This window comes from Monodelphis domestica, chromosome 4 (assembly GCF_027887165.1).
Source record: "Monodelphis domestica isolate mMonDom1 chromosome 4, mMonDom1.pri, whole genome shotgun sequence".
Classification (NCBI taxonomy): domain Eukaryota; kingdom Metazoa; phylum Chordata; class Mammalia; order Didelphimorphia; family Didelphidae; genus Monodelphis; species Monodelphis domestica.
Genome location: NC_077230.1, coordinates 94,802,790 through 95,091,147, shown reverse-complemented (window position 1 = coordinate 95,091,147; position 288,358 = coordinate 94,802,790). Strand labels below are relative to the sequence as shown.

General features: G+C 39.5%; 1 protein-coding gene and 2 long non-coding RNA genes across 4 annotated transcripts in view; 1 reads left to right on the top strand and 2 right to left on the bottom strand.

Moving 5' to 3' along the window:
- Nucleotides 1-86,501: 86,501 nt before the first annotated feature.
- Nucleotides 86,502-126,240, bottom strand: LOC103105717 (uncharacterized). Its single transcript, XR_467256.3, has 3 exons — nucleotides 126,113-126,240; nucleotides 101,400-101,569; nucleotides 86,502-90,593 (listed from the first exon to the last, which is right to left on the bottom strand). It is a non-coding gene; the product is annotated as an uncharacterized LOC103105717 (long non-coding RNA).
- Nucleotides 125,785-283,134, top strand: SLCO2A1 (solute carrier organic anion transporter family member 2A1). 2 transcript variants are annotated; one of them, XM_007493896.2, is made up of 14 exons: nucleotides 125,785-126,213; nucleotides 200,428-200,565; nucleotides 203,092-203,254; nucleotides 232,913-233,134; nucleotides 236,643-236,741; nucleotides 240,927-241,063; nucleotides 244,449-244,527; nucleotides 246,970-247,134; nucleotides 252,600-252,789; nucleotides 258,085-258,235; nucleotides 260,348-260,511; nucleotides 267,426-267,490; nucleotides 278,024-278,147; nucleotides 281,868-283,134. In XM_007493896.2, exons 1-14 carry the CDS (start codon nucleotides 126,100-126,102, stop codon nucleotides 281,986-281,988), a joined length of 1,932 nt encoding a protein of 643 aa, XP_007493958.1. In that variant the 5' UTR covers nucleotides 125,785-126,099; the 3' UTR covers nucleotides 281,989-283,134. The 2 variants fall into 2 exon arrangements, with proteins under 2 accessions (XP_007493958.1, XP_056649608.1); XM_056793630.1 differs by lacking the exon at nucleotides 125,785-126,213 and adding an exon at nucleotides 153,231-153,545.
- A 3,461-nt stretch (nucleotides 283,135-286,595) lies between these two features.
- Nucleotides 286,596-288,358, bottom strand: part of LOC103106125 (uncharacterized) — a 10,900-nt gene continuing 9,137 nt past the window's right edge. The window contains exon 3 of the long non-coding RNA XR_008911143.1: nucleotides 286,596-286,751. This is a non-coding gene — a long non-coding RNA (uncharacterized LOC103106125). The remainder of the gene's footprint in view (nucleotides 286,752-288,358) is intronic.

The window sequence follows — 288,358 nt, the reverse complement described above, 5'->3', positions numbered from 1 at the left end:
TTCCCTTCTAGAAAGATACCCATTATTCAAAGTAGAGGAAGCATTGGAGAAATACTTTTTTCCTTCACCAAAAAAGTAACACTTAAAACTCAAAAGCCTGACAAGTACCCGCTGACAAAGACTTAAAGCAGGATCCAATATTAATTACTCTCTCTAGGGGTGATGACACTTAAGACACTTAAATGTGAAATATTCATTGGATTGGTAAAAGGAATTTCACTTTTACCTGGGACCTTCAAGGTCCAGTAAGAAACATTTTTTTCTCCTTCCCACAATCTATACTTTAACTTTAACAATTTTTTTATTGTCATGCAAAACAAACACCCATATTGGTCATTGATGTAAGAGCAAAATCGTACATAACCAGAACCCCCAAATAAAACCAAAGATACATTGATGTGGAAGATGACTCCAACAGTTCTTTCTCTGGAGTTGATAGCATTCCCTGCCATAAGCCTTCCAGGACTGTCCCAGGTCAGCATTGCTGAGAGTAGCCACGTTTTCACTGATAACCATCATTCAATATTGCTGTGATTGTGTACAAAGTTCTCCTGATTCTGCTTATTTCACTGAGAAACTTTCTTAAGGTCAACATCTGTCAAGCTGCAATGTGACTAATGCTCATCTGATAAACTGAACAGTGGACGTTGTCTACTTGGTACTTGGGTTCCTCCCAATTTTGGAAAGAAGGAAGGAAGGAAGGAAGGAAGGAAGAAAGAAAGAAAGGAAGGAAGAAAAGAAGGAAGAAAGGTAGGAAGGAAGAAAAGAGGGAGGGAAGGAAAGAGGGAGGGAAGGAAGAAAGGAGGGAAGAAAGGAGAGAGGAAAGGAAAGAGGGAGGGAAGGAAAGAAGAAAGGGAGGAAGGAAGGAGGGAAGGAAGGAAAGAGAGAGGGAAAGAAAGAAGGAAAGAAGGAGGGAAGGAAGGAGAGAAGGAGAGAAGGGAGGAAGGGAGGAAAGAAGGAAAGAAGAAAAGAAGGGAAGGAAGGTAGGAAGGGAGAAAGGAAAGGAAGGGGGGAAGGAAGAGAAGAAGGAAACATTTATTAAGCACCTACTTATATGCTATACACTGTACCAAGTACTCTACAAATATATATATTTTAATCCAGAGATATTTTATTTTCCCAGTTACATGTAACAATGATTTTTCAACAGGTTTTCCAAAATTATAGACTCCAAACCATCTCCCTCTTTTCCTGCCCTCCTCTCACTGAGATGGTAAACAACTTGATCTGGGCCAGACACATATTGTCATGTGAAACACATTTCCATATTGGTCATTGTATTTAAACTCCTTTTCTCTTCGGTTTCCTCATTTGTAGGATTAGGAGGTTTTCCTCAATTCACTACAAAGTTCATTGTAGCTCTCATCCTCTGCTCTGAAGATGCTGACTCTGCATCCTAGGATTGCAAGAATCCTTTGGATTTGAGACTTGGTTTTGTCTCTGGGATTCAATTGTTCCGTAATTCTAAGGTATCCTAAGAGACAGAGGTGGGGAAGGGCTCCAACCATTTGATTTTAAGTTTGTAGATTTGGTTCTCAAAGGTTTTATTCAGCTATAGGGAAAAAAATTCTTGTGATTTTGGGGTGCTGCCACCAGGTGGGGACAGTGTGCCATGTTCACCTTGTATGATAAGACTAATGAATCAAGTGGGACTCCAGTGATTGGTCAAATTTAGAAGACTGAATCATATAATTTCCATTTCTTGTTGGAAATAAAAAAAAACTCTCTAAAAAAGTTAGACTTAGGCAATTATTAAATAACTGAATAGAATAATGCATTTAGAGAAAACTTTTAAAATTTGATCCCTAAATACACACATCTTTTTTGACAAATCTTTAACTTTTCATTTTGTAATTAAAACCATAAAATCTTTAGGAATTGAAGAAATCTCAGAGATCTTCTTGTCCAACATCTAATCCACTCTAAGAATCCTTACAATAATATCCCTGACAAATGACCATCTGATCAAATGAGTTAATAATTGTAAGGTACTTAGTACAATGCCTGGCACATAATAAACTATATAACTATTAAATATGACTATAAATGGTCATTATTATTATTATCAGTAGTAGTAGCAGCAGCAGTAATACCAGTAGTGGTGTTGGTAGTAGTAGTAGTAGCAGTAGTAGTATAGTAGTAATAATAGTAGTAGTAATAGTAACAGTAGTAGTAATAATAGAGTAGTAGTAATAGTAGTGATACTACTAGTAGTAATAACAGTAACAGTAGTAGTAGAAATATTAGTTGTAGTAATAATAGTAGCAATAACAGTAGTAATAGTAACAATAGTAGTAATATTAGTAGTCGTAATAGTAATAGTCATCATAATAGTAGTAGTAGTAGTATCAGTAATAGTAATATAGTAGTATTAGGTAGTGATACTAGTAGTAATAGTCACAATAATAGTAACAATAGAAGTAGAAATATTAGTAGTAGTAATAGTAGTAGTAGTAGCTATAGTAATGAGTAGTAGTAATAGTAGTATAATAATAATATAATGGGAAACTAACAATTTTTAGGTTGGATTGGGGAAGAATGGGAGAGGTAGAGTTCAGATTTGACTAAAATGGAAAGCACAAAGGTCAAGAAGGACAATGACAGAGACAATAATAACTCAAGAAATAGGGAAGGTTTTTTGCTTGTTGATTTTAAATGTCAGAGGAAACCTCAGAAAATTCCTAGACCCCAGAAAAGAAGCCCATAGAGAGAGGTTGAAGATGCAGGAGAGGGAGAGAAAAAGTGATGCAGAAAGGTCCTCAAGGAGGCAGTAAAGAAGAAAATCAAGAGCGTGAGGTAGGAAGGTTAGTCTTGGGTATGAGACACGGTCATTTTCCCTTTGTCCTCCAAGATAGGATAGAAAGGAAAAATGACATATAAAAAGAAAGAAAGGGAGGGAGGGAGGGAGGAAGGAAGGAAGAGAAGAAAAGAAAGATACAAAGAAATGAAGAAACAAAGAAAAAGAAAGAAAGAAGAGAAATAGGAGAAGGAAGGAAGGAGAGAGAAGAATTAAACAATAAAGGAAGAAAGAAAGAAAGGTTAAGTGAAGGTACATCTTGGAATGCTAAGAAGTTCTATCATCTGATAATGAGAGATTAAAATTTATTTGAAAAGGCCAAGCTCTTTCTTGTCTCCTTACCCATCTTGGGTTTTCATTCTTTTTTTTTTCTTTAACCTTTTGTAGAAGGCATTAAGGAAAAAAGCACCAAAAAATTGAACTATGACCTTTCTTCCCTATTTCATCTAACTCATTCTCTATTTTATTTAGTCCAGTTACTTCATTCTTTTTTCTGCTTCTTTCCAAACTCTCTTTAAAGTCCTGAGTCTCCTTTCACTCGTTTCCTTTCCTGGAGCCTGTCAATCTGATTTTTATGAATGAAACCCGGGTTTAATTTTATCTTTATATCCCTGACACCTAATACACTACACATAAAAGGAACTTGAAAATTATTTGTTACTTGAACTCACAAAAAATGTCAGAAGACTTGGGTTTGAATCCATTTCTACCCTTGATTACATTGTAATCTTGGGGAGAATCACTTATCCACTCATAGTCTAATAAGAGGTTGGGTATGATGAACTAGAGAACCCCTCAGATCCTTTCTAACCCTGGTGACTTTGTGACAGGTTATCTTCTTTGCTGAGGTACCTGGTACTTAAGTCCTAGGGCCAGTAGGAAGCTTCCGTCCTGCATCATGGAGGTTTGGACTGTGTAATATACCTATCTTGTAGAGGATTAGGGAGGGTAGGGTTTTTATCCAGGAAATTGTTGGAGATATCCAGGGTGTTGTCCCACCTCAGTGAAGGCCCAACCCTATTGGATACTGTCAGATAGCTGTAGGGTTTTCTTGTACTTGAGGATGGAGGTGGGGAGTAGAGGTGTGGGGAAGAAAGGAATTGAGATGAAAAGTCCTCACACTGTGAGTATCTGTCATTGCAGTTGTCTGTATGCTGTTTAGGGGAAATTGGACTAATTCTTTGAAATATTCGCAATTAAGGTTTATATTCCTACAAAAGAGCTGGTTATCTAAGGGATGACAGATTGAAAGTGATCCTGATGTTACCAGCTCTGCCATACACATATTAATTAACTTTTTAAAAAATTGGGGATTCTCTTTCTCTCTGTCTTTATCTCTGTCTCTCTGCTGCTCTTATACACACTCTCTTTGAATCTCTGTCCCTTTTCTTTCTTTCTTTCTTTCTTTCTTTCTTTCTTTCTCTTTCTTTCTTTCTTTCTTTCTTTCTTTCTTTCTTTCTTTCTTTCTTTCTTTCTTTCTTTCTTTCTTTCTTTCTTTCTTTCTTTCTTTCTTTCTTTCTTTCTTTCTTTCTTTCTTTCTTTCTTTCTTTCTTTCTTTCTTTCTTTCTTTCTTTCTTTCTCCTGACTTAGATCTTGCCAAACACTTGGAAGAAGACTGGAAACAGGATATTGAAAGTGTGAGTGATATGAATTCCCCCCTCCCTTGTTTTAAGTCAGCCCAATATGAAAATAAAAAAGGTAATAGTAAACACGAACTCTTTCCTCATTTTTATCTCAATAATAGAGGATAATAATATTGCTATATGGTGGGATGAAACAATATTTTTATTTCTTAGAACAGATTAATGTGAGTGTAATAAAAAATCAAATTATATTTCATGTTCTTTCCCTTCTAAATCCACTTCCTTCTGGGATCCTACTGTGTAGCAAAGGATTATTTTTCTTCTCTGACCTTTTTCTAGCATTTGAATACTACTGATAACCAATGAAAAAGGTTGAAAGAGAGGCAAGATGGCAGAAGAGACAGCTGGACCTGAAATCATTTAAGTAAAGAATCATTAAACCCTTCAACCATGAAGGGCTCTGTACCTCAACAATCTAGAATTTCATCTGGATGGATATTGTCACTACTGATACAGATAAAAATTATACCATTTTTTTAGTAGACATGTGCATATGTTAGGGAAGAAGAAGACGGAGGACATAGTTGTTCATACACAAGACTATCAAGTTCCTATAATGCATCAAAGAGAATCTTAACTCATTGCTGGATATTCTCTTTGTGCTACACCTGCCCAAACCCTGTGAATGAGCTGTGCTGTGTGGTGGAATCATCTAGTAAAAGTTCATTGCTTTATTGCTCTTTAAAAGGCTACAGAGATGTGTGAAACAAACTAGATCCAGAAATATAAGGGAAAATTATACAATACCCAGATCATGCCAGAGCTAGCAGGACAAGCCAAAGTGATTGCATGCCATGGGAGTTCAGCACATCCCAGATGATTACTCTGAGAGAGGTCAGTTTACCTTAGACTGCAGCACTGATGCACCAAGCCCAGTTGCAGTAGTCATCTCTACCATAATTTTAAGAAGCCAGTGCTTCCAAGACTGTTATTACAGTGGAACTTCCCTAATACTTTTTTTATAAATGATCTGATGTATCCCACTTCAACTATGTTGGAGAGATGGCTTTATTGGTAAACAACCAGCATTCTTAGGAAATTTTTGGTGGTTACAGCCATTTGAGAGTAGTTACTAAGAACTTTTTTTTTTAAACTCCCACCTTCCATCTTAGAATCAATACTAAGTATTGAATGTAATAAGGCACACCTGTTCGCATTATTTCTTTAAATGTCTTTGCTTTGAATTCTGATGTCATCTGGCTTAACCTATATAAAGAATGCATTAGTAGAATCCTAGAATGATGAATTTGGACAGAATACTTTGAACCTAGATGTAGCTATGTGGAGAAAAAAAGGTATCACTTGCTGACCTGGCCAAATCTCTGGTGATGAGACTCTTGGAGCTTTTTGAGGAAGGTCTATCTTCATAAAATCCAGTGTAATTTAGAGCAGGAAACAGTTTCAGCATTGTAAAACTGGTAAGAGTTTGCAATCTCTCATCTCAGCATCATTTTCACCTCTTAATAAGGCATTGAAGGGCTGAAGTAGAAACTTATTATTATCACTAAATGCTTACTAGCTCAGGGAAACTATGTGACTTACCCATTGTCACGCAACTAGAAGGTGCAGAACTGGAATTGAAAGTCAGGTTTTTTATATTCAAGACCTCTTTGCTTTCCATTATACCCTAGAATTGAACCTGAAGAAAGAGAAGGTCTAACATGGTGTAAAGAACATTGTACTTAGAGTAAGGTTTCCTGAGTTTGAATCTCAGACACTTATTAGCTGTGTATTTATGGGCAAGTCACCTATAACCTCTCTGAGTCTCAGGCAAGGGGATAAGATTGATGAATGGCAGGTCCTTGAAATATTGACATAATAGAATCAGAACTGGTATGGAGGAGTTTGCGATGACCTGCTTAGAAGACCTTAATTATCTTGCATAAAAATAATGACCTCTTCTGTGTACTTTGGGGGAAATTGGTTGAATGTTGATATAGCCTAATGGGTAAATAATTTGTGTCTTAACCAACTGGATAGTCCAATAGAAAATTGATACAAGACATGAGTTAATGGAGCAGAGCCATAGAGGCTGATACTTCACCACAGGAAGGGCAGAGTCAACAGCAGCAGTGCAAAATCTCCTTGGAGGTAGAGAAGGAATTGGGTTGGGGCAAAGCCAAGGTATCTTGGGATAGTCAATGTAATTCCCTAACAAAGATGGCTGCCACATCACATGCATGCCCTTCTCAATGGGGAAAAAAGCTGAAGTTGAACTTAATTTAGGGAGCCTGTCACCTGTCAGTTCAGGAAACTTCAATCAACCAATCAATTGCTAATCATTCATTAAGCACCTTCTATGTACCAGGGGCTGTGTTGGTGCTAGGAATATAAAGATAAAGATAAAGTAGTTCATCTACTGAAAGAGCCTTTATGTTAGCAAGAACATTTACAAATGAAAAAAATATATGAGATACTTAATTTTTTTTTTTAAATCTAGTGTTGAGGGGATGAGGCACTAACAACTGAGAAAAATCAGGAAAGGCTTCTTTAAAATGGTGCCACTGGGAGGCAGCCAAGTGGTTCAGGGGATTGAGAGCCAGGCCTAGAGATAGGATGTTCTGGGTTCAAATCTGGCCTCAGATACTTCCTAACTCTGTGACCCTGGGGCAACTCACTTAAAGCCCATTACCTAGCCCTTACTGCTCTTCTGCTTTGGAAGCAATACAAAGTACTGATCCTAGGTCAGAAGGCAAGGGTTTTATTTTTTTTTTTAATGGTGCCACTAAAGCTAAATCTTCTAAGCCTTGGAGGTGAGAAGGGAGAGCATCCCAGAACCCTCTTCTTGATATTTGCAGCACAAGCTTTGTAAGACTATCTACTTTTGTATATCATCATATCATTTCCCCCTTCTCTCATAGATTATTATTCAAATTCACTTTGAGCTTGTATATGGTAAAGGGCAGACAGTGGGTCAAGGGGTGGGAGAGTTGTGAGAAAAAAGAGGGACTCTTGGTGGCAGCAGTAGCTCCAGAGTGGCATCCAGAAATACCTCAAATCTCCAAATTGGATAGAAGCTAGTCCGAATGTTAATTGAGAGCAGAGTGGGATCTTTTTGTGGAAAACTGAAAAATAAAAACAAAGTTAATGCCCATCGATTGGGAAGTGGCTAAGCAAATCGCATTCTAGGAATATAAAGAAATGCTGTTGCACTGGATGAAAATGAGGAGTGTGGGGAATTCAGAGAAAGAGAGAAAGAGTTATGTGGATTAATGAAGAGAAGCAAAAGAACACCACAACTAGGTCCCAATTAGTGTAAATAATGAGACCCCTGGAGTGGCCCCATCATTGGAACTCATACTGCATGTTTCCATTGGGATGGAACCAATGACCATATTTCATTCAATAGTGCAAATTCAAATACATGCTACTACTTCAGGGGATTCATAATTTGCACTAATCGAACCTAGCTGGGCACAAAAAGACTATAATCATCCAAATTAAAACAGTGCTGAAAGGCAGCTGAATAATTAGTTGCCATGACTAATCTTGGTTCTGTAAGACAGATGGTGAAACGTGCTTCCTTCCTCTTGCTAGAGAAGTGGGGAACTACAGATGTGGAATATTGCATATATTGTCAAATGTGGATGTTCTAACAGTTGGTTTTGCTTAATGGTGTTTCTTTGTTGCAAGAGGGAATTCAATGGGGAGGGGCAGATTAGGAAATGATTTGGCTATCAGTTAAAAAAAATGAAACAATAAAACATTAAAAAGGCAAACAACACAAAGAGAGAATAGTCTGAGAGAGACCTGAGTGGACGTAATTATCCGCTCATTCCCATGGAAATCTGGAGCCCAGTTTCATCTCTTCCTGTAACAGGCAGAGGAGAAGAAACTAAATGTCTATACACCAAATGAGGGGTTGCAGCTATACCTAGAGAGAGTAGGTATTTAAGACAACATTACAGACAGCCTTCAAGGCTGGTGTACTTTGGTCAGGCAAGCTTATTTTTTTGCAAGAATCTCAGTTTAGCAGTGTATGAAAGGGAATGAGTAGATTGCAGGTAAGTTCCTGAAAGGCTTTTTAATGGTTTCTCCTTTTGTCTCTCAGTGTCATAGTAGGTGGTCCTAGCTACTGTCTCTCCAAGTAAGCAATCATGATCTTGGGCGCCATTTCTGTTCTCCTGGTTGTCTTGTATGGTTCCATAGTAGGGCTCTGGGCTGCTCCATAGCTAGGATACTGAGTATAATTGAAATGATAACTGAAAAGTAATAGTCATAATATAACCTGCTAATCTGGCCTAAGAGCTGACTACCTCTCCCCCACCCATACCTGAGCTATGCCTCAGGATTCAAAGCTGGAAAGGACTGTAGAGGTTTTTGAATCCAGTTCCCTTATTTTGTAGAAATTTATTTGGTAGAAAACCCTTATTTTTGGAAAACTGAGTCCAAGAGAGGGGAAGTGATTTCCCCCAAATCACACAGGTAAGAAGTAGAAAAGCCAGGATTTGAACCCTGGTCCTCTGATGACAACTCCAGTACTTTTTTCATTGCTTCCTTCTTCACTAGGGCAGTTTCCCCAGAGGTGTCATGATAACATGTCAGAGATAATATACTGGCATGGCATAGGGTAAAAAATTCTGAACATGGAGAAGGGAATAAGCATCTCCAAAGCACCTACTGTATGCCGGGCACTATTTTGGCATTTTATGAATGTAATCTCATTTCATTCTCACAACAGCCCTATGAGGTAAGTGCTGTTGTTATCACCATTTTGCTACTGAGGAAACTTTGGCAAATACAGGTTAAGTGACTTGCCCAGGGTCATATAGCTAGTAAATATCTGAGACAGGATATGAACCCAGGTATTCCTGATTCCAGGTCCAGCCCTTTATTTTCTGTGACATCTAGCTGCCTCTGTACTTACCTTAACCCCAATTGCCTAGCCCTCACTACCACCATGAGCACTTAGGAGCCATGCTACTCTAGACAAATCCTTAAATTCCCTGAGGCTACATAGACCTTGATACTGGGTGACTTCAACAAGAAAGACGCCACTAGGAAGGAAGATGAAAACTAATTTGCTCAGGGGCAAAAATTGAAAAGCAAAGACTTTGATTCTCCCTGCTTGCATGTCATGGAGACTGGATTCAGGAAATGAGTTGGAAGAACTGGTCAGAGGGGGGATGAAATGATATAAAAATGAAACCAACTCAACAAACATTTGAAATTCAGTTTCATCATCTGCAAAGTAAGGATAATAATAGCATCTACTTAACAAGGAACAAATGAAATGACTTCTCTAAAATGTGTTGTCAATCTTAAATGTCTATTATGATGGTGATGTTAGTTGTGCATTAATTTCTTTAATATTCCTAGTTATATGTTTGCCAACTTGCACATTACTTCCCCCTCTTCTCCGACCGCTTGTCCTTAGCCTTTATCTCTTGGTCCCTGAAAAAACTCTTGAATCTGCCTTCTGTTCTCCACTCATGGCCACTCTGCTATTTTAGCCCTCTACCACCTCTCACCTGAAATATTCCAACAGCTTCCTTCCTAGTTGGTCTCTTCGTCTTTAGTCTCTCCCCTCTCTTATCTATCCTCTACACAGGCGCCATATTGATATTCCTAAAGCACAAGTCTGGCCATATTACTTTCTGAATCAAGAAACTCCAATGGTTCCCAATGCCTCTGGGATAAAACACAAATTCCTAAAACCTTTCCCTAATTGGTTCCACATTGCAATCAAAATGCAGTTTCCTGTACGTGACATTCCATTTACCTTCTCCACGTCTTTGCATGGAATGCGCCTCCTTCTTGCTTTTGCCTGGTAAAACCTTCATGCTGCCCTAAAATCTCTTGCACAGACTACCAGCAACATCCTCTGAAAAGGAGCTGAGATCTAGTGCCTGAAGGAAGACCAGGGACAGGAAAGAGTCTGGAGAGGCCATATGGTATTCAATGCCCTTGGCTCTAATCGATCTTTCTGGCCTGATTTCTCCTGACTCCCAGGCAAGCACTCTGTATTCCAGTCAAACAGACCTTCTTACTGTTTCTCCGATTCACTACTCTCCCCCTGAACTTAGCATTTACTGATCCATCAAAGCGTGTCTAGAATAGTCACCCTCCTCATTTCTCTCTTAAAATCCTCCTCCACCAGACATTTCCTGGTGCAGGTACTGAAGCTCTCACCCCACATATCCTTGGGTTTTGTACTGATGTGTTTGTGTCCGTGTCATCTCCTCTCAGTAGAATGTACCTTCTTAGGGGCAGGGACTCGCAGTGGTGTGGTTGCTGCTTGTCTTTGTCTCCCTAGTGCCTAGCTCATAATAAATGCATTTTGAATTGGATTGGTTTGATATAAAACAGCTCAAGCATCTTTCAGTCTCTCAAGCACTAATGTAGCCTGGCTTCAAGATCAATCCTCTATCTGGATTTTGGCTGTGGAAGAGGAAACCACTAACCCACCCAGCCACGCTCTATAGATGCTTTGCTGCTTATATTCATAAGTGGATGGAGTTTAGGGACGTTAGCATTCATCTAGAATTTTACAGATGAGAAAACTAGGATTTGCTCAAGAGAAGAAACATTAAGAAGTGGTTCATTCAAGGGGCAACTGGGTAGCTCAGTGGATTGAGAGCCAGGCCTGGAGATGGGAGGTCCTGGGTTCAAATCTGACCTCAGACACGTCCCAGCTGTGTGACCCTGGGCAAGTCACTTGACCCCCATTGCCTAGCCCTTACCACTCTTCTGCCTTGGAGCCAATACACAGTATTGACTCCAAGAAAGAAGGTAAGGGTTTTAAAAATAAAAAGAAGTGGTTCATTCAGGCCCATAGAACTTTGAGAGAAGAGAATATGAACAAAGTGACTTAACTACACATAATCTTTGTCCGTGTCCAGAGGAGATCCAAATGCTAAGGAGGTCAGGAAGGAAAGAGAATTGTCAAATATTTATCAAGTACCTAGCAAAATGACACAGTGGATAGATCCCTGGTCCGGGAGTCAGAAAAGATCTGTGTTCAAATCTAGCTTTGGATACTTACTAGCTGCATGACCTAGGGCAAGTCACTTAACATCAGTTTCCTCAACTGCAAAGTGGGGAAAGCAATAGTCTCAACTTGATAGGGCTGTGGGGAGGATCAAATGACATAACATTCCTAAAGAGCTCAGTGCAACACCTGGTACATAGTAGGCCTTAATAAATGCTTATTTATTTATTCCTTTCTCTCCATCATGAGCATAATACGAAAGATGGAGTAGATAGCGGTGCATAGTTGGATGGCTTTTTGGTAGTAGCAGTAATAGTAGTGGGATTGTTGTCATTGTTCTCATTAAAAAGAGGGCAGCTAGGTCCCATGCTTATGGCACGCTTTCCTTACCTCTGCCTCATGGAATCTCTCTATCCATTTAAGATATGGATCAGATGCCATCTTCTGTATGAAGGTTTCCTGATGCTCCACTTGCTAGTGTCCTTCTCAAATGGAATTGAATTTAACTGCCACGTGCATTTATCAGCCTTCTATTTATGCTCTCAGTATTTTAATATGTATTTGTTGTCTCTTCATTAAGCTATAAGCTTGTTGAAAATATTGTTGTTGTTTAGTCGTTTCTGTTGTGATCCCAGTTGGGATTTTCTTGGTAAAGCTACTGGAATGGTTTGCCATTTCCTTCTTCAACTCATTTTACAGATGAGGAAACTGAGGCCAACAAGGTTAAGTGGCTCACCCAGAGTCACACAACTAGTATCTGAGGCTGAATTTGAACTCAAGTCTTCTTGACTCCACTTTAACCACTACATAACCTAGCTGAAAATCATGATTGTCTTATTCTTTGTACTTATATCCCCAGCTACCACAGTGCCTGCACATAGTAGGTATAGTAATAGTAGTAGTAGTAGAGAGAGACAGAGAAAGAGGAGGGAAGGGGAGAGAGACAGAGAGACAGAAGTAGAGACACACGTATGGGAGAAATTAAGGTAAGAGCTTAAAAACAGGGAGGAACAAGATGGGAGGTACATCCTTTGCCTACTGACTCGATTGATCTTAGTGCTTGAGGCCAGCTTGAACCTGAAGGGCTTCATGTATCCCCAGTGATGGGGTCTGGAGGGATATGGGAGCCAGACTGGGCATTTCACATCCATGATAAAGTAGTAGGAATAGCTTTGCAATAATAAGACCTTATCTGCAAAATCTGGATATGATATGACTAATTAGATTGCATGTGTTCTCTCTCCCCAGCCTTTCCAGGAAAATCTGGCATAGAACTATGTTCTTTTGACATGCCTCTCCCCTGAGTTCATCACTCTTACCAAAAGAACAAGTAGAAGAGAATGGAGCTGTAGCTAGGCAACAGGCCCTTTTAAAAATACTTGGTGGTTTTAGTGGACTGTAAGGACAAAAGTGTGGCTTGGATGCCAAAAAAGGATAATGTCTAGGCTAGGCTGCTTTAACAGAAGCCCTGTGTCCAGGGAAGGAGCCGATCCCTTCACTGTAGTCTGCCCTGGTCAGATCACATTTGAAGCATGTTAGTCTGAGCATCATGCTTGGTAATGATTTGGAGAAAATCATACAATTTTTCTGATTGGATCCACTACAAATTTAAGTCACACAACCTCAATTGGATCCTCACTCACTGCTACTAGAGAATTCTTTCACTCCTTTCTCTACTTGCTATCCCATGGTGCTTCTATTCCTTTTCATACCTGTTCATACGTCCCCTGGTTCTCTTTCCTCCCACCTTCTCAGCCAATAAATTTGCCCCATATTTAACAGAAAAAAAAATCAGGACCTTTGCTAAGCTTCGTTCTCACCTCCTATTATGCCTATTCCTGCCACAGTCTCCTTCCTCCTTCACTCCAGTGTCACATTAAAGAGTTGACTTTACTCCTTACCAGCACTAAGCCCTCTACTTATTCAAGTGATCCCATCTCCTCCAACAGATTGCCCCCTCTGTCATCCCTACTATATCACTTATCTTCAATTTCTCCCTGTCTACTGGCTCCCTCCCTACTGCATATAAACATATCCATGTCTTTCCCATCTTCAAAAAACCCTCATTTGATCTTTCCATCCCTGCTCATTATCATCCTATGCCTCTTCTGTTCTTTGTGGTTAAACTCCTTGAAAAGGCTGTTTACGGTAGGTGCCTTCACCGCCTTTTCACTTGCTCTCTTCTTCACCCATTCCATTCTGGCTTCTGATCTCATCAGTCCACTGAAACTGCCCTCTTCAAAGTTATCAATGATTTCTTAATTGCCAAATCTAGTGGCTTTTAATCAAGTCCCATTCTTCTTGACCTCTTTATAGCCTTCAACACTCTTGAGCATCCTCTTTCCTTTGGTACTTTCTTCCCTCTAGATTTCCCTCTAGGACACTGCTCTCTTCTGGTTCCCATCCTACCTACCAGATTACTCCTTCTCTGTCTCCTTTGCTGGATCCTCAACCAGGTCATGCATTTTAATCATAGGTATCCCTCAGAGTTCCATCCTGGGTCCTCTTCTCTTCTACCTCCATACCACTTCATTTGGTGATCTTCTCAGCTTACGTGGATTTAATTACCACCTTTTTCTGCTGATCATATTCAAACCCACCTACCCTACCTTAAGTTCTCTGCTGACCTTCAAGCATACATCTTTAACTACCTTTCCAACATCTTGAACTAGATGTTCAGTAGACATCTAATAGTCAACATGCCAAGTACTGAACTCATTATCTTTTCCCCTAGAGCCTCCCTTACCTCTTAACTTCCCTATTACTGTTGAGTACACCATCATCCTTAATATCCCAGGATCACAACCTGGGTATCATCCTTCACTCCTCACTGTCTCTCACTTCCCTCTAATATCCAATGTGTTAACAAATTTCACCACTGCACCATCACCCAAATATGCCCCCTTTTCTCCTCTGACACGATCACTACTCTGATACAGTTCTGCATTACTTCATGTCTGTACTGTTGTCATAACCTGCTGGTGAGTCTGCCTTCCACTAGTCTCTCCTCACTCCAACCCATTCTCTAATCATTCACTAAAGTGATTTATCTAAAGTGGAGGTCTAATCACACCAGATCCCTACTTAACCAAATCCAGCAGTTCTCTATTTTCTCTAGGATCAAATGCAAAAACATACACACATATCCCTTCCACATTATGACTTTTCCATCATGGTTTCCATATACTGCAAGTCGGCATAAGAAATTAAATGGTCATTTTGAGGGAGTTTTGTGGAAGCCACAGATGACATGTGAAGGCCAACATATGACACAGAAAAAGTTTAGAAAATCAGAAATGTGTGAAATATATGTATAGTATTGTATGATAGCAACATATTTTATCTTTTAATACCAGACATTTATACAATTTTATTTTTGAAGTTAAAATAAGTAAAAAGTTTGCAAAAAGAATGTAATAACCATCAGATGACTCACAGAGGATCAAAATGTAGCGATATCTTTAAAAGTTTAGTAACTCATAGGTGCATGAAATATATGTATTGTTATGAATAATATTGCCTATACAAGAATCAGTCATTTCATCAATGTGTGTTGTTCTGCCTATTCAGATGTCAACCCTATAATACTTCATATTTGCAGTTTAGTTTGTGGCCAGAAAAATACATCACAGAGACTAACATTTGAAAATGAACCCATTGAGGCAGCCAAGAAATATTGCCAATGCCTATTTTATGAAGTTTACAATTCTTTTCTGAACAACTCAATAGATTCTGGTAAGCATTCAAGCAAAGAGACCCAAGGGGAAGCTAAGTTAGGTGGCAAACACTAGGCTTTGAACTCAGGAAGACTCATCTTATCTGCTACCTCCATTTTTTTTTAAAGAGAGCATAAGACCTTGTTAGGAATCTAATTATAAAGAACATTTCAAAGACAAGGACTGTCTCATTTTGGTACTTGAATCCTAAAACCTAGAACAATGCCTGGCACTATAAATAATAGGTATTTAATAGATGTTCATTGACTGTCAGATAATTTGCTGAAGTCTAGGCAAACTAATTCTATATCATGTCCTCTGACACTATCACCACTCTGATACAGGTCTTCATTACCTCGTGTCTGTACTGTTGTCATAACCTGCTGGTGGGTCTGCCTTCCACTAGTCTCTCCTCACTCCAACCCATTCTCTAATCATCCACTGATTGTCTTATCCTCTCTCTAGCTATTTGATTAACCTTTCAGAAAAGAAAATGAGGTAAACCTGACATGACCTGTTCTCGAAGTCATGCTGACTCCAATAATGCCAAACTCACCATTCTCTCTTGGCTGTACTTCTGCCTTTCCAGCTTTTGACACTGTGACTGAGTTTCCTTCTCACTTTGGAGCATCCCTCTGCCATGCTGGGCCACCTCTTTCCACTGGTGAATTCCGTCTGGGGGTGGGGGGAAACCTCCATTTTGGGGACATTTCCTTTGCCATGCTTCTGATTCTCTGGGTTTCACCATTATGCTCCTATATGGTGACATCTCAACCTTCCTTCCCCACTTTTTTGGCTCCTTCTTGGATGTCTTCCCCCATTAGAATGGAAGCTTCTTAAAGGCAGAGATTGTCTTCCTTTTTGCTTTTATCACTATCTCCAATGCCTGGCTAATGGAAAGCACCTAAAAATGCTTGTTGCCTTCCTGGTCTTTGTCTTGCCCATTCCACTCTCCTCCCTTTTGGGAATAATCAAGACTCTTCTCTGGTCCTCCAGCATCTCTCCTATTTCTGTGGTCTTATGAAGATCACTGATAGTATCTCAGTATCTCGCCATTTCCCCTCAGTCTAGGACTCTAAATCCAGTCCAGGACCCACAGACATCATTGTGGGAAGCAACCCCTGTGGAGATGCAATCTCCAAGCAAGTTACGGTTCCTGCAGGTGATGTAGCCACAGCTACTTAAGATGTAGAAAATATCATTCTTTCTATGAAGGTCTTCTCTACTGTCAAATGATTCTATGTCAGAAATTGATATCATTTTATCACTGGCATTGATATTAAAGAAGGGAATTACCATCTGCTCTGCAGCAAACTAAGGACTTTCTGTCTGCCTTGTAGATGAAACCTCCCCTATTGGAATGAGACTTGGGGAGCAGGTAATATCTTACTTTTTTGTTTGTATCCCCAGCACTTAGCCCTGTGCTTTGCACAGAGTAGGTGCTTAATAAATGCTTCAGGGGGCAGCTGGGTGGCTCAGTGGATTGAGAGCCAGGCCCAGAGAGGGGAAGTCCTAGGTTCAAATCTGGCCTCAGCCACTTCCTAGTTGTGTGACCCTGGTCAAGTCACTTGACCCCTATTGCCTAGCCCTTACCAGTACCCTTACCAATACACAGTATTGACTCCAAGACGGAAGGTAAGGGTTTAAAAAATGTTTCATTCATTTATATCTAACAGTTCTTTTAGGATCTTTCAAAATAGTTCTTCTAAGATAAGTAACCTGGACTCATAAAGGGTAGCTAAATGCTCCTCTAAATGATGTATGATTGTTTTTTTAAACCCTTACCTTCTATCTTAAAGTTGATATTTAGTATAGGCTCCAAGGCAGAAGAGCAGTAAGGGCTAGGCACTTGGGGTTAAGTGACTTGCCCAGGGTCACACAGCTAGGGAGTGTCTGAGTCCAGATTTGAACTAGGACCTCCCATCTCAAGGCCTAACTCTCCACTGAGCAATCTAGCTGCCCTGATGTATGATTCTTTTTTTTTTCAAACCCTTACCTTCCATCTTGGAATCAATATTGTATAATGGTTCCAAGGCAGAAGAGTGGTAAAGACTAGGTAATGGGGATCACGTGACTTGCCCAGGGTCACACAGCTGGGAAGTGCCTGAGGTCAGATTTGAAACTAGGACCTCCCATCTCTAGGCCTGGCTCTCAGTTCACTGAGCTACCCAGCTGCCCCCCCTCCCTCCATTGTATGATTCTTAATGAACTCTATAATTTCTTCTGCCATTGGCAAAATAGGAGAAGGCTCCATAGGACTTAATGTCATTTGACATTTTTTTGTTTCTTTTGTGAGTAGTTGTCCAGTTGTTTCAGGAGTATCCAACTTTTGTGACCCTATTTAGGGTTTTCTTGGCAAAGATACTGGGTTGGTTTGTCATGTCTTTCTCCAACTCATTTTATAAATGAGGAACTGAGGCAAACAGGGTTAAGAGACTTGCCCAGGAACACTCAGCTAGCAAATGTTTGAGACTAGATTTGAATTCATAAAGATGTGTCTTCCTGATTCCAAGCTCAGGATTCTATCCACTTCACTACCTGTTTCATGGGTTACCACAGATCGAAATGCCATCACCCTGTAGTGACCCTTCTACCAGTGATGACCCTCTCTGCACTTAGCTAGGCTGGTTGGTCCTTGGACTGTAGACTCAGGCTCTCCTTGGATCCATTCTCAAAGTCTTTCCAGTTTGGTAGAACTTGCCTGAACCTGCACTCCTTTGTTCTAGCCTTTGAGAGCCCATTGTAGCAGAGTAGGACTTCAGGGGAGGCTGAAAAAAGACCTTGTCGTTGCACTTCGAATTTATTGTACGGCTCAGCTTACTCTGGGCTCTAGTCCCTCCACTCTTTTTATTGTCCTGCCACGTTTCCTCCCATCTTCTAAGCTTTCCTGCCTTCTGTCTTTGCATCCCCAGCGCTTAGTATAGTGCTTCACACCTAGGAGGTGCTTAATAAATACTCACTATTTGGTTGATCTTTTAAAGTATTAGCTCTTGCAAGAAATTACTGGAAACAAAGTCGATACCTAATAGTACAAAGGAATGTTATTGCAAAGGAAGAAAACACAAATTGGACAAATTCAGGGAAATGCGGGAAGATTGTATGAGATGATAACAGGGAAATAAGCAGAATCATGAGAAAAATATTTGCAATGGTTAAAGTGATGTCAATGAAAGGAGTTCAAAAAGGAAGTTGAACTCTGAGTAATGGAAAAACCAATGAAAGCCCCGAAGAAATGATGAGAGCAAGACAAAGTATTGCATATGCTATGGGACAAGTTTTCTGCATTGGATGTTTTTGCCCAATTGTTTCTCTTTGTCACAAGGGAGGATAAGTTTGGATGAAGTGGGAGAGATGTGACTGTGATGTAAGGACAAAGAACTCCATGAAATGGATAAAAAATCACATCAAATAAAGTGTTATCTCAGCAAAACTGGAGGCAAGCTGATCTTTCAGAAGGATTCTGGGAGCTTGGTCTTGCCTCAGGAACTTTATTTAAGAAATGTAAGTAAATTTCATGTATTTATATATACATAGATCAATAGTATGTGCATGAATATATACATGCCTGTACATATACATACATATACACACATGTACAAACTCATCTATTCCATCTGTCCTGAAGAATAGTTCTTTAGCTCATTTCTCATTCAGGTAAGTGCTATAAAATAACTCTATTGAATCTCTGCTGTCATTATTAAGATTGTAAGCTCCTTGAAGGCAGGGACCTTTGCTTTTTCTTATTTGTACTTACCTTATTTTCTTATTGTATCCACAATCCTTTGCACAGTGCTGGTACATTGTAGAGACTTAAAACTTAAAAATGTTTATTGAATTGAATTGCTGTACCATGTGTCTACTTTGTTGTTTTTCTGTGTAGCATGAAATCATTTGGGCTTTTCTTGGCAAAGATACTGAAATGATTTGTCTTCTCCAGTTCATTTTATAGATTAGGAAACTGAGGCAAACATGATTAAGTGACTTGCCCAGGGTCACACAGCTAGGTCACACAGATTTGAACTCAGGAAGATGAGTCTTCCTGAGTTCAAAGTCTAGTGCTCTAATCACCATGCCACCTAACTTAGCTGCCCCATGGGTCTCTTTGCTTGAATGCTTACCAGAATCTATTGAGCTGTTCAGAAGAGAATTGTAAACTTCATAAAATAGGCATTGGCAACATTTCTTGGCTACTGCAATGGGTTCAAGCCAAAACTGAAAGTGGTAGGGAGAAGGGTTCCTACACAGAAGCAGAGATCTAAAACTGGAAGGACCCTCCCATCCCCCCATCCCCAACCTTCCAGTTCAACCCCTTCCTTTTAAAGTTTGGGAAACTAAAGTCCAGGGGAGGTCAAGTGAATTTTTCAAAGTCACACAGATAGTAATAGAGGTGAGATTTGAACCCACATCTTTTGATTTACAGAGTTAGTTTTCTTTCTAGTGTTCCAGATTGAGCAATACAGAATTCAGAACTGGAGAATGAGCTCTTCCTTTTTAGGGCAAGTATGGTGAGGTTCAAATGAGATGAAGAATTTTTAGCACTTTTCAAACATTAAAGGTTATTTAAATGTCAGGTATTGTAATAACACATTATTATTAATTAGCCTATAGTTACCAGACCTCTAGTCTAATGATGACTTCATTCTCTGAGCCATCAATAACACTTCTGAGCTCCAGCAATGTTTGTCAAGCAGAAAAGGGCTATGCTGGTGAATTTTTAACAACTGGGCTCTCTAGGGAGGAAAAAAAAAAACTCCACCACAAAACCAAACAACTCGCTTTTAAGTTTAATCTGCATTATTGGCATTTTCTTCAGTCTAGACAGTCAACAAAACAATAAATCAAGCCCTGATTTGTAGCAAAATTGATTTCTTGAACAGTAAACAATGGGCTATTGGCAAGCCAGTTAGAGCTGGCTCCAGCACAGCAAGTCTTTGGAGTCTCCTTTTGGTTCCCCCTCATTAGGCTAACTGGCTACAGCTGGGTGACTAAACACTGAGCTGCTTTCCCTGCTGACCAAGAGGTGGGTCCATAACAGGAATTATGAAATGATTTGGGTAAGAGGAACATCACAAGGATTTGAATGGCTGCATCAGATTCCTGGCCCACTCAAGCAAAATGGTATTCCAGGCTCATGACCTAGGCAATCCTGAATTTGGGGCAAGGCAGTTGTTAATTGCTCTGGGCGTGAACTTTGGTTTCTTTTAGCCACTCTAAAATATTGTTTTGGGGAGCACAAGGGATGACTTTTTGGAAAGGCAAATTAAAAGTTATTACAAGGTTATACACCTCTCAGATTCTGGTCTTTTTAGGATAAGTTTGGAATCAGTGGGCAAGGAAGTGAGAAAGTTCTTGTGAAAATGAAAATGTAATCAACAGTAGGTTGTATAGTGGATAGAGTACCAAGCCTAAAGTTGGGAGGATTCAAATAGTCAGATATTTCCTGGCTATGTGAGCCTAGGCAAGTCACTTAACCCCAATTTCCTAGCCCTTGCTGCTCTTTTGTCTTTGAATTGATACTAGGATAGAAAGTCAGGTTTGTTTGTTTTTTAAAGTATGATCAAGTAAAGCAAATAGGAATGTCAAAGAGAAAAGTAGACTTTGAACAGAATAATAATAATTGCAAGGGGGAAATGGGGTTAATTTTAAAAGGATTGGACTTGATTATTTAAGAGTAAGTTTAAGGTCACCAGGAATTTAATAAATTCCCGATTTATTTACAATTGATTTACAAAATGTAGAAAGAGTGAAGTAAGAAAAATCAGAGAGAGGATAGGGTAAGATATCTAGCCTAAAAACCAAGTAATTTACTCCTGGCCCCATGGCAGGGAGAGTTAGTTCTTAACTAGAAGGGGCCTTGGCCCTTGTATCTGAGGCCTTGAGGATGCAGGGAATATCACTCAAGAGAATAGGTCTCTCCTGAGGTTAGTCTCTTCTGAATATCCAGCAGTTAAGAATCAGATTTTCACTCACTGTGTGTTGGTCTAAAGGAACAGGGTCTCAGGTCCAGTCAGTAGATCCTTCTGCCCCTCTTTACCAGCCTCAACTTGAAAGCATGAAGAATTGAACTCCTTTCAGGAAGTTGTCACTCCCTTTTAAAGACATTTTCTCTTGTTTCACTTCCTGTGCCTTCCCCTAATTCTACATCTATCAACCATAGCTGATGCTCTGCTCTAGGATAGCCCAGAAGGCAGTCAGTTGATTCTGATTCATCACCCACTATCACACACATGGGTCACAGACTTCCCCCACTCAAGTGTGAATGTGGTGTTTGTACCTTTGGTAATTAAATCTAAAATGGGCAGATCTTCATATTCAACTTTTAAGTAGGGTGTTTATGCTTTTGGGGATTAAAATCTAAAAATAGGCCTGGGTTACGATTTAAATCTTCACAATCAGGGGAGAGTTAATTAATTCCATTTTCACAATCAGGTGAGAGTTAAATTTAATCTTCACATAATAGATATTTCGTATATTGACTTTACATATATCTCTGAAGCATCACAATAACTCTATAAGGTAAATACTTTGGAGTTTATTATTCCTCTTTTGCAGAAACTGAGGTTCAGAGAAGTTAATTGGTTTGCTCATGGTTATCCAATGAGAAAGTATCAGAGATGGGATGGCAACCCAATTTTTCCTGATTGAGGGCATAATATTGGAACTAAATGAGTCTTCATCATGGAAAGCTAAGCAATGAATTAATTAAAGCTATAACTTACATAGAGATTTAAGGTTTTCAAAGAACTTAACCGTTATCTTCTCATTTTATCTTAACAGCTCTGAAAGGTAAGAGTTACTATTATTCCTAGTTCATGGTTGAGGACCAGAATATTTGAACTCAGGTTGTCTTGAATCTTCTTAACTGCACTACCTACCTTCTCAGGGATGAAGAAGCCTGTTATCAGACAAGGTTGTTTTATTGTGTGGTTTGGGGATGTTATGTTCACTTCCTTATATCTCAGTATCCTCTGTATAAAATGGGAAAGAATTAGTTCAGTTCTATATGGAGTTGAAAGAAAAAGGGAGAGGAAATCTGAGTTAGAAAACCCTAGCAGGAAGAACTAAGATTTATTTGCTAAGTCTTTGCTGAGAAGACCCCTTCAGAACCCTGGGGAGGAAGCCCAAACCAGGCTGTAGGATGCAGCTGTCCTGGGTCCTGATGTTATGGGGGAAGGAAGAGGCCCTTGAATAAACAATGGGTCTGATGAAATCCCAAAACATACTTCCTAGAAACCTTCCCTTAAACATCATTAGGCCCCCTGTGGGCCACCCCAAAATGTCTCACCCTAATAGCTGTATGACCTTAGGCAATCTCTGCACTTCTTTGTTTTCTTCCTTTGTCAAAAGAGGGAGTTGGACAATGATTTGTGAGTTTCCTTTAAACTCTACATTTTATGATTCTGTATCTCTTTTACATTTTGGGTTTTGAGACCCCAATCTATCTTGATTATTTTTCTGGTGGATTTGTTTACCTGATCACTATAATTCTCATAATGTCATTCTATAACAGTCCAGATACAATTTAATAAGGAGAGAGTTCCAGCAAGCAATGACCTCTCTTGTTCTGAACAATTTTTTGTTGTTATTTAGATCAGTGAACTCCTGGTGAGGAAAGTCACCAATGCAGCTGCCCAATCGATCTGTGATGAAACTTAAAGTCTTAGGAAGATTCTGTGGGTTCTGGAAATGTAATACAGGTTTGCAGATCCTGTATATGTCAGACTTAGGGCTTAAACCCAGGTTGTCCTACATTTAAGGTCATCCCTCTATCTTTTATATAACACTATGCCTTTTATTAGTATAAGAAGGGTGGATCCATGCCCCCCAAACCCAATGGATGTATAACTAATAAGACACCCCACCCTTGAGGAATTTGTCAAGAAGGAATGCCTCTTTAATACAGAATCATTTAACCAGTCAAAGGTATAATCTAAGTGTGAATGAAACCTAGTTTGAATCAATCAATCAGATAATTACATGCCTCTTTTTGATTGATTAATAAAGAATCTAGGACCCCAAAAACTTGCCTTCTATTGAGGGAAGAAGGAAGGGAGTGGTATAACAAATGTGTAAGCAAATACTTGGTAATTTGAGTAGACAGAAAGCAAAAACATACATGGGGGAGGGTGGTGGTAGCTGTGGGAGGTTTAAGGAAAGTTCCATTGAAAAGATAGCTCTTAATCTGAAATTTGAAGAGAAATAAGAATATTAAGAGGCAGGTTAAAAAGGGATTGCATTGTAGGCATGGAGGAAAGCCTGTGCAAAGGAATGAAGGAGAAGGCTAAGTTCCAAATGGAGGCAGAAAGCTAATATTCTAAACTGCCTAGAATGCAGAGCATGTGAAGAGGAAAAAGAGTACATTGGATCCAGATCCTGAAGGGTTTTAAATGACAGACTGAGTATTTTGTATTTTCTCCTATAGGTGGTAAGGAGCTACATAAGTTTCTTGAGCATTGAAATGATGTGGTTAAACCTGTTGCTTAGAATTATTTTGGCAGTGATATAAAGAATAGATTAAAGAGGGTAGAAAAATTCAAGCAAAGAGACTATTAGGAGATTATTAGAAATGTCAGTGATCAGAGAAAAGGAAGAGAACCTCTATGTTCTCAAGCATTTATAGTAGCTCTCTTCATGGTGGCAAAGAACTGAAAACTGAGGGGATGCCCATCACTTGGGCATTAAATGATTTATGGCATATGATTGTGATGGAATACTATTGTGCTGTAAGAAGTGACAAAGAGGCTAATTAAAAAAATGTGGAAAGATCTATGTGAAATTGTGAAGAGTGAAACAAGCAGAATTAAGAGAACATAATACCAGCAACAGAAATATTTTTGAAGAATTTGTCCACCTCCAGAGAAAGACCTGGTAAATAGACATAACTAAGGCATTGGAGGGAGTTACTGGGAATTTTAATGTAATAAACAAAGAAATAATTTTTTTTAAAGAAAGAAGTCAGGAAAGAGGAAAAGATCCTGAATTAGAATGGTGGCCATCTGAGTGGAAAGAAGGGGATAGATTAGAAGAGAAGGCTATTGTGTAAGTATAAGACTTGATAACTGAGTGGATATGGAGCATGAAAAAGGAAGAGTCAAGGATGACAGGGAGGTTGGTAGTATATTCAGTACGAAGAACAAGTGGTTAAAGGAAAATCAAGTTCAGGTGGAAAGATAATGAATTCCATTTTGGACATATTGAGCTTCAGTTGTCCATGTGACTTTTGGGTGGAAACGTCTGGTAGGCAGTTGGCAAAATTATACTGAAGTTCAGAGGAGAGATTAGAGTTGACTATATAGATATCAACATCACATATATAGAAATAATGGAACTCTTGAGAGCTGATGAGTTTATGAAAGGGAAAAATGTAGAGAGAGAGTGTGAAGGTGACTCTGGAAAGAGACATGGACATCCCTCATCTTCTTCTTGGCAGAGAAGTAGAAGACTGTATGTGGAGAGGGAGACCCACACCCTCAGATGCCAATTTTGCTTGAAGGTGCTTCTTACAAGGGACGTTTTTGTGGGAAAGGGGGCTAAAAACAGTCAGTGGGAATTGGGGGAAGACAATGATATACAAAAAAGGGTCATTAACACATTTTAAAAGAATAGTCTTAGACCCTGGGCCTTTACTGCTCTGCCTTGGAACCAATGCTTAGTATCAATTATAAGTCAGAAGGGAAGACTTTATTAAAAAAAAAAGACTGGATTGTAGAAGTGGAACAGGAATAGGAATAAGAGGGATGGGATATAATGATCAAAGAAGGAAGCTTTAGAGTTCAGGATCTTACAGATACGATAATGATGATTGTATGTAACAGAGTTGGTTGAATGACAGGTTATGAGGTCTGAGGGCTGCTAGGTGGCTCAGTGGATAGAGCTCTGACCCTGGAGTTAGGAATATCTGAGTTCAATTCTGGCCTCAGACACTTATTAGCTATGTGACCCTGGGCAACTCACTTTGTTTGCTTCAATCCACTGGAGAATGAAGGGCAAATCACTCCAGTCACACTTTGCCAGGAAAACTTCATGAACAGTATGGTCCACAGGGTCATGAAGAGTCACATGACTGAACAACTAAACGAGAACAATAAAATGAGATTTGAGGATGATGATGATGAAGTTGGAGGCCAGTGTTTTTGTCCACATCTACACATATATGTACACATACATATATCCAATCTCATTCAATTCAGTTCCATTCACTTTATCACATAGACATAGCTCCATCACCCACCTTCAAGCATTAGTAGAGTTTGACTCTATGCCTAGAACTTACTTAATTCCTTCTCTTGGAAACCACAGTTTCCATCAAAACTCAACTCAAGTGTTTCCATCTTTGTGAACCCTTTCTTGATCCCTCAGCTGCTAGTCCCCCTTCTCCCTAAATGAGCTTGCACTTATTTTGCCTTTTGTTCTATATCCATATTTATTCAGGCTTGCTATCTCCTCATTGGAAGAAAAGCTCCTTCAGAGCAAGCCCTGTTTTGCGTTCCCCTTTGAAACTCCAGCCCTTTTAACATAAACACTTAATAAACAATAACAAATGTGCTAGTTGATCAAGCACCTCCTTTCCTCAGGAGACTAGGCAAAGCACAAAGGAGGAACTATGAAGACGAAGAGGGCAGAACATCTTCTCTCAAGGGACTCAAAACCTAGTAAGAGAATTGGGAAAGTTCACAAGTAACTATAGTCCAAGGAGAACATATTTTAGGTGAGGTACAACTTGCTTTGGATTACAGAGGAAGAAGGCAGAGGAGGAGATCAGGAAAGACTTTGTCAATAACATGACATTTGAATGGAACCCTGAAGAATGGCTGGGATTTCAACAAGTAGATTGAAGAGTACTTCAAGTAGAAGCAACAGTTTGATCAAAGATAGAGGCAAACAAGGAAAAGGGTATGAAGTAATGAAATGAGGAAAGAAGGAAAAGTGACGGAGACACACAGAGGAATAGAAATAGAAAGACAGAGACAAAGAATATATATATATATATATATATATATATTTATAAGGGTAGGGATCTCTTGACTCAATAGTCAAACACCACTTAAAGTGACAAATGGGAACACCTCAGTTCAGTCAATGAACCAGAAACATGAATTCGAGGGGAAAAAAGACATTGATAAGTCGATCAATTGAATTGAATCAATAAATCAAAGGTGCAAGAAAACTTTGAAAGTTTATGTCCCAATTCTTATTGTAAAGATCTAAGAAGAGGATCTGATCTGTGTAAAAGCATTTAGGATGATAGGATTTAGAGATAAAAGTAGCTTTAGAAATCATCTATAGATGAAGCAACTGGGACTTGGGCCAAAGGGTTTACCTCATGTGACCTAGATAGTAAGTGGCAACAGTGAGCTCCTAGAATTTCAGATTCTTTCATTTTTCTCTCTCCCATGCCTAAGACAGGGTCTGGCATCTGGTAGGCATTTAATAAATATTTGTTGTTATTGCTGTCCCGGCTCATTCTACCCAGACTCTCTGTGGTCACAGGGATGGGGAAAGGACAGGGAATGAAGGACGAGCAGGGGACACTTTAGCTTCTGAGTTCCCATTGTGCTTTATTTCTATCTCTCTATCTTTATGCATTCAACAAAAAAGGCAGAAACATTAGAAAGATAGATGTGCTAGTGTCTTGTAATGTTCAAGGAAGGGTGAAGGGAATAGAATTAATCTTTTTATTATGAGACTGAGCTAGGTGTCTTTTTTGCATCCATCTTTCATGTACTTAAAATACGTATGAGCTTGAACTTAAATGTGCTTAATATTTGAAATTTTGATCTATAATTTAAAAAAATTAGATTCTTCCCTTCTTATGGCACCTAGTAAGCACTTAAATGCCTTATCTTTCTAGTAAATGGTTGATCTATCAAATAAATGCATTATCTATCATTAGAATTTATTGCGGAATGCCTTTAAATATTTATATTATGCCTTGATTTTTAGTTTTTAACTCTGCTAGACTATTTCCACAACAGATGCCGGAGTTAGAGGAACACAGCTGAGACCATGTGCCAGTTCTAAACTATAAAATCTCTACCAACTCTAGACTTGAAGGATGAGAACTCAGGTGAGGTCATTGTTGGAAAATGCTGCTGGTACAGATGTCAAGCTGGCCTTCTTTTGGTGCTAGCCCTGGACAATGTTTAGAAGAGTTTAAGAGGGAATGTTCAGATAAATAAGGTTTAGAAAAGCAGTGAGTTCACTTAGCTGTGAAGGTCCCTCCATGTTTCCATTTGAGTTTTCTGTGGTAGCTCCCTGTCAAAGCTCCTGGGAGAGGAAGACAGGAGCCCTATGTGACATTTGTCTTCCCTGGATATCTGTGCATGTGGGCCTGGGGATGTTGGGTTCTTTGTTACTCCAGGGCTTGGAGACAGAGGATAGTGAAGCGGGGCATCTGAGCAATGATGATAAGTATCTGAGATCTGCCCAAGAGATGTTTATCTCATTCTCATTGACTGTGTTCAATCCATCCATCCCTCAGCAAGGCACATGGAACATGATATATTCTAAACTCTTCAAGGGGGGAGGGGGTGATCACTGTATTTTATCACCTTTATTTCTCTCCCCAACTTTAACAGATTTCCTTTCACCTCATAGGCATCGAATGCCAAATTCTTGTTTAGTTCATCCATGAATGAACACTCATAGAAGTGAAAACCATTGATATAAATGAGCTGGCTGGATAATCTGTGGATTTACATTTCTCATACTTCCAAGGTCCACCTGTAGCTATGAAAAATCAAGGGGTGGCTCTTATTGTGAACAAACATCAAATCCAACAAATATTTTTTAAGCTCTTGCTATATAAAGATCGCTGTGATAAATATTGGAGGAAATACAAAGATTGGCATTGTGAATTTTTATTTTTGCTTTGTCTGATAGCATGATTATAATTTATTTTTTGGAATCACTTAATACACAGTAAATCCTCTTCAAGATATTAAAACAGGGGGTATCTGGGTGGCTCAGTGGATTGAGAGCCAGGGCTAGAGATGAGAGGTCCTAGGTTCAAATCTGACCTCAGACACTTCCCAGCTGTGTGACCCTGGGCAAGTTACTTAACCCCCATTGCCTAGCCCTTAACTCTCTTCTGCCTTGGAACCAATATTGATTCTAAGAAGGAAGGTAAAGGTTTAAAAAAAAGACTTTAAAAGAAAACAAAACAAAAGAAGTATCTACACTTGTGTTAGTTGCAGCCTAATAGATGATATGTATACAGTCAATTAATAGCTTTCATTAAGGATCTAGTATGTTCTAGGTCTTATGTTAGACACGGACACATGGTAAATGCACAGAGGACCAAATGTGTTGAGTCTCAAAGAGAAAGGTCATTCCTGCCTTAAGGGAATGGGCAGGAACCAGAGAAGGCTTCATGGAAGCAGGCAGCAGGATTTCAAAAGCAATAGGACCAGAGGAAAAAAGGAAGCTGAAGAGACTTGGGAGGCCTTGGGGGTGGCCAGACAAAAGGCTAGAATGATATCGACATCACTGTGAAGTTATTACTCTTTTCATCTGCCACATCAGCACTGGCCAGGAGGCTTGGTGCGCCATCATTGGGAGGGATTGTTCTCAGGCAGAATTTTCTGTAGAAAGACCAGCGGCACGGGGACAAGCGCGATCACTCACTCCCAAGAGGAAGTCCTGTCACACAGTTGTTCTTCAGTCACATCTAAAGAATTTCAGACATTCTTCCAAAAGAATAGTGTCTGCGATTAGATCAGCAGCCTGTGTGCCTGACCACCCCCAGCCCAGCGGGAGCCTTGTCCAGATCTCAAGTACAACAATGCACATTGGCCTCGTCCCAGTCCCCGGACGCCCCGTCCTTGTCCCCAGGCTGCATGGGCTTCACTGGGACATCAGACACTCTCCCCCCAACTCACCAGACACTATCCACCCCATGAAAGAATGGCAGGAAAAGCTGGACCCCAAAAAAGCGGAAACACGGGGAAGATGGATGGGGTGGCTTTGTGTTGTTCAAGCCTGGGAGAGGGAGTGCCATGGGGCTAGGATGTCCCCTCTTCTTTGCACTAAGCTGGGAGTCCTTTCGTTGTGGCCATCGACCAGGACTTTCTGCACAGCTGGGCTTCGCTGAGCCCCGTCCACCCAAAAGATCAAATAGGATTGATTGTGTGTTTTGGGATTCTGGCTTCAAATACCAAGCTGCTACTTGAAAATGGACCGATGATCACGTGGTTCGATGGGGATGTGATTAGAGTTTAGGGTTTGGATGTTAAAGGATCACTTTACTGCAAATATGAATAACCTGGAAATAGTTTTTGAACAGCAATACATGGATAACCCAGTAGAATTGCTCGGGGGCTCTGGGAGGAGGGAGGGAAGGGAAGGGGAAGAACATAAACCATGTAACCATGGGGAAATATTCTAAATAAATTATAAAGGAAAAGAAAATACTAATACACTGAGTTGTTATTTTATTCTGGCTCACACAGATGATTTAGATGCTTTTAGGCACACCAGTGAATTTTTAGTGGCATCTGGTCATAGAATGCCTAATCTGGCAGACTATGTATTTGAACTATAATACAGTAGGAAGAGGTAAGCTCCAAAGATAATGAAGCTCTTATTTAGGCTAGTTTTTGTCTCATGGTCAGACTGTCCTTTGGTTTCCCCATTAGAGCATTGAAAGTATTATGATTGGGGGGTAGATTGATTGTAGCAGATTGGAGCAGTGGCCTGAGAGTCAGACTCAAGAGATGGGAGATCCTGGACTCAAACCTGGCTCAGATACTTAGCTGTGTGTCCCTGGACAAGTCACTTGACCCCCATTGCCTAGTGCTTACCACTCTTCTGCCTTGGAATCAATACACACAGTACTGATTCTAAGATGGAAAATGAGAGTTTTTAAAAAGTAGAGTGACATTTTACAAATGTTTGCATTGTATTCAACGCTTTAGAAGTATGTCTATCCTATGCACCAAGATTCACCTCCTTTGGGGAGTGTTGGATCTCTCCAAGGTCACCAGTGATCTCTTGGTTATTAAATCCCCAGGCCTTTTGTCAGTCCTCATCCTTTCGGATCTCTCTGGAGCATTTGACAACCCTGACCATCCCCACCTTTGGGACACTCTCTCTTGGGTGATGGGGACAGTGCTCTCTCCTGTTCATCTCTTATTTGACTATTCCTCAGTCTCCCTTGTAGTATGATCATCTATATAATGCCCTTTACTGCAACTCCACAGTGTCATAGGCCAGGACTCTGCCCTGGGTCCTCTTCTCTTCCTTTTTCTCCCCCCTCCCTCTCCCTCTGTGTCTCTGTCTCTGTCTCCATTTCTTCCCCCACACCTCTCCCCTCCCTCTTTCTCCCTTTCTCCCTCCCTGGCTCTCTCTCCTTTCCTTTTTCTGTCTCCTTCCCTGTTCCTCTCCTCTCTCTCTCTCTCTCTCTCTCTCTCTCTCTCTCTCTCTCTCTCTCTCTCTCTCTCTCTCTCTCTCTCTCTCTCTCTCCCTCTCTCTATCCCTCCCTCCTCTCTCCAACCCTTCCCTCTGTCTCTGCCTCTATTTCTCCCTCCCCTCATTAGTTCCTGTAAGTTCAACGGTCATATCTCTCTCTCTGTGGGCAACTCCCAAATTCATGTGTCTGGCTTTCATCTCTGCTAGATCCCTCCTGGCATCTCAAACTCAAAAACAGAACTCTTTCTCTTTGACCTTAAAATCATTTCTCTTTATATCCCCATTTCTGGGAAGGGTGCCTCCATCCTCATAGTCATCCTCATTCATAGCATCTTTGACTCAGATCATTCATCCCCCATATTCAATCTCATTGAGTCTTGCAAGGGCTCTAGCATCTGCCCCCTTGTAAACCACAGCCACCTTTGTTCAGACCTCAGCACGTCTCACCTGGACTTTAAAATAACCTCCTATTGGGGGCAGCTGGGTGGCTCAGTGGATTGAGAGTCAGGCCTAGAGACGGGAGGTCCTAGTTTCAAATCTGACCTCAGACACTTCCCAGCTGTGTGACCCTGGGCAAGTCACTTGACCCCCATTGCCTAGCCCTTACCAGTCTTCTGCCTTGGAGCCAATACACAGTATTGATTCTAAAATGGGAGGTAAGGGTTTAAAAAAAATAACCTCCTATTGCTCTGCCTAATGGCTAGCCTCATCCTCCCACCCCCAATCATCCTCCACAGAGGTACCAAAGTGGTGTTCCTCAAATATTTGTCTAACCAGTGCCTTCCCTACAGGAGAAGCTCCTTATTGCTTGTGGGATTAAATAGGATCCTCTATTTGGCATTTAAAGCCTTTGCCATCTGTCTTCATCTAATCTTTCCAGAAAAGCTATACATTACTTCTCCTAACTACTCTTAAAAATGTTTTTAAAGTTCTTTTTACTTTCTTAGTAACAACTTTAAGATAGAAAGGCAAGGGCTAAGCAAACAGAAGTCAGGTGACTTGACCAGGGTCACACAGCTAGACAGTATCTGAGGTCAAATTTGAACCCAGGTCTTCCTGCTTCTAGGCCTGGCACTCTATCCACTGAGTCACCTAGCTCTCCCTCCTCCTAACAACTCTCAACTAAATTGCTTACATGCTGTTCCCTGCACAACACTATTCCCCATAACACCCTTCTACGTTTCACCCAAATTGTGTTACCTATTCTCCACTCTAGTATTTTCCTCTACTATGTCTGTCTATAAGTTGACTAGAATTTATTAAATACCTACTAGGTGCCAGATGGGCAGATAAGTGGTACAGTGAATAGAATCTGAGGCCTGAAATCAGGAAGACTCATCTTCCTGTTTGCCTCAGTTTCTTCATGTGTAAAATGAGCTGAAGAAGGAAAGGGCAAACCACTCCAGTATCTCTGCCAAGAAAATCCTAAATGGGGTCACCAAGAGTCAAAATGGACTGAAATGACTCAACAACAATAAAAATATGCCAAGCACTGTGTTGTGTACTGAGAGTCCAAAGGAAGTCCAAAGGAATTCCCATTCTAATGGCGCCAGCCCCCTTCAATCGTGGGTATACTTCTACACACAGCTTAGAAGAAACCTTTAGTTTCCCCTAGTTTTCCCAGTGAGAAGTGATCCTTCCCTGTCTAGTCTATTCTTACCTCCCCCGATCACTTAGCACCTTCTCACTTGGGTTACAGTTTGGGGGATCCATGTCTTAGTCTCCTATGAGGTCATAAGATCCTTTAGAAGGAAAGGGGCTGTGGTGACATTTTCCTCATCCTCATCTCCATCTTTGCAGCCCTTGCCTGTAGCACAGCATCTTACTTGGATTACAGTGCTAGTGCTAGGAGGGGGTAGCTAGGTGGGTGTAGAGGATAGATCACAGGGCCTCGAGTCAGGAACACTCATCTTCCTGAGTTCAACTCCTACCCCAGGCACTTAATAACTGTGTGACTCTGGGCAAGTCACTTAGCCCCTATTTGTTTCAGTTCTTTATCTGGATGAAAATGGAGAAGGAAATGGCTAACCACTCTAGTATCTTTGCCAAGAAAACGGTCATGACAAGTCAGATACGACTGAATAATAACAAATGTTAGGAGAGATTTCATCAGTGGCCTTAACCTAACTCCAAGAATAAAAAAAAATAGCAGATAAGGAAATTGAAAACTAGAGAGGGGAAATGACTTGTAAATATTTGTGGAATTGATGTGAATGTATTCCTTTAAATCTATCCTAACTTAGGACTTATTCTTTTTCACAGGTCCTAACTCCTCTTTTGCTCTTCCCCATTCTAGCTTGTTTCATAGTTATTTATGTCTTATCTCCCCTATGAGAGGATAAATTCTGTAAGGGCAGAGATCATGTCTTACTTGTCTTTCTATCTGCTTTCACCCAGTACTATGACTTTGATACATAGTACTACATACAACCAACTCTCCCCTGGACTATGGCAAATTTTTCTCTATTATTTTAAAATTCTTACCTTTGGTCTTAGAATTAATATTGTATATTGATTCCAAGACAGGACAGTGGTAAGGGTTAACCAATGGGGATTTAAGTGACTTGTCCAGAGTCGTACAACGAGGGAGTCTGAGATCAGATTTGAACTCAGGACCTCCTGTCTCTGGGCATGGTTCTCAATCCACTGAGTCACCTAGCTGCCCCCAATTGTTTTTTTTTTTAAACCCTTACCTTCTGTCTACTCCAAAGCAGAAGATGGTAAGGGCTAGGCAATGGGGGTCAAGTGACTTGCCCAGGGTCACACAGCTGGGAAGTGTCTGAGGCCAGATTTGAACCTAGGACCTCCCATCTCTAGGGCTGACTCTCAATCCACTGAGCCACCCAGCTGCCCCCTCAATTGTTTTTTAATTGGTTTATCCTTCACAAGTTTGCCAAAGTGCTTTTCCTAAGTTATTGTCTGGCCATGCCACCCCCTGGCTCAATAAACCCTAGGGTTCCCCTTTTCCTTGAGAATCAAATACAAACTCCTGTGCTGCACATTGAAAGCCATCCACAACCTATCAGTAACCTACATATATTTACAGTTTTACTATTACTCCTCTCCATGCATTTTTCAGTCCATCCAAACACATATTGTTACTCATACACAATATTCCATCTCTTTTCTTTGTGCAGGCTGTGAAATGCACTCTCTCCTCCTCATCTATCCCTATAGAACTCTACGTTCCTTCAAAGTCCAGCTCAAGTGCTATCTTCTATGGGAGAATTTTCTTGATTCTCCCATCTACCTCAAGTTCAGAGTCTTGAAGGTATATTCATCAGAGGAAATAGCATCTGGAAGGAGTAAAGATATCACTTTCTAGACCCATAGAAGGAGAGAGGAGATGATAAGACCAAGAATTTTGGAGGACTAGAGCTGATGGAGGGAGTGCCTGTCAACAGAATTTTCTTGGTGAACCATAAGGCTATTTAATCTGCTATAAATGCAGGACTTTGGAAAGCCACATGGCTGGTAACTTGTGGAGAAAATTTTACTTAGAATCCTTATGACCCAATCAGCAAAGCATGTCTCTTATGAGTCACACTAGACATGGAAACAATCCCTTGGTATGGAACCTGGCTTACAATGGTTCTAATACCATTGTGTCTAGCATGTTTGGCAAACTGCTATAATTTGAATTCCTTATAATCCATCACAGATTTAGAGACAAGCCAAGTCTCAGAGTTCATCTAGGTCAATTCCCCTGCTCTTAAAGAAGAAAAAAGTGAGGTCCAAGGACTTGAGCTGACTTACTCAAGACCCCGTATTCATTTATTCAACGAGCATTTTCTAAATGCTTATCATATGTAAGGCACTGTAATACATAGAAAGATCAAAAGACAAAACAAAGATTTTGTTTTCATTTTTCAAGGAGTTTGCATTTTTCTTAAGGAAAACAATATTTACACAAATAAGTAAGTTTAAGATCTATCTGACTAAAAATTTTCCCCCACAGGACCGAATTTGAACTAGACCCATAATTGAATAGAAAGGCAAGTAGTCACAAGATGGAGTCAAGTTGGTTCACCCAAATCCTACGGTTCCCTCATCACTCAGTGTCATGTTACTTCTTAAATTGAAAGACATAGGTGGATAATCTAGGATGGTTGAGTCAGTCAATCAATCAACTTTAGTAAGTACCAACAATGTTTCCGATATTATGCTAGGGGCTAGTCTGTCCCTCCCATTCTCATATAATGGGAATGATTAAAATATGTTGGTTCTACTCTATAAACCGGTCCTGTCATTGACATTCACTTTATAGTATGACCCTCCCCTTACACTTCCTCTAATGCAACTAGATGCCTTATTAAGAATTAAATATTTGTATCTTCTGTATTTTCCCTAACCACCAATGAGTTGTAAATTTCTTGTAAGATTGGCATGACTCAGGGCATTTTGTGTCTGATTAAAAATAGATTCTATTGTAGTGCATTTTCCATGATGAAAAAATAAAACAAACCAAAACCAACCACCAGACTCAAAAGTCACTCATCTCTAACTAGCTTTCTTCAGCATGACACAGTTGGAAGTCAGAAGACTTTGCTTCAAGGTCTAGTTCTGCTTCTATTAGCAGGGTGGCCATGGGAAAACTACTTGTTTTTTCTCTTTCCTCCAGTTCCTCTTCTGAAAAATGGGTGAAAATATTAGACGGTAAGATAAAGAGCAAAGACTTTTCTATTTGTTTGTTTGAATTCCTAGCACTTAACACAGTGCTTGGGAGACAGGAGATTCTTAATAAATTTGAGTTGACTGCCTGCCTCTTGTAGCTAGCATTTATATAGCACTTTAAGGTTTACAAAGTACTTTGCAAATATTATCTCATTGTATCCTCACAATAGCCCTGCAGAGTAAGTGCTATTATTATCCCCATTTTCCAGATGAGGCAGACAGTAATTGTGACTTGCAAAGAGTCATGAAATTTGATAAGCTTGTAATGGCTTATGAAGATGTCAAATATTATTCTTTAGACCTAGAATAGTATGACCTTGATGACCTCACATAATCATCCAAATGTACCAAAAATGATCTCTGTTCAAATTGTTGACATGTGCTCCCTGAACCCTCTAATTAAGTTTGAGTCAGCTCTGTTCTCTCTCCCCCTGAACTGTCCATTTGAAGTTTTGTCAGTTGTTTCAAGGGATACTAGATTAAGTCCTTAGCTCCCAATTTTCCTGTCTTCTATTGAAGGAACTCAACTTCACCAGACTGCCCCAGCTGAAGGATTTTGTGGCTTTTATAGTGGTTTCCTTGCCCTGCCCCTTTTCACAGGGACGAATCACAGTTTCCAAATTTCCCAGCATTGCCTGGGGGCAGTGTCTGTGGGATTGACTTCTCATCTCTAAAGGTGTTAACTCTCCTCCTAGGATTCACACGTTTCTGAGTGTGTGAACTCTTAAAAGAATTCAAAAGTTTCTGGCTGTTTGAGTTAGAAAAAAGAGTGGAGCTCTCCAAGTATCTTACTGGCTTCTCATCTAGCACTAAGTAGGGTGTGAATTCTCTAAGTGGTTTGTGAGTTCCTCCACCTAGTTCAAGCTTGTGTTGATTCAATCAAAAGGTAGCCAAAGGAGAGTTAATCCTGTCTTCACTTCAATCTAGTGAGGTACTAAGTAGGGGTAATTTCTTTTTTTATTTATAAATTCATCCTTCCTCCCTTTACTTCCTCATGAGCTATTCTTCCTAACAAAAATACAAAAAATAAAGAGGGGCAAAAACAACAGGATTCTTTTTCTACATAGTTTAACCCAAAGTGTCATAATGCAGTCATCAGTCACTTTGGGTCCAAGGATTACCAGCCCAGGGCTTTTCCAAGTCCTCAGGTTCAATGTCGAAGTGTCAGGAGTGGGTAGTAAGCATTTTGGAGTATTCATTCAATAAAAGTGGAACTAATGACATATAATTTGTACACATGCTTTTTTCTTCCTTGTATCAGGGCCTCTAGTTCACGCTATTTACTGATACTCACTCATACAAAAAGAATAACAATAATTATGAGGGTGGGGAAAGAACAGACATTTATTAAGCACCTATTATGTGCCAGGCACTACGCTAAGTGCATTACAAATATTATCTCATTCAATCCTCTTAATAACCCTGAAAGGTAGGTGCTATTATTGCCTCCATTTTACTTTTGAGAAAACTGAGGCAGGCAGTGACTTGCCCAGAGTCACACAGTCAGTAGGCTCCTAAGTCTAGATTGATTTCAGGTCTTCCTGACTCTGGGTCCCTTTTTAAGATTATGCTACCGAGCTGCTCCAGAATAATAATTATTAGCATTTACATGGCCCTATAAGGTTTGTCTTGCACTTTAGAGACATTATTTTACTTGCCCCTTATACCCTAGTGAGGTGTCTGTGCTATTATCCCCATTTTGTAGATGAAGAAGCTGAGAGTATAAGCAACCTATGAGAGTATGAGCAACCTGGCTGCCTACAAAAACACATGTGCTTGGATCACTTCACTGTCCACTCTCTGTCTCAGACTGTCCCAGGGAAATGAGGTGGCAAACTTAAGGGTTTTCAGAAATTCAGAACTACCCAAACAATAGCCCAATCCCAGATGGCCCCATAACTGCAATTTTCTCCTAGACTATAAAAAGGGATGTAGAGGTTCCAGTCTAAGGTGAAGAATGCTCTCCATGCATGAGCAGTTAAGACTAATCATAGAGGAGCGGATGTCAAAAAGTGGAGACATTCACACCCTTGTTGGTGGAACTGTGAACTGATCCAACCGACAGAGAGTTATAGAATATATATCCTTAGACCCAGCAATACCATTACTGGGTCTATTTCCCAAGGAGATCAGGATAAATGGAAAAGGACCTCTATGTTCCAGAATAGTTATGGCAGTTCTCTTTGTGGTGGCAAAGAACTGGAAAATAAGGGGGTGCCCATCAATTGGGGAATGGTTAAACAAACTGTGGTGTATGACTGTAATGAAGTATACCATTAGAAATTATGAGCAGATTAATTTAAAAGACAAACTTGGAAAGATCTACATGGGATAATGAAGAATGATATGAGTAGAACCAATATGCAGCTCCAGTTTTACTATTTGAAGAACAACCTGTGAATAGTGACATAACTGTTCATACATTGATATATACTAGTTGAGAGAACTGGGTTGACTTAGGTTCAGGGGATGATATGTTAGGGGCAGTAATCTTGTTTGGGAAGGGTAGCCAAGCCCAGGGCAGGCAGAGCTAGACCCTGAGCTAATAAACACAGACCACTATATTTACACAGGACAGTTTGGATTTAATAAATAAGGGGGAGGTGAAAAGGGGCTTTGGGATTATCTAAACTAATGTTAATCTATCTATCCCCACCAGATCTAATAATCCCTTCACAGGAATTTCTTCTTAGTGAACTTCCTACTCTACTTCTCCCTAGCCCAAATCTACAGTCCCTAATCTTAACTAAAACCCTCAACTAACCCCCCCTTTCTTAGAATTAAGGAAAGGGTCTGTGTAAGGCTGTGCTAAGGCCAGGGAAGGTCGTAGATCCAAAAGGGATCCAGACTTGATCTGATGGATCAGGTTCAATTGCCCAGCTGAAATACAGCAATCAGGAATCAGGAAAGGATAGCCACCAAGAAATCTGCAGCGAACACCTTCAGAGATTCTCCAGAGAGCCAACTAACTGTCTTGGTCTCAGCCTAAACCCCTTCCCAAGTTCCAGAATCTTCCTGTTGGTCTCATGCCACCACTTTCCTTACAATAATAGTCACCTCCAGAGAATGAACTGAGAAGAGGAAACAGGAAAGACAATCTCCAAATAGGTATCTGTTTGCTAGATGATGTCTTCAGTGGTGTGGGGAGGGTTGATAGTATTTCTTTAGAATGAGAGGCAATGCTCATGGATTCATCCTTGCTGCAAATCAAAGATCTAGGAACTTGGGTGGAAAAAAATACATCTTTATTTTTGCTAATCTTTTGTTACCTTTGTAATCCCAAGAATTTGTTTTATGAATAGGATTCAGAGAAGGGGTCCAAAGGTTTCACCAAATGGCCAGAAGGGTCCATGATACAAAAATGGTAAAGATCTCTTGCTCTTGATATCTTTGTCTGAAAATCCTCCCATCCCATTGGAAGGGGCAAAGAGTCCTGATTTAACTTGCTGGAAGAAAAAAAAATCTAATAGGAGCAGAGAAGCCTGATGTCACTCTGTTTATTCATTTTGGCTCTCCTATGGGAAGGGTGACCTAACATGAGCTGAGTTTGGGGTGTGGAGGGGGTACTGGCATTATTTTATACTCATTTAGAAGGTTCAATTAAATCAAACCAGTCACTGGTGAATGTTTGCATACGTATATGACAAAGGACTGTGAGCTTGGAGGCATGATAGTTGGTTTAGCGTTTTAGTGCTATTTCCCTAGAATATAATGTATACACTCGGCCTCAAGGCTGAAATTAAGATCAAGAATTGCATTTATAGGGTGTGGTTAAATGCTGCCTTACATAGAGCATCAGGCCTGGAATTAGGAAGCCCTGAGTTCAAATATGATCTCAAACACTTCCTAACTATGTGACCTTAGACAAGTCACTTGACCCCCATTGCTTAGCCCTTACTGCTCTTCTACCTTGGAACCATTATACAGTATTAATTCACAGACAGAAGGTAAGGGTTAAAAAAAAAAAAGAGTAGTATTTCCATTCCTGAGATACAAATGGAATTGTATAAAGCTGTAATAAGAAACTTCCCAGCAACAAAGATCCATCACTAGAAGGGACCTTAAAAGTTCCTAGACCAACCCCATAATTTTATAGATGAAGAAACAGAGGACCAGGGAGGTTAAGTTATGTGGCAATGGTTATGCAAGTGTTGGGATTTGAGCTTGAATCCTAAAATTCTAATGGGGGGAGCAGCTAGGAAGCTCCATATTGCCTCGAATCAGAAAGACTCATCTTTTTGAGTTTAAATACAGCTTCAGACATTTACTAGCTGGGTGATCATGGGAAAATCATTTAAACCCTTTTTTGCCTCAATTCCTCATCTGTAAAATGAGCTGGAGAAGAAAATGGCAGTTCATTCTAGTATCTTTGCCAAGAAAACCCCAAATGGAGTCACGAAGAATCTGACACAACTGAACAAAAACAACAAATCTAATTCAAAAAATATTCATTGAATATCGACTACATACAAGACAATTTAGAAAATACAAAGATGAATCAGATTCCACTCCTCCACTCAAAGAGGATATGATGAAATGAGGGAGATAATGCAATTAACTCTAAAACGAGAAAGGTTAAGAAGTGAAAGAGAGTAAAGAAGGGAAGCATCTCATTAGGAGAAATGAGGGAAGCTTCAACAAGAAGGTAATATACGAGATAAGTCTGGAAGGATTGGCAGGATTTTAGTAGGTGGAGATGGGGGAAGAAGGAATAGCCTGAGTAAAGGCAAAGAAGCGAGAGGGTTGTTTGAGGAATAATAGATGATACAGATGAGACTTGACTAGAATTTAGGGTACATCTAAGTTTAGACTATGAGATTCTTATAGACTAGGAAAATAGTGGATAAATTGTGAGGGGCCTTGAATATTAGGACATGAAGTTTAAACCTAATTTTTTGACAGGGAAGAGCCTGGGAAAAATTTTTAATCGGAAGAGGGATTTGACAAGACCTTTTATTTAGGACATTTGATCTGGAAACTGCATGTATCCTATATTGGGAAAGACTAAAGGTGGGGAGATCATTTAGAAGGCTATTGTAATAGTTGTGTAAGAACTAATGAAGGACTTGAACTAAAATGGAGGCAATCAGAAAGGAAAGATGCAAGAAACAGGGACAGAATAGTACCTATAGCCCTTGGGAACTGATTCATGAATTCATGAATCAAGGACAGGGAAGAGTTGGTGATGGTTCTGAGTTTTGGATGCTGAATGACTAGGAGAATTATAATGCCATCACTAGAGAGGAAAGTCATGGGGAAGGGCTGGTGTGATCATGTGGATTGACTAGCCACCTGTATTTAGCCAATCTCTTTATTAGCCGGGGTGTATGGGGTGCTCAGGGAGGGGTAGCATGGTATGGAGGTATGTTGTGCCCTCCTAGGGCAGCTCTCCAGCCTCTGACCCCCACCTGACACCCAGCTCTCACTTGTGGCTCCTGGTAGCTGCTAGCATGTGGCAGCGGCCACACCCCGGGCAACGGCTTCGACAGGCCGGCCAAACCTTGTGAGGGTAGCCATCGGGTCGTCGACCCCTGGTGAACCAGGGCTTTGCTCACCCAGCATGTGAAGACTGCTTTGGCAGAACAGGCGGAAGAAACCAATAAGAAGGTTCAACGGCTGAGAGGGCGACGCAGTAAAGCACTGTGGAGTGCTTAGGGCTTGTTGGAGCACAAAAGACAACACGGCCATCCAATGCACCTGAGGAAGTCTCCAGGTGTAATGAGTTTTTGTGCCACTGGACCCAGGCTCCCAATGCTGAGAGAGTGGGACTGTCTCTGTGCATCGGCTTTTCCACTTAAATCTCCTTCACGCACAAGTATCTTTGTGCACACTCATCTATCCTAACCCCATCCACCCTCTTCAAGACCTGCGGTGATGGGAGAGTGGAGACTCAACAGGTGGAGGTGACCACTGGCAATTGTCATTCTCGGTCACCGAGAGACTACCACTATACTATTATTAGCCAGACTCCTTGACCTGGTGCCATTTTCCTTTCCTACCCTATGTATTTGCCCTTTCAACCAATCTTAGTGTTGATGTTGATAGGAACCACTTTATTTTAAGTTCTCTGCTCCTTCAGCCTTGACAAACAAGGATTTCTAGTCTTCCATGATGTGTGGGATAACCAGTCCAATCACACGTAATCCCTCAGGGGAATACCATATTTCAGGCATTGCCTGTGAAGTGACTATGTACCTGGAAGTCTCTTCTTGGGGGCACTGTTGGGTTTATTTTCCTCTAAAGAGCTTTCTATGTTTCTTTTCTTTCTTTTTTCTTTTCTTTCTTTTCTTTCTTTGTTTCCTTCTTTCTTCTAATTGTCATTTCATTGGTGCAAAAAACTCCTGGCTAGGCAATTCCCTCTATCACTGAAGATCAGGAACAGTTCTTTGCCTTATAATCTTTTAAAAATATATATATATTATTTAAACATTTTAATTTATTTTAAAATTAATGCTTATTTTCCCTCCCACTCACCATCTCCTCAATTAAAAAAAAAGAAAACAAACAACCTTTATAACAAATATTCATGGTCAAGCCAAACATAACTCTATGTTTTCTCTATCAGAAAATTTAAATTTCACTGAAACTTATCTTAGAGGATTGCTTGACAATAAGAAGTCAAGTATCATACCAAGGACCACACAGCAAGAAAGTCAGAAGTGGGCACTGGAAGGTGGGGCCATGCAATTTCCCACAACACTTAGAGCCTTGTATGTACCATTTAGGGGCAGTTAGTTGGTTCAGTGGATAGGGCACTGGGCTTGGAATCAGAAAGGGCTGAATTTAACTCTGGCCTCAAATACTCAGTGTGTGACCCTGGGCAAGTTGCTTCACTCTGCTTGCCTCAGTTTCCTCATCTATAAAATGAGCTGGAGAAGGGAATGGCAACCCCCTGCAGTATCTTTGCCAAGAAAACCCCAGATGGGGTCACAAAGAGTCAGACAAGACTGAAATGATTAAGTAACAACAAAACTACACTACACTATGCCATTTGTTAAATAAATGAATGGAGTTTCTGATTCTTTGTCTTTTGTGTTGCTTTTTAACTGATATCCCCTCTTCAGTTTTTGCTTCATATCATATTAGCATCTCTAGATCACAGAATTCCCTATTTTCCCCACCCTTCCCATTCTCATTTCCTTTGCTCCTTCTTTAGAAGTCACAGTTCCTGAGTATAATCTCACAGCCCTCTCCCCAGTGGGAGAGTCCCTAGATCAAGAACATTTCAATTAAATAAATTCCTCTTCCTCTGAAGACCATGGAGCCAGACTGGTCTTCCCTTAAGGATAGTTTTATATCAGACTAAGGAAATTTCTGTCCCTGTGTACTCACCCCTATTAATCTCCTGTGTGCCTGTTCCTGCTCAGCCCAAGAATGGTATTCCCCTTTGGATGAAGGTGAGAACATTTGCTCATTCCAACCTGCCAATTTTTGAGCTGTTGTTTGACAGACTCTGACGTCAGGCACATGGCTTGGACAGCTTTTGGGGAGGCATGTCTCCACATAGTTACAGAGGGAAAAGTACTCTTGAAGAGAAAGGAAGGAAGAAAGAAGACAGGAGGGGGAGAAAAAGGGAATTGAGGTTGGAGAGGATAAAGAAAAGAGCTGAGGAAGGGGAAAGTGATTAGAGAAAGAAGTGTGTGTGGAGGGAAATAGTTGCTATAATCCCACCAATTTGTCTTGGAAGAGATCCCCATTTCCCCCAAATTGGAGTGGATCCAATTGGCATTCATTCACCACCCACTCTTTCTTCAACTCCATGTACTATGAATGTTTCCTTCCTCCCACAGCAAGGACTTCCGCAGTACTGGTGGCCTAGAGCTCTGGGAGTGTTTGTAGTGGTGTCTGAGTTACTTCTGGTTGTATAATATCTCCAACCTCCCACCCTTTTCTGAACCCATATACAGGGTAAAAAGGATTACCTGTGCTGGGAAATTAAGGAAAGACAGAACTCCAGGAAAGGAGAGAAAGAAGAAAAGGGAGAGGAGGAGAAAAAGATGGAAGCAGAAATGTAGGTTAAGAGAAAGATAAAGAAAGAGAAAATAGAAGGTGGTTAGAAAAAGGGAAGAGGGTTCTCATAATTGCGGTGCTTGAGAGTATAGAAGCTGGAGGAAGAGAGGGAGCCTCACTCATATCTGGAATGGACAAAGGATGGTTGAATACACACACACACACACACACACACACACACACACACACACACACAGCAGTTGGTGTAGAAATACATTAAATTGGGGCAGCTAGGTGGCTCAGTGGATAGAGAACCAGGAGACTCTCAAGAACCTCTAGCGATGGGAAGTCCTGGGTTCAAATCAAGCCTTAGATACTTCTTATTTGTGTGACCCTGTGTGAGTCAATTAATTTCCATTGCTTAGCCATTACTGCTCTTCTGTCTTGCAACCAACATAAAGTTTTGATTCTAAGACAAAGTTTGATTCTAAGGGTTTTTGTTTTGTTTTGTTTCAAAGAAATACACCAAATTCAACAGGGAAACAAGAAAAGGAATGGTGGTTAAGAAGGAGGATAGTCCTGGGAAGAGATAGTCATAAGGGATAGGAGGGAAGAGAAGGACAAAGGAGGGGAGAGGAGAATCTAAATGGGTGACCATCTGCTGGAGAATGTCTCTACAAACTGTGGTATATGAATGTAATTAAATACTACTATGTCACAATAAATGACCAAAAATTTTTTTTATAATCCTGGGTAGTTACAACTGAGGTAGAATAAAGTGAAAAGAACCTAGATAACAAAGTATCTGAGGATAATAATAATATAAAAAGAAAAAGGTGGAAGAAAAGAAAGGGGAAAACACAAGACTGACTATCCCAAAAGGGTTATTAACCATATTTTATTATTTAGTCTTTTTTTTTTCAGTTGTGTCTAACTCATCCTGATCCCATTTGGGATTTTCTTGGAAAAGATACTGGAGTGGCTTGCCATTTCCTCCTCCAGCTCATACAGATGAAGAAACTGAGGCTGTATGAAATGACTTGCCTTGGTTCACAAAGCTAATAAGTGCCTGAGGCTAGATTTGAACTCAGGAAGATGTGTCTTCTTGACTTCAGGCATCATCTAGCTTGTAGCAACCATATTTATGTTTGAATGATTTTCAGTACCCTATTTGGGCTTTTCATGGCAAAGATACTGGAGTAGTTTGCCATTGCCTTCTCACAGCTCATTTAACAGATGAAGAAACTGAGGCAAACAGGGTGAAGTGATTTGCCCAGAGGCACACAGCTAGTAAGTGCCTGAGACCAGATTTGAATTTAGGAAAATGAGTCCAAATCCAGGGCTCTATCCACAGTACCATATATTTTTAACCATTAACCACATTATTCATGTATTATTTTATAATATAGTTATTTGTTTAGCCATCATGTCCTTGTAACTAGACTCAAAGTCTTCTGAGGTCCCCTACAAGGTGGCTAGAAAGATATGTAGATAGAATGCTGAACCTGCATTCAGAAAGATCTAGATTTGAATCCTGATCTTAATACCTCAGTATTACAGTACCTTAATACCTTAATACCTTAGATACCGCTTGGCAAGTCACTCTACATCTATTGGCTTTTCATCTATAAAATGGGGGTTGGAATTGAGATGAGCTAGGTGTCTTCTAAGATCTCCTCCAGACTCTAAATATATTATTTTATTAGTTAACTATGTGATCCTGGGCAAGTTACTCAACCTTCCTGAACCTTAGTTTCCTCTGCTATAAGATGGAGATAATAAAAGTACCTATCTCAGAATTGCTATGAAGATTAGATGAGATACGTTATTAGTAGAGAGCTCTGGAAACCTTAAAGACCTATATTTGTTGTTTAGTTATTTTTCAATCAAATCAGACACTTCATGACCCCATGTGGTGTTTTCTTTGCAAAGGTACTGGAGCGGTTTTCCATTTCCTTCTCCAGCTTATTTTAGAGATGAGGAAACTGAGGCAAGCAGGATTAAGTGATTTGCCCCACATTACCTACTGAGGCCAAATTTAAACGCAGGAAGATGAGTCTTCTTTACTCCAGGCCAACTAATCCACTGCCTAAAAGCTTATATACCTACCTGCTATTATTACTTGTGCCTCACACAGTACTGGGTCTATAGTAGATACTAAAATTTAATAAGATTGATTGAATTCTACTGTTTTTCCAATTCTGAGTGTTTCTAGTTAAAAATCAGTATGGTAATCCAGAGTTTCTTCATTTATATGTCTAAAGAAATATCACTTGAAATAGATCTAGAACTAGAAGGATCCTGGGGGACCATCTAATCCAATTGCCCACATTTTAGAGACTCCCCAAGAGGCTTGCTTGAGATTACATAGGTAGCCAAAGTCCGACAGAGGATGTGAACTCCGGTTCTCTAATCTCCCGAGTCAAGGCTCTACTGTGCTAAATGTCACTATTGTCCCACTTATATTTGGATACTGGTCTGTATGAATTAGAAGCTGTGGTTCTTTGTGACTGCCATGCCTTAACTTTCTCATAAAGTTTCCCCAAAGTTGCCTCTTTCATCCACCTTGGTGAAAAAGCTTGTGTGATGGCTCAAGTTTCTGAAATCCAGGAGTTATCTTAATGAACAAATCATAAATCCATCCATCTACTCTCTTAGATAGCTCCCTTCTGTCATCAAACCAGAGTGCTTAGCATATGCAGGCAGTCATCAGGGGAGAGGGATCCATGAAGCATTTGGTCCCTGATTTCCAGAAGCCTATAGTCTAGTTGGAAAAGACATATAAACAAAAATATAATATCAGGTGTCATATGCTAAATAAAAAATGAGTACCACAGACAAATTGCTACGGGAATTGAGGAGACAGAATACCCAGAACTAACTCAGTATCCTTGTTGTGGTCTGACACAGACAAAAAAAGGAAGGCAATGGGACTACGGAGTACTATTCCTCTCCCAATGAAGCATTAGTTCAAATGAGATTTGCTGGCCACCATGTTACATTCTTGACATATCACTTTTGATCCAAAAGTCCACTGGAAACATTTAGAAATTCTGTCCTCGAGCTGCAGGATCTCCCTCACTCCCATGTTTGTGCATTTGAAGTTTTTAGTTCAAGCAGGAGACTTTGTTTTGTCTCAATCAAATTTCACCTTATTATATTTGATCATTCTAGCTTGTTGAAATCTTTTAGGATCCTTATTCTGGCACCCAATATTTTGCCTAGCACTCCTAGACATGCCATGAAGCTTTGCTTCCTGTCATCAGAAAATTTCATTAGCATGTCATATATATCAAGTTATTGGTTAAAATATATATGTATGTTAAGCACTACAGGGCCAAGGTCAGATCCTTGATTCACTCTCTTAGAGACTTCTCTCCAAGTTGACATCAGCTCATTCGGGAACACTCTTTGAGACCCATAATTCAGCTAGTCCTTTCCTCACCCCTCCATTCTATTAGTATTTTTTATTTTTCCAAGTTACAAGTAAGAACAATTTTTAACATTTGTTTTCTAAAAATTTGAGTTCCAAATTCTCTCCCTCCTCACCTCTCCCTCTGACTTTTCCTCCTCCCTCCCTAAGACAGAAGCACTTTGATCTGGATCATACTTGTGTGATCATGCAAAACATATTTCCACATTGGTCATATTGTGGAAGATGACTCATAAAAAGCCACAATGAAAATAAAGTGAAAAATAAGATGCTTCCAACTGCATTCAGACTCCATGAGTTCTTCTGTAGACAGATAGCATTTTTTATGAGTCCTTTGAAATTGTCTTGGATTGCTGAGAATAAATGAGTTAATCATCATACAGTACTGTTATTACTGTGTACAATGTGTTCCTGGTTCTGTTTGCGTCACTTTCCATTAGTTCATATAAGTCTTCCCAGATTTTTTTAAAACCATTCTGCTCATCATCTCTGTACAATGGTATTCCATCAAAATCATGTGTCACAACTTGTTTAGCTATTCCCCAATTCATCTGCATCCCCTCAATTTCCAATTCTTTGCCACCACAAAAAGAACTTCCAGAAATATTTTACTTGCTTCCTGGTACAGTCTAATTCAGCACATATGTTTTTTGTTTGTTTGTTTACTATTAGCAAGACCCATGAGCCAGAATTCAAATAGATGGTTTTGAGGGAAACAGTACAGATATGTACAGAGAAAAATAACAATATAAAGTAAGATGTGCTACTCAGAAGACAAAAAGACATTTAAGTGGAACTATCTGGCAGAGAAGGAGAACTACATCTCAGGACGGTGCTTGGGTCTAGAAATGTATATTTTAAAATCATCCAAATTGAGATGAGATAGAAACCATAGAAATAGTGATGTCTCCACAGGACAATGCAGAGTGAGACAAGCAAAGGTACAAAGAATGAGCCCTGAAGATCCAAAAACATATTTTTAAAAAATCATATATTGCATATGGAGACTCTTCCAAGACTTGAATATAATCTTTAAGTTTGTAGGGTCCCTGCTACCCTATCTCCTAATTTCACTAAGAAACTGAAAGCACAGGGTATAATGTGGAACTTTCCCCCCTTTCAATCTCAGAAAATCTGTTTCCTTCTTTTCCCCTCCAAGGGGATGTTCCAAGGATCTTTTTGCCAGGCTACCCCTCTGTGGCTCTGCTTTCCATCCCATCTACTCCGAGATTCCACAGGACCTCCCCATTTCAATGGCATCTTCTCGCTTATCTCTGTAACAGTCAAAGGAATTGAAGTACAACTGGGATTAGATTCCTACAGGTCAAGACAGAAAGGAGCATATTCTGATTCAAGGAATATAAGAGATATGATTGTATCTCCAAGGGACCATTTCACTCCCTTCCTACCCCAAAGAAATCAAAATGTCTCAAAAACGGGAAGAGAAAACATGCCACTCATCCATGACATAGCCTTCATGCCCAAACAGTATCACCCTCATTGCTATAAGGACCAGGGAGGATGTTTGGATTCCAGTATTGGAAATATGTGATCCAGAATGAATTGTAAGTCAGACAAAATGATGAAGGCTGACCCCAGGGTGCTGCAAAGATAGAAGTGAATGAATCTATGCAATCATAGTTTGCATCTTCCTCCTTACCTTTCATTCTCTCTAGGCAGAGTTAAGTTGGCTTCCCCAATCCTTGGGTCCTTTAAGAGCTAGTTTTGTTCTTTACTGAACTTATTTTAAGAGGAAACAGCCCCCGCCAAGATATTGTTCTTTTTGTGTCTTAGAGGTTAAAGGCAAACAAGAGGGCGATATGGTTGAACAAATACACAGGAAAAAAGGCAGATTCTCCTTCTGACTGCTGCAATTTCCCCCCAACTTCAGGCTTAAGTGAACAAAAGAAATTTGACTGATACATATTTTATAGATTCCCAAGTGCAGAGAAGAGTAAGTAAATACAGATCAATAAGTAAACCCAAGGAGCTTAAGACTAGCAAACCTGGTTAGAGAAAGGGAAAGAGAACTAGAATTAGCTCCTTGGAAGACTTGACCTTTAGTGTCTGTTTTCCCTTTGATATTTAGAGGGTCGTTTTAAAGAGACCCTTCCCACATGGATAGGAGCCAAGGTCAGTCAATAGAAAGTCTAGTGGAGGCCTGGAGACCAGTGAAGAGTCTATTGCAACAGGGTAGGGGAGAGGCAATAATGGCTAGAAATAGAAGCTGAGTGGGTCAAAAGAGGGAACATTATGGAGCAGTGGAAGGAAAACTGGATTTCTAGTCAGAGCTCTGGGCTCTTATTTCCTAATTGCTCTAAGCTTCTATTTCTTTATCTATAAACGAGGATGCTAGACTAGATTAGGGGATCCTAACTTGGGGAATATAACACGGAGTGTGAAAAGTATTCCAAAAGTGTTAGGGAAACATGTGTAATTTGGAGAGACAATGGTAGGTGGGCAGAGACATTCCTTAAGAAAAGGAAGGAACATTATAGAGCATATGAAAAAATTGAAAGAGATAGCTGAAAGAATAATTCCTACTGACCAAAATCAAATGAATGAGGTTTGGATGTAAATTCTTTTTTCAAATAAGCAACAGACTCAGTGGAAGATAATTGGTCTTCTCAATAACCAGAGTCTCCCAGTTGCTTTCTAATGAATGATGTTAATTTTTTTATGACTCATCCTAAGGGAGAAACCTATCTGGTTCTTACCATCCCTGCTCATAAGGCTTTAATTCCATTTATAATACCTTGTCTTGGTAAATTAGGATTCTCAGTTCTTCTTTGGGTACATGATACACCACAGAGACATTAAAGGTGCCAGATTTCTCTTCTAAGATGTGATAGTTATTATTGCTGTTCATCCTTCATTTTTTTTAAACCCTTACCTTCCATCTTAGAATCAATATAGTGTATTATTTCCAAGGCAGAAGAGTGGCAAGGGCTAGGCAATGGGGGTTCAGTGACTTGCCCAGGGTCACCCAGCTAGGAAGTGTCTGAGACCAGATTCAAACCTAGGACCTCCCATCATCTGAGTCATCAGCTGTCCCACATCCTACATTTTTGGTCTAAGAAAAGATAGGCTCATATAGAACCCCTCACCTTTTTTTTTTTTTGGTGACAAAAAAGTCTTGCTTATCTTCAAAGGAGATCATTGCTGCTTCCACCATATCTTCCCTGCTGGGCACTGTTTTTCCTGAAATGCACATCCCACATTCTCACATCTCATTATGACCATTTTCAGGTGGACGAGTGTTCTACAGCAGAATCAAGCACTGGACTAACAACATTCTAATTAACTACCTTAAATTTATTTTGTCCTTATTCCACATTTAGGAGCTAGCTCTAACCACGAGCCAATTGTTAAATTTTCTGTGTTAGCACTTACACCTCAGAAACCCTCAAATGCCACATATTGGAGTATGATAATTTTGTTGATCATTTAGGTTTAAGAAAGTGTTAAAAATATAGATTAAATTTAAAAGTTTGTTGTGTGGGCATACCTGTCACTGATCCTTTTGTTAATTATTTACCAGCATATCCCTGTTTGTAATACATTTTATTGTCTTATATATTATTATACATTATATCTTTCTGGATAGAGTACAGGCTCTGGGAGCTGGGACTGATTCATTCTGTGACTAACCCCTCCATCACCTAATATGGTACTTGGCACATTTTCAGCCCTTAATAAATGCTTGTTGATTGATTAATTGATTTTCTAGGGCAGGGGTCAGTACCATTTTTTCCCCCCAGAGAGGAACCATTTTTTATATCGAGTGCCTGGAGATCAATAAAGAGAAGAGAAGTAGAAAATTGTGACCATGTGGGATGAAGGGCCCTGGCTTATCCTTCCAGAGTTTATACAGATGTCCTCTGACTCTTACCAGTCCACTTATTGCTGGTGAAGAAAAGGCCATTTGATTGGCTACTAAGCCAAAATGAATGGAAGATGTGCAAAAGATTATCACGAGGGTTGTTTGACTTCTCATTGGTTGCTTTTGGGTCAGGTGGCAATAACTGCTGTCAGCCTCTGGATGGGGAAAGCCATAAATCACGGATGCTCCCCACCCAGATGGGTATGATGCCATGAGCACATGATCACATGATCACATGGTTTGTTTTTTCTTGTCTTAGGTGAAGGGGCACTGGAGATAGAATGAACTAGACTTTGTGAGCTTTAAATGTAAAAGATTTAAAAGAAAGCTGGGGCAGCTCTGTGGCACAGTGGATAGAGTACCAGTCCTGGAGTTGGCAGGTCCTGGGTTCAAATCTGGTATCAGACCCCAAACAAGTCATTTAACCTTGTCTGCCTAGCCCTCGCCCTTCTCTCTTAGAGTCGTTACTAAGACATAAAGTACGAGTTTTTTAAAAAAAAATTATAAGCGATTGGAGGAGCCAACAGAATTCCAGGAACTGAAGTCTATATTAAAGTTCCCTGACATTGTGACAGCATTGTGGTAAGGCACCAGTGCAACTCCTGAAATACTCTATTGTGCAGGCAATGGAGTGACCTCATCCATCAGCTCTGCCATATTTGGAGGTGAACTTGGGAGAGACAATATTATGTAGGAAGAGTATTAAGTAGGAGCCAACTCTCTTTGGATTGAAGGGGTTGTAGAATGTATAATTGTGTGCTCCTGGCTCAGGGAAATGTTTTTATGTTGATTCTGGCCATCTCTTCGCAGGCAATATGCCTTTGTAAAAGCTAATTGAGACTAATTGGCTCATGATTTGAGCACCCTAAATCATTGGGTCAATCAAGGATAGAGTAGAGATATTAACTATAAATGGGAGTTGATATTGGGGAGGACATTCCAGAATGTGAGCTCAAGCCAACAAAGACACAGACTGACCCTGAGAACTACCTCTGCCACTCTGAGGATGAGATGGAGCCAATCTCACTTTGAGGACCCTACTCATCCATGTGAGTGTGACTTGGGATAAGGACCCTCAGTCTATACAGGGGTAGCTCAGTGGATTGAGAGCTAAGCCCAGAGACAGGAGGCCCTGGATTCAAATCTGACCTCAGGCACTTCCCAGCTGTGTGACCCTGGGTAAGTCACTTAACTCCCATTGTACAGCCCTTATTACTCTTCTGCCTTGGAGCCAATACTCAGTTTTGATTCTAAGATGGAAGGTAAGAGGGTTTTTTTTTTTTAAATCTGGAAATGATGCTTCTTAAAAGTTTTCAGGTCCAGGGGGCAGCTGGGTGGCTCAGTGGATTGAGAGTCAGACCTAGAGATGGGAAGTCCTGGGTTCAAATCTGACCTCAGACACTTTCCAGCTATGCGACCCTGGGCAAGTCACTTGACCTCCATTGCCTAGCCCTTACCACTCTTCTACCTTGGAACCAATACACAGTATTGATCCTATCTAGGGAAAGAACCTTCCTAAAAAGAGAAAATTCCAGGGGTTGCCTTGCTTTTATTGATGAGGAGGCAGAGGGATGCCTCTAATCACGTAGACAATCATGATTGGGTGGTACAGTGGAGGGAACACCTTTTGGGCGTTTAGGACGTAACCGCGCTTTCCCGGGCAAGTCTCTGAACATGTTAATGGACTTGTGTTGGGCAATAGGTCTCGTGATCAGGTCAAGGTTACCTTCACAAACCTTATCGGTAAAGCCTCATGCTTGGAGACACAGTAATAATACAGTCATCTATATTTCATAGATGTGAATATGCTTGGAATGCTACAACTCCAAGATGGAAGGTAAGGGTTTTTAAAAAAAATTTTTTTTTAAAGTTTTCAGGCCCAAAGGGACAAAAAGTTTTGCACTGCTCTTCAAAAAGATATGTAAATTAAGTGAAAATGGGTATGCTATTTTCTCTAGTCCCACTTCTTGGGCTCTTGCTGCTTTCTGGCTCTATTTGTTATTTTCACTAACACCAACCAGGGTGTTGCTATTGAACTGTATACAGTAGAGACAAAGGACAAGTAATAAGTCTTTCATTATCCAATGAACTTGGTACAAGTTTTGAAATAATAAACAATCCTTTCTGGGCCCTTCCTGTGGTCACTGTCCTTGTCAATATACTCTATTTTCCTGTTCAGTTCTAGGGTTCTACCCCCAGGACACTTTTATTCTTTCTTGTTGGTCCCTGACCTCTTGATATTCAGTTTGCAGAATCTTGAGCCACTTTTCTTCACTGGTAAATTTGAAATCCTTTGATGCTTCCATCCTACTTTCTTGTTTGTCCTTATACTTGAGATTTTTCTTCCCTATTCTTGAGATTTATTTCTCTAATCCCTCTACCCCCTCTCCCACACTGGATTTACTCAACCTAAATCATCATCTCATGGAACACTGTAATCCAAACTATCAGAATGCCTCCTTCAGAAAAGCTCTACTTTCATGCTTGTCAGTGGTGGATTCTTGAAGGCTACACCAGAGGCACCAAGCCAGAAAAACTTCAAGGATAGGTCCTGGAATAGATTATAGGCCTGTATTCCAGTGAATAACCTAGTTAAGTGTAGACAGGCTAAGCACTACAAGCTTGGCCACAATAAGGATGTCCAAAGAGATTCATGAAGAAGGCATCAAGGGGCAGCTCGGTAGCACAAAGGATGGAGAACTAGGCTTGGAGTCAGGAGCACTTAGGCATTTGCTAGCTCGGTGGCCATGGGCAAATCACTTAATCCCAATTGCTAGCCCTGGTCACTCTTCTGTCTTAAAATTGATACTGAGACAGACAGTAAGGAGACAGAATATTAGGGTCTCCAGAAGCACTGATGGAGGGAGTACCTAAATTGATGGCATTATTGTTTTGAAATTTTGGAATATTATGAAAATTAGGGATGGAAAAGACCTCAGAGACTGGTTCTACCCTTTCATTTTAGAAGTTAAGAAAGTGAGGCTCAGATAGATTTATCATCTATCTTGATGGGTCCTCTTTTTCTAATGCATCATCACATCTCCTCCCACCCAAACAGAAGACTTCCTCCTTCCCAGGATTTCCTTAGCCGGAATTAGTGCTTTGAGAACTTGAGACCACGTGTTCCTTGATATGAGTCTGGTTTCCAGCAGGAGGGACTTGCCTTTGATTATATCCCCAGCCTTCAGCACAGTACCTGCCATATAGCAGTTGCTTATAAAGGATAGTCAGGTGACTGATTGATTCTTCTACAAATAGGGTCTCTTCAGGCCCAGTAAGGCAGGAGGAAAGTGATATCATCTGAACTCACTGCAGGCCAGAAGGAGAACATGCTTTCTCTTTATGCTCCCAGGAAGAAGGAAGACAGGAGATAACTTCTCTTTGGGAGATGAAGTCCCCCTAAGAACTGGCTATCTTTAAGTATTTGGTGAACTATCAGAAGAAAGGGACTTTGGATTTCTTTTTTCTACTGGATCCCAGAGGGCATCACTTGGATCAATGATTGGATGCTGAAGCGAGGAAGTAATGGAGTCTGTCTGGATGAGGCACCCTTCTCTCCGAAGAGGAAGGGGGAACCATACAGACATTGCTGTTTAATTGTTTCAGTTGTGTCTGACTCTTTGTGATCCTGTTTGGGGGTTTCTTGGCAAAGCTTCTCCAGCTCATTGTACAGATGAAGAAACCGAGGCAAAGAAAGGTTAAGTGACTTGCCCAGGGTCACCCAGCTGGTACAGGTGTCTGAGGCCAGATTGGACTCAGAAAGAGGAGTCTTCCTGATTCCAGGCCCAAAACACTATCTACTGTACCATTTTACTGCTCTGCAAAGCACTTAACATGTATCATTTGAAATAACACAGTTGAGATATAATACATTCATAGATCATAAAATTTAGAGTAGAAAGGAATATTACAGGTCCCAACTATGGACAAATCACTAATGTTAGAGCCTCAGTGTCCTAATCTATAAGATGGGAGTAATTTGTGGTACCAACTTCAAAAGGTTGTTGTATACGTTTAAGTGCTATGCAAATTATTGTGATTGTTTTCATTATTATCTTATTTTCATCTCTTTCAAAGGAGTGCAAAATGACAGATGTGATCCTGGCATAAATAACTATCCTATTATTCTTTTGAATTTAATATTCTATGGATTCTAGATAAAATAACTGTTTTATTTTAACTGAATAGAAGTCTTTGAATCTGAGTTTATCCATCATGATTTTATTGAAAGCATCCTGGGTCTTCCCGTTGTAGACAGGACCAGAGGGCTTTGTGTACCCCCTCTTTCCTGGTGGTTTTGATCCCCTGCTCTAGGTCTCTGTGTTTTGAAACTTTTCACTTTTTGTAACTTGGAGATTTTGAGCATTTGTCATATCAAAAACGCTACTACAACAACAATCAATGGTTGCTACAACAAATATGATGCTTTTCAGTTGCTGTGGATCAGGGTTATGAGCTGCACAGTAGTTCAGTCTGTGTTAAAGGTCTGTCTCCAGTACAGTTTATTGGTTGACTTCTCAAGGTTATTTTAAAGTCTACACCCGTAGCACGGCAACGGGGTGGCATAGTGGATAGAGTGCAGAGCCTTGGGTCAGGAAGGCTCCTCTATGTGAATCCACATCCAGCCTCAGACCCTTCTTACTGTGTAACTCATGGGCAAGTCATTTCATCCCATTTACACCTCAGTTTCCTCATCAGTAAAATGAACTTTGCTGAGAAAACCCCAAATGGGGTCATGAAAAATTGGACTCAACTGAACAACAACACTTTGAAATACAGAAAATTTTCAATTGTTTCTATTGTTTGTATTGTTACCTTTGTGGTCCCTTCCAACTCTCAGGTCCCTTTGTGGTCCCTTCCAACTTTCAGGTCCCTTTGTGGTCCCTTCCAACTCTCAGGTCCCTTTGTGGTCCCTTCCAACTCTAGCCATTGCTCAATACCTGAACCCTCTTGCTTCACCCCAAGGGGAGCAATTTTTACAGATAACAATGCTAATTGCCTAATTCAGGTGCAGCTGAGTTGGAGGACCGAAGCGTTGTCCCAATTTTGCCTGTGAAGTCTAGGGAGAAGAAGATCCCATAAGCGATCACTTATCTCTGTTAGGTACCACCATCCTGCCACTCAGGTATGCAAGTGAGCTTTATCCTTAACTCTTTGCTCTCTATCTCCCCCTCCCCAAGTCCTCTCAATGCCAGCTCAGTTTCTTTTGTATCTGTGTCCTCTTTCTGAGCACTCTAGTAGGCATCCTTAACACTTCTCACAGGGATTATTTTTCAAAAATTAATCGATGCCTTTTGTTTTTTTGGACACCCTGTTTATTCCCAATATACCCTCTCCCACAGACTCTTTGTAATAAAGAACACCCAAACGAATGTCATTTTCAAGACTGATACACCCCCCATGGAACACCCCCCCATTATCCCCTCCTTTTTTACTGGAAGAGGGGTGAATGTTTTACCATCTGTCCTCCACGACTGTGAAATTTACTCTGAGATCAGTATCATAATAGTAATAATAACTAACATTTACAGAGTTCTTTAAGCGTGTCACCTACTTGATCTTCACAATAACCCTCCCTTATTCATTTCCATTGTCCAGTACTGAAATCTCTGCACCACTCCTCATGCCCATCCCACCCACCTGGGCCCAGGGAAATGATTTTGGCAGATAACTCCAAGCAGGTGTCATTATTATCCCCATTTTGCACATAAGGAAACAGAGACTCAGGGAGTCACCCCAGTAGTAGGATTTGAACTCTAGTCTTCTTTACACCAATTCCAGTTCTCTATCTGCTATACCACCTTGCTAGATTTTATTATATTATTTTAGCTATTGTGTATATTGTTTTCTTGGAAGATGTGGAGAAGAGGAAGGGAAAATGGTTCTGATTTCCTTGTTCTCCATCAATTAAGCGCATTCTCATGTTTTTCTTAGTTCCTCAGATTCATTTTTTCTTATGGTACAATCATATGCTACTTCTTTCATGTGCCACAAATTGTTCTGTTGATCCCCAAATGCTTGGACTGTTTACTTGGTCTCCTTGACTTTAGCCTGTCCCTTGTGTAACTCATCTAGTTCACAGATGCCAGATTAATCTTTCAAATGCTTGTTATTTAGTTATTTTTTAATCATGTCTGACTCTTCTTGAACTCATTTGGAGTTTTCATTGCCAAGATACTGGAGTAGCTTGCCATTTCCATCTGTAAAAGTTAAAGGGTCACCAAATCGTAATAAGTAAAATTAAATTATGAGTTTGTTAGTAGCTTTAACAATTTAATTTAATCAAAGTAGAGATAGCAAAGAAAGGGAAATGTAGGAAAGAGGTAGGGAGCAGTTTAGCTAAATAGCCCAAATGCATTCTGATGGAACGAAGTTCACCTCTGACAAAGTTCCAATCTCTAGCCAGAAGTCCACAAGAGTCTTTTCAGCAAGAGTCCCTAGAATAAGTGTCTCCCTTTAGCAAGAGTCACCGGTACAGTAGTGTCTCCAGCAAGAGTGTCACCAATGCAAGAATGTGTGTTCAGATTTCTGGTCAGGCCTTTATAAGCCATTTCCTCCACCTAGTAGCTCTCTCATGTCCTATCTCAGGAACCAACCATAGTTCCTTAATTTGCCTGGCACTACCCACGGGGACACATGCCTGTGGGATCAATTTCCTAATTCTAAGGGTGTGTCTGTACTTCAAGTTCCTTACTATTTACAGCAAGGGTCATGATTGATTACATCAAAGAAAATAAAGGGAGGGTAATTCCCTTTTCACACATCTCCAACTCATTTTACAGATGAGGAAACTGAGGCAAACTGGGTTAAGTGACTTGTGCAGAGTCACACAGCTAATTAATGTCTAGAGTCAGATTTGAACTCACTTAGATGTGTCTTCCTGGCTCAAGGACAGGCACTCTGTCCTTTGTGCAATCTAGCTTCCTTTATCAGAATACATACTGTTCTTCTATCTTGTTTTCTGCTTTAAATCAGTTCAAGAAACATTTATAATTAACCCTACAATGGGCAAGGTACTGAGCTTCAAAGCACTTGTTAATTTTAACTAGATTTTTCCAAGTACAGCAAGAAGGGGAGTAGTAGACAGAGAGCTAGCCTTTCCCTTCCAGAACAACAATTCTGTGAGTTGTTCTCTAGCTCTGACCATTAACAATGAGACCAGCAAAAGGACATAGCCCCTTTGATCTATAATAGAAAGAATATCTCCACTGCAGAGATGGAAGAAAAAGCCTCTCCCACTGACCTGAAAAGGCCAGGGATTTCCATTTCTGTTGGAAAAGGGTAGATCTTGTGTTCTTGTAAGACAAGGTAATGGATGCTTCCCTTTTGTCTTGTATCCTTAGCACCTAGTTTAACATGGAATGCACAGTCAGCTGATGCTTGTTGAATTGAAATATATTGGATTCGTAAGGCACCAAACTGTGGTTTTCTTTTTTAAATATTAATTAATTAATTTAGAATATTTTTCCTTGGTTACATGATTCATATTCTTTCTCTCCCCTCTTCCCTTCCTCCCGGAGCTAACAAGCAATTCCACTGGGTTATACATCTATCATTATTCAAAACCTATTTCCATGTTATTCATATTTGCAATAGAGTGATCTTTTAACATCAAAACCTTAATCATATCCCCATTGAACCACGTGATAGATCATATGTTTGTCTCCTGCATTTCTGCTCCCAAAGTTCTTTCTCTGGATGTGGATAGTCTTCTTTCTCCTAAGTTTCTTAGTGTTGTCCTGGATCTTTGCATTGCTACTAGTAGAAAAATCTGTTGCATTTGACTGTGCCACAATGTTTCAGCTTCTGTGTACAATGTTCTGGTTCTGCATCAATTCCTGAACATCTTTCCAGTTCACATAGAAAGCCTCCATCAATCCTTTCAGCACAGTAGTTCATTATTCCATCACCAACATATACCACAATTTGTTCAGTCATTCCCCAATTGAAGGGCACCCCCTCATTTTCCAATGTTTGGCCACCATAAAGAGCGCAGCTATGAATATTCTTGTACAAGTCTTTTTCCTTATTATCTCTTTGGGGTACAAACCCAGCAGTGCTATGGCTGGATCAAAGGGCAGACAGTCTTTTAACGCCCTTTGGGCATAGTTCTAAATTGCCCTCCAGAACAGTTGGATTAATTAACAGCTCCACCAACAATGCATTAGTGTCCCAATTTTGCTGCACAAATTGTGATTTTCTGAGAATTATTAAAATGTAAAGGTGATCTGGGAGATGTTAAACATTAAGATGTTATTAGCCATTAACAATGATGTTTGAAGAAATATGTCATTCCATGCCTCTGAAAGAGCAAGGCCCAGGGAAGATGAGGGAGACTTAGAACAGGGAAGTTTTTTCTTTTAAAATTTAAATTTATTTGTTTAGTTTTTTACATAAAAATACCCATGTAACTTCCTCCTTCTCTCTCTTCCTTCCATTAGAGAAGACATCATTTTACAAAAAAGATATATGTATATATAAAACTCTGTCTTGCTTATTTCTATTTATCAGTTCTTTCTTAGAAAAAAACAAGGGACATTTTTTCTGAGAGAGTACCTAAGGTGATCATTATAACATTTGCATCTGAAAGAGACCTAATAATAATAATATAATCCAAATTTCTTTAGTTTACAGATAAGGAAACTGAGACCTGACAAGGTTAAGTGATTTGTTCAAGTAGGCACTGCTAGTCAAGGGCAGAATTATGTTCAAGACTCAGTTCTCCTGAGTCTTTTCATCAATCACATCATCCTAACCCCACTATATGAATCCCTCCCTTCATCCCTCCTCCCAGCCTTCCTTCATCTCCTCTATCTAGGCTACAGGGATGGGCAGTCCAATACGTTGGGGATGGGGTGGGGAATATAATTTCTCCAAGCTTCCAAGTTACATCACCAAGAAGGGCAGAAGCATATAGGACAGAGGAAACAGCAGCAGTTTGCAGCAGTCCCCAATGGGTTTTGTTGTGCTTGAATGAGCTTTAATCCTATTGGAAGAATAATCACTCATTAGAAGGACAAATCCATTTTTCCTTGCTCGCTCTAAAGCTGGAAGCAAGGCGCTTGGGCCTTGGGGGGCTTGGTGGGTGGGAAATCTATTTTCCATCTGAGCCCAGCAGTTGCCTGAGAGCTGACTGCTCACTGCACCAGAGTACATTTCCAATACCGTGCCTGTATTTTGCCCAGCACACATCAGTTCCCAATTTTCTCCTGAGTCCTCTGGGGAAATAATTTGCACTTAAAATCTCCGATGCTTTTGTTGGCTAACACAACAGCTGTCCGATCATTTTACGTGTTTGCCCAAGCAAATATGGGAATTCTTTAGGGGGAGGGGCTGTCGCCTGCTCTCCTGGCTTTGTTTGCCAACAGAGGGTGACTGACTACCACTCTTCGTTAAATAAATGTTTTCTTTCTCCCAGAGGTTATTACCGAGCTTCCATTCCAAGCTCTACAGACACCCAGGCTGTTTGCCTTATTGTGGCTGGATGTTCCCAATGCCCAATGCCCGGTACATCCCCACTTTGCAATTCATTAAGGGAAGTCATAGCCTCCTGGGATAGTCAGTGTTAGAATCCCCTACTTTTCTGATAAAAAGACTAGGCTTAGAGAATTGTCCCAGGCTACAAACCAAAATGAGCACACAGAGAACACTCAGGAACCCTGAGCTCTGGAATGACTTTCATAGAAAAGCTTTGTAGCTAGGCCAATGGTATCAACGCCAATAGAAATGGGGACCACTCGCCTGTTGGCAGGAACCCTAAAGGCTACATGCTGAGTCCATTTGAAAATGTACGGTTATCTACTTAAATTTTTAAAATTATCTATTTTTTTCTTTTTATTATATCTTTGATTTATTTTGTTAAATATTTCCCAGTTACATTTTAATCTGCCTTTTGCCGTACTGGGGAGTGTTATGGACTGTGATGGTACTCATCAGGAGATGATTGATGACACTTCTGATCTAGTCCTAGTCTTACACACATGGATTCTCTCTATGGCATAGCATGAAGGAAGGGAGGAAACAAGCCTTTATTGAATGTCTGCTATATGCCAGGCATTGTGCTAAGTACTTTACAAATATTATCTCATTTGATCCTCATAATGACCTGGGGAGGTGGGAGTAGGTACTATTTCTGTCCCCATTTTACAATTGAGGAAATTTAGACAGAGATTAAGTGACTTGTCCAGGGTCACACAGCTAGTATCAGAAGATAATTGGGGGGTGGGGGTGGGGGAGGCAGTTGGATGGCTCTGTGGATGGAGAGCCAGGCTTAGGGATGGGACATATCCTAGGTTCAAATGTGGCCTCAGATACTTCCTAGTTGTGTGACCCTAGTCAAGTCACTTAACCCCCATTGCCTAGCCCTTACTGCTCTTCTGCCTTAAAACCAATACATAGTATTGATTCTAAAATGGAAGGTAAAGGTTAAAAAAAAACAAAAAGATAATTTTGGACTCGAGTCTTCCTAAGTATACCACTTAGCTGCCTCACTTAGCCTATATTTGAAATTTCCGGGGATGGGGAGTCCTTACATGACTGGAGCAAGTCATCAAATCTCTCTGAATCACAGTTTCCTCATCTGTAAAAAGAGGATACCTGCAGGCCTTTCTCTCAGAAGAGTTGATGGAGAAACAAAGGAAGTACTTTGGGAAAATTCAAGCATTCTCTCAATGTCTGTTATGATTATTTCAACCTGAGGAAATTTTTGGACAGCTCTAATTATTAAGAAGTTATTTATTAAATGGAGATTGTTCATTCTAAAGGCTCACTTTGTGTGTGTGTATGTGTGTGTGTGTGTGTGTGTGTGTGTGTGTGTGTGTGTGTGTGTAGGACGGCAGCAGTTTTTATTACTTTCATGAAAAGAGGAAGAAGCCCTAATGGCAAATGCAAATAGAAGGGCCCACTTTTTGCCTATAGAATGGGTTTAGCCCTTGAAAGGTCAGCTACGCAGCTCTTGGGCTGAATCCATGACATATATCATTATGGCTTGCATCTCCTTTTTGATGTATTTGATGTCAAGAGTTTTGGAAAAGTTATTGCCTCAGGGGCAGTGAGGTGGCTTTCTGGATATGGGAGGTCATGGGTTCAAATCTGACCTCAGACACTTTGTAACAGTGTGACCTTGGGCAAGTCACGTAAACCTGACTGCCTGGCTCTTAACACTCTTCTGACTTGGTCCTGATTGATTCTAAGACAGAAGGTAAGAGCTAAAAAAATAAAGAAAATTTCTGCACTTAGATAGGGATCCCCGAAGACAACTGTGGAACAATCTCTGGGTCATGACATGGGAACTTCTATAGGAATATCACATAAAGAAGCTGTCTTGCCCTTGATTTTTCATTATGAACAAATGGTGGCTCAAAGCCTGAGGATTCAAATAAACAATCCATTTAATTAAAATGTATACCTACATCCTTAGGGAAAGGCAATTCCCAAAGGGGTTAAAAAAGTTCAAGAAGATGAAAGTTTGTGCAAAGAGAGTAAACCAGGTCTCCAAGGTGTGTTCCTGGACAAGGTGGGGCATAAACATGGGGAAGGAGGGAGAAGATCAATAGCTCTGGGCCAAAGTCCTAAACACTACTTTTCCCATCGTGCTCCCTGGCAGTTCCCAGGTCAATCCATCTAGGGGCAAAGTGAACTCAGACTTCTGGTTTGCTCCCAAACATCCATCCACGCCCACAACAGTCCCAGGTAGTGTTCATGGAAAAAAGAAAAAAGAAAACCCAGACTCAGATCAGCTCCGGTTTCCCCAGTTCCAACAGTTTGTTGCTTCTTGGCAAAAACACAGAGGGGGATGCCAAGGAGTGTCTAATTACCCCCAACCAATTTCTCTGAAAAAAAGCAAGCAGTTCTGAAGCTACCAGAAGTCTCTTCCTTTTCTATGTCCCTTTCCCCTAGATGGCCAGAGTTGTGAGCTTTAATGAAGTTCAACCTTTTCCTGTTGGGGGCTAGGGAGGAAGGATGTAATACATTCATTGTTGTTACAGGGGCTTTGTTTTTCTTTTTCAATGGAAGGGATGGTGGGCTGAAAAACAAGATTTTTATTAATTGAGAAAAATAAGATTAAATAAAAAATGAAAGTGACTGGCTTTTTAATATCTGAATTAGGGATTAAGGGAGAGCTACCCCCAGAAGAAATGGAAGCATTCGATTTTGCTTTCTGACTTGGTGATTGGCATGGAGAAATACTCGATAAATGCTTGCCTGGTTGAAAAAAACTCATGCACAGCGAGATGTTATAAAGGTAATTTGGGACACCTCTAAGGTATGATTCCCTTTCAAAGAATATTCTCATTTGGTAATGCTTGTATAAATCAGATTGAGTTGCTTGCCAGCTCCGGGAGTTGGGAGGGAAGAAAGAGGAGAGACAATTTGGATCATATAATTTTGGAAAACTTATGTGAAAATTTGTTATTAAAATAAAAAGAATATTCACATTTTAGAGGACAAAGGAAAAAGAGAGGTCAGTGGATTAATCAACAAGCATTGATTTTACTTTTATTTTACTTTATTTTTCAAAAACTCTTATCTTCCACCTTACGATCGCTACAAATATCAGTTACAAGGTAGAAGAGCAATAAGGGTTGGGTAATAGGGGTTAAAGGACTTACCCAGGGTCACACAGCTAGGAAATGTTTGGGGCCAGACTAAATCCAGGACCTCTCATCTCCAGGCCTGGCTCTCTATCCACTGAGCCCTTCAACAAGCATTTATTAAGTGCCTACCATGGGCCAAATCCTATACTAGGTGCTAGAGATACAAAACCAAAAATGAATCAGTCTGCCTTCTGTGTAACCCAGAGGAACAAATGACTGATGATGGAGTTTGAGACACCAAAGGGAAACTATCTTCCAACCTTCCCAGGGCTACCATGTCAACAGCTTCCTCCCAAACACCAGAAAGCAGAACTCTGCTTGCCTCTATTTTGATGTTGATGTAAACTGGATTTGAGATCATACAATGGTTTTTTGAAAGGAAAAAACAACAACAACAACCTACCTTCTCCATTGAACTGCATTCCTGTATTAGCAACAATTTAGGGCAAGGTGTTCAAGGTGAGGCAGAAGGAGAAGGACCTTCTATTGAAATCATTCAAAAACCACTTGTGCTTTTAAAAATAACTCATCTGACTGGGGCAGCTAGGTGGTCCAGTGGATAGAGAGCCAGGTCTGGAAATTGGGAGGTCCTGGGTTCAAATTTGGTCTCAGACATTTCCTAGCTGTGTGACCCTGGGCAGGTCACTTAACCCCAATTGCCTGGCCCTTTCTGCTCTGCTGCCTTAGAATTGATACTAAGACAGAAAGTAAGGGTTTAAAAATATGCACGCGCGCACGTGCACACACACACACACACAAATTTATCTGTCCTCTCTTTTCAATCAAACTATGTTCTTATTGACAACCAGAAAATTTTGGATTACAGGAAATTTTCTTCTTACCTTGGGAGACCTCCACGCAGAAATATATGCTAATGGAAAGAACAATGGACCAGGATTTAGAGGACTTGGGTTTGAATCTCCCTCTGCTACACATGCCTTTTCTCCCTTAGGCAAATCATGTTATTTTTCTGAACCTTATTTTTCCTCATCTGTAAAAAGACGAATTCACTCTTGAGTTCCTTTAAAGCTTCTGTGAGGAGAAAGGAGGCTCTACAAAGGACCTGCAATGAAGACTTGCTTTCATCCCAAGGATTTATCCTCTGTGTTCCTCTCTCTTAGGTGGGCCATAGAATGCAAGAGCTGGAAGGAACCTTAGAGATTTGTCAGTCCAACCTCCCCATGTGACAAATGGGGAAACTAAGGTCATAACTAAGTGGCTAACCCCCAAACATGAACACTGAACCTGTATTTGAAACTTGAGCATCAGCAGAGAAAACCACCCAACCTTGGTTAGAGTCAGTATCCATTGTAAAGTAGAATGTAAAAAGTCCAAGGGCTGCTTGTATATTTCTTTGGAACCCCCCTCCACCACCCCCGGCCCAGTGGAGGCATTCAATAAATACTTGTTGAACAACAAGGTGCCAAGATAACCCCAAGGGACTCATGGGAAAAAACTGCTATCCGCAGCCAAAGAAGGAACTGCTGGAATACGATTGCAGAACAAGGCACGGCATCCTTCACTTTATTTCCTCTATGACTTTTTTTATTGTATGTGTGACATATATCTTGTCACAATATGGTGGCTATGGACATGTATATTGCATGAAAGCACTGACATAACCTATATCAGACCATCTGCTGCCTTGAGGAGGGTGAGGAGAGAATCGGAATCACAAAATGTCAGAAAACAATTGTCAAAAATGTTTTCTACATATAATCAGGAAAAAAGATGAATAAAAACAAACAATACCTGTTGAATGAAGGAAGACCCTGTCACCTCTAAACTAAATAAAGGGGGATTCCTCATGGTTTATTATGGCCTCAATGATATCATAGGGCCAGTGCTTTAGAACTGGAAGGTCGTTGAGACATCCTCCTTCCTCTAGTTGTTGTTGGGTTTTTTTAAAATCTTACAATCAATACTAAGTATAGGTTCTCAGGAAGAAGAATGGTAAGGGCTAAGAAATGGGGGGAGGTCAAGTGACTTGCCCAGGGTCACACAGCTGGTAAGTGCCTCAGGTGGGATTTCAGTCCAGATTGCTCTGATTCTAAATCTAGCTCTCTCTCCACTACTACAACAATGGTGTTGCTTCTCTGAGGAGAGTACAGCTGGTTCCTATCTCCAAGGAATGCTTTGTTCAGTATACTCAGCTGTCTCTTTTTCGGGTTAGATTATCCAGACACCTTTCACTTCAAATTTAATCCACCAAATATTTATTAAGCTTTCACATACAAATCATTGTCCAGTTCTGCATAATTCTTTGTGACCCCATTTGGGATTTTTTCTTGGCAAAGATAATGGAATGGTTTTCCATGGCCTTCTCCAGCTCATTTGACAGATGAGGAAACTGAGGCAAACAGGGTAAGGTGACTTGCCCAGGGGCACCCAGCTCCTAAGTGTCTGAGGCCAGATTTAAAGATGAGTTTTCCTGACTCCAGGCCTGGTTCTCTATTCACTATACCACCTAGCTGCTCTGATCATTATGCCATAGCAGATAGAAGATCTTGGAGCCAAGAAGACTCATGCTCAAGCTTAGCCTCTGACTTTTTTTTTTTTAACTTTTACCTTCCTTCTTAGAATCAATCCTGTACATTGGCTCCAAGGCAGAAGAGAGATAAGAGCTAGGCAATGAGGCTAAGTGACTTACCCAGGGTCACACAGCTAGGAAGTGTCTAAAAACAAGTTTAAACCCAGGTCCTATCATCTCTAGCCCTGGCTCTCCATCCACCGAACCACCTAGCTGCCCCCTGAGCCTCTGATTCTTATTAATTGTGTGACCCTGGGTAAATTGCTTAACCCCTGTGTTAAGGGCTACAGGTATCAGATTTGCAGGAAGCTGAACCTAATTAAAAATCTATTGGGAAATATTTAACAAACTACATTAAAATACTATAAAACTAAAAAATAGCATTGTATTTCATAACTAAGTCAACATACAGTTTGCAGGGACCCTTTGGTAGGGCTTAATGGCCCCATCTCTAATTGATACCCCTGCTCTAGGCACCTCCTAGGATTAGTTAAAAGAGAAGGTATCTGCCTGCACTGGGTAGAGGGAATTTCCTCACCCAGGAGTTCCTTATACCTATGAAATCATGGGTCCAGTCTTCCTTCTGGAAGGTCCAGATGTCCTGATTCAATACATCCAGGTCTGAACCTTCACGGGGAGGGCTTGTCAGTCAATCAACAAACATTTAATTTCCTTCTATGTGCCAGCCACTGCACTAAGTTCCAGGGGTGCAAAGAAAGGCAACCAGTTGTCCTGGCCCTCCAAGAGCTCACAATTTAATGGGAGCAGCTAGAAGAGGATATTGTCTCCAGCAGATTATAAACACTGTTGTTTACTCATGATCTTTAAGAGTTGCTGTCACTGGGGGCAGCTGCGTGACTCAGTGGATTGAGAGCCAGGTCTAGAGATGGGAGGTCCTGGGTTCAAATGTGACCTCAGATACTTCCTAGCTGTGTGACCCTGGGCAAGTCCCTTAATCCTCATTGCTTAGCCCTCACCACTCTTCTGCCTTGGAACCAGTCCATAGTATTCTGAGATGGAAGGGAAGGGTTTAAAAAAAAAAAGAGTTGCTGTCACTAAAAAATATTAATCCTCATGGCCAACATGGTGATGTACCTTCCATAAACTTAACTAGACTGGACCACAGCCAAACAGTCCATCCAGCTCTTGCTTGAGACTTTAGCAGGACCTGCCAAACTTTTAACTCTACTATGGTCCATGCCAACAATTACCTGGCTCTTACTTGTATGCTATTTCCCAAAACTGTAGTTCGGGTTAGTTGCTGGGAACCAGATTTCATTAAATGCCTGACAAATAAAAAAAAGAGCTTGTGGTCTCTTGGCATGGCCTTTGAAAACTCAGGGCCATCTTCACCCCATCACAGGCTTTGGAGGAGGACGATGCCAGGGAAGGCTGTACATTTTTCACACAAATAAGTGTCCTGAAACACACGGTAAGGGGATGAGAGGGGAAAGCGTTTTACTTATTTTCTAATGCTTTCAGGAACTTTGTGACTTTCCTCTGAATGGGATCCAAGATCTTGTTCAGGGGATAATCCAAGCGTAGGCCAAAGGAGAATCCCCAAATAACTGAAAAATTTCCTGTAATGTGGTTTTTGATGTCCTGGCTGAGACAAATTCTGAGAATAACAGGGTCTTTGGTCCTCGCCTGCTTTGTAGCAAGTCATCCTCTTTCTTCACAAAGAAAAACCCAATGTTTCTTCTATTTTTATTCTTCTTTTATTCTTAATGGTAGGGGACTTCCTTTTTTCATTAAGGAATAGCTCCCTAGGAGGATATAACTCTGAGAAGAGTCAAAGCTCTGAGATTGATTCTTTTTTCTTTCTTTCTTTCTTTTTTTTTTTTGCTTTAACTAATACACACACACAATATGACATTTTTGACAGAAGGAAATAAAACCCCCAAAATTCAGTTTTCTACTGAAATAATTTTGGTAACCTTTTGATCGACTCAACTACACACACCTAAAATGAATTCACTTATAAATTGTCATTGATTTAAGTCTTCCAGTTTCTTAAAATTATACTGGAAGAAACTTCCATTTTGAGGTTGGAAAAACAGACAGGCATAATGATTATTGCTATGTCTCATTTTTTTTTAAACCCTTACCTTCCATCTTAGAATTAATACTATGTATTTATTGGTTCCAAGGCAGAAGAGTGTTAAGGGCTAGGCAATGGGGATTAAGTGACTTGCCCAGGGTCACACAGCTAGGAAGTGTCTGAGGTCAGATTTGAACCCAGGACCTCCTGTCTCTAGGCCTAGATCCAACCCCTGAGACACCCAGCTGCCCCATGTTGTGTCTCTTAGAGTACTAAGATGTTAGCAGCGTAGAATGTGGAAGTCAATATATTTAGCACCCTAAAAATCTAATAAAGAAAAAAATGGCGACAGGAGTTTATTATCAACTGCTGAGAATCTAGATACATGAAACCAAAAGCCTGACAAATGATGTGCCTGTTATGTAAGAGATAATAATAGCTGATTTTTATGTAGCACATAAAAATTTCTTTTATACACAAGCACATTTTCAAATAAATATTCTCACTTGATATTCTAGTCTATGAAGTCTCTGGGATTGACCCTTAAGGAAAACCACACCTCTCACTCATCCCCCCACCCAAGCCAACTCCCATCCACTCAATGAGCAATAGTCCCAACCACTGCCATCAGGTTAAAGAGAGGCAGAGATTGGGTGTGAACCTGTTTTGTTCGCAAATTCTTTTTAAAGAAGTCAAAATCCTAGCCAAGTGATTTCTTTTCATTGTCTCAGCTAGGATATATTCAGGCAGGCTTTTCCTGGGTTTTTGGACTGTACTCCAGGGGACCATTCATACTATGTCATCCAATAACAAGCATATATTAAGCAGGATACCTTAATAAGATCTCAAAGTTCAGAGAAAAGCTCCTGATCGTAAGGATTTCATAATTTATCACAGAGACAGGGAAGGCAACAATGTTATCACCAGAAGTAGGGAGTAGAGGAAGAGGACTATATTGGAGAAGACATAGGGTAAATTAAGGGATGTTAGCCAATCTATCCTGGAATTTCCATGTCACAATATAACTAGGGCTCAAAAGAGAAGCCATGCACGTGGATCACCTTGGAGAGAAGGGTCCTGGTGAGAATGAAAAATGGCCTTGGAGGAACTCAATTTGATTTAAATTGAGCAGGAAAGTAAAAGGGTAGGAGTATGAGATCCCATAGTCAGTCTTCTTGTCTTTGATGCAACCATCCGTCCATGGGCTTTTCCTAGTTCTTGGGTCTCTAAGAGCTTAAGACTCATAGTCCCCACCCAGGAAATCTGGGGAAATGTCCATGTGGCTCCTCCATTTGACTGAGACTGACTCCCCCTGGCAAGAACATAGTTCACAATATTATGGTAGAAAGTTTGATTGAAAGGAGAAAGATGAAACAAGGTCCCTTGATAAATAAACATACATATACAGACATTAACCAGTCAAAATATTAATTCTGCTCTTCAAATCTGATCCTGGTGTTCCCTGATGGACGAGATGGAGATGTTGTTATTCACTATTGTTCTCTCTGTGTATTTCACTAGTTTATTAACCAAGGTGAGGACAAGTCTTAAAATGTTCTTCATTTTTTTTAAACTCTTGCCTTCCATCTTGGAATCAATAGTGTGTATTGGTTCCAAGGCAGAAGAGTGGTAAGGGCTAGGCAGTGGGGGTTAAGTGACTTGCCCAGGGCCACACAGCTAGAAGTGTCTGAGGCCAGAGAGGAGCTCACTTTTGAGATACCCCATTCTCCTTCTGAACAGAGCTCCAACATGTAGAGAATTCTTCTTTAAACTGAGTAGAAATCTTCCTCCTTATAACTTGTACTCACTAATTCAATTTTTTTTATACCCTTACTTTCTTAGTAACAATTCTAAGACAGAAGGGCAAGTGCTGGGCAAATAGGACTAAGTGAGTTGCCTAAGGTCATACAGCTAGGGAGTATCTGAGACTAGATTTGAACCAAGAACTTCATGTTCTTCAACATTTATCTCTATTTTTTCCATTAAAAAAGAGGACAAGAATCATCAAAATCCAATTCTTCTCCATATCATCTCCTCTTTTCTTATCCTATCTCTACCAGTGAGTACAATGGCCACTACCAATGCCATTACTACTAAAAGAAGATGGCATAAAGCACTCTAAACTTTGCCTTGCAAAGTGCTGGACAGGAAATATCTTACCAGATCCACATATATATCACCATACAAATCTCTCAGTTTCTCAAGGGGGAAAATGAGATGGAAGAAGAAAAGCTCCATTATCTGCTGCTTAACTCTGGCAGAGGTAGGGAGGTATATGTACATGGTGGGTGATATAGGTTGGAAGAAGATCTAAAGGAGATTTGTAGGACATCTATTTATGAGTCAGGTGGCAATAGTACTTCCAATTGGCTTGCCATTCAAAATAGCCAGAATATTGTGACCACTTCTGGGGAGCATATTTGAAGACAGACATCAACAACGTAGAACACCAAGGAACATGAGGTTGGACCAAATCGAAAGAGAATTTGAGGACATCTCATATGAAGAGCTGATGAAGCAACTTGGACAGTTTTGTCTACCCATGAGAAAGCCAATGGGGAACATGATAGCCTTCTCCAATAAGTATCTGAAGGCATCCATCTTCTAGAAGAGGGATTAGGCTTTTCCTCTTTGGCTCTGGAAGAGCAGAATTAGAATGAATGGGTACAGGAGGCAGCTAGGTGGCTCAGTAGATAGAGAGCCAAGTCTGTAGATTGGGAGGAACTGGGTTCAAATTTGGCCTCAGATACTTCATACCTGTGTGACCCTGGGCAACTCACCTAACCCCATTTGCTGAGTACTTGCCCTTCTGTCTTAGAGTTGTTACCAAGGCAGAAAGCAAAGGTGAAAAAACTAGTACTAGCAAGGACAAGTTACAAGGAGGAAGATTTTGACTCAATATAAGGAAAAACTACCCATTGAAGCTCTGTTCAAAAGGAGAATGGGGTACTTCCAAAGTGAGTTCCTCTCTGGCCTCAGACACTTCCTAGCTATGTGACCCTGGGCAAGTCACTTGACCCCCATTGCCTAGCCCTTACCACTCTTCTGCCATCAATACCCAGTAGTGATTCTAGGATGGAAGTTAAGGGTTTAAAAAATTAAGTGAGCTCCTTCTCCCCAGTGGAGGCTGGATCACCACTTTTCATTGATCATATAGATGGAATTCATGCTTAGAGATTGAATGGATCTGGTGACTTCTGAGACCCCTCTGTGCTCTGAAGTTTTGTTTTCATAACTAAGGGGAAACAGTGCTTTGGGGGATCACCACCTGGCTGAGGCTTTGAGATTAACCTCTCAAGAGCAATTCATGAAGCCTCAAACCTGTGTTCATCATTGTGTGTGTGTGTGTGTGTGTGTGTGTATGTGTGTGTGGTGTATTTACTTGACTTTTAAGTGAAAAGGTAATATTTAGGAACTGAGGAGGAAAGCTTAGATAAGCATTCCCTAGAAGAAAACAAACTCCATCAGGGCAGAGATCATTTTTGCATCTCCCTCAGGGACTAGCACAGTATATGGTACATATTAGGCTCTTAATAAATATCTAATGCATTGAACTGAATTTTCCCAAAGGATGCTCCCATGGCATTTTTACTGGTTTGAAAATTTTTTATTCTACAATGTGCTCACTTTGTAAAACTTTTTTTAAAAGTCACAAAATGACTTCTCTTTCTCTTTCTTTTTCTCCTTCTCTATATCCTCCCTTTTTCTTTCTCTTCTTCCTCCTCTCTTTTTTCCCTCCTCCTTCTTTCCCCCAATTTTCTTTTTTCCTTTTCTCTCCCTGGGTCCTGTTCCTCCCATCTCAGCTTCTTCATTCTCAATGATCTAATTAGTCCCTTCTCCCTTCCCCCCTCCTCTGCAGAACCATCCCATTCAGAGTTTTAGGAGAACTAAGTAGTATGAGGTCAAGAATTTACATATTTTTCTGGTCTGCAATTTGCTTTGGGTTGGAACAGGAAGACTTAGGTGGAGACAGGAAGACCTTTCCATATCCCCTTTAGAAAAGGAGAAAAAAAAAACCACCTTATATGATCCAAAACTCAAGTTCAACCAGACTATTATTTAACAATTAATAGCATTACATGAGATATATAGGCATCATAGTTTACCAACCACTTCCAAATAGTTTTTTTTAAGCTTTTACATTCCATCTTAGAATCAATATGGTATATTGATTGGTTCCAAGGCAGAAGAGTGGTAAGGACTAGGCAATAAGGATTAAGTGACTTGCCCAGGGTCACACAGCTAGAAAGTGTCTGAGGCCAGATTTGAACCCAGTCCTGTCTCCAGGTCTGGTTCTCAATCCACAAAGCTATCGAGCTGTCTCCTAAATATCATTTTATCTGATCCTTATGGCAAAACAGTGGGAGAAGCTGGGCAAACGAGAGTTATAGAATTAGTAATGTAGAATATTTTGAGCTGGGAAGGATCTTCAAATCTCATCCAGTCTAAACTTCACATATCATCTAGTTTCCCTTATCATTTTTGCAAATGAGAAAAATGAGGAACAGAGAAGCGCAGTGATTTCCCCCACATTGCATAGCGAGTTAAAAGAAGATTGGGACTAAAACTGAGGTCTTCTGAGTTCATGATTCTGTCCATCCCACTCTATATACTGCCTCCCCACTAGAACAGAAAGACTCTTCCTCTAGCTTGACTTCAGAGGATACGCAAAGCCTCATCCTTCCTGGTACGATCTCTCTCACATCCCGAATTGTCATTGACTTATCTTCATTCTGCATGTCTTGAAATTGTTGCTATTTCAACCCATTCTTTGGAGTTGGGCCCCTGAAACAAGGGCATTTCTTTCCCCAGAAGGACACAATTAAGATGCCTGGCTGTGGCCTGGAATGAGAGGGAGGCCTCTTGGGTTCTCCTCTAGCCTTCTTATATTAGCTCAAATTAGCTGCTTTTTCTCAAGAAGGAACAAAGAGCCTGACCCATGAGGTAAAGAGATAGCAATAGCTAAAGTTAGGCAAAGGGATGATGTGGGCTTCAAAGTATGAGTAAGGACCACATGAGCCCAGGGGGCTAGAGTAGGGAGCAGAGTAGAAGAGCCAGAACAGGAAAGTATACCAGAGAATGGGAGTACATTAAAAAGAAGTACCTGGAGAAAGGGGTGGGCAAAACATGGGATACACAATGATCAAAACTGGAAAGAAACTTATATAGCACATTTACTCAATGCTATCCCAGGTGGAAGGCCACCATTATGCCTCTCTTCCCCTGTTATTGTTATTCAATCACTTTAGACTCTCTGCAACCCCATTTGGGGTTTTCTTGGCAGAGATACTGGAATGGTTTTCAATTTTCTTCTCCAGTTCATCTTATAGATGAGGAAACTGAGGCAAAGGTGGTTAAGTGATTTACCCAGGGTCACAATAAATGTCTGAGGCTAGATTTGAACTCAGGAAGGTGAGTCTTTCCTTTTCTTTTTCCTTAAAAAAAAAAAAAACCCTTACCTTCAGTCTTAGAATTGATACTAAGTATTGGTTCCAAGGCAGAAGAACAGAAAGGGCTAGACAATAGGGGTTATGTGACTCACCCAGGGTCATATGGCTAGGAAATGTATAAGGTCAAATTTGAACCCAGGATTTACCATGTCTGGGCTTGGTTCTCAATCCACTGAGCCACCTAACTGCCCAGAGATGAGTTTTTCTGAATCTAGGCTCAACTCTATCCACTGTGACACCTAGCCGCCCCAAATTATTGCCATCTCAGGTCAAAAATGACCAGATTGCATTTCTTTTCCTATCTATGAGAGAACTGCCAATAGAGAACTCTGACACCTAAGGTATCAGATTAAAATCATTTGAATCATTCACATCCTAACCATTTACCTTATAATAATTGTATTCTAGAACATTAGAACAATAAGGGACCTTAGATATCATCTAGTTCAGGAATTCTTTTTTGTATGTATCATAGATCTCTGTTAGCAATCTGATGAAGCTTATGATACCCTTCTAAGTGATTTTTTAAAATACCCAATTAAATTGCAATACTTGTCTAAATTCTTTACAAAATCAAGTTTAGAGACTCCCGGTTAAAAAATCCCCTCACAGGTAGAGAAAAGCATCATGGGAATTGCAGTAAAAAGATTTTGGTTCAAATTTTGGTTTTGAATACGGTGTAACCTTGGGTGACACTTTATTTCAACTCTTTCTGGACTCTAGTTTCATAATCTATAAAATGAGATTGATGAGCTAGATTGATAGCCAAAGGTCCTTTCCAGCTCTGAATCTACAATCTTATAATCAAGATGCCTCAGAGAGAATGACAGTGCCTTAGAAGGTGGGTTGTCCTGGTAAATGTTTAACAGTTGGCTTTCTGAAAAGATATGACACACTTTTAAGTTTAATCTGTATTATTATATTTTATCCATCAGTTTCTTTTATAGACAATCAACAAAACAGCAAACGAAGACCTAATTTGTAGCCAGATTCCTGAGTTGTAAATCCTCACATTGAAAATTTAGCAATAGGTTTTTGCAAACTGTTATAGATGGATGGTTCCAGCACACCAGCCTGTTTGGAGGTCAGGGTCTGAGAAGGGGTAAAGGCTATAGGGAACTCAAGGAGAATGAGGAGGTTATGGGAATGGGGTGGAGTTTCCTTATTTGTAAAACGAGGCAATTGGACCAGATGACCTCCAAGGTCCCTTTCAACTTTGTAGATTGTATGATTCGAATAATTGGTCAAGAGGTAACCTCTGAGATAATGGTCTTTCTGTGGCAGGGTGTGAGGAGGGGCGTCATTATTCCAATCATCTAAGGTCACAAACCCAGTTATTTCCCTTTCTCCTCTTCTTTTGGCATCCTGCAAGGGAAAATTGTTGGCACTTCTTGGAAAGAGCTGGGAGAATCCCCACTGCTATGGAGCCAATATCTCCTTTTCCCATCAAAGGAGCTTGAAGTCTCCTGCCTGGACACGCACTGCTGGTGGGGCTCATGGCTATGTTTGGGAAGAATTACTGTCTTTGCCTCTAAGCTCCTGGAAATAAAAAAATCAGCAGATGGGGAATGTTGGGGCCAGTGGCAGAACTCAAGTTTGGGACCGCCCAACTCTTCAAATCAGTAAATCATATCTACCTATGTAAATCATTAAAGAGCAATGCAGTAGGGATTCTTAAAGTGGCGTATCATTCTCATTCCTGACAATTAGGAAAGACAATCAAAAGCAAATTTCCTTCTCTGTTTGGATTCTGAGCTACTATATGGCATGGCGACCTTGGTCTCTTCCTGCCCTTATTCCCTTCTTACCACCCCCACCCCCCCAGAGCTCCCATCAACCCATCAACTCTCCTCAGCCTCCTTTGGGAATAGAGCCATTGCTTTATAGAAGTTTAGTCTATAATGTCGGTGGACCAAGCCTGTAATTATTAAAAATGTGAAATTAAATCCCTTTTGCAAAGTTCTAAAGTCTAGTCATGGCGTCACAGCTTGCTGCATTTTTTCCTTTGCAAGTTAAAAAAAAATTTCAATAGGAAAGGAACAGAAGAAAGCAAGACATTTCTTGGCAAAAAAAAATTTTTAATTACTAAAAAGAGGGAAAAGAATTTTTGAACATCTAGATCATGCTTTGCTGTTATTGTTTAGTCATCTTCGAATGTGTCTGACTCTTTGTGACTCCATTTGGGATTTTCTTGGCAAAGATACTAGAGTGGTTGGCCATATCCTTCTTCAATTCATTTTACAGATGAAGAAATTGAGGCCAGCAGGGAGAAGTGACTTGCCCAGGGTCACCTAGCTAGGGTCTGAGACCAGATTTGAACTCAAGAAGTTGTTTTTCTGATTCCATGCCCAGCACTCACTGCCAACAGATCATGCTAAAACAATGCAAATTTTGGCCTATTCTTATGGAATAGAATGTATACCTCTTTCCGTATATTATTTCATTTGATCCTTGCAACATTGCTGTGAGGTAAGTGCTATTAATGCTGTTTTACAGATGAAGAAACTGAATCTGGGAGAGGTGAAATGATTTGTCCAGGGCCACATATCTAGTGAGTTTAGGCACTTTGAACCCAGACCTTCCTGACTCTAAATTCAACATTCTTTGTTGATTATGACCAAATATAAACTGCCTAGGCCGAAGCTCTCTGCCTCCAACAGCATTCCCCTCATAGCTTATCCACATGGATGAATGGAACAAACATAAAGTGTCTATTCTGTGCTAATCACTTTACAAATATTACGCCATGCTCAGTGGATAGAGAGCTAGGTCTGGAGATGAGAGGTCCTGGGTACAAATCTAGCCTCAGACACTTCCTAGCCATATGACCCTGGGCAAGTCACTTAGCCCAATTGCCTATACTTTACCGCTCTTCTGTAATCAGTATCAGTTGTAAGACAAGCTACAGGTTTAAAAACAAACAACTATTACATCATTTGATTCTCACAATAACTCTGGTAGGTAGATGCTATTATCATTCTCATTTTACATTTGAAGAAACTGAGGCAGACAGAGATTAAACTGTCTTGCCCAGGGTCACAGAGCTAGTAAGTGTCTGAAGCTGAATTTGAACTCAAATTTTCCTGACTGGAGGCCCAGTGTTCCCTCTCTGGCCCCACTTACTAGCAGCCACTAGGCATATCAGTATCAGTCCCATCTCCGCCTTAACTCAGTATTCCTGATCTTCTCCCCACATTTCCATTTTGTCTTCTTGTATCTCAGTTCTTTTGTTAACAACTACCCTTCCTATTAGACCTACATCATCTCTCTAGAAATTACTTTCATATATTTGACATTTACTTATATGTATACGCTGCTCCCTCTCTTCTACCTCTTAGTAGATTGTAAACTTTTTTTTTATTTATTTTTTATTTTTTTTTAAACCCTTACCTTCTGTCTTGGAGTCAATACTGTGTATTGGCTCCAAGGCAGAAGAGTGGTAAGGGCTAGGCAATGGGGGTCAAGTGACTTGCCCAGGGTCACACAGCTGGGAAGTGTCTGAGGTCAGATTTGAACCTAGGATCTCCCGTGTCTAGGCCTGGCTCTCAATCCACTGAGCTACCCAGCTGCCCCCCCAGTAGATTGTAAACTTAATGAGGAAAGGGGCTGTTTGGTTTTATTTTTATCTTTTTGCCTCCTAACACAGTGCCTGACACATAGTAGGTGATTGGTATATGTTTGTGGACCTGCACTGAGCTGCCTCATCTTAGCCCAAATTGTCCTTTTAAGTCAAACTCATTATAAGACTTCCTCCTCATTAAGAAAATAGAATTGAAGAGATGCCCATCAGCTGGGGAATGGCTGAACAAGTTGTGGCATAGGATTGTGATAGAGTACTATTACACAGAAAGAAGTGATGAGCAGGTTAATAAGGAAACAACAACATGGAAAAACCTACATGAACTTATGAAGAGTTAAACAAGGAGAACCAGGAAAATGTTATGTACAGCAACAGAAATTCTGTTTGAAGATTAACTGTGAATATCTACCTCCAGAGAAAGACCTGATAAACAGAAAAGTGCATGACACAGTTTTATATACACATAATGCCTTCTGTAATGCAGAGTGGTCAGGGAGGGAGATATATGGGAACTTTAAAGGAAGGAAGGAAGGAAGGAAGGAAGGAAGGAAGGAAGGAAGGAAGGAAGGAAGGAAGGAAGGAAGGAAGAAAGAAAGAAAGAAAGAAAGAAAGAAAGAAAGAAAGAAAGAAAGAAAGAAAGAAAGAAAGAAAGAAAGAAAGAAAGAAAGAAAGAAAGAAAAGAAGGAAGGAAGAAAGAAAGGAAGAAAGAAAGAAAGAACGAAAGAAAAGAAGGAAGAAAGAAAGAAAGGAAGAAAGAAAGAAAAGAAGGAAGAAGAGAAAGAGAGAAAAAAGGAAAGAAAGAGAAAAAGGAAGAAAGAGAAGAAGGGAAAGAGAGAAAAGAAGGAAAGAGAAAAAGAAAGGAAAGAAGGTAAATAAGGGAAAGAGAGAGAATGGAAAGAGACAAAGAAAGAAAAAAGAAAGAAAGTAGGAAGGAAAGAAGGAAGAAAGGAAGGAAGGAAAATAGATTACAAAGCTTGGTCCTATCAAGTAAAATAATCCTGCTGCCCACTACCTCCCCCCAACTTGCCCCCACCAACATACTTTCAGGTCTATAAGAACAAGTTGTTTCCACTCCAGCTCAACTGGCATTGCTTCAAAATTATACCCTGAGTCTTAATGGATTTGCAGAGAATAAAGGGGAAAGTTGTGGGAGGACAGAAATGGGAGGAATTTATTTGCTGCAAATGAAGCAATTCTATGGTTGATTTTCTCTTTGGAATTTCAGACCCAAAGGAGAGACTGACAGGGTAAAGGTGCCAAAATGTATTGCCCTCTTTCATTCAGTAAAGCTATTCAATTGGAATCAAACCTTCTCAATGAAGTATTGGGGACCTTTCCTTTTACTCCTCCTCCTTCCCTTCTCAATAAATCTGAGCTTTGCCCATCAGAAGCTGAAAGGCAAGCTGACTTCAGGGTCTGTTGCCTCTAATGAATCTGTGCAGCTCAGAGCAGAATGGTCTTTCTCATACAGTTTCAGAGTGAGATTAGCAGCTTGTGTTATGGGGTTTGAGTTCATTTACAAATCCCTTTCATTTTCTTTTGTCAATGGAAAAATCATCTAGGAGGAAATAGAGTGGTGCATGTCAATGCTGGGTACCCCTGGGATGGGTGCTCCAGTTTAGACCAGATAACCCTCTGAAGTCTGATGGCTAGTCTGGAAAAATCTGAAGAGGTCATCCTACCAAGGACCCTGGGACTGCCTGTCTGCCTGTTTCTGCTGATAAGTACATAATGATTTACTTAATTGGATACAGCTTCTAAGGAGGTGACTTTTTGTTTGTGCTTGGGTTTTTTTTTTCCGTTGTATTCTCCATTTAGGAGAAGGAAGCCAATCAAAAGAAAACAAAGAACATATTGGGATTTCATTTGTGAACAGAAAAAAGAAAAAAACATACATACACCCAGCTTCCAGGGAGTTTCCTGCAGGTCACCACTTAATCAACCCTCTATACCTACATCTCCATCACTGAAAAAAAAAATTATCCTGTTGCTATTTCAAATGATGACCTCGTGGGCAAGATAGATTCAGTTATGTTCACCCTATTGAATTTACACTTAAATACTTTGGTCATATAATGAGAAGACAGGCCACAATGGAAAAGACTCTTATGTTGGGAAAGAGATGGATAGTGTCAGGAAAACAATGAACTTGAACTTCGATAGACTTTAAAGAAGATAGAAAGGCGTGATGGGCTGCGGTCCAAGGGATCATGAAGAATTGGACACAACTGAACAGCAAATTATATTTACAAGCGCTGGATTTCCAAGTACAGTAAGGTGGCATTATAAATATGATGGGAATGAAGAAGACTTGAGTTCAAATCCTGCCTTAGATACATATAGGCTGTGTAACCTTCAACAAATCACTTAGATTCCTTCACTCCATACTATTCTATAAAATGGAGATAGCATCTATTTCTCAAGGATGTTGTGAGGATCAAATGAGACAACATATGTATAGCACTTTGCAAACTTTCAAACTTCATTTAAATGCTTGCTATTATCATTACAAAGGTATACACATTTTATAAAGATCATCAATGATCAATATGGAAAGAGATGAGGTGTAGTGGAAAAAATATTGAATTTGTAGTCAAAAGTTCTACTTCCAGGTCATTCTGAGCAAGTCACAATTCCTCATTGAGCCTCAGTACGTTTCAGGAAAGCAGAGAGGAAGGAGGAGAGAGAACCAGCACATGGTGGCAGACAGCTGGCCTTGACACTTGTCACTAGGCTTTAGGAGCTTGCCGCGTCCTTAGTTTCACTTTTATTTCCAGGTCCTTTCCCTTTCACATTTTCTATAGGGAACCAACTAAGAAAGAGGTTGAATATGTTGGGACAGCATGACTTTTTCCCAACACGAAACCTCCTTCAGTGTGGCTTTCTTTGGAAGAGTTTAAGAGCAATTCTTTGAGGAGAAATTATTCGAGATGAATGAATCTCCAACACTTGAAAGAGTCTTGTATTAAGGGCCTATTGCAGAGAGATTCTAGCCTCTAGAACGTGAGCTCCTGGCAATAAGGACTCGTTTTGCCTTTTATGACAGCCCTTAGCAAGCCTGTATAATAAATGTTTGTCGACTATAATTTAGAAGGAAGAACACTGATTCTGGAATCGGAAACTCAATGAACGCCAATTCATTGCTATATGACCTTGGACACATTCCTTTACTACCTCATCTGTAAAACAGAGGATAACGCAGTGTTCTTGCCTACCTAATGAGGTGGACATGAGGGTCAAATTAAATAAGGCATGTAAAGTGAAAGGCAGCATGACTTGGTGGCCAGAGGGTGGTCCTCAGGGGCAGAAAAGCCCGTGTTCAGAGCTTTGTCTCTGATATACATATTATCTTTGTGACCTTGGACAAATCTGTCTGTCAGAGCCTCAGGCATCTTTCTAAGGTTAGAGGTTAAAGACTTACTGTCTGGGAGTTTCTCCACCAGGGAAATAATAGGGCTGGAGCTAATGATATTAATAATAGTAGTAAAGCGCTTTGCAAATTTGGAATTGCTACACAAAAATGTCAGCATTTGAAGAGAAGGTGCCAGCCTGAGTGGTTGGTAGAATCCTTATAGCAATGAAATCGCAGATCCAGTTCTATGTATACTCATGTATGTGTGTGTGGTGCTGGATGGATGTGTATAAATGCACGGGCTTTTGGTCTTCTTCACTTTATATCTATCGATCGATCTCATTATATTTAAGTTGTTATTATCATAGGTTATCTTGCAATAATTACAAAATCAGTGAATCAACCAATCGCACACTTTCTGAAGGAATAGGCTGTGGTTTCCAAGGATACATCAAACCATGGTAACCATACAAGAATTTAGAGCCAATCCAGTCCAACCATCTCATTTTACAGAGGAGAATACCGAGTCACAGAGAGAAGTGGGGGAATTTGGACTAGCTGGCTTCTAAAGAGGTCTAACTGTCTAATTCTATGATGCTTTCCCTAAGGAATCAGAACAGGTTAGGAACAAATCTGGGAAGAAGAGCTAAACCCCATGTTTATACACACACACACACACATCCATAATCAAACACACACAGATGTGAGTAGGCACAGGACTGGATGATCTGTGACTTCTGTGCTGTAGGGACTCTCTCAAGGACTCAAGTTGGTGCCTTCTCTTCGATGTCTTTGAGAACTGTCCAGGGTGCTGAGAGGTTGTGACTTGCCCAGGGACATACAGCCTGTATAGGTCACAGCCAGGAGTTAAATTCCATTCTTCCTGGCTTTGAAAACGATTCTATTATGTCATCCTGCTTTTCATATAAAGCGAATATACACACACATGTACACACATACATAATGTATGTCTGTAAAATCCAGTGGAACAGTTGATAGAGAATTAGACTCAGATAGATCTGGTTCAAGTCCTGCCTCTGTCGCATCCTGTCTAAGTGTTCCTAGGCAAGTTGTCAGACCTCTCAGTCCCTGGGCAAATCTGTAAAATGATTCTCCTTTTAGTCTATTCTCCAATCGATTGTCAAAGTGATACTCTTAAAGCAGAAATCTAATCAGGTCAGCACTTCACCCCCTACCCTCACCCCCAATTTAATAGTGGCTCCCTATCACCTCCAGAATCAAATATGACATCTTCTTTTTGATATTCATAGCCCTTTATAACCTGGTCTTTCTTATGTTTGCAATCTTATACCTTACTACTTGCATGTAGATGAAGTTGGTGATTTAGTGAATTTAGTGCTAGACCTGGGATTAGGAAGATCTAAATTCAAATCTAGCCTCAGATACTTCATACCAATATGACCTTGGACAAGTCACTTAACCTCTATTTTCTTCAGTTTTCTCAACTCTAAATGGAAATTCTAATAGTACCTACATTACAAAACTGCTCTGAGAACCAAATGAGATAATATTTATAAAAAAAAGTACCTAGCACAATACCTGGCATATAGTAGGCATCATATAAATGCTTATTCTCAGGAACAGCTAAATAACACAGTAGATAGAGTACCAAGCCTAGAGTCAGGAGGATCTGAGTTCAAATTTGACCTGAGATACTTCTTAGCTCTGTGACCCTAGACTGTATTAGTGAACCTATGGCACAAGTGCTGGAGGAGTCTGCTCCCTTCTCCCTCTCCACACACACCTGAGGACATTCTTTTTTTTTTAACCCTTTCCTTCCATCTTAGAATCAATACTGTGTATTGGTTCCAAGATAGAAGAGCAGTGAGAGCTAGGCAATGGGGGTTAAATGACTTGCCCAGGGTCATACAGCTAGGAAGTGTCTGAGGCCAAATTTGAACCAAAGACTTTGTCTGTTGGCCTGGTTCTCAATCCACTGAGCCACCCAGCTGCCCCCAAATTTGTTTTATTTTTAATGTGTCAATAATTCTATTTCATGATGATTGGTTGGTTTCCTTTGTAATTTCATCCCAAGAGGAAGCTTGGCCAGCCTGCCAAAGAGCTCCAGGCATTCATAATCCAGAAGCCTAGGGGCTTCCCTTCTCAGCAAGCCGGGTACTTGAGTGGGGATTGGCCTCAAGCCATCCTCACAAAAGGTTTCATGGCCTCTTCTTGGTGATTAACACTAGCGGCATTCTTCCTGTTTCCTCAGTTTGAAACCTGGGAGTCATCCTTGACTTTTCCATCTCCATTACCCTTTGTGTTTAATCAGTCACAGCATCCTGCCAAGTCATCCTTCAAAATGTCTAAAGTCCTTCATGATGTGGCGCCAATCTACCTTTCCAGCCTCGGAATAGATCACTCCCCTTCCCGAATTCTAAGGTCAAATCAAACTGGCTTTCCTGCCATTCCTCACACCAGACACTCCAGCTCCCATTTTTCTTTCTTGGCAACAGGCTCTCCATCACCCCTGGTATCACCCCCACTGCAGGGGATCCCTAACTGGGCTTAGTCCTACCTTCTTGCTCTACCCGACCCCCAGGACTAATGAAGTTCTTTCCACCTCTCCCTCAAGTTGCCTTGAATTTACTTTGTTCATGTATTTTTGTGAATATGTATTGTTTCTCCCTGCACCCGGACAAGATAGAAGCTCTTACTAGGTACTTAATCAAAGCTTTTCCATTAAAGTGGTCGACAGATCCTCACATTACTGCCACCACAAGAGTTTAGGGCTCCATCTTTTCAAACTCGAGAAACTCAATGTGGCATAGCAAAGAGAGTGCTAGACTTGGAATCAAAAGACTTGAGGTTAAGTACCATCTCTGATACTCATTGTGTGACCCTGGGCAAGTCCTCAGACCTCAGTTTCCTTATCTATAAAGTAGTATGTTATTGCAAAAGTAATATTTGTGATACTTGTCTTACAGAGTTGTTGTGAGGATCTAGTGAAGTAATACGTATGATCACCTCTTTTTAAAAACCTTTACCTTCTGTCTTAGAATCATTTCTGTGGGGGGACAGCCGGATGGCTCAGTGGATTGAGAGCCAGACCTAGGTTCAAATCTAACTCAGCTACTTCCTAGCTTTGTGACCCTGGACAAGTCACTTAACCTCAATTACCTAGATCTTAATACGATTTTGCTTTGGAACGGTATTGATTCCAAGATGGAGAAGGGCTTTAAAAAAAAAAAGAATCAATACTGTGTATTACTTCCAAGACAGAAGGGTGGCAAGGCAATAGGTGTTAAATGACTTGCCCAGGGTGAGACAGCTGGGATGTGTGTGGCCACATTTGAACCCAGGACCTAGAGACTTTTTCCACTGGTCCACCTAGCTACCCCTTCTAATATCTTCTTTATGTTGATCTAAATATCAGCTGTTCTTATTGATTCAACCAATAAACATTTATGAAGCACCTACTATGTAGCAGGCACTGTGCAAAGCATATCATCCTTTACAAAGTTCTCCCTGATTCCAGGATTCATCCCAATTCATTATGTAGCCCTACATGTTGGTAAATGTTTAACCACCAGCTCTATGGGGGAGGGGGGAAAGACACAATCTAAAAGTTTAGTCTTCATTGTTAATATTTTCTCTATCACTTTCTTTGTTGTCATTTAGCCATTTCAGTCTGACTCTTTGTGACTACCTTTTTTTCTTGGCAAAGATACTGGAGTCATTTGCCATTTCCTTTTCCAACTTTTGACAGATGGGGAAACTGAGGCAAGTAGGATTAAGTGACTTGCCCAGGGTCACATAGCTAGTAAGTGTCTGGTCTGAACTCATTTAGATAAGTCTTCCTATTTTATGTTCTATCCATTGTGTCACCTGATTTTGTGCATTTGTCAAACTTCTAAGGTGTGGAGACCTTAAAGACTATGGAGTCCAAACTCTTCGTTTTACATGTCAGGAAACTGAGTTCTCAGAGGAGATAAGTGGCACAGACAGTGTGACCAAGCAGTGATTTAAACACAGCTCGTGTCTGCCTCAAAATTCAGGATGAACAGTGTTATAGAGTACTGGGCTTGGGACTCAGCAAAAGGATCTGAATTCAGATCCTACCTCCAAAAACTGACGAGCTGTGTGAGCTCAGTGCCTGACCTATACCAAGCCCCTAATAAATACTTGTTGTAGTTGTTGAACCGGCACAAGTCAGTTGACCTCTGTCAGCCTCAGTTTCCTCACCTGTAAAATGGAGCTAGTAATAGTACCAATCTCTCAGGATTATTATGATTATCAAATAAAATGTAAAAAGTAAAGGGTAAGGCTCTTTGCAAACCTTAAAGTATTAAAATATCATTATTGCTTCAACAAGGGTTTGAACCCCAAATTCTTAACTCCAAATCAAGCACTCTTTCCACCATTTCCTGCTCAGGGTCCAGTTCCTTTTGCACTCTGTACAGAAGGAGGCACATGGTGAGTATTCAGTGAATAGATTACTTTCTCACCTCTCCCTTTTCTGGGTTGTGAGTCAGTCAACAAACATTTGCTAAGCTTTGACAGTGTCCCAAGCACTGTATTAATGGGTGGTGGTAGAAGTATGAAAAAAGGACAGGGGTCCCAGCTTTCATGGAGTTTATGAATTAATGGGTGAAGAAAACACACACAAAAGAGGATCTGAAAGTCAGGGGTCTGGCAGAGGAAAGGTCTTTTCTTCATGCCCTTTCTAACAGAGCTTTGGGGAGGAGTTTTCCACCTAGAACTTAGGGCAGGAACGTCAGGGGAATACTCTCTCTTTGTTATTGCTTGAACTTATAGCCCTAGTCATGGCGCCCAATCCATAGTAGATGCTTTATACAATCTAACCCAATTTAAATAATTACTGAAGTCAACTCAGACCAGTGCTCCTTCCCTTCCTTTAGTGCCCCTCTCTGGGACACTAAGTTATGAATTTGTTTGCATTTTTTTAACACATTGAGAATTTTTCTGTTGTGATGGTGTGTTTTGGGCTTTTGTGCTCTCTTCCCCACTCCCGAATCTCTAGTTTGGCAGAGCAGTTTTTATTATATTAGCTCAGCCTACCCATGACCAATTCGTGTTTTTCAGTTGTTTAGATCTAACTTTATTTGTGCGAAAAGTGTTTTATAGTTATGTTCATATAAGCCCTGTGTTTGTCTTGGCAAATAGATTCCCAAGTATTTTATATTGCTTAGAGTGGTTCTAAATGGAGTTTCTCTTTCTAACTCTTGCTCCTGGACTTTGATGGAAATATATAAAAATGCTGATGATTTCTGTGGTTTTATTTTGTATCCCACAACTTTGCTAAAGTTATTAATGTTTTCAACTAGCTTTTTAGTTGATTCTCTACTATTTTCTAAGTGTGCCATCATGCCATCCACAAAGAGTGATAGTCTAGTTTCCTCTGTGTACTATGGTGGAATAGAAAGAATACTGGGCTTGGGGTAAACAGAAGGGCCAAGGTTCAAGTCTTGCCTAGAAAACCCTTCCTAGCTACATCCCAGGGCCATGGAATCAATTTGAGTCTTAATTTGTTTCTCTGTAAAATAAGGCTTATTTCACTGGAGTGTGGTATGGAAAAGAACGTTTCTGGTATAAAACCACCAATGAAACATGGCCACTCTGGGGGTCTTATAATATAGAAGGGCAAATCAGGACACTGGATTGAAAACTTTCTCATGGAGGAGCATGAAAAGCCTTGGCTTCTGGCCCTGGCTCTTCCTTCATCTCTCTGGGCCTTAGATTCATCTGTAAAGTAAGAGAGAGAGCTGATATACTGGAGGTTCAGAATGAGACAGACATTTCCAGATGTGGCCCATGAGATGATCTGTTTTGTTTGACTCTACTTTATCTTGGGGGCAAGTAAATTAGAGTTTAGGGAGAGAGGAAGGAAAGAAGGAAGAAATGAGGGAGAAAAGGAGAGTGGAAGTAAAGAAGAAAGAAAGAAAAAAGGAAGGAAGGAAGGAAGGAAGGAAGGAAGGAAGGAAGGAAGGAAGGAAGGAAGGAAGGAAGGAAGAGAGGAAGGAAGGAAGGAAGGAAGGAAGGAAGGAAGGAAGGAAGGAAGGAAGGAAGGAAGGAAGGAAGGAAGGAAGAGAGGGAGGGAGGAAGAAAGAAAGAGAAAAAGGAAGGAAGGAAAGAAGGGAGGGAGGAAGGAAGGGAGGGAGGGAGGGAGGGAGGGAGGAAGGAAGGAAAGAGAAGGGGAAGTGAGCACCTATCTTTTAAAAAATAAGATAAAATAAAGGAGTTGCAGAGGGTGGGCAAGATCATCTTTTAGATCCCTCCTAGCTCTAAAGTTATAAGTTTTATAGTTAGAGAGGTACAGGCGTGTGTGTGTGTGTGTGTGTGTGTGTGTGTGTGTGTGTGAGTTTCCACAGTGCCTGTCATTTCTTGCAGAATTCTGGAACACCCCCAAGAAGTTCTGTACTCTGGGTGAAACTCAGTGGCCAGGGACATTTAATATTTGCTTTGCTTAGTGATCCACCCATTGCTCTCTCCACCCTCTCTAGTGGCCAGTTGGATAGATTGTTCAGTGAAGGCTCATTTGTTTTAAACACGAGAGGCAGCATTGCAACGGTGAGGACCTTCTCTAGCAGCTGTCCCATAAATAGTGGCCCCTGAGAACCTGGGAAGAAAGACTGCATAAAAGAGGGAGATCTCAACGCAGTCTGACTGTAGCCAAGATCCTTCACAGATCCTCCAGCTGAACAGATTATCCCATAACATACTCTATATGTCTTAAAGCCTGGCTGCTTTTAGCAATCAAACCTTTCTAGGCTTTCCTGAAATACACTGCTGCCCATTTTATTCCAGTGTTTACCAAAGCATTATCGAGTTTCCATCAGCCATCGCCCAAGGAAACCCAACTCCCATCTCACCAACTTCTCTCTCATACAGGGACACACACGCATACTCCACAGTGCACTTCAACAATAATTCCTTGTGTACCCTCTTCATCCTGTTTACATATAATCAGCTTAGGTCAGCTCTGAGAAACACAGCAGACATTGGGGGAGCAGAAAGAGGTAAAATCAAACATTCTTGTCTCTCATGTGGATAGAGGTTCTTTTTTTTTTAACCCTTGTCTCCCATTTTAGAATTTATAGACATATATTGGTTCCAAGGCAAAAAAGGGATAAGGGCTAGGCAATGGGAATTAAGTGACTTGCCCAGGGTCACACAGCTAGGACGTGTCCGAGACCGCATTCAAATCTAGGACCTGCCCATCTTTAGGCCTGGCTTTCTATCTATAGCTAGGGTTCTTAACATAGGAGTGTATAAACTTTCAAAAACTATATTTTTATCTGGATATAATTTGTTTCCTTTGTCATCCTGAGTATTTTACTTTATGCATTTTTCAACTTTATTCAGGCCAGGTGTGGTGGTGCACATCTGTGCTCTTTGTTCTTGGGGTGGACCAGGCTGGTGGGTCACGTGAGCTTGGCAGTTCTGAGGTACAGCAGGGCTAAAACCCCACCGGATGTCTATATCAAGACCAGTACCAATATGGCAGACTCCAGGGAGTGAGGGGTCTAAGGAAGAGCATATCAACTCAGGTCAGAAGCCAGGCAGGTCAAAACTCCCATTCAGATCAGAAGTCCAGTCTGGGCCAGATGGGGAGACACAGTCTCAAAACAACAAAACCAAAAAGCTCCAAACCAGAATAAAATTCATTATTCGGAGGAGTCCGTAGGCTTTCCCAGATGGATAGAAGAGTATGTGGCACAAGAGAGTGAAGAAACCCATGGCATAGAAGAAGCTGATGCTAGCTGCTGGCTTAGATTGCACCCTGTGGAATTCCATTGTCCATTGTCTAAACTAATCTCTGTCCCATACATTAAACTGTTTTCAGGGCAGTGCAATGGCTCAGTAGATAGAATACGAGGCTGAAGAAGGCTTCAAATGTAGCCTCAGACCCTTCCTAGCTGTGTCTGGACAAGCCACAGATCCCACTGTTCTTCCTTGGAACGGATACTTAGTACTGCTTCTAAGACAAAAGATAAGGGCTAAAAATGTTTTCATTCTACTTTCATATGTGGGAAACCCCACTGGCTGGTCCACTCTGGAAGTGGATGCCATTAAACTAACTCCAGGATTAACAAAGGAAACTGAAAAGGCAATATAACCATAATGGAGCACTTTGCTACTGATTAAGAAAGCAAGCCTTCATGTCCTTTTAAAACAAATGTGGGTGGGGTGCAGCTGGATGGCTCAGTGGATTGAGAGCCAGGCCTAGAGACAGGAGGTCCTGGGTTCAAATCTGGCCTCAGACACTTCCCAGCTGTGTGACCCTGACATTTACTGATCATGGACAACTTATTTCCCCTCAGTTTCTTCAACTGGGAAATGTAGAAGTCTGTCTTCTATGGACTCCTATGGAGTTGTTGGAAGGAGTTCAAATTAAATTGTATACAGGCTGTCCTAAAAGTCTTAGGGCATTTTAAGGCTTAATCAGCTTAAAATTTAACCTTTACTTTCTGTCTTAGGGTGGATACTAAGTATTGGTTCTAAGGCAAGAAACTAGCATTAAGTGACTTTTCCAGGGTCACACACCTAGGACATGTCTGAAGTAAAATTTGAACCCAGCACCTCCTCTCTCCAAGCCTGACTTCAGCTGGTCCTATTAGCTTTAATAAGGTGTGTGTGTGTGTGTGTGTGTGTGTGTGTGTGTGTGTGTGTGTGTGTTGTTCTTAAGTCATTTCATTTATGTCCAACTTTCTGTGATCCCATTTGAGGTTTTCTTGGCAAAGATACTGGAGTGATTTGCATTTCCTTCTCCAGCTCACTTTACAAATGAAGAAACTGAGGCAAACAGGGTTACGAGACTTGCCCAGGGTCACAAAAATAGTAAGTGTCTGAAGCCAAATTTGAATTTAGGAAGATGAATCTTCCTGACTCCCAGCCCATGCCTCTCCACTGTGCCACCCAGCAGCTATTCCTAAGTCTTAGGATAATTTCCCCCCCTTTCTTTCTTTATTTAAAAGTATTTTTCCATGGTTACATGATTCTTGTTGTCTCCCTCCCCTCCTCCCTCCTCCCTCCCACAGCTGACAAGCAATTCCACTGGGTTATACATATATTATCACTAAATACCTGTTTCCATATTATTCATTTTTGCAATAGTCTTTTAAAACCCAAACCCCAAATCCTTTACCTACATAAACAAGCAATCCATCATGTTTTTCTTCTGCATGTCTACTCCCACAGTTCTTTCTCTCAATGTGGACAGCATTCTTTCTCATAAATCTCTTGGGATCATAGGACAGTTTTTCGAGCTTAAAATACCCTAAAGGTTTTGGGACATCCTGTATGGGAAGTAGTTTACAGACTTAAACATTCTATATCATAGCAACTCTGATTACAGTGATGTCAGGCTCTGATTTCGTTAGTACCAGAATTCCTTAGGAAGAAACTCCCTCTACCAAATCCCTCTAAATTATTGTTTGGAGGGACATTTGAAAAATTAAGTGACTTAACCAAGGCCACACAATCAGTGTGTTTCAAATGCAGGACTTTAATTCAGGTCTTTCTGACTTAGACGGTAGCTCTCAGACTACTACTGCCCTCTGCCTCTGTGAAAACTGATTGATGGACTGATGTTGGGGATGGCGGGGGAGGAAGGGGCAGTATCTGGAAACAAGGTAATTAGAAGAAGCATTATGTGCAACCAGAAAACCTGGGATTGTGTCCTGGCCTCAAAATAGCATCCTTGTATGGCCCAAGCTAAGCCATTTTATGTTTTCTTTTCCATAAAAGGAGGACAAGAATATTTACACTAATTACCTTACAAAGTGATAGCGAGGAAAACATTTTGAAAAGTTTAAGTGTCATAGAAAGCATCCTCAAGTTGATCCTGCCATTGCTAGTGGAAAAGGCTCATCTTCAACTTTGCTATGGCTCCCCTCACCAAATCTGTGACTTCTCAAACCAAAACACCCTCTCTGGGCCCTGATTCTCCTTTTTATTTTTCCCCCTATGAGAAAGGGAGCTCAATATAGTAGATAATTAGCCTCAATCAAGATCTGAGTTCATGTCCTGCCCATGTAAAGTGCTGAGTGACCCATCAAATCATATACCTTCTCAGTGTTCTAGTCTAGGCAAATGTCTAAGTCTTCACAGAGGTAGAGAGGTGTATGGGGTGTCTAGGGAGGACCGGTATCTCTGGTGGGAGGGCTTCTTTGGGGTTCACCTCTGACCCAGCTCTCACTTGTGACTGCAAGAAGCTAAAGCATGACCAGCAGCCACAACCCTGGCAAAACCATCTTGGCAGACAGGCTAGACCATGTTAAGGGTAGCCCACAGGGCTCAATCCTGTCCGTAAGTTTGGGAGTGTCTGCTCCACAAATATGAAGACTTTCCCTGGAGGAATGGGTGGTTGAGAATACTTTGTTCCAGTGGCCATGAAGGTGGCTAAAGCAGGCCCTGTGGAGGGCTTAGAGCTTGGTCATATATCACAGATGCCGAGGCCATCCACCGCATTTGCTTCCATTGCCAGCCATTGTGACTTTTGTCCTGTCACTGGACTTCTTGAAGACTTGAAGAGTGAGTGAAGCTGAGAATTTGGTGCAACTCTGCCACACTTAAATCCAATCCACTGAGAATCAAGATAGCAACCTGGGATGTCATTGGTTCTCTGAAAAACAAAAAGGCAAATGACAGAGTCAGGAAAGGTATTATTTGCATTGATAGAGGGAAATTTTTTCAGAAGGAACAAAACATTTATGTAATGATCTTCCCCCCTTTGGCTGTAAATACAGTTCCTTTAGCTACTTTACTTTAATCTTTTTCTTTTTTTTCAAAGTTGTCTTTTTTCTATTCCCTGGCTCTTCTCTGATCCCCAATCCCCTCCTCTCGTTTACTGCCCCTTTCCCATTGAGGTTTTGTTCATTAGTTCCTTCTTCTCTCTTGCTTTTATCTGGTTATCTAATTCTTCTCCATCTTTTTGTCTTCCCCCCTTCAGCTACTCAAGTTGATCCCCCTTTCCTCTCTTCCCCTTTAACTAATTCTGTTCGTGAGTTTATTTTTAATTTCATTTTTTGTGACCCTTTGCAAAAAGGATTTTTCTTGCTCTCCTCATCATCTGTTCTCTTTTTCTGTCTTTCTTTTTCTACTCTAGCACCTCATTCTCTTGATTCCTGATCCCCATAATTGCCTGGTCACAAGAGTCATCTAGCTAGGAAATGTCTGAGATGAGATTTGAACCTAGGACCTTCCATCCCTAGGTCTAGTTCTCAAATCACTGAGCCACCTAGCTGTCTCCTTAATAAACATTTATTAAGCACATATAGTGTGCCAGTACTGGGCTAAGCACTAGAGATGAAGAAGTCATACACAAGTCCATGCTGTCAAGGAGCTCTTAGTCTAATTTGGCCAGACAATAAGCAAACAGCTAGGTAAGAGCAAAACACACACACACACACACACACACACACACACACACACACACACACACATCAACTCAGAAGGAAGGACTCAAAATTGAGGACTGGGAAAAGCTTCTTGCTGAAGGTGAGATTTTAACTGGGACTTGAAGGAAGCCAGGCAAGCCAGGAGGTGGAAAAGACGAGGAAGAGCATTTCAGTCACATGACTGCCAGTGAAAATGGCCAGTCTATCTAGTATCATTGAATTGCAGTCAATCCTTCAGTCAATTGATATTTTTTAAAGTGCCTACTATATGCCAAGCACTGTGCTAAACACTGCAGATTGAAAAAAGAGGCAAAAGACAATCCCTGCCCTCAAGGTGTTTAGTATCAAATGAGGGAGATAGCTGGCAAATACATAGAAACAGATGGGCAGCTTGAGATCAGAAAGATTCATCTTCCTGAGTTCAAATATTACCTCAGACACATACTGACTGTGTGAGTGCAGGCAAGTCACTTAATCCTGTTTGCCTCAGTTTCCTCATCTGTAAAATGAGCTGGAGAGGGGGCAGCTGGGTAGCTCAGTGGATTGAGAGCTAGCCCTAGAGATGGGAGGTCCTAGGTTCATATCTGACCTCAGACACTTCCCAGCTTGTGTGACCCTGGGCAAGTCACTTGACCCCCATTTCCTAGCCCTTACCACTCTTCTGCCTTGGAGCCAATACACAGTATTGACTCCAAGAGGGAAGGAAAGGGTTTAAAAATAAATAAATAAATAAATAAAAATGAGCTGGAGAAGGAAATAGTAAAGCACTCTGGTTTCTGTGCTGAGAAAACCTAAATGGTGTCACAGAGTCAGACAAGCCTGAAAAACTACTGAATGACAAAAATATGCCAGATAAGTAGAAAACAAGAAAGGGAAGGCACTAGAATTAAGGTGGGGTTAGGAAAGTCTTTCTGTAGAAGATGGGATTTTGTTTAGAATTTAAAGAAAACTGGACTTATGTGTGTGGGAGGGGAAGTAAAGTAGAAAAAAAATAGAAAGATAAGAAAGGGCCAGATTATGAAGGGTTTTACATTTAATTCTGGAAGTAATCGGGAGCCACTCTAGTTTTTTAAAAAAGGAGATGACATGGCCAGACTTGAGTTTTAGAAACATTGGTCTGGCAATTGAATGGAGCATTGACTGGAGTGAGGAAAAGTATTGTACTGTCAAATATTTTGCTGAAATCATGTTATACTAATTAGGGCATTTCCTAATCCTCCTATTTTAGTAAACTTGTCAAGAAAAAAAATGAGATAAACATGATAGAAAGAGGGAGTTAATTTGATAATTAATATTGTCCTATCCCACCCAATGTTTGACAGCATTATCCTAGTAGCCCTAATAATAATAACAATAATCATACTCTAGCTGGAAATTGGACAGTCTAACATCCATGTTAATCATGAATATAATGTGATATACAAAATTAACCTGTATCATATCTGCCAGGATTTTAAAAAAATAAAATTTATTGGCAGAGAGTTTCCTTACTAAACTGAGGAAATTGAAGGACTAGACCAAAATAAAAAAAAATTTTTGGATTGATACATTTTTGTGTTTGTTACCCTACAAGTTCTATACTTGGATTATTATAGTCCTGTTTGTTTTCTTTTGTAGGTTCCTTTCAAGAAGTTATGATCAGTGATTTCTTTCTATTTTCTTCATTTTGCCCTCTTTCGGTTTGTGATTTCTTGAAATATGAAACCACAGTTTATTTTTGGAGGGGAGAGGTCTTGGTTTTTAAGAAGTCTTATCTTTACTTGATATGTTTTCCAGATCAGTTTTTTAAAAAATATTTCTTAAATTTTCCTTTTTTTTTTCAATCCTTTGATTTGATTTTTTTATTCTTATTTTTTAGACCCTTACCTTCTGTCTTAGAACCAGTATTGACTTTAAAGCAGAAGAGTGGTGAGGGCTAGGCAATTGGGGTTATGTGACTTGCCCAAGTTCACACAGCTAGGAAGTGCTCTGTCCATTGAGGGTTACATTCCTAGGTACATTCCTACAAACCAAGGTAAGGTTTACCACTGATTGTTCCAAGGTATCAATTTCTTTTCTCCAGATTTATTACATTTTGAGTTATCTTGTTTCATTTTATCTAGATATACTTATAGGCCTTTGGGCTATGATGAGCCTCTGAGGCTCAATTTTGACTGGAAGTGCAGTTATTCTCTTCTTCTGGGTTTATTGCCTGGGCTTCTCTCAGACCTTGGTCTGTTTACTTGTGTTTTCATCTGTTTACTCATATTTCCAGCTTCAGTTTTTTTTTTAAAGTTTATTTGATTTTTTAATTTTTCCCCATGGTTACATGATTCTTGTTATCTCCCTTCCCTCCTCCATCCCCCCTCCCAGAGCTGACAAGCAATTTCACAGGGGTACATTATCATTCAAATTCACAGGGATACATTATCATTCAAATCCTATTTCCATATTATTCATTTTTATAATAGAATAATCTTTTAAAACTCAAATCCCAAATCCTACACCCATATAGTGATAAATCATGTGTTTTCTTCTGGATTTCTACTTCCACAGTTCTTCCCCTGAATGTGGATAGCGTTCTTTCTCATAAGTTCCCCAGAGGGGGAGATACAGAAGAAAAACAACTGCCTGATCACATGGTCTGATGGGGATATGATTGGGGATGTAGACTCTAAATGACCACCCTAGTGCAATTATCAATAATATGGAAATAGGTCTTGATCAATGATACATGTAGAACCCAGTGGAATTGTGCGTCGGCTATGGGGGGGGGGTGAGGAGGGGTGGGAAAGAAAATGAATCATATAACAAAGAAAAATATTCTAAATTAATTAATTAAATAAAATGTTTTAATTTTAAAAAAAAAGAGCGAGAGAGAATTGTCCTGAACCATTGCATTGTTATTAGTAGCAAAGTCTATTACATTTGATCATCCCACAATGTTTCAGTTGCTGTGTATAATGTTCTCCTGGTTCTGCTTATTTCACTCCACATCAGTTCAATTTGTTCAGCCATTCCCCAATTGATGGTTACCCTCTCAGTTTCCATTTTTTTTGCCACCATGAAAAGCACAGCTCTAAATATTTTTGTATAAACAGAACCTTTCTCATTTTTTTTTAACATCTCTTTGAGATACAAACCTAGTAGTCGTATTGTAGGATCAAAGGACATACATTCTTTTATAGCTCTTTGGGCATAATTCCTCATCCAGCCTCAATTTCTTGATTGGAGGCTTATGCTTAGGTCACATTCCAATAGCATAATCAGAAATGATGTGAGTGGATAGGCCTATCTTTACCTTGAGTACATTGACTCTGGGGAGGCCCTGCCTTCTGCAGGAATTTTCCAGCCTTGTTTCTTACTGTTGATCAGGACCTAACTATTTGGATGCTATTCTGGCCCTTTCTTCCTCAATGGCTGGGCTCCTGGATTGTCCCATGCTGGGAGATGTTATGGCCTAGTCTCCTATAGTGATTGGGCCCCTGGATCACCTTGAGATGGCCCTATGTCCTGATGTGGAACTGAGTTGCTTCATACTTTGTTGCATATTCTGGCTTATTTCCAATCAAGACTGCTAAAAGATTATGACAATCTTTTATGTGCAATCCTGGTCTGGATGGAGGAGATGATTCTTCCTAGTTGTAAGGATGGGTGCATGGGAGGATTTCTGGAATCCTGACGTCAGGCTGAGAGAAAGTGTCAGTTGGAGAGCCAAGGATTTTGGGAAGGAAAATGACCTAAGAAAGATCTGGATGGAATTGGGGGACTTCAGAGCTGAGTCCTTGTTCTGAGGCTGGGGATTTCATTGAAAGCCACCTGAGACAATCTGGTTCCTACATTCAAGCTCCCTAGAGATCCTTCTTCAATCTGATTTCTCTAACCACCTCTTAACTGAGAAGAAGATATCTCAAACCCAAAAGGGGGCTGTGGACTCTTGGGGGAGAGTGCCCAGCTCCCTTGCCCTTCCAATCTCCTAGCATCTGTTTCCTTTCTCCTAGCACCTGTTTCCTTGTACTTTCTTTAGGCTAGACAGATACATAAATTAATAGTGGGATTGTTTAGTTGGGTATATGGGTAGGAGAAACTTGAATGTGTGATATCACGCTATTCAGGCCAAGGACTGAATAGGAAACATTAGGGTGACCAATCTCCACTTTCCTTCACCCAGTTTACCTAAAGATCCTCCATTAAAACCTTATAAAGCAGTCATATTTGATAAGCCTCTTGATATAGTCTTGAAAGGGTATATGATTCAAGAACAATAGAGAGTCATCTGAGTCAATCCCCTCTGAGGCAAAGCCCCTGCTGGGGTTTGCCTCTAGATCCTTTCTGTGGGAGAACTGAGGACATCCTTAAGTTTAGTTGATAGGGGAAACCTGTCTTCAATTCCCCATCAGCCATTTCCTAAGGGAACCCAGTGCTGCATCTGACAACTACCTCCCTCAGGAAGAGAGAGGAAGACAGAAGCTAGCTCCAATTTAGCTTTGGCTCTCTCTCTTGTATACTGATCCTTCAGAAACTCTCTCCAAACTCCACTGATACACCATCACAATCAGTGGAGAGAACCTTTATTTTTACTCAAGGAACCATCATTTTTACATAGTTTTTCTTGATTCTTTGGTTCCTTTCAGTATATTTCTAGAATTTTACTAAAGGATTTGTATTTGTAAGGGATCTAGGCTCAATTAGGTTCTAACATGCCACCATCTTCCCATAATCTTTGATGCATTTTGTTTTTAAGTCATAGTCACTTCTGGAAATGACACTCTTCTTCCTTAAATGGAACCATCTCATAACAAAGAAAATTAAGTCGAAGACACCTGAATGACATTATCTGCCTTTCCTTTTAAGGATATCTTCATATATTCTATTTCTCGTATGTGTACAAATTTGCTCATACTTTGATTTTCCCTTTAGAATGTAAGTTCCTTGAGGGCAGGACTATCTGGCATGCTTGTTTTTACTTCTCAGTGCTTAGTACAATACTGGCAAAGAATGAGCACTTATTAATGCTCTCTCTCTCTCTCTCTCTCTCTCTCTCTCTCTCTCTCTCTCTCTCTCTCTCTTTCTCAGGGAGAATGCTGATACCACTTATCACCAGATGATAATAATAATAATGCCTTACATGTATATGGTGCTTTAAGGTTTAAAAAGCATTTTACATTATTATTTCATCTTATCTTTACAATAACCATAGGAGAAAGATGCTATTAGTATCCTTATTATACAGATAAGGAAAAAGAATGAAAGAGTCAAATAGCATTAATTAAGGACCCACTATGTGTCAATCACTGAGCCTTTAAGCACTGAAGATATGAAGAGTGACTAAACAGTTCCTACTCCCAAGAAACTCAAGGTTTAAATGGAGAAGACAGAATAAAACTAACTACTTATGAACAAGAAATATACAGAATAATCTGTGTATCTGTCATGGGTTATTTATCATCAGTTAATTATAATGGCTAATGTTTTACAACAACAAATAAGATTTTAAAATAATTATTCAATTATTATTTCATTTTAGTTTTACAATAATCCTAGGAGTCAGACAGTGATTGATCCAGGGCCACACAGCTAGTCAATATCTGGGTTAAGATTTGAACTCAGATTTTCCTTTAGGTCCACCACTATATCCATTGTACCATGTAGGCACTTCAGTTAACCTTAGAGTAGCTGTTTGCACAATGGGAAGACAGTAGTGTAGTTCTACTTAACACTTAATCCCTTTGCAACTCTGAGATTCAAAGGCTGATGTTATAAAAATGCCCTTATTTTTTTTTAAATACATTTTATTTGATCATTTCCAAGCATTATTCGTTAAAGACATAGATCATTTTCTTTTCCTCCCCCCACCCCCCATAGCCGACACGTAAATCCACTGGGCATTAGATGTTTTCTTGATTTGAACCCATTGCTTTGTTGATAATATTTGCATTAGAGTGTTCTTTTAGAGTCTCTCCTCTGTCATGTCCCCTCAACCGCTGTATTCAGGCAGTTGCTTTTCCTCGGTGTTTCCACTCCCATAGTTTATCCTTTGCTTATGAATAGTGTTTTTTTTCTCCTGGATCCCTGCAAATTGTTCAGGGCCATTACACCGCCATTAATGGAGATGTCCATTACGTTCGATTATACCACAGTGTATTAGTCTCTGTGTACAATGTTCTCCTGGTTCTGCTCCTCTCGCTCTGCATCACTTCCTGGAGGTTGTTCCAGTCTCCATGGAACTCCTCCACTTTATTATTCCTTTTAGCACAATAGTATTCCATCACCAACATATACCACAATTTGCTCAGCCATTCCCCAATTGATGGGCATCCCCTAAAAATGCCCTTATTTTTAATAATATTTACTTAAAGGAGAGGGCAAATGGGGAAGGATGGTTCAGAATAGTAGATCATGGCACCAGAAGGGATCTCTAAGGACATCTTTTAATCCAACTTTTCATTTTTTATACAAGAAAACTGAGGTTTTGGAAAGCTATGTGACTCCTTCACAGGAGTAGTGTCACATAAGTAGTGTCAGAGGTAGGATCTGAATTAGTCTTCTATTCAAAGATATTTTATTTTTCCAATTACATGTAATAACAATTTTCCATAAATGTTTTCCAAAATTATAAATTCAAATTGTTTCCCCTCCCTTTTCCTGGAGATGGCAAGTAATTTGATCTAGATTTTACATGTATTATCATGCAAAACATATTTCCATATTGATCATTGTTGTAAGAGAATAACCAAAGCTGTTTTAAACCAAAAAGACAAAATAAAACTGTTAATAAACTAATATAAAAGACAGTATACTTTGATCTGCATTCCAACTCCAACAGTTCTTTCTCTGGAGGTGGATAGCATTGTCATAAATCCTTCAGAATTGTCCCAGATCATTGCATTGCCAATAAAAGTGAAATCTATCACAGTTGATCATTCCACAATATTGCTGTCACTGTGTACAATGTTCTCCTGGTTCTGCTTGTTTCACTTTGCATCAGTCCATAAAGGTCTTTCCAGCTCTTTCTGAAATCATCCAATTTATCATTCCTTACAGCACAATAGGATTCCACCACCATTATATACAACAATTTGTTCAGTCATTCCCCAATTGAAGGGCATCCCTTAAATTTCCATGAATTAAGGTCTCCTGACTCAGGACATTGCTCTTTCTACTGGGTCACACTGCTTCTCCTGCCCATTAACACTGATATTTTCTTTACACCTTTCCTTGGTGAAGAGATGCTATATTCCCAGGCTCCTTGTTTTTCTTTCTTTGCAAAAAAATTTTCAGAGCTTTTTCTCTAGCTCCTCTCTCCTATACAAGTTTCAGGAGTACATCTCCAACTGCCTCTGAGGAATTTTCACTTACAGATCTCACTTCTAATTAAATATGTCTGGGGGGCAGCTGGGTAGCTCAGTGGATTGAGAGCCAGGCCTAGAGACGTGAGGTCCTGGGTTCAAATGTGACCTCAGACATTTCCCAGCTGTGTGACCTTGGGCAAGTCACTTGACCCTCATTGCGTAGCCCTTACCACTCTTTTGCCTTGGAACCAATACACAGTATTCCAAGATGGAAGGTAAGGGTTTAAAAAAAAATGTCCCCAGCTCAGTAAATGTGTTATATTCCTTCCTAACCCAGTTGCCTTTCTGCAATTTCTCTTCCTCAAATTCATGGCTATTCTCTCAGGTAACCAGATTAAAATATTTCTAGTCATTGCAATGTAATAAAAAGATCCTGAGACTTGGAATCAAGAGAACTTGTTACTAGACCATCTTTAGGTAACCGTCAAAGTGATCACCTAAAATATTTCCCTTTAAAAAAAAAAAACACTGTCTTAGTATAATTTCTAAGACAGAAGAGTGGCAAGGTCTAAGCAATTGGGGCTAAGTAACTTGCCCAGGTCACACAGGTAGGAAATATCTGAGGCCAGATTTGATTCCATGTCCTTCTTACTCTAGACCTGACACTATTTCCCTTCTTAACCCCCATTTAGCTCAAGATCAAGAGACTGTATTTACTGAGTTTTCCTTAACCAAAAATGAATGAATGAATGAAAGTTCCATGTTGTCAGTAGTCTAGCTGTAGGATTTTAGAATTACATTCTTAAAACTCCTCATATTTTAGTTAATAGCCACCTAGAGAGTTGCTCTGAGGGTCTTACATATTTATGCTTCCAGAGTGGATTTGGCTTTTATCGCCTCTTAAAATGAGTAATCAAATGGCGTTTGCATTTCCCTTATGCCTTTGTGTGGATATGGGCACTCCAGGTCATGTGCAACCTGATTCTGAAGACAGAGGACCTGGGTTCAAATTCCACATCTCATTCCTAGTCCTTTGGGACTTTGAACAAGTTACTTAATCTCTCTGGGTCTTACCTCTTTGGTAAAATTAAATGGAATTAAACTAAGTTTACATGGTTTAAAGAAAATAAAATTGAGTTTCCTCAAATGTAAAACTAAATGGCTAGAAGAGATGACCTCTGAAGTTTCTTCTAGTCTTCTGCATTTGGATCCTTTGCTTGGCTATTTAATCTTTGGGTGACTTTGGTCAGAAGCAATGGAAAGAGACCCGAGAGTCTTCCAATCTCTGGTTTTATCCCCTCCTTTGATACTTTCTACATTTGTGACCTTGGACAAGTCACTCTCCTCTGTAAAATGACAGAGCTGTGTGAAATGACCTCCTCTGTCACTTTCAGATTTAGCTTTAGGATTCTAAGTTGCTTTTTTGTTTCACAATTTAGTTTTCTCACATAAAATAAAAGCTGGACTATGAGATAATCATTAAGATACTTTCTCAGTCTAAATCAGCTTTTCCTTTTCCTTTTCTTTTATTCTCTAGATATAGTCACTAAATCTTATCCATTCTTTCATTGAAATTCCATCCCTTCTTCCATCTTCCTATGACTAGTTTAAACCGGGCCTTCATTCCTTTTCAACAGCTAGATGGTGCAGCAAAGAGTGCTGGGCCTGGAGTTGGGAAGACCTAAGTTAAAATCTGGACTCAGATATTTTACCAGTCCTGTGACTTTGAACTCACTTAACCCTGTTTGCCTCGGTTTCTTCACCTGTAAAATGAGCTGGAGAAGAAAGGGGGAAGAAACTAGTATCTTTGCTAAGAAAACCTCAAAAGGGGACATACAGAGTCAGATATGACTGAAAACAACTAAATAACAATACAATTAAGTTACATTCTTCAATTAATTTCACAGACTTTGGGGGAAAACACTCTTCTTATTGCAAACAAGTTATCAATAAACAAACATTTCAACATACCAAGAATAACTAGAAAAAAGATTATTTAAAAAAACTGTGAACTTTTGTTAACTTGAATGAATCACTATGGCAGAGAAGAGAAGAAGGCTTAAGGGATTGCCACTTCCCTCTCCTTAAAAGCCCCCTCCTTTGGGGACTCATACCTGTGTTCTAAATGGTTTCAGTCCTAGCGTAGCCTTGACCTTCATTAAGAAGGCTTGTTAATTCAGTCCATTTTCCTACTCACTGTTGTAGGGAAGAATAGAGACTCCTTAAACTGGTATTCAAGGCTTTTTGACGGACTTCTTTAATTATACCACCAAACACCACCTACTTTACAATGTGGCCAAAATGGAATACTTTTATTGTATCTGCTTTCCTTCTTCTCTTTGTTCACTTTGTTACAATCTGACTTCTGATGTCATCATTTCACTGAAACTTCTCTCTCCAAAGTTACAAGTAGTATCTCTAATTTTTCTAAGTCTCTGTGAGGGGACTTGGGTCCCTTTTCTTTGGCTTGTTATAACCCCACACAAGCAACTGAGAGGGGAAAATTGCTTAAGTTGTGGCTCACAAAAAAGGTACTCAATTCACAGTATGAATCAGTTATTGAAGAAGTATTTATTTTCTACACACAACAAAAAATGCTAAAAGTTACAAAAGTCTCACAATAGACATCGCTAGTATAACAAAATGAAATGTTATAATTTAACATATAACTATTATTAAGGAGCCTGGTACTTCAAATTCAGGACATGAACCCAAGAATACTGTTTGTGGGAACACTGAATTCTCAAGGTAACATCTCACCTCGCCTCTGCACTGTCCAAGCAGTTCTTAGTCATCCCCTTGCTGGTGGTCCTCTTCTTTGGTGATGAAACTCCCCTCACCATCAGTCACCTGTGCCAGATGGACACTCTCGAACCCACAAAATAACCTCCAAGTCAGGATATGTCCATTTTGAAGCTAGTGTTCAATCACTTTTAAGGAAAAGAAATAGATAAAGTTGGAGAAGCAGCTAGGGCCCAGGCACATGCTGGCTTAGTGAAGTTCATCTACTCTGGCTCTCACATGAGAATGGTTGCCATGATCCTGGGATGGAGAAAAGCCAGCCCATTTCTCCATCCCTCAATGGAAGTCACAGAGTTTCATGGTACCATCTAGGGAATGAAATGAAGAGAACGAGCCTCAGTGGTCATCCTGTATTAGAAACCCACAGAGTCGTTGCCTCAAGGGCTTTATCATCTCAAGGTTCCTTTGTCCTTCAGCACTGAGTCACACATATGAGGGCATCATACCCAACCTGCCCAAATGCTGAGCTAAACATATATAGAATCAGGAAAAGTAATTAGTTTGTAGTCCCTTCTGCACTTTTCCTTTTGTCTATTTCAAAAAGTGTTTTACTGAGGGGCAGCCAGGTTGCACTGTGGATAGAGCACCAGGCCTGAAATCAAGAAGGACCTGGCTTCAAATCTGGTTTCAGATACTTCCTAGCTATGTGACTCTGGGCAAGTCTTTTTAGCCTTACTTCCCTACCCTTGTCATGCTCTCTTAGAGTTGTTACTAAGCCAGGAAGGAAGAAAGGAGGGAAGAAAGAAAGGAAGGAAGGAAGGAAGGAAAGAAAGAAAGAAGAAAGGAAGTGTAATGTAGAGGAGAAAAAATGGGAAAAGTCTGCTGCAGAGCTGGAGAAGCCAGAACTGCAGAAGTTGTCAATCAAGATGGACATTCTAAATAGAATGGGGACCAGGAAGGATCATTGAAAAAGGAAGAGGCAAACTGAAAAACTTGGTCTCTTGCCCTTGGGACAGAAAGGAGGAAGGATAAAAGTCCTGCCCTCTGGTTTCTCTCTACTAGACTACAGTGACCGAATCTTCAAACTGTTGACCATTTTCCCAAATCTGAACTCTATTCCACCATCCTCCAACTTAGGAATTGTTTTAGTATTAGGGAAACCTCAAACCCTCTCTCCCTTCAACTTCTTACCTTTCCCCTTCTCCCAAATAAACCCCCTTACTTAACCTTAGAAAAGAGAGAGAGTGCTTTGTTTGATATACCAAGATACTCACTTTGAGCTGACTTCAGTGCTCCTCACAGAAAAATCAACTAAGCTGAGGGAGAGGAAGGGAAGAGGGAGGTAGGACAGGGAGGGTGAAGGGAGGACATTGGTAGATCTGATCTTGAATTATCATTTCCTGCTTACAGAAGGAAGGAAGGAAGGAAGGAAGGAAGGAAGGAAGGAAGGAAGGAAGGAAGGAAGGAAGGAAGGAAGGAAGGAAGGAAGAAGACTTGGAGACAGAAGTTTCAGAAGTTTCAGTGGAATGACAAAGTTAGAAGCTGGATTGTAACAGAGTGTATAAAGAGAGAAAGGAAAGCATATACAATAAAAGTATTCCATTTTGGTCACAGTATAAAGTGTGTAGAGATCGGTAGTGTAATTAAAGATTCAAAGTAGATTGAAGAGCCTTGAATGCCAATTTAAGGAGTCTCAACAACATTCCCTACAATAGTGAGTGGAAAAATAGCAGTGAACTATTCCCTACAGAGTACCTGGCCACACCTCCAGAGGTATTCAATACTTGTTTACAGAATGACAGGGAAATGAGTTGAGTTATTGTCTGACATTTCTGTGACTCAAATATGCAAAAGTTATAGCACAGGAAGTCTTGTTAATCAAAGGCTCAAGTTATACACCTGTGGACCTCTGTAAAGGCCAGAAGTATTTGTAAAAAATTAAGAGATTTTTTCTGCCTATGAAAGGATAATATTTTCTTATTGGACTTAGGAAGTGATGGAATCAAAGGGGTGTGGGCCCATAGGGCAGGGCTTGAACAGCTGAACAGATTTCAAAACATGTAATTGCTCAGCACAGATTTTCAGGTTAATGTGTAATCCTCAGGCCTGACCGGTGACTCTGTGCTTAAATCAATAAAAGAAGGGATGATATATACTGGAAGAGATATAGTAGGATACTCTTTTAGATTTAGGTGGTAGCATTGCATTGCATTATTTTTAAAATTATATATGTATATACACACATATTAAATATACATATATATGGGAATCAGTGCCAAAAGATTTGACCTCTAATTGAGATGTCCAATGGAAGGAAGGAAGGAAAAGGAAGGAAGGAAGGAAAAGAGGGAGACTGGGAGAAAGGGAGGAAGGAAGAAAGAAACTGAAAGAGGGAGAGAGAAAAGAAAGAAGGGAGGGAGGTAGAAGGGAAAGAAAGAAGAGAATAAAGAAAGAAAGGGAGAGATGGAGTGAGAAAAAGAAGGGAGGGAAGGAGAAAGGCAAGAAAGGAGAAAAGGAAGGAAGAAAGGAAAGAAGAGATGGAGGAGAATGGGAAGAAAGGAAGGAGGGAGAAAGGAGGAAGAAGGGAGGGGAGAGATGTGGGGAAGGAGAGAAGAAGAGAGAGGGCAAAAGAGATAAAAGAAAAGTGAGAGGAAGAGAGAAACAGAAAGATAGATCAGAGAGATAGATATTTGGTGATTTATGGTTTTTTTCCCTCTTATACCCCAACAACACCTGAAGTCAGATTGACCTCTAGGTTCTCCCTTTGGTCATAATCCCCAACTGTTTCTAGTCAAGGTGAAAAAAAAATTCCTAGTTGTAGTTTGAAGATAGAAACTAGAATCAAAATTCTAATTAAGAGTTGGCTAATTCAGAGGCATTAAGGGTTTCAAAGTATGAATGTTTTATGGAAGAAACTGAAAAGCCAGAATGGGGAGATTAAACTCCAAAAGAGGATTGCTATAGTGTACTTCAGATTCATCTAGCAATAAGTGATTCTTAAGGACATACAATGTTTCAAGAACCAGATGAGGAAAAGGGACTACAAGGACAAAAATGGAACAATTCCTGCCCTTATGGAGCTCATATTGTACTGGAAGAGACAGAATACACAGACTAGGCACAAAATAAACACAAAGTATTTAAAGTGTGGAGGAGGGCACTAGCTAGCAGCTGAGAGGATCCGGAAGGGCTTGGGGTAGAAATTGGTCCTTGAGCTGTGCCTAGAAGGAAGTGAAGAATTCATTGAAGTGCAGATGAGGACAAGATGTCTTCCAGGAATAGAGGACTGAGAGGTAGGAGAAGGAATGCCATCATATACTTACGAGAAACAGACTCAAGCACAGCCCATTAGAAGCAAACATTTTAAAGATATAAACAGAAATATTTATGTTTTAATAGAATGATGTCCCCCCCCCCTCTTTTTTGGTTCATGATCTTTCTATTTAAAAGCACTGGGTGGAGCCTCTGTAAACAGATTATAGCATGTTGCCCAGGATGGGGCTCAGTGCCAATTGATTTGACCTCCAGCTGAGGCTCTGCCACCAGTTAGCTTTGTGATCCTGGCAGAGTAGCTTCCTTTCAATGGTCCTCAGTTTCCTCATCTTTAAATGAAAGAATTGAACTAGATGATGTCTAAAGAAGCTCCTAGCTCTAAGATTCTCTGATTGCAGTTGAAAGATTTGGAAAGATACCTTTCTTCCACTTCAAACAAGAAAACCATGTAGAAGAAAGTGAGGGAAAGGGATATGGAAATGTTTTCAGGTATTGTGTTCTTGTTTCAGTTGCATCTAACTCTTGGTGACCTCATTTGGGATTTTCATGGGAAAGATACTAGAGTGGTTTGCCATTTTCTTCTCCAGCTTGTTTTACAGATGAGGAAACTGAAGCAAAAGGGGTTAAGTAACTTGCCCAGGATCACACAGCTAGTAAGTGTCTCAGGAAGGAGAGTCTTCTTTGACTCCAAGCCCTAACTGCCCTTTATGATGCTAAAACTACTATCAGAATAGTCACCCAAACTCATAGAATACGTTCTATTGGGCTCCCTCTATTCTTCTATTGTAAGAGAGAATGAAAGAAAGCAGGACTTTTGCAAAAGAGGCTAATGGCAAAGGTTTGTAAAAGAGGATCTGGTCACAGGCACAGAACTGAACAAGCTGTTCCAGAATCTGGGGAAGGGATAAAATTGGACACCTGAGGCAGTTGGAGATCTATTGTTCCTGTCCTTCCAGGGGAGTGGAGAGAGAACTTCTTATTGGCAGTCTAAGCCAGAGGGAAGATGACTTACCTATTTATTCCCTGAGAGCCCGAGGTTCCTTCTTTCCAGCTACCTGGAGATCCTGAGATCTGGTCCATCCCTGTCTCTACCTGGGTTCCTATAAGATCCTGTATCCTGAGAGTTTCTGACTACTGAGAGAGTGAGCTGCCAGTACCCAGTAAAACCCTGTCTGTGCAAACAGCCCAGCCATATTGGTCTTTGGCGGGGAAGGGTGATTGCTCCAAGAGGTCAAGCTGTCAAACATCTGATGAACTTTTAACTTCCCTACCAGGAATTTGGAGGACCAGCCAGATCAGATTATATAGCTAGTGTTGGGGTTTACAGAGGGTGTAGAGAAAGGTAGCCTAAGAACTTGAAGGAGGCTTCCTGAGAGGAGGGCGGAATATCCAGTTTTATAGCTTAGGAACTCCTTTCCTGGATCCTCCTTCCTTCCTCTTTTACTTTGATAAGAAACCTCATTTAGTGGTTTAACAAGCTGTAAACTAGTCAGATAGTGTTTCAATTTACAAGCTGCTTCTCAGGCCTACACAGGCTTGTCGGCCAAGTCTTTGTATGGTATACCAAATTGTGAAACAAGTTTACAAACCTTTCCATCCAACACATCAACCTATCTCACTACCTACCTATACCTTTGACAAATAGTCATCTATCTTCTCAGAGGAGAACTCTCTGTGAATGGGGAACTCACTGTCTCTCATGGAGAAAATTCTCTTTTAAATTAAGCCAAAACAGGCCTTTCTTTGACTTTGGCTATTTGACCAGATTTCCATCCTTTAGGGTTATATAAATAAGGCTAATATTACTGCCTTAAGACTATCCTTGTAGCTATCCTTTCCACCTGTTTTGGAGTATGCCTGATTCAAAATGATCCAGTGGTTCAGGCTGGAGAATGAAATATAATGAAACGCTCATTATCTAACATTTACACACAAAGTTTACTTAACAGTTGCATGGAAAGGCTATTCAGCAAGGACATAGCAGACACAGTTTTCTTTTTCTCTACACCAAAAGACATCTGGTCAGAAGAGTGTGTGAGCTTGTAGGGCAGTGGTGAAGGGGCCTGACTCCTCATGGGCTAGACTTTCCATGCCTTAGGTAACCAAGAAACTGGATCAAGACTTTGACCCTTCGTCCCTTAGACCAATTAAGTCTCAAGGATAGTTTCCTTGACTTTTTAGGGTGCAACTTACTTATTCTGCCCAACATGTTTTAGTCCTAGTACTCCCACCCTCTAAGTCTATTATTAGAGATATCATTTAATTTTTACAGTCTTTTCTTCTCCAGGGTGCATCCTCAGTTCTTTAAATGTCATGGCATTTAGACTCTCCTCATCTTTTATTAAGCTAAAGACTCATTGAGATTCATCTTGAAGAATGATTGGGCTATGATCATCAATTTTGAGCAGGTGGTGGATCTCATCAGTCTTTTAGACCAACACTCCCATTTTATAGATGAGGGAACTGAGGCTCAAGGAAGTTAAATGATTGTTGAAGATGACACAAGCAGTATCTAACTGAGGCAGGACTATGAATCCAATTCTTTTGACCCCAAAGTCAATAACCTTTCAACTGCTCTAATAGGGCAGAGGGGAGAAGGCAACCTAGGTCAAATAAGACTGGTTAAAAAGAAAGATCATGGGGGCACCGAGGTGGTTTAGTGGATTGAGAGAAGCAGGCCTGGAGGTGGGAGGTCCAAGGTTCAAATCTGGTCTCAGATACTTAGCTCTGATCCTGGTCAAATCACTTAACTCCCATTGCCTAACCCTTATCACTCTTCTGCCTTAGAACTAAAACTGAATATCTATTTTAAAATAGAAGGTAAGGGTTAAAAAAAAAAGAAAGAAAGATCATTCAGCTGAAACATTCAGGGGAAAATAAAAATGAACAGAAGGGAAACAAGAGTAGAGACCACCGATGCTGGAGTGAGAAAAATGGCAAATGTCATATTATCCAGCTTCATGAATTTTAATGGAGATTAGTTGAAGGGAGGGGAAGTTGCATCTCATCCACAGAACAAAGAGAAGGAAATACTGGATGTTAAAAGTAAAATAAGAAAAGAGTTACAGGGTCATGGTTAGGCCATTAGCTACCACTAATGAGGATAGATGAGAGATGGCAGCAGGGATGTGAGCAGGTATTGCCATGTAGAGAAGGCTCCAGAGAAGCCTAAAGAGAAAATACTGTAGAGGAAGTAAGTCAGAGAAAGAGGAGAACAAAGGGCAAAAGGGTAATAGTGTGGAGTAAACAATTCTCCACTCAGAAAGTCCTGATTTGATAGGTGAGCCATGTTCATTATCTTTGATTATCAGAGAGGTCAGTGGAATGTAAGCCCTGGAAATTCCTACCAAGATAGAAAACTTTTAGTATAGACCTGGTGATGAGTCTGTCCAATGAACAGTCTAGAACAGTCTAATTCATTATAGTCATGCCTATCATAATTGGGGAATTTGGTAATTGACTAGTACCATTGATAATTGGAGCCCCAATTATCGAATGTGAAGAGGCTCATTACTGGTCACCAAGTGATGAGAGATTTTAGCCCCAATGATTTATGAATATTCTTAACCACGGTGCACAAGAGGTGTAGGAATTGATGACTTCCATGGATGATGTACCCACCAGGATAAAAGAACTGAACTACTAAAACGTGAAGCTAAGGTAGCCAGATATGCTAGAAAAGGAGATCATCATGACTCACCTTTACATCCTGCCCTTATGTAAGAGCCATTTTATAGATGAGGAAAACAATGTCCAGAGTAGGAAAAGTAGCCTATCAAGGGTCCCCAAGATTCAAACCCACAATGCCTGATAGAGTTCACTGCTCTTTCAAATATGCCTCATTTCCATAGAATGGCATACCTGAAAGGAAATGTAAACTTGGCTCATAGACTCCAAACCCAGGTTCTTTGACTCTAAATTCAGTGTTCTTTCCATTGGACCCCTCCATTAGTCCAGTCCCTTCATTTTAAGGAGGAGGAAGAATTCATAGTTTATGATGAGTACTTAATATAAAAGCCTATTATACAAAATATTTAGAGAGCTACAAGGGGTTTTCTAACCTACTGAAAGCTCTTTCTTCCCACATATGCTCTTCAAGTAGCAAGACACCCCAGAGGTCATCACATTTCCTCTTCCCTTCACTAAAGTGATGGACAGAGTATGCTGTCCTATGTGTTCAAAGGTGATGATACTAAGATCATCGAGAATGAATAGGCCTTGAGTAGGTTGTCTTTTTTCCCCCTAGGGTTTAAAAAGAATTTACTTTTTAAATAATGAACTTAGCAATCATCATCAAGCACAATCACTTCAGTCTAGAAGGGAGAGCAAAGAAATTTACATGAAATTATGAACTTTCTGTTCTTTCTAAAAATGTTATTGTTTAATAAGGTAGTAGCAAAATTGTTTTTTTTTTTGTTTTCTTCTGAACTTCTTTCTCTTTTTTCTATGTATTTTTAATGTTTTTTCTTTTTTCCCACTTCTATCATTTTCCATTCACATCCTCTCCTTCACTCATGCCAGATGTCTTGTCTACATCTGTCATTGGCTACATCTGTAAATGAAGGTCTCAATCCATTCCTCCAGCCCACTACTATTCTGACAAAAAGTAGAAGCATGTCTTGTCTCCAGTGTTCAGAGGTTAAAATTGCTCTTAATCGGAATTCTGAAGTCTTATAAAGTTGTTTTCAATTATGATATTGTACTCATTGTGTCAGCTGTTCTCCTAGTCATATGTGGAGTAGGTTTTCGAAGACAATAGTAGGAACTGGTCCACAAGTGGGCCTTTCTCTGCTGGTCCATACTGTAGCATTTCACCATGAATTAGAGAATATAGCAGCAGCCTATTTACAGTAAGAAGAGCAAAAGTAACTACCCCTTTAAATGCAATCAAACCCAAGACCATCAAAACACGCCCCCAATCTAATTCTTTAAATGGGAAGAAAGAAATCAGCCATTTTTTTAGCCTTTAAAGAAAATGTTCCTTAAGAATAAAAAAGTGAATCATACCATTTTCTTTTTTAAATTCTAAACAGAAACACAAAAATGAATATTTTCATATACACCACTAATGACAGGATGAGGATTGTATAGGAAATTGTGAACCTCCATTTCATATTACCTGCTTTTTTGAAAAAGTCCCAAGTTATATACATGATAGTATCATTTTCCCACTCTGGGGAAGCAGTTATTGAACAAGGACATTGGGAAAAAGAGAACACCAAAGGGGAAAATAATCACCACTTTTTATAGGGCATGCATCATCTTCTTTTACTGCCAGTTGGAGTTAGGGCAGGCAGCAAATTCAATTCAAAGAACATTTCTTATCCTTTATCACCCATGAGAAAGTCATTGGGGCTTCAAAGACAAAAACCATCCTTCCAAGTAGTGGAAGCATGCCTTGTCTTCAGTGTTCAGAAGTTACAACTGATCTTACTCAGAATTCTGAAATCCTGCTTACAAGTGGGAAGAGAGACTCTGGGTCCTGAATAAATGGCAGGAAGATGATATTCAAACTCAGTAGCCAAGAGATATGAAGAGTAGCAGAGAAAGGGTTGACCTCAAAGCCAGGAAGACCTAGGTTCATGTCTAACCTCTGACATATATTGGTTGAGTGACCTTGGGCAAGTCAATTTACCTCTCAATGTCCAAAGGAAACTCTAAGGCCATAATTTTCAGAGCAAATGTAACATGTCTAGGGGTATATTTGTATAGGAGTATTGCCCATGTAGGTTATGTATTTTCACACTAGCTCAGATGAGGTTCAACTGGAGGCATGAGCAGATATCCCTAGTCTTCTCCTATCACCCTTCTGCTAGGAGAGGTAGAAGTAGATTGGGGCGAGAAGCTGGTGACTCTAACTCCTCAGAGAGAGGGGTTACTGCCTCCCTAAATATTGTTAGTCTAGGGGAAATAAAGGCACTTGGGGATCTCCTTCCTTGTTAAGGGATAACAATTATGAGCATAGCTAGAATCTAAACATAATTTCTCCTTTGTTGTTGTTCAGTTAATTTAGCCATGTCCTACTCTTTGTAACCCCATTTGGGGTTTTCTTGGCAAATATACTAGAGTGGTTTATCATTTTCTTCTCCAGCTCATTTCTACAGATGAACTGAGGCAAACAGGGTTAAGTAACTTTCCAGAGTCATGTAGCTAATAAATATCTGAGACTGAATTTCAACTCAGATATTTTTTACTCCATCCCGAGAGCTCTATCCACCCCCTAGCATCTTCTGAACTTTCAACAAATATTTGTGAAAGAGGGAGCAAGGTTGCACGGTGGTTAGAGCACCAGGCTTAGCATTGGACCCTTGCCCTTGCCCTTCTTTCTTAGAGTTATTACTAAGGCAGTTTTTTTTAAGTTAAAAAAAAGAAAGTGTTTATTCAAATCTTATTCTAGGTCTTTGTGGATTCAAAGATAATGCATAGTACTGTATCTACCCTAAGGAAATTTATGATCTAGTAGGAAATCCAAGACACAAATAATAGCTACATAAATAACCAAAGTATAAGAGGAGAGAGAGACAGAGAGAGCACTTTGTGGTACAACAGATAGAACTGCTCTCAGAGGCAGCAGGAAAAGATCTGGTTCAAGTCCTACCTCTGGTTGTATGATTCTGGACAACTCATTTAAACTCTCTGTTCTTAGGCACTTATGAGATGTTTCAGAGTTGGTGCAAAACTCCACTGGAGGTGAGTTTCCTCAATCAATGAAGTTACAGGTTCAATTCCTATCCCCTATAAGGATAGAGGATTGGGATAGTTTGTACTAGACATGGAACTGTAGGAATACAGAGGAAAGAGAACTTAGTGTTTCCAGAGGCAGGAAGGAAATTGATATCTTCCCCCAAGATGAGAAAGAGGGCATAGATCCTTCTTTTTGGAGGATGAGTTTTGTTATTTTCACTTAGGGCTATAAAGTTGAAGGCTATATGAGAAGGCTATATGAGATGGCCACTTCCCCCAGGGGTCTTCTACTGCAATACTTCTTGAAGGATCAGGGTTGCTGATTTCATCTTGCACTCCCAACACCTTGCAGAGCCCCTAGTACAGACTAAATATTTAATACATGTCTCTTCAACTGAAGTAAACCTAGAGTTTTCTCTACTCAGCTTTTAGTTTTGATAGAAATGAAAGAAAATGCAAATAATGTTAGAGACAAGTTGGTTGTTGTTTTGGATCCCCTGTGCCCAGTAAGGTGCCTAGCCCATAAGAGGCCCTTAATAGTCCTTTCATTTTTAAGTCAAGAGTGCATCAGGCTGGGCTCTGTCAGAAACTCCTAATTTTGTTGATCTGTTGCAGTCAATGGGATTGTGGTTTTGGTTGTGACAAAGTGGACAGTCAAAGGAGAGAATGAATAATGGACTACTGATTCTCTCTCTCTCTCTCTCCTTTTCTTTATCACTATCACTTTCTCCTCTCTTCAGTTTCCTCTTTCTCTTCTCTTTTCTCTTCTCTCTCCTCCCTCACTCTCTCTCCTCCTCTCCCCACCCTTTCCCTCCTCTCCCATTCTTTTGTTTCCTCCCCTCTCCTCTCTTCTCCTCTCCTCTCCTCTTCTTCTTTCTCTCTCTCTGTCTCTGTCTCTGTCTCCCTCCCTACTCCCATCACAAAGGGATATGTGATTGAGGAATGTCAGCATGGGCTGACAAAAAGCCCCCAGCATCCAGAGAGTTAATATTACCCAAAGGCATTAAAATTGTCAAGTGTGGCCACTCCTTATGCAATAAACACAGGCTAAAGCTGTGCTTTTATCAGCTGTTCAGTGTGTGAGTATGCAGAGTTAAACGTCAGCCAACTCAGTGCTCCACACACAGGTGTATCTGTGAATAAAGACTTCAGGCATGAAAATTAAACTTGCTACTGGCAACCTCCTTGATTCTTAACTTGTCTAAAGGTGCAGGGTTTTGAAGGAAAGCTAAGTTTATAAATACTAAAGAAACAAAAAGGACAGTATTTTTTTAAATTTAAATTTATTTATTTAGAGTATTTTTTCCATGGTTACTTGATTCATATTCTCTCCCTCTCCCTCTTCCCTCCCCCCTCCTATAGGTAACAAGCAATTCCATTGGGTTATACATGTATCATTGTTCAAAACATATTTCCATATTATTCATATCTGCAATATAGTGATCTTCTAATGCCAAAACTCTAGTCATATTCCCATAGAACCACATGATCCATCATATGTTTTTCTTCTGCATTTCTGTTCCCACAGTTCTTTCTCTGGATGTGGATAGCTTTCTTTCTCACAAGTTCCTCTGGTTTATCCTGAATCATTGCATTGTTACTAGTAGAAAAGTCTAGGGGGGCAGCTGGGTAGCTCAGTGGATTGAGAGCCAGGCCTAGAGATGGGAGGTCCTGGGTTCAAATGTAACCTCAGACATTTCCCAGCTGTGTGACCTTGGGCAAGTCACTTGACCCCCATTGCCAAGCCCTTACCACTCTTCTGCCTTGGAGCCAATACACAGTATTGACTCCAAGAAAGAAGGTAAGGGTCTAAAAAAAAAGAAAGAAAGAAAAGTCTATTATATTTGATTGTACCATAACGTATCAGTCTCTGTGTACAATATTCTCCTGGTTCTGTTCCTTTCACTCTGCATCAATTTCTGGAGGTTGTTCCAGTTCCCATGGAATCTCTCCAGTTCATCATTCCTTTGGGCACAATAGTATTCTGTCACCAATATATACTATAATTTGTTCAGCCATTCCCCAATTGATGGTCACCCCCCTCATTTTCCAATTTTTTTTTTTGCCACCACAAAGAGCATGGCTATAGATATTTTTGTACAAGTATTTTTCTTTATTAGTTCTTTGGAGTACAAACCCAGGAATGGCTGGGTCAAAGGGTAGGAATTAATTTTAAGCCCTTTGTGCACAATTCCAAATTGCCTTCCAGAATGGTTGGACCAATTAACACTTGACCATCAATGCACTAGTGTCCCAATTTTGCCACATCCCCTCCAACATTTATCACTTTCCTTTGCTGCCATATTGGCCAATCTGCTAGGCATGAGATGGTACCTTAGAGTTGTTTTTATTTGCATTTCTCTAATCAGAAGGGATTTAGAGCTCTTTTTCATATGCTTATTGATAGTTTTTATTTCTTCATGTGAAAATTGCCTATTCATATCCCTTGACCATTTGTTGATAGGGGAATGACTTTTGTTGTTGTTGTTGTTGTAAATTTGAATTAGTGCCTCATATATTTGGGAAATTAAACCTTTGTCAGAGAATTTTTTAAATTAAAATTTCCCCCTAGTTTGTTGCTTTCCTTTTAATTTTGGTTGCATTGGTTCTGTTTGTACAAAAACCTTTTAATTTGATATAATCAGAATCATTCATTTTACATTTTGTAATGATCTCTTGTTTGGCTTTAAATTCCTTTCCCACAGATCTGACAGATAAATTATTCTGTGTTCACCTAATTGATTTATAATTTCACTCTTTATATTTAAGTCATTTACCCATTTTGAATTTATCTTGGTATAGGGTGTAAGATATTGATCTAAACCTGATTTTTCCCTTACTGTTTTCTAATTTTCCCAGTAGTTTTTGAAAAAGAGTGAGTTCTTGTCCCCAAAGCTGGGATCTTTGGGTTTATCAAACATTACCTTGATAAGATCATTTATCCCTAGTCTATTCCATTGATTCACCCTTCTGTCTCTTAGCCAGTACCATATTGTTTTAATGACCACTGCTTTAGAGTACAGTTAAAGCTATGGTACTGCTAGGCCTCTATCCTGAACATTTTTTTTCATTATTTCCCTTGATATTCTTGATCTTTTGTTCTTTCCAGATGAACTTTGTTATATTTTTTTCTAATTCTATAAAAAGAGTTTTTTGGTAGCTTGGTAGGTATGGCACTGAATAAGTAAATTAATTTAGGTATGTGAAGATTGGATTTAGCTATCTCCTGATTGTAACAATGAAGGCACTTAACTCTTCCTTTATTGTAAAGATAAAATTGTAACCTCCTGATTGTAACAATGAAGGTACTTAGCTCTTCCTTTAAAGTGAAGCTAAAATTGTAATCCACAATCTATTTTTAGATTTTAATCTACAAAAGGATAACTTAGTATTTTAAGTACATCTACCCATTTTAACCACAAAAGGTGTTAATTAACTAATTAACCACAAAAAGCAAACTTACCAAAAAAAGGTGTTAATTAACCCAAAAAGATATAATCTAACCAAAGAAGGTGAGAACTAAATAGTGGGAAGTCTTGGAGAAAAATGTCTGCTGTGATTTGGTAGACATGAAATTTAGTAGAGGTGACACAAGAGAAAAATATTCTTTAAAAAGAGGACAAAAGGCCAGAAGACATATATTTGATTTGAGTTTTGAGTTGGATGGAGGATCAGCCTCTTGAGCTTGGATTTGGAAGAGTTCTCTGACTCAGAAAAGAGACTGGAAGACAGATCCTTGAGGAGTGACCAGAAGATACACCCAGACTTCTTTCCATTTAGACTGTCACAATTGGTGAGTGAAAGGCTGACTTAGTGACCCTTCTTTTCTCTTCCTCTGGCTGGGGCTTAGAAATTCTAACTGATATCAGAAGAAGCCAGAGTTCTCTCTCTCTCTCTCTCTCTCTCTCATTCCTTAATATCTTCCATCTATTGTAAATAAACTACCACAATTCCATTTACTTTAATTAATAATAAATATTGTTAATAACAATAAATAATAATAAATAGTAATAGTAAATAATAATAATAATAATAAATTTACTTTAAATTAATTAGTTAATTTAAGTAATTCATTTTGGGGATTTAGAAATTAAATCCCTGGTGACCACCTATATAAATATTCAAAGTCTCAACCACAATTAATTTAACAGGTAGGATTGTCATTTTTATTATATCAGCTTGTCCTACCCAGGAGCATAGTTTTAATTGTGTTAAGTATTTTATAGTTCTGTTCATATAATTACTGTGTTTGTCTTAGCAGATAGATTACTAAATATTTTATATTGTTTACAGTGATTTTAAATGGAGTTTCTCTTTCTAACTCTTACTGCTAAGTTTTGTTGGAAATATGTAGAAATGTTGATGATTTATGTGGGTTTATTTTGTATCCTGCAACTTTATAAAGTTGATTATTTCTACTAGCTTTTTAGTTGATTCTCTAGGAGTCTTTAAGTAGATCATCATACCATCTGCAAAAGTGATAGCTTAGTCTCCTCGTTGCCTGTTTTAATACCTTCAATTTCTCTTCTCTAATTGTTACTGCTAGTGTTTCTAGTCCAATGTTAAATAATAGAGGTGATAATGGGCAACCTTGCTTCACTCCTGATCTTACTGGGAAGGCTTCTAACTTGTCCCAATTGGAGATGATGCTTGCTGATGGTTTTAAATATATACTGTTTATTATTTTTAGGAAAGGATCTTCTATTCCCCTACTTTCTAGTGTTTTCAAAAGGATTAGTGTTGTATTTTGTCAAAGGCTTTTCCTGCATCTATTGAGATAATCATGTGATTTCTGTTGGTTTGGATGTTGATATGGTCAATTATGTGGATGTTTTCCCCAATATTAAGCCATCCTTTCATTTCTGGTATAAATCCCACCTGATCATAATGAATAACCCTCCTGATCACTTGCTGGTGTCTTTTTGCTAGTATTCTACTTAAGATTTTTGCATCTATATGTTCATTAAGGAGATTGGTCTGTAGTTTTCTTTCTCTGTTTTTGACCTGCCTGGCTTTGGAATCAATACCATATTTGTGTCATAAAAGGAATTTGATAGAACTCCTTTGCTTATTTTGTCAAATAGTTTGTATAATATTGGGATTAGCTGTTCTTTGAATGTTTAATAGAATTCACTTGTGAATCCATCTGGCTCTGGGGATTTTTTCTTAGGAAGTACGTTAATTGCTTGATCAATTTCTTTTTCTGAGATGGGATTATTTAAGTATTTTATTTCCTCTTTTCTTAATCTAGGCAATTTATGTTTCTATAAATATTCTCCCATTTCACTTAGAATGTCATATTTAGTGCTATATAATTGGGCAAAATAGTTCTTAATAATTAATAATTATCTTAATTTCCTCTTCATTATTTATTCATCTTTGATACTGTTAATTTGATTCTCTTTTTGTTTTTTTAAATTAGATTAACCAGCACTTTATCTATTTTATTTGTTTTTTCAAAGTATCAGCTCCTACTCTTATTTATTAGTTAGATAGTTCTTTTACTTTCAATTCTATTAATTTCTCCTTTGATTTTTAGGATTTCCAATTTAGTTTTTGTCTGGCAAGTTTTAATTTGTTCTCTTTAGTTGTAAGTCCTATTCATTGATTTCCTCCCCCCTCTATTTTGTTGATATAGGCATTTAGAAATGTAAAATTTCCCCTGAGTACTGCTTTGGCTATATCCATAGATTATGAAATGTTGTTTCTTCATTGTCTTTCTCCTCAATTAAACTAGTATTTTTTTTTCTGTGATTTGTTCTTTTACCCACCAGTTTTGAAGAATTAGATTATTACATTTCCAGTTAATTTTAAATTTGCCTCTCCATAAGCCCTTTTATGATTTTTATCACATTATGACCTAAATAAATTGCATTTATCATTTCTGCTTTTCCACATTTGCTTGCAATGTTTTTATGCCCTACTACATGTTCAATCTTTGTATATGTACCATGTGCTGCTAAAAAGAAGGTACATTCCTATTTATCCCTATTCAATTTTCTCCAGGTATCTATTAGCTCTAATTTTTCCAATAGTTCATTCACTTCCTTTACTTATTATTTATTTAGTTTTTAGTTTGATTTATCTAGTTCTGATAGGGGAAGGTTGAGGTCCCCCATAAATATAGTCTTACTATCTATTTCCTTCTTAAGCTCCTTTAAAAATCTGGATGTTATCCCACTTGGTACATATATGCTAACTAGTGACATTTCTTCATTATTCATGGTACCTTTAATCAAGATGTAATTTTCTTCCTTATCTTCCTTATCAAATCTATTTTTACTTTAACTTTTTCTGAAATCATGATTGCCACTCCTGCCTCCTTTGTCTCAGTTGCAGTCCTATCAATTCTGCCTCAACCTTTATCCTATGTATATCTATCTGCCTCAAGTGTATTTTTTATAGACAACATATGGTAGGATTCTGTTTTTTTAATCCATTCTGCCATCTGCTTCCATTTTGTGGGTAAGTTCATCCCATTCACATTCACAGTAATGACCACCATCTGTGTCTTCCCCTCCATTTTGATTTCCTCCTTTAATCCTAACCTTTCTCCTTTCCCTCTTACCCTCTGTGTAATTGGAAATCTTGTGCCTTTGAACTACATTTCCCAGGATCCCACTAACTTCCTGACATTACATGCTGAAGTAGACAGGGAATAAATTTGGTGGGATTCCTGGTCTTGCTCTCTTTCCTTGCTGGGTCGGGATATTGATGGAGCAGGCTGTTTGAGCAGGTAAATTAGCCATGGGCATATGGTTTTATTTTATTACCTTTTTAATTTTGTTAATTCTAGTGATTATTAATAAATCTTATAAAATATATTTGAAATTATTATAGATTGATTTTAATTTTTACACCTCCCCTCCATTGTTTTGCTTTTAGTCAATCTCCTCCCTTTCCTATCCCTTATATTACTCCCCTTCCTACTACATCCCTTCTTATTCCCCTTTTACTATAGGTCCTTTTGAATGCTCCCCAATATCTCCCTCCCTTGTATTACTCCCCTCCCACCACCCTGTTTCTTATTACCCTTCTACTTCTCTATAGGGAAAGAGACAATTCTGTACCCCAATGGATCTGACTGTTCTTCCCTCTCTGAGACAATTCCAATAATAATAAGGTTTAAGCATTACCTATCACCAACCTCTTTCTCCCTTCCATTGTATTGATTTTCTTGCCTCTTCACCTTGTTCTTCTTTATGTAATATATTTTACCCCATTTTATCTCTTTTCCCATTACTTTTAGTATTATCCTCTTTTTTTGGTGTTTTTTGACATAACATCCTAAACAGCTTACCACTGCATCCTCTATGTATACTTTTTCTAACTACTATGCTAATAAGATTTTTTAAGAATTGCAGATATCATTTTTCCATATAGGAATACATGCCATTTGACCTTATTGAAGCCCTTAAATCCTTTTTCTTTCTTATTTACATTTTTATGTTTCTCTTGAATTCTGTATTTGGTCATCAACTAATTTTCTGTTTAGGTCTGGTCTTTTTTTAAAGAATACATCTTTTATTAAATGACCACACTTTCCCCTGAAAGAATATAGTCAGTTTTTCTGTGTAGTTGATTCTTGATTGTAGATCCAGTTCCCTTGCCTTTTGAAATAATGTATTCCATGCCTTCTGGTCCTTCAATGTGGATGCTGCCAGATCCTGCATAATCCTAATTGGTGCTCTATGTTATCTGAATTGTTTCTTTCTAGCAGCTTGAAGTATCTTTTCCTTGACCTGGGAGTTCTTGAGTTTGGCTATGACATTCCTGGAAGTTGTCAATTGAGGATTTAATACCAGAGGTTATCTGTGTATTCTTTCAGCCTCTATTCTACCCTCATGTTCAAGGATTTCCCTGTAGTATGATGGTTAGGCTTTTATTTTGGTCATGATTTTCAGGTAGTGCAATGATTCTTAAATTGTCTCTCCTGGATCTATTCTCCATATCTATTATTTTCTCAATGTGGTGTCTCATATCATCTTCAATTTTTTCATTCTTTTGATTTTGTTTTATTATGCCTTTCTGTCTTGTGAGATCATTAGTTTTGCCCAATTCCAATTTTTAAAGACTGAATTTCTTCCACAGCTTTTTGAATCTCCTTTTCCTTTTGGTCCATTTTTTCCTTTCAGTCATTCTTCTCTTCTGATTTGTTTTGCGTCATTTTCTAGCAGGTCAGTTCTGGCTTTCAGTGCCTATGCCTCTGCAGGCTACTATTTTCCTTTTGCCATTTTCCAACCTGTATTATTTGATTTTTAAATTCCTTTTTGAGGTCCTCCATAGCCTGCTTCCAATTGTCTGTTTGTTTGTTTTTTGAGGCTTTGCTTGATGTTTCCTGGATCTCATCCTCATCCACTGATTTTGTTTTTTGGTCCTTACCCCCATAGAAGCTTTCAATTCTAGCTTTTTCCCCCTCTTGTTTACTCATTTTATTTACATTTTTTTCTCTCCAAGAACTATATAAACTTGCCTCTCTGTTGATTTACTGAAACAGGGTGTTTGAGCTATTCTTCCCAGAGGCCAAATCCTCTCTTTTATTCATCCTTTACTGGTAAACTGGATTCAAATGGTTGAGCTAACCAGCTAAGGTGGCCTATCGTGGGGCAAATTTTTCACTGTGGCCTATAGATAGAGGGTGTCCAGCCAGATGGCACCCCTTCTTCTTCCCCCCTGCCAGTCCTTGTTATAGACCTGGACCACATGTGGTGGGTCAGAGATGAACCCTCAAGGATACCGTCTCTGCTTCTTCAACTCCAGCAAGTCATCACAAGGGTTATTCACTATGACCAGGTAGGATTCATACCAGGAATGCAAGGATGGTTCAACATTAGGAAAACTATCTCCATAATTGACCATATTAACAAGCAAACTGACAAAAATCACATTATTATCTCAATAGATGCAGAAAAAGCCTTTGATAAAACACAACACCCATTCCTATTGAAAACACTAGAAAGTATAGGAATAGAAGGGCCTTTCCTAAAAATAATAAACAGTATATATCTAAAACCATCAGCAAACATCATCTGCAATGGGGATAAACTAGAAGCCTTCCCAATAAGATCTGAAACAAGAATGCCCATTATCACCTCTATTATTTAACATTGTACTAGAAACACTGGCATTATCAATTAGAGAAGAAAAAGAAATTGAAGGTATTAAAATTGGCAATGAGGAGACCAAGCTATCACTCTTTGCGGATGATATGATGGTCCACTTAAAGAATCCTAGAGAATCAACCAAAAAGCTAGTTGAAATAATCAATAACTTTAGCAAAGTTGCAGGATACAAAATAAACCCACATAAGTCATCAGCATTTCTATATATCTCCAATCCATCTCAGCAGCAAGAATTAGAAAGAGAAATTCCATTTAAAATCACCCTAGACCATATAAAATACTTAGGAATCTATCTGCAGAGACAAACACAAGAACTATATGAACACAACTACAAAACACTCTCCACACAATTAAAACTAGATCTAAACAATTGGAAGAACATTGATTGCTCATGGGCAGGACGAGCTAATATAATAAAAATGACAATCCTACCCAAATTAATTTACTTATTTAGTGCCATACCCATTGAACTACCAAAAAACTTCTTTAGGAATTAGAAAAAAAACATAAAAAAGTTCATTTCGAAGAACAAAAGATTAAGGATATCCAGGGAAATCATGAAAAAAAAATGCAAAGGAAGGAGGACTTGCAGCCCCAGATCTCAAACTATACTATAAAGCAGTGGTTATCAAAACAATTTGGTACTGGCTACGAGACAGAAAGGAGGATCAGTGGAACAGACTTGGGATAAATGACTTCAGCAGGACAGTCTATGATAAACTCAAAGATCCCAGTTTTGGGGACCAAAACCCACTTTTTGATAAAAATTGCTGGGAAATTTGGAAGACAGTATGGGAGAGATTAGGTTTGGATCAACATCTCACACCCTACACCAAGATAAACTCAGAATGTGGGTGAATGACCTGAATATAAAGAAGGAAACTATAAGCAAATTAGGCGAACACAGAATAATATACTTGTCAGATCTTTGGAAAAGGAAAGACTTTAAAACCAAGCAAGAGCTAGACAAAATCACAAAATGTAAAATCAATAATTTTGATTACATCAAATTAAAAAGTTTTTGTACAAACAAAATGAATGCATCCAAAATTAGAGGGGGAACAACAAATTGGGAAACAATCTTGATTACAAAAACCTCTGACAAAGGTCTAATTACTCAAATTTATAAAGAGCTAAACCAGTTGTACAAAAAATCAAGCCATTCTCCAATTGACAAATGGGCAAGGGACATGAATAGGCAATTTTCAGTTAAAGAAATCAAAACTATTAATAAGCACATGAAAAAAATGCTCTAAATCTCTTATAATCAGAGAAATGCAAATCAAAACAACTCTGAGGTATAACCTCACACCTAGCAGATTGGCTAACATGACAGCAAAGGAAAGTAATGAATGTTGGAGGGGATGCAGAAAAGTTGGGACACTAATGCATTGCTGGTGGAATTGTGAATTGATCCAACCATTCTGGAGGGCAATTTGGAACTATGCCCAAAGGGCAATAAAAGACTGTCTGCTCTTTGATCCAGCCATAGACCTGCTGGATTTGTACCCCAAAGAGATAATAAGGAAAAAGACATGTACAAAAATATTCATAGCTGAGCTCTTTGTGGTGGCAAAAAAATTGGAAAACTTTAAGGGGATGCCCTTCAATTGGGGAATGGATGAATAAATTGTGGTATATGTTGGTGATGGAATACTATTGTGCTCAAAGGAATAACAAAGTGGAGGAATTCCATGGGAACTGGAACAACCTCCAGGAAGTGATGCAAAGTGAGTGGAGCAGAACCAGGAGAACAATGTACACAGAGACTGATACACTGTGGCACAGTTGAATGTAATAGACTTCTCCATTAGTGGCAATGCAGTGATCCTGAACAACTTGGAGGAATCTACGAGAAAAACCACTATCCACATTCAGAGGAAAACCTGTGTGAGCAGAAACACAGAAGAAAAACAACTCCTTGAATACATGGGTCAAGGGGATATGGGGGATATGACTGGGGATATAGACTCTAAATGAACAGCCTAGTGCAAACACCAACAACATGGAAATAGGTTTTGATCAAAGGACATAAGTAATACCCAATGAAATTGTGTGTCAGCTGCGGAAAGGGTGGATGGAGGGGAGGGAGGGAAATAATGTGATTATTGTATCCAAGGAATAATGTCCTAAATTGACTAAATAAATAAATTTTAAAATGAATGAATAAATAAATAAATAAATAAAAATAAAAACCCTTACCTATCATCTTGGAATCAATACCCTGTATTGGTTCCAAGGCAGAAGAATGGTAAGGGCTAGGCAATGGGACTTAAGGGACTTGCCCAGGGTTACACAGATAGAAAGTATCTGAGGTCAGATTTGAACCCAGGATCTCTCTTCTCTGGACCTGACTCTCAATCCACTGAGTCACCTAAGTGCCCCTCCCCAATTAAATTTTAATCTGGCTCAGGTAGCACTGGGAATATTTGGAGTCTGCAATGCCACCAGTATGTACACCTCTCTGGCCAAAGGAAATCTCAGTGATGAAATTCTCTCTACCAATGCAGATCATCCTGCTCTGCAATTTGTAGTCTTAAGAGAATTACTTGTCACCTTGCAAGGCCCAGAGACTTGCCTAGACTCCTAAAGCCAGTATGTGTCAGAGATAAGACTTAACCTTTCTGACTCCTCTAGTTATCTCTCTCCATCATGCCAATTATGATGCTTCTAGTAGCTATAAGAGCTGCCATATGTATAATAAATATAATCTATTATCTGTGGAAGTAGAGGGAGACAAGAAGTTTTTCCCCCCTAAGGCCACAGAACAGTACCAAAGAAAGCCTGGAAGGTTTTCTTCTGACAAATATACATGTTAAAGGCAGGAATGCAGAGTAGGTGCATGGAGAGAATACCCTCCTATGCACAGCTGTGGGCCTAGCTCAGCTCTTTGTTATCTTCATTTCAAAGAAGCTTAAAGCAAAGGACTTGACTTGTGGCTGGAGGGATCTTGGTTAAATCATAATTTTTTCAAAATTAGCATGCCTTTTCTTTTTCCTCAGAAGAATTGAAGGAATGACTTTGTAACATTGAGAGGTCCTGAGAACCAATTGGATGAAGTCATGTTATTGTTGTTGTTCAGTTGTGTCTAGCTTTTGGTAACCATTGGGGTTTTTCTTGTCAAAGATACTGACGTGGATGGCCAATTTCTTCTCCAGTTCATTTTACAGCTGAGGAAACTGAGACAAACAGGGTTTAATTTTTTTTCCATTTATATTTTTTTCTAATTGCCTGCAAAAACAATTATTAACATTCATTTTCTGACATTTTGCAATCCAAATTCTTTTCCTCCCTGACTCCCCTCTCTACAAAAAAAAAAAAAGGTTAAGTATTTTGCCCAGTCATAAGATCTTATACTTAAATTAGTTCAATCGCATCTTGTCAGAGATGAGAAAATAGAATCTGGGAGAGGTTATAATCTGCTCAAAATAATTTAAGTAGTAAGTAGCAGAGTCAATATTTGGGCCCCTTTCTCCCTCCCAAGCACTCTTTTCAACATTCCATACTATACTTTGAGTAAGAATGATAAGACTTTCTACCTAGCTGACCTTTAGAAGTAGGATGACTGTGGTTCTATAGCAATGATGGTGACCCTATGGCACAGGTGCCAAAGATGGCTTGCAGAGGACTCTCTGTGGGCAGGTCCCTACCCTCCTGCCCCCACCCCCCAGAGTTTATTACCAGAAAGGCATAGGGACTTGGGCAGAGCTGTCCCATCCCCCTCTCCACTGTGCCTGATGACTTTTTTTTTCACATCCCCCCACCCCTCTGCCCAGCACTGTTTGGGGAGGGGCCTGGCACAGCACTTAAGGGGGAGAGGCTGGCATTAGTTTTTCTAAAGCAGGAGTTCTAATAGATACCTTTGGTAGTTTGGTGAAACCTATGATTCCCTTCTTTGAATAATGTTTTAAATAATGGAAAGAAGTACTACATTTCAGATAAAGATCACTGAAAATCAAGATGCAATTTTTCCCATCCAAGTTCACATATCTCCTGAAATCCAGTCATGGACCCCTTGTCTAGGGAACCCAAGTTAAGAACTCTTTCCCAGGGTCTAGGGAGTTTTTAGCTCTTTGTTAGTGAATCTATGAAGGAAATTGAGATTTTTCTAGACCGCACCTTTTAGAAGATGCCAGTTTTCCCATCAAGTAGAAGTTTATCTTATGGTCACAAAGGTGATGGAAATATTTGCTAAGCTAGCTTAGCATGTTCCCTAACTCCCGCCTCTCCTCCCAAGAAATCAAGCATTGAGGCCTAAAAGTTCAAATGAACTTGCTTAATGCTTTCTCTGTTTATAGGTTTAGTGTATGAGAGACATAAAGACACATATTGACAAAGAGACAAGTAAACAGAGAAAGAGAGAGATAGAGTAAAGGGCGGAAGGGAAAGGTATAGAGACTCAGGGAGATAGACACAATGAAAAGCGGAGGTATGGTTTTTTCTTTGTCCAGAAAGATGGGAATAGAATGAGAGGAGCAAGGCGTGAAGTGCTGGTAGAAGACTGAATGGTTTGTTAGTAGAGAAACCTATGTTGGGACATGGGTATACCTAGAGAAATAGCCTGTCTGTTTTCATTGTCTTCCCAATGTGAGGCTGCAGGCCCTCCAAGGGCTGTCTGACGTTTTACAAAATATTAAAATGTAATTCTGGCTCCGGTTCAGAAACCACAAGTTTACCCCTTTCCTCGCTCGAATCTATTCCCTAGATTCTGCTCCCCACCCCGTCCTCTCGTGCGCACAGAACAGTTTAAATATAAATCAATTCTCTGCACAAACATAGTGAGATCTCCGAAAGAGACTATCTCCGGAACGTTAAAAACGCAGGTTTGCTGCAAGTGAAAACAAGCAGAGACGAAAGCAAGTAAATCTCGACTGAGAAGAGGTGAGGGCTCATTCTTACCTGTTTGGGGAGTAGCCTTCCTGCCACCACCACCCCTTGCCTCTTTCCTCCCTCTCTCCAACTTGACATTTTGAATGGAAAAATAAATGAGAACAAAATGTGTAATAATCTAGACTCGATCACTGAAGCGTTTTAATCCGCGCCCCATCCCCACTTCCTACCTTACTCTTTCCCTAAAGAGAAGTGTTTTATTGGTTTCCTTCTCTAGTGAGCCCAGCTCCTGAGCCCCGATACCCCCTCTCCCCCGATAGAAAAGGAAACTCCTTTGCTTACTTCTCCACAAGTTAGAGCTAGGTATCAGAAACACCTGGTGGCATAGGAGGGGCGTGTGCGTCCCCAGGGATGGGTGCCGAGGTGCCACTCTGCGCCTTTAAAGTTCCGTCTTCCACACAAAGAAAAAGAGGGAGGAGGAAAAGTTTCATCATCAGCCTCGGAGTCCTGACTTATAAAAACTTTAACCTCACTCTCACTCACTCACTCCGCCAATCCAATAACTCTCACACACTTGGACAGAGTTCATCTCTGACTTAGCCGCGAAACTCCTGGCCAGGAGAAGAGAGTCAGCCACTTTACTAGTGTCTTCCCGAGAGGACTCTGCCTGCGCTCTTCCCGGGACGAACCTTCCAACTGATTTTGCCGCGAGGGGACCAGCGGCTGGAGAGAGAGGGTAACTGGGAGCGGGACTCGTCAGTCCATCAGCTCCGTTCAAGGGACTTTTCCCCAAATCCCTACGCCTTAGGATGGAATTCTTACCTGAGCACAGCAGCACCCCGAGCAGTAGCACCCCGAGCAGTAGCACCCCGAGCAGTAGCACTCTCAGCAGCATTCATCGGTCCATCTTCAGCAACATTAAGGTGAGGGCACGCTACCTTTGGGTCCTGGGATTCTGGGATATATATATATATAGAGAGAGAAATATATATAACATCATGAAGTTTCTTCCCAGGCTAGCTGGAAGATTTAAAGAACCTCAAGGTAAATATTCCGAAGCTCTGTCTTGAAGTCAACAGATTTTGAGAGAGTTGCTCTGAGGTCCCCGTGGAGGCCTGCCACCCAGGCAGTGAAGGGATTCGGGTTTTGTTTGTTTGATGGTAATCAAGTGTTATGTGAGGGTTTCCACTTTGCGTGTGAGCGCTCACGTGAATTTCTTCGGAAGCAGCAATTGGACGGAAAGCGGTGCGGTACAGTGGTTCGAACCCACAGAGGTCGAGTTCGAATCCCACTTGTTTCTTGGGACCCGTGCGACCTCACTTAATCTCCTTTGTCCGAGGTTCCTTCCATTGTGAATTGGGGAGTTTGGACTAGGTTTCTGAAATCTATGCCACATCTACAGTCCCAGGAAAACGGTGAACACTTCATTCTGCAAATGTTCCCAGCACAGAGATTGGCATTTAGTTGGTCTTTGACTAAAACAAAGAGCCACTTCTTCATTAGTACGAGTAATACCTAAAGCTAATAATAATTTCATTATTGAAAATATATAGCGACTTCCCTCACTAATTTGCTGGGCCGAGGGGTTATGAATGTGGAACATAGGCATACCCTCAGACATTGATATGTTAATTAGTTTTGCTGAACTGCCTTTTCTTTTTTTCCTTCTTTTCTTTAAAACAAAGCACATAACCCCCTAGGGTGGGAAAGGGAGAGGGAATACATTCAGAAATGACAGTGATCTAGAAACAAAAGCTATCTTTTTTTTTTTTAAGTTTTTAAAAGAAAATAAGTGGTAACATTTGGGTTTGCCTATGAGATTTCCAAGCACTTAAGGAATGTGATAGTGATTTCCACTTATTCTTCTAGTTGGCAAAGGGTTAAAAATCTTTTGAAGCTACTTGCGACTTTCTCTTTTCATAGTTGTTGACACTAGAGATACATTCATTCTCATACATCCTTTGCTTATCTCTTTAATGGGTTCTGTGTTCTTCCAGCTACCGTCCTACCTTCCCAATCCTCTAGTTGTCAGGGTTTCCATTGTTGAGAATTTCCTCTTATCAGATGGTCACCATGCTTAGGAAACACTTTAACTCTTCCCTTGCAGGAACTGTCACATTGGGGGCTGGGGGAGAGGGAAACAGAAATTTGGAAATTTGGGAAACATATTGCAAGTGTTTCTATCTTCAAGATAAAGATGGGAGGCTGGTGATGAGGAAAACCCTTATCTCTGAAAGTGTGTATGTAAACACAGAAGTATGCTTCTGTTTCCCCAGGGAAAGCTGGTACTTAGTGGCTTATCAGGGGTTGTGTAGTCACTTACACTTTTCTGAGACAACCTTCTCCTAATACAAGACCATCTTCTGCCAATTTAGGCAAAGGTATTCCTTTGGGGGAAATTCATTTTGATTTACTTCAACAAACATTAATTTAGCTCCAACCATGTGGCAGACTTTGTGCTAGTTATCCATGACAAAAAGCAAAAAATGAAACTAATCTTTGTCCTAAATGAGTGGACTTTTTTTTTTTTACTAGTGGGGATGTACATAGTTAAGTAAATGTTCATAGGTAAATAAGCTTGTACCTAGATATGTACATACAGAATATATACAAAGTGATTTTTTTTGGAGGGGGGTTAACTAACAACTGAACCTAGGTAGATGGTAACATTGGAATTGAGCTTTGAGAGGATATGGGGGTTCCAAGGAGAGATAGAAAGGTTTTTTACTTCTTGCAAGATTGCAGAGAGAGAATAGGGAATAATTTTTTTATAGTTGAAAAATTAAAGTACAAAATGATTCCATTTTATAAGAAGATTAAAAATAGACCTTTGGAAATAGAATAAGAACTAGAATCCAGCCCATCTACCACAGGACATTAGTCCAACAGTTGAGCACATTTCCTAAGTGGTAACCAGTCCTGGTGGAGAATAACATGAGGATCAAGATCAGGTTGTCCTTCATACATAATTTAGGAAAGTTATGAGAAACACATCAATTGATACTGGTCAGGACAATCAATCTTCTTTAGGAAGAAAACTAAATTGTGTAATGGTAGATTAAGAGATTTTTATTTTGCTAATGGTCAAAAAAGGATCCCGGAGTCATAGAAGACCATACTCCATCCTATTGAACAAACAATGTAATAAGACTTTTGAAACAAATATGATTGGGCTAAAAATCGGAACAGAATATAAAAATGATGAAAGGAAGCATTGAAAAAACTCTGAGATAATCCTCTAACTCTATTTAGGACTGGTCAGACCTGTATAAGAATACTGTACCCAGTTTCTTGGCTCCACAGTTTAAATGGGATTTGGAAAAGGTTCAGAGAAGATCAGTGAAAATGCTCAGTTCTAAAAATTAAAGTGAAAAGGTTAAAGGATTTGGGATTACATAGCTTGACAAAGAGAAAGTTAAGGTGTGAATCTGCAAGAAACAAGCTTATTTACTTTTTTGTTGTTATTGTCAAGAGGAAGGTTCTAGTGGGAATTTCTTAAGCTGAAATAGGATAGAGTTAGGTTAGATACTGAATATGGAAAACTTCCTTGGCTGTAAGGATTCTTTAGCTTTGGAATAGGAAACCTCTGTTTCCTAGAGAGGCATAGTCACTGTAGAGTATAGAGTGTTAGAGTCAGAATTTAAATCCTTTAAGCTGTTACTAAACTGTTTTGAGCAACTGTTTGCTCAACTGTAAAATGGGAACAACAATTGTTTCTGCATCATAGAGTTATTTTAAGGCTCAATTTGTGGAAACCAACTTTCAAACACTAGCCCACTCCAAAAAACAAGGTCATCCACATTAGCCTAGTTGAAGCCTAACTGGAGTCATGGCAGTAAGCCAAATTATACTTTCAAAATCCTTTTATTCCAGTATTTTCTTTCATTTTGCAACTTTCATTCTCTCAATCATTTGGTAGCAGCATTATAATATAGAACTAGGTAGTTTATCTATGTTAAAAACCAGAATTTAGTGAAACTACAATTCAGATATTATAATTTATCAAATGAAAATCAGACACAACCCTATGTGTATTTCAAGGCAATAGAGTGTCAACTCCATTTGAATAAATTGATAAATAAAAAAGACAATCATTCATAGCACAAAGAAGTCTATAGATAGAGGATTAATCAGCAAATCTTTACTGATCATTTGCAACATGTCTAACACTGTGTGGTATCTGGATGCTGTGGGGATTCAGTGATGATTTATAGCTAGGCTTTACTATACAAAAAATGAGAGTAACTGACATGCCTCAAACCCATTGGTGAATTATGGAGATGTCTACTCCAAGCATGTAAAGATTTCCCCAGGCAGAATGGACAGATGAGAAGCATTTGTTCCAATGGCTTTGAAGGCAGGATCTCACCATTGAACTTGGGTGACTCTGGAAGATAGAGTGAAGCTGATGGCTTTGTGCAACTATGCCTCACTTAAATGTAATTTATGTTACAGTTGAGATATCACTCCATGATGTTATTGGTCTTCTTCCAAAAAGAAGGAGGGACAACAATAAAAACTTTATAAGACATAGTCTTCATCTACAAAGAGCTTAAAATCTAGATTAAGAGGCAGAAAGGTCCTAATACTTGGCTTCATCACTTAAAATCTGCTTGACTTTTCACTTCCCTCACCTATATCTTTTAACAGGGCTGTTTTAAGGATCAAATGAAATAATGTATACAAAGGACTTTAAACACTGGGATAAAAAGTGTTGTTATTATTGGTTTATGAAATTTTAAAAACTGTTGCCTTCTGTATTAGAATCAATACTAAGTGTTGGTACTAAAGCAGATGATCAGTAAAGGGTAGGCAATTCGGGTTAGGTGACTTGCCCAGGTTCACACAACTAGGAAGGGTCTGAGGTCAGATTTGAACCTAGGACTTCCCATCTCAAGGTCTGGCTCTCTAGTTGCCCCTATTCATATATGATTGCTGGTTTTAAGAAGACATTGTCAATATTAGGAGCATCAATCTCTCTCATTGGATGCCATAGAATAATTTAGAGCTGATCAAGATCTCAGAGGCCATGCAATCCAACCACTTCATTTTTTAAAATTAATTTGGTCAATTTCAAACATTATTCCCTGGTTACAAAAATCATTTTCTATTCCTCCTTCCCCTCCCTCCTCCTCTCCCCTCCTGTAGCTGAGGCATAATTCCACTGGGCATTACATGTGTCTTTGATCAGAAGTCATTTTCATATTGTTGGTATTTGCACTATGAAGTTCATTCAGAGTCTACATCCCCAGCCAAATCCCCCTCAACCCATGCAATCAAGCAGTTGTTTTTCTTTGGTGTTTTTACTCCCACAGTTTTTCCTCTGAATGTGGATAGTGTTCTTTCTTATACACCCCTCTGGGATGTTCAGGATCACTGCATCGATACTAATAAAGAATTCCATTACATTCGATTGTGCCACAGTGTATCAATCTCTGTGTACAATGTTCTCCTGGTTCTGCTCCTCTCACTCTGTATCAATTCCTGGAGGTTGTTCCAGTCCCCATGGAATTTCTCCACTTTATTATTCCTTTTTTTATTATATATAGTATATATATATATATATATACTTTATTATTCCTATTATTATTTTTGAGCACAATAGTATTTCATCACCAAGATATACCACAATTTGTTCAGCCATTCCCCAATTGAAGGGCATCCCCTCATTTCCAATTTTTTTTGCCACCACAAAGAGCATAGCTATGAATATTCTTGTACATGTCTTTTTCCTTATTATCTCTTTGGGGTACAAAGCCAGCAGGTCTATGGCTGGATCAAAGGGCAGACAGTCTTTTAGTGCCCATGGGGCATAGTTCCATATTGCTCTCCAGAATGCCAACTACTTCATTTTAAAAGATGGGGACATTGAGGCCTGGGAAGCTTAAGCGACTTGACGAAAATCACACAGGTAGTAAACATCAAAATTGGAATTTGAGCCCAGGTCCTTGGACTCTAGAGCCCATATTTTTTCCACTGTCTTCCAGATTTCTGGATAGCCAGCTATAATAAAGTAGGGTATGGATGAAAGCCACTGTGAAGTTCCTTTTGATTCTAAAATTCTGTGATTCTCTGTCTGCTTTAGTCCTCACGTGTCTGGAGAGAAGAAACCACAGGACATCTGAGATAGGCTTAGGTTCCAAACCCAGTTCCTGGATTTAGAATGAGAAGACCTGTGTTCATGTGCCCATACTGAGAGAAGCTAGTTCTGAGGGTATAACAAGCTCATTGACCATTTGGCACCTCCTGAAACCAGGACTCCAGTCTATCTTCTTAAGGCAGCAGGAGACATCTTGGGAGGGAGTGATCATGGACTATCTCTTTTGGATTCTCATCACCCCCATCCCATTCACCCAGAAAGTACCCATCCAGTTAGATTTGTCTTCAGGGACAGATGAAAGGAACCCGTGTGATTTCTGGTCTTTTTTTTTTTAACCTTCTTCCCTCTCTCCTTGACCTCAAAACAAACCATTCTTTTGCAACTTGCCCTGTAATTGTGGTTAAATCTGTCCACCTCTCTGGACCAAAACATGAGAAGGCTAGAGACTACATAATCTCTCAGATCTCTATCTGGTCCCAGTCATTTGTCCCTGAGAAGAAAACTTTCAGGATATTTGTATATTCATAGTTATATGCTTGTCATCCTCTCCTCCCTCACTAGAATATGCACTCTTGGAGGAGAGGATTTGTTTTTTGCCTTTATATACAGAGTGCCTGGCATACATCAAGCCTGATGTATATTATTATTCATCCATACCAGAGAAGACAGGTTGTTACCCTGAGAAGAGGAGGGGGGAGAGGGAGTGGAATAGGTATCTGAGAGTCATAGCCCAGAGAAAGAGAAGGGAAAGGGTGGGATTTAGAGGTGAGAGATGTCTGCTTGTTTTAGGAAGGAATTATAAGGAAATGAGAGGTGAGAAAAGGAAGTCTGGAAGGAAGGAAACTGCCAGTAGACTCCTGAAAAGCTAACTTAGCATCATATTCTTGAAGAAGCTGGTGTTAAAGGTATGCCTTGACCCCAGCTAGAGCTCCTGAAATGGAGGCTTAAATTTACCCTTCTCAGGGAACTGGGAGCCTGTTTTGGGAAGATATCATGCTCTATGCTTTCCCAACCCAATTTTCAAATCCCACCTTCTTATGAAGGTGATATCCTTAATTCTAATGCCTTCCCTTTACTGATTATCCTCAATTTATCTTGTAAATAGCTTGTTTTCACATAGTTGTGTGGTCTCTCCCATTAGATTGAGCTCCTTGAGAGCAGGGACTATTTTTTGCTATTCTTTGTAGCCCCAGAGCTTAGCAGAGTACCTGGCACATAGTGCAAATGCCTATTGACTGACAACTTGCCAAAAGCTAAATCCAGCTGATCAGGGCCAACATAATTTCCCAACTCTGTTTTCTTTCTTTTCTCATTCCAACTCCAAAACTTCTCCACCTGCTCAATGGTGTGTGAAATTCCTTAAGTGGAATATGCAGCTTTTCATTCCAAGGGTAGAAAATAAAGAATTAAAAAGTTAATGCTGGCAGAATGGATCAATCAGTGGACAAGTGTAAATGAGTAGACATTAGAGTAGGGGACAAGAAAATCCTTGTTTGAGGTGGCTTCTGTTTATTTTCTATTGTGTCCCAGCTGTGTCCCAGGGTACTTTTTTGGAAGGGGAACTGGGGGATTAAAAGTGGGGTCTGGCCTATTTAAATGAGGATTTATTTCTTTTTTTTCTTTTTTCTTTTTTAACATTATTTTATTTGGTCATTTCCAAACATTATTCATTGGAAACAAAGATCATTTTCTTTTCTTCCCTCCCCCCCTCCCACTACCTCTCCCATAGCCGAGGCATGATTTCACTGGATATCACATGTGTTTGTGATTCGAACCCATTTCCATGTTGTTGGTATCTGCATTAGAGTGTTCATTTAGTCTCTCCTCAGCCATATCCCCTCCACCCCTGCAGTCAAGCAGTTGCTTTTCATCGGTGTTTTTCCTCCCACAGTTTTGAGGATTTATTTCTTAAAAAAAAAAATTTTTTTTGTACCATAATGGTTTTCCCCAGTATCCCTTCCCTTTCCCCTCCCAGAGAACCATGGGATATGACAAATAGCATTTTTTCAAGACAAGAAAAAGAAGTAAAAAAAAGTCAACATGACTGATCAATGCATTGAAAAAGTCTGAAAATATGTGCTTGGTATATTTGTTCATTTCCCAACACCACAAAAAAGGTGGGTGACGTGTGTCAAGAGGATTTCTTTTTAATTTCCCAAAAAGAAGTTTTATTCCCCAGGGAATTAATCCTCTATCTCAGGGCTTGTGGCTGGAATTGCCAGTCAGGCTTTTACATTTCCACTCCACCCCCTACTTCCCCAATTTTTTTCTGTTCTTTACATTGAAATCCCCCTAAGGCCTGCTTTACTTTAATTGAATCGGTGGAATAAGATTTTTCCCCCAGAACTACTCACTGGGAGGAATGGTTTCTACACAGATTATTCCTTCTCGTAATTTTCTCAGCAACTTTGTCTTAAACTTTCAGTAATTTCCATCTCAGAGCCAGGGTGGCTTTAGGAAGAAGCTGCTGTCCAGAGAGATGATTTGGTAGGATTTGAGGAGTGTTGGGGAGGGCCCTTGGCTAAGACATCTTCACCAGCCTCTCTTGGTGAAGGAGGTTCATAAATGAGATTATTAGAATGGGAACGGAGTCTAGAGATAATCTAGTCCAGAGGTAATTAACTTTGTTCAGGTCTTAGACCCTGATACAGTCTGGGGAAACCTGTGGATCCCTTCTCTAAAGAATATTTTTAAACACATAAAATAAAATTCATAGGATTACAGAGGAAACCATTATATCAATATAGTTATCAGAATATATATACGTATATATATATATATTTGGTTCATTTTTTTTAGCTTTTAAATTTTAAGTTTTTAAATTCAAGGATACAGACAGTTAGGTCCAGAGAAGTCCAAGTAATGATAATCCTGAAGTGGTTGCATTATCCAAATCTTCAAGGCATATTTCCTCTAGACAATCAATTACCATATTTTACACATTTGTAACTTCAAATCATGTAAATTCAAACACCAGGATTCTTTATTTTTCCAAAGAGGGGCCTAGCTGTAGTCTAACTTCCCTTCCTCCCTTATTTTTCAGATGAAGAATCTGAGGTAACCCCTTATTCATTCAACTAAAGTCATATAGTAAGTTGATTGAGAAGCCTGGGCTGGAACCCTGGTTTTGTGCTCCTTTCTTTAAGCATCACAGCCTTCACACCATTAGAGATTCATTTTTCTGGGACTAAATGAAGTAATATTCACAAAGTGCTTTATAAATCTTAAAATTTTAATTATTATTATTTGAATATGTCCTTTATGGAATGTAAATAATCCTAGAAAGGATAAAACTTTAAGCCTCTCACTAGATTTAACCCACATTAGTTGGCTCCTAACTGAAAGCCACCTCACCCCTTTAGGAATCAGGTATGGGACAGGGATGTACCCTAAATTAGAGGTGCCATTAGTGCATCTGCCAAAGGCCACAAACAACATCTGGGAGAATTCAAGGGATATTAACAAAGCTAAATGTGGATTATTTTTAGGAGAGGAGGGTTGAGTAAGTCCTTAAAGATTAAACTGGTCATTTTGCAGAGGAAAAAGGAGGCTCAGACAAAGGAGGAAGTAGTCCAGGATAATGCCATGGCATGGTCAGGACTACTACACAGGTTTCCTCCTATATTCTCTGTCTCTGTCTCTCTCTGGCTTTCTGCCGGGTGACTGGCACCCACTTAGCAGTTCTATTATTTTCAAGAGTTATTTTAATATTAAATATAAACTCAGAACCCACTAGCAACTCCCTGCTGTTGTTAAAGGCATCTCAGTTGTGTCAGATTCCTCATAATTCCATTTGAGGTTTTCTTGGCAAAGACATTGGAGTGGTTTGCCATTTTCTTCTCCAGGTCTTTTGACAGATGAGAAAACTGAGGCAAACAGGGATAAGTGATTTACCCAGGGTGACATGGCTAGTAAGGGTCAGATGCAGGATTTGAACCTTTGAACTCAGGAAGATGAGTTTTCCTGATTACAAGCCCAGTGTTTATCCATTTGTGCTACCCAATATATGGAATCATTTGATCTTTCCACATTTTTTCCAGATTCATTTCCTGTTGATCTCCTCATATTCTATAATAATCAGTGCTGTAGTCAAACTGGATTACTTCCTTCCCCCAAACATGCCCAATACTTTCCCTTCTCTTTGCCTTTGTTCAGTCTGTTTTTACAGCCTGGTTTGCCTGCCCCCCTCCCCATCTACCTGCCGAAATCTTACCTATTCTTTAAGTATCATCTGCTCCATGAAGCCTTTCTTGATTCTATCTCCTTTTAATAATAATCTCCCCTCCATTCCCCACCTCATATACTAGAATTCTCTTTGATTTTCTCCATTGCACTTAACACATAATTCATATTATAATCATTTGTGTGTATGTTAAATTCTCTGGACAAACCTGAGAGCTCCTTGAGGGTAAACCAAGTTGTTTTATCTAAGCTTTGTAGTTCCTTGGCCACAGTTGCCCTGCACACAAAAATATTTAATAAATGTTTAAGGAACTGAATTGAAAATCATCTTAAAGATCAAGTTAAAACTGGAAAAATGAATTAGAAAGGAAATACTACTATAGTACATTTCTGGCTCAGAAATCCTCATTCTGAGATTTAGAACTACAATAACTCTTAGAGTCCAATCATCTTGTTTCTCCATCTATATTAGTCACTTTACAGTAGATAGCATTACTTACAATCCTATACCATAGCATCCAGATGAGATGGGCACATTTAAAATATTTTTATTTTGGGGCATATTAAAGATATAACAATAGCTTTAACTATCTTTACTTTGGATATCATAGCTAGGAAGTTGTCTAAAACAATTAATTCATTTTTATATTCATGCCCCTTCCAATAACGCCACATCCCTCTGAACAACAACAAGAAAAACTAAAAAAACCAACATAACTGAGAACAAGAAAGCCCTCATCAAGCATGCATAGTCCTAAAAATAAATCCCTACGTTGGCCATGATGGAAAATATATGTCTCTCTGCATTTAAAGTTGATCACCTCTCTGCCAGGAGATGTGTCGTGTTTCATCTTTGGTCTTGATTTGGTTGTGCTGATCAGTGTTTTTGAGTCTTTCAAAACTGTACTTCTGTATAATGTTGCCATTGTGTAAATTGTACTAATTCCGCTCACTTGCCTCTATCAGTTCATCAAGGTTTTTCCAGTTTCCTCCGAAACTGGGCATTTTGTCATTTCTCATGGCACAATAATGGTCCATCAAATTCATATACGTCAATTTGTTTAGTCAGTCCCCAATAAGAGGATGTTCCCTTAATTTTCAAATTTTGATGACTATGAAAAGAGCTACTATAAATAGTTGTATTCATATGACTCCTTTTCCTCTTTCTATGACTTTCTTGGGGTATATAGACCCAGTAATGGTATAGCTAGGTCAAAGATTATATATAGCTTCATAACTTTGGGGGTAGAATTCCAAATTGCTTTCCAGAATGACTGCCCAATTCACATCCCTAGCAACAGTGCACTGATGCACCATTTAAAAAGAAGGTTTCTACAGTAATTGTATTCAGGCTAATGTTTGTGTTATCCAGAATGATATTAAAGTAGTCATATTGTCACTTATGATTATTATGTAGCATTATAATGCCAGAGAAGGACCTGACCTATATTCCCACGTTCTTGCCACTGAATTATAGTATAATCTGAGATGAGTATTTCATCACTTTTTTTTAAAATCCTTACCTTCCATCTTAGAATCAATACTATGTATTGGTTCCAAGGCAGAAGAGTGGAAAGGGCTAAGCAATGGGGGGTTAAGTGACTTATCCAGGGCCACCCAGCTAGGAAGTGTCTGAACCTAGTATTTAATCACTTTACCTCGATTTTCTTCTTCTATAATAAAGGTAAATTATAACACCTAACCACCCATAGGATCGATTTTGTTGTTTAATAAGATAAATGAAAAAGAAAGAATTCAGACTTCTAGGGTTCAAAGAGAGAGCCAAAAAAAATTTATGTGGGTTTTACAGATTACTGTGCCCCTAACCCTAGCAATATGGCAGGGATATGTGTATACAGCACCTACTATGGGCACCTAATATGGCATCTCTGAGTAAAGCACTTACTTTGTGCCAGGTGTATAAATGGAGATTTTTAACCTTTGACTTCTGCCCAAAAAAAGAGCCTGTGGGAGAAGTTACTGTCAGGTAAGTACCAATAACATGATCTCATTAGCATGGAGACCCAGGAGAGATTATAGGGACTTTTGGGGAATGAAGTCAAAGGTTCAAAATCTCCATTTATACACAGGCACTGTGCTAAGCCCCAGAGATACAAAAAAAAAAAAAGAGTCATGATACAGCCCCTGCCCTCGAGGAGCTAATGGAGGCTCTAACAAGCAAACAAATATGTTCCAACAAGACAGAGACAGGATGAATAGGAAATAATTAAAAGTAGGAAGGCATATGAATTTTTTCTTTTTCATTGGTTATATTACACTCTATAACTGGGGATGGGAAAGCCTTCCGGTAGAAAAATGGAAGAGAAATCTTTTAATTAAATCATAAAGTTATGTAATCCCAGGTATCTTATAGGAGGCACACATATTGGGAATACAAAGAAAGATGAAAACGGTCCCAGCCTTCTAGGAGTTCCCTTTCTAAAGGGGGTGTAGATATGAAAATACTCAAGTGATTGCTTAATACTGTGATAAGACTTTGGAACACCCTGTGAGTGGAGTAGAAAGAAGATGATCTTCTAAGGAAGGTGGGGGTGAGGGGAGCTGGGGAAAGGCCGCCAGCAAATTTTCCAGGAATTTGGGACAGTTACTAGGAAGGCATGGCAGGGAGATGGAGTGTCATGTATGAGGAGCAAAAAGTAGGCCAATGGTTTGGATTTGAGATTTTACAGAGAGGAGTAGAATATAATACTAGAAATATAGAAAGGGGCTATGCTGTGAAGAGCTTTAAATGCCAAGCAGAAAACTGTATATTTCATATTCACATTTTCACTTTAGGAACATCACTTTGACAAATGAAGGGAAGATGGGTTGGAGGGAGATAAAGACAGGAAGCAGAGAGAACAATTCAATGATTATTGTAATAGCCTTGGTTGGAGATGTCATGGCAAGTGCTTCCTGAAACAGATTAAAATGTAATTGGAAACTTTAACAAAATAAATAAAAAATACTAGACAAAAGGGATAATGTTAATTTGTGATTTTCCAAGTCAGTTCTGGGCCTGTAGTCAGGAAGACTCATCTTCTCGAGTTCAAATCTGTCCTCAGACACTTACTAGCTGTGTGACCTTGTCCAAGTCACTTAATTCTTTTTGCTTCAGTTTCCTCATTTGTAAAATGAGTTGGAGAAGGTAAAGGCAAATCACTCCAGAATCTCTGCCAAGAAAACCCTAAATGGGGTCACAAAGACTTCAATCCAACTAAAACGACTGAACAAAAAAGTCAATCCATGGCCACCAGGGATTTCTTTCTATTTGAGTTTGAAAGCTATTGGTCTAGGAAAGAGGTGAGGAGGACCTGATATCAGGCAATGAGCATAAAGGGAATGAATGAGAGACACTAAAAAATAGATAATAGTATGTGCACAAAAGGGATACAAAAATAGACATATAGAGCTTTTATTTGGTGTGCACTATGTATTAAACACTATACTATGCTAATACAGGCAGCTGGTGGTGGAGTGAATAGAGACCTGGGTTTGGGGTCAAGATATGAATTCAAATCCAGCCTCAGATACTCACAATTCATTTATCTTCTATTTGCCTTGGTTACCTCCACTGTAAAATAAAGATAATAAGAGCTCCTGACTTACAGAGTTGTTGTGAGGAACAAGTGTAATAGTTTTTTAAGTAGTAGCCCATAATAGGTGCTGTATGTAGTTATCCCTGCCATATTGCTAGGGTTAGGAGCACAGTAATCTGGAAGACCCATATAAAATTTTTTGGCCCTTCCTTTGTACCAGAGAAGTCTGAATTCTTTCTTTTTCATTTATGTTATTAAACAATAAGATATATACTGGTACAGTTAATATTATATATAGATACATTTTATGCATGTATGAGTTATTAAACTTAAAGATATCTCCTTATTTCTGGCTTTTATGTGTCATCTGTTGGCTTTCACCTTCTTTTCAGAAACTTTTAGGTATTTTAATCTTTCAAAAATTGCATATATTTATGTACATATATTTAAAAGATTAAAATGTTGATATCCTATAATACTATATATATATTTATGCATTTCTGAGTTTCTAAACTTTTCCTGTGTCATCTGCTAGCCGTTACCTATTGTCTGCAGCTTCTGCAAAACTCCCCAAATTTCCCATTTAATTTCTTATGCTGACCTGAAATATATGGAAGCTGTGATGGGGAAAGTTACGATTGATCTGGAAAGTGTACCTATAAATGCTTATTCCTTTCTCCTTCTCTTCCTCTAAGCATTCAAAACACAAATACAATTAGGCATGACAATCCTGGCCCTCAAAGATCTTATGTTATAATGGAGAAAGAAAACACACAAAGGGTAGGTGAATTCTAGCACAAAGACTTGTCTTGATGTTGAGTTGACCTGGGTGTGGAGGGAGGTCTCATTCTCAAAAAGGTAAACCAAAAACTTGAACATTGGTGGACCCATGGGGAGAAGTCCAAGGTTCTACTGGGAGAAAGATGATTAGATTCTGGCTGGAGTGTACTTTTCGTAATCTACAGAAGAAATGCAGTCCAGCTGTTTCTAATTTTCAATTTTCTTTTGGCAGGATTTGGTGGTAACATCTAGAAATCAGAGATCTCTGTAGGGGGAGGGGCTGCCATCTGTACAGCTTTGACTCAGAGGTGATTGGAACAGAAGAATAAATCACTGCCAGGAGAATCCAAGTCACCCAGATATTTTGAGCATTGGCTTTGAAAACTCTCTGGTTACTCTTGGCTTCATTTCTTCTTTGCCAAGGAGGTTAGTTACCTTGTGCTTTTTGGATGATGAAGAAAGCAACTCCATGCTCTTTAAGTTTGGATGTGTTTAATACATAGTAGCAACTCAATAAATATTTGTTGATTGAATGAATGACCTGTAATGATCCTATATTTGGCTGTGGGGTTTTCATACTTAAAAAGTTTTCATAGTAATTAACAGTGAAGTTGGTCTTTTTAATCATTCCTATGTAGAAATGTAGACATAAGGGATTAAGACAAGAAAAGGATTTTAGTCTGTCCTCCTTGAATAAATATATTTATAGAAGTGTTTAAGGACCACTAGAATCTAGCAGAGGCCATTTGGTCTACTCTGGTGGGAGGTGGCAGATCTGTAAGAGATTGCTTTTTTATTTTTAAATTAAAACTTTTACCTTCTGGCTTAGAATCAATACAAAGGTATTGGTTCCAAGGCAGAAGAGTGGTAAGAGCTAAGTGCTTTGCCCACGGTCAGATAGCTAAGTAGCTGAGGCTAGATTTGAGAATGATGTCTCTCCACTGTGCCTCCTAGCTGCCCATCCCTTCCTAAACCTTTCCCTATATTTATTCCTCTTCCTTGTCCCATTCCCTGACCTTACCCCATTCTCTGACTACTCCCCTCATTCCCTTCCTCCTTCATTCCCTGTGCTTATTAAGCTCATGTTTCCTTTTCTATCCTTATCCCTCTTCCCTATCTTAAAATTCTTCCTCTATTTTTTTAAACCTTTACCTTCTATCTTAGAATCAATACTGTATATTAGATCCAGAACAGAAGAGAGGTAATGGCTAAGTAGCCGAGGTTAAGTGGCTTGCCTGTGTGTTTAAGGCCGGGTTTGAACCCAGCACTTCCCATCTCCAAGCCAATGGATCATTCTTATTGTCTATGTAACACCACATAGCCATGAAAAGCAATCCAAAAGGATCCCAGGATGTGAGGAAGTTCACAGGATATGGTCCTGGTAAAGAAAATAAATTTTAGTCTTGGCTGTCACTTGCGAGTCAATTGAATTCTCTAGGAGGAAATTTTTACAGTCTTCCACAAAAGTGAGATAATAATAAATGCTACCTTCCTTCATAGAAGGAGTATTAAGGATGGATGAGACCATATACTTGAATTATAGTACCCTGAAAGAGAGCTGCTATTTAGCATCATGAAATTTAGAACTGGAGAGGGTTTAGAAGTTATTTACTCTCTCTCCCAATTCCCATTTGACAGATGGAGAAATTAGAACCTCAACTAGTAGGATGATTTTCCAAAAGTCATAGAGATGGTAGTAGTAGCAGGGTCGATATGTATATTTTTTTATTCTCTGTCCACTATGACTGGTGATAATACAGCATCCTATTTAGTACCTGTATTACTGCTTAGTTTTATGTTAGTATTCTTATCTAAGAGGAAGAAGAAGGGATGGGAATAAGCACTTAAAAACATATATATAAATATGTATATAATTATATATAAGTATATAATTATATATATACATGTATATACATATAAGATCTCATTTGGCTCCAATGCTCCTACATTTTTATAAATAAATAATCTCAATTTTATAAAATAAAAATGTAAAAATATATTTACATGTAATTAAGAAAAAATAAATTTTAAAAAAGAATACTGCTATTATCCCCATTTTACAGTTGATGAAACAAAGGCAAATAGAAGTGAAGTGGATTGCCCAGGTAGTCATAAAGCTAGTATCTGAAGCAGAATTTGTAGGTCTTCCTAACTCCAGGTCCAATGCTCTATCTACTGTGCTACTTAGCTGCCTAGGTGCTACCTAGGCAGGATGGGTTGTCCTTGATACCCCCTAAAACCTTATATGTCAGCAATGAACCTATCTATTTTCTGTTTTCTTACTCTGTTTCACTCAGATCAACTTCCAAGGCTATAGGAATTGGGACTGTTTATCTTGAAGAAGAGAAGATTAAGTGGAGGAAGGGTTGATAATAACCAGTTGTGCTCTTTTTTTTTTAAACCCTTACCTTCCATCTTAGAATCAATACTGTGTATTGGCTCCAAGGCAGAAGAGTGGTAAGGGCTAGGCAATGGGGGCCAAGTGACTTGCCCAGAGTCACACAGCTGGGAAGTGTTTGAGGTCAAATTTGAACCTAGGACCTCCCGTCTCTAGGCCTGGCTCTCCATCCACTGAGCTACCCAGCTGCCCCCAGTGCTCTTTCTTTATGAATAGTAGAACAAGAGAATTGATGTGTACACTACATCAGTACCTGGAATAAGCTTCCAGAAAATGAGAATTATTCAATTCAGACTTCCAAGCAAAGTTATGGATTCTACTTCCCTGGAAGAAGGTAGACCTTTATCTGTCTGAGAAAGTGACAATTCTACCCAGAGGCTGGAAAATGTACCAAATAATCACTGGAAATTTCTTCCAAGCTAGGGATTGTCTGATTCATTAATAGCAATAGTTTATATTCCTATATCTCTTTAGAAAGTTTTCCTCAAAAAAGCCCAGTGATATAAACAGTTCGGAATTGTCCCTATTCCTCAGATGAAGAAAAGAGAGGACAGAGAACAATTGTCATGCATGCCATACAGCTAATAAATGGTTTTGAGTCTGGGATTAAAACCTAGGTCTTCTGACTCAGTACAACTGATTTAGGGGGAGGCAACTACTACAAAATTTGGAACGAATCAGTAAATAAGTTGTCAGACACAAAACAATTCGTGTGGGACCAAAAAACCCAAAGAATTATGATGCTTAGAAGGAGACCAAAAAATGGATGTAGTGGAAAGAACCCTTTGGAGTGACTTTTAGCTTTGCAGTTACAAGACTTAAGTTCTATCAGATTGGCTAACATGTTGGAAAAGGAAAATGACAAATATTGGAGGGTATGAGGGAAAAATAGGTATACTAAAGCACTAAGTTGTGAACTAATCCTGCTGTTCTGGACAGCAATTTGGAACTATTTCTACAGAGCTATCAAACTGTCAAAACTTCTGGCCTAGCAATACCATTATTGGGTCTGTACCCTAAAAAGAGCAAAGAAAAAAGGAAAAGGGCCTATATGTACAAAACTATTGCAGCACTGTTTATGATGGCAAAGAATTGGAAACTGAGGGGATGCCCATTAATTGGGGAATGACTGAACAAGTTGTTGTATATGATTGTAATGGGATACTATTGTGCTATAAGAAATGATAAGGGGTATAGTTTCAGAAAAACTTGGGAAGACTTATATGAACTGATGCAAAGTAAAGTAAGCAGAACCAAGAGAACATTGTATACAGTAAATGCAATATCATACAATGATCAACTGTGAATGATTTAGCTAGTCTTAGGAATACAATGTATCAGGATAATGCTGAAGGGCTTATGATGAAAGCACTTCAGAGAAAGAACTGATGGAGTTTGAATACAGATCAAAGAATATGTTGTTTTTTAATACTTTATTTTTCTCAAGGTTTTTTTTTTTTGGTCTTTTCTTTTGCAACATGGCTAATATGGAATACATTTTGCATGACTACACATGTATTATCTATATCAAATTGCTTACCATCTCAAGAAGGAGGGGGGAGTAGGAGGGAGGAAGAGAATTTGGAACTCAAAAGTTAAAAAAAGTGTTAAAAATTATTTTACGAGTAATTGAGAAAAAAATTAAATAAAGAAGATAGGTTCAAATCTTGGATATGCTACTTAACTTCCTCTCTGGGGCCTTGCCAATAACTCTCTGGTTCTCTGGTTCCTGTCTGTAAAAGTAGGGGGATTAGACTAAGTGATTTTTCTAACTCTGAATCTTAAATTCAGGTTCATGAAGGACTTAAGCTTGGATCTATGCCTTGCTAGGAGAGATTAGTGAGAGGGTTTGGTCAGTTTCCTCTCTTTAATCTCCATTTTCCTCTACTTTGATGTAAAGAAAGCCTTCATTTCCTGGGTGTGTATGTATCTTAGTGTTTGGGATGGATTAAGTGTATCCTGAAGGCCTAGAAAGAGAAGAATAGAGTAGACAGTTCTCCAGAGTTCTTTAAGATTCTAAAATTCTACAAATGAGCTGAATGGAAATATTGCAAATTTTCAGTTTTATTTATTCCTTTTATCCTCTACTTAAATGGCATGAAGTTACTTGCAGATAAGACTGGAGGCTTCTCCTATAGTACAATGACAAAGGGTGCTTCAAAGAAAAGATAGGGATTGGACCTATAATTTCATTGTATAAGGAACTAACAGATGAAGAAACTCTACGAATTTAGATTGGCACCTTCTCTGAAATGTATAGTTTTAGAGAAATGCCTAGAGACCTGAGAAATTAAGGGACTGTACCAGAGTCACTTGTGTCCACAATAAGAATTCTGCTTCTGATTTGAATCTAGGTGTTCTTGGCTCTGAGGCTGACTTTTATCTCCTATTGCCTATCAGGAGGAAAGGAAGGGAGAGAGAAGAAGGAAGGAAGGAAGGAAGGAAAGAAGGAAGGAAGGAAGGAAGGAAGGAAGGAAGGAAGGAAGGAAGGAAGGAAGGAAGGAAGGAAGGAAGGAAGGAAGGAAGGAAGGAAGGAAGGAAGGGAGGGAGGGAGGGAGGAAGGAAGAGGGAGTGAGGAAGAAAAAAGAGAATAAAGAAGGAAAGGAGGCAGGGAGGAAAGAAGGAAAAGAACTGGATATTCAGAAAGCTCTTTTTTATTTTTTGAAAAATTTATTTAGTCAATTTAGAACATTTTTCCTTGGTTACAAGAATCATATTCTCTCCTCCCTGCCCCCCACCCTCTCCCATAACCGAGGCGCAATTCCAATGGGTTTCACATGTGTCCTTGATCAAAATCTATTTCCATGTTGTTAATGTTTGCACTAGGATGATCATTTAGAGTCTATATCCCCAATCATATTCCCATCAACCCATGTAATCAAGCAGTTGTTTTTCTTCTGTGTTTCTATTCCCACAGTTTTTCCTCTGAATGATAGTATTCTTTCTCATAAATCCCTCTGAGTTGTTCTGGATCACTGCATTGCCACTAATGGAGAAGTCCATTACATTTGATTGTACCACTGTGTCATTCTCTGTCTATAATGTTCTCCTGGTTCTGCTCCTCTCACTCTTCATCAGTTCCTGGAGGTCATTCCAGTTCAGATGGAATCCCTCCAGTTCATTATTCCTTTGAGCACAATTGTATTCCATCACCAACATATACCACAATTTGTTCATTCATTCCCCAATTGGAGGGCATCCCCTCATTTTCCAGTTGTTTTTTTGCCACCACAAAGAGCGCAGCTATGAATATTCTTGTACAAGTCTTTTTCCTTATTATCTCTTTGGGATACAAAGCCAGCAGTGCTATGGCTGGATCAAAGGGCAGACAGTCTTTTATCGCCCTTTGGGCATAGTTCCAAATTGCCCTCCAGAATGGTTGGATCAATTCACAACTCCACCAGAAATGCATTAATGTCTCAACTTTGCCACATTCCTTCCAACGTTCATCACTTTCCTTTACTGTCATGTTAGCCAATCCTCTAGGTGTGAGGTGATACCTCAGAGTTGTTTTGATTTACATCTCTCTGATTATAAGAGATTTAGAACATTTTTTCATGTGCTTATTAATAGTTTTGATTTCTTCATCTGAAAATTGCCTATTCATGTCCCTTGCCCATTTGTCAATTGGGGAATGTCTTGATTTTTTGTACAATTGATTTAGTTCTTTATAAATTTGAGTAATTAGACCTTTGTCAGTGGTGTTTGTTATGAAAGTTTTCCCCCCAATTTGTTGCTTCCCTTCTAATTTTGATTGCATTAGTTTTGTTTGAACAAAAAACTTTTAATTTAATGTAATAAAAATTATTTTTTTACATTTTGTGACTTTTTCTAACTCTTGCTTGGTTTTAAAATCTTTCCTTTCCCAAAGATCTGACATGTATATTATTCTGTGTTCACCTAATTTGCTTATAGTTTCCTTCTTTATATTCAAGTCATTCACTCATTCTGAGTTTATCTTGGTGTAGGGTGTGAGATGTTGATCCAAACCTAATCTCTCCCATACTGTTTTCCAATTTTCCCAGCAGTTTTTATCAGATAGTGGATTTTCGTCCCAACAGTTGGGATCTTTGGGCTTATCGTAGACTGTCTTGCTGAGGTCACTTACCCCAAGTCTATTCCATTGATCTTCCTTTCTGTCTCTTAAGCAGTACCATATTGTTTTGATGACCACTGCTTTATAGTATAGTTTGAGATGTGGTACTGCAATGCCACCTTCCTTCACATTTTTTCCATTATTTCCCTAGATATCCTTGATCTTTTGTTCTTCCAAATAAGCTTTGTTATGGATTTTTCTAATTCAGTAAAAAAAAAATTTTGGTAGTTCGATGGATATGGCACTAAATAAATTAGTTTGGGGGGGATTGTCATTTTTATGATGTTAGCTTGCCCTACCCATGAGCAATTATTATTTTTCCAATTATTTAGATCTAGTTTTAATTTTGTGGAGAGTGTTTTCTAGTTGTGTTCATAGAGTTCTTGTGTTTGTCTTGGCAGATAGATTCCTAAGTATTTTATATTGTCTAGGGTGATTTTAAATGGAATCTTGCTGCTGAGATGTGTTGGAAATATACAGAAACACTGATGACTTATGTGGGCTTATTTTGTATCCTGCAACTTTGCCAAAGTTGTTGATTATTTCTACTAGCTTTTTAGATGTTTCTCTAGGATTCTTTAAGTAGATCTTCATATCATCTGCAAAGAGTGATAGCTAGGTCTCCTCACTGCCTATTTTAATACCTTCAATTTCTTTTTCTTCTCTAATTGTTACTGATAGTGTTTCTAGGACAATGTTAAATAATAGAGGTGATAATGGGCATCCTTGTTTCACTCCTGATCTTATTGGGAAGGTTTCTAGTTTATGCCCATTGCAGATGATGTTTGCTGATGGTTTTAGATATATGCTGTTTATTATTTTTAGGAAAGGCCCATCTATTTCTATGTTTTCTAGTGTTTTCAGTAGGAAAGAGTGTTCTATTTTGTCAAAAGTTTTTTCTGCATCTAGTGAGTTAATCATGTGATTTTTGTTGTTTGCTTGTTGATATGGTAAATTATGTGGATGCTTTTCCTAATAATAAACCATCCTGGCATTTCTGGTATAAATCCCACATGATCATAGTGAATAATCCTTGTGATCATTTGCTGGTGTCTTTTTGCTAGTATTCTACTTAAGATTTTTGCATCTATGTTCATTAAGGAGATTGGTTCATAGTTTCCTTTCTCTGTTTTTGACCTGCCTGACTTTGGAATCAATACCATATTTGTGTCATAAAAGGAATTTGATAGAACTCCTTCTTTTCTTATTCTGTCAAATAGTTTGTATAATATTGGGATCAGTTGTTCTTTGAATGCTTGATAGAATTCATTTGTGAATCCATCTGGTCCTGGGGATTTTTTCTTAGGGAGTTCTTTGATAGCTTGTTCAATTTCTTTTTCTGATATGCGGTTATTTAGGTATTCTGTTTCTCCTTCTGTTAATCTAGGCATTTTATATTTTTGTAAATATTCATCCATATAACCTAGATTGCCATATTTATTGCCATATAATTGGGCATAATAGTTTTTAATGGTTGCCTTAATTTCATCTTCATTAGAGGTGAGATCTCCCTTTTCATCTTGGATACTTGGATACTGTTAATTTGATTTTCTTCTTTCCTTTTTTTTAAATTAAATTGACCAGTACTTTGTCTAGTTTATTGTTTTTTTCAAAGTACCAGCTTCTAGTATTATTTATTAAATCAATAGTTCTTTGACTTTCAACTTTATTAATTTCCCCTATAATTTTTAGGATCTTTAATTTACTTTTCATCTGAGGATTTTTAATTTGTTCACTTTCTAGTTTTTTAATTTACATGCTCAATTCATTGACCTCTGCCCTCCCTAATTCGTTAATATGTGAACTCAAAAATATAAATTTCCCCCTGAGTACTGCTTTGACTGCATCCCATAGATTTTGAAAGAATGTCTCATCATTGTCATTTTCTTCAATGAAATTATTAATTGTTTCTCTGATTTGTTCTTTAACTAACTGATTTTGGAGAATCATATTATTTAAATTCCAATTAATTTTTTATTTGCCTCTCCATATACCCTTACTAATTATTATTTTCATTGCATTATGATATGAAAAGGTTGCATTTATTATTTCTGCTCTTTTGCATTTGTTTGCAATGTTTTTATGACCTAGTACATGGTGTAAGGGAGAAAAGGGGTTAATTTTCAAAGGGTTGGATTTTATATTTAAGAATGTGGTCACCAGGAATTTAACTAATTCTAAAGAGATTTATTTTCAATTTATTACCAAATGTAGAAAGAGTGAAGCAAGAAATCAGAGAGAGAATAAGGTAAGATATCTAGCCTAAACACTAAGTAATTTATCTCCAGTCCCTCCACCTCCATCTCCCACCCCCCCACCACCCCCCACTCCCCGGGCAAGGAGAGTTAGTTTCAGCCAGCCTCACCAAAGCTGAGGACCTTGGAAGTGTCTCTGAAGAGTAAGTTTCTCCTGAGGATAGTTTTTTTTCCCAGAAAATGCAGCAGTTAAGAGTCAGCTTTTCACTCATCACATATCAGTTCAAAGGAATGAGGTCTCAGGTCCAGTCAGCAGATCAAAGAATGAAGAATTCCTCCAGTCTCCACTTCCAAAAAATGAAGAACTGTCTCTCACAGGAAGTGACAACCTTTTTTAAAGACATTTTCTCTCATATTACTTCCTGTGCCTTCCCCCTATTATGTCTATCAATCACAGTTGAAGCTTTGTTTTAGTACTGCCCCTCTGGGCAGTCAGTTGATTCTGATTTGTCACCCATTGTTTCACACATGGGTCACAGACCTCCCAACTTAATGTGTGAAATGTGTGGTGTTACACCTTTGTTGATTAAATTTAAAATAGATCTATTAACTAACCGATTTTGGAGAATTGTATTATTTAATTTCTAACTAATTTTTGATTTGCCTCTCCATGTCCCTTTACTAATTAGTATTTTTATTGCATTGTGATCTGAAAAAGTTGCATTTATTATTTCTGCTCTTTTGCACTTGTCTGCAATGTTTCTATGCCCTAGTACATGGTCAATCTTTGTGAATGTACCATGTGCTACTGAAAAGAAGGTGTATTTCTTTTTGTCCCTATTTATTTTTCTCAACATATCTACTAACTCTAATTTTTCCAAAATTTCATTCACTTCTCTTACCTCTTTCTTATGTATTTTTTGGTTTGATTTATCTAGTTCTGATAGAGGAAGGTTCAGGTCCCCCACTAGTATAGTTTTTATATCTATTTCATCCTTGAACTCCACTAGTTAATCCTTTAGAAATCTGGATGCTATACTATTTGGTGCATACATGTTGAGTACTGATATTTCCTCATTGTCTATACTGCCTTTTATCAGGATGCAATTACCTTCCCTATCTCTTTTAACTAGATCTATTTTTTCTTTATTTTTGTCAGATATTATGATTGCAACTCCTGCCTTCTTTTTCTCAGTTGATGCCCAATAGATTTTGCTCCACCTGCTTACCTTTACCCTATTTGTGTCTACCTTCCTCATGTGTGTTTCTTGTAGACAACATATAGTAGGATTTTGGTTTCTAATCCACTCTGCTATTTGCTTGAGTTTTAAGGCCAAGTTTATTCCATTCACATTCAGAGTTATGATTACCAGCTGTGCATTTCCCAACGTTTTGATTTTCATTCCTAGTCATGCCCTTTCACCTTTCACCATTTCCTTCTATTCCAGTGTTTTGTGTTTAATCAGTTCCCCTAATTCCCACCCTTATTTTACTTCCCTTTCTACCCCTTCCCCCTCCCTTCTTATTCCCCTCTTATTTTCTTTAAGGTCCTTTTAAACTACCCCTCTATTCTCTCTTTCCCTTGTATTGCTTCTCTCCCCACCAGTCCATTTCTTACCCTTCTACTTCTCTATAGGGCACAAATCAATTCTCTGGCCCAATGGATTTGATTAATCTTCCCTCTTTGAGTCAATTTCAATGCACATAAGATTTGAGTATTTCCTGTCTCCAACCTCTTTACCCTTCCAGTATATTGGTGTTTCCCCCCTCCCCTCCCATCATGGGCTTCTTTATGACATATAAATTTACACCATTTTTTTCTTTTCCCACTTATCTTAGTATTAATCTTTTTTTAACCTCTAGTTTTATATATATATATATATATATATATATATATATATATATACACACACACACAGACATATATACATATATATTTATGCACACATATATCTATATATATTTATGTCTTGGCAATTCATCCTATATGGTTTGTCACTTCCCTATAAGTATAATTCTGCTAGCTACCCAGATGATAATAACAATTTAAAAGAATTACCAATATCCTCTTTTCTTGTAGGGATACATATCATTTTAACTTATTGGGTCCCTTTAAAAAAGGTTTTTTGTTTGTTTGTTTGTTTTCCCCTTTCTTAATTACTTTTTGGTGATTCTCTTGAGTTCTGTGTTTGGGCATCAAATTCTCTGTTCAGGTCTGGTCTTTTCTTTATGAATACTCAGAAGTCTTCTATTTTATTAAATAACCATACTTTCCCCTGCAAGAATATAGTCAGTTTTTCTGGGTAGTTGATTCTTGGTTGTAGACCTAGTTCTCTTGTTTTCCAGAATATCATATTCCATGCCTTTAGGTCCTTTAGTATAGCTGTAGCCAGATCCTGTGTTATTCTAAGTGTGGTTCCATGGTATCTGAATGACTTCTTCTTAGCAGTTTGTAATATTTTTTCCTTGGTCTGGTAGTTTTTGAATTTGGCTATAATGTTCCTGGGTGTTGTCAGTTGGGGATTTAGTACAGGAGGTTATCTGTGGATTTTTTCAATCTCCACTTTTCCCTCTTGCTCTAGAATGTTGGGGCAGTTTTCTTGGATAATTTCCTGAAGAATGATGTCCAGGCTTTTTCTTTTGTCATGATCTTCTGGTACACTAATGATTCTTAAGTTTTCTCTCCTGGGCTTTTTTTCTAAATCTTCCATTTGATGAGGTGTTTCATATTTTCCTTAATTTTTTCATTCTTTTGATTTTGTCTTATAGTTTCCTGCTGCTTTGTGAAGTCATTTGCTTCTAATTGTTGTATTCTAGTTTTTAAAGACTGAATTTCATCCCTGGCTTTTTGGTCATCCTCCTTCTGATTTTTCATCTCCTTTGCCTCAAAGTTAAGCTGATTAATTTTGGCTTTCAAGACACTATTTTCTGTTTCCAGATGATTTATTTTGCTTTTAAGTTCTTTTTCCAGTTGTCTTCAGCCTCTCTTAATTTTTTTTATTGTATTTTGAGTTCTTCCAAAGCCTGTTTCCAATTCACTGGAGTTTCTGTGTTTTTGCTTTTTGTTCCTTGATCCTCCTCTGTTCCATTTGCTCTTTGTTCATTGCCTGGATAGAAGCTGTTGATTGTAATTTCTTTTTGCTTTTTCTCTTGTTTGCTCATATTTCCTCCTTCTTTCCCCCTTGTTGTTGCCTGTAGTCTTCCTCCTCTCATTTTGTGATGCATCTGTGAGTTAGGGCTGTTCTGTCCTGAAGAGGCTTCTTCTCTGCTCTGCTGTTCGATCAGGTTAGTCTTATCTTCCCTGGCTAACAGCAGAAGGTGAAAAGGAGCTGGTCTTCCTGCCCTGTTGTCAAGGTTGTTGTATATAGTTTGCTGTAGCCTTTGCCCTTGGAGGTCAGTCAGCAATGTTCTCAGATCAGTCTGTAGGTGAGGGGTGTTGGAGCTTGAGTTTCCCTGTCCTCTGAAGGTTTCTTATCTGTCCTATTGATGAAATTGAGCCAAGGCAGAGTTGATCTGCAAAGCTGGCTGTACCCTGAGGCCAAAACCTCCAGAAAAATGGGGGGGCGGGGCAAGATGGAGCATCTTGGCTGAGATTGAGCTACCTGCTCTGAGGTTCTCCTCCAGCTTCCTCTATGCCACCTGTGTTATAAGCCCTGAGCCTGGCAAGTTTTGCAGGAAAGGTTCTCCCTTCCAACTAGTGCCCTTGCCCACTGAGAGATTCCAGACACTGTTGGAGGCTCAGCACTGTAGGTGGGGGAGGGGTCTTCCTTCTTTCCCCTTAAACCTGTGTGTTCTAGAGTTCAGGCTTTTTGGGGGGCATACCTTTTAAGTTGGGTCCAGGAGGAGGTTTCCCTAGTTCTGTCCTATTGTTAGATTTGATTTTCAGTCCCCTCATAGCATTGCGTTTTTGATCAGTGAGGAAGGGTTTGTGGAGGTCTGAACTTTTGCTGCCTCTAAGTAGCCATCTTGACTCTGCCCCAGAAATCTCTTTTTTTAAGTGAACTTTTTAGTTTAAATTCATTGAGGGCAAATGCTGGGTCTTATTTTTCCTTTATAGCTTCCTCCATACATGTTTGGGGTTCAGTAAATGTTTAATGAATGATAATGAATACATTTTTGATGCTGAATAAATGTTTATATTGGCCTATGGGAATTTGAATAATAGGCTGGCCACACTGTCTACCTTTGTCAAATATAAAGCTGCCTACTTGGTAACATGAGATTGGTTTCTCTCTTACAGAAAAAAATATCTCTATTGGCTTTCTGGTGGTGTTGAAAAAATATTCATGTTTTTGGACTTACTTAACCTTTGTATTAAGCTATTTTCTCTCATACTCTGCTCTGGAGATCCTTGATGATCTAGACAATGGAAATAGGAAGTCTATGGGAAAATTGCCCTCTCTCATGTATTAAATTTCTTTGAAATCAAAGAAATGTGTGAGCAAAAATGAAGATGGTCTGATCTCAGGGCAAGAGCAAAGGATTATTGTTGGATAGCCTGAATGTTCCTTCAATATAATTAGGAAGCTGACATCAATCGAGGAAGGTCCTCTACAGGTTAGGGAGACCCAACTGAGGGGAATTTGGGGATGTAGTGCATGGATGAGAGCTGGCCAGGATGGGTGGGTATAGCTGTGGGATAGAGGAATAATCCAGGGACTTTGAATGACAGAGACTGGAAGAAATGCAAAGATTTCCATCCACAGTGGGGGATGGTTGAGAAGGCTTAGAATCTTGAGGGAAGGTGAGATTCCAGGGGAGAGGCAGTTGGTCTCTCTCTCTATCTTGAGGCAGCAAAGGGGAAGGTCTGATAGGAGACTGGATCCTGAGCAATATACAAAATCCCTCCTTGAACCTGAATCACCATCCCCCCTTCAAAGATCCCAAGATAGCAAGAAGTGTGGCAGAAACCTGAGAAGAATTAAGAAGCAGCCTAACAAGATCTCACACAGCTCCTTTGACACCGTAGGTCTGGACATTTGCTCTGCTGTGATAAAGACCAGGGGTCATTAAACCTGAACCTCTCAGAGGCCAGGCTGCCAAGTCTGAGTCTCTCAACTTTGGAGGGATGGAAGGGAGACTTAGACATACAGGGACTTCCTTTCTCCTCTTTCCTCTAGATTCTAAGCCTTCTCAACCATCTCCCACTGTGGACCGAAACGTTTGCATGTCTTCTAGTCTCTGTCATTCAAAGTCCCTGGATTATTCCTCTATCACAGCTGGGATGTGATCTGCATTGCTGGATGGAACACTTATGTCATGGAGCCTTTTGAATATTTGGATCTTTTAAGTATGAAAAACAAAATTGTGTCAAAATACTTTTTTATGGATGGCATTTTAAAAAGTATGAAAATAGGTATTATTTCCTCTTTTTTGGTTCCTGATTTTTCCTAGTCCCTTTTATCATGGAGAAATTGAAAACCACCAGACCCAACCATGCCCACCCACCCCGAGTATTTGTGGGTTCAGTCAAGCCCTGAAATGTTCCATGACCAAATTAGTTTTTAAAAATACTGTACTAAAGCACGGAAATCCTCTGTTGAAATATGCTGATGTGTGGGTGGCTTGCATTCAGTCACACTCAAACCTTAGGTCTGAATTAGTTTGTCAGATGAGGTGGGCACTGAGGAATTGGGATTTTATTCAGTGGGGCTGAGGAGAGTGAGGTCAGAAAATATCTAGAGTTGAAGCACTGGCCTTTGACCCTTTTAGGGCACTGAAATGGGGGAATCAGGGAAGTTAGGCAAAGAGACATCTGTACAAAGGCAAGAAACATCTTGGAGAGGAATTGGCAAAGAGATACAGAAAGTGACTCCAGAGATAAACTTTTATCTTCTCTCTACTTGCTTCCTTGGTGCTTCTCTTTAGCTAGATTCCTATTTCTATACACTTGAAAATAGAGCTTACATTGAGTTTTGACCATTAATCCCAGTGTTGTGGAATCATTCTCAGTTCAGTTACTTATTAGAGTGGCCTTTGCCATTTATTCACGAGCCTTAGTTTCTTCCATTATATAATGGGGAGTTTGAACTCTAAGGTTCTTTTTCTTTAAGCTTTACTTTTTGTCTTAGTAACAACTCCAAGGCAAGGGCAAGGGCTAGGTAATGCAGATTGAATTAAGGTCCTTTTGACTCCAGGTCTGGTGTTCTATCCACTGTGCCACCTAGCTGATGCTCTATGGTTCTTTTTAGATCTTATCTTTTAAAAAGTCTTGTATATGTTTAGAGAAATATGGTTTCTGGCATAGATTGCTAGATCTCAAGAGAATTCATGTTCAAATTCTCCCCAGATTTTGTTGTTGTTCAGTCATTTCACTTTATGCCTGACTTCTTGTGATCACTTTTGGGGTTTTCTTGGCAAAGATACTGGAGTGGTCTGCCATTTCCTTCTCTAGCTCATTTTACAGATGAGGAAACTGAGGCAAACAGTTAAGTGACTTGCCCAAGGTTACAAAACTAGTAAGTGTCTGAGGCTTAATTTGAACTCAAGATCAGTAACCCCTATATACCTGGTGTTTGTGTGACTCTTGACAAATCAATGAACTTCTAGGGGCCTCAGGAAAATTCTTTCTATTGCCTGATAAGGCAAAGACCAGTTAGTTCTTCCCTGTGCTGATGAAATTGTAGATCTTTTCCATATTTCCCAAATTTATATGAAATTTAAATAGTAAAAGCAATTATACTTATCTCTATATATTAATTAAATGTCAAAAAAGACACGAATCATACATTATCTAATTACACTTTAAGCAAATCATATGCTTTAAGTCTTGCTTTCTATTATTTAATCTTTTTGGTAAGTGATGCCTTTATGTGGAACAGGGTATTTGAAGATCTTCTTGCTTTAGTTCTCACCTGAAGTACAGTTGGAATGATGGTCAGGCTTATCTGGCCTCACAATGCCCCAGCCAATGGCATTTTGCAATAACATTACTGTACAATAGAAGCTGAGTGCATTAGTGATGCATTTAAAGGTGCCAATGCCAAACCCCAGAGTAAAGCTGGAACCCACTGTAACATCATCTGGCTGTTTCCCTTTGACAATAATATCACTGGAGAATTAACTGCTTTCTTTCCCAATAAGATCATCATGTTTTTGCTGAAAACAACAAAAGTTTCCCTCTTGTGATCTCAAGTCACCAGTTGGGACCCTAAGTTTTAACTTCAAGAATGGACCAAGTCCTGCTGAAGGAATAAGCTACACCCTTCTTCACCCCTGCCACTGAAAAGGAAAGATAAAGCTGTTGTAGCAAATGTGTAGTCAAACAAAACCATTTCCCCATTTGTCATGTTCAACAAATATAGGTCTCAATCTGCCCTTTGAGTGCCAAAGTCTTTCAGAGATGTTTGTCTTTACAATATTGTCATTATGGTATAAATTGTTCTCCTGGTTCTGTTCACTGCACTTTGCATCTGTTTATATAAATTTTCCCAGCTTTCTAGGATTCCACTGGACCTTTTTCTCAAGCCTCTTTCTCTCTGACCTCACTGCAGCATTTTACACGATAATCATTTCCTTTTGGACTCTCTTTTTTCCTCGTCTCTTCTGACAGTATAGTCTATTGTCCATTGGTTCCTCAAAGGCAGAGATCTAGTCTTTTTTTATCTCATCCAAAGCTCTGAAAACAGTCATTTGTACACAGTACATATTTCATGAATAGTTTTTGATGGGTGGGACTCTTTCTCTACTTAACTAGGTTTATTTGTTTAAAAAGGAAGAAAATAAATGCTTTTACTCACAAAAGAAAATTTTTATTCACTGAGACTCAAGTAGCAAGCAAATCAGAACCATATCTTAGCCCCCAAACCCCTTTTTTTGCATGCTTAGCTCTTAGGAGAGAGGCAAATTATAATTATAATAACAATAGCTAGCATTTACATTGTGCTTTAAAGTTACTGTCTTACTTGATCCTTATATGAATTTTTTGGTATATTTGGTATATATAGGTATATTTGATCCTGTGAGGTAGATACTGTTATTATTTGCATTTTACAAATGAGGATACTGAAGTCAAGAGGCCTTAAGTGGCTTGCTCATGGTCATACAGCTAGTGTCTAAGGCAAGATTTGAACTCAAATCTTCATGAGTACAAATATAGCATTCTATCAACTTGGACCACCTAGCTGCCCAAAACAAAGAAAACAAATTAATTCATGTATTAAAAACAAACAATCTAAAACTTCCAAGGATGTCTTTGAACTGTATGGATTTAGCCTAAAATCTCCCATACCTTTCATATTTATAGCGATATGACTAGAAATCATTGACATTCAGAATGGTGCTCATGAAGCTCTTTAAGATCCCGACCTATCAAAAAAATAATCAATTGTTTCCTTCTTGCTTTGGTTCAGTCTTTCTGTCCTGTCTGACTCTTTGTGACCCCATTTGAGGTTTTCTTGGCAAAGATCCTGGAATGGATTGCCATTTCCTTCTCCAACTCATTGTACAGATGAGAAAACTGAGACAAACAGATTGAAGTGATTTGCTCAGGGTTACACAGCTAGTAGGTGTCTGAGGCCAGATTTGAACTCAGGAAGATGAATCTTTCTTGAGTTCAGGTCTGGTGCTCTATCCATTGTGCCACCCAGCTCCCCATTGTTTTCTAGAACCAATAAATTCAAGCTCACATGCAGACTTTCTCCCCCTGCCGTGGGCATCTCTATTAATGGAGACTTTACTGTATTTCTCTACCAGAGTTTATTAGCACAGAGGCTATTAGAATCTCTCTCTCTCTCTCCAGTGACCATCCTGGGCAACCAACACTTTTTAAATGGGGTTGGGGAAAAATAACAAGAGGATGCATTTGTTGTATTCATAACTGAGCCAGTAATCTCTAGCACAGAAGACTTGTGCCCAGAATTTTTGTCTCCCTCCAGTTGGAAACTTATGTCTTTACCAAGACATGTTATCTTGTGTCATCACCAAGTATGTTATGGTAATGTGCCCAGGTAGTGGGGTTGAGCTAGTTCAGCTCTGCTACCTATCCATGTCCAAACTCTCCTGTCCTTTGGTATTTGTTTCAGGGTATTTGGATTCTGGAATGGGGGGAGAAACTAACATTTTTAGGGAAACTTGTAGGATTGTGGGAAAATCTATGCTTTGTAGCCTTGGCCTTTCAGAAAGTGTCGTGTGTAATTTAACTGTCCTGGTGGTTCTGCTGAGTTTTTTTTTTTAAGAATAAATTCCTACAACTTTGACTTTAGGGTGTGAGGAGAGGTGTGTGTGTGTGTGTGGTGGGGAGTTAGAATCATAAAATAATTGTGGAAACAAACTTTTAAAAAAGATAAGGGCAAGAAAAGTTGGAAAATCGGTGATTCAAAGAAACAGAGAAAGCTAAAGAAATGATCTATTACTGCTATTTAAACAATGATTTGGGGGGGTGTTTGTATGCATATCTATACAAAGTTAGAGCAGATCAGAACTCCCTGGGTTTTTTTTAAACTCCAGTTTCTTATTAAGGAAGCATCAGCAATCTGATATTATATACCTTTTGCAATATCTTCCAAAGTGTCCCAACTTTATTTTTCTTTGTTTCTTGGGTTGAAAAAAATTGGGTTGTCCTGTATTGAGAGGGAGAACTTTTTGGGAGCTCCAATTTTTCCTCATGCATTATGAAAGAAAAGTAGAGGAAGTGTTGACCGTTCCATTGGATGGATCTTCTGTGAAGGTTTCACAGGAGGAAATGTAACAGGGTCACAAAAAGTATTAGAAGGAGAGATGGAGAAAGAAGCTTTGAAAAAAATCATTGAAGATCAACAAGAATCACTAAATAAATTGAAGTCAAAAGGTCACAAATTTAAAGGAAAAGGAAGAGGTAGTAAAGCTGTCCAGAGCACCCCCAATAATGGAAAAACACAATTCTAAGGCAAGAAAACAAAATTTGATAGTGATAAAGAACAGGAAAATGGTGGTACTGGAGGGTCTCTTAAAAGGACACAAGAAGAACCTGAAAAAAAGAACATGCAAGAAAACAATTGAAAACAGAAAATGGAGCTGGAGATGAGTAGCTTGATATAAAAATTTTTATTCATTTTAAATAAGTTTTAAGTTGTTTCCAATTTGGGGTCTTTAAAAAAAAAGTCAAATTAAATCCACTTCAATGTCCACCTAAAATAGAAGGAAAGACTATTTTTGTTTAAAAAACAAGTGTTTCTATTGTCCAGCTATCCTTACACAATCTGGATGGTTTTTTAAATATGTATAATTTTGCTCACAGTATCAAATGTTGGCATTTCAGACACTGATTTGAACATCAGAAGAAAGGGTTCTTTCAGTGAAGCCTGGCTTTGTAATGCTGGAAATAGCAACAAATAAAATGTATGCTATATAAAAGGCAGGCATTGATGGGTTACTCTCTGTACCATTGATAAGAACATCACTATCAGTAAGATCCATTGCAGAAGATTAGAGAGTTTCAGGTCTATGGTCTCATTGATCATGATGGTCCCTTCTTGTTCTAAATCCCATGATCTTTTTTGAACTCTGGGAGATGGGTAGTGGACATGATATACCTCTGTCATAATATGAGGAATCTGAGTAAACGTTTAGTGAGTTTTTAACTTATCCAAGGTCATGTAAAAAAAAATAATAATAGCTACACCAGCCACAGGCATTGTGCTAAGCATTTTATAATTATTTCACTTGATCCTCACAACTTTACAAGATTTGTGCTATTATTATGTCCAATTTACAGATGAAAAACAGAGGCAAACAGAAGTTAAGTGACTTGTCTAGACTTAATTAACTAGTGTCTTGAGGTCAAATTTGAACTCAAATCTTTTTTATTTCAGGCTTGATACTCTACTTTGCTGTTTAGTTCCCCCTATGTAAGCTAATATTTCCATAATGTTTTAATATTTGTAAAGCATTTATTAATATTTATTATTTGTAATTAAATATTATTTTCAATTTAAATTAAATTAATTAAAATACCATTTATTATATTTCATATATTGAAAAGCATTTGCAAAGCTCATTTGATCTTCAACTCTGGGAGATACCTGCTATTATTATACCAATTTTATAGATGAGGAAACTAAGACTGAGAGAATGTGACTTGCCCATGGGACCAAGAGGCTAGTAAGTTTCTGAGGAAGGATTCAAACTCAGATCTTCCTGACTCTAAAATCCAATACTAATTTCATCCCCAGTACTAAAATTCATGTGTCTCCACTTCCACCCAAATGCTCTTCCTAATGGATATCTCTCCATCAGTGCCTTCCCCACTCCCCCATTGCCATTTCCATTGTGCATATTAGTTTTTCTTAGGGTTATTTTTGTGCATTTCCATTCTCTTAGAGGAATTTCAGTGCACTTTATGAACATTAATAAATACAAACATTAATTACTTTTTAAGAAATATTTTTACTTATTATTATTTATTCAGTCCCTCCTTTCTCTCTCCATACCATAGAAAGCATCACCAAGCAAATGGATATGTATAATAGATGATGTCTTTTGTGTTTCCACTTCTTAGTTCATTCTTAGGAGGTGAACAGTCATAAGTTATTCTTCAGTATTAAATCTGTAGCTGTCTATGACGTTTTCTTGTTTCTATTCATTTCACTCTTCATTATTTCATATAGTTCTTTCCAAGATTTTAAAAAATGAACCTGCTTGTCACTTTTTTATGGTACAGTCAAATTCCATCACAATCACAATATGTTCAGATCATTCCCTGATTAATGGGCATTCTCTTGATTTCCAGTTCTTTGCCACCACAAAGAGCTGCTATAAATATTTTGGAACATACAGGCTCTTTATGTCACTGATCTCCTTGGGGAAAAGACCTCACAATAGTCCTGCTAGGTCTAGGGACATACATAGTTTTATAGCTCTTTGGGTCTATGTATATTGTTTTGCTGGTTCTGTTTACTCTGCATCAGTACATGTAAATCTTCCCAAACTTTTCCAAACTCTTTGCCTTCATAATTCTTACTGCTTGGTAATACTCTGTTCCATTCCATTCCATCACAGTTTGTTTAGCCACAACTGTCACTATTTTTAAAAGCTTAATTTCATTCTCAAACGAGGATTGCTGGCAGCTGGTGGTGATATTGTTCAGGTCTTTCTGGAACCTGGAGAGAACAGCCTGTGATGGGATGAGGTCATGCTTCTTAGGTGCTACACATTTCAAGCATTTCATCTTGCTTCTAGGAAAGGCTGTGGTCCTGCCATCCCCTCCTCATCACTTCGAGGTCCTTTGTTCTCTGCATTCACTCAGCTTTTACTCCTCTTTGCTGTCCCTTTCCCCCAGGTTTGTAGCTTCCACTGTGTGGTGAGGGCAGCTATCGTGAGGCTCAAAGCATTATATAAATAATAGCCATTATGATCGTTTCCACAATGTTGAGCTTGCCAGAATCACGAGACTGGGATGTATCTGAGATGAGTGGTGAGGCTGTGCTTCCCTCTTAACCCTTTCCTTCTTTCAGGAAGAACTTTGGGTTAGCCTGGGACAGACTGAAATGAAGCTTTTATTTTAAAAAAAAATATCTATTTTATGTTCTAGTAATAACTCCAAAACAGAAAAGCAAGGGCTGGGCAAATGGAATTAAGTGACTTGCCCAGGGTTACTCAGCTAGAAAGTGTCTGAGGCCACATTTAAACCCAGGTCCTCCCAACTCCAGTCCTGGAGGTCTAATTACTGTGCTGCCTAGCTGCCCCTTGAAATGACATTTTTAAAAATAGTGAGAGGATTAGCTCAGTGGATTGAGGGTCAGACCTAGAGCCAGGAGGTCCTGAGTTCAATTCTGGCTTCAAACACTTCCTAGTTGTGTGGCCCTTGCCAGGTCATTTAACCCTGTCTGCCTCAGTTTCCTCATCTGTAAAATGAGCTAGAGAAGGAAATGGCAAACCACTCCAGTATCTTTGCCAAGAAAACCCCAAAGAGTGCCACAAAGAGTCTGATCCAGACTAAAATGATTCAACAGCCAATAAAGAGGGAGTTTTCCATCATATCAAGCCTTCCCCAATAACTTCCACCCAGTGGTACTAAATATGCCCTCAATGGCCAAACGGAACAAAGTCAAACCCCCCTTCAATCTGACAAACTTTCAACTATTTAAATGGAACTTCCTCTGAGAAAGAGACATCTGTTTTGTTTATGTCCTAGCACAATGCCTGGCAGAGAATACATTTTTGTTGAATTGAGCTGAATTTAAAAATGATCACATCTTCCCTTGAGTCTTCTTCAAACCAAACTTCCTTAGCTCCTTCACCCAATCCTCCTATGACACTTTTTGGAAGGCCCTCACCATCCTGATGACCCCTCTCTGCAACAATACTCTCTTAAATTTGATGCTCAGAACTAGACAACACATTCTAGATGTTCCCAGAAACTGGGATGCCTCCTCCTTTACTGCTTGAAATGCTTGCCTTTAGATGGGTTCAGACCTTGCTAACGGTATTTAACAAGCTTTATCCAGCCAAAGCTATTTAGCAGAGAGTCATTTCTAATCCTGAGAGATAGAGTTGTCTAGTACAATAAATTACCCTCACTACAGTGTTCATTATGCATCTTTCTAAGGCTGTGATTACTTACACACACACACACACACACACACACACACACACACACACGCATCAAACAAAAGGACTTTCATGGTGTTATGGGAAAAACTCTGATTGTTGTATCCAAGTTCCTGGGTTTAATCTCAGTTCTGTAACCTGAAAATTATTTTACCTTTCTAAGCTTTCCTTTCCTTTTTGTGAAATGGGAAGCTGGACTAGACTACCCCCAAGTCTCTTCCAGCTCTAAATCCTCCCAAAGCAGATTCAGCTTTTTGGTGATTATAACATTTCTTGGCCAACCTTCTGACTATGGCACGATCAACAACCTGTGTTTCTTTTTAAAAAGAGAAAGGAATGGAGGAGTGGTGGAGTTGGGGGGGTGGTACCCAGATGACTTACCTCTTTACACTACTTTGTTTTCTTAAATTAATTTTTTTTCAATTGGCAAAACATCTATTTTTTCTCTCTTCCATCCCTCTTTCCAGGAAAAACCTTGAAATGACAGGATCATCTTGCTAATTGTATAGATGTTGGTAGAAAGTAAGATTATTGAAAACTGGGCTCATTATATTATTGTCCTTGTTTCTTCTGGGGACCTGGGACAGTGACTGACTCTTCAGTGATGCTTAATTGATGTATGTTGAATTAGATTAATTAACCCTAAACCACTTATCTGATAGTTTAAAGGACCTTGATGGACTAGGACAAGATCTGCTAAGAGTTGAGTGCTAAGTTCAGGTCTCCGATATCCAAATCTAGGGACCCTGGCAAGTCTGAGGCCAGTAGCAAAGTGCCAAGTTCATACAGGTAGTGAGTTAATTGCTGAATTAAACAAGGGGTGTCTGGAAGAAAGTCTTGCCAGCTCCGTGAACTCCAGCCTGGAATTTATACTTGCTTTCATTCCTGCAAACTTAAAAAAAAGTTCTCAGACAATGGGTTACTCCCCATTGAGACTCAAATTTCGACTCCTGATTATAGAATCATTAGGCAGAGTATTACCTGTTTCTGTTCAAATGACCACACTCTTTAGGACTTTGGGCCTGCACCGAGGACCTCCTAAGCATCTGATGACAAGGTGGATGAGCTCATGTCTGAGTGCCAGGACCTAAAATCGTGTAAGAACAAAGTATTTACTTAGCTAGTATTTCCCTGCCCTCAAGGATGCTGCTTCATCCAGAAGGCTTGGGTCCCGAGTTTGCCATTTGCAGCCAAAGCAAATGGGATGAGCATTTGGGTGACCAATCTATAGCCTACTGAAGTTGTGTTTGAAAGCAAAAGGTGAAGCGGTCTTACTGGGTGATAGCCACTGGACAACTAGAGAAAAAGTAATGAAAAATGAACAGTTTACACAGCTCCCTTCCTGGAAACAGCTTAACTTATTTGATAGAGAAGAGGTGAGATAGATTAGGAATGCCTTGTGTGGGTCTTATTTTTCAAATAGGTTGTTGGGCAAAAGATTAGATATTGGGCCCAAGGCCACCCTGCAAGTTCCAGAGAGAAACTCTGGCCTCTTGGGCCACAACTGATAGAATTTTAGCCCAAGACAAGTCAGAATTGGAAGAGACTTTAGAGAATGAATCCACACCCCCCACCTTTTACTAGTGTGGAAAATGAGACCCCAGAGAAGAACTTACTTATTCAACATTCCTCAACCACATTCCCGTGGAGTCTCCTGGATATTCATCCAGGACCCCTTCCATGGTACCATCTTGGCTCCCATTCCAAAACCCAGTCCTTTGAATAAGTAAGGATCTGCTTTCCAATTGTAGTTGGGACTTAACTACTGTCATCCCAGACAGCTCTTAGAAAGGAGGGAAGATAAGGAAATCTGTTCCAGTCCACTGTCCAATGACCCCTCTACCTTGAGTGATTTTATGGAGTTTTGGGCTGAAAACTCAAGAAAGAAGATTTTTTAATAATGTGATTTTGATAGCCTATGGGGAAGGAAAAAGCATTATTGAATCTAAGAAGGCTTTAAAAATGGATCAAAGAAGGGGAGAGGTAGGTGGCACCAAGGAAAGTGTGAGACTTGAGGTCAGGAAGCCAGTTTGAATTCTGCTCCAGTTGGCTGCTAACAATGTGATTCTGCACAAGTCACTTACGTTCCTTCAGTTGCATTTTCCTTATCTGTAAAATGGAGATAATAATAGGACCCACCTCATAGGGTTGTTTTGAGAATCAAATGAGACAGTCATTGTGAAATGCTTTGCAAATTTGGAAGGGCTATTTATTCCGTTATATTATGCTAGCCATTTAAAAAACAATCCTAGATATTATAAATATATGTTATATATTTATATATGTTGTTTGTGTAGGGTTGTTTTTTAGTCATTTCAACTCTTTGTGGTCTTTTTTGGGGATTTCCTTGGCAAAGATACTGGAGTGGTTTGCCATTTCCTTCCCTGTTCATTTGACAGATGAGAAAACTGAGGCAAATAGGGTTAAGGGACTTATCCAGAGACCCATGGCTAGTTGGTGTCTGAGGCTGCATTTGAACTCAGGTCTTCAGATCAGTGAGGAGAGCATAGTTTAACAGAAGCAATTATAGGATTTCTGGGAAGGAAATCCTCTGTGTGTGGTCTATGATGGGAAGGAAAAGCCAACATCTGGAAACAGCTTAATATTGAAACATGGAAGAGAAATAGGACCAGGAGAAAGAATGGGAAAGAGATAACATTTCACAGCATGAAATCAAAGTATTGTATCAGCCCCAGGAGAAAGGGCATCAATGAGCAATATTTTAGGGGTAGAGTAGAGGAGCAGAGAGATATTTATTTGTAGATGAGACCTGTTTAGGTAGTAGAATAATTGTAATTATGGTTAATAATTGTTATTATTAATAATAGCATAATTATAGCCAATAGTAATGATGATAGTATTTATAAAGCAATATAAGATTTACAAGGAGCATCTAGGTAGCACAGTGGATATAGTGTCCTATCTGGAGTCAGGAAGACTCATTTTCCTGAAATCCTGCAAATCTTACTAGCCTGGTGACCCTGGGCAAGTTACTTCCACCTTTTTTGCCTCAGTTTCCTCATCTATAAAACAATGCTGGAGAAGGAAATGATAAACTACTCTAGCATCCCTAATGGGATCAAGAAGAGTTGGATATAACAACCGAACAACTACAAGGTTTACATTACATTAGAAGGATTCTCTTGACAATCCTGGGAGAAAAACATTATTATTCTCATTAAACATATGAGAAAACAGTTTGAGGGAGATTAGGTGGCTTATTTGAGGTCACACTGCTAGTATGCATCTAGGGCTAAATTTGAACCCTTGTCTTCCTTGCTTCCATGCCTAGCAATCTATCCACTATACCATGTAACAGGAAAATTTCATATATGTGAATGTCCCTGCTGGGCAGAGGCTGTTCTTTTGTTGACTAAGAACTTTGTAATCAGTTCCAGGTCATTTTGATGATGGAAAATGTTCTGGGAGTACTGTTAGATACTATTTCTCATGGTATTAATAACCCAGAGATAAATAGTGAAGGTAAACAAAAGAAATCTCAGAAGTGTTCTTAATTTTCCCTGCTGTCTACTGCTGACTTTATTTCCGGTGCTTACATTAGACATTTTATGGTGGAGAAAGAGACCTTCATGGCTCAATGACCCTTCCTGGTGACCCAAGAGATTAGCATCAGGTGACACCTATTTGTTTGACCCCTGAGGTAATGAGCAAGACCCTTGAGGGTGTGGGAACTAGTGAAGTATGTTTTTTTTTTTATTGCTGTAACCAAAAAAAAAAGGAAAAGGAAAAGAAAGGAAAGGAAAGAAAGAAAAAGCCTCTCCTATTTTCCTGTGTTGAAAGAGACAAAAATAGACTTGCTGCTACCTGGTACCTTGGTATTTCCACAAAAGTTTCCATTCTCTTTCCCAGGTTAAAACACAGGAATCTTATTTGCTCTTACAAGAATGGTGCCCAGAGATTTTAGAAAAATTGAAAACTTCTATCTTTCTCCTTCCAAAATGATTATTCTTGTGGATTTGCTTTTTCTATCCCATTTCTCTAGTCTCAGGCAAGCTGCTTATCATTTCCATTTCTGTCTTCCCCTCTGCTGTCCCTCCTCTCTTAAAACAATTAATTAATTTTTTAACAAACTTTGCAAACATCAACAAATGTGAATGTTTCCATATAGAAAGAATAGGAAAATACGCATGAAACCAGGAATCTGTTGCATATAATTTTTTTTTAAACAACCCTTACCTTCTGTCTTAGAATCAATACTGGGTATCAATTCCAAGATAAAGAGTTATAAGGGGTAGGCAATGGGGGTGAAGTGACTCACCCAGAGTCACATGGCTAAGACATGTCTGACGTCAGATTTGAGCCCAAGACCTCTCCAATTGCAGTCCTGGCCCTCTATCCACTGAGCCACCTAGGTGCCCCCAAAAGTTACTTTCCTTTACAAAATTGTAGTCACTGTATTCAGTTATTCTGATTCTACTGACTGCACTAGGTATCAGTTCCTACAAGTCTTCCCAAGTGTCTCTGAATGCATCCCTTTTATTATTTCTTATGTCTTAATAATATTCCGTTACATTCATAAACCGTCATTTTTTTAACCATTTCCCAAGTGATGAGCACTCCCTTTGTTTTCAGTTCTTTCTATAGCAAGATGTGCTAGTATGGCAATTTTTGTACACGCGTTTTTGTCCTTCCTCCCTTCTTGTGTGATTTCTTTGGAGATATATGACTAGTCATGGTATCCATGAGTTGGAGCTGGCATGGAATAGTAACCTTTTGGATAGAGTTCCAAATCACTTTCCAGACTGGAACAATTCGGAGCTTTGCGAATAGGGTATTAGTGAGTACATCTTCCTGCAAACCCTCTACTACCACCTTTTCATCTTTTCTCACCTTTGTCACCTACGTAGATGTGAAGTGAATCCTCAGAATTTTCATTTTTCAATTTTTTTCTCATTATGAGTAATTTAAATCCATCTTTCACATGGTTCTTAATAACTTACAACTAATCTTTTGAGAACTGCTTGAATCCCCTGAAGAATGTCTCTTACTCTTATTTGGTTGATCTTTTCCCCTAGACATATTCGTGAAAGACACCTTAATATATTTTTTGATTCTTTTATAATGGTGTGACCTTTTATAATTAAAGTAAATATGAATTATGAATTTCCAAGGGGCAGGTAGGTGGCTCAATGGATAAAGTGCCTGGTCTGGAGTCAGGAAGACTCATCTTCATGAGTTCAAATCCTGCCTCAGACACTTACTACCTCTGTAACCCTGAGCAAGTCATTTAACTCTCTTTGCCTCCATTTACTCATCTATAAAATGAGCTGGAGAAAGAAATGATAAACCATTCTTGTGTTTTTGTCAAGAAAATCCCAAAAGGGGTCGTGAAGAGTTGGACACAACTGAACAACAACAACTATGGCATGTGTATATATATTAAAGATGCTGGGCTGAAAATGCTTTTTACTAAATTTTCAATTTTCCCAGAAGTTTTTGTCAATAGGGATTTCTTCCCGAAGTAGTTTATGTTCTCAGATTTATTGAACATTTGTGTATTGAGTTTCATTATTTCATGTTCTTGATTATCTTATCTTTCCCACTAATCGACCTACTTTTTAAAGAGAATTTATCAGATTTTATGATTATTGGTTTATAACAGAATTTAATGTCTATTCAATTACCTTTTTGTTCATACCCCTCCCACAATTTTTTCCCTTAAGATTCTAGACCTTTTCATCTTCCAAAAGAATTTTGTTATACTTGTCTAGCTCTATAAAGTAATTTTCCTGTAATTAAAATGGTATGGCACTGTCTATAAGTTAATTTAAGTAGCAGTATTATTTTTCTTATATTGATTGGCCCAACCATAAGCAAAAATTATTCCTCAAAGTGTTTAAAAGACAAAAAAAAATTTGTATTTCTATAATTTAAGTGTGTCAAGGTAGATTGACTCCCAGATATTTTATGTACTTTGAGTTATTTTGTATTTTTGGTTTTTTTCTAAGTTTATCTTTATTTTATTCCAATAATAAATGTACACACAAGTTTTCCCAAGTTACATGATTCCTGTTGTCTCCCTCCCTTCTTCTCTACCCCCTTCCAGAGTTGACAAGCAATTCCACTGAGTTATGTGTGTATTATCACACTTATTTTGAGGTTATTTGAGTTATTTTGAGTGGAATTTCCATTTCTATTTTCTTTCTAGTTTTTATCTTAGCTATATAGATATGCTGATGCACTGGGAGATTTATTTTAGGTCCTGTTACTTTATTAGAGATACAAATTGTCTCGAGCAATTTCTTTGTTGGAGAGTTTCCCAAGAAAGTATTGTGTCCATCTACAAAAAGGAATGAAGCTGTTTCTTCCTTGCCAATTATTGTTGTTGTTCAATAGTTTTAATTATGTCCAACTCTTCGTGACCCTTGGGGTTTTCTTGGCAAAGATACTGGAGTGGTTTGTCATTCTTTCTATGCTCCTTTTAAATATGAGGCAAACATGGCTAAGTGGCTTGTCTGGAGTCTACAGAGGCCAGATTTGAACTCAGGAAGATGAGTGTTCCTGACTCCAGGTCCTGCACTCTATACACTGGGCCACCTAGCTTTACCTCTGTCTTAGAATCAATACTAAATATAGGTTCCAAGGTAGAAGAGTGGTTAAAAGCTAGGCAATTAGGGTCAAGTGATTTACCCAGGAATCCATAGCTAGGAAATGTCTGAGGCCAGATTCAAACCAGAACCTCCTATCTCTAGGCCTGGCTCTTTATCCATTAATATTTACCAGTTGCCATTGTGGGTTGACTTTTGATGACCAGACATGACTAAGAAATTCACTCATGTACTCTCTAGTTTCAGTCATATTGGTTTATTCATTGATGCAACACTTGAAAGGATTGGAGGCCCAGAGGCCCCAAGAAGTCCCCAAAGACCTTGGAAGCTAAAGTGGGGTTATACCAGCCTAGATTTTATGATTCTTGTGGGCAGAGACTGTACCTTTTTTAACCTTCTTAATGAGTATCTTCCCTCTCATTCTTCCAACAAGTACTTATAAGCTTCCTTTGCACCTGGTACTGTACAAAGTTCTCTAAAGTCCTCAAGATACTTCATTCCTTTGAAGCAGAACAACATATACACAGAATAAATGCCAAGTAATTTCGGGGGGGGGGGAACATCAGGAAAGGCCACTTGGGCTGAGCTTTGAAGGGAGCTAGGGCTCCTAGGAGGTGAGGTAAGGTGGGAATGCTTTTCAACCAGGTGGGAATGTCCTGTGAACAAAGATAGGAAATGAAAAGTGTGAGAGGAACAGTCCTTAGGCTTATTTGCCTGGGACATAAGGGTTTCTGGAAGAGCGTAAAGAAAAACAAGCAAGGAAAAATCTGTGGAGCCAAACTGAGAAGTTGATATTTAATCCTAGAGGCAATATGGTGCCACTAGAACTTCTTAGGCAGGGAAGTGATGTGGCCATATCTGTATTTTGAGAATTTCTGATGGCTCAGTGGAAAGAGGAATTAAGGAAGAGAGAGAGTGGAGCCAGGGAACTCAAGTAGAAGATTATTGTACCCTTCCAGGTGAATGAATGGTGATGGGGTCCCAAATTATACTGGTGGCTCTCTTAGTGGAGTCAAGGGGCCAGATGTCAGCTTTATAGTGGAAGTAGAGTCCCAAAGACTTGACAACAGACTGAATATGAGAAAGGAAAGGGTGGAGGATGACTGATGTTGTGTAAACCTCAAAATTTCTCAGACTTATGAATGTTAGGGGTTTCCCCCTTTGGGGAATCTTCTACTTAAAAAAATTCCCTAGCAGATGGTGAGAACTCTACTTAAGTGTGGGGGCTCCTAGCTATGGGAGTGTCCCTGCTCCACCCTACTTAAGACTGCTTTAGGACAGAAAATGGCTTGCTAAACAATGAAAATACTTTGATCCATGCTTATGGAAGGGACAGGAAGTTCTTTGAGTCATGACTGTTTTAGAATTGATACAATGGGATACTAAGTACCTATAAAAGTGGGGCAACTTGTAAACTACTTAAACCTAAAAGGGTGATAACTTATTCAGAGGTTTTTTCTTAATGAAATTTGTCAACACAGCAGCATTTTTTTCTGACTTACTAAAGAGATTAAAACTACTCAGCTGTGAATTCAAAATGGGCGGTCCTTTAGAAACATCTACAGTGATTGATAGATGTAAGGACTTAGGGGAGGTGACATAGGAGATTTTGCCCTTAAAAATAAGAGCTCAGAGAAGAGCTGGAGCTGATTCTGAGGGAGCTCATTTTGAGAAGACTCATTCTGAGGATCTCGATTTCTGACTCTCATTCTGAAGGAGAGTTCCTTGAGGTGCTCCTCTGAGGGACTCTGTCCCTCTGGGGTAGGAGCTCTGGAGGCTCTTGAGAGAGGCCCTTTGAAACAATCTCTGGCTGGAAGACTCTTTGAGGAAGGACGCTGGCCTGGTGTTACTAGAATCCTTGTTTAGTCAGACCTTGTGGTGAGTGTTAAAAAACTGACTGATTTCTCTTTTAAGACTCAGGTCTAGGCCATATTGGCTTGAGGCCCTTCATACTTATTCCTTTCTTACTCTCTCTCTTTTTCTTTGATTACTCATTGTATTGTTAATTAAAATCTCTTTAAACCTAATTGACTTGGGTATTTGAATAATTGGGAATATTTCCCTGGCGACCACCTTATATTTGATTTTAAAACCCAAGACACTGTAGTGAAACATATTTCTGCGGTCAAATTTACTCACCCTCTCTTATATCTATCACAATTTATATCTTCCACTATTTTCATCACTACAGTTTAAGACCTCAACCAATTTAAATCTCACAGTTGTAAACCTTAGCCACTTGAAAAATGGTGGTATTATCAACAGAGAAAGGGAAGTTGGGAAGAAGGGAAGATTTTGGAGAAAATCAATGAATCCTGTTTTGAATATGTTGAGTTCAAGATGCTTATGGGACAAACACTCAAATATGTCCAATAGACAGTTGATGGTGTGGGACTGGATTTCAGGAAAGAGACTAAGGGATGGTCACATAAGTCTGGGAATTTTCTGTATGTATACTGAAGGTGTTCACTATATCTTCGAATGAATGAAAAAAATGAAAAAAAGATTTGTGAGGTTACTTCTGAGGAACTTTTAAAGCACCTCCAAATATTCCAGTAACTTCTATGTTGCATAGAATCTGGAAATAAGTTTACTTTGCAATTAACAAAGGCTATGGTGACTTTCTTTAAAAGTTTTGCTTATGGGTCTCAAATTTGGTCCTTAGGTTAATGTTTTGTGGATAATTAAGCTATACAGAGTTGGTAATATCCCTGATCATTTTTTTCCTGTTTCATTTCATTTTCAGTCCCTATCCACGTTTTGACATATACTCTTCCTTACATCATGATTTGTCTGCATTTTACAACCAACTTTTATATGGTAGGGCACTATAAGTGAGGAGACTGTACTTTCTTCCTTTCCCCATTTTTATTTGTTTGGACTCCATGAGGGCATGCTATCTATATAACACTCTCTGCTTTAATATATTTCATCTACATCTTTATTGACATAGTTCACATACTTGGAATGCCTTATAATTGCTAAGGCAAAAAAAATTGGCACAAAATTCTCGTCAATTATACTTTTTTTTTATAAAAATAAATTAAATTATAAAGAATTACAACAAATTAACTTCTATTTACTAAGTATAAACAAGATGACACATAAATTAATGCCAGAGTGGAAATTTAACGAGCTAGAAGTACCTAAGCATAGTCTTCCTACAAATAGAGGTATTTGGCCTTAATTTCTACTTCTTCAGCTTGACTTGCAAAGCCTTCCAAAATTTGATCACTGACCTTTTAGTTCTGGCTTCCATCATTTTTTTAAGTCAGTCCTTGATTCCTTGTAAACTAACTGATCTATTCACTGTGTCTCAAATGTGTCTTTTGCTTCTTTTCCTTTTTTTCTTCTTCTTCAGATTATTTTAATTTTCTGTCTTTTCTAACTTGGCAAACATCAATTTACATTGATATTTCCATATATAATGAGCAGAGAAAGAAGATTATATATGAAATTGTGAAACTTTCCTCTATTTTCTAAAAGTATACATTAAATTTAATACTTTTGTTCAAAAGCTCTCCTTTTACCTCTTTAACCTTCCTTCCAAACTTTATGCTACTCTCTTCTGTGAATTAACAAACAAACTTAAAAATAATTATTTCACTGATGCTCTTTCCTCTCCTTTCTTTTTTTTTGCAGGGAGGGCATCTTTATCCTTAGCCTAACCCCCACCATTTTTTCTCCTCCAAATTCTTGTCTTCTTCCCTTGTAACAAATAAACTTTGTTAAATAAAGCAAATCTAATCACTGGCCATGCCTGCATTTATATCTGTAAAGAATGTTTTACAGTTATATTCATTCTCACAATTCCTATGATTGTCACAATAGGTGAAATCCTAAGTATTTCATATATTCTATAGTTATCTTGAGTGGAATTTGTTTTCCTATATTTTCCTGCTGGGTTTTGCTGGTAATGTGTACCTTTCGTCACAGAGTTATTGAGAGTCAGAGATTATGATGCAAACTTAGGTTTTGTGATCCTAGAACTGGCACATCACCTGCTATATCTGCTTACCCTTTTGCTTGTGAGCAAATGTAAGAAATGACTAAAAGACATGCTCAATCAGTTATTACTGAGGGGAAGTAGATTTTTCCTACACCAGGGACTTCCCAACATTCCATTATGTGATACCTAATGGAGAGGACTCATAGGCTGACAGAGTTTCAAAGAACATTAGAGATCATCTAGTGTGGTAACCCCCTCATTGCACAGATGATAAGAACCTGATGAGAAGAAGGGACCTACCCAAGGTCAGAGAACCAGTTAATTACCTATCTGGGAAGAAAGCTTTCTACAGCATTTTATGTAAAGGTATATATTGTTAAATGCTACTTTATAATTGTTGAGTCATTAGCTGGAAGACTCATTGTATGATTGCTGACAAGTTTGAACCCAGGCTTTTGGGAAGAGCAATGTATAAGGAAACAGGCAGAGATTACAAGTGGGGGTCAGGCCTGGGAGGAGTGGGGGAAGCAATGATAAGAGAGTGAGTAGGACAGGCCAGAAGAGTAGTGGGTTTGGATTCAATGAGGGAAGGGGAGGGCCAACAGAGAGACTGGAGCTGGGAAAGAATTTTGAAACTCAAAAAGAAGAGAAGATGCTTCTTTTTAAAATTTTAAAATTTAAAAAATTTAAAATTTTAATTTAAATTTAAAAATTTAAAATAAAAAACCACAATTTTTAATATCCATTTCCCAAAATTAATAAGATCCAAATTCTCTCCCTCCCCTCCCTCCTTTTGGAAAAATAATTTGATCTGAATTATGCATGTATTATCATGCAAAGAATACTTCCATATTGGTCATTGTTGTCCACATGGTCATAGAAAATCAAAATCTCAAGATAAAACTGTATATAAATTGATGTGGGAGGTAGTATAAGCATATCTACTCTTGGTTATAACAGTTCTTTTAATGGTGATGGATAGCATTCTTTGTCATAAGTCCTTCAGAATTGTCCCAGATCATTACATTGGTGAGAGCAGCTAAGTCTTTTTCAGTTAATAATCCCACAATACTGCTGTTCCTGTGTACAACGTTCTCTTGGTTCTGCCCATTTCACTCTGCATCAGTTCATGTAGATCTTTCTAGCCTTTTCTGAAATTGTCTCCCTTATCATTTCTTCTGGCAGGGTAGTATTCTATCACCAACACAGACCACAAGGTAATCATCCATTCCCCAATGGATAAACATCCCCTCAGTTTTCAAATCTTTGCCACTACAAAAAGAGCTGTCATAAATATTTCTGCACAAGTAGGTCCTTTTCCCTTTTTTATTATCTCTTTGGTGTACAGATCCAGTAGGAGTAGTACAGGATCAAAGGGTGTTGTAAAGATTAAAATTAGTATACAATAACTAAATATTATATATTTAAAGTTTTATTAATAATAGCTAAAGCAGCCCAGTTGCTGTTCAAAAAGAGAGCACAGGAGGAGCATACGTCCAGTTAAATACCTATAACATGATCTTGCTGACATGGAGACACAGGAGAGCTTAAAGGGAATTTGGGGAAACACTAAGGACTTCTGGGGAATTAAGTCAAAGGTTCAAAATCTCCATTTATACAGTATGAATTGTTTTATGGCCCTTTGGGCATAGTTCCAAATTGCCCTCCAGAATGGTTGGATCTGTAAGAGAATATATTTCCTTGGTGATGAGGGGAACAAGTGGAGTAAAAGTTGGAGCTGGATCAGACTAGGAAATGGGGAGAGATGTTTTTCCTGGATGACAAGACAGGGGAAATGCAGGCCAGGAAGGATTGGATTTCAGTGTCTGTAGAGAGCAATTCAGAATAAAAGAGGTCTCAGGGACTCTTTATAGCTAGAAGGGCTCCTAATTCTCATCCCTTTCTTTTTTATAGACTGAGGAAATGGAGCTCCCAAAAGGAACAGTCTCTTACCTAGTGTTCAACAGTGCTTTCTAATAACTGAATGTCTGGAACCTTTAAGAACTATATCTTAAAGAGTATGCTTTCTTACTTGATGCAAAAATACAAGTGAGGTCCAGAGAATTGTGCTGACTTGTCTGCAGTCACACATTGAATTAATATCAACCTGAGTCTAGAACTTTGCACTTTTGAACCTCATCTGAAGAATTAAGTTTTTGAGATTGTCTGAGCTCAGTGAGGCTGAATTCTGAGAGTTAATCTTTATCCCAGGGACTGTCCACTTAGTGAAATGAAAGGAAAACTGGTTTGGGAGTCCGAAGACCTGGGTTTGAGTGTCAGCCACCTACCAAAATGATAAAGCAAGTGTTTACTTTTTCTGAGTCCTTTATAAATATTAGTTCAATCCCAAGAGTGTACTTGAGAAATAGGGACATTGTTCCTTGGGAGATCTACCTCTTAAAGTGTTTGGATGGAAAGTGCCTTGCAAACTTTAAGTGCCATTTAAACCTAAGTGTGTGCACTGAGATTCCTCACTCTGGAGATCATTTATACTTTGCATTCTTATTGCTGATGGCTCACAAGTGAGGAGAACTGCCATCATGTCAACTTAATTCCTTCCTTGTTTCTATTTCTGGGAAATCTCTTCTACCTTAAAGGCCAAATTCAATTCAATGAGCATTTGCATTAAGCAAATGTAGGTAGGGGGGCAGTAGGTGGCACAGTGGATAGAGTGTCAGCCTTGGAGTCAGGAAGACTTTTCTCTCTGAGTTCAAATCTGGCCTCAGGCACTTACTAGCTGTGTGACCCTGTGTAAGTCACTTAGCCCCAGTTGCCTCAGTTTCCTCAACTGTAAAATGAGCTGGAGAAGGAAATGGCAAACCATTCCAGTATTTTTGCCCAGAACACCCCAAATGGGCTCACAGAGATTTTGACACAGTTAAAATGATTGAATAACAATGAGTGTGCTGAGCTACAAAGACAAATGCCAAATAGTCCTTGCCCCAAAGAACTTCCATTCTATCAAGGGAAACAACATATATGCAGATAGAAAAATAGGAAATGTATTCAAAGTTACCACAAAGTAATTGGAGGGACTTTTAGCACCAGGGCACATCGGGACAGATTTCTTGTAGGAGGTGGGGTTAAGCTGAGATGTGAAGGAAGCTGGGTAGGCTATAAAGTGGAGGGGAGTATGACAAATGGGAGATGGAATGTTGGGCATGAGAAGTGGCAAGCAAACCAGTTTGACTAAGAAATAGAATATGTGAAGGAGAGACAGAGATATTAAATATGTGTTTAAGAAATGTTTGTGGACTGCTTAGTCATAATCACAGTAAATATGGAAGGCAGAATTTGAACCCAGGTTTGTGTGATTATGGCCAATCAGCACACAAATGTTGCTTTTCCATTACTCCAGTCTATTTCCATACTGTTTCTCTCTAGAGAAGGGTCATTTTCTGTGAGATATATCTCTTGGCAGACAGGTGAACCCTTTGGACCCTTCCTCAAATCAATGTTTTTAAAGCATAAAAATAAAATACCTACCATAACAAGAGTAAACTAGTTATACTGAAATAGTTTTTAAAATATATGCATATATTTTAAAGTTCAAAGATCCCAGATTAAGAACTTTTGCCTTAGGGCAACTAGGTAGCATGGTGGATAGAGCACCTGAGTTGGAGATAAAATCCTGGGTTCAAATGTGGCCTCAGATACTTCCTAGTTGTGTGATCCTGGGCAAGTCACTGAAACCCAGTTACCTAGCTCTTACCACCCCTCTGCTATAGAATATTTAGTGTCAATTCTAAGATAGAAGATAAGCATAAAAAAAGAACTCAATATATTTTTTTAAGGACAAGGACTAGATCATTAAAAAAAAATTCTCTCCATCTCCTTTTCTTCTCTTCCTCATTTAGCACAAGACTCTGCACATAGTAGGGACATAACAGACACTTGTGTACTTAAATGAATTGAACTGAAGCCAAAGAAAGATGGAAGTGACTGAAGGCCAAAGCAAAGAATCTCTTGTTAGGGAGTCCCATGAAGCAGTTCAACAAATATTTTATTTTATCTCTTATGTATAGAACTCTGTGCCTGGGATTGGGGGGGGGGGGGAGGAGATCTATAAACACAAATACCATAAATGGTCCAGGAGGAAATGTGAAATCAGTTAAGCAAATTAAGGGCCAAAAAAAAAAAGGTAGAAGAGATAAGTGTGGAAGGGAAAAAGAGATTAGAGAGGTTATCGTCTATGAGGGAGAGGCTGGGTAAGCCTCCAAGCCAAAAATGGAGATAAATTTAGAAAAAGACAGGGAATGAGCTTGAAGGTTTGAGGGAGGAGCCCTTCTATCTAATTGGCAGTTTTGGGTCTATCAACCCTATTTTCCCAAAGCACTTTGTCTGACCCACTGAACCTTCTGCTTCAGGAAGCCTGTTTAGGTCAAAATGTGCTCCTCCAGTGCCCTCTCTGCAGTTACTTTGCAGAAGATATGAAAGAAGAGCTAGAAAGACCCTGTTATGGACATGTAGCCTAATGGAAAGGACAACTGGCCACGAAGGAGACAACCAACTTGCTGTTCTGGTCCCACCCAGCACTGATATCTGACCTTAGGTGAATCTTTGAACTTCTCTGAATTTCTATTTCCTCATCTGTAAAATGGGAATTATGTTCCCTTTGTATTTACTAGTTACTTTAATTATTAGTAATACCATTTTCTAGTGTTTATCTACATAGTAGATAGAGGAATAGCCTTGGAATCCCCAAAAACTGGATTCAAGTCTGATCTCTGATGCATATTAGCTCTGCCACCATAATTGGGTTTGAGGGAGCCCAGAGGAAGTGGCTGGTGAGAGGGGAGTTCCCTTTCAATCGAGAAAATCACAGGTCCAGACCCCTGCCCCCACCCTTCTCAAAAACCAACTTCAGAGTACTGCTGGCAGAGGCGATATAGCCCAGTGTAAAGACTTAGAGTCAGGGAGGCCTGAGTTGAGACTTTGATACTCACTAATTGTGTGACTTCAGGACCAATTAACCTGTGGGCCTCTGTTAGTTCATTTTATTTGTTGGTCAGTCTCTCAGTTGTGTCTGACTCTTGAGGACCCCATTTGGGGTTTTCTTGGTAAAGATATTGGAGTCGTTTGCCATTTTCTTTTCCAGATCATTTTACAGGTAAGGAAACTGAGGCAAACAGGGTGAGGTGACTTGTCCAGGGTCACATAGCTACTAAGTGTTTGAATTCATATTTGAATTAGGGTCTTTCTGACTCTAGGTCCAGGGCTCTATCCACTGCCCCACCTAGCTGCCCTAACTCACTTGTAATACTGATGGATAAGACCTGACTCACAAGTCTGTCAAAATCACATGAGATTTTTTTGTAAAGTTGTAAAGTACTTTGTAATCTTTAAAATGCTAACTAAATTACTACTGTGCTGCACTCTGACAATTTAGAGTGTCCACCATCCATGGTTTTACTTACCAATGTTGAGAGAAAACTAGGCAGGATTAAGTGACTTTTCTATAAGACACACATGAAGCCCTTGACAGCCCCAAGCTTAGATTTTCTGACTTTTTTTTGCTTATGAGAATCAAAGGACTAGATGGGGAAGAGCCATCATATGTTCTGGTCACCCAGAATCAGAATTTCAGAGATGAAAGAAACCTGAGAGACTATCTTATCCAAACCCACAACTTTACAAATGATGAAACTGAGGTTTGGTGATACAAGGAAGGGGAAGCCAAGTGGAGTCTGGCTCAGAATGCTGAATCTTCTAGCTCTTTGTTCACAGTTTTCCCCAGAATGTGTTAAGGCTAATTTTTGTCCATTTGGGGCATAAATCCAGAAAGAAGGAAGGGAAGGAGGGAGGGAGGGAAAAAAGGAAGGAAGGAAGGAAGGAAGGAAGGAAGGAAGGAAGGAAGGAAGGAAGGAAGGAAGGAAGGAAGGAAGGAAGGAAGGAAGGAAGGAAGGAAGGAAGGAAGGAAGGAAGGAAGGAAGGAAGGAAGGAAAAAAGGAAGGAAAAAAGGAAGGAAAAAAGGAGAGAAGAAGGAAGGAAAGAAGAATGAAGGGAGACAGGGAAAGGAGGAAGGGAGGGAGGGAGGGAGGAAAAAAGGAAGGAAAAAGGGAAGGAAGGAAGGAAGGAAGGAAGGAAGGAAGGAAGGAAGGAAGGAAGGAAGGAAGAAAGGAAGGAAGGAAGGAAGGAAAGAAGGATGAAGGGAGGGAGGGAGGGAGGAAGGAAGAAAAGGAGGAAGAAAGGGAGGAAAGAAGGAAGGGAAGAAGAAAGGAAGGGAGGAAGGAAGAATGAAGGGAGGGAGAAAAGGTGGGAGGGAGGGAGGAAGGAAAGGGGGAAGGGAGGGAAGCAAGTGGCTACAATGTGTTGCACACAGTTTAAGTGTTTGGGGAACATTATCTTATTTGATCCTCATAAAAACCCTAGGAGGTAGGTACTAGTATTTTCCCCATTTAATAGAGAATCCTGAGAAACACAAATTAATATAGCTAGTAACCGAGGTAGAATTTGAACTGAGGTCTTAACTCTGGACCCAGCCTTCTATTCACCATTCTGCCCAGCGGTATCTATAGGCAGGAAGTAAGTAGCTGGCCATCGAAATTAACATTTTCCATGGTTGAGACAATAAAAACCGAGTGTTGATCAAGTTTTCTTTTCTTCTCTTGAAAATATGTTATCCTGTGAGTGCTAAAGGTCTGCAAGAGTTGGCAGGCAGAATTGAGTGTGAAAGCTTTCCCCAGGGTTGGTTTCTCTATTTTAGAGTCAAGTGTGGCTTGGAAGGGAGTCAACGGCCTTGTATAAACAGCCTGTGGTTATGAATGCCCAACCTCTCTGAAGGGAAATGTCAAGGTGATTAAGAGGGGATTATGGAAAGTATCTCTCTGTGTAGCAGTGCATGTCTCTGCATGTGAGCGTGTCTGTGGCTTGGGGGACCCCGGTCTGGCGTCTGCTTTTTTCTTTTTATGTTTTCCCCATAGATCATTGTGACCTCAATAGAAACTTTGAAAGTAGGAAAAAGGTCAGAAAGAAATGAGAGAAGCATTCATATTCACTCTGGCCAAAATGAACCAAATATTCAATGTCTTTGATCATACTACTCCTTTGCTTGGGATTCACTACTCTTTTTCTTTCTTTCTTACATTTGAAGAGGGAAGATGAGAAGGATGAATGCTCCAATAATGAGAGACAGCACAGATAAAGGCACAGAGTCAAGAGATATATGAGGGAAAAGGTAAAAAGGTCAGTGTGGCTGGATATTTAGCATATGTGAAAGGCAAAATGTATAATAGCAGGGGAAAAAAAGATGAATAACCTTTCTGGAGTATACTTCAGTCTAGCTAAAAATTCTTTCTCTTGGGAGCAGGCCTAGAGGCAGGAGGTCCTGGGCCCAAATTTGACTTCAGACACTTCCTAGCTGTGTGACCCTGGGCAAGTCACTTAACCCGCATTGCCCAGCCCTTACCACTCTTCTGCCTTGGAACCAATACACAGTATTGATTCTAGGATGGAAGATAAGAGTTTAAAAGAATCTTTTTTTCCTTCAGCACTCCCAACTCCCTAAATCTATTTTTCTTTTCTGTTATGGTTTTTTAATTTTTTCAGTCTACCTTATTTTATTTTTTATTTTTTCAAGTAAGAAGAATTTATTTTTCTCTCACTCTTTTCCATTGAAAAGAACTGTATTCCTGTAACACATATATGGCACAACCTTTGTACTGTTCTCATCATTACTGGCACATGTGATCTCCTGTACAAGATTATAAAGGACATTGAAAGTAGAAACTATAGTTAGCCTCCTTAACCTTTAACATATTATAAATAGTTATTGTTGTTGTCGAGTCATTTCAGTCATGTCCAGCTCTTCCTGACCTTATGCAGAGTTTTGTTGGCAAAAGTTAATAGAGTCATTTGTCATCTCCTTATCAGTTTATTGTATGGATGAGGAAACTGAGGCAAACAGTGAAATGACTTCCTCAGGATCACACAGCTAGTAAGTGTCTGAGGCCAGATTTGGACTAAAAAAAATGAGTTTTCCTGACTCCAGGTTCAGTCTTCTCTCTATGTACCACCTAGATGCCACTTACACATAATAGATGCTTGATAAATGTCTATAGGAAAGTTCTGTAAGTACTTTGTTGTTTCTTCTTCTTTCTTCTTCTTCCTCTTGTTCTTCCTCTTGTTCTTGTTCTTGTTCTTGTTCTTCTTGTTCTTGTTCTTGTTCTTCTTCCTCCTCCTCTTCTTCCTCCTCCTCTTCTTCCTCCTCCTCTTCTTCTGTCCTTTTTCTTTGCTTCTTTTCTAGCTCCTTAAAGGAATTTTTCTGATGTCTACATTCCATTAGCACAAATTTAGTACTAAAAAAAATTATAATAGCTGGCACCATTTGAGTTTCACAAGGACCCTGCAAAGTTCTAGCTATTATGGGGATTACAAATGAGAGCCCTACAACTAGGAGATGTTCAGTGATTTGCCCAGATTCACATGGTTAATAAGTGCTGCAGGCAGGATTTTCCCATAGTAAGCACTTAATAGATCCTTTCCATTCCTGAGTCCCAGGCTAGCATTCTATCCACTAAGCTAACTGCCTCTCAGCTTTTAACATTGCCATTGCTTCTCCAACAATAAAGTTGGAGGGAACAAGGAATGGTTCTTTGAGGGAGGTAGGACTAACTTTCCTACTAGAGAGGAAATACTCAGTCGATAAATATTTATTAAGCATCTCCTATGTGTCAAGGGCTGTGCTTACTTCTAGGCATGCAAGTAAATGTCCCCTTTTTATCCATAGATCCTGCTTTCAAAGAGCTCATGGCCTAAAGGAAGAGATAACATGGAAACAATTACATTTGTGGTTGTTGTTCAGTCATTCAGTCGTGTCTTACTCTTTGTGACTTCACAGATCATAGCAAACCAGATGATCTACTATCTCTTAAAGTCTGTCCAAGTTTATTTTCCTTGTTTTCCTGACAATATCTAACCATTTCAGCTTCCGTTGTCCCCTTCTTGTTTTGTTATCAATCTTTCCCAACATCAGGGTCTTTTGCAAAGAGTCTTGCCTTCTCATTATGTAGCCAAAGTATTTAAGTTTCAGCTTCAATATTTGACCTTCCATTGAAAAGTCTGAATTAATTTAAGTATTGACTGATTCAAACTTCTTGCTGCTGTCCAAGAGACTCTTAAAAGTCTTCTCCACCGCCATAATTTTAAAAAAAAATCAATTCTGCATCCCTCAGACTAACTCTCATAGTTATACATTGCTATTGGAAAAACTATATTGAGTATACAGGCCTTTGTACAAGTTATTTGGAAATAATCAACAGAAGGAAGGCCCTAGAACTAAGAAGAATTGGGAAAGGCTCCCTGTAGAAGATGGGATTCTTTGAGCTTCAGGTGGGTATAATCCTAACCTGAAGGCAGGAAAAATAGAATAGACTAGAGGTATCATACCCTGGAAGGCTGCATTTGGCCACAACAGTCCTAGGTGCCTCAGAATCAGATTAAAATGTAATTGGGAAACATTTAACAAGATAAATAAAATATAATAAAACATACATAATATTAATATGTGGTTTTCTAAATCCATATTCCTCCACAGGGATCCTGACTTATAATTCCAGTTCAATTTGAGTTTGATGCTACTGGAGCAGCAGACTCCAAAGGAGTTCTATGATTCTGCAAAACTGACAGTAAAAAACCATAAAATAGATCCCTAACAGTAGAGATGAATTACTGCTCTGGATCCTCCTCAGATTCACTTATCCCAGGCATGACCCATTAGTTGCTGCAGGAACCTAATTCTAGGACCTTCTAAAATAAGGTCAGATTTGAACCCAGGTCTTTCTAACTCTAGACTTGCTCTAATCTCATCTGTCCTTAACACTTCCTTATGAAAGGTTTGGACTAGATAATCTCTCAGATTCCTTTCCTGTCAAAGTTTATGATCTGCTACTTTGTGTTTTTCCTTCAGGGCCTGGCACTTGCTTTCTTTCCTGGGTCCCAGATTTTTATCTCCAAACACAGGCTAGATATATCAATTCAATTCAACACAGAGTGTTTATTGTGTGCAAAGTCCAGTAGATATTGGGAGATAAAACTTAGAAAAGATATAGTCTTCCCTCTCATGGACCTGGATGTTTTTCACCAGTGGTTCAAACTGCACATGCTTAAGGGCTCAACAAGGTCCCTAGTTCTGTCCATGGTACTGTCATTCTCCTGGTGACTGAGGCTAGATGCTTCAATTCAGTCATCCTTGACTTCTACTTCCTCTTTCCTTTCCTTTCCTTTCCTTTCCTTTCCTTTCCTTTCCTTTCCTTTCCTTTCCTTTCCTTTCCTTTCCTTTCCTTTCCTTTCCTTTCCTTTCCTTTCCTTTCCTTTCCTTTCCTTTCCTTTCCTTTCTTTTCCTTTCCTTTCCTTTCCTTTCCTTTCCTTTCCTTTCCTTTCCTTTCCTTTTCCTTTCCTTTCCTTTCCTTTCCTTTCCTTTCCTTTCCTTTCCTTTCCTTTCCTTTTCTCCTTTACTTTCTATCTTAGTAACAAGTCTAAGACAGAAAGGCAAGGGCTAGGTAAACAGAGTTAAGTGATTTGCCCAGGATCACCCAGCTAGGAAATGTCGTCCTGGCTGCCTCTCTATCTGCATTTTCACTGACTCTTTCCTATCCCTGGGATATTCTTCCTTCCTTATCTCTGCCTCCTGCCTTCCTTGACTTCATTCAAATCTCTGCTAAAATCCCATCTTCTATAAGAAGCCTTTCATGATCCTCCTTAATTCTGGTGCCTTCCCTCTGTCATTTCTTTCCTACTGATTTTGCATATAGTTTGTTTGTATGTCATTACTTGCATGTTTCCCACTAGACCATGAGCTTCTTGAAGCCAGGGACTATTTTTTTGTACGTATTTATTTTTGTATCTCCAGCATTCAGCACAGTGCTTAGCACATAGAAGAGACACTTAGTAAATTCTGTTGACATGTTAAAGTAGCATGGCATAGTGCACAGAAGGCTGGTCTTAGAGCCAGGAGGGCTGGATCCAAGTCCTGCTTCTGACATACTGTGGCCCTGGGTAAATCATTTAACCTAAAACTATAAGTTAAAGGGGAAGCCTTCCTCGTTCCCTATACTGATGAAATAAGAAGTTCATTTTTTACCCTAATGCTAAATTTAATACAATAGTGACAAAATTGCCAAGCTTATCCCAAAGAGATCAAAGACAGGGAACAAGGACCTACTTATACCAAAATATTTATACCTGCTATATTTGTGGTGGCAAGAAATTGGAACCTGATGAGATGTCTGTCAATTGGGAAATGGTTGAGCAATTCGTTGTATTTGATTATAATGGAATACTATTGTGCCATAAGAAATGAACACAAGATGATTACAAAAAAAAGCAGAACAGGCTTACATGAAGTGATGCAAAGTGAAATGATAAAAAACCAGAAGAACATTGTTCAGTTACAGCAATAAAGTATGATGATCAACTGTGAATGACTTAAATACTCTCCATAATGTATGAATCCAGGACAGCTCCAAGGGATTCATGTCAAAAAAGGCTATCCACTGCTATAGAAGGAACTGAAAAAAAATCTAAATGCAGACTGAAGCTTGCCAGTCTTCACTTTATTTCCTCCATGAATTTTTCTCTTTTGTAAGTGATATGCCTTTTCTTTACTACATGATGAGCATGGAAATATGTATTGTATGATAACACTTGTACAAGCCCTATTGTATTACCTGCCATCTTGGGGAGGGAGAGAGATGAGAAGGAACAAGACAACATAGATCACAAAATGTTAGAAAACGATTATTAAAAATCCTATCTACTTGTAAAAAAACTGCCAAGTTTGTCTATTCCTCCTTCTAAAATTCCTTTTGCTTTCTTCTGTGTATTTTAAATGTTTTATTAGTTTCCTTTTCTTTCTATTTTTTGTATCACTATTTCTATCTATTCATTTCTCTGACAACATTCCCTCCAAATAAAGTTTTTCCTTATAATAAATAATTAGCGCCGAACAAAAAGTTTACATATGAAAATGCATGTCTTATTCTGCCCCTCCAAGCTATCACATCTTCATTTTTTTAAACCCTTTCCTTCTATAATCCCACTATCACCACTCTTCTAAGTTGGGAGGAGGAAGATGTATTTGTCTCTGGGAAAGGTTCAAGATGAGTAAGAGAGTTTACTTATTTACATATGTAAACAAATAAGCTAATTATTTTCTGTACCATGTATAAATACATACACACATATATGTATGTGTACACAAATATGTACACATGAACTGTAGTCAATTTAAGCTCCCAAAGGGTACAGTACCCTGCACATAGTAAGCATGCAACAAACAATTGAATGAATGATTACAAGCTAATTACAGAGGGTGAAATGAACCTATCTTGCCCTATGAATGCATTCATGCACCTTAACTTAAAAATGATTATTGCCAAGGGGACTGAAAGCCAGTCTCAGAGATGGGAGGTTCTGGGTTCAAATGTGGCTTCAGACACTTCCTAGCTGTATGACCTTGAGCAAGTCACTTAACTCCCATTGCCTAGGTCTTATTGCTCTTCTATCTTAGAACCAATATTCAATATTGATTCCAAGATGGAAGTTAAGGGTTTTTAAAAAATGATTCTTGCCATTTTGGGTTGCCCAAACTCTATTAGTTGGAATGTTAAAGAAGTAGGACCTTTAGGAATTTCTGTAATGGAATATATAATTGTTACAAAAGTGATACTTTTTCATCATTTGTTTCTTCTTTTGAAACTCTTGGGACTATTCTCTCTGGTCTCTGACTCATGAAGAAAAGGGAAGAATTTTAGCTATTCAGTACTCAGGTATTCTATGCCCTAAAGGGAACTTGAAAAACATTTTAAGGGTGGTTTCCCATCATTTCCAACTGTTTTTGTTTCCTGTTACATCTCCGACTACATCAAAACTGAAGATCTCCAAAGGCTTCTTCATCTGCTCCTTTCCAGAAGCAGTCTCCATACATCCAAGAACTGGGTAGCTTTTTTGCTTTTAACATACTGGAAAGAGATGTATCAGAATAAGATGCATGTTAAAGGGGTTTGGATTGTAATCAGGAAATCACCCAGAGGGCAACTAGGTGGCTCAGTGGATAGAAAGCCAGATTTAGACACAGGAGGTCCTAGATTCAAATCTGGCCTCAGACACTTCCTAGCTCTATGATCCTGGGCAAGTCACTTAACCCCCATTGCCTAGCCCTTACCACTCTTCTTCCTTGGAACCAAGAGAAAGGATTGATTCTAAGATGTAATATAAGGATTTAAAATAAGATCACCAAGCACTTAATAATGCCTTTACTATGTGCCAGGCACTATAATTTGTGCTAGAAATACAAAGCAAAGTTTCTATCCTCAGGGAGTTTACAACCTCATCAGGGAAAACAATTTGTATGTAAATGGATAACATCATATGAGATCAGAGAAAGTCAGGGTTAAGTGGTCCAAAGGGCAAGATCTTATTTTGAATATTCAAAATAGGTCTTAGGTCTGAGGTCAATCAATTGATCAGTTCCTCAATAATTATCTATGAAGTCAGCATTTAGTTTGTGCGAAGTTCTTGGGATACAAAGAAAGAGAAAACAGTGCCTGCTTTTGAGGCACTTGTATCCAAATAGGGAAGATTTAATGTATGTGTGTATATATATTTATGTATGTGTAATATATATGCCTATACACACATATATGCATATTTAGATGTACACGCACACACATACTAGATGGAAAGTAACCTTAGAAGAATGTGGGGGGGAGGGGAGAAGACCTTGAAGAAGTTGGCTCTTGAGCTGAGTTTTGTAGAAAGCCAGGGATTCCAAGAGATGGAGGTGATGGGAGAGGGCTTTCGTGACTTGAGGGGATGGGAGAGGGAAAGAGAGGAGGAGGAAGAAGAGATAAGCCAGAGTAAAGGCAAGATCAAGAATGGAAAATGTGGTTGGGGAGCGATATGGGGTGGGACCCAGGAGAAGAACTGGAATTAGTTGGAGATCAGCTTGGGAGCTAAAACAGAATTCAAGATCACCTTGTTCAACTGCTTGCCTCAAGGCTGAGCTGTGCTCAAAAAATTTTCCAGAGAAAGGTGTGGGTCCTATTTTTAGGGTTCCTCAGTAGCTTAACCTAGTTTCCTACTCAATCAGATCTCACAAGCAAAGTCCTAGACAGATTGTTCTGTCTGATTCTTTTCTGTTTTATGTTTTCAAGAACCTGCTCTTATCAAAGGCCCCTAATGATTATTATTAGTCCTGTTTGCTGTCCCTCCCTTTGATCCTAACTGTGCTGCTTGGGATCTCTGGGCTTTATCTTGTTGTGCCATTCTTCCTGTGTCGGGCAAATATTTGATTTCCTCTATAGTACCTTGAGTGAAAGGGGCACAGTGAGGATCCCAAGTCATCTCCCCAAGAAAATCAGGAGAAAGAGACCAGGCTTATTATAGATCAAAAGGCCCTGCAGGATGATTCTTCCTCTCCAGGATACAGATGATTTCCTTTCCTTCTGGGTCTAAGAAGGGGTGAGGGGAGGGGAAGGGAGGAGAGGGGCCAGTATCTCCTCCCTGGTCCTAAAGAGTCCCTCAAAAATCAACTCCGAGAGGGGTCATCCTGATGGTTCTTCTCTCCAGTATAGCTCTCTCCATATTCTTCTAACTTCTTTTTAAAAAGAGCAGAATAACAAAGTTATTCTCTTCTGAACATGCCTATCAACCAATCACTGTATAGTGTATATATTGTATTTATGCATGCATCGATGGATGTATTAATGTAGCAAAATATCTATTCATGTGTATGTATATCTGTAAATGTTCCTATTTATGTCCGCCTTTATGCATACATCTATGTGCATATGTGTGAATCTTTCTCTCTATTTATCTAAACATGGATGTTTCCAGATATGTGCTGGAACCAACTCTAGGTCTTTAAAGAGCAGAATGTTAAATGAACATAATGAAACTCAGAAACCAGCAAATGTTACAAATCAGGGTTTGATTTGTTCTTTTGTTGATTTTCTAGACTTAAGAAAGTAATGGGGAAAACATGCTTAATGCCAATTAAACTTAAAAAATTATATATATATATATATATATATATATATTTCTTGAAAGCTAGTTGTTAAATATTAACCAATACAATGCTTGATATATCAATCTTATCTGTCTATGTAGTCATGTAGGTATATATCTATCATGTTTTACCTCTGTCTCTATCTTCTCTCCCCTCCCCTCCCTTCCCTCCCCTCCCCTCCCTTCCCTCCCCTCCCCTCCCTTCTCCTCCCCTCCCCTCCCTTCTCCTCCCTTTTCCTCCCTTCTCTTCTCTTCCCTTCCCTCCCCTTCCCTTCCCTTCCCTCCCCTCCCTTCCCCTCCCTTCTCTTCCTTTCTCTTTTTTCTCTCTTTCCCTTTCTGGACCAGCTAAATGGCACAGTAGACAAGTGCTGGGCTTGAATCAGAAAGCTGTGAATTTGAATCTGGCCTCAGACACTTAATAATGTCTTTGTGACTGAGCAAGTCACTTAATCTGTCAGTCTCAGTTTCCTCATCTGTAAAATGCAGATGCTAATAATAACACTTACCATACAGGATTTTTATAAAGATCTACTAAAATAATATGTAGAGCTTAAAGTACTCTATAAATGCTATGTATGTATGTATGTATTTGTCTATCTATCTGTCTATCTATTCATCTAATTATCTATCTATCTATTTGTGTCTGGCTAGCTGTCTATCTATCTAAAAGCATTTACTAAGAGCTTATTATGGAGTAGCTAGGTAACCCAGTGGGTGGAGAGACAGGTCTGGAGTCAAAAAGTCCTGGGTTCAAATCTGGTCTCAGACACTTCTTAGCTCTGTGACCCTGGGTGAGTCATTTAACCCCAGTTGCCTACCACTTTTCTGCTTTAAAACTTTATATTGATTCTAAGACAGAATGTAAGGTGGTGTTTTTTTAAGAACTTACTAAAAAAAAATAAAAGAATTTACTATGTGTCAGGCCCTATGCTAACTAAGTGCTAGGGATATAACAAAAAAGCAAAAATGGTTCCTGACCTCAAGAAACTTGTCTTTTAATGGAGGAGACAGCATATGAATAAATGGGTACTTGCCAAACACATAGACACGCCTTACTATTGATCTAATGAGCTGACAACCAGAGAATCAGAATGAATGAGTGGGGCGGGGGACATTGATCAAGAGAACTATGCCCAAGAGACTGGGGACATTTCTGGAACTGAAGCTTTAGTGAAGCTACCCTCACCAGGCCAGGCCCCCCCGTATTTGAGATTATTGCCCAGGTGAGAAAGTTGGCTTAATGAATGGAAAGAATGGAGCTCTGGATCCAATTCTGGGTCCAATCACTTATCACCAAGAAAGGGAAAGCTTATCTGAGCATACTTTGTGTGTTGGTTATTACATCTAAAAAGAGGCTCCTATTCTACATCTCTTTAGTGGAACCATTTAGGGGAAAAAATGAGTTTGCCTCACTAGTGGAGGGAGCTAGGTGTAGGAGTGGATAGAGTTCTGGATCTGGAGTCAGGAAGACCTGTGTTCAAATCTGACCTCAGACACTTATTGGTTGGGAAATCTTGGGCAAGTCACTTAACCTCTATTTGCCTTACTCTTCTGGAGAAGGAAATGACAAACTACTCCAATGTCTTTGCCAAGAAAACCCCATAGTGGAGTCATGAAGAGTCAGAAACAACTGATCAATTGAACAGCAACAACTTTAGTTGAAAGATGTAGGGCTAGAAGTGAGCTTTACTTTATTAAGAACTAGATTCAGCTTTTGAAAGACATTTTGCAACGTTCCTTCCCAGAGATTTTTTAAATTAGGAAATACCCTAATCAGCCTGGGAATAAATACAGTTCTGCCTAAAGGCAGGAGGAAGGACTAGATGGTCTAAATGACCTTCTTTTGCCCTTTCCAGCCTATTGATTCTCAAAGGATTAATGAGGTAATGCAAGCAGCATCTTTGGCCTCCCAGATGAAAGAAATGCTAAGCAAATCAAAAACCTATATAGTGTTCTCATTCAGTTTTCCTGGAGACCAGGAGGAAGGGTGGTGATAGAAATAACTAGAAAGGAATTTATGATTTGGAAAAGGGACCCAGGAGTGATGCTAAGGATAATATAAGATGCCCTCAGTCGGAACACCTAAATAGAATTGCTCCATTGGCCCTGTAGGTTTTGTAAATCTTCAGAGATGGCTGCCTGGTGACTTCTCAAAACTGAGTTGTACAAAAACATATACAGCTGCTCTTTTTGTGGTGGCAAAGAATTGGAAAGTGAACAGATGTCCATCAATTGGAGAATGGCTGAATAATTGTGGTATATGACGGTGATGGAATATTATTGTGTTGTAAGGAATGATGAACAGGTTGATGTCAGAAAAAGTTGGAAAGAACCACATGAACTGATGCAGGGTGAAATAAGCAGAACAAGGAAAACATTGTACACAGTAACTACAATATTATGAAATGATCCATTGTGATAGACTTTGCTAACAGCAATACAGTAGTCCAGGACAATTCGGAGGGATTTATGACAAAGAATGTTATTGCTACAGAAAGAATTGTTGGAGTAAAAATGCAGATGAAAGTATATGATTTTTCATTTGTTTATTTGGGTATATGTTTGGGGGGTTGGTTTTATAAGATTATTCACTAACAAAAATGAACAACATGGAAATTTTTTAAAAACTGAGTTGCCCACTAGACATGTTCACTAGGCCACAGAAAAGCTTTATCAAAGCAACATTCTGCAAAGACTTTTTTCTCAGTTTACTGTTTACATTCTAATTTGAACTGCTTTGGTTTTGTTTATGCAAAAAAAAAACTTTAAAAATTTTAAATAATCACAATTATCTGTTTTATCTTTTTAAAAAAACCTTTATCTTCTGTCCTTGAATCCAATATTATGTATTGGTTCCAAGGCAGAAGAGTAGTAAGGGCTAGGCAAAGTAGGTTAAGTGACTTGACCAGGGCCCTACATATATATTCCCCATCCATCTTTCCCTTCCTTCTTTCATTCTTAGCTGGATGCTGACCATCCTCCCCTCCCACCATCTCTACCAGTGATCTACCAGAGCTCCACTCCATTCTATCCCTTGGATCCACTATCTTCTTGATATAAAACCATGTACCCTCTCATTACTCCCTGGTGTCCTATGGGTATCTACCCTGTGATCTTTCCTGCCTAACTATTACCTTATTTTGTCATCTTCCATGAACTGAAAATGAACTCTTTTTTATGAATTTTCTATCTCAATTAGAAGGTGAGCTCCCCTGAAAGCATTTTTCTCTTTGTATCCTCAGCACTTTGCACAATGTTTCACAAATAGCAAGCACTTAATAGATGCTTTCCCATTTCCCATTTCATCCCTAAAACCTCCTGTGATTCTGTCTCTCCTAGAAACTTTTCCATCTTTAAATGAAAGTAATTTGTGGAATAGTAGTACTCTTTATCCAATAAACCTCATCCCCACTACCAAAATGCAACAAACCCAATTACACCATCTTCCTTCCCACCCACTTTCTGCCCCAGTCATCCCCAAGCCAATCTCCAGGTTAGTAAGTAATGCATTTTCTCTCTCACTTTTCAATAAGCCTATGTCAGAGCAGAGTCTCAGGAAATGCTTGTTGATTGAGTAATTGCTCAATATAGGACCTTCTACTCCATGTAAGATTGTTCTGATGCAGATAATTCCAGGTAATCTACAGAAAGGATGATGGAAAATCTTAGCCAAGAAGATAAGACCTTCCCTTGTGATTGGTAATCCTCTACCAGAAAAATGACTACAAAATTCTTGGAGCTGTTGCTTGTTGCTGCCTCATCTGCCCTTCCTTGCCCCCAAACCATAGGCAGGGAGGGGATGGGAGGGAGTAGGAATTCTGGTCTTAAGTATAAACGTCAAGACATGAGAGTCATTTCTAAGCAGTGTTGGTACAAGATGTACCTTTTATTAAAAGAATCTGAAACAGGCAATTGTGTCTCACTCCACCTACTTTAACCACAAAGTTCTAGTAAAGCTGGTGGCTGTTAGTGATTCTTGTTAATTCCGTATTAGCTGATGATGTGAATGAGGTAGGAGTGGGGAAATTAAAGTTGATTTTAAGATCTGAGGGGAAGAGAGAAAGAAAGAAAAAAGAAGAAAGACTAAACAGAAGAAAAGAAAAAAAAGGAGAAGAGAAGGAAGGAAGGTGAATTAACAATGAAAAAAAATCTCAGTGTTGGAAGGACACTGCGGGGAAAAGAGACACATTACCCTTCCAGAGATCTCATTACCAATGCATATGCTCCAAGGAGGGTCAAAGACAAAAAGAAGGTTCCAGATAGAGGAAAATATTCACAGATGTGATGAGAATATGGAAAAGCTGGGGTATAAATTCATTGTTGGGGGAGTTGTGAACTGATGCAGTCATTCAGGAGAGCAATATGTCCAAAGGGCTATAAAACAGTCCATATCCTTTGACCCAGCATTACTAGATTTGTATCCCAGAGATAAAAAAGAGAAAGAATCTGTATGTTCAGAAATATTTAAAGTGAGCTTTTTTTTTTTTATGGAGTCAAAGATTTGGAAAATAAGGAGATACCCATCAGTTGGGAAATGGCTAAGTACATTATAGTATATGATTGAAATAGAATACTATTGTGCTTTAAGAAATCACAAACAGGAGCTCAAAAGAACATGGTAAGGCTTATATGAACTGAAGCAGATTGAAATAAGCAGCACCAGGGGAACATTGTAGTACTCTACAATGAACAATTGTGAATAACTTAGCTATTTTCATCAATACAAGGATCCAAAACTATCCCAAAGAATTGATGATAAAAAAATGCCATCTACTTCCAGAAAAAAGAACAGTCTAAATCCAGACCAGAGCAAACTTTTTCACTTTCTTAATTTTTTTTTCTATTTGAATTTCCTTCCACAAAAGGATTAATATGGAAAATGTTTTACATGACTACACATGTAAAATCTATATGAGATTATTTACCATCTCAAGGGGAGTGAGGGGGAGAGAGAGAGAATTCAAGACAGTGTTATGGGTTTTAAAGTGTTGTGTCTGGGGAAGGCATCTCCCAGTGTGCCCCAGAGGTTCTCTCCCCTTTACTTCCTGGCATGGGATTGGTCTTGAATTGGACCAATCCTGTGCTAGGGAGGGGCCACACCCCCTACTTTGAGGCAGGATTGGTCTATATAAGGACAAATCCTGCGCCTAGTTGGGGGGGGGGGGCTTTGAATCTTCAAAATCTAGGAGTTTGTTAATTTCAGCCAGGGTAACTCCCGTTTTTCTTCTTTCATTAAAGTTAATCAGATAAAAGAAAGAGTTTTTATTTTAAGCATTTCAGTATTCTTTGAAAAATGTTGGAAACTTTTTATGTGTAATTGGGGGGAATTAAATAAAAAATATTCATAGTTACACTTTCTGTGGTACCAAAGAATTAAAAGCAAAGTTGATACTCATTGGCTGAAGAATGACTAGCAATTTGTGGTACATAAATGTAATGGGATATTACTAAGAAATAATGACAATGAATAATTCAAAGAAGCATAGGAAGGCTTATGAAATGATGCAGTGAAAGTAAACAAACAGGAAAACATTATATGTCACAAATTTTGTTGCTGTTGTACAGTTGAGACGGACTCTTGATGATCCCATTTGGAGTTTTCTTAGCAAAGATATGAGTGATTTGCCTTTTCCTTTTTCAGCTCATTTTACAGATGGGGAAACTGAGGCAAACATGGTGTCACACCTTGCCCAGGTCACAGAATTAATAAGTATCTGCTTCAGACTCTTAATGTGACTTTAGCTCTTTGTCTCAGTTTCCTTATCTGTAAAATGATAGTCACTTCTGGTGGCCTCTAAGGTCCCTTTCAGCTTTTTACCTATAATTCTATGCTAATTACAATGATCAAACAGCCCAGGAAAAGAGTTGAGACAATTAATATTTCTCCATTCTTTGTGGAGTAGTAAGAACAGTAGATGTTTCATAGCTTTTGGTTGACTTCTTTTATTCCCCTTTTCCTTTTTATATTTCCATTTGGAAATGAAGGTTATGTAAAAACAGAAAACATGTATAAAATATTTTTTAAAACTAGAACAAATTTTCCAGAAAATAACTTGGGATTGTGCAAGAAAAGCTAGTTCCTACTACTGGGGCAATATCCCAAGACAATTATTGACAGTGAGAAAAGATTCACATGTACAAAAATACTCATAGCATCAGTTGTGAGAACAAAATTTGGACACCAAATACATGCCTAATAATTGGGAAATAGCTGAACATATTACTCTATAGGAATGTAATGGAATAATATTGCACCGTAGGGAATGATGAATATGCAGAATGCAGAGAAACATAGCAAAGTTACTTGAGATGATGAAGGCAGAGTCAAATGAATTATATACCCACGATGATTCCAACAATGTATATATAGAGTCATCTTGAGCTTTGATATTTTGTTTTCTTATTCTATAAAGTAATCCCTTGGTACTGTTAGACTGGCAGTGTTGTTGTTTGGTCATTTCTGAATTTTGGTAACCCTATTTTGGGGGTTTTCTTGGCAAAGATACTGGAGTGGTTTGCTATTACTGTCTCCAGCTCATTTTACAGATTAAGAATTCAGGGCAAACAGGTCCCACAGCTAGGAAGTATCTGAGACCAGATTTGAACTAAGGAAGATGAGTCTTCTTGACACCAGACCCAGTTCTCTATCTGCTTCATCACCTTGCTGCCCACGTTTGGACTACCCATTGGCAATGAATACTTTTTCATTTACTTAGGTCTGTCTTTGTTTTTGCAAACAGTGGTTTGTAGTTGTATTTTTATAGTTTCTTGTGTTCTTCTTTATAGTTCTTGGCAAGTAGACTCCCAAGCATTTTATACATCCTGTAGTTATTTTCAATTACATTTATCTCTTCCGGCTGGGTTTTATTGATATTATATGGAAATGCTGATGATTTATGTTGGTTTATTTTTATCTCCTGCATCTTTGCTGAAGTTTAATGCTTTCAACTCATTTTTAATTGGCTCTTTAGAGTTCGCTAAGTATGATCTGGAGAAGTTTCTTGATCCTGGGTTCAAGATGTTTCCATTTCCTGGCACAATAGAATGTCTTCACAGCTGGCTTTTTATCTTCAGCTTTATTAAAAGATATATGGAAATAGGAGAAGTTAGCAGTGTCCAAATAGTCTTATGTAGTCATAGCTACTTCCATACATTCTCCTATCCTGGTCTTGAAATCATTTCAGTTTCAGTCTTGAAATTGTGCTCTGCAGAGTTAAGCCACACACCTGTTGGTGGGGGAAAGGGTGGACTTATGGCTTAAATGCAGTCCAACAGGAATCCTTCAGTACTTATAGAAGTTCCCTGTCCATGTGTGTATACTCCCCAGTGCTGGCCATGATTTCTCAGGGTTTCAGAATTGACTGGTGCACAATAGCCAAAAAGATGTCTTGTCAAAGGTTCTCTCAGAGCTAAAAAACATTCTCTCTATGTAGTGCATATTCCCTCTCTAATGACCTAGTGTTTATTCTCTGTAGCCTTAGGGTTTCTCAGCATTGCAGACCGAGCTAGGCCCTTGGTCACCAGAACCAAGAGAATTCAAGCCCCCACACAAAACAGAAGCTTTAGCTCATTTGGGACTACCTGGTTGTGCAGTGGTTAAGGTCCCACTGAGGATTTATATCCATGTACTCTCTCTTTCCTCTGAATCACATTCACACTGTATATTTTTGTTATTCAGTTGTTTCAATTGTATCTAATGCTTCATGATTTCTTTGGGGGCTTTCTTAGAAAAGGTACTGAAGTGGTTTGTCATTTCCTTCCCCAGTTCATTTGACAGATGAAAAATCTGAGACAAACTAGGTGAAGTGACTTGTCCAGGGTCACATAACTAGTAAGTGTCTAAGGCTGGATTTTAGTTCATGAATCCATTGAGCCACCTAGCTGCTATCTATCTATCTATCTATCTATCTATCTATCTATCTATCTATCTATCTGTCTGTCTGTCTATCCATCCATCCATTTATCTATCTACACATATCTTTATATATACATTTATACAAATATATACCTATTTATTTACACACACATATATACTCTGTTTTGTTTATATATCTCTCCATCTCTTCCTAGGCCTTTTGCTCTCTGTCTTTGTCTCTTTTTCTGTCTCTATCTCTCCTTGGTCCTGTTTTCATGAACTACTCTTTCTTTGCTATATAAAGGATAATATAGTGATGGTGAATCTATGGCACAGGTGCCAAAGATAAGACCCAAAGATTTCTCTCTGGGAACAGGGGCCACCCTCCTTCCCCCCACCCCCTACCCCAGAGTTCATTACTAGAAAGTGTATAGTTGGAAATTCTTGAACCCCTAAAAACTACATTACCCCAAATTCCTGGATTACCTAGAATCCTTTTTCCTTTTCCTGCATCCTGGCATTTACGTGATTGTATTTAAGTTTGCTCTGTCTCCTCCCTCTCTCTCTTCTTCCTCACGGTCAAGTTAGGCAGGTTTTTACTCTAGTTTTTTTTTTAATAAATCTTTTAAAATATAACACTTAAGTCGTTGTATATTAATTTTTAAAACCCACAAAAGGAAAAGGGACTTAAGGTGGAGATGCTCCCTTCCCCCTCTCTACTACACCTAACAACATTTTTCCACATACTCTGCCCCTCTGCCCAGCACAGAGGATAAGGTAGGCAGCTCACAGGAGGAAAAGCTGGAGGGGAGCAGAGTGCTTGGGCCACTCCCCTCACCCCTCTACACTTGCTGAGGACATTCCTCACTTCACCTGCCCCTCTATCCAGCAGCCCAATAGGAGCACTTTCTCCCTCCCCTGTGTGGGGTAAGGGGTGGACTGGGCATACCCCAGCACTTGGTGGGGAGAGGGGCAAGGCATTTGGTCTCTGGGGGATGGGTAGGTATGGCACTTGGACTGAGAGGTGAGGAGTCAAGACCCAGCACTCCATCTCTAAAAGGTTCGCCATCATTGGGATACTGTCTCAAGTTCTAGAAGTCAGGATCTGTTACAATGACAAAGAGCTCAGCCTCCTGTAGCTCCTCATATGCTTTCATTCTCTCCTACCATCTCTTGATACAAACTGCTCCCTGCTCTCTGGCTACACAACATTCCCACATTCATTTAACTCTTCTTCACTTCTTGCCCTTCCAAAGACACTACTTCCTTAGAACAGCTTCTGTTTTCCTTCTAGAGTCAGGAAGATTTTAAGGACATTAGAGGGAATGGAAAGGAAGGCTTGTCTCTTGATCAATGTTCTTGGACTGGCCTGAGAGCCTGTGACCTTCTCTGTTTCAAAGAGGCTGATCCAGCCAAGTTCTGAATTACCTGGTGTACATGAATGAATGAATATTTATTAAGCACTTATGATGTGAGAAGTACTAGAGATAGAAATAGAAATCAAGCCAGCAACTGCTCTTAAGAAACTCATTTCAACATGGGGAGAAAACACATAGAAGAAGTTTCAGTTGCAGGTCAGATGGGAAAATCCCATGACTTTTGGGGTCATTTAGCTAATGTTGGACCATTTAAAAATGCTGAGGACTGTGGTGGAGACAGCTTATATACCTGGGGAAAACTTGAGATGGAAAGGGACTTGGGAAGGCAATCCCTGGTGCCTTATCAGAAACAACAAATTGGGCTGCCACCATTCTGAGATGGAAAAGTAGAAGTGTTTTTGAAGCTAGCATTTATTTAATGATTTTAAATTTACACAGTGCTTTACTAATACAGTTGTCCCTCTCTATATCACAGTTCATTTATAGCAGCTTCACTGTATTATGAGTTAAAAAATATAATTCTGTATCACAGAATTTTCCCTATATTGCAGGATTTTGTGGATGAATACCATATTGTACACAATGGAAATGCAGTACACCACTACTGCTTGCACAAGTTTGCCAATGTGAGGTTATACATGACACACTATTGGCTGATGGAATGAAAGGTGACCAATCACAGTGCTGTGTTCTGTATCCTGGAGGCTGATTGGCTCACTTACTGGAGCATTCATTTGTTCACTATCTTCCACTTGCCCATGTGTTCAGCATCTATCCTTGTTCACTTCACATCAACATCTGATCGTTGTGTGTAGTGTTGCTTTGTGGTATTGTCTTTTTGTGAAGTTTTCATAAAAGTTTGAATTCATTTCAAGCCCAGAGTATCTAGGTCTATCTTTATTTGGGTCAGATAGATGGAGGCTCAATAAAGTGGTTGACCAGTGTCCTCTTCTTCTGTACATCTCCAGGTATCTCTGTATCTTAGAAGTCACTGAATCTAACCCTTTAATTTTACAGATGAAGCAACATGGGCCCAAGAAAGTTAAATGATGTGCCTAAGGTCACACAGATAGTGACAGAGCTTAAATTTGGACATAGTTTTAAGAATGAGAGGAACACAGAGATAAATCCAAGATTAATCAGATTTTCTTTGATTTACCTGAATCACAGATCAGGAGGAGATAAGGATGATAGGAGCTTGTGTGTGTGTGTGTGTGTGTGTGTGTGTTAAAAAAAGGAAATTAAAGGAGGCCCATCAATTGAGGAATGACTGAATGAACTTTTGTATACAAATGCAATAGAATGCTATCCTGCTGAGGTAAATGAGGAAGCAGATGATTTCAAAGAGTCACAGAAAGACTTATATGAACTGATTCAGAGTGAAATGAGCAGAACCAGAATAATTGATGTTATAATATCAATATTATAAAAACAAATAATTGTGAGGACACAATCATCATACATGATACCATAGGGCCAATGCTGAAGTATGCTTTTCACCTCTTGATAAAGAGTGAGGGATTCAAGGTGCAGAATGAGTCACATTTTTTTTTCTAACATAGCCAATGAGCAAATTTGTTTTCTTTGACTATATATATGTTACAAGAAATTTCTTTTTCCCATCCTTCTTTCCTCCCTTTCTTCTTCCCTCCTCTGTCTCTTTCTCTTTCCCTTTCCTTCCCTCTTCTCTCACTCCCTTCTTCCCTCCTTCCCTCCTTCCTTCCTTTCTGTCTTTCTTTCTTGAAGGCTGATAGCAGTGATGGGAGGGAAGAAAAATAGATTTTTGTTTATTATAAAATACAATAAAAATTAATTTTAAGTTAATACCTTAATAAGAGGGAAAAATCAGGGATGAGGTAGGAACATGGTAAAAGTACTTTAAAACAAGCTTGTTGGAAATTGTTTGGGCATTATGAATGTCATAGAGGCTGGAAGATTGCTCAGTGGATGGAGTATTGGAGTTGGAGTCAGAAATACCTAGTTTAAAGCCAGTCTCATTTACTAGCTGGGCAAGTTATTTAACCTCTGTTTGTATCAGTTTCCTCAACTATAAAATGGGAATAATAGCACTCATATCCCAGAGTCGTTGAGAGGATCAAATGATATATTTATAAAGCATTTTATACAGCATCCAGCATACTATATAAATGCTTATTCCCCTTCTTCCCCCTTCATGGGGCAGAAATTCCTTTCTGTTCTGGTACCTAGCAGAAATGGCCATCTGTGAAAGCCCCCAAGCTTCCTGTTAGAGCAAGCATACCTAGGAACCCAGAGCTGGCCACTCTAAGCACTTCCCTTGTCAGGATGGGAGAGGCAACATAGAACGCTTGGCTTTGACTCTATTCTTTGGAATGGGGAGTACTGAAGAGGAGTGAGGCTAAGATTTGGAATGAAACGAACATGGAGATATTAAAGTAATTTGTTCATTTGAGATGCCAGCTCTGCAGTAAAGACAACTGTAACTGTTGAAAAGACAACTTTCGAATTACAAAATGGAATCACTTTCCCATTTTCTCTGGCAGACACCCCTTATTTTCAAAGACCTTGAATATCACCCAAAGGATACTTCAGTGGTGATCTGGATCCTCTAGATCAGGAGGTTCTTATCTTGGAGTCCTTGAACCTGATGATCTTCAAAAACATTTTGATAACTATATTTCAATATAATGGATTTCCTTTGTAAATTCGTGTGTTTTATTTTATGCATTTAAAAACATGATTTTTCTAATTGACTTCAGCAAACTGCCAGAGAGGTCCAAGATACAAAAGAATTAAGGAATCTTTCTCTAGAGCTCAGTGTGTGATGGGCTGGGAATAATACTCCCACTAATGGACGTGGGAGAATCACTTTGGGCCCTGGAGATTGCCAGGAGGATTCAGTGTGGTGCTTTACCACTGGATTCCAGAAGTCATCTCATCTCTAGCTTAATTACTCACCTACCTAATTGGAACTTTGTTAAATGTTTATTCTATTCTAGAAAATAGCAGGAAGTACAAGAAAGACACAGAAAAAATAAAGTATTATTGCATTTCATTTATGTTCATTTATTTTAATCCCTTTAACAAAATAAAAATAGTTTGTCTCTTAGAGTTTACTATTTTGTTATTTATCACTTTTTGTAGAGATTTATTATATATATTTTAATGTTTACTTTTTAAATAGAAAATAATAGCTGAGTGCCTACTCTCTTCAGCTCTGCTTACTTTTCTTTGTAGGTTGATGGTCATTTTAGTTTCTCTCCTCTTGGTCTATCCCAGAAACAGATGTTTAAACAAGATCCAGAATGCCTGAGCAAGGACCCTTCTGCTGACCTTAAGAATGGGAGGGTAGCAGCTTGAAGAAACTTTAGAGGTCCCCTAACCCAGTTCCATTTCTTATAGGTGGGGAAAACCAACCCCAGAAAGCTTAAATGCCCACAATCACTTAATTATTGGCAGTGCTGGTCTCCCAGGTCAAGACTCTCTCCATGGTGGCTTGATGAAGCTTGGAGCCAGAGGAGGCCAGGGATGGAATCATTCAAGGATGTAAGTGACTTACCTGTGTACGTTCTCTCTCTGACAGGTGTTTGTGCTCTGCCATGGGCTTCTACAGTTGTGCCAGCTCCTCTACAGTGCCTACTTCAAGAGCAGCCTCACCACCATTGAGAAGCGTTTTGGACTCTCCAGCTCCTCTTCTGGCTTTATCTCCAGTTTAAATGAAGTAAGTGCCCACTTGCCCTAGACTTACTGGCCAAAGATATTGGGAGGAACTGAGCAGGAGGGAAGAAGGGACTTGGGTATGGAGGTTCAGCCCCATTAGATACCTCACAAGAATAGAATGAAGATGGCTTCCTAATGAATGCTAGCAAGAATATGAGAACTAGAAGAGACATGAGAAAGTATATCAGAACTCTAGAGCACGAAGTGACTTCACAGGTCATATAATCTAATTACCTCCCTTTATCCTGAGAAGATACTGAGGCCAAAGAGGTGAAAAGACATGACCAAAATCACATAGATCATAAATAGCAGAGTGATAATCAAACGTGATGCTTTTTCCCCATGATTCCATGATCATCTGGTTCATCTCATATATTTACATACGTGTGTACATATACGTTGGAAGGGAATCTTACTTAAAATTTTTTATTTATTATGAATTTAACAAACACCAAATAAAATAAGCATTTCTTTATGCAAAGTAGGTCTATAATGCAAGGTAGAAAGGTCTATTTGTAAAACAGAAAAAAGAGCTATACATAAAATTGCTCCCAAGTGTAGCTGATTTTATTTTTAACTTTGAAATTAATTTAACATGTAATTTTCAAAGATGTCTAGTTTGTGTTTCCTTCTGGCTTCCTGTTTCTGTGCATTTTAGAATAATTCTTCAGAGATCCTTTCCCCCCCTTTCCTTGTATTTTTTGTATAGAGAACACCCCTGTGGGGGCAGCTAGGTAATGCAGTGAGTACTGCTGGCTCTGGAGTTAGGAAGACTCATCTTCCTGAGTTTCAATCTGGCCTCAAACACTTACTAGCTGTGGATTCTTGGGAAAATAACTTAATCCTGTTTGCCTCAGTTTCCTCATCTGTACCACTATAGTATCTTTGCCAAGAAAACCTCAAAGGGGGTCACAAAGAATCTAATAGAACTGAAATGACTGAATGACAACAATTTTAAAGAATCCTTGTGGCTACCCTTCCTCTCCCACCCAATGCTCTTACCTTTGATTTTCTTTTAAAGTACATAATAAATTCAACACATAACTTTTAAGTATATATGTATATATACTTTATTTTAAAATTCCTTTTTTTAATTTGAATTTCCAGTTCTTTCCCTCCATTTAACCCCTTCCCCACCCATTGAGAAAGCAAGCAATACAACATCAATTACAATGTGAAATCATGCAAAACATTTCCATATTAGCCCATGTTGCAAAAAAGTAAGAAAAATAAAGTAAGTGAAAAAAACATGCTTCAGTTTGCACTCAGAATTCATCAATTCTCTCTCTGGAGGGGAATGGCATTTTTCATCCGGGCTCCTTTGGAATTGTCTTAGATTGTTGTCTTGATTAGAGTAGCTGAGTCTTTTACAGTTGTTAATCCTTATAACATTGCTGTTACCGTGTTCAGTGTTCTCCTAGTTCTGCTCATTTCACTTTGCTTGAATTCATGTAAGTTTCCTTGGGATTTTCTGGAACTCATAACACAATCATATTTTGTCACAGTCTTATACCACAATTTGTTTAGCCATTCTCTAATTGATGGCCATTCTCTCAATTTCCAATCCTTTGCTACCATAAAAAGAGGTGTCATATATATTTTTGCACAACTAGATCATGTCCCCTTTTCTTCCAACTCTTTGGAAGTCAACTCTAATAGTGGTATTTCCTAGTATGCATAAAGCCCTTTGGGCAGAGTTCCAAATTGTTCACCAGGATGGTTGAATACTTTATAACTCTATCAACAGTGTATTAGTGTCCCAATTTTTCCACATTCTCTCCAGAATTTGGTATTTTCCATTTTTTTCATGTTAACCAAATCTTATAGGTGTGAGGTGGCGCCTTAGAGTTGTTTTTGATTTGCATTTCTCTAATCAGTAGAATTTAGTGCATTTTTAATGTGGTTATTGATAACTGATTTCATCTTCTGAAAAATGCTTGTTCATATCTTTTGACCATTTATCAACTGAGGAATGACTTTAATTTATTTATTTATTAAATAAATTTGACTCAGTTCCCTATATTTATCCATTTTAACCTTATTTTGGCATATGGTGTGAGATATTGGTTTAAACCTATTTCTACGAAACCATTTTCTAGTTTTTCCAGAAATTTTTGTCAAATGGTGAGTTTTTACTCCTAAAGTCTGCATCTTGGGGTTTATTAAATAGTAGGTCTGGCCATTTACTACTGTATATTGTGTACCTAATCTATTCTACTGATTCATTGCCCTATTTCTTAGCCAGTCCCAGCTTAAATACTACTGAAATGTTAGCTACTACCATGTATCTATTTCTAGAAATGTTGTATCACCTAGAAAATGTAACCCATTTGAAAATAGGAACTCTTTGGCCTTTCTTGGTATTCCCATAGTGCTTAGCCCATACTAAGTACCAATAGATACTTGATGGCATGTTGACTGAACTCTGACTTAAGACCTTTGAGTACATACACATAAAATCTTTCCTTTTCCATCACTTAAGTCTGAGTGACTCTGATCTTACATGATGTTCTCTGCTCCTCCCCAGATCAGTAATGCCACCCTCATCATCTTCGTCAGTTACTTCGGCAGCCGAGTGCACCGGCCCAGGGTCATCGGCATTGGGGGCCTCCTGCTGGCCACGGGAGCTTTCCTTCTCACTCTCCCTCACTTCCTTTCAGAACCATACCAGTATTCTGATATCAGTGTGGGTAAGTAACTTTCCCCCTCAAATTCCCAAATCTATCCCCAAAGATCTATGACACCCATTTCCTGTGGAAGCAAGTTCTAGTACAACCATAGCATAGATTTTTAAAAGATTATTTCAGGGCCAGAAAATGCATAGATAAACAACTAGATTAGACAGTGGATAGAGTTCAAATCCAGTCTCAGACATTTACTAGCTATTTGGCCTTGAGCAGATCACTTAACCCTGCTTGCCTCAGTTTTCTCATCTGTAAAATGAGCCAGAGAAGAAAATAACAAGCCGCTCCAGGATCTTTGCCAAGAAAGCACCATTTAAGATCAAAAGGAAGTCAGTCATTATTGAATGACTATTGACTACAAGAAGAGGATTGGATCCTAACTCTAGCTTTTTCATGAGCTGACTTTTAAAAATTCTTTTAAGCCTGAAATTTATTTTGTATAGTGAAAAGAATAAAAGGTAGCAACATGTAGAGCAGGTGTTCTGAATCTTGTTTTAAAAAAACATTTTGATCACTATATAATATAATTTATTTCCCTTGTAATCCTGTGTTTTATTTTGTGCAATTTAAATCATTACTCTGCAAAAAGGATTCATCATACTTCCAGAGGAGTCCATTACACAAAAAAGTTAAGAACCACTATTGTAGAGAGGGTAGAGAGTTCATCTCAAAGTCAGGAAGAACTGAGTTCAAATCTTGCCTGAGACACTGATGTGTCTCTGACAAGTGATGCAAACACTCTGTGCTCTAGACACCTCTCTGATTCCAAGATGCAGAAAAGGTGCTGACTGACCTGCTTTGTAAAGGGAGTTCCACTGAAATCACAGGACCGATCCCTATCACTATTTCTAACGTCCCAAATGCCGAATTTGGAGTCACAAAAATCTCTGTTACTTGACTAGCTAGTTTATCATTTCTGAGATTCAATTTCCTCATCTGAAAAGAAAGAATAATAATGCTTCTACTGGCTACATTCGAGGCAGTGCATTATGGAGGGCAGAGCCCCTGTTTAAAACCAGGAAGATCTAGATTCAAATCCTGCTTCTGACATTTTTCTAGCTCTGATTCTGAGCAACATACTTTAACCTCTATTCCTCAACTTACTGATCTTTAAGATAAAAGAGTTGAATTTGCTGGTCTCTAAGGCCCTTGGATCTAGTTCTAAATCTCTGTCTATGTGCCTGAAAAGATTGTTGAGGCACAGCAGGTTAAGATTATAGTTTTAGATTTAGAACTGGAAGGGACTCCAGGTGCCATTTAGTCTAATCTCATAAGTTTATAGCTGAGGAAACTGAGAGCCAAGGAAATTAGGTGATTTGCCCAAAATCACACAGTGAATAATAAGGAAATAATGACTTATACAGCACCTATTATGTGACAGGCGAAATGATTTACAAATAATACTGCATTTGATTCTCATAACAACCCTGAAAATTATCCCCATTTTACAATGGAAGAAACTGAGGCAGACAGAGGCTAAGTGACTTGCCCATAGTCACACACACACACACAGCAAGTGTCCGAGGTTGAATTTGAGCTCAGGTCTTCCTGATTCCAAGCTGAGTGTTCTATTCCAATATGCCACCTAATAGAGGATGGATTTGAACCTAGATCTTCTGACTTCTGACACCTACCCCATTCCTCCCTGATTTTTGATAAAAGTGCCCTGTCATGCTCAAGATGGAGCCTAGAGACCCCTAACTGATTCAGTAAAGTCTCCAGAATTAGGTGACAGCAACTTGGGGCAAAGTTCAGAAATGTGCGGAGGGTACAGTCTTGAGAGTCCACAGACAGGCTTCGTTCCTGATTCCACAACCAACTAGCTGAATGGCCTTAAGCAAGTTATTTTTCCTCTCAGTTTCCTCACCTGTAAAATGAGTGTTGGTGTCCCATCATGTGTTTAGAGTACTGATATAGAAGCATTCCTCAGCAGAGCGACTCTGGGTTTGGAATGAGCTGTACACTTGAAGGGATGGCCAATGTGTGGATTTGTTTTGCTAGATTATACTTCTATATTGTAAGGGCAGGGCAGGAAGGTGGCACAGTGTATAGAGGGCTGGGTCTGGAGTCAGGAAGACCTGAGTTCAAATCCATCCTCATATACTTGCTAGCCGTGTGATCCTGGTCAAACCACTTAACCCTGTTTGCCTCAGTTTCCTCATCTGTAAAATGAGCTGGAGAAGGAAATGGCAAATCATTTCAATATCTTCACCAAAAAAAAAAAAATTCAAATGGAGTCACAAGGAGTCAGACACAGCTGAAACATTCTAGATATTTTATATGTAGGAGAGAGACATTCTATCCTAGGGAAAAGGGCCTTCTACACATTGATTAAGAAGCATCGCCAGACCCGTGTGCCTAGGCTTCAACTGAGTACCTTAAAAGGAAGATGGAGTGAAGTAAACACGAAAGAGTAATAGATTTGTTTTTGAAGGGATTGGGTTTGACCCTACCCTTTCCCCCTTATTACCTATTTGTTTTTGGCAATCTTGGGTCCTCAGCTCCTTATCTTAAAATGACAGGGTGGGAACAGATGACTTCTGATGCCCCTTCTGGCTCAAGCTCTAGGATTTTATGATTGGATAACTCTTAAGGTTCCCTGTGACTCTGAATCTATGGTCCTATGATGTCACATCTTAGAGCCTTAATCACAGGGCAAACCACTATGATGAGGATCTTGGACTACTCCAGAGCAAACAGTGCATGGAGTGTGCCACTCCTGGGACAAGCCCATAGAAGTAAGTGAAGATCTAAGATGTTAGCAGTGAGAGACTTCAGAGATCACCTAGTCCAAGCCCCTGTTTTGTGGGCAATAGAACTGAGGTCCAGAGTCAGGGAATCCATCCCTGGTTCTGTCAGTCAGCCAACAAGACTTTCTACTGTATGCCAGGCACTGTGCTAAGCTCTGGGGCTACAAAGAGTGGGGAAGGACCCCTGGGGCATGCTGGGGGATGCAGTTCCCCCTTTCCCCACCCCACACAATATTTTAAAACCCACACGTAAGGCAGGACTGGCATTCAGACCTGCCTGACTCCCAAGTCTCACTTTATCCACTGAAGAACATGCTAGAGGAATCATCAGGGTATTTGGGAGCATTAAGGAAGGCCAGTGAGGACCCATTCTGCTGGGTGGCTGAATGGGTCGGTTTCTGCACTTACCACCACACCTCCTTGAAGATCCTATTTTGCTTTAATCTGGGTTCCTGGGTAATGATTGGCCACATTATGTTCTCATCCTCATTCCAGCAAGTCTCTTGTAGGGAAGGGCTTCTGAAAACAATTACTTGACTTCTCATCCAGGAATAGTAGATTTTTCAAGGTCTTCAGGCCCACCCAGGAAGGAAATCCTCTACATTTTATGCTCTGAACTAAACTCTATGACTTGACAGGAGGGCTTTGGGAAGTGGTGAAAGCAGGCATGGCTTCCTCCTCCTGGTTTCCCTGAGGAGCCACTAGTCAAAATAGCTGGACTTGGCTTTAATTGTATCCAATGTTACACAGTTCTAACAATATTGGCGGTTAATGTCTCCCAGATGAAGAAGAGTTATTCCTGAGAACCCAAATTCTGGGTAATAGCTGGACTGTTCCCAGAGGATGTCCAGGCATCCAACTAGAGCAAAAGTTCTTAACTTTTTTAGGTTCTAGACCCCTTTGACAGTCTGGTGAAGCCTATGGACCCATTATCAGAATAATGTTTCAAAATGTAGAAAATAAAACATAAAAAATTACACAGGAAACTAATTATATTGAAATACAGGTATCCATTTAAAAAAATAAGGTCATAGACCCTACATTAAGATCTCCTTATTCAGAGTCCTCTTGTGCCTTGAAATCTGGAAGAGGATGGGGCAGCTAGATGGCTCAGTGGATAGAGAAGAGACAGAAAGTTCTGGGTTCCAATCTGACCTCAGATACTTCCTAGCTGTGTGACCCTGGGCAAGTCCCTTAACCCCCATTGTGTAGCTCTTACCTCTCTTCTGCCACACAGTTGATCCTAAGACAAAAGGTACGTGTTAAAAGAAAAAGAAATTTTAGAGAAGAGAGAGGAAAGGGCAGTGCCCAACTGTAATATCTTAAGATACTGGTGCCAAGGGGAAGACTTCACAGAAAATGTGAAGAAGTTTTTACAAAATGCCAATCATCCCTAGAAGTCAGCCCTAGCAATCTCTGATAGAAATGCTGTTTTGTGAGGTCAAAAACTACCACTGACAGAATATTTTACATTCTGTCACTAGTTTTAAAAAGCCTTCAATGTAGACAGATTTAGAGAGTTATAAAGAGTTATAAAGACATTTGACTCATATGGATACCAAAGTTCAAAGATGCAGAACAGAAGGAAAGGATTTTAAAAAATACTCAATTATGCATGTAACTTGCTATCTTGTTATTGTTCAGTCATGTCCAAAGGTTTGGAACTGGAAGGGATCTTTATTGTTTAGTTGAGAAGTTGTGTCCAATTCTTTGTGAACCCATTTGGGGTTTTCTTAACAAAGATACTGAAGGGGTTTGCCATTTCCTCCTCCAGATCATTTTACAAGTGAGGAAACTGAGGTAAACAGGGTTAAGTGATTTGCCCAAGGTCACATAGCTAGTGTCTGAAGCAGGATATGAACTCAAGTCTTCCTGACTCTAGGTGAGTGCTCTATCCACTGTGCCATGTAGATGCCCCTAACTTGCCATAACATCCTCAAGCAAAACATTCCATCCCTTGACTGACCATTCTCATCAAGTAGGTCCCCATGCCTGCAGTTCTCTCTCTCCCTGTCTTCTATCTCCTGACTCCCCTGGCTTCCTTCAAGGCTTCCACAAGAAGCCTTTCCAGTCCTTCTCAATGCATTTCCTCTGAGATTATCTTCACCTTATCTTGTATCTATCTTGTTTGTATAAAGTCCTTTCCATGTTGTCTTTCCTCATTCGATTGTGAGGTCTTGACTACAAGGTCTATTTTTTATCTCTCTTTGTATCCGCAGCACTTAGCACAGGGCTTGGCACATCAGAGATGCTTAACTTGCTGACTTGACTGTCTGTAGAGTCCCGAGTGGTTCTGGGGATTAGAAATTTGTCACTCATTAATATCACCCACCAATCTAATTATCCTGTGTTGAACTCCTATTTGTTTGTCTGAGAAGCAGTCTAAGTGTCTAGCAGAATAAGTGGAAAAGTCATGATAACCCAATATTGAAATGGGTGGGGACATTCCAGAAATACGAAAGATCTTGTTGAAAAAATCATGGTTGCTAATGTTGAAAATAAACCAACAAAAACTATTTGGGAAATTTTAACAGGTCCAGCTCAATGGGATGACCTAGTAAATTCTTGTAATGATTCCTGAAGGGTTCCAAAGATATAAAAAAGTTTCCTCAGGCAGGAAACCAGGCAGCATGATACCAGTTTATTGAAGGATGTAAGAGAAAAGACTTTGGAAATTAGTTATCTGGTAAGATGGGCTGAAATCTATAAAAAGTCTAAAGACCAACACGAGGAAAATCTGCAGAGACAATGGATGAGCCATAGGCAGGAAGCCCTGTGAATTTCTCCAGGGTAAACAGCAGTGCACAATGCCAAGGGTTTTATTTTGTGGGGAATTAAGAAATTAGTAAAGGAAAGAACCACAATAAATGTTACTATGCAACCCCAAAGTTCTTTTTCTTTTATCCAAGATATTTGAAACACTTGGATTCTGGTTCCAGTGGAACCCTGTACTAATTGCATATGTGACTTGGACTAAGAGGCAGGTAGACCTGAATTGCAGTCAGAGAACTGAGGAGCTGGGGAGAGGGGTTCCAGGGATGTGAGGGTCTAGAGTCAGGGACTGAAGCACAGCTGGTGTAGGTATCTCCTCCAATGGGAAGGGTTTGGAGAGGAACTCCCAAAATGGAGGAGCATGTAGTGGTGGAAGGATGTTGACAGCATCAGGAGGCTTCTGGGGAAGAGAAGTAATCTAAGGAATTGTGGTCTGATTAGAGGTGATTTGTGTGACTCTATGGATTGAGAGCCAAGCCTAGAGATGAGAAGTCCTGGGTTCAAAGCAAGCTTTAGATACTTCCTAGCTATGTGACCCTGGGCAAGTCACTTAATCCGCATTGCTTAGCTGTTACACTATTCCACCTTGGAACCAATACTAAGATTCTAAGTTGGAAGATAAGGGTTTTTTAAATAAATAAATAGAAAGAAGACTGGGGGTTAAAGGAACATGATTACTATCTTTAAATATTTAAAAGGGTATATTATAGAAGTGAAATTTGATTTCTACTTGAATTCTGTAGGCAAAATGAGGAGCAATCGGGGGAACTTGCAAAGGGATAAATTTAGACTTGATTATCAGGAAGATGGCCATTGTGAATAGAGGTGTCCAGAAGTGAAATGGATTGCCAAGGGCAACTATGTGGTACCTGACATAGAGCTCCCTGGTCTCAAGTCAGGAAGACAACTCTTCCTGAATTCAAAATTGACTTAGGCACTTAATTAATTGTGTGACCCTGAGCAAGTCACATAACCCTATTAGCCTCAGTTTCCTCATCTATAAGATGAGCTGGAAAAGGGAAGGGCCAAGCACTCCAGTATCTTTGCCAAGAAAACCCCAAATGGAGTCATGAATAGTTAGACATGACTGAAATGATAGAGCAACAACAAGGAAGGAGTGAATTATGCCTCATTGGAGGCAAAGCTAAATGACCACTTAGTAGGAAAGCTGCAAGGAATTGTCTTGTTCAAGTCAATATGTCCAAACCTCATTGGCCACTGAAGCCCTCTCCAGCTCTGATTCTGCAATTCTTATCAGTGAAGTGAGCCCAGCAGGAAGACTATGCAGCATTGAAATGATACCATTCTCTACCCAAGAAAAAGGTTTCTCCAGAGCTGCATGACCTTCTTGGGTGAGGTTTATTCAACAGCCAGAGGGGGAGGGAATAGACAGCCATGAAAAGAATTAAACATATGGATGTTATTATTAATCAAGCTGTTTCAATTGCCCACGAGGAAAAAAGAAAAAATAGCAACACCAAGAAAAAAAAAGTTTGAGGACTTAGAATAATTAGATTCAATGTGGAAATTTTTAAGTATGCATTTGATGAAAAAAAGATACAGAATACCAAGCAAAAAAGGACAGAAAAGCATCAGGTTTCCTATGGTATGTCCAACAGGAAAGGGTAAAAACAAGATCAGGCATCAAAGAGGTAGTGCATTGCCTACTTCTAAAAGTACTCAAAGATATTCTCTAAGAGGCAATATGGCATAATGGACAGAGCTGTAAATTTAGAATCAGGAAGCTCTAGGTTCAAATCTCACTTCAGATGCTTATTAGCTATGTGACTCTGGGCAATTCATTTCTTCTCTTTGGGAAAAATGAAGGAGTTGGACTAAATGGCTAATATGCATCTTTCTAGCTCTAAGACTATGATCCTATGAAGTAAGGAATATGCATTCCCCCAATTCTTCTCTAGGGCCAAGTTAGGGCATCATAATTCCTCAGGGTTGAGCTTCATTTTAGCATTCTTTTTTATTTACATTGCTTAGTCATTGCTTATCATCTTCTTCATTCTGCTCTCACTTCATTTGGTGGTAGCAACAATAGTGAATGAAATAAGTGTCCATTGATTGTAGAATGGCAGAGTAAATCATGATATCTTGAGGGGATGGAATATTGTTGTATCATAAGAAATAACAAGTATAAGGAACTCAGAACATGGGATAGCTTACATGAAATGGATGACTTTTCAATGAGGTCTGACCACTCCAAGCTTCCTAGTTTGAATATACTGCCATAAAGTCATAGATTTAGAGCTAGAAAGGATGTTGTTGCTATTTTTCAGTCATGTCTGACTCTCTATGACCCCATTTGGGGTTTTCTTGGCAGATATACTGGAGTATATGGAATGGTTTGCCATTTCCTTCTCCAACTCATTTTATAAATGAGGAAACTGAGGTAGACAGGACTAAGCAATTTGCCCAGAGTCACTCAGCCTATACCTGAGGCCAGATTTGAACTCAGGAAAGATGAATCTTCCTGACTCTAGACCCAGCCATCCATTCCCTGTACTAGCTAGCTTAGAAGGAACCTTAAGAGTCATCAAATCTAATCTCCGTCATTTGACAGATGAAAAAACAGAGACATCCACAATTTAAGTACATTGCCCAATGTCACATAACTAGTTCATGTCTGGGGAGGAATTTGAACCCAGATTGTCCTGATTCCAATTTCAGTGCCCTACCCATTATACACATTGCTAGTCTCTCTTATTCAGTAAACTTGGATCTGATTATCAGGAAAGTAAAGGAAAGAGTAATTGACTCTTCCCGTAGAAGTTGATGAATGGAAGTGGTCATGGTTGAGGAGCATGGGAACAGAGAGAGTGAAGAGGTTTCCGGATTCTTATTTCTTAGAGGATATGATTACAGAATCTATCATTGGAAAGTCCTTGGTCATTGTGCCATCTATCTTCCTTATTTTACAGGTGAGGAAACTGAAGTTCAGAGAACTAAAATAACATTTGCCCAAAGTCTTATAGCTACTCTGAGCATAGGGCCACTTGAATATTCCCATTCCTTAATGGCTGAAAGGCAAGAACACTCATCATAGACTCTAGAATGCTGGTAGGTCAGAGGTCAGGAAGAAGAGGTATCATCTACCATGCTCATGCAACAGGGTTTGTAAGACAGAAGAAGCATCCCCCAGAAACTTTGAAAAAGATATTATGAAAAATGAATAAAGAGGAGATTTACTTCCCCAAAAGGGAATATGTGACTGCCTTACTCTCCAACCAACTGAAATTAGGATATGGTTTAAAAAATGGAGTTAGCATGCCTCTTTTGAAATTTATGCCTTCCATGCATTCTCTTAGGCTTGGGTCCCAAATACAGCTCTTAGGTGATATGGGAGGAAACTTGTCTCTATATTCTGAAAAGGTTCTATAAAGGCATTTGAACAGTGGAACCTCTGATTTTCCCCCAAGATGTCTGGGGACAGTGGGACAAGATGTTAAGTTGCCATAGTGAAAAGGACAATGGATCTCATTCAGAAGACTAGTGTTTCAGACCTAGCTTCCACACTTACTAGCTAGGTAACCTAGGAGATGTTACTTGGAACCTCAGTTTCCTCATCTATAAGTTGGCAATAATGTTTATACTACCTGCTTCACTAGTAAATCACTATGAAAATGTGAGCTCTTTGTGTTATCTGAGGACATCTGATCTCTGTCAATAGGGAGAACTTATACCTGATGACGCCACTGACTATTTGGGATAATTTGTGTCTCTCAGATGACATTTCAGGGAACAGGGATAGGTCTTAACACACTCATAGTTAAAGAGGGGAAAGGAAATCCTCCAAATACTTAGGAGACAGAGACACTAAGAATGAATCATCATGTAGACAGCCCTCCTTCAAGAAAACCCAGGGGCAGCTGGGTGGCTCAGTGGATAGAGTGCCAATCCTGGAATTGGGAGGACTTAGGTTTAAATCTGGCCTCAGATATTTCCTAGCTGTGTGACCCTGGGCAAGTCACTTAACCCTCACTGCCTAGCCCTTATCACTCTTCTGCCTTGGAACCAATACACAGTATTGATTCTAAGATGACAGGCAAGGTTATTTTTTTTTAACTTAACAATTAAAAAAGAAATTTTATAAAGAAAACCCAACTTAAGGTTAATACAAATGAATCAGAGATGAAGAGTGTATATAACTCCTCCTTCCCAGTCCTTCTCTCATTGTCATTGTCACAAACTCCAATTTAGAATAACTGGGATGGGAGTAGGGCAGGCAACTAGCTTAGAACTTTGCCTTCTTTTAGGCAGATGTAGAAAATTAACTTTTTGAATTAAATTCAGGACATTGCATTTATTTCTTTTTAAAAGCTTTAAAAATATTTTATCTATATCTTTTGCCATTCGAATATTTTTTATTCTCTTGTCATCACTGTCATTTCTAGGAACTGCCTCCTCTTTCCCAACCCAGTTTTAATCTTCCCTAATAAAAATAAATTTAGCCAAAGCATCCAGTGCCCAATTCTGACATTGTGGGCAACATTCTGTAGCAGTTATCTCCTGGAATGAAGAGGAAGGCATATTTCATTGTGTCTTTCACAGAATGTTCTTTTTTTTTTAGTTACTCAAAATTCAACTTCTTTTTAGTGTTCGTTTGATTCACTGTGTGATTGCCATGAATATTGGAGGTTTTATTATTGTTGTTTATTGTGCTCTGAATCACTTTGTTAATTTCCTTCTTGCTGGTTTTGGCTGGTTCCAAGCTACTGAGGAGGAAGCTAAATGGCATAGTGGAAAGAGTGTTGGACCTGGAATCAGAAAGACTTACCTTCCTCGCTTCAAATTTTGCCTCAGACACTTACTAGCTGTGAGACCCTGGGCAAGTCACTTAATCTCTCTTTGCCTTACTCCTCTGGAGAAGAAAATGGAAAACTACTCCATTTTCTTTGCCAAGAAAACCCCAAATGGGAACATGAAGAGTCAGACATGACTAAAACAACCAAACAACAACAGAAAAGCTTCTGTGATCATTTTGAATCCCCATTCTGTCTCAAATATATTGGCTCTTCCCTCTCAGTTTGTGTCACCATCCACACATTCACTAAACATACCTTTGGTGTCTTCATTGAAATCACTGAAAAATATCAGACAAAGAAAGATCAAGGACAGACCTATGTCTAGACCTACATTGACACATTGTTTTGCTATATAACCAACTGCCATTACCATTCCAACCATCCCACGTTTCTTCATTTTGTAGTCTCATAGAGCAAAAGATTTAGAGCTAGGAGGGATCTTAGAGATCATTTGAGTTCAGATCCCTAATTTTACAGATGAGGAAACTGAGTCCAGGCAAAGTCAAGTGTTTTGCTCAAGGGAAGATAGGCAGTGACGGGAATTTGAGCCCCTGTTCTCTGATTTCAAAATCCTCTCTACTTTCCATATACCATGCTATATCTTTCCCATAAGAGCATTATGAGAAACCTAATCAAAAACTTTGATTAAGTTAAAAATTTGTTGTGCCTATGGCTAAAAGCTAAGTAATTATAAACAGTTAACTTTATGGAAAACATATAACAAAATATATTTTTCTTATTCTAGAGAGTCAAAAGATGACTGCTATGGAATGTTGCATATGTTGTAAGAATGAGTCACTGCACTGATTGTTTTTGCTAAAATTATTTTTCTTTGTCATAAGAGAGGATTCAAGCTGGAGGTGAGGGAGAGGGAGGAAGTTCCTAGAAAAGAATGTGATATAAAACAAAAAGAAAAAAAACCAATAATTGCTTTTATATATTTATTTTTTAAAATTCTTAACTTTTATCTTAGAATCAATACTGAGTATTGCATATAAGCAGTATACATGTGAGCAGTAAGGGTGGGGCAACTGGGCTTAAGTGACTTGTCCAGGGTCACATAGCTAGGAAATATCTGAGGTCATATTTGGACCCAGGACTTCCTGTTTCCAGGCCTGGCTATCTCAATTCACTGAGTCACCCAGCTGTCCCAATATTGCTTTAAAAGAAGGAATTTAAAACAGATAAATGTAAATTGCCACAAACTCATTAAAAAGGAAATGAAATGAGTTTGGCATGATTTATTCTTAATGAACCCATGCTAATTACTAGAAATAAACATTTCCCTTTTCTTTTTGGTCTTTATACATTTTCTTTTTCTTTTTCAATTAACAAGCACACCACACCTCCATCCCATTCTTCCCTCTCCCTGCCCCTTCCCTTTTCCCAATAGAAAAGGAAAAAGAAAACTCCATGAGACAAAGGCATGATTTGGCTACAAACGAAATCCAAGAAACCCTTGTAATAAATAAACATAGTCAAGCTAAACAAATACTCATGTTGCTCATGTCCAAAAATGTCTGTGTCATTTTGCATCTTGAGTCCATCACTGACCTCCCTGTCAGGAGCAATCATTTTCTTTTGAAGCATTCAGCAATGGAGTCTGCTCTTCTACCTGTTTTGAAAGTTAGACATTTGATTACTTCATCTTTTGGCACCTCGGCTACTTTTCCTCAATTCTCTGAGTAATGAAAATGTTGAGAAGTAACAAGTCACTAGTACTACCATGATTCCCTACTTCTTTTAGACCCCATCTCTGATAAGTCAGCCCTTAGTAAGGCAAGAGTTATTCCCGAATCGGAATCAATATTCTTTTGCCTATAGAAAAAGCATTATATATAGCGATGAAGTATAGTTTAAATAATGTCGGAGAGTTGTTATGGTAATATTGACTTTTCTGTGTGAGCCTCTACTCATCACAGCACTTTTCTGGGAAAACAGTTGCCCAGTTTCCAAAAGGCCAACAGCTTTACATGCAAACAGTTGGAAAACAACCCATTTGGAAATTAGGAGTTACCCACACTGGGTTGACTGGAGGGTGTTCCTGGGATATACAGGAAGACCTTTTGAGAAGGAAAATTTAGGAGGATTAGGAAATGGATATTGGAGAACAAAGGCATTCTAAAATAGACTCCCAGGAGGGTTGTTGCTATAGTTTGGTATTTTTTACTATTATAGTAGAGAACACAGCAGGAAATAGCAATGTCTTTTCTGTATCTTCCTTATTGAATGATGCTTACTTACACTTTGGGACTTGAAAATTGAGAAGCTGCCATACAGTGATTTGTCCTTTCTTCCCTTTCTCTCTGTCTCCTTTCTTCCAAGTTCTCGAGCAAATCCTGGGAATGGCAAAACCACAGGGAATAGTTGCCATCAGGCAGGGGTTTGTGGGATGCCCAACAGGCGTGTGGTTTTCTCTATCCTTCAGGAAGGAGAGGTAAGAATGAGGAGGCACCACAACAGAGCAGCAGGTGTGCAAATCAGTCAATCAAAAAGCATTTATTACATGCCTACCATAAGCCAGGCTCTGTGCTAAGCACTGAGGATCCAAAAAGAGGCAAAAGACAGTCCTTGCCTTCAAGAAGCACACAATCTAATGTGGGAGACATCACACAAACACATATATACAAGGCAAGATATTTACAGAATGAGAAAAAATAACAACAGAGGAAAGGCAGTAGAATTAAGAGGAATTGGGAAAGGCTTCCAGGAGAAAGTAGGATTTTAGTTAAAAGAAGTCAGAGCTGAAGAATGAGATTCTCCAGGCACAGAGAAAATTCAGAGAGAATGTCTGGAGCCAAGAGATGGAGTGTTTTATTTGTGGAACAACCAGGAGACCCCTACCCATAACCTCCCTCTTTCGTTCGCCTATGCAATCATTCTCTTTGCCAAAGACCTTCTTCTGCCTTTCTCCTTTATTTCACATACCCCTCTCAGCAGTTGTTCAGCCCAGGTGGATGGAAGGCAGGGACTCAGAGAAAAGTACATAACAGCAGTCTGATCTTCCAGCAAAGAACACGGGCCACTGGCTCCTCTGGCCTCCCTGGTATCCCAGAAACATGTTTCCACTCCATCCACTGAAGACTCATTGGAAATGCATAATCATTCTAATAGCACCGGATTGACTTTAGTGGGGCTGTGTAGCCAGACAGGGAGCCATTATGACCAGAGATCCTTTCTTGTTTCTGTTCTGTGTAGATGTTCATTGCCCATTCCCCATCATATGTGTTCAAAAGCAGCAAAACGGTCCCAGAGATTTGAACTGAAATTCAACATGTGAGGACACATAGTGAGTCACAGTTGACTCACTCTCAGCTAGGCGTGGGGCTGGGGGAGCTGGAGATGGGGAAAGGTCCTGGCCTGTTTCATGTTAGTATTTCACAGCTTTGTGAAAACTGGGCTTAACCCAGAGCCTCGTTTGTATTAGACAGAGAAAGAATGCACTCCGATGAACCCAGAGCCTTCCAGAAGTCCCCTTCTGGTGAAGATGAGAAACAGATTCCCATGTTCACACAAGAATCTCTCTTCCCTCCCCACAGACTTCCCCAATGTGGATCAAAATTGTCTTGGAAACATCAGACTAAGGGAACCCACTTAGGACCATGGTAGCTGGGGAAAGCCAGGAATTCTGGTGGCCTTTCCACAAAGCACTTGAGTTGATGGTTAGACCATATCTGATTATTCTTCAAAGGATGGAGATGGGAGCATTTTCTGGGATTCCAGCGAAGCCAGCGGAGGCAGTGGCCCGTGTTCTTTACTGGAAGATCTGGGTACTGTTATGCATCAAGCTATTTGCAGTGGTGTTCCATGGGCAAATTAGCTGGGTTCCCTCCCTCCAGCTTAGACTCTCTCTAAGGAACAGTATGTACTATGGCAGCCCCCTGAGACCCTGGCAAATGTCAGAAAAGCTACTGCTACCCAAGGTGAGACCAGATCCAAATTTGTCTTGAGGGGTAATGCCCTCATTATTACCCTCCCTCGCTGCCATTCCTCCTACCACACACACACACACACACACACACACACACACACTCCTCTTTCTCTCTCTCCCTCTCCCTCTCCCTCTCCCTCTCTGTGTCTGTCTCTGTCTCTGTCTCTGCTTCTGTCTGTCTGTCTGTCTGTCTGTCTCTTTCTCTCTCTCTCTCTCTCTCTCTCTCTCTCTCTCTCTCTCTCTCTCTCTCTCTCTCTCCACTAAAGGGACTATCTGTTATTTTTTAGCCTGGGTCCATGATTTAATAATGTAGGAAATACCCAGTGTAGAAATTCCCTCAACCAGTGCAACTAGAAAGCTGCTTAGGGAACTGAAGAGTTAGGTGTGACTCACCCCCGTTAGTGTCTGAGACAAAACTTGATCTCAATTCTTCCTGATACCAAGATCAATCTGATATCAACAATACTAGGAGCTTTGGAACTATCTATACAGTCATATTGGACTTTAATCTGTAACCCCCTTCCCAGGGCCCTTTGTATGCCCAAAACTCCACTTCATGGGGGAATCCCAAGTTGGAGAGTAGGGGGACATTATTATGTCTTATTATTAATATTAATAATATTATTATTAGATGTCTCAAATCTTGATTTTTTTAAAAATGTGTTACTGTTGAGTCATTTAAGTCATGTCTGACTCTTAGTGACCTCATTTGGAGTTTTCTTGGCAACCACTGGAATCGTTTGTCATTTCCTTCTCCAGCTCATATTGTAGATGAGGCAAAGTATTTTACACAGGAGGAAACTGAGGCAAACAGGGTTAAGTGACTTGCCTAGGGTCACACATATTAATAAATATCAGTCTTCCTGACTTTAGAGTCATTGCTCTATCCCCATGTTGGTAAACCTATGGCATGTGTGCCAGAGGGGTCTGCTCTCCTCCCCCTCTCTACACATACCTGAGGACATTTCTCATATGATCCATCCCTCTGCCCAGAAGTCAATGGGGGTGCTTCCTCTCTCCCCTGTCTGGGGTAAGGGGTGGGACTCACATGCAGCAGGAGGGTTGCAGTTTGGGCACTCAGTCTCTAAAAGGTTTGCCATCACTGCTCTATCCACTATGCCACCTAGAAAGCCCAGGAGATGGATCTTAGTTCAAAATAACTTTAATATGAAATTTAGTTTAATTTATAACAGCAATCATTCATTGGGGTCAGCTAATTATCTAAATGGATAGAGAATCAGGCCTAAGGATGGGAGGTTTGCATTAAAATCTGGCCTCAGATACTTCTTAGCTGTGTGATTCTGGGCAACTCCAAACCCCAATACCCTACCCATTGCCATTCTTCTGTCTTAGAACCAATACACAGTATCATTTTAAATTATTTTGAAGAGTTTTTTAAAAATTGTTTTAAAAGTTTAAAAAATATATTTATTAAGGGTGCCTTAGGTACTTAGTGACTAAATATATAAAATATGAAGTAAGCTCCCGCCCTCAAAGAGCTTTCTATCTACTTCATGGAATGAAGAAAGATACATAAAGATCTTTTAAGTTACAATATGATTGATTGCTAGCTGGGTAACCTTGAGCAAGTCATTCAATGTCTGCCTTAGTTTTCTCATCTGTAAAATAGGGATAATAATTACACCTACCTTCTAGAGTTGTGAGGATTGAATGAGATAATATTTGTAAAGTGCTTTGCAAACCTTAAAGTGAGGTAGAAATACTAGCTCTTCAGATGATCATGAATTGTATAGGAGAGGCCAAACAGGACAGCATGAGAAATGTGAGGAGAGACATCATTTCTTGGTAGAGCTAACCAGCAAAGAATTTACTGAACTTTAAAGAAAGAGAAAAAATATTAATGGGTATGAATTTGGGGCAGAGAGGAGTCCATTTCAGGAATGAATGAGGTTGAGAAGGCAGTATTCGCTCTATGGTCTGAACAAGGTATAGTTTTAATTTTTTTTATTTCAGTAACAATTTCCACATGAATTTTCCAAAGTTATATAATACAAATTGTCTCCCTCCCTTCATCCCTCCCTCCTCCTGATGCTAACAAGCAATTCAGTCTGAGTTATACATTGTACACAGTATATAGATGAAGGGAAACAGGGTGATAGAAAGCTGGAGAAGATTCCATATCTGATACTAGATCTCTGAGCATCTCATAACCAAGGCATAAGCCACCTAACCTCCCCGGGCCGTTGTTTTTTCATCTGTAAAATGAGGGAGTTGGACTTACTGAATCCTATGAACTGGAGATCCTAGGTTGAAGCCAGATTTTGGGGGGCCTGAAGCAATAAACTAAGGATTCTGCATTTTATTCAATAGGCACTAGGGAGCCACTGCAGATGAGAGAGTTCCCCCATGAAGAGCCATGGCTTGGAAAGATTACTCTGACAAAAGAAGGGAGAATAGGCTGGAGAGGGCAAAGATTGGAGTCAAGAATAAAGATTAGGAAGCTATTATTATTGTTGTTGTTATAAAAAACTGAGGTAAGAGCTAAAACACTGGAAATAAGAGTAGAAAGGGGAGAGAGGAGATGTAGATGGAAGACATATATAAAGGAAATTACATAAGACACTAGGATTTAGAGCTAGAAGCAATTAGCTACTAGATTAGGAATTAGAAAGGGTCTCTTATCTCATGGAAGAAGAAATTGAGTAAAGTGACTTCTTCAAAGTCAAGCAGGCATTAAATAGCAGAGTCTAGTTTTTAATCCAGATCTTCCCACTCCTAGATGGCATACTGAGCTTGGAATCAGAAAGGATTCATCTTCATGAGTTCAAATCCAACCTCAGATACTCACTAGCTCTGTAACCCTGGCAAGTCACTTCATCCTGTTTGCCTCAGTTTACTGGTCTGTAAAATAAACTGGAGAAGAAAATGACAAACTAGTTCAGCATCTTTATCAAGAAATCCCCTAATGGGATCATGACTAAACAATAACAACTTCCCACTCCAAACCTGGTGCTCACCCTGGGACACCAAGCTGTCTCATGACATTACTAGATGGCTCACTGTATATCTGAATTAAAGAGAAAACAAAAATCTCTCTTTCAGAAAGGGATTAGCAAGTCCTACTCATATCCTGTTGGAACATCACTCCCACAGCCCATCATGTTCTTTTGGCCAGGACTCTCAAACCACTTCTGATGCAGCATGGCTGTTCCCTGGGGCCAAGGGATGCCCCCTAGGTGATAGGTTGGCCCTGTCCTTCACCCTGTGTTAGCATGGGGATTGGGATGGGTTTGGCTGGTTTGAAGACTGATTTCTCTTTTGTAAATGAAGTTGGACATGAAAACCATTTGAAGGGGGGCAGGGGGGGGCGGTTTGGAAAGGGATCCAGAGTGCAAAACAGATAAATAAAAAAAAAGAAAAGAAAAGAAACCAGAACATTTGAATATATTTTGTTCTGGTTCCAGGACAATTAAAAAAAAAAACAACAAACCAAAAGCATCCAAAAGGAGAACTCTCCCTGTATCTCTGTGGAGGCTGTAGAACGTTAGTGGTCTCAGGGCTTTTGCTCCCCTCAGCGCTGACCATCTGATGCATTCACAGGAGGGTTTCTGTGGCATCGCTTCCTTGCGTGTGGACTCTTGGTCCGTGGCTATGGGCCAGTGTAAAGTCTTAAGAACCTGGTCAGCATTTTTATGGGTTTTCAGGACCATAAAATGTCCCACAAAATTAAATTTGTGACTGCAAGTCAGCAACAGTTTTCTAATAAATGTGAATTTAGTAGAACGAGAGGCAGTGAAAGCTAACCTCTTGCACCAGACCTCATAAAAAACGAAATGTTCGGAGGTTGTCTCTCCTTCAGTCTCCACCCCCTGCCCTGCCCTGGACACCCCTTCCACAGACCTTACATGTGATCAGGTACAACCCCCTTATTTTACAGACGAGGCGATTGAAGGTGCTGAGGTATTAGATGAGTGGCCCAACGTTAACAGTTCACTGATGGCAATGGTAGGACTTAGAACTTTGGTTTCCCGATTCAGTTTAATTCATTCGTTCATCTATCCACTCCAAAGAGATTGAATTATGCTCCAATTAGCCAGAAAATAGTGCTTGCCCTACAGGATCTTACATTCTATTAGGGAAATAATTTTATTATTATTATTATTATTTTAATTTTGTTTTATCGTTGGTCACTGTGGTAAGAGCACACTCAAACATAACCAAACCCCCAAAGGAAACCAGAGATACACTGATGTGAAAGATGTCCCTGGCCGTTCCTTTTCTGGAGGTGGAGAGAATTGGAGGAAATCATCCTAACAGCTTTTAGCTCTAAACCCTGGCCTCTTATGTGGCTTCCTTTATATGTCTCTTCTATCTACGTCTCCTCTCTCCCCATTCTACTCTTACTTCCAGTGTCTCAGCTCTTAGCTCACACTTTCTGTGTTTAACATAGATTTAACAGGGTAGAATATGTACAAAGTAAGTAGAAAGTAATTGGTTAGGAGGGAGAGCTAGCAGTTAGGGATGGGGAAGGTAGACCATTGTTCGAAACACTTTTCTTTCATAATGCCTTTGCTCGGTGGTTTTCAGTCACTTCTGATTCTGTGACTCCATTTGGGGTTTTCTTGGCAAAGATACTGGAATGGTTGGCCATTTTGTTCTCTAGTTCATTTTACAAATGAGGAAACTGAGGCAAACAGGAATAAGTGACTTGTTCACAGTCACACAGCTGGATTTGAACTCAGGAAGATGAGTCTTCCTCACTTCCAGACTGGGGCTCTATCCACTGATCAACCTAGCTGCCCTTTTATGACACCTACAGTTTGCCTATTATCCATATACACTAGATTATATACATTTTTATTACTTTCACCTTTCACATACTTTATTTCATTTGAGCTTCATAACAACCATAGGAATTAGGTACCATTTTTATCTCCATTTTACAGATGGCAAAACTGAGGCTAGGAGCTGTGAATGATGGCTCAGGGCCACACAACTAATAAATGTCTGAGATAGGATTTAAGCTTAGGTCTTCCTGAATGCAAATCCAGTACTCTTTTCTACCACAGTTACCTAATTGCCAGATGCTATCCCTAATTTAATTTTAAAATTTTAATTTATCCCTATTTTAATTTATTTAATTTTGATATTTATTTACATATCCGTATATGTGTGTATTCCTATTTTACTTGAAGAAAGAGAAGAGAACTTGTTTAGTGCTCACATTTATGCCAGATGAACTGGTTTAATAAATTATTATTGGATTATTGGAATATTATTAGATTAATAAATAGATTCTAAATCATAGTATCTAGTACAAACTTCTCACTAGTGTGTCAAAGAAGTTCATCCCCTCCCCTCCTGAATAACTTCACCTGTCCGTCAAACATTCCTGAGAGAACACAGTTGCACCAGGTTTGCGTCCCTCTACATGCTGTATGTCAATAAAAATCAAGGCTTTGGGGCATGAGAGGGAGAACCAAGAAGAGAAGGAAGAAGGAAGAAGTCGGGAACAGAGCAGGCAGGTGAGAGGGAAGGAGGAAGAGACATGCAGACTAGGGACCACATGGTGAGGTTACTTATAGGAATGCTTGTCTACCCTTTCCAATAAACTTTATAAAATATATATCTGGGTAGAAATATTATTTCAATTCTTACATTAGAAAACCAAATCTGTCTAAAGGTGTTTTTTGTTTAAACTTTCTTGCCAATAGTTAAAAAAAAAGCAAACTGTTGTAGATTCTGCCTATGTATATAGATAGTAGAGTATATATATATATATATATATATATATATGTGTGTGTGTGTGTGTGTGTGTGTGTGTGTGTGTGTGTGTGTGTGTGTTTATGTCTAATGTGTGATCTGAAGGATGAAGAAAAGAGGGGAGGGAAGGAGAGAAAATAGGATGGAGGAGAGAGAAGAAAGAAGAGAGGAGAGGAGAGAAGAGCCCAGAACATCTATTTTTTACTTGTGATCTCTAAATGGATAGCCAAGGAAAACTGCTTGCATTGGAGCTTAGGCAGAAATCAGCTAGCTGTAGATGAAAGGAACACAAAAAGTGAGATCCCATTGGGGGGAGGGAGGGGGGAAAGAGGAGGCTCATTTTCACTTACCCCCAAACCAAGGGGGTAGAAGACCTGGCTAGTAAGAGTGGAGTAGGTATGGGAAGACTGGACAACTTTCCCAGAACATGCATTATTTTATACTTTTTTATAAAGGTATTTAGGTGGTGTGGTGGATGGAACAATGGACTCAGAGTCAGGAAAATGTGAGGTCAAGTCCAACCTCAGAAACTTATTAGCTGTGTGATCTTGGCCAAGTCACTTTATCCTGGTTGCCTCAGTTTTCTCATCTGTAAAATTAGCCAGAGAGAGAAATAACAAACCATTTCTGTACCTTTGCCAAGAAAACCCCCAAAGGGGTCATGAAGAGTTGGACACAACTGGGAAATGATTAATAACAACAACATAAAGATATGAACACCATCATAGATCAACCCCCCACCCCCACCCTACCAATCTTAGCCAATATTTATCTTTTTTGCCAATATTCTGACCATCTCTGTGCCTTCGGTGAATTGTAGACCCTCTTCAGGGTCTTAACATTTTTCCATCGTCCCTACTGACTTTGCAAATTTCACTGAAATCTATTAAGTGACTAAAGTTATGGCTCTAACATATTGGCAGTCATTTGTTTCAAGATGGCAAACTAAATATAATCATGATAGCTATGATGGAACCTGTTACCTTTTTAAAGTTTATCAAATTTGGCCTGTGAGTCAACTTCATCTGAAGATGAAATTAAAAATCAAACAGACACAAAAGCAGGTGCAACAGGGACTTACTTCTGTGGTCAGCTAAGCTGTATCTTTTGAAAGCAAATGGACATATGTTTGTTCACAAGTCTTGCCATATAGCTAACTGGCTTTGCCTCTTTCCTTTAAAATGAAAAAGAGTTTGGAAGATGATCAGGTCTGCTGATGAATTTTTTCTTTATAAAAACCCTCACCTTCCGTCTTAGAATCAATGCTGTGTATTGGTTCCAAGGCAGAAGAGTGGTAAGGGATAGGCAATGGGGGTTAAGTGACTTGTCCAGGGTCACACAGCTGGGCAGTGTCTGAGGCCAGATTTGAAACTAGGACCTCCCATCATTCCACTGAGCTACCCAGATGCCCCCATGCTGGTTTTTGAAATTTAGGACATCTGTTAATTTGAGGGCTCTTACAAAGATTTACCAATAAGTGTGGACCCATGTATCAGAAAAAAAGGAGGGAACAGTTAAGTGGCACAGTGAATAAAGTGCTAGTCTAATGTGGAAAAGATCTAAATTCAAATCTAGCCTCAGACATTTCTTAGCTGTGTGACTCTGAGCAAGTCACTTAATCCCAATTCCCTAGATCATATTTTTCTTCTGCCTTGGAATTGATGCTTAGAATCAAAGGTAAGGTTTTTTGTTTGTTTGCTTTAGGAAAGAAAGAAGGAAGGAAGGAAGGAAGGAAGGAAGGAAGGAAGGAAGGAAGGAAGGAAGGAAGGAAGGAAGGAAGGAAGGAAGGAAGGAAGGAAGGAAGGAAGGAAGGAAGGAAGGAAGGAAGGAAAGAAGGAAGGAAGGAAGGAAGGAAAGAGACAAAGAAAGAAATTAAAGGAAAATGACAATATAACTTCCAGTAACAGCTTCTGGGCTTGTTAAAGCAACAAGATTTTGTTGCTATCAGTCAGAACACCAGACAACTGGAAACTGTGGTTAGGAGTGGGGAGACTTTGTAGAATAACAGTAAATAAACAAATTAAGAACCTATCCTCAGAGCTCTTGTAAAGGTCATCAGGAAGCATGGTAGCTTTATTTCAACCACTTCTTCCAAACTTAACTTTGGCATCTTTGAGCTCTCATGGCTAAGCTTTTCCCAAGTACATTTATTTAATAACATCACTAACATTTCCAGAGTACATTATTTTTCCTTTCTTTCCATTTTATAAACCCTTATAATTTCTAAGTTAACATATTTTTGTCCAGTTGTTCATTTGTTGGAGGGTTTTTTAACCCTTTGAGGCACTAGGTATTTACAGTTGAATGACTTGCCCAAGGTCACACAGTTAGGAAATATCTGAAGCCAGGTTTGAACCCAGGTCCTCCCAATTCCAGGCTTGGTGTTCTATCCACTGTGCTACCTAACTGTCCCCAAATCCTGTTTATCCTTTGAGTCCCAGTTTAAATGAAGCCTTTTCTATGAAGCCTTCAGAGCTCTGGTACTCTTAAGCAAAAGCATCTCTCCTTCTTTGATCTTTCAGAGCATTTTGCTACTCCCTGTTATGTGCTCTGATCACTCTGACTTGCAGGGATTAGAACTGAATCATGATTTCATTGGGATAGAGAATTCTCAGATGAGGAAACTTTCTTGACCAATGCAGGTCAGTAACTGGTTATCATATTAGTTACTCAGCTCCCTGGGATGCCAAGTGGTTTGTTCAGGATCCCACACCCACTGGAATAAGAGGTAGGACTTAAACTCATGTCATTGTGGCTCTGAGGCTGGCCCTCTGTCTTATACCCTACACACTCCCCTCATTTGATCCAGTGAGATTGATCTCCTGAATGTTCCTGCCACACATCACTCCTTTCCTCTGTTCTAGGCATATTCTCTTACTGTCCTCCATATCTATTATGCTCTCCTGCATTTCTGTGTCCCAGCTTCCCCAGCTTTCTTCCAGTCTCAGCTAAGATCCCACCTTCTTCAGGAAGACTTTTCCAATCCATCTTAATTCTAGTGTTTTCCTTGTTTTGGATAATGCCTATTAATCTTGGATGTAAGTTACTTTGTATGTAATTGTTTTTATGTTGTGTCTCCTGTTCACTTGTGAGTACTTCTAGGACAGGGACTGTCTTTTGTCTTTCTTTGTATCTGGAGTCCTTAGAGCAGTGCCTGGTGCTTAATACATGTTCAATTGGCTAATGGACTCTGCCACTTTGGTTTGATTATAGTTTTTTTGCATAGGAGTCTTATTTCTTCTGCTAGAGTATAAGATGTTTGAAGGCAGGGAAGGTATTTTATTCTCTACCTAGTATAATACTTTTTTTTTAACCCTCTGTACCTTAATTCTAAGACAGAAGACCAGCAAGGGTTAGGCAATTAGGGTTCAGTGACTTGCCCAGAGTCACACAACAAGGAAGAGTCTGAGATCCAATTTGAACTCAGGACCTCCTGTCTCCAGGCCTGGCACTCTATCCACTGAGCTACCAGGCACAGTCCTTTAGCCATGGAAGGCATTAGTTGTTGTTCAGTCATTCCAGTTGTGTCCAACTCTTCTGACCCCATTTGGGGTTTTCTTGGCAAAGAAAGAGTGGTTTGCCATTTCCTTCTCCAGCTCATTTGAGAGATGAGGAAACTGAGGCAAAGAGGGTCAAGTAACTTGCCCAGGGTCACACAGCATATCTGAAACTAAATTTTAATTCAGATCTTCCTGACTCTAAGCCTGGCCCTCTATCCACTGTGCTACCTAGATGCCCTTAGATGATAAATCAATGCTAAGTAGATTCTGGACTATTCAGAGCCTCGATTTACAAAGGAAAGAGGTTCAGCTAAGCTTATTTTTTATAATATATACCTATTAGATATCATATATATATTATATTTTTATATATTTATAAACCTCTCTTTACAGTTGAGGAACCTATAGGAGTAAAATGATTTGTTCAAAGCCACACAGATTGTGGAACCTTTCTACAAGTGGCAAAGCTGGGATTTAAACTGAGATCCTCTGTTTCAAAGTCCTGAACTCTTTCCCTTTTATCAGGCTTCCTGCCCTCTGTGGGAGACCTTATAAATGTGAATTAAATTGAACAGAATTAATTTAGATCTTAAGGGGAAGCCTTCTGGAACAAGGAATGGTATATCAAATGTTTCCATCACAATAAAAAAATGCATTTTTTCTAAAAAGGGAAGGAAATGGGAACAAAAACTCTTAAAAGTCTGTAGCCCAGAGGAGTCCCATCAGCAGTGCTGATGGTTTAAAATGGGATCATATTAAAACCAGAGGGACCAATCCAGGCATCTTCACTTAGGAGATTCCTGCCAGCTGTCAAAATGATCCTCCAGGCTAAAAAGTTATTGCAGGAGACTTGCACAGAATGGTCTCTGGTGGTGAGGGAGTAGGATGCAGCCTCAGTTTCTTCATCTGTTAAGTGAGGGGGTTTGTCTAAGAGGATGTCTAAGGCTTCTTCCAGGGTGAACATTCCCAGGGTCTTGTGGACACACCTTAAGGTCCCTCTTGGAGAAATGCAGATTCTTGGCTTCTTTCTGTAGCTTGGCTACTTGCTTTCTCCTTTCAGAGCTGGTCTGATGGACCTCCAGAAAGAGATGCCAGGAAGTCTGCTTGTACTTAAGACACTCTTTTCCTTAGGAAGTCAGAGGGGAGAACAGCAATCTGCTCGACTCTAGCCTTGAATATAGAAGTACCCAAGTTTGAGTTCTAGCCTTGTGATCCTGGGCAAGTCATTTTGGGGTGACTTAGCTTGAGACTCACTTATAAAAATCCCTACCTCACAGGGCTGCTGAGAGGAAAGTCCTTTCTAAATCTTAAAGTCCTGCTCCTGAAGGATTTATGGGAAAGAATGCTAAGCACATTGAGAGAAAGAACTATGGGAGTAGAAATGCAAAAGCAAAACATATGACACCACTTATCACATGTACATATGGGTATATGAATTGGGGATCAGGCTTTACAAATTGCTCTATAGCTGTAATAATTAAAATTAAGAGGCTGCTAGTAGCTTTATACCTTTATTTAATCAAAGTAGCAGTAGTAGTAAAGAGAGGGGAAAATAGGAGAGAGGTAGAGAGTTAGCTTTCTGCTCTATAGGCTAACTTCAACAATAGTTCCTCTAGCCTCTGCACTCCAGCAAGACCTCTACTTCCTGCTGGGTCTCCCCTTAAAGCAGTTTTCTCCACCCACTAGCTCTCACATATCACATCTAAGGAACCATCAATAGTTTCTTAATTTGTCTGGATTGCCCAGGGGGAGCAGTGCCTCCTGTCTCATTGGTTCCTTGGTTCTTTAACTTCCTTTCTCTGAGGCTCATCTATACCTGAATTTACTCAGTTGTCTTTGACCTCCAGGTCACTGAGAGATGACATCAAAGTGACATAATGGAGAGAGAAATTCTCTTCCAACATAGGAAAAAGGAATAATATGGAAATAGGTATCAAGTGATGATACATGTACAACCCAGTGGAATTGCATGTTAGCTCTGGGAGGGGGGAAGGAAGAGGCAAGGGAAAGAAAACGAATCATGGAAACATGGAAAAATATTTAAAAATAATTTTTTATTTTTAAAAATTAAATTAATTATTAATAATTAATCTTCAAGTTTTTAATGTGTATTTTTGGCCTAATGATGATCCTTGTCAAGATATAATATTTACCATATAATATATAACATTATATGTCTACATAGATACATGTATATGTATGTGTGTTATGGGTAGCCAGATGGCACAATGGAGAGAATACTGAGGCTGGAGTCTGGAAGATTCATCTTCCTGAGTTCAAAGCCAGCCTCAGACTCTAGCTCTGTGCCCCTGGGCAAATTACTTAATCCAGTTTGCCTCAGTTTCCTCATTTGGAAAAGCATATGGCAATCCACTTTAATATCTTTGCCAAGGAAACTCTAAATGGGGTCATGCAGAGTAAGACACAATTGAAACAAATGAGAAACAACAGTAAAACGTCTCTATGTATGTGAATGTATATGTTTCTTCTCTCTATGTGCGTGTCTGTGTATCTATCTGTACACATATATACACCCTATAGCTAACACTATCTCTCCATCCACACCCCCACATGACCTGCCTGACACTAGGGATGGAGGCTGCCTCTGGGTTGAGGTCGCCTTCTCACCTGTGCTCTCTTCTGCTCATGGCCAGCTCCTCCAGGATCCCATAGTGATCCCCTGAACTGATAATCCCAGGATGGAGAAGCTAAGTCCCTAGGATCTTAGATTTGAAGCAGGAAAGGATGTCAAAGGCTAACACTCTCATTTTGCAGATGAAGAAACCAAGCCCAGAGATGTTAGGAGAATTGCCCTACATCTTCAAGGGAGTCAGTAGAAGAGGTAGGATTCTAGTTCAGAGCCTCTGACTCCAACTCAATGCATTCTTTCCTCTGTCCCAAACTGGAAATAGTTTAATAATAATTCAATAATTAAAAAAAAATAATAGTTTAAACCCCACACGGATTCATCGAGTGCCTCCTTTGACTGGAGTTGGTCCACTGATGTACAAGCCCCTGTGAAGTACAACCAATTCTCCCAACCAAGAGGGAAACAAAGACAAAAATGGGAAAGAACCCCTGCCCTCAAGAAGCTTACATTCTATTGGTAAAACAGGGACCCTCAATTTAGGTTCTCTAGAGACTATATGGTACTTCTCACAGAGTGATGAGAGTGATCTTTTTCCCAGAGGAAGAAGAGGGTGCATATAAAAACAGAGATGACTTGAGCAACTGACTCTTGCTCATTCTAAAGGGCTACTACTAATTTAGCAACTGGTGACCCAGTGGAGTCAGGAAGACTGAGTTCAAATCCAGCTTCAGACGCTAACTATGTGATCTTGAGCAAGTCATTTGTCATCTGTCTGCTTTGGTTTCTCCAGCTATAAAATGAGCCTGATGACAGCCGCTACCTTCAAAGTTTGATGAATGAATCAAATGAGATAATATCTGTTAAAAGGATATTGCAGAGTGCTACATAATGGATGCTTATTCTCTACCACCTTTTATATTTAGCTCATTTTACCTACTCATAAGAAATGCTTTTTTTTGGAGGGGGTGGGGAGACTTTGTCAGCGACATTTACTTTTTTTAATCATGAATATATATAATAAACATGAACACTTTCCTATACAAAGAATAAGATGGTGGTTGCATACAAAACCATAAATCTGTTACATAGAGCTTGGGTTTTTTTTTTTAAACAATAAATTTAACATGGTGGTATCAACATTGCCCTGCTTATTTGTCTCCTTCCAAACTTCCTTCTGCTCATTTCTGCTTATTTCTTAAATGTTTTGCTCATGTTTGACTGGTGCTTCTGTAAAAGGATCCAGCTCATGGGTGCGGAGAAGACTCAGTGGATTGAGATCTTGGGTTCAAATCTGACCAAAGACACTACCTAGTTGTGTGAGCCTGGACAAGTTCCTTAACTCTCATTGCCTCTCCCTTAGTGCTCTTCTGCCTGGGAATTAATGCATAGTACTGATTCTAAGATGGAAGGGAAGGGTTTTTTGTTTATTTTTTAAAAGAAGCTCCAGCTTCTTCTATCACAGCACATATGTAACCCCGAGTTCCTAAGCCCTGTGTGCCAGCTGGTGCTCAGGCTACATCTGAACAGCCCATCTTCTAGGAGCATTTTCATGTGTCACTTCACTTTTCTGTGCCAGACAAAGATGAGAACCCAGCAATGAAGTGGCAGTGCACAATGTTTCCTAATATCCTTCTTGCATGAGTCAGTGTATCTGTGGGGTCTCACATTATGCTAAATCCTGTAGATACATAACTTGATTTATGTTCCTGGAGATCCCAAATCTGACTAGTGCATGATTTATTTTTTAAAAACTTTTTTTAATATTTCATTAGATATTTTCCAATTACATATAAAAACAATTTAACAATCATTTTTTTTTTAAATTTTGAGTTCCCAAATCTATCCTCTCCCTCCTCTTTGAAAAGGTTTGATATAGATCATATGTATGAGTTCGTGTAAAATATTTCCTTACTAGCCATGTTGCAAAAGAAAAAATCCAAAATGAAATTAAGTACAAAGAAAAGAAAAACAGGTATGCTTCAGTTTGCACTCAGAATTCATCAGTTCTCTCTCTGGAGGTGAATGGCATTTTTCATCAGGGCTCCTTTGGAATTGTCTTGGATCAGGTCAATATCTTGATAAGAGTAATTAAGTCTTTCACAGTGGATCATTATACTTTGTTGCTGCTGCTGTGTACAATGTTCTAGTTTTGCTCACTTCACTTTGTATCTGTTCAAATAAGTCTTCCCAGACTTTTTCTGACCCCCCCCCCCCCCCGTCATTTCTTATGCACATAGTATTCTATAACAATTATGTACCACAACTTGTTTACCTAGTCTCCAATGAAGGGGCATCCCCTCCATTTCTAATTCTTTGCCACCACAAAGAAAAAAAGCTACTATAAATACTCTTGTATGCATAGTTCATTTTTCATTTCTTTTGTTTTTTATCTCTTTGGGATACAGACCAATCAGTGGTATTGCTGGATCAAAGGGTATGTAGAGTTTTAGAACCCTTTGGGCATAATTCCAAATTGCTCCCCAGAATGGATGGATCAGATCACAACTCCACCAAAAGTACATTAATGTCTCAATTTTTCCACATTCCTTCCAACGTTCATAATTTTTCCTTTTCTGTCATATTAGCCAATCTGATCAATATGAGGTGGTATCTCAGAGTTGTTTAATATGCATTTTTCTAATTAGTAGTGATTTAGGGCATTTTTTTAATGTGACTATTGATAGTTTTGATTTCTTCTTCTGAAAACTGTGTTTTTTGACCATGTATCAACTGGGGAATGGCTCTTATTTTTATAAATTTGATTCAGATCTCTATATATTTGAGAAATGAGACCTATATCAGAGAAATTTGGGAATGACATGTTTTTTAAAAGTAATTACTTTTTGAACACTCTAATGCAAATATTATCAACATAGCAATGGGTTCAAATCAAGAAAACATGTAATGCCCAGTGGATTTACGCGTCGGCTATGGGGGGTGGGGGGGGAGGAAAAGAAAATGATCTATGTCTTTAATGAATAATGCTTGGGAATGATCAAATAAAATATAATTTTTAAAAAAAGTAATTACTTTTTCAGTTAATAAGTATTTATTTTTTCTCCCTCCCATCCCAGCACCCTTTCTTCTCAAAGAAAAAGAAAACCATTAAAACATATGTATATTCAAGCAAAATGAAATTCCATATTGACCTTTACTGAAAATGCATAACACAATTTGTTTATTTATTTTAATCCTTATCTTCTTTCTTATTATCCATTCTAAACAAAAGAGCAGCAAGACCTAGACTAGCAGGGTTAAGTGACTAGCCCAGGGTCACACAGCTAAAGAAGTGTCTGAGGCCAGATTTGAACCCAGGTTGTCCCAACTCCAGACCTGGTGCTCTATCCACTGTGCTTCCCCCATAACATGATTTATTGATGGTATGAATACTGCCTTTCTTTTAACCAAAGGAAAGACAATAGTCACTAGAATCTTTCTTCTTCCGGGACCGATAGTTAGTTTGGCAAATAGATATCGATTGCCTCCAAGATTGGCCACTTCTGAGGAGGGGTTGGGAGGTGCTGCCAACTTTGAGGATGACTGCTGGTGGTGATAATGATGATTTGATGTGTTCTTATTGCAGGAAACAACAGCCAGTTTCAGGTGATGTGCCAAAAGAATAAGCAAGACTTTGTTCCCAGTAAGTGTCAGAATGTTTTTCAAGATACCAAGAAGACCAGTAGCATGTGGGGTATGATGGTGGTGGCTCAACTATTGGCTGGCATTGGGACAGTCCCCATTCAACCCTTTGGGATCTCCTATGTGGATGATTTTGCTGAACCATCTAACTCACCTCTATACGTTTGTAAGTAGCATCCATGAAGAGAATGGGGGGGGGGGGCAGTCCTTGGGTTTTGTAGATGTTCAAATGTTTTCCCACTAAACTCTTTGTCTTTTGATGAGACATTTGCTAGATATACTGGCACATCTGATGTCTGGGCATCTGAGGAAGAGGGATCCTGGCTAATCTGCCAGAAAGAACATTCCTTTGCCCAGTTGTTTAATAAAAGCGCAAACAAACTACTTAACCACTCAGCCTCAGTTTCCCTATCTGAAAAATGAGTGGGTTCAACTAAATTATCTCTAATGTTGATTCTAGCTCTAAGGTCTGTGAACCACGTGAACTCTGTTTACCTAAAGTTACGAGAATAGACCTAAGGACCTCTTGAGGTTCTTTTCAGCTTTTATGCTTTTAAAGTTGACAATTTTCCATTGTGAAAGTCAGAAAGCTCCCAGATGAGACTCTTCAGTGACAGGGTCCTAGGGCCATTTTGTGGCCTATTTCAGCCCTACACTTGTCTAGCTTTGTGGAACTCCATATCCCTTTTCCTCCAACTACCATTATAGCCTTAGAGAGACAGAATAGCATAGAAGGAGAGCTGGCCTTCAGGTCAAGAAGATCTGAATTTAAAATTTTACCTGTGATACAAACTGACTGTTTGACCCTGGACTAGTCACTTAACCTCGTAATGCTCCAGCCACCTTCTAAGACTGTAAGTCAGAGAACAAGTGGTCACCTGAATTGTCAGAGATTTTCTTAGCAGCAGTTTCCTGCCCCAATGAAATCACAGGTCTACTAAAGACGATTTTTAATATCCAGTTGAGATCTAATGACTCTCCTTGCTCCTTTCCTTCTTCCTTCTTCCTTGCTATTCCCCCTTGCCCCCAACTCTAAGCATTTATCCCAAGAGTTCGCCTAACTCCCTGCTGCTGAGGAGGGCAGATTACTGTCACACCACATTAGAGAGGTGCGAATTTCTTCTGTTGCCACCAGGGATGGAGCCATTAGCATCCTCATGGTCTCCGTTTCCCATCAGCACACTCCCTGGCTGGCCTTTTAGAAACGTCCCAATGACTACTGTGCCTGGCAGAGGCTGCCCTTGTTGCAGCAGAATGATTACATTTATATAACAGGGTTTGGGCTTGGGCATCAGCACCATGCTGGCAGCCAATCCCCAGGCCAGTTAGACCTTGTCCTTTATTTTGAGCTCTGGGAAACCATGGTGCCCATCCAAGGAAAGGAAGAGACAAGAGGAAACAGCTTCAGGGAGCCCTTTCCTAGCTGTTTGTGTCTAGCACTTCCCCCCTTTCTCCTTTGAGGAACTGCAGATTATGGGAGCCCAGCCCTAACGACTTAATGCTCTCAGCGTCTGAAGGGAAATTAGCCTTCTGTCTCTTCCCCACATTTCCTCTCTTTCTTGTCTTCCTGCCTTTGCACTAGCTGCCTCATACGACTCTGTCTGAGTGAACTCTTTCCTTACCTCTGCCTCACGCCATCTTTTTCTAACTTAAAGATGCAGCTCAAGGGCTATCTTGTATAGGAAACCATATGTGATTCCCCCAACTGCTAGTGACCTCCCTTCAACACTACCTTGTCTGGGGGCAGCTGGGTGGCTCAGTGGATGGAGAGCCAGGCCCAGAGATGGGAGGTCCTGGGTTCAAATCTGACCTCAGACACTTCTCAACTGGGTGACCCTGGGCAAGTCACTTGACCCCCATTGCCCAGCCCTGACCACTCTTCTGCCTTGGAACCAATACAATACAGAGTATTGGTTCCAAGATAGAAGATGAGAGTTTTAAAATAAATAAATAAATTAATTAAATTAGATTAAAGTAGAAAGGGGCTAAGTTACAAAGGGCCTTAAAAACCAAAGAGAGCTCCTATTTGACACTAAGTAGTATTGCACTGGAGTTTATTGAAAAGGGGCTTATCTTAGTAGAGCCTCAGTTTCCTCATCCTTAAAATAACAACAAAATTTGCACTACTTACCTCACAGGATTTTTATGAAAAAAAAAATTTGTAAAACTAAAAGCACAGGGCAGCTAGGTGACCCAGTAGATAGATCTGGAGATGGAAGGTCCTGGGTTCAAATTTAGCCCAGACATTTCCTAGCTGTGTGACTTGGGGCAAATCATTTAATCCCAGTTATCTAGCCTTTCCATTCTTCTACATTATTGGTACTTTGTGTCACTTTTTTTTTTTAAACCCTTACCTTCCGTCTTGGAGTCAATACTGTGTATTGGCTCCAAGGCAGAAGAGCAGTAAGGGCTAGGCAATGGGGGTCAAGTGACTTGCTCAGGGTCACACAGCTGGGAAGTGTCTGAGGTCAGATTTGAACCTAGGACCTCCCGTCTCTAGGCCTAGCTCTCAACACACTGAGCTACCCAGCTGCCCCCTCTTTGTATTACTTCTAAGACAGAAGGTGAAAGTTTAGAACAAAATAAAAACTTTAAAGCACTATAGAAAAATGATTATTTTCCCTACTCTGTTTTAATACTTAATATTAATAAATAATGAATTAATATCAAAGATGATTCATTCTGTAGACTTTTTTTTTTTAAACCCTCACCTTCCACCTTAGAATCAACACTGTGTATTGGTTCCAAGGCAGAAGAGTGGTAAGGGTTAGGCAATGGGGGTTAAGTGACTTGCCCAGGGTCACACAGCTGGGAAGCGTCTGAGACCAGATTTGAACCTAGGACCTCCCATCTCTGGGCCTGACTCTCCATCCACTGAGCCACTCAGCTGCCCCTTCTCTAGACTTTTAAAAATAATGATTTCCTCCCTTGTCTGACTTAGGTATGGGTCTGCTTTGAGAAAATGGAGAAGGGATCACTTGCTTCTCAGGGTTCTATTTACTCTTGGGATTCCATGGCGGTGGCATCATGGGTGGCCAGGGGAAGAGAGTGGATGTGAGTGTGGACAATACAATCTGTCTGTGTGGTATAGAAGCTAGTAAGGAATGATGCACAGAAATGCTCCCACACCTACTCCTGGCAACCTCTCCTAGTTAAGCAATGATCAATAACTTGGGTGGCCTAATCTCCATAGTCAAAGTAAAGTGGAGGAATAAATGGAGAATTGAAAAAAAAATTATATTTGCAAATAAAAATCTGGGCAAATTTAGATCTTTCCAACAAAAATAAATGCTTTTCAACCAATTAATTTCAACTAGGGGTTGGGCTTGTTCTTCTTGGTCCCAGATGGCAGAAATTTGGGGGAGGCCAATTTTTGCTTAACAGGACAAGCTTCCTTGATAATCAGAGCTGTTCCCACAAAGTAATCCCTGCTGCTCCCCAGAAGCCCAATGATGCCTAGGGAGGGAGTCATGCTTAAGGTACGGGGCTGAATTTAATCAGGCCCCTCCCAACACCAAGAGGCCATGGGATTAGGATGGTTTGTTCTTTTTCATTTCTGCTGATTAGCTGCTTCCCTTTGGATGGAGAGGCCAGATTCTCCTAATCCTGCTTGCTCTTCCCATTGGCTCTTTCTGTGAAACTGTCGACTTAATATGTTTGTTTCTTTTCTCCAGCAATTTTATTTGCCATTGCGGTGTTCGGACCAGCTTTTGGGTATCTCCTGGGGTCAGTTATGTTGCAGATCTTTGTGGACTATGGAAGGGTCAACACAAGTGAGTATGTAAAACACCTCTATCAGATTCCACTTCATATTCACCTTAGGCACATCTCCCAACTCTAAACAACATGAACTGTAACAATAGTCCTAGCAAATATTTACATTTAGCCCTTTGAGATTTCAAATAACTAAACATAAATCACCTTATTTGATCCTTATAGCAACCCTATAGTAGTTGTTCTTATTATTCCCATTTTATAGATGAGGAAACTGAGGCTGGGAAAATTAAGTGGCCCAGCTAGTGAGTATAGTAATGGAGGAGATGAGAGGAAGGGGGGGAAAGGGGTGAGAGAGAAAGAGAAAGGATTGTTTCTCTGCTCCCTTACTTATGGGGAGAGGTAGGCAAGGTGCTGTCTCCTTGGAGGGGATGGCTCCTGAGAGAGAGATTGTCTTAAGAAATGGAGGGCAGGAGACTAGAGTGGGATTGCTTCAATGAGGTGGCAAGGTGTGTCCCTCAGAGGAGCCCAGGGCTCCTGAGATCAAATCTGTCCCTGTGAGGCAAGACGATCCCTTGTCATTCTGCTTCCCAAAGGGACACTAACTGCCCGCCTTTCAGGGGTTTAGAAATGGCCAACTGCCAAGGAGAAGATGACAGTTTCCTTGGTCAGAAGGTACTGAGTCACTGGGGTCTGAAAATCAAACCCTCTCTCGATGTGACAAACCCAGGTTTTTTGAGAGGTCACAGGAGAGGACAGAATTTCAGCGTGAAATCCTGCCTCAATTTTTTTTCAAACCCTCATGCCCTTTGTTATATTATCTAGAGACAGCCCCAAACCCAGGGTCCTCATTTTCAAATGATTTCTTGAGACTGAAGGAGGAAAGGAAATGGCAGAGGCATGAGGGAGAAAAATGGGAAGTGGGTAAAGGAAGCCCTAAAGATTTTCCCCTCTTACAGACTGGCCTTTCAGAGTCTGGAGGCCTCTTCTCAGCCCTGGCCTCTCCTTTTTGCCAACTGCTTTCTTGCCTCTGCTCTTAAACTAGGGAACCCTTACAAGTACAAGTCAAGGGACAAGTGCGAGAAAGAGAAAGAGAGAGAGAGAGAGACAGAGAGAAAGAGAGACAGACAGAGACAGAGACAGAGAGAGACAGAGAGACAGAGAGAAAGAGAGAGAGAGACAGAGACAGAGAGAGAGACAGAGACAGAGAGAGAGAGAGAGACAGACAGACAGACAGACAGAAAGAGAACAGCCCAGGGAAGGATCTGGATGGCTCTGGTCCAAGTCCAAGTCCACAGTCCCTCACGAGGAATTCAGATAGCTGTAGTTGTAGTCTTAGTGGGAATAGTTCAGGGTTTCAAATGGATGGGCTCTTTCTCAACGTTCTCCTCCACCTCCCAGGCTGGTCCTGTCAGTGGGCTCCCAGAGTTCCTCCTCAGCACCCTCAGCTTTCTCCTCAGCCCTTTTCCACTCTCTTCAGCTGATCTCTCCATGAGACTGGTTTCTCTTCTAAATGCAGGATCTCTCTTCCCTTACTTTACAGTAGCTGATAGGATACAAACTCAGGGCTTCCTGCTTCCAGGTCTCAGGGCTGAGATGAAATACTTTCTTTCTTCCTCACTCCAAGTCCGGGACTCTATCCATTACACTGAGCTGCTTCTCAGGTAGAAGGCTATGACAATTGCCCAGGTAATTCCAACCCAAACCCATCGTGTGCTTCCTTCCTCCTTAAAGAGCACACATTAGGTTCTTCACTACCCTTCCACTTTGGGTGAGTCCCTTAACTTCTCGAAATCAGATTCCTTAGCTATAAAATGGAGAATACAGAAACCAACATCATCTGCCTCCCAGGGTTGCTGTGAAACTCACATAAGAGGAGAATTTAGGTAGCATTTTAAGGTTTACAAAGCATTATCTCATTTAATCCTCACAACAACCCTGGGGTGTCATGTTGCTATTTTCTTCATTTCACAGTTGTGGAAACTGAGGAAGAGACTGGGGATTTGAACTCGGGTCTTTCTGACTCTCGGTCCAGCATTTTGAGCTACCTAATGGCCAATAAACCACAAACCTCTCTCTGGATGGAAACTAGTAACCCTGTATGGTGTGGTACAAGCCAGGGAAAAGAGCCCTGCCTCTGCTCTCGGAAAGTTTAGTCTGAAACAGACAGGCAGGATAGCCACAAGAGCTAAGAGCTGATGGATTTTCTTCCCCCAAGGGGACTGTCAATCCCAGGGCTGATTTGCCTAGTTATTAAAGAATTTACTGGGCAGAGAGAAGCCAATCCCCTCCTGAGATTTAGAAAAGGATAAGTACACAACCTCTTCAATTAACTGGTGCGTCCCTCATTTAGTCAAAAAGCCCCCAGGCTTATTTCTCTGTGAGGGTTGACAAGAAAAGGAATTGGAGGGAGCAGAGAAGTCAGGGTTGAGGCTCCCTGTAGCTCAGCTAATGGATGGGATTTCTGAGACACTCCTTTCCTCTTCCCTTTCCTCTATCCCTCTCTCCCCACCTCTTTCTTTCCCTCTCTTCCTCCCTATCTCCTTTTTCCTTCCCTATCTCCCTCACCTCCCACTTTCTTTCCCTCTCTCTCTCCTCACCTCCTCTTTCTTTCCTTCACTCCATCCTCACCTCCCTCATTCCTTCCCTCTCTCCCTTCTGCTTTCTTTTCCTCTCTCCTTCCTTCTTTCCTTTCCTATCTCCCTCTCTTTCCCTCTTTCTTTTCTTCTCTCCCTTCTTACCTCCCTTTCCCCTTCTCTGTCTCTTTCCCTCCCTCCTTATTTCCCTCTTTTCTTTCCTTTCTCCCTTCCTTTCTTCCCTTTTCCTTCCTTTCTCTCTCTCCCTACTTTCCTTTTTTTCTTCCCTTTCTCCCTCTTTCCTTCCTCCTTTCTTTCCCATTCTCCTTCCCTCCACCCCTCTTTCCCTCCACTCTCTCAGGCAACTCCACCTGGTCTATTCACAGTAGAGGTGCATACAGGCAGGAATTGGGCAGCTGAATCCTGAGAGGGTGAAAGTGGACACCCCTGGTGTGACTGAGATCCTAGGCTCTGCCACCCTCATTGGCCCCTCAAGGGCATTACAACACCCCTTTAGAGGAGAAGGGGGAAGGAAATCAATTTCTTTGTTTGACTGTTTAGTTGTTTGAAGGGCCATCTTACCTGGCATCAGGGAATGAATGAAAAAAGAATTCAAGGTTCCTGCCTAGGCAAAGGAGGCAGTGTTTCTGCACAATACTTCAGGCCATTAGATTGCCCAGTAAGTACAACTCTGAGTTCATGAACTGAACATGAGTTCAAAACCAGCCTCAGATACTTATTTTCTGTGTGACCTTGGACAAATCCCTTAACTTCAGTCCTACGTCCTAGTTATTGTGAGAATCAAATGAGATGACATTTGAAAAAAGGGTTTAGCACAGTGCTTGGCACAAAGTAGGTATTTAACAAAGTCTTGTTTCCTTCTGTCTGTTAATCCATTGATAGGTAGTATGATTCAGTACAAAGAGAAGTTGATTTGAACTTGGGGGACTCAGAACCTTGATTCAAATCCTGCTTCTGCTACTTTTTACCCCTGTGACCAAAGCCAAGTCATCTAACTTTTTTGGATCTTGGTTTTCTCATCTAAAAAATGAAGGCTATTGAACAAGATGACCTCTACAATCCTCTCCAGAGCTAAATCTATGATGATATGTGTGTAGAGTGGAGACAGCTTACATTGGGATCATAAATTCCCCTGGAATAGACCGGAAAGTCCTCACTTTACTCACTCAAGATCATAGACAGGATTTGAACTCAAATCCCTGACTCCAAAGTCAGTACTCTTTTCACTATACTTTAGCTAACTCCTCTTACTGTTTCATTTGTCTAGTTGAAGTACAAATCTAGAAGTCTTCTCTCCTATAAATCCAAATGACTTAACTGAGGGGATCTGGAAACTCTTAGGAAAGGGGTTTCTTTCCTAATAAAGCAGGAAACATGGATGTCTTAGGTGGTAGAATACAGGTTTTGGAGTCAATATAACAAGTTTAAATCTTGCCTCAGATACTCCCTAGCCAAGTGACTCTGGGCAAGTCATTTAACCTCTCCCAGTCTTTTCTTATCTGTAAAATGGGGATGACAATAGCACTTACCTCATAGAGTTGTTGTAGAGATTAAATGAGTCACCATTTGTAAAGAGCTTTGTAAAGCATCATATACATGTTAGTATTACAAACATAATAATTTTTATTATTATTCATTTCTCTCCAGCTGCTATAAACCTGAGTCCATCAGATCCACGATGGATTGGAGCCTGGTGGTTAGGCTTGCTCATCGCCTCAGTCTCTTTGATCGTCATATCTTTCCCATTTTTTTTCTTCCCCAGAAGCATGTCCAGAAGAGAGAAGGTAAGACTCTCACACTCTGTGACTATCTCTCCAAGGGAATGGAGAGAAATAATGGAAGAGATTAACAGAGAATCTAGAATAAGTTGCCATCTTAATCTCTACAAACATTCTCTTCTCCTCCCTTTCATGAGGACAGGGGACACCTGCAAATTACCTGGCTTACAGTTTGGGGGGCTCTGACCTGAGACCCTCAGTGCCCTAGTTATGGCTGAAGCGAGGTTGACCCAAGTCCTGTTACTATATGAAACTGTCAGAAGTTAAGATCATTATCACACACACACACACCTTCCCATCTTCCCAATAACAAGTTTCCAGTTTGAAATTATCCTCCATGACCCATTAGGACCTGAGTAAGGGTCAAGGAGAAAAGCAATGGGACTGATTAGATCAGAGAGAAAAGAATAGGGATTCGGGGGGCAAGAATGAAAGTAGAGGAAGAGAAAAGGAAAATAAAACCATCCACAAGAAGGAAGGTTGGGGAGTTAGGAAATGGATGAATTTCCTTCTATAATCAGTAAGTATTTATTGAAGGCCACTGGGTACTATGGCAAATATAAAGGAAGCATAAGCTATGGTCTACTTGGGTAAATAAGATACAGATAACAAAAAAAAAAGTGATATATGAACAAATGTGGAGCAAGGGAGAGTAAAAACACCAGCCCTTCCCTAGACCATGAAATAATTTACATTTCTCATCTGAACCCCTCTGGCACCAAGTTCCCTTTCTTTCAGTGTCTGCCTCTCCATCAAAACCCACCTGTTCTGGTTCCCAGTCCTTCAGAGCCCCGCTAAGTGGCAAGTTAGTTACCTACTTAGTTAGGGGCAGCTGGATGGCTCAGTGGAAGACTTGGATTCAAATTCAGCTTCAGATTCTTACTAGCTATGTGACACTGGGCAAATCATTTTACCCTGCTTGCCTCGGTTTCCTCATCTGTGAAATGAAGCTAGAGAAGGAAATGGCAAACCACTCGTGTATGTTTTTCAGGAAAACCCCTAACACAGGGGATAAAGAGTGGGCCCAACTGAAAATGAGTGAACAATAGCAAATAGTGCAAAAAGCACTGGACTGAGACCCAGAAGACCTGAGTTCTCATTCTTGCTCTGCCACTGGCTCTTATAGGACCAACTCCTTTCTCTAGGCCTTAATTTCTTTTTTTTTTTTGTAAAATGAATATATCAAGACTTTATAGATCACCGTTACATTCTCTTGTTTATACTAAAATGTTATAAATGGATAATCTAAAAATGTGTTCTCTATTTCCAGAGAGGCAAAACCAACAAGAGAACAAGATTGTTGTGACTGCTCAGTCATGCCCAACTCTTATTGACCCCATTTGGAGTTTTCTTGGCAGAGATCCTAGAGTGATTTGTCATTTCCTTCTCCAGCTCATTTTGCAGATGAGGAAACTGAGGCAAACAGGATTAAGTAACGTTCCCAGGGTCACACAGCTAGTGAATGTCAGAGGCCATATCCATATCCTAGAGGCCTGGCACTCTACCCACTGTGCCCACTAGCTGCCTAAGAACATAAGCTAGAATCATAGAAAGCTAGAGCTGGAAATCTGTTCCAACACTTTCATTTTAGAGAGAAAGAAACTGAGGCATCGAGACATGAAGAGGTCTTTGCCTTTGGGACACTGTGCCATTCAGGATCTCAAAAATCATGTTGCATGGAAGGAGATCCTGGTGGTGGGTTAGTCAGGGCTCTTTGGGATTTTGAGCCAAGCTTAGGCTTGGAGTAGAAGAGTGGCAGTGACTTAATAGAGAAGGAAGAGGAAGACATTCTAGGATCAGAAGAGAACACGAGTGTTAGTGGGTTAAGTGTGGGGATAAATTAGCAAGTGGCCCCATCTGGGAACACTGAGGGCAGGAATTAGAGATGAGATGGGAAAGAGAGAGGCAATTGATGGAGGTCTTTGGGTTTCCATCTGAGTCTAACTGTAGTCCCCTGTAAAGCCACGGAGAACTCTTGAAGGTTCTTGAGAAGGAGCAATGTGGTTAAAAAAGGACATTTGAGAGAGATTAACTTTGTTAGTATTTTATAGTCTGTTCCAGAGCTGAAGAAAACGGGAGGCTGACAACTGAGGCTAATGCCATAATCCAACGCTTACCACAGTGCCTGACACATAGCAAACACTTAATAAATGTTTATTGAATTCAATCCAACTATGACCTAATGAAGTCTTTATAGTGACTCTGGAAACCTGGTGCAAGGGAGGAATCCAAAGGACATAGTGGAATTGGCAGGATTCATTAATAACATTGGGAGTAGAGTAGAGAAGGGGGAGATGGATAACCCCAAAGTCATGAGCCTGGGGCAAGGCTGAGAGGAAGTTGAGAAGCACTTTTTTAAGGAAGAGGGAGGCAGAAGAGCCAAGAGGAGAGGCATAAGCTCCATTTTGTGACACCTGGAGTCTCATGCCCCTGGAGATATTCTGTGGGAGATTAGAGAAAGGGGAAACTGTCAAGGCTAAAGAATGGATTTGAGAATGATTGACCCAGATGCTAATTAAAGCCTTTTAGGTGAATGATGAGATTGGCAAGGGGGGAGTGGAGAGAGGGCCTAGGACAGAATTTGGAGAAAGTCACCAACCACCATCAAGAGGAAGAAGACCCAACCAAGTAGGGTAGAAAGACACACAGAGAGACAGAGAGGTTGAGCATAAACACTAAGATTTAGGGGAGCAAAAAAAATTCAAAGTTAGGAGATATAGAACATAATATCACAGAAGCGAAAAAATCATGGAATTTTTCCAGGGGAAAAATAAAAACATGAAAGAAGAGAAATAAGCTAATGGGCAAGTATATGCCAACAGCACACTGTAGCAGACTCACATTGGCTGGAGAACTGATTGTTAAATTTTCATTATGAGGATTCACACCTCTGAAATCACCAAAGTCTATAAATCAAGGGCTTTTTATTTATTCATTTATTGTTTCCTTGATTGCCTGGACAAAAAGTGATAGAGAAAATCTTAATAATGAATATTAAACTTTTAAAACATTAAAGTGTCAAGTTTTTCACAGAGTTCAGTTGTTAAATATTTACAAGCACACTTCTGATTTAGGCATTAACCAAGCAAAAATTCATTGTGAAATAATATAGAAATTGGCATCCTTTGACTCATCAGCATGGTGCCTTTGGTAACTGGAGTCAGGCATTAGAATACTGCCATGATAAATATTGTGAAGTGAATCATTAGAATTGCTGTTTGTTTAAGGCGAGCATCCTGGGTGGCCAGGAGAATGATGGGGGGTCGGGGGGGGGGGGCAGGAAAGCCCCAGGAGAGCACCAGCCCATCAGTCCCAGATGGACAGCTCTCTAGAGGAGGCCAACAGCCCAGGGAGTTGGTTGACCTTTAAAGCCTTTCTCTTTGCCCATCAGATAGCAGTTGCCGCATCGGATGAGATGAGGAAGATGGAGGAAAGCAAGTCCCAAAGTTCCATAACAGATTTCATTAAACGTAAAAGTCTCCTCTTTTGGGTTTCATTTTCTAATACTTTCAGTAGAATGGCATGGGGGTAGTGGAATGTGGGGTGTCATGAGGGGGTGCTCCTTTCTTTGGGGATTGTGTGGGAGGGAACCTGAGAACGTATTGGTTTAAGCTATGGTGGAGTGGGTAAGGGCCAGTGGTCTGAAAATCCCCCAGCTCCATGTAGCACAGGTAAAGGGCTCTTTTCTAAAAGCTGTTTTTGATTCCATGGGGAAAATTCTTCAATAGGAAACTGGGAGACTAGATTCAAGCCCTAACCTGCAGAGAAATTCAAATCCTTCTGGCCTGTCAAAATGAGCTCAATCCATCCACCTCATGCTATTTACCCTGATGTTCCAAGGAGCACTACATCTGTTTACTGGCTGGAGAAGATCAGATGGCTCCAGTTCCATGGGACATGTTTTTACTTCAGTTACCAATACTATTTGTCTATAGTCTGCTTTTTTTTTTAATCCAGTATAATTTCATTTAGACCATAAGCATGCTCATACATAATATTTTTCTAGTTATTTCTCATTTTAGTCAAGCCATTGGATGGCTCTGTGCCTCAGTTTCCCTTTCTTAAAAGCAAAATCAACTTCCATTTTAAAGAAGTAATGGAGGTGCTGGGAAAACTGGAAGACAGTGTGGGAGAGATTAGGTTTGGATCAACACCTCACACCCTACACCAAGATAAACTCAAAATGGGTGAATGACTTGAACATAAAGAAGGAAACTATAAGCAAATTAGATGAACACAGAATAGTAAACATGTCAGACCTTTGGGAAGGGAAAGATTTTAAAAGCAAGCAAGACATAGAAAGAGTCACAAAATGTAAAATAAATAATTTTGATTACATCAAATTAAAAAATTTTTGTACAAACAAAACCAATGTAACCAAAATTAGAAGGGAAGCAACAAATTGGGAAACAATATTCATAATAAAAACCTCTGACAAAGGTCTAATTACTCAACTTTATAAAGAGCTAAATCAATTGTACAAAAAATCAAGCCATTCTTCAATTGATAAATGGGCAAGGGACATGAATAGTCAGTTTTCAGCCAAAGAAATCAAAACTATTAATAAGCACATGGAAAAGTGTTCTAAATCTCTTAATATGGGCAATTTGGAACTATGCCCAAAGGGTGACAAAAGACTGTCTGCCCTTTGATCCAGCCATAGCACTGTTGGGTTTGTACCCCAAAGAGACAATAAGGAAAAAGACTTGTACAATAATATTCATAACTGTGCTCTTTGTGGTGGCAAAAAATTGGAAAATGAGGGGCTGCCCTTCAATTGGGGAATGGCTGAACAAATTGTGGTATATGTTGGTGATGGAATACTATTTTGCAAAAAGGAATAATAAAGTGGAGGAATTCCATGGAGACTGGAACAACCTCCAGGAAGTGATGCAGAGCTAAAGGAGCAGAACGAGGAAAACACTGTACACAGAGACTGATAGACTGTGGTACAATCGAATGTAATGGACTTCTCCATTAGTGTCAATGCAGTGATCCTGAACAATATGCAGGGATCGAAGAGAAAAAAACACTATCCACAAGCAGAGTACAAACTGTGGGAGTAAAAACACTGAGGAAAGGCAACAGCTTGACTACAGGGGTGGCGGGGATATGATCAAGGAGAGACTCTGAAGGAATACCCTAATAGGGAAACCAATAGCATGGAAATGGGCTCCGGTTGAGGACTCATGTGATACCCAGAGGAATCACTCAGGCATCGCCAATGGGAGGGGTGGTGGGAGGGGGGGAGGAAAAAAGATGATCTTTGTTTCTAATGAATAATGTTTGAAAATGACCAAATAAAATAATGTTTAAAATCTTGAAAAAAAAAAAAAGAAGTAATGGAGGGACAGCTATGTGGCCCAGTGAATAGAGTGCCAGTTCTAGAGTCAGGAGGTACTAGTTTAAATCTGTCCTCAGATATTTCCTAGCTGTGTGGCCCTGGCCAAGCCACTTAGCCCTGTTTGCTTCACCCTTGCTCTTCTGTCTTAGAGTTGTTACTAAGACAGAAAAGTAAGGCTTTGTTATTTCTTTTTTAAAAGAGGTAATGGAGTGCTCAGTGGAAAACAGACTCAGGTGGATAAAGTATTCTCTGTTGGTTTGGGTTTTTTGACAGAGGGAGGGAAGAAGAGTCCTGAGAATTCTGTGATGTAGGGAACTCCTGATGAGACAATTCCCTTCATCAATGTAAATCTTGGAAAGTTGCTTGGGGACCCTGAGAGTCAAACAATGTATCCAGGTCACCCAACCAGAATGTGTCAAAAGCAAGACTCAAACCCAACCATCTGATAGACCCCATAGCCTTTCTCATGCTAGTCAGACCTCTTGAAAAGACAAAAAACAACAAAAATAGTCTAATAAAAGTCCAAAAATGAGACTAGCACCTGCCATAAATGTGTATTTGTCCTCAGGGTTTCCCCACATTTTCGTGAGACTTCTGATGAACCCCCTGTTTGTCTTGGTGGTCCTGGCACAGTGCAGCTTCTCCTCAGTCATCGCTGGCCTTTCTACTTTCCTCAATAAGTACCTGGAGAAAGAGTTCAGCACCACCACAGCCTATGCCAACTTTCTCATCGGTAAGTTCTAACAGTATGGTGTCAAGAGCTGGGAAATGGCCCTAGAGTCTAAGGGAGGAGCTCCTGCACAAAGGACTGATAAAGCATCAAGAATGTGAAATGCTAAATGAAGGGTGGGGAATGAGGGAGAGGAATTTCTAAGAGGAAAGAGCCAGAAGTACCTCTTTCCTAGTTGGCAATCCGGAAAGGCCAGTAGCACCAGACAGACTCTGGGACCCCAACCCTTTCTAGTCAGAAGTCCTCAGTCTGAGAAGTTTCCTTTTCCTGCCTGGGAGGAGGTGACCAGGAGGCTTCCTCCCCACCCTACAGCCCTCAGCCAGGCTGGGCACACATTGGAATTCAGACAGCCTTCAAGAGGGGTGTGACCATTGGAAAAGCCGTGGGGGAAGATAGAATAGAATTTAGAACTGGTAAAACACTGTTGGCTTTTTTTAGTCTCTGACATTTCTTTTGTGATTTTTACAAATTCCTAACTTAACCACCATCAAATATGATGAGCACTTCCATACACAACAGAACGGGAAAATAAGAGCCTACATATGTGAAGCCACAAATCTGATTTGCCTAATGTGCCCTTTCTTTTTGAGCACGAAATACTTTCAGCATGTTATCTCCAAAAAGGGTCTTGTTTGCCTGTTTCTTCTGACCTTCATTCATTCTGTTTTCCATTATGCATTTTAAAATGCCTCAATGACCAAAAAATGGTCATTTTTAACATTTCCCCCTAATTTTGGTACCCATATTCAGCTTTACACATGCGTGTGCACACACACACACATGCCATTTGGAAAAAAAGAAAGAAGAACTTCTTGTATCATAAGCAGAGTCAAGTCAAACCAATCTCTACGTCAGCCATGTCTAGAAATGTATATTTCATTCTGTACCTCGCGTTCATTACCTCTCTGGCCATCCTTGCATTGATCAGAGGGGTTGAGCTTTTCCATTTTCTCCCTTCACACCAATTATTTTATAATTCTATACAAATGATAGGATAATACATAAAAGTTATTTTATAACTCAATCTCTATTGTATGAATCGAAACTTTGCTCTGCACCAATTCAGACAAGCCTTCGCAGGTTTGTCTAAAAGTATCGCCCTCATCATTGCTTACAAAAGGGTGCATTGCATGCCACTCATCCACCATAATTTGTTTGTTTCCCAACTAACCGGCACCCTTTATTTCTCAGTTCTTTGTTACTGTGAAAGGGATGGTTCTAAATGTTTTTGTACATGTCGATCCTTTTCCTCTTCTCTTGAAAACCCAGTCCTGGCATCAGTGGCTCAAAGGGAAGCCCACAGTGTAGTTTACTGTCATTCCAAATTGCTTTCCAGAGCAGCTGGACAGAATAACTACTCTGCCCAGTGTGGCGATGTTCCTATTTCCCCACAACCCCTCCAAGGATTATTCTTTTTCACCAGTCTAAAGAAACTCCCACTGGTCAGTTTGCATTGTGTTTTATGACTAGCAATTCAATTAATCAATCAGTAGGTATACACGAATAATAAATAACCCAGTGGAACTGCTTGTTTGCCCTGGGAGGGGGGAGGGAGAGAACATGAATCATGGAACCATGGAAAAATATTCAAAAATTTAAAAAATTAATTGAAGAATTAATTCAATTAATCAATCAATATTTATTAAGTTTCTACTATAGGGGGTTCAGTAGATTGAGAGCCAGGCTTAGAGACAGGAAGTATTGGGTTCAAATCTCCCTGTGCAAATCATTTAACCTTCACAGTCTAACCCTCACTGCTTTTCTGCCTTGGAACCAATATACAGTATTGATTCTAAGATGGAAGGTGACGGTTTATTTTTTTATTTTTCATAATATTGGATTTCACAACAGAGAACTTTATTTGGAGAAAACATTTTTTTGTATAGATATTTCAAGGTAAGGGTTTTGTTTTTTTTCAAAGTTCCTACTTCACTGGAGGCTCTATACTAAGCCCCGCGAATATAAAAAAGAGGCAAAAGACAGTCCTACCCTCAGGAGTTTACAATCTAATGAAAGAGTCCATGTTCCCACAAATTATAGACAAAGCAAGTTCTATGCAGGATAACTAGGAGAAGATCAACAGAGATTGGACACTAGAATTAGGAGGGGCTCGGAAAGTCTTCCTGTAAAAGATGAGATTTTAGCTGGGACTTGGAAGAAGCCAGCGAAGTAGTGATCTGGAGCCTTTTTTCATGTGGTGGTCAATAGCTTGCATTTCTTCCTTTGAAAAACTGCCAGTTCAGAGCCTTTGACCATTTCTCTGCTGGAGAATGATATTTACTCTCATACATTTGAATCACTTCCTTATGACTCTTGGATAGAGTTGTTTGTCAGAGAAACATACTACAAAGAATCTCCCCTCCCCACCTTTTACTATTTCCCTTCTCATTTCAGTTTTGTTTGCACAAAAGTGCATATATTAACTTTTTTGTCTATCTTTTTCAATTAACATTTTTCTCCCAATTACATGTAAAAACAATTTTTAACATTTTGATTTTAAAAAGGTTTTTTTGAGTCCCAAATTATCTCCCTCTTCCTCCCTTCTTCTCTGCCTGAGATGGTAAGCAGGCTGATACAGATTTTACGTTTTCAATCACGTACATTCATTTTGTACAATTTTGTATAATTAATTGTTTGCATTACTTGGTTTTGCACAAAATCCTTATAGTTTTATGTAAGGCAACTGCTCACTTTCCTTGCCTCCCCAGAGACTCAAAACTGTCACAAAATCAGAGCTTTCAAAGGCTAAAGAACATATTTGCCAAACCAGCTAGCCAACAAGAGCATTGAAATCAAAAGACTGGGTTCTAGGGGCAGATAGATGGCTCAGTGGATTGAGAGCCAGGTCTAAAGAAAGGAGGTCCTGGCCTCAGACACTGCTTAGCTGTGTGACCCTGGGCAAGTCACTTAACCCCCATTGCCTAGCCCTTACCTCTCTTCTGCCTTGGAACCAATATACAGGATTGATTGTAAGATGGAAAGTAAGGGTTTTAAAAAAGAAGACAACTGGGTTCTAGGCTTCCCCTTGGCTTTTCATTAGCCATTTGGACACAGTGCTTCACCTCTGCATGTCTGCATCTTCATCATGAGATGAGGGAGTTGGACTCCTAAATTTAGCTCCAGAAGAAATCTCAGCAAGTTTGGCTATTTTGCTTTGCAGATGAGATCACCAGAGAAGTTAGAAGACTTTCCTATGGGAAGAGGTAGCAAGAACTAGGACTTGAACCCAGAACTCCAAGATGACTAGATTAATTTTAAATTATTTAAAAAAATTTTTAATTATTTTTATTTAAAATTTAAATCATTTTGCAATCAAAATTTATTAAAAGTGAAAAATACTTTTTAAAAGATTCTAATGCAAGTGAATTGCATTGTTAAACAAGTCATGCCTCTTTCTCCTTTGCCTTTAAAATGGATTGATCTTTGCTTTGTGCTTTGAGAAGATAGTGGAGAGATAGAAGGCAAAAAACTCTGTCCACTGGGAGCTTCCAGTCTAAGGAATTGACAAGACACATTTTATTGAATACCACCATGATGAGATTCATAAAACTACAATAAATAGGGGCAGCTAGGTAGATAGAGAGCCAAGTCTGGAGATGGGATGTCCTGGGTTCAAAACTAACTTCAGACACTTTCTAGCTGTGTGACCCTGGGCAAGTCACTTGACCCCCATTGCCCAGTCCTTACCACTCTTCTGACTTAGAACCAATACACCAATACACAGTATTGGTTCTAAGGCAGAAGTAAGGGTTTAAAAAAAATCTGGCCTCAGTCACCAGCTGTGTGACCCTGGGCAAGTCATCTAATCCCCATTGTTTGGCCCTTGCTCATCTTCTGTCTTAGAGTTGTCACTAAGACAGAAGTTAAAGGTTTTTTTAAAAAATAATACTTTAACAGCTTTTTATACTATATATAACTGGATAAAAAAAATAGACTAATTTAGAGGTTGATGAAAAGACTGGACCAAGGGACCTGGTAGTTGTTTCTCTGATTCCTCTCTGCCCCTGCTTTTATCTTCTGGAGCAAAGGACCCCTCCTGTGGCAGCCAGGGAGCACAGTGGAGATCCCAGAAGAACTGGAGTCGGAAAAACCTGAGTTTAAATCCTGCCTCAGAAACTTACTCCGGGCAAGCAAGTCATCTCAGGTCTCTGGACCTCAGTGGCTTCATCTTTCAAAAAGAATATCCCAATTTAGCCAGAAAGAGCAAACAGGATATAGTATAATAGTGAGGGGGTTGGAAAGATCAAACCAGAGCTTTCTGAGGGTGGAAAAAATAGACATGTAGGCAGTAGGGAAGAGGCCAGCAGATGTGACTCTCCTTTGAAATAAAAAATTTCATCCTAAAAAAAAAAAAGAATATCCTAGATTTGTGACTTCATTGGTTAGGGAAAGAGTCGCCAACTATAACTGAATTCCATGATGTCAAACTTAAATAGTAATGGGGTCTAGGAAGGAGCCAGATGTAAGGGAACCTGAGGACCACATATGGACTTAGGAAAGAAACCACACGTGCTAATATATTCCTTTAAAAAATGAAAATATCAATGCATTAAAATCAGATAGGATCTGCATTTTATTCTGATTAGGACAGGACTAGGACCTATTGTGAGGGCCACAGACAGCCCAAGAACCCCTTGCATTTGATGCCTCTGATTTAGTTGGTAAGCCTTAGAGAGTAGCCGGAAGGGCTAAGTAATTCCGTAATAATTAAATATCCGAAACAGGATTTGAACTCAGATCTTCAGCTAGGTGGCACAGTAGATAGAGTGCTGGACCTGGACTTTGAAAGATTCTTTTTCCTGAGATCAAACCTGGCCTCAGACACTTACTAACTGTGTGACCCTGGGCAAGTCACTTCACCCTGTTTGCTTCCGTTTCCTCATCTGTCAAATGAGCTGAAAAAGGAAATGGCAAGGATCTTTGCCAAGAAAATCCCAAATGGAGTAGAAAGCCAGAAGAAAACATATGGTTTATCTCTTGTTTATTTGGGCATATGATTTGGGGTTTTGGTTTTAAAAGATGACACTATTACAAAAATGAATACCATGGAAATAGGATTTGAGTGATAATGCATGTATAACCCAGTGGAATTGCTTGTCAGCTCCAGGAGGGGAGAAGGAAGAGGGGAGGGAGACAGCAAGAATCATGTAACCTTGGAAAATTTTTTTCAAAAGAAAAGGACTGAATTTTTTAAAAAATCTACATCTATTGATATAATCATGTTTTTGTTGCTTTTAAAAATGTAATCAATTGTGTTAATGGCTTTCCTTATATTAAACCATTCCCACATACCTGGTTTAAAAAAAAAAAAGCCCCAAATAGTCACAAAGAGTCGGACATGACTGAAGCAAGTGAACAGCAACAACAACAAACTTCTTGATTCGAATTTCATCCCCCTGACCACTGCCTCTCTGCCTCTCCTAACAGTTATTATTATTAATAAGATTATCATCATCTCTCATTCATAGGCTCCGTGAACCTGCCAGCAGCTGCCTTGGGGATGCTCTTCGGGGGCATCCTTATGAAACGCTTTGTTTTCACCCCTCACACCATCCCCCGTTTGGCTGCGATCATCATCACCATCTCCATGATCTTCTGCATTCCCTTGTTCTACATGGGCTGCCCCACACAACTCATTGAGGGTGTTAATGTGAACAGGTAATCAGAGAAGGAGGAGAACTGGAGTCCAAGGGCTGCCAAGAGAATTGCTTATGGGTTTTTTTAATTTTTAAAATTCAAAGATATTTTCTTTTGCCAATTACATGTAATAACAATTTTTGACATACATTTTACAAAATTGGAAGATCCAAATTGTCTCCCTCCTTCCCTTCAGTCCTCCCTCCTAGACATGGTAAGCAATTTGGTCTGGATTATACATGTATGATCAAAGTAATTTATTGCTCTTTTCCTTCTATCAATATGGTGGAGCGGAAAGAACCCTGGATCCCAGGAGTCTTGGATTTCAACTTCAGCTCTTCTACTTCCTTGATGTGTAACCATGGGCAGGTTATTTAACCAGACTGAGCATGTGTCCTCATCTGTAAAATGGGGGTGATGAAAAAATAGGGAAAATGATGGTTTCTTTATCTGCTTTACAGTATTATTTTGAGGAAAGTATTTTGTGAAGCTTAAAGTACTTTAATAATGTGAATTATTATAATTATTATTGGATCATGGATTTAGAGTTGGAAGGAACCTTAGAGATCATTGATTCTAACTCCCTCATTTTATAAATGGGAAAACTGGTTAGGTGATTTGCCTAAGGTCTCATGTAGGTAGAGACCCTTTCCTTTTTCTTTCTCCTTTAGCCTCTAACCATAGATCTGTAAGATGAGTAATAATAGAAGCAGGGTTTAAAAGGATCTGGTGGTCTGAGTGGACCACTCAAGCAGTCCATGTTGGTGTCCTGTTTTAAGAACAATACCATAAATTAATAAATAAATAATGAATATATATATATATATATACATATATATATATGTACATATATGTATTTGGTAAATACTGACAGACAGAAACCAGGGAGTTTAGTTAGTCTCAGCCCAGTGCTGATGAGAATAACTTGGAGTGTTTGAGAAGAAATGAGATGAACAGCTTGAGGCAGCCCAGAAATCACCAGTCACAGCCACTCAATAAAAGTTGTGATCAATTCAGCAAACACTGATCAAGCCCCAATTTAGTTACATTCTGAGTTTAGTTAATTTTAGTTTAATTTGGCTAGTGATTTTCAAGACGTGGTTTCTGGACCTCTGGGGGTCCTCAAGACCCTTTCTGGGGGGATCTCTGTGAGGCTGCATTTTCTTCATATACTTTATCCGATTGGATGTACAAGCAGATATGAGAACTCAGCTGTATTCTATCAAGCCAGACATTAAAGAGATTTATAAAAATGTATAAATAATGCCATTTTTCTCATAGATTTTTTGTTTTCATTTTGGAAAACGTAATTATTTTGCATAAAAAGTATGATTTTGTGTTTCTATGTAATGTGTTTATTATCACTTTAATGAATTAATGCATCAACATTTTAAAAAATAATGAGTTTTCATTTCTAATATAGCAAAATATTGATAGACATAGTCTACATAAACAAAAGCACCTTGAGGGAATCTCAGTAATTTTTAAGAGTACTGAAATCCCAACATTGAAAACTGCTTTTCTAAGCTAAAGAAATTTGGGAGATAACTCACATGTTAAGTTAATGTGGGATCCCTCCTATTGTCCAGTTAGGGATAGGATTCCCAACTTGGGAAGGTACGGGAATGTCAGCAAAGAGTGGCCATCTTAATATTTCTTAAATTGCAAATTAGGGTTTGGGTGTTGGACTCATAGTCAGCAAGACTTGGATTTTGATCCTGCCACAAATATTTTCTAGCTAGCTGGGCACGTTTGCTCATCTATAAAGCAAAAGATTGGATTTGGTAACCTGAAAGGTTGCTTCCAGCTCTCTACTCTATACATGGTTGGTACAAACCAGGAAATAGCATCTCAAGAGTTTATTTTTTCTGTGATCATGTCTTCTGATCTCTGTCAGGGTCCACTTGCTCATTCTGGCAATTATTCAGCATTTATTAAGCACTTACTGTGTGCCACAGAGAGGCAGTTAAGGAGTGCAGTAGATGAGCTCCAGGTCTGGAGTCAAGAAGACTCCTCTTGCTAAAACCAGTTGAATTGTGCAATGGCTATGGGAGGCAGGAGGGAAAGAACATGAATCATATAACCACGGAAAGATATTCTAAATTAATTAATTAAATTAAAAATAAAAAGAAGACTCCTCTTCCCAAGTTTGAATCCGGCCTCAGACACTTATTAACTGTGTGATTCTGGACAAGTCACTTAACCCTGTCTGCCTCAGTTGCCTCATCTGTAAAATGAGTTGGAGAAGGAAATGGCAAACAACTCCAGTGTCTTTGTTGAAAAAAAAACCTCAAGTGATGTCACAGAGTCAGACACACATTGGTCATATCTAAATATATAAACCACTATGATTTATCTAATTTGTTTTATCTTCTCTGGTGCTAAGCACAGTACTATGTAGATACATGCTTATTGAACTGAACTGAATATCTCCATTTCCATGAAATTCCAGAAAATCCTAATGAAATTTCCATGAAATTGGAACGTCAGAATTTCCATAGTAACCATTTGATGCAATATTGTCAAACTCAACTACAAAGGAATTAACACAGGTCTCATATTGACTTAGAAAATCACAAATAACATCATCTATGTTGTATTATATTCTTACTTATTTTATTAAACATTTCCCAAATACTGGTTGACCTACTGAGGAGTCTTGGGGAGTAGGGCACATTTAACCTTCAAAGTTTAAGATATATGATTTTATATAAATACATGTATGTATATATATATATATATGTAGTAACAATGATTAGAGTCATAGTACAGAGCTATAAGGCCTTCTTAAGCCATCTAGATCCATCTTCTTATTTTACAGATTAAGAACTGAGACTTAGACAGGTTACATGATTTCCCCAAACCCACATAATCAGATTGGAGATGCAACTTGAACCCAGCTCCTGTTATTCCTGAGTCAGAACTTTCCATCCTGCTTCTTTGGTGTCCAATTCAATAAGTATTTAACCTTATTTTCAGAGCCCTCTATTATAACCTTACAGATAAGTCCCTAGGATATACCATCTTGCCATCCCTGAAAAGAGATACAAGGCATGTTCGATGAATGAATGAATCAGCATTCTTCATTATTTGTTCAGAATATTCCAGTGTTTCCCATTGTGAACCAAACTGTTCCTTAGCCAAACTCTTGGCTATACCAATATACTACAAAGATGACTTAGATATGTCCCCCAACATCCTGGCTTTCTTCGATCTCCTTTCATTAAGTTTTTTTCACTTAGAGTTTCGGGCTGAAGTTGTAACTATGATGAGAAAGGACAGACAGGCTACTTTGAACATATGTGGGTGTATGTATCTGAAGGGGCCAGCGGATACAGATTAGGGGGATACTTCCTGGTGTGTCCCAGAATTTCATCAAATACATAGACATTGTGAATGGAAAAAAAAAAGTTGAAGAAAAACACTGGTGTGTTCTCCTTTCTTCTCCTGGGAGAGTAGATGAATAGTGATTAAACAGTAAAGATACCACACTTGTCTGTCAACTATCTACCTAAGAAAATGATAAATTAGATAATGGTAACCTTACAGATTACTACAGAAAAGCACTGTTTCTCAACTAAAAATATGTAAAATGTACCAAACTTTGTGTCCAAAATAAATATTTAAAAATAAATTGATAGATGATAGAAGATGGATTGGAAAATTAAAAAAAAAAACAGGCAGACAGATGGATGGATGGATGGATGGATGAATAGACAGACATACAGACAGAGAGATGGATGCATGGATGGATGGATAGATAGATAGATAGATAGATAGATAGATAGAGAGAGAGAGAGAGATAGATAGATAGATAGATAGATAGATAGATAGATAGATAGATAGATATACAGGCAGGCAAATGGACAAATGGATGGATGGATAGATAGATAGATAGATAGATAGATAGATAGATAGATAGATAGATAGATAAAAGATAGTCAGATTGACAGATATATAAATAGAAAAGATAGAAGATAGATCATAGAAGATAGATAGATATAGATATGATAGTTGTAATATTTATTGGGAAAGGAAATAGGATTGGAAAAAATGGGGATTTAATGGGAGGTTTGTATGGGGTATGGAGGAGTTAAGGGGAGAGAGGAAATATGTTTGGAGAGGCAAAGGAGGGAGATGCCCCCTGCTGAGAGGAAACAGCAGGGGTCCAATGAGGTCTGTTTGTCTTTGAATGACTGAAACTGAAGTTCAGCTCCCTCTATGACCAGAAATGATAGTCCACGTATCTGACTGTGTATTCAAATAATATAAAGTTTAATAACTAGTTGGGATTGGAGGGTTTTTAGCTTCAGACCTGAGGCCAGGCCCCAGAGGCTGGAGGAGGGTTCTCCCACTCCCGTCCACTCTATATCAGTCCAGTTTTGTCTTTTTTAGAATCTTAGCAGTAGACAGAAAGCAAACAAGAACAGGTCTAACCTTCAGAAGAAATTGGACTTGAATCTTCAGGCTGAACCAAGAAAGAGCATGGCACTCCAGACTGGCTGAACAAGCTCCTCTCTCCTCCAACACTAGGAAACAAGTCCCACATGGCAGGAAGGAAGTGCTAGTCACAAGACCCCACTGCCACTCCCAGCAGGAAGGAAGTGCTAGTCACAAGACCCTACTGCCACTCCCAGTTGGCCCCTTCCCCCACAAACTGTCAGTCTTGTTTCCTTTTCACACAATCAGAAGATAGAGAAAACAACTTCTAGCTGTGGTATGGATTGTATATTGAAGCTACCATTTTTACTATTCGGATCACATTTGGGACTCTGTCTTCCCTCCCAGGATTCTTAGATGTCATAAGCTTGTCGACTTCATTTTTCTCATCCTATAGGGATATTCAACTAGGAATAGAGATATACATTGGAGAGATGAATGCATAGATACCAAGAAGAGAATCTAAGTACCAAGTAGCCAATTAATTGTTCATCTGTGATTTAGAGCTGGAAAAGATCTAAGAGGTCATTTGGCCCAAATCCCCTCCTTTTACAGATGAGGAAACTGAAACACCATAAAGTTAAGTGACTTGTCCAGGGTAACATGGCTGCTAAATCCTTGACATGGGATTTGAACCTACATCTTAGCAATTTCAAATTCAGGGTTCACAATGCCATGCTACCTTTCTGCACTGGAAATAGCACAGTGTGGCAACCACCCAAGACAAACAGACAAGGATATTCGACAGACTGAGAATTCAGAAATGGCTAAAGGGTTTTTATTTTTTGTTTTTGGTAGGGGCAAGGGAAAGTGAATTGTTAGTATTTTGTTTTGCTTTGCTCTCTCTTATGTCTTTATTTCCTATTTTATTTACAGGAGAGTGCCTGGGGCACCACCAGCATGTATCAAAGAGTGCTCCTGTTCTGATTCCATCTTCCACCCTGTCTGTGGGTCCAATGGTAGAGAATACCTCTCCCCCTGCCAAGCTGGTTGCATGAACTACACCATAGGGGCCAAGAAACAAGTGGTAAGGGGCAGCATGGATTCCAGGCAGGATAATGGTCATGTCCTAGGTTTCTGTCAGACTTTAAAGCTGCAAAGGACTTTCATAGCTATTATTTCATTTAACTCTTACCACCACTCAGGATGGGATTAGACATATGATTTCATTAGAAGTGGGAACTTCTGATGATAAAGCTCTGTCTACCAAGGCACATTGGCATCTCCTCTGCAACTTCTCACCTTAGAGAGCTTCTTGGGGAACTGGGAAGCTGAGTCATCCACCCAAGGTCACCCAGTCAGCATTTTTCAGATACAGGACTTGAACTCAGATCTTCCCTGACTCTGATCCTAGTTTTCTATCTACTAGTACCAGAATTGCTATGGAATTTGCTATGGAAGAAATTGAGAGTTAGAGACATAAAATGGCTTTCCTAAGGTGAAGTGACAAATGGAGAAATGGAAGTTCCAACCCATGTCAACTGATAAGCTAAATTCAGTGTTCTTCCTACTGCAGTGAGGTAGCAAGGTAGATAGTGTGAAGTACAGAGAGTGCTGGGCCTGGAGGCAGGAAAACTTGAATTCACATCTGACCTTAGACATTGATTAGTTGTGTGACCCTGGGCAAGTCACTTAACCTTTACTACCCTAGTTTTCTCAACTATAAAAAGGGAACAATAATATCACCTACCTCCCAGGGTTGTTATAAGGATTAAATGAGATCATATTTTTAAAGCTCTTAGCAGAGTGCCTGGCATATAAGTGCTTAATAAATGCTTCCTTCCTTCCTTCCTTCCTTCCTTCCTTCCTTCCTTCCTTCCTTCCTTCCTTCCTTCCTTCCTTCCTTCCTTCCTTCCTTCCTTCCTTCCTTCCTTCCTTCCTTCCTTCCTCCCTCCCTTTCATCCTTTCTTCCCCCTCTCTTCCTTCTTTTCATGAGTACTGACTTCCCCTGAAACCTCTGTTTGCACATCAGCAGCTCTGCCAAGATATTCCCAAATATTCTCAAACCTCAACAAAATGGTAGTCATCCCCTAAAATGTAAAATGCAATGCCAATGTCTTGGGTACCCCCAAACTTTTAAGACTCTTGTTATCACTAATAGAGCCAGAGTCTCTAGAGCATAAAGCTAATTAAAGAGTTGGTGATTGGGGACAGCTGGGTAGCTCAGTGGATTGAGAGCCAGCCCTAGAGATGGGAGGTCCTAGGTTCAAATCTGACCTCAGACACTTCCCAGCTGTGTGACCCTGGGCAAGTCACTTGACCCCCATTGCCTAGCCCTTACCACTCTTCTGCCTTGGAACCAATACACAGTATTGACTCCAAGACGGAAGGTAAGGGTTATTTAAAAAAAAAAAAAAGGTTGGTGATTGAGGGCACCTAGGTGGTTCAGTGGATTGAGAACCAGGTCTAGAGACAGAAGTCCTGGGTTCAAATCTGGATTCAGACACTTCTATGTGACCTTAGACAAGTCCTTTCACCCCCATTGTCCAGCCCTTACCATTCTTCTGCCTTGGAACTTGTACTCAGAATTGATTCTAAGGAGGCAGCTAGGTAGCTCAATAGATTGAGAGTCAGGGTTCAAATCTGGCCTCAGACACTTCCTAGCTGTGTGACCCTGGGCAAGTCACTTAACCCCCATTGCCTAGCCCTGACCATTCTTCTGCATTGGAGCTAATACACAGTACTGATTCCAAGACAGATAAGAGTTTAAAAAAAAAAAAGAATTTATTCTAAGGTGGAAGGTAAGAATTAAGGGGGGTGGGGGAGGTTAATGAATGATATATTCAAATCATCCAGGACTCAGTTGAACATTGTTGTGTCCCCACCACCATGAGACTATGAGCTCACTGAGGGCAGAGACTGCTTTTTACTTTCTTTGTATCCCCAGTGCCTAAAGGCACAGTGACTGGCACATAGTAGGCACTGGGCACTTAGTTCTCACGGACATGACCAAAAATTCCTCTTTTCCCTTTATCAGTATAATAGGTAAAGTAGATCCGAGAACAAAATACACAGTTGGTCCAGTGCTGAGATCACTGAGAATAGCTGAGGGAGATTCATAAGAGGATTGCTACGTGCATTTGCAAGTACAACGATTTCTAATAAACTTTGTTTTTCCTCTTTTGTAATTCACCTCAAGACTTATTTCAACTGCTCCTGTATAGGTGGCAACAACTCTTCAGCCAAGACAGGTTCATGTTCAGTCTCTTGCACTCACTTATTGCTCCCCACCGTCTTCCTCATCTCGTTTGTCTCACTGATCGCCTGTACTTCCCACAATCCTCTCTACATGATGGTCTTGAGGTAAGTGAACCAGAGAGTTCTGAAGCTTTTGGAGACAACTTTTGGTGGGATTTTGCTTCCTCTTCCTTGCCTTTCCTTTACACGTAGATCCTCTTTTGCTTCTCCTTTTCCTCGTTCATACATGCACACCTGCCTTTGACACAGCAGTGGCTGGTGCTTTGGAAAGCGCATTGCCTTAGGAGCCAGGGTACAAACCCTGCCTCTGATACTTTTCCTCTCTGGCCTTGGACAAGTATCCTACGGAGCAGTAGGAATAAGAATAGCTAACATAATAGTGCATCTATGGTTTGCAAAGCACTTTACAGATGCCATCCCGTTTAATCCTTAAAAGAGCATTGTGAAGGAGGGGCTGATTTGATTGTTCTGACATTTCTCAGTCGTATCTGACTCCTCATGGCCCCACTTGGGGTTTTCTTGGCAAAGCTTCCAGAGTGGTTCTCCAACTCATTTTATAGATGAGGAAACTGAGGCAAATGGGGTTAAGCAACTTGCCCAGGGACACAGTCAATGCGTATCTGAGGCTAAATTTGAATTCTGGGAAATGAGTTTTCCTGACTCCAGCCTGAACATTATGTCTACTGAGCCACCCAGCTGCCCAAGAGGCTGATATAATCCTCATTTTTCTGAAGAGGAAACTCAAGCTAAGGGGAGTTAAGAGAATTGCCATGGGCCACATAGCTAATAAGTGTTGAATACTCTAGTAAGGATTCAAACTCAGGTCTTGATGACTGTAATAGATGATATTTGAAGGGGTATATTTGATGGTATACTAGACAATTAATAGATCAGGTAGTTATCTTCCTTTGCTTACCCTGCTCCCTCTATATCTCCCTTCCTCCCTCTAAATCTCCCTTCCTCCCCTCTTCTTCCCTTCAATTTCCCCTTTCTCCTTCTTCTTCAGCCTCCTTCTAAGTCACTCAGGGTGAGCTATGATGTTTCAGAGGAAATACTCTTTTCTCTTTTATCTCAAGTAAGGGCTTATTGGGGAAAACAGGAAAGGTGAAGGATAAGGTAAGAGGGGTGGGATTTCCCTATTCTCTACAGTGAATCTTGGGTTGGAGGATATTGAGAGAAATGGCAATTCAGTCACTAGCATGAAACAGAGCCAGTCAGAGAGAGATATAGGGACTATTGTCCTTCTTCTTCTGCCTTCAAATCAGCCAGGTCACCTCCAACTTGATTATCCCAAGTTCCAGAGATAAACCCAGCTTCTTCCTTCAGTCAGCCAGAAGCCCAAAGACCTTGAAATCCAGTCCAACAGTTGGCTCTTGCCTCCAACTGTTTCCCAGTCACATTCCAAATGAAATCTTCATTTGACTGACAGATGACCCATCTCCATCTTCTGTCCTTTGCTGCATGTCTTGTAATTTCTCTCCTCCACATGACTGCATCTAGGACTCTTAAACCACTATTTTAACCACTCTTATACCTAGTTTCCTGGACCTCATTTAACTCACCTGTAAAACGAGGGGCGTTGACCCAGTAAAATTGAACGTTGGTTACAGGACGGGGTGGGAGGAGGGGAGGGGAGGGAAAGAACATGAACCACATAACCATGGAAAATCTTTCATAATTAATCAATTAAAGAAAAATGAGGGGATTTGAACTAGATGGCCTTTGAGGTTCCTTCCAGCTTTAGATCTTTGATCTTATGACATAGATTTCAACCCAGCTTTGGCTTCATGAATTAGTCTTAGACAGCTGCCCGAGACTAAAGGTAGTTAAATATTGCCCATTGTCAATCACTGATATGGCAAGCTTGTGGAGAGAGCACTGAGCCTGGAGTAGGAAGCCTCCCCTTCCTAAATTCAAATCTAGCCTCAGACACTTAATAGCTGAGTAACCCTAGGCAAGTCACTTAACCCTGTTTGCCTCAGTTTCCTTATCTGCAAAATGAACCGGAGAAGGGAATGGAAAACCACTTCATTTTTTCTACCAAGAAAACCCCAAATGGAGTCATGAAGAGTTGGACACAATTGAAAAATGATTGAACAACAAAACACAAGTACAATAATACATTTGAAGTAGGAGAGAGAAAATTTGAATGAGGTCTTCCTTTCTCTAGGTCTGGCCTCTATGCCATGCTCCTTCTCATTCATTCTTCCCTTTGACTGTCCTTAAAGCTGAACCTCATCTGCTTTTGGCCCCAGGACTTTTGTTTGAGACATGTGTAGGATTAAGAATTCAGGAAATGAAATAATTCCTTTGGCAAATAAATTAGGTGTAAAGATTCCATACTTGGGGAGGTGGGGGGCTGAAATTGTAAAAGTCTTAAAGAGATGGTGAGTTGGCAGAGGGGAATAGGGGAGGGAGAAGGGAAGATACAAGTAAAAGGACATGGAGAAAAATTAAGAGACAGGAGAGCTGTAACCCAAACCAGAGAGATAAAGAAAATCCGGAAATAACCCCAGAGTGAGGCCTCGCGAGCCAAACTCGGGAGAAGAATGAGCATTAAATCCTTAAGCAAGGAAAGGAACAGTCCAGCCAAAGAGACAAAAAAAGGAGAAAGGAGTCAGGTTTCAGGTGGCATTGAAATGCTTCTAAAATGCTGTTTTTCCGGGGATGACCCTGCCATGACCTCACCCTGGTCCAACCAATTCGGTTCTTTCTTCTGATGCCTGTCTTCCTTTCTCTTTTTTGGTTTTTACCTTGTTTATTTTCCCAATGACTGAATCTTCTTTGGAACCAAAAGGGACCAGATTCGGTTTCTTCCCCAAAGGAGGAAGGAACAGGAAGTTTTTGAGAGCACAGTTTGGCTGTGATACCATGATTAAGTCACTTCATGTTGATGGCCTTCCATTTTCTCATCTGTTAAGTGGGATGGCTTGACTAGAGGGGATCCCTGAGGTCCCTCAGAAGATCTCTAGCTCTGGCATGAATTAGTTCTATAATTCTATAGCCTCCATGTATTTCTTAGGAAGCCTCCAAAGTGGAGAGTTTCCCTGACTCCAGCTTGACCCTTGATTCTATAGCTTCATAATCAGATTCTACTGTAGTAGAGGGAAAACACTTTTTCTAATCTACTTCTCCTTTTCAATAAAGCACAGAATTGTAGCTCTTAGAGCTAGAAGGACCTTAGATGTCCTCTAGTCCAACAGAGGCAGCTAGGTATTGAAATGGAGAGAGTACTTGTGCATGGTCTGGACGATCTGAGTTCAAATTTAACCTCAGATACTAGTAGGCATTAATTATATAAATGCCATTGTTCTTGAGTTGTTTCAACTCTTGTGACCCCATCTGGGGTTTTCTTAGCCAAGATACTGGAGTGGTTTGCCATTTCGTTCTCTGGATCCTTTTACAGATGAGGAAACTAAAGCAAACAGGGTTAAGTGACTTGCCCAGAATCACTCAACTAGTAAGTGTCTGAGACTGGATTTGAACTCAGAAAGATGAAATGCTAGCTATTATTATTATTCTAATACCTGTTTTAAGCATGATTACTCTCTACAAAACCTCTGAGGTTAAAAGTGTATATTTAAACTTTTTTATGGGTGTGTGTCACAGAAGTCTTAATTTGGTTTAACATCTTAATTCGCTAAGACTTTTGGAACCCCCCCACCATCCCCCCCTCCCAGAGAGGAGAGAATGCCAATTGCATCAAAGGCTGCAGAGAGGTCCAGAGGAATGAGAACTGAGAAAGGACTGTCAGATTTGTCTGTTAGGGGATCATTGGTAACTAGAGAGAGTAGTTTTAGTTGTAAGATGCGATCTGAAGCCAGATTGCAAAGGGTTAAGAAGAAATTAAGAGGAGAGGCAGCTGGGTGGCTCATAGGATGGAGAGCCAAACCTAGAGATGGAAGATCCTGGGTTCAAATTTGGATTCAAACACTTCCTAGCTGTGTAACCCTGGGCAAGTCACTTAACTCCCATTGCCTACCCTTTACCATTCTTCTGCCTTGGAACCAATACACAGTAGTTCTAAGATGGAAGGTAAGAGTCTTAAAAAAAAAGAGGAAGAAAAAATCAAGAGGAAAGGAAGTTGAGGCACTAATTGAAGGTGCCCTTCTTAAGGAGTCTAGAAACCACAAGGAGAGAAATTGGATGAAAGTAGGATAGCATAGGATAGCAAAAGAGATATAGGATGAAAAAAAGGGATTGAGTGAGGACTTTTTGAGCATGAGGGAGATATGAGCAAGTTTATAAGGTGTAAAGAAGCAGCCAAAAGGGAGAAACTGAAGTTTAGTGAGAGTAGGGATGAAAGGGCCAGCTAGGTGGCACAGTGCCAGACTGGAGTCAGGAAGACCTGAGTTCATATCCAGCCTCAGACACTTAGCAGCTGTGTGATCCTGGGCAACCCACTTAACACTTTTTACCTCAGTTTCCTCATCTGTAAAATGAACTGGAAAAAGCAATGGCAAACTACTTCAGTGTCTCTGCCAAAAAATCCCATGGATGGTGTTGGTGTACTATGGTCCACAGAGTCACAAAGAGTCAGATCCAAATGAATGACTAAACAACAACAGGGAGGATAGAATAGGGCAATCTGCTGGAGGAGAAGGGATAGATCATCTGGAGATAGATACGATCACTTATCCCTATAAAGGGGGTTGCTTTAACAAGGAAGGAAAAGGGAGTCACTTCTTCATGTGAGTACGGGATAAAGTAGAAGATAGTGAGAGAAGGCAATATATGTAAGAGGTGGGACTTGAATTCACATCTTCCTGACCCCAAAGGTAATGTAGCATTTTAATGTCTGCTACATTAAAATTCCCAGGTAACTCGCTCCCTTTCTTCCCTGGACTAGAGAAGGCATCATTGTTCTTCTTATTTTTTGACTGAAAGTGTGATCTCATCAATGCTGTGTACTCCAGGTGAGGGATTTCCTCTGCCAATGCAAATCAGCTCCTTCTCTGCCATTTATAATCTCAGAGGGTTACCTAAGGACCCAAGAGATTAAGTGAAGTCACTGTGTGAAACTGACACTGCCAGTGTATATCAGAGGCAGAATTTGAATCCAGGCTTTCTGGTCTCCAAAGCCAGCTGTCCTTCTACTGTGACCTTACGTCTCCCTCCTCACTTTTGAATAGCTGCATTTGCTAGAAAGTTCTTCTTTAGTTTGAGCTGAAATCTACAGCCCTGCTATGGCTTCTACTTACTGAGCCCTCTTTCTACTCTCTACATCTACCCAAAATATATGCATGGCTCCTTCCTCTGCTTGTCTCTAAACAAACAGTCAAATCATATGTAGAGATTTATCATTCACAAACACCTAGTTTTCTCCCGCTAGCCTCAGTTTCCCATTTTGCCAGAAACTCTCTTGGAGAGTAGATAGAAGAGTGAAATCCCCAATTAGTCTATTTAACTATGGCTTAGCAATTCTGTAAATATTTGATGGGGGAAGAAAGAGTAAAATTAATCATTTAAATGATGTTTGAGGATTATCTGGGAAATCCTTTTAGCCTTGTCCTCCATGGACATTAATGTAAACAGACACAAATGAGCTTTATTTTAACACGTTCACACCAAAGATCTTTAATTCTCAAAATAAAGGAGATTTAATCCTGATAGTGGATCATAGCATTCTACTTTTAGAGCTATTAATCTAATCCAATCTTCTTCTTTTCTGGAAAAGTAAAAGAGGCCCAAAGAGATTAACTCACTTTTCCAGGGTCACTTAAATAGTAGTAAGTGATGGAGCTGGATTTCCAATCCAGATCCTCCAAATCCAGAACTCTTTCGACTGGGTTCATTGATTCATTCATGCAGGCATACACTCGTTCTTTTTCCCATAAAACAAACACTTATTACCCTAAAAGAGAAACAAAGAAACAAACAAAAAAGAATATCAAAGAATCCTTGTCCTCATAAACCAAAGGTAAAACACAGGATTTGGGAATAGAGGCAGCTTCAGTGCCTTCATAAACCAAGCCACTAAAAGCTATTAGTAGGTGAGAATAGAGGTTTCTACTTTGCTCACTTTGAATATAGATGACAAGACATTGAGACATCACAAGAGTTGTTGCCCTGTTCTCAGGATAAATAGTAGATATTTTATTTAATTGTGCTTAAATGTGAAATAGATGATTTTATATTTGTTCTTGGAGGTAATAGGGAGCCACTGGAGTTGATTCAATGGGAGGTGAGGTAGCAATTTATTGTTACAAAGTATTTGACATATTTTGCCTCACTGCATCCATATGACATAGCTAGGGCAGCCAGGTTGCCCAGGGGATAGAGTGCTGTGCATCTTCCTGAGTTCAAATCTGACCTCAGACACTTACTAGATTTGTGACCCTGAGCAAGTCATTTAACTTTATTTGCCTCAATTTTCTCATCTGTCAAGTGAGTGGGAGAAAAAAATTGCAAAGCACTTCAGTGTCTTTGCCAAGAAAACCCCAGTATATGATTGGGGGATTTTGTTTTTAAAAGATTACTCTATTATAAATATGAATAATATAGAAATAAATTTTGAGTAATAATACATATATAACTCAGTGGAATTGTTTGTTGGCTCCAGGAGGTGGGAGGGAAGAGGGAAGGGAGAGAACATGAATCATGTAATCTTGGAAAACTATTCTAAAAATAAATAAATAAAGTTAAAAACAAAAGAACACAAAACAAAAAAGAAAACCCCATATAGGGTCACAAAGAGTGGAACACAACTGAAATGATTAAACAACAACGGTATTGGCTAGATCGACCACCCTAAATCGGTTGTTTTTTTCTCTCCATACCTAGCTTATCCCATTTTTCCAAGCACAGTTCCTCCAAGGCGGATTCTGCCTGGACCCTGACATGCCTGAGAAGGCAGTGGTAGGAAAAGACTCCAATAAAGCAATGCCCTATGACAAGCTTCTTTGGCAGAGTTTGCTGCAGAGAGGCAGGTTGTGACTTGCGGGATGTTGGCTCCAGATTCCCAAGTGAAAACAGCAGACCTACATTCTTTCAGGCCTAACTCTTGTTTTCCTCCGTAGGGTAGTGAATCAAGAAGAAAAGTCATTTGCTATAGGCATCCAGTTCTTGCTGATGAGGCTGTTGGGTGAGTGTCTGAGTAGTCCCCTCACACGGTTAGTCATTTCTTAAATGCCTGCCATGTGCTAGTCACTAGGCTAAGCATCGGGGATGATAAAGAAAGGTAAAAGCTAGTCCTTGCTCTCATGGAGACAACCTGCAAACAGCTAGGTACCAAAAGGGCATATCCAGCCAGGATAAACTGGAGACAGTCCTCAGAGGGAAGCAATGACTAGCATTCAGGGGGATTGGGAAACGTTTGTTTTGTCTTTGGCTTTTTGGTTTTTTCAGAAGGTGGGACTTTAGCTGAGACTGGAAGGAAGCCAGGGAAGCCAAGAGACTTGAGGGATGAAGAGGGAAGGAGTTCCAAGCATGGGGGATATCCAGGGAAAGTGCTTAGAGTTTGGGAGATGCTGTGTTATATGGGGAGCAGCAAAGACCCCAGTGTTACCAAACTACAGAAGTTATAAGAAGACTAGAAAGATAGGGAGGGGCCAGGTTATGAAGAGCTTTAAAAACCAAATAGATGATTTTATATTTGATTCTAGAGGTAATAGGGAGCCATTGGAGTTAATTGATCCCAATTTAGGGAGGGGGGTGACAGTTTATTATTATTTGATATTTGATCTCATTTAGGGTCTCATCACATCTTTTTGATATAGTTGGGGCACATATCATCACCCCCATTTTTCAGATGAGTCAATTGAAGCTGAACATACAACTATTAAGTGTTAGGTCTCTGATCCCTTTACCTAATCCAAATGCCCTTTCTACTATCTCATGCCAGACCATCATACCACAAATAACTTTGGAAAAAGGATACCCAGGCCAGAACGATTCTGAAGGGTGTCCTAGACTGAACAGGAAAGTAGAAGTAGAGCTAAGACTGAGTAGACAATATGGGTAATAGTCTAGAATGCAACTCATGACAGGGCATTAAGAGAGAAACATCTTCAAATTTATTTGACAAGGTTTAACCATTGCATGAGAATTTATTTGCCTAATAGAACCCCCCACAACAGCCCCATACACCCAACGGGACTCTACATCTTCAATCTGGCTGATCTACTGTTGAAGCTATTCCACAGAGCCTGGTGACCCAAAAAGCTGTAGAAATCGCAGGCAGTCAATCCTGTCCTCTACCCTAAGACTCCTATAGTTACTGGTCCTTCTTAGAATGTCCCTGCCAGGTGCATTTTTGGAATCAGCCTTGACAAAGCTGTTTTACTTGAATGCGATTGTTCTGGGGACTAATGAGTACTTTATGGAAGTCTTAAATCAGCCATTCAGTGTAAAGCATAGGCCATTATTTGTCACATTTTATCTAACTCAAGAGAAGACTTAACTTGGGAAATCTAAGGTGGGAGAATGGAAGAAGAGGCAGAGACAAGGATATTTAAAACAACCCATCCTACCCACCCTCATCCTTAAATGGGACATCAGCTGGCATCTTTGAATCAGGATAACTGGAAATGTCTCCAGTGCATGATGCTCTTTAGACTCTTGATAGGACAAGGGGCTCCATGATGCTTCTCCTTGAACTAGGTGCATTCTTACACTAAACCTGCATCTTTGACACTCCTGGATCTGGCATTGGTCTTTGTTTCCAAGGAAAACATATAAAAAGCTCAGGAGTCATGAGAAGAGATTGGTTCTCTAGCACAGGGGTAGCAATAGACAAAGACACTAAACCACAGAAAAGGGTTCTTATTTTATTTACTTATCTATGTTTTATTTTATTTTGTTAATTATTTCTAAATTACATTTTAATCTGGCTTTGACTGTGCTCAGGAGAATTGTGGGCAGTTTTGTGGACACTTCTGCTCTAGCAAGAACTTATGACTGAGTCCCATCTCTGATGACATAGGCAGCTATGGGCCATATTTAACACCTTTGGTCTAGAATTCCATTAAAGGGTAAGGCAAATGGGAAATAAAGACAAAAATTAGAATAGAATTCATTGAGCTTCAGAGGTCATTAAGACTGAAGGAAGTGTGGTATTAAAAATAAACCTTTAGCCATGTGCTAGTCACTAGGCTAAGCATCGGGGATTATAAAGAAAGGTAAAAGCTAGTCCTTGCTCTCATGGAGACAACCTGCAAACAGCTAGGTACCAAAAGGGCATATCCAGCCAGGATAAACTGGAGACAGTCCTCAGAGGGAAGCAATGACTAGCATTCAGGGGGATTGGGAAACGTGACTACCTTCTCTCTTATGAGAGGAGAAAGACAGAAAGAGAGAGACAGAGACAGAGAGCTAGAAGGACAGAAAGAGAGGGGGAGAGAGACAGAGACAGAGAGAGACAGAGGAGGGAGAAGACACACACAGAGAGAGAGAGAGAGAGAGAGAGAGAGAGAGAGAGAGAGAGAGAGAGAGAGAGAGAGAGAATAGTAAATTAAAAGGAAAAAGACCCTTGACATAAGAAAAAGAAAAAATAAAACTTATCCAACAGGAGAAACTCACAGGAAAAAAATCACAACTAAAACATTCCAAAAAACAAAAGATTCTAGGGACACAATTTCTACAGAAGTGTATGCTGAAGAATATTAAAAGAAACACATAAAGGAGAAATTAAATTAGCTAATGAATATATTAAAGGAGGAGTCTCATGGAGGAGGTAGAAAGGGGGACACATAGGAAGAGATAAGAGGACAATTTTGTTTTAAAAAATTAAGTAGCAAAATTAATAAAATAACATCAATGGAAGCAGCAAATAAAATAAATGTAGGCTAGTGAAGCTTAATGGATGATAAAATCAACTAAAGGACAAGTTTTGAATATAAAAGAAATTTTAAAAGCAACTAATGAATATACAGGGCAAAATAAAATACTTGAAAAATAGAACAAGATGTTTGAACTATAGAGACATTGAGCTCCCAGGGAGGTATGAAGACAGAAAGAAGAAAAAACAGACACTGTATTTGAGCAACTAATTAGGGAAAACTTCCCAGAATGGACAAGAATAGGCATCACTTTGCAAGTTCAAAGAATTCATTGGCTCTCAGCATGGAGAAATCTTCAATACAAATCTCCAAGGCAAGTAAATATTAAATTTCAAAATTATAAAGGCAGGAGGACTTTTTTAAGTGTGAAGAAAGAAAAGAGAAATTGCCTATAAAAAATTTGGAATATCATCAGACATTTCAATAACAACAATGAAAAAGACAAAAACTAGATAAAAATATATCCAAGTCTTAAAGGCATAGGATTAGAACCCAAAATTATATATACTACAAGCCTTAGCATATCATTTAAAGGCAGAAGGGGATCTTTTAAAACCTCAGAGAATTTATGAACAAAAACCCACGATTAAAAAATCCCTACAAGCAGATGAGGAAGAGTTCCAGAGAGGCTGAACAATCAGAACTTAACAAAATAATAATATACTTTAAGTGTCTTACTACCAAGTACTGAGATCACCAAAAAGAGGTAGACAAAAGTTTTTAAAGGTGAGAGAGAGAGAAAAATCAAATCAGTGTTTGAGTTGTCTGTTTGTTTTTTTGTTTTGTGTATTATAGGGTCAGTGGATAGAGAATCAGGATTGAAGATGAAAGGTCCTGGGTTCAAATGTGACACTCCCTGAGCAAATCACTAACCTCAATTGTCTAGCCCTTACTGTTCTTCTGCCTTGGAATCAATATTTAGTATCAATTTGAAAACAGAATGTAAGGGTTTAAATTTTTTTAAAATGTACTATAATTAAGAGTTAAAATTCTCCTTTTTTACAAATATAAAGGTGTTTAAATTAAAAAAAAAAAAAAACCCTCCAAGGTAGAAAAGGAAAAGAATTGGTAAACCCCAGATCTGACAAGCAATAATAGAATACTTAAAATATGATAATGGAAATATCACATATTAAAAATACAAGATATATACAGAGATATAGAATAGGGACATTTTTAGCATTGAGTCCCTACATAAAGGAGAGAATAAAAATATTGTCTTCAACTAAAGCGGGGGTTCTTAATTGTTTTTTTTTCCATGGGTCATTTGGCAGCCTGATGATACCTCTGGGTCCCTTCTCAGAATAACATTTTTAAAGACACACAAGCATTTATTAAACAACTTTCATCTACCAATCACTGTTCTAATCACTAAATTACAAAGGAAAAAATTTATACAGAAACTCAGTTATCACATAAAATTTTTAAAAACCAAAATCATAGTCCCCAGATTAAGAATCCTTGATCTAATGGCATCCACAAAAGGACAAAGAAATTATCTAAAGGAGTATAAGAAAAGGAAGTTGATAAAGTTAAAAGCAGAAATAAATAGAAAAAATTTTAATTGAACTAATAAAACCAAGTGCTGGTTATTCTGAAATGATTAATTACCATTTCCTATAAGAGGTCTTTGCCAATAACCCCAATTATTAGTGACCTCTCTGCCTACCTTTGAAATTATTTTGTTTTCTACTTTGTATTCATTTTAAAAATTGAATTATATCTGCATGAGTTATTTTCCCAGGAGAATATAAGTTCCTCAAGGGCAGGGTCTGCTTTGTTTTTGGTTTTGTATCTCTAGTTCCTGGTGCAGTGCTTTGCCTTAATGCTTAATAAATGCTTGTGAAATGAATAAATGACTAAAAATACTGATGACAAATCATAAACATCAACCAAAAATACAATAAATACAAAAGAAATGGAAATGCCATCATAGAATTTTAGCTCCATATGTATAGGTGATGAATTAGAAGAAATGAAAAGAAATGGATAATTATGCATAAAGTACCAACATTTAGAAGGAAACTAAGTGGAAAGTTACTCCACACACAGAAACATACAAATTCTCTTCTAAATGGATTCATGGATGAATTTTCTAAATTTTCAAAAAATGACCATTACTGTATTACATAGGTTGGGGATCAGATGAGATTATATGATTATAGATTCAGAGTTGGAAGAGACCTCAGAAGCAACTAGATATTGAAGTGGATAGTCTGCTGGATCTGGAGTCAGGACGAACTGAGTCAAAATCTGGTCTCAGATATTTACTAGCTATGTGACCCTGGGCAAGTCACTGCACTGTTATCTACATCTGCTTTCTCAGCTATAAAATGGGGATAATAATAACACCTATCTCCCAGGGTTCTTAGAAGGATCAAATGAAAGAATATTTGTAAAGTATTTTGCACAGTGCCTGGCATATAGTAGCTGCTTAATAAATATTTGTTCCCTTCTGTTACATCTAATCCAACCCTTTCATTTTACTAATGAGGAAATTAAGGCTCAGATTCAGAATGTTAATAATGCCTATATTCAGTTAGATTAGTGGCTGACAAAAAAAAAAGTTAAAATCAGCCCCAAAAGAAAAGAAAAGATAAATATAAAAAGCAATTACTATGGGCTAAATGGATAGGGGGAGCCACTATAGGTAACTGAGTGGATAGAGAGAGCCAGGCCTGGAGACCAGAGATCCTTGGTTCAGATCTGGCCTGAGATACTTCCTAGCTGTATGACCCTGGGCAAGTCCCATAACCCCCATTGCCTAGACCATACCACTCTTCTGCCTTGGAACCAATGCACAATGTTGATTCTAAGATAGAAGGTAAGGGTTTTATTTTTTTTTAAGAAGTTAATACATGAAATTGTTCCAATTATCTTTTTAAATGAATCATCATCTGTAGAAAGCTAAAAATGAATACAAGTAATGACAATGACTCTATCATCACTTCCTTGATAAATTTAATGAATGAAATACAGTAACCATGATGAAGAGAAAAGTATTTAGAGACTTGCTTAGCAAAAACAAGAATGAAAACAAACAAAAAAACTTCTTAAATGGGTAATTAAATTAAAATTCAATTTGGAGTATAAATTCCTTTTCAAAGCATCATGGAAGGGGAATATAGAAGATTGCAGATTTCTTAAGCTGGCCCAGGTTGAAAAAAGAGCAAATCACACAAAGATTCCCATAACCCTTGCACTTCTAGCTTGGGCAACATGGGAAGATCTAGATTTTAAATAAATATATGAATGAATAAAAGGACTTTTTTTAAGATTACAAGTTTCATTTGCTTACAACAGAGAAAAGCAGCTGAGAAAAAAGACTTTTAAAGAACTTAGTATGTGGTCTAGCTGGATGAGTTTATCTTTTGGTATATCAAACTGGAAAAGTGGATAACAAACAGACATGAAATTGAACAGTTATAACAAACTCTCTATGGTGATCCATCATTGTCAACAAGAGCAGGGCTATCACATTTGGACTTGCAGAGATCACTCTGTACTTGATATCCCATGTAAAGATGTGAGAGTAGGATACTTAGAGAGTGTAAAGTTGAGCAGAATGACTGGATATAATGGGTGCTGGTAGTCACAGAATTTTAAATATCACTCAGGTCAGTTTTTAAGATTATCTCAAAGAGGAAAATTCCCAAAAGATGTAAAAGACATAAAAATATTGAAAGGAGGGGGGGAGTGAGAGAGAGAGAGAGAGAGGTGATAAGTTCTTTAAACAAAACAAATAAGCAAGAAGACATTAGCTACTGATATGCCTCTTTTCTGATCTTTATATAAAAGTTTTATGCAAATAATCTATGCATTGAGAGTACTTTCTTTTTATTTATTTATTTAAAAAACCCTTACGTTCTCTCTGAGAATCATTACTATATATTAGTTCTAAGGCACAAGTGGTAAGGGTTAGGCAGTAGGGGTTAAGTGACTTTCCAGGGTCACATAGCTAGACAGTGTTTGAGGCTAGATTTGAACCTAGGACCTCCTGTCTCTAGGCCTGACTCTCCATCCACTGAGCAACCCAGCTGCCCCCTATTGTAGCTACTTTCAATGAAAACCATAAAAGAGATAAGCAGGACTTTTGTCAAGCTCTATAGAAAGCTACTTTTCAGTGATACCACTGACCAAAAGATATAGAGAACAGAAAATGGATGTTGTTCATTGATTTTAATAAACTATTTAATTTGGCAGAGCAAAATGCCACTTTGGAGGTTCCCCTCAGGCATGGTATCTCACACGTATACAGGAAAATTGTATAACATTCTATGGCAGACACAATTTAGAAGTAACTTTGTTCAATGATGCATCGAGCATTGATTGAATCATGAGGTGTGAAATAGATAAATTTGTGTTAGGGGAGGGCACATATAGCCACATATACCCATCGCAGCATATTCACAGATCTTTCTTTGAATATATATCATGAAGATGAAAACCCTCTGATGGTTAGGAATAAAGGGGAGCAAAGGTACTGTGCAATTTTCAAATCACTTAAGAGGCATTTAGGCATCTTCTCCTTACCTCTGAGCAGAATATGGGGTGACAGTTATTATCATCTAACTGAGACGATAAAGGCCATGGACTAGGCTGTGATGGTGGAGGAGAGATTTGACAGTCAAGTCACTCTGTCACTTTGGAAGAAATGACAGACAATGACAGATTAAATATAGGGGATAAAGAAGAGGAAAAGTCAAATGTGATGAGATTTCTAGTCAGGTCAATCAGTCAATAAGCTTTTATTAAGCACCTACTATGTGTCAGACACTGTACTAAACAGTGAAAATACAAAAAAAAAAGGCAGAAGATTGTTTCCACCCTTAAGGAACCCATAACTTCATGGGGGAGACAACACACAGCTGGAGCTTGAAGGAAACCAGGGTAGCCAGGCAGTAGAGATGAAAAAGGAGAGAATGTCAGGTAAGGGAGACTAGAAAAATGATGTGACACCCTAGAAGAAATCAGACAATCTGGAAACGGTGCTGGTGTGAGGAGTTCAGTTTGGTATTTGAAAATTTTAAGGCAATAGTGGGACATTTAGGTAGAGATTTTCTGTAGGCTATAAGATTAGAGATTTAAGGCTAAAATGGGTCTTAGAGATCATTTTTCCAAAGATGTCAAACTTGTAGCCCACAAAACTCACTGAGAAAGGGGCAGCTAGGTAGCACAGTGGATAGAGAACCAGGCCTGGAGTTTGGAGGATTTGGAGGAACTGAGTTCAAATATGACCTCAGACACTTCCTAGCTGTGTAATTGATCTTAGGCAGAAGCTTTAACTGCAATTGCCTGGCCCTTATTGCTCTTCTGCCTTAGACTTGGTAAGATAAAAGATAAGAGTTTAAAAATGTAATTGGGAAATGTCTAAAAAAAAGTAAAACTATAATACAACATAGATGTTGGTTTGTGGCTCCCTAAGCCAAAATATGCCACTCACAAGGATCTATTTGCTATTTGAGTCTGACACCACTGATATAGTCCAACCTCCTCTTTTCACATATAAGGAAACCAAAGCTTATAATTAAATATTTTGCCCCAAGTCACACATGTAACAAGTAGCAGAGCAGGGATAAAAATTCTGATAGAAATGAGAGTGGGAAGGATTGAGGATGCACGCAGTTTTAAGAAAGGAATGGACAGATATAGTGGAAGATAGTGGGTGTAGACCACAGAGATTCAAGAAGTTTGGCAGTGAAAGGAAGGACAGCAATTTTTAGGGAGGATGGATCACATCAATTCAAGAAACATTTATTAAGTATCTGCTATGTGCAAGGCTCTGTCCAAGATGCTAGAAGTTTTCAGTGATAGAGATATCAATATGCTTGAAGACATAACGGAGCCCCTGAAGAGGCTGAAAGAAGAGTCTGAAGATTCTAAAGAGGAGATCATTACAGAAGTGGGATCCTGGGGCAAGTAGAAGGGATCCAGAGTGGGGTCCAGAGTGAAGGGGTTAGCTATAGAGTGGGAGGAAATCTCCTCTAATGCTGGAAGAAGGAAAGAGTAGAGGATGGATGTAGGGATAATGAGAAGATGGAAGTATTTGAGAGTTTGAACCAGATGGTCTCAATCTTCTCTGAAAAGCAGAAAGTGAAATCCTTTATGAGATTACCAGAAGGATTATACAAGGCAGAGTTTTCAAGGATCAGAAGAAAAACAGAAATGACTATCTAGGTGAATAGGAAAAAAATAAGCTTCTTTTTAGGAGTTGTTAAGAAAATAGGAACCATTAGGAATGTTCAGAGTTAGAGGCAGGATTGTGGAATCCAGGGTTCTTTCCACATCATCACCCTGTTGTTATTGTCTTCTCTTCCTTGGTTCAGTAGACCAATTAGTTTCTCTCGTACCTTATCAGACCAAGGTAAGATGCATGTTATAAATGGTTCAGAGGCAAAAGAACCATTAGAAGACCTCTTCTCATTTTAACTCCTTGTTTTCATTCATTCCTAACTTTCTCTAAAAACTTCATATGGAGATTGAAACTTTCCATTCTAGACATGGCTTTAAAGGCAGTTTAAATCTGAGCTGCAGAAATTGAGTCCTTACTACCTCCAGTGAACTTGGGCGGGGGGGGGGGGGGGGGGGAAGGACCTTTTCTGTGGCTACAAGTATTTGGAAGGTTTGTTTTGGGGGAGTTTTTTCCCTTCCTTTTTTCATCCCGATTTTGAGCTCAGATAACTCAAAATGACCAAAGTTATAAAGTTCAGGCTTGGCAGGATTGTACTCATAACCAAAGAATGCAACTTGGGTCGAACATAAAAAGGACTTCGTATTTTTCAACTTGGGCAGGTTTAAAATTACAGTGCATCCTGATAGAAATTTCCCCCATCTGGACTTCGTTTCAGGCCAAGCAAGGTCAAGATAATGATTCTTCCTCCTTGTTCCCTTCTCTCCCCCAGAAACAGGGTGGTAAGCAGGGAGGGCCAGAGAGAAGAGCCAGCTTCTTGTTAATTCACTCAAATATCTGTCTCAGAGAAGCTTCCTCCAGGTCCCTCTGAGCTGTTCAGTTCTAGTTAGGGCAGCTTAAGAGAGCCCTCAGCCCAGTGATTAGACAGAACCATGTGACTTAGTCAGTAGTCTATCCTTTAAAGGATGCCGATTTGCCTGTCATTTCATTGTTGCTAGAAGGGAAGGGAATGTGTTGTCTATATTCTTGAGAATCTAGCCAGAGGTTACCATTACTGGTGAATTTCCAGGCAGTTTGTGTACTTCTGGATATACAAAGAGAAGCAGAACAATACCTGCCCTTGAGGAGGCAACATTCTCCTGGAGGAAACAATATATACACATCTATGTATATCCCCAAAGTCTGAGTGCCATCTGAAGCCGGTTACTTTGTATTTAGCCTCTACCTCAGGGATGTAGCCATCAATAAAACAGAGACAAGGTCTTGCCGCCTTTCCAGGCTTGGAGGCATCTGCAAGAAGCCTTCTGAAAGGTCTTCTGAGCTCTTACCTGGGCAGAAAGGGCCTGTGCAAATCCCAAGTGCAGCTTTTAATGATGTTTTCCAGTCTTTCTATTGGCACTTAACCCAACTTCTGGGACTCATCGCACGCTGAATGAGTCTGTCCCTGGTCTGTTTCTTTCTTCTGTTGTGAGAATAAACCACAGATCATGAAAAGATATTTGTCTTTAAAAGAGCCCATTGCGATTTCCTTGGGGAACAGAGCCATTTGGGGATGGGATTCCTGTTCCCTTTCCCTAAAAAAAGTCCTCCAAGGTAACTGCATCATTTGGGAGAGGAGGGCCCAGGGATGCCAAGACTCCTTACTGCTTAGGGCAAATATTTAACCTGGCATTTTCTGATTGGTTTTTTCTTCCTTGTCTCCCGGTAGCCTGGTTGCCTGCGCCAGCCCTGTATGGCCTGACTATTGATCACACCTGCATTTGGTGGATGACATTGTGCTCGGGGAAGAAAGGAGCCTGCGCTTACTATGATAACCAGTCTCTTCTCCACAGGTGACATTAATGGAGGGATGCCTCCATGAGTGGGGTGGGGGCAGGATTTATCCAGATGTGCCCATTGTAGGTCTATCAGTAGAGGGTGGGTGGGAATAAGCATTTGTATAGCACCTACTATGTGCCAGACACATTGTGCTAAACACTTTACAAATATATATATATATATATATACTTTATAAATATATATTATTTCAAGTGATCCTCAAAACAACCTCACAACAATCCCCACAACAACCTCTGAGAAAGGTGCTTTATGATTCCCACTTTGAAGTTGAGGGAACTGAGACCAGCAGAGGTTTATTGACTTGCCCAGGGTCACAGAGCTAATAAGTACCTGGGACTGGATTTGAACTCAAGCCATCCTGATTCCAGGCCCAGTATTCTAGCCATTGCACCACCAACTATCAATGGTCTAAATGAAATGAATCTGCTTTGCTTGTTTTTTCTTTTTTTTGTTGTTATTTAAGGGTCAGAGAAAAGAGAGAAGGATTAAAGGATCATAGATTTAAAGCTGGAAGGAAACTTAGACACCATCCAGACAATCATCCTCATTTTATAGTTGAGGAAACTGAGTCTACTTGCCCGATGTCACACAGGTAGTAAGTTTGAAACAGGATTGAAACTCTTATCTTCCTGACTCTAAGCCACAGGCAAAACAAGAGATGAGAAAAGAGGGGACATATTTTGATCCTTGTAGGGAGGAGGGAGAGAATTTGGAACTCTAAATTTTAGAACACTAATGTTAAAAATTGTTTTTACATGTAATTGGGAAAAATAATTTCTTAAAAAAAAAACATAAAGTATCATTGTAGCATGTAGGCGTGGGTGAGGGCATCCTAGTGATATGGGACTAATCTCTTCAGATCCCAAAACTATGTTTGCCCTATGCATCCAAAGTGTACCTACTATAATTTTCCTTCACCTTTTTTATTTGAGTGAATGAATAAAATACTTATTAAGTGTTTATCAAGTGTAAAATACAACTAGGTGGTACAGCAGATAGAATGCTGGGTCTGATGTCAGGAAGATTCAACTTAGTGAGTTCAAATCTGGCCTCAGACACTTATTAGCTGTGTCACCCTGGGCAAGTCACTTCATGCTATTTGCCTCAGTTTCCTCATCTTTAAGATGAGCTGGAGAAGGAAATAGCAAACAACTCCAATATCTTTGATAAGAAAACATCAAATGGGGTGACCAAGAGTGGATATGACTGAAAAAATGACAACAACATGTGCAAAACAAAACAGCCCCTTCTCTCAAAGAGTTCCAATTCTAGTTAGGAAACAAGACATGTGGAAAGTTTCAGCTGCAAGTCATACAGAGAAGTCTTTTTGTCTTTCGGGTACAGAGAATTCAAGAAAAGATTATAGGATCAGAGATTTCGAGCTGGAAGGAACCTTGGAGGCCATCCAGTCTAATCCCCATCACTTAAAAGAAAAAGAACAGTGGGTAGGGTACAGTGGCAAAGCAGGTCATACCTTTTCTTTAATAGCATCTTAACTGATAAAATCTGATCAACCATTCAACAGAGCCAAAGACTTCAGTGTTAAGAATTTTCTTTTCTGAATCTTCAGTAACTGTGTCAAGGATAGCTGCAGGCTCCATCCTCACAGAAATTGTTTCCCACAATGATGGCTGGAAACATCAGGGTGCCCAGAGCTCATGGATTCAGGATCCTGGGCCATCTCCATCAGGGTCTAAGGAGATATGATAATCAAGGAGGTGGTAATAATGACTTGACTTGGCTGCACATTCTGTCTCTTGTGTCCCCCTTGGTATGCCCTGCTACTTCAGTTAGGCTAGCTTGCCTGCCCTGGGAGAGGCAGTGGGTTGGCAGTTTCTGGGAATGGCTGACTCCTTCTCCCAAGGATTTGCTTCCCTTAATGATAGCTGTGACCAGTGGTCAAGGAGGGGATAGGGAGTTGTTTCTGCTGTTCTCAGGCCTCCATTTGGTGTCAACTGGTCAACAACTGTTGATAGTGGTGAAGAGAAAAGTGGAGTGGGTTCCTTCTCTGCAATGACTTCTCCCCTTTCCTTAACCAACATTTTGAACTTAACAAACAGCAAGTCTGAACATTTCAATACAAAAAGAGTAGAAAAAGAGGATTGTATATGAAATTGAACTTCAAAAAAGTCCCTTTTGACAAAACAAAGAAAAAATGACTCCTAAAGTTAGAGACATTAGACATTGGAGACACTGGAAAATATATTGCCCTTTACAAGTAGAGAAAATGAAGCTAGGGGAAAGAAGTAACCTTTCTTAAACCACAGAGAATGTCTCTTGATTTCCTTTCAAAGATCTTTCTACAACCAGACACTGACCAGACCTGATGATTTTTTATCCAAAAAAAAAGTGATTTTACCACTTGGGCTACTCTTAACAGCTCTATCTTAAGTTAGTCCAAGACCAGCAGATAGGAAGTATTTGAAGAAATTTTATCATCTCACTTCATTTCACTTACCAAGAGTTGTGAAAGACTCTGAAGTAAAGTAGGAAGAAGAGTGAGGGATCTAAAATGAAGGGGTTGGGCTAAATGGTCTCTGAGGTCCCTATAACCCTGTGATCCTAGGATTCGGTGGTTGTTCAGTTGTGTCCCACTCTTTCTGGTCCTTCTTAAGATTTTCTTGGCAAAGATAGAGTGATTTGCCATTTCTTTCTCCAGCTATTTTATAGATGAAGAAACTGAGGCACACAAGGTAAAATGACTTGTCCAGGGTCACTCAGCTAATAAGTGTCTGAAGTCAGATTTGAAATCAGGAAGAGGAGTTTTTGTGACTCCAGATTTGGCACTTCTTTCACTCTGATACCTAGCTGCTCCTCTTAGGGTTCAGAATCAAGAACAAAAGATGTAGATGAACAGAATAAAGAAGGGAAAAATATCTCTGGAGACTGAAATAATGATAAAAATACCCACTTTTCTCAGGAATAAATACTAGTTGAAAGACTAGATTTTTAGCTCCACGTAAGGCCAGCCTGTTGTCAAGGGTCTACTGTCCTTTAGAGTTTTCTGGCATTGTCTAATTAGCTCTAGCCTTCTAGAGGGGACTGGAGGTACACTAGAAAAGATTTCTGTATTCAGAACCAGAGGTATGAGATTTAAATCCACAAAGCTTGGTGGTACAGTGGAAAGAGCAAGGATTTGGAGTCACAAAGTCCTGAGTTCATATCTGGCCTTAGACACTCACTTATGTGGCACTGAGTAAACTATTTATCCTTCTCCAGCTCCGTGCATCAGTTTTTTCATCTGTAAAATGGTGTTAATAATGGTACCCACCTCTCAGGTTTGCTATCAGGAAAAAATGAGATATTTGTAAAGTCTTTTGTAAACCTTAAAGTGCTATATAAATACTGTAATAATGATAATGCTGTCACTTAACCTCTGGCAGCCTCAGTTTCTTCATCTTTAAATGAGAATAATTCTGAGAACAAGTGATATAACATGTAAAGTCCTTTGCAAATTCTAAAACACAATATAGATGATAACTTTTATCATTCTGTGCCAGTCCTGCTACTTTCTACTTCCCTGACTCATTGAACTGTTCTGGTCCTCACTATAAAATGGGAAAGTTGGACTAAATGACCTCTAAGAAGTTTTCCAGCTCTAAATCTCTAATGGGTGTCTCTCATGCCCCAGACCTCCTGGGACTGATGCAGAAATTCCATAGAAGCAGAGAGCCTTTCTATGTAATAATGCCTACTTTCTTTTCTCTTGGCAGCTACTTGGGCCTGCAGATGGGGTACAAAGCCATAGGTTTGATGCTGATCATCATCATTGGCTGGCGGGTGAAGAAAAATAAAGAGTATGACTTACAGGAAAAAGCCTCTGGGCTGATTTAGCATTCCTCATTTGCCCCAGCTATGACCTCCAGGAGACCTGGACTCCAAGCTGCCACCCTCTCCCACTTCTCAGTCCCCCCAAACTGGCATTTACTAAAGTTAACATATAGTTTTCCTTTTTCTTATCATTGGGAAGAAAAAGAGAGAAACTGACCATTTTTAACTCTTTCAAAAATTTGCTCTCCTTAACCAAGCTCTGCAAATATGTATCTGATCTGTACTACCATATCATCTGTGGCCAAGGATTCTCCGGCTTCCATGGGCTGACCCTTTTAAGAACTCGCACCATCAATCAGTCATTTCTCGGGATCTGACCAGGACTCTCTGCTTATCGTTTTCTAATGTCTGAGGAGACAGAGCTTGGGCCGCCAAAGAAGGGAAATACAAAATGAGGCGCAATTAGAGACTCTGGCTACCATGGATATAGAACACTGGCCTTCATCCTGGGGCAGGGGCCAGGGACCATGTGGAGAAATACTTGGCTGGTAACACAGAATGGTTGTTAAACTTTCCAGAGGAAATAAAGAAAGGAATATATTGATACCTTTGCAAGAAGTCTCTTAGGATTTCATATGTTGGCTATGGTAGGTGTGTGGGATACACCACGTCTAAGGGCCAAAAAGAGAAAGGAACTGTGTTGAGATAGGAACAATGGACTGCCTTGGGAGGAAGTGGGGACAGAGTCCATCCTTGTCTTCTAACCAGGCTTCCCAAACAGGTTCTGAATTAATCCTGATGAGGTATCCACCTGTTCGCCAACAAGCGAGTGTCCGTTTCATTGTTAAAGATTTCCAGTTGTTCTCCCTGAGCCCTGTGAAAAATATTTTACCCCTCTTCATTCTAACATGTCAGGGTGTACCTTAGAAGCCACAGATTTGGGGGATGGAAATTGGCTCTGCAGGTGACCTCAGTTTTTCTGCTTCAATTTCATTTAACTACCTTGTCCGCTGCCTTCAACAGAAAAGGAAAATGGCCAACTATCAAAAATACTGGAAGAATCGGTAGCAAGTTCTCCTTCTCTGTACCTTTCTAGTGCCAGGATGATTATTTGTCATTGTTGTTTTATTGTTAGTTATTTAATGTGTTACGCTGTTCATAGTGTTCTAGGCATCTTACAAGTATAATAAAAGATGGGCATAAACTTCATTTGGATATGATTGAAACTAATTTAAATCAAATTAATGAGTTTTCCCATGAGGGTTAATGTTGTTTTTTTTTTTAAGTTTTTTTAAACCATTACTTTTCATCTTAGAATCAGTACTGTGTATTGGTTCAAGACAGAAGAGTGGTAAGGACTAGGCAATGGGGGTTAAGTAACTTGTCCAGGGTCACACGGGAAGTGTGGAGGTCACATTTGAACCCAGGACCTCCCATTCCTAGGTATGGCTCTCAATCTACTGAGCCACCCAACTGTCCCATGTCAGTGTTTTTGATACAGAGTAATGATGTCAAAAGCTGCTTATTCTCCCCAACTATGTGTATATGGTTGACTCTAGAAAGACAAGATGCTATTGGAGCTTGTAGAATGACTCCCAACCTTTGTGGACTTAGGAAAGGCATATAATGTCCCTGTAAAATGGGTATAATAAATAAACCTCCCAAGAATGCTGTAAGAATAAAATGAGATAATAAGGTGACAGCATTTGTTGGAGTTGGAGGGAGTGAAAACACTTGCATGGCTTTCATATAAAATGCTCATTAAATCGATAATGTCTCATTTATACAGAATTCAGCTTACTAGCAACCTCACTAACTTTGCCATAATATAGTCAGGAATCAAGAAGTAAAATGAAAGAGGCAAAAAAAGGCTCAAGGGCTGCCTTGATGTGTGTGCAATAAAGTTCATGGCCATTCCTTAGGGGGGAAGGTTCCTCAGAGCCTCACTTGACAATGATTTACTCATATTTTACACTTAGTTCTAATAAGCCAGCTCATCCACTTTCCAGGGTGATAGCAGATAAAAAAAAAACAAAACCCAGTAAATTACAAGAGACTGCTAAAGGTAGGTAGACTGGTAGGATGGGGAATAATAATAGCTAGCATTTTTGGAGCACTTGTAAGGTACTTTACAAACATTATTTCATTTGGTCCTCACAACAACTCTGGGAGGCAAATACTATGATTCTCATTTTACAATTGAGGAAACTAAGGCAGACTGCAGTTAAGTTACTTGCCCAGGGTCACACAGCCAGTAAGTATCTGAAGCTGGATTTGAATGCAGGTCTCCCTGAGTCCAGGTCCATCACTGTATCCTCTGTGTTAGACAGCTGACAGGAAAGGAATAAATAGAAACTACAAATTCTACAGAACAGCTGCTTAAGCATACTACGGAAACAAATAGCTTCCTTTCTATACTCTCCCAACCCCCAACCATTTCTAACTCAATGGTCCCTAAGGGTATTTTGTATTCAAAGCCATTCTAACAATCGAAATTCATAATGACGGCCCTGAACCATTAAAAAAAAAGTTGAAATAGATTTGGTATATTCTGTTTAAGAAAGCAAGGGTGTCTGCAATATATTCTAGACAAATGTCCATCCAAAATTAAAATGAAAACCTAAAAGGAGGGCGGGAAATCCAGAAAACTTGGCTATCCAAAGCGACTTATTGACCAAGGAGTTCTAGATAGCTTGAGATTTTCACAATCCGATTGTTCTCAGTAGTCTATTGCCAGGGAGATCAGGAATAATTGAAATTTATAACTAATCCAAGTACCCCAGCATAGTCCTGAGCACATAGTAGGCCCTCCATGCTTACTGACTGATCAGCAGATCCTCTGTCAATAATTTGAAACTCCTTCCCAAAGTTTTGACTCCAACTACTAATGAGGCGGCAGTAATACTGGTTTGAGTTTCACTCCCTGGAGACATTTGGAAATGTCTCCAAGAGTTTCAAAAGGGACTGAAAAAAAGGCAGTGGTGATGTAGGAAGAATGACTTCCAGCTAGTGAAATTAGTTTCCCAGATACCTTTTTTCAGGAACTGATATGATTAGAAAATCCTGGTAAGAAAGACATCCTAATGAGCTGGAGATGGGGAAGCTTTCTCTACTGAGGACCACTGGTCCTGAGGGGGATAAATTAACTCAGCATCCCACAAGTGTAAAGGAATTCATTCTACAGTCAGTTATTTGGGTTTGTTAAAAGTTTTCCAAGAGAAACGTAAGATGTTCCATTCATTAGTCAAAGAGAACACGAAACACTTTGGGGGCGTTAGGTTTCGAGAACTTAGATAAATCTTCATACTTCACTGATTGAACTGAAGTGTTTATACAATAATATAGAATCCATGTGAATGTAATTACTCCTTTTAGAAAGATACAAAGACATGGGTATGACTGCTTTCCTGCTCCTTAGTGGGTGGCCATCTTTACTTGGCCAATGGAAATAAAGCTTTATTTTAATAGGTCCCAGGAGGGTGACTCTATAGGTCACTCTTTATTTTAATAGGTCCCAGGGGGTGGACAAAGGGGCCCACAGCTATTAAGGGTTATGTTATTATACATTGGGTAGACCAAGGGAGGTGAATTTTCTAATCAAGGGTAAGCAATCCCCAGCCACCTTTGAAAGCACCAACCCTGTGATTGGTACATATGAGGTTAAACACAAGGACTGATAGAATTGTTTTGGAGTCAGGGGACATACTCGTGAAAGTCATTAGTTACTCTTGCTATTTTCTATCCACATATATATCTTCCTTCTCTGAGTAAAGAGCCTAATCTAATTGGCTTATGCTGTTGTTTAATCAATATAAAAACAAATAATAAGATTTCAACACTTCAAGGATTTATTTTTTGATTGATATAGATCCACATTCCACTTATGTGAGGCCCAAGCTCTGTGTGTCTTATTAGATGACTTCAAGAGACAATAATTCCAAAAGGACCACTAGCCAGGGGTCAACCTGGTAATATGTTCTTCTGAACTTGGCTTCGCTGCTCCTTAGACAACAGGTGTGCAGTTCATCACTGGCGTGAAATAATTATAATTTGTCTTCTGTTCTATATTAGAAAGGAATAGAAAGGAAAGAGAGAGAGAAACAAAAAGGAAGGATAATGAGCAAAACAGACACAGAGCGAAAGAGAGCAGTAGGACAAAGAGGGAAAGGAGGAGGGAAAGGATCTAGAAAGAGCTTTAGAAGGGACCCAGGGCGATCCTCTCGTTTTACAGATGAGAAACCTGAGGCCCAAAGAAGGAGAGGATTCAGTCACAAAGGGAGAAAACAGTGAGTCAGGATTCAAACACAGGCCTCCCAACTCCAAGAACAGCAGACCTGCCCTCCAATCACTCTTCCCAGTCTCCTCAGTAAAATCCCTAGACTCCTGCTAGGGAATCGATCAGCTTTGGTGCTAGCTCCAGACTTCTCTGGGCAAGAGGGAGTGAGGGCAGAGACCACAAGAAGTTCTTCTCAGCTTGGAGGTAGGGAGTCCTAGGGTACCCTTCTAGTACTTTAGGTGCCCAGGGCAAAAAAATGGGGAAGGATGCATCCCTGGCCCTTGACTCAGAAGCCAGACTTTTGCCTGTCTTGGGAAATTTGCTCAACTGGCATGGGTGAACTTGGAGAACAGGGGCTTTCCAGAAAGATACCTCTCTTCCCACTCACCTGCTAGGCTTGACTCATGACCTCATGAGGTGTGTTCAGGAATGTCTGTGTCTAAGAAGGCCAAATTTCAACAACCTGACAGAACCAGCACTGCCCAAGGAGGGAAGAGACCTGGGATTTCATCCCTGCTCTGGTACTCATTTTGCTCCTCTATTTCTTCTTCTGTAAAATAAAGGGATCAGACAAGGTGCTGTCTAAGGTTCCTTCTATTTCTGCCAGTCAACAAGTCTTTGGCATCCAAGTTCCATCTTGGCTGAAGCTCAGATTCAGTGACAGTTGAATGATCCTTCTTTTGTGACCTAGATCCCTAGCATTCTATCCAACTCTAACATTATCTCATGATATATTTAGAGTTTTAGAGGGATTGACTTCAAGCCTTCTTTCAGTTCCATTACCACCCCTTTTTTGATATAGGAATTACCACTATGCCCCAACCCCTAATTAAGTTTCTTAGGTGCTAAGTGTGAAAAAGCAATTAACCTTACTTAGCGCCTAGTTATCAAGAAAAATTAATTAAAGTAGTAAGATACCAGATGGTCTGCTTCCTCTCTCCTGGAGATACTTCCTCTTCATTGGTCTTAAGGTATCCCTGGGTTTCTGTCCATGGGGCCATTATCCTGGGATCTTGAAAAAGGAAGATGCTTTTGCTCTTCCCCATCCCATTCTGGGAATGGGGTCTGTTTGCTCTAAAGCATGGTGGGTGCCTCTCAGGTGGTTTGCCTTTCCCATGGTTTATGGTTTATGCTTCAGATACAAAAATTTCCAGTAACTGTTCAGTCTATCCTTAAATTATCTTGTGTTACACTTATCCAGAGAGAGGTTGTATGATCTAGGTAGAATTTAAGCAGACCTAAGAGGCTTTTGTTTTGTTTTTGTTCTTATTTATCATGATGCCTCAGATGCAGTAAGCACTTAATAAATGTTCATTAGAATGAATTGAATTTATTGAATTCTCAAAGACAATTTTCTCTTTTCTTTGGGAGAACTCAAAGATTGGTCTACCTAGTCTCTTCTAGTAGACTGGAAAAAGCCTTGGATTTGGAACTGCAGAAGGCTGGATTCAAATGAAGCCAAAGAAGTTATAACAGGGAGGTATAGCGGCAAGAGTTAGAACAGTGGGGGTACCTCTATAACTCAATTGTGCTGTATTTGGAGTCAATGGACTTGATTTCAAATCCTGCTTCTGCTACTTAATTTCTCTAAGAGGGCAAGTCATTTAACATCTTTAGGCCTCAATTTCCTCATCAATAAAATGAGAGAATTGGACTAGATAATCTTTAAATTCCCATATAGCTCTAGATTGATGATTGTCTATGGCCCTTTTCCTGTCTCACCCTTTTTAAAATTTTAATTTGTATATATATAAATATATATTTAATATAGAGAATAAAAATTTTAGGGAAAATTATTTTTAAATGCATTTATTGTATTTCCCCTCCAAATATATGTTGGAATAATTTTTTACATTTGTTTTCTGACATTTTGTATTCCAAATTCTCTGCCTTCCTCTTTCCCCTCTCCCCTGGCAAATAATCTGATTCAGACTTTGTTTTGTCTTTTAACCTTTACCTTATGTCTTAGAATCAATACTGAATATTGGGCAGAAGGGCAATAAGGGCTAGGCATTGGGGATCAAGTGACTTGCCCAGGGGTCAGCCAGGCAGGAAGTGTCTGTGGCCACATTTGAACCCCATACTGGGAGGAATACTCTCTGGAACTCACTCTCTGTTCACTGAGTCACCCAGCTACCCTGCCCCATATAGATTTTA

Excerpts from the sequence above, each read along its gene's own strand:
- SLCO2A1 (XM_056793630.1), top strand. The coding sequence starts at position 153,246 with ATGACAGAGACTGGAAGAAATGCAAAGATTTCCATCCACAGTGGGGGA. Across the intron at positions 153,546-200,427 it reads CACACAGCTCCTTTGACACC|GTGTTTGTGCTCTGCCATGG; the intron begins GTAGGTCTGGAC and ends TCTCTCTGACAG. Across the intron at positions 244,528-246,969 it reads CATAACAGATTTCATTAAAC|GGTTTCCCCACATTTTCGTG; the intron begins GTAAAAGTCTCC and ends ATTTGTCCTCAG.